Source organism: Lutjanus erythropterus, chromosome 12, assembly GCF_056507025.1.
Source record: "Lutjanus erythropterus isolate fLutEry1 chromosome 12, fLutEry1.hap2, whole genome shotgun sequence".
Lineage (NCBI taxonomy): Eukaryota > Metazoa > Chordata > Actinopteri > Lutjaniformes > Lutjanidae > Lutjanus > Lutjanus erythropterus.
In genome coordinates, this window is record NC_139328.1 from 38,301,468 (window position 1) to 38,589,825 (window position 288,358).

Here is a 288,358-nt window from a genome sequence, read left to right on the forward strand (position 1 = left end):
AACCAATCACACTTGAAGATAATGGGGTTCCACCTGGAGTGCGAGCAGTGTCACATGAGTGACATGTAACATTGTGTTTCATGTCACGAGCACGAGTGACACATGAGTTACGCGACTTGCGTGTTGTGATTTGCTTCAGTGACATGTGACTTTCATCACTACTTTTGTAGTCATGGTAACCACAAACATGGTCATCTTCTAAACTAAACAAAGTAGTTTTAGTACCTAAACCTAACCAAACTGCAAACCTTTCACAGCATTAATCACACATTAAAAACAGCTTTGCAGCAAAAGATTACCTTGTGCCTCGGTATCAGATGTCAAGTGTGGTGACATTTCACTGGTATGTGAGGAGTCGGAATGACAAGGTTTTGGATATTGAGGTTATTTATGTACTGTGATGGCTGATTAAAAATTTGCTTCTCACATATTTTAACTGGATTGCAAATAGTCGAAACTGGTCGGTAAATGTAGCACTTAAAGCCATTCAGCATAATCTGTGAAGCTGACGACTAACTGATCTAATCTGATGCACTTATTGAGATATTACACTACATAAAATAAAACTATAACAAAGGTATGTTGCTGAACCATACTGACTGTATTTACATAAAGACACACTCCACGGATTATACACATAAAGACCAGCTGTACGATGAAAGTGTTGAACAAAAATACAAAGATAATTCCAACAGGAATTATCTATTAACTTCTGATAATGTTGTTCATTGTTCTGTTACAATAAAGGTCCATCGTGTCTCTAGTCTTTCACTTCTTTGTCCACTGTCTCCTGCCTGATGAATCTGAAGACGATATTAATGAGAGGACAGACGACCCAGACTTGGCAGCAGCTCCACAGAGCTACAAAAATGGCTAACAAAGCCATGTCCACTTCAAGGACACACTGGAGAGGTTTACTGTGTGTGTGTGTGTGTGTGTGTGTGTGTGTGTGTGTGTGTGTGTGTAGCATGGCTGTCAGGATATGAAAGGGGCTTTGATAAATCTGAATGGGCTCTCTGCCTCACAGACTAGGCCACTGTTTAAGAGACAGAGACAAAGACAGACAGAGAGAGGACAGAGGGACAGTGAAGACGGTTTGCGGTTGATGAATATGAAGGTTGTGTTGTGATTGTAAACATGATTTTTGTTAATCTGCTGCTCTGCAGATTCTGTTCTGCTCTGGTGGAGAGATGCATGACTAATCCTCTGTGTTAACTCCAAATATTACATAATGAGAGGATTCCCTCACCAACTTCCTGTCCCTGCCACTACATCCACCCCTCCCCCGCCCTACAGTAACATACAATGCCACTCTCTCCATGGCTGAGTGACAACGGTAACCATGGTGACTGCACATTCATATCATAAATTATAGAAAAGGGGGTTGTAGAAGCAGCTTTTCATTGGAGCAGTTTGCAGGCTGACCTGAGCGATGTGTTGATCTGTAAACAGAACTGTGGCTGCTTGTCCTCGTGGGACCACATCTCCACAATTCTTCTGGAGTTCAGGGTCTTACCAATATTTCTATGTGTGAATCAGTGCAAAACATTGTTGGCTGTAGAGAGGGACACAGGATGGTAACCATTTGTGGCTCGCTGGAAAAGCTGTTACTTGATGTGGAACAAAGCAGGCTGAGATAAAGCAGTTTATTTGCAAAGCATAACCAAATTATCAGTGGTTGGTCAAAAGATGTATGCACATCTACAACTATGGGTTTGGTTTGACATTTTAAACAGAGAAAGGTGTTTACCCTCTTGGTGCGGTTCATTTGGGCTGGTGTGAACGCTGGACTCTAGTACAGACCAAACAGACACTCCACCAGGTCCAGGTCCACCTTCGAAGGGATCACACAGCTATCAAGTGAACTCTGGAGTTCATTTATAGTCCAAGCAACATTCGCACCAATCACAGAGGCGAACCATTGTTTTTGTAATTTCATGGGTTCAGTAATGTTTTCTCTTTCTGTTTTGGTGACTAGTGAACAAGCAATACATTTGCTACCAAAATGCGGACCAGCATGGGACAAACCTGGACTCATGACAAAGTGAGAAATGCTTCATTCGCTGTCATTCAGAGACGTTCATATGCACTGTCCTCTAAATTCTGCTAATATGCACTCCATATCAACACCAACATGGTTTGACTCACTGGAAGCACACTGCTGGTATAAGTTCTGCTAGTGATCAGTTGCTCCAAGCAGCATTGTTGCATCTGCGCCTACATTTTCAAATTCCCCAGGAAACAACAAAAACCCTCCTGCAACCTACATGCTGAAAACAGTGATACACTAACAGCATGAACGTAGACAAGCTGACAGCTGTTACCAGTGATGTAGTCATTTTACTGCCAGAGCTCGCCTCCCGGTGTGCAAATGTTCCACCAAAACAAGTTCCATCTCAACACTATTTTGCAGCAGCACCATCACTGCATGTTGGACTTTGCACTGCCTAAGACGTTTGTTATTGCTTTATAGAAATGTAAACAAGGCAGGGCATTTCTTCCCCTGTGGCAGAATGTGTATGTGTGGAACCAGACCTTTCTCCAGCACTGTGTGCTGTGAATAGAGGTCCAGCTATGCAAGACCAACACCAGCATGAACAGATCCTGGTGGTGCTCCACGACAAACCATATCCAGGTAAAATTTGTGCCATTTGCTGTCTTTTTACCTGCTGACTGTATGACCAATGATCAGACATTTCCACCACTTGACTTGTGTTTATACTTTCTGGTTGAGTTTTACCGGACCAAGTGGACAATTTAAATAATATATCATCCTCATATTGGTACAGTTTAGGAACTGGACCTTTAGGTGTGAACTCACCCTTAGGACGATGATGATGATGATGATGAATGTGGGCACTGGGTGAGAAAATGACAGCTGTGTTGGTCAGAAAATAGCAATGACATCTGCACTGTACTGTGCGTCAGACAAAAGATAGATCCCACTGTCTTCACTTAGAGTCTATTTTTACAGAGGAGGACAGAAGACTGATAGACAGCTGAACATTAGGATGTCACAGTGAAGTTGACCTTTTGAATAAAATGTCATTGCTTCATCATTTTACCCTATTAGTTATTTGAGTGTAGTTTTAATAAATGACATAAAAAATGTCATAATTATTGTATGAATTCTTCTCCTCTGAGAGGCTCTTCTGGTGCCTCTGCTAGAATAACTACCCTGCACACATGTGATGTGTCTGTATCAACTGCACTGACAGCATTCATTCTTCAGTTCAACATTAAAACAATAACAACAGACGTAGTTTGATGACGTTGTGAAGTAGCGTGGGATCATGGGAGTTGTTATCTTCACTTTTAAACAACCACCATAAATAAAATATATTTGACCTGACTCAGGCAGAAATGATCTTCATGGACAAGCAAATGTTAAAGTTTTATTCAAGTTACTTTTAGTCATGTTCATTGACTTCCTTCCTCACTCTTTGACATATCTAATGCATCCTGCCCCTTCCTCCTATCCTTTTTCCTTGAAATTATAGCAGTTAGCAACTAGCTAGCAGTGGCCAGTAGGAAATTACCTTGAAAAAATTATGTATTTCTCTAGGTTAACTTGGCAATATTTATAACATATGTATAGCTTTTTATCCAGCTTTTTTTTTTAATACAGAAATTTTAAATACAGTAGCTTTAACTGCTCCTCCAGAAGGAATCCATCCACTCCAACCTCCTCCCCTCTGGTCAACAAAATGACTTTGACATGGGACTCGTCCTTTTAAGTGTCAGTGGGCCTCATGCAAAAACCACTCACACAAACAGATTTGTTCTTCAGTGGTGTGTACGAGTGATTTAGGAGAACTTACCATATTCATCAATTTTCTTGTGATTTGAATTTTCTTTCAGATACAATTTATGAGGTCCAGACCTGTCATACAGTCATGCACAGTCAGTCTGCTGGTACCCAAACCAATGTTTTTCATTAATTCCTGTATATTTCATTAGTTTGAAGACTTTTTCAGTTTGAAAAAAAAAAACGTCTTAATTATGTCAATATTATCCTGTTTGGCTATATTTGAAGTTATAATAAAACTGTAAATGTCACAAAAAGTCTATCATCATTAATTTAATGATGTGTTATTACATGCTGTCAGGTGTATTGGCTGTATATCTGCACATGCAGGTTTATGAAGTCAGTGAAGTCCAGGTGAACATCCTCACTTATTCTGTCCTCAACCTCCATGATGTCCTTGCAGCCATCTTTCGCCTCTTGCTGTGATGAGGCTTTTTTTTTTTTCTTTGAAGCAATCTTCATGTGGAGACATTCAGGAAAAACGGCATTAACAGCACTCTTTTTTCCCATTCTTTATTGTAGCAGGTCTTTTAATTCCACTGATGACGATGTTAAAATGACAGATTTTCCTTTGTGGATTTCTGAAAGCAGGACGCCAAACTCATTAAGCTTTGTTTTTTCTCTTTGATGCCATTTTCATGAATGAACTTTTGCTGTTGCCTGATGTGTAGCTGTATATGGTTTTATTGGGGTGTTATTATGCTAATTTACAAGTCTCATGCATGTGCACTCAGATATGACGGGTGGATCATTTACACAGTTATCTGAAGTTACAAGCATTTGTTGAATCTGACATGTTCATACAAGCCCATCATACAAACAAAAGTAAGAGAAGTTAAAGATAAGAATATGAAAATGTTCTTGCATGAGGCCCAGTGTTGGTTTCTCCATGACAATGAGTATTTCCTGACATTAACTGTGTGGTTAATATTGCAACAGTGACAATAAAAGTAAAGATCAGAAATCACATATATGTGTTGTTCTGGTTTAAAATAAATGGATTTGTATTTTTAATTTTGATGATTCTTAGTATTGCTCCATAATCTTGTAATTTGCTCAGGACTTCTATCCAGCACATATTTGACGAATTAATAAAGAACCTCAAGTTGGTACCAAGGTGGCTCTTCTTACGGTGTGTAATGAATTGCTCACTGTTGAAGCACTAATTGGGTGACTGATGGGTTGAAGGGTTGCATGGACAAAATGGAGGGAAACAACTGTTCACCCTGAGACTAGACAGACCATATCAATCATGTCTTGCATGTTGTGTCCTTTCTCTTGCAGCTCTGCAACCTTTCCTCAAACTGTACACAGTGCACTCAATTTGTTCCTCCTCGCCTACACTCATAGTCCCATCCACTCCTGTGAAAGACGTGGACGTCAATTTTTAATGTGTGGAATATGTGAATGCACATTCATAAATGATTTTCCCAGGAGGCAGGATGAGTTGATCCATTATGTATCTGCTGGCCTTTCTAAGCTGTCATGTCCATGTAGGATATTAACTTTTTATCAACATGGCACCCAGTCAGATGGAAGCAACAGATGAGAAGAGAATAGCAGCAGAATGTAAAAAATTCTCATAAAAAACGGTCTGTGTGATTAAATTGCATAATGTATCTTTATTCAACTAATTTCTGTTTTTTACTCGTTAGTACACCATAGAAAAAAATTGTAAATAACAATTAGCTCACAGATGTCTTATGATTGTATATGTGGTCACCTGAACAGTTTTACCACTATTTGAAACCCATACGTAGAGGATCCTAACCATGGATTAAAGATTTGGATGACTTGGACACAACTATACTTAATAGTAAATAGCTATGGTACAAGTGCAACAGTTCACCTAAATGAGTCTGTACAAAGAAAATGATTCACTTTGTGAAATAAAAGTGAGAGGTAGGAAACATCAACTACCCTGTTCCAGAGTGGATCCATATAATCAATCATTTATGTCGTTTTCAAACCACTTTTCCTTGACCTTAATGGAAATGAGGTCATGGAGTCATGAAAAGATGTCAAAGAAAGATCCTTTGTATTATGTATTATTGTCCTTATTGTGTAACATTACTGTTCACCATTCAAGCGAATAAAGCAAATTTAACTGAACTGAGCTGAACTGAAAGAGGTGTTTACTTTCATTAAAATTTTTTTTTGCATATTTTCATTAATTGTAGGAATTCTGCCTACCTTCATGTTTCCAGATCTCAGCAAACAGTGGTGAGTACAATGGACAGACCAATGCTCCCTTTAATCAATTGTAATAAGTAGTGAAATCTTAAAAAAAAAAAAAAAAAAAAAAAAACTCAAGCTCTGAATTAAACTTCAAAAAGAAACCACCCAAAAAAACGTATTTTAAAAATTGTTCATGGTGAACTATGAACCTGATTTATCTTATTTGGATGCTTAAAATTTTAATTCAAAAAATTCTCAACAAAACATAATTAGTTGGTAAAACTTTTTCCAAAACTTGATTTTAGCAAATTTATAGAATTAAGTTGCCTTTAAATTTTAAGTTTTCTAAACTTTTTTGTTTTTACAGTGTTACACTTGTTGCAATGAAAGGTGTGAATGAAAATTCTTGTTGCATTTAGGGCACAACCTGAAAGAACCACACTGGGCCACTGCACTGTGGGTCCACCTGCAGGTGTAGGCTTTGGTGTCAGGTTTACTGTCAGCTGAGCAGCAGGAAAAGACAGGGACCAAAGCATCCTGACCCCGAGCAGATTCTGGAACATCACTCCTGTGGCAGTGGAGTGGTACTAACAGGATATATGGACTCAAGCATGTCACTGGGTCTGGAACCAAGTTGGACTTTCCTTTTCCAGAGTTGATGTGGATAGATGTGGATATACTAATGAGCACCTGGGTAAGTGATCTCCTTCCTGCGAGTTACTGAGTTGAAGGCTTTGACTGCTGTTTGTGCCTTTGCCCCGAAAATCATTTTGGAACCTTCCTGGAATATCTGTTTGGGGCCCTGGAAAGGATACCACCACAAGAGTCTATAAGTCTGCTGCAACAGTTTAATGCTCACATGGGCAACGAAGGAGAAACCTGGAGGGTATCTGCATCTTTTCTCAATTAGTCTTCTGGTTTAAAAATGTCAACTTTAATGACTCAAGTTTATCAAAAACCTATTTTTGCACTGACGTCACAGACTGTTGGGCCACTCTTCCTGAGAAAGGGTCAGCATCATCTACAGAGTTTGTGAACTAAAGTTATCAGAAGAATTTTGATTTGTCAGTCCACTTGGATTTTATGAGCCAATCAATCTTTTTTAATAGCTAATATTTTAAAATGTGAAATAATTCATGAATGCAATGAGATATCAACATGAAAATTTAGACACATGTTCAGGAGTATCCAATAAGCAAACATATTAAAGCATATCACCACTAGGGCCGCCAGAAATACAAAAGTTTATATCTTGCGATTGGCTTGTCCTGAGATCCTGAGAGCGTGACTCAGCTGATGTAAGAATTTTGGTAATAACTGATTCAAATGAATGGGACTAATTTCAACAAATTTAAATGTATAGACATTACACAATCTAAACCCCACCTCTAAACCATCAGCTGTCTGTCCTACAGAGCTGAAATTTCTTCAGCACATCTGCTGAATTGCGACTAAAGTTTGTCTCACTGAGTCATGGTCAGTTCAAAAATCCATCACTATATTTTTATAAATATGCAGAATCAATTATCCTCTATATCTCCAGAAGTCTTCATTCAAATATGACCAAAATTAACAGACAGATGGTCGATGGTCGAGTGTTTCGAATTGTGTTCAGATTGGTCAGATGGTGAGTCTGCAGTGATATTTAATATCTTGCTGTAATTTGTACTGTGCACACATCTTCTTTTTTGCTCAATGTTTCATGAAATGTCACCAAAATATTTGACAAAACACCTGAAACCAGCACAATGATGTGTGATTTTTCACAGAACTTTATCACCAAGATTTTGACTTTTGTCAGCATTTTAAGTTTAAACTTTCCACTTTTGCACATCTGATGTGATTGCCTTCACTTTAAGGGTGTGTAGAGACCACAGCTCCCCAGTGCCGCAGTCTGTAAGTCACCTTCTCTGACAGTCCAGAGGTCAATGGTGCAAATCCACATATGACCAAGTCCCAACACTGTGTATGACTGTGTGTTCTGCGTCTTATCAATGCTTGTTTCTTGCAAACATCCAAATATTCGTTATCTGCCTGGACCCTGTTCACTGCCACTTTCATATTTTTATGTTATTTTAAGTACCTCATGAAGACAGAAAATCAGTTTCAGTATGAGCAGGATCAGGTACTGCGCAGTAAAATGTTAAGGTTAGTCCTTGAAATTAATCCATAGGAGCAAAAAATCCGATCGATGACCTTTTGTCTGACTCTTTCTTTCACAGAGAGATAACATCTGGCTGGTCAGCTGAGTTGGTGAAGGTGTCATGATGTTTGCAGTTTTCTGACCTCACATGCTGGACTACAGCCACAGTCCTGTTAATCTCTCAAAGCCACATATAAATATCACAATAGGTCTGTAACAAAAAATTATTTTAAACCTGTCACCTATTAGGGTAGGATTGATCTTACACATCAGATACTTGTAGGAAATATTATAAGAAAGAGATGAAGATATCAAAAATGAGATGCCATTACAAATTAAAGGGATTTATTTAATGTGCTGTGTGATATCTAACATGGTGTAAAGGTCAAACTGCAGGTATAATCTTTTCCTTCTGAATATGTTTACAGTCCTAATATTGACACTTGGATAATAGGACACACACAAAGATACCCGACATCACAAGACTTGTGTAAATCTCTACAGACCTTGCTTTAGGCTCTCAAAGGCAAGGTGAAAATATCTCTGGGATTTTCAAAATTTCTAAGTTTCCAGACGATATAAAGTGAACTTTATGGCACATCAGTAAGGATGTTAAAGAATAAACTAGATTTATACACATGAAATATCCTGTCAGTGACATGGGCTGGACAGTATATCAGTGTTATATCATATTGTGGTATGAAACTAGATATCATGACAGAGTTTGGATTTATTTTTTTTATCCTGATATGGCATATGTGTCTTTTCATGTTTTTAAAGGCTGCATTACAAAAAAGCGATATAATGTTCTGAACTTATCAGACTGTTCTAGCTGTTTTATTATTTGCCTTTACCCAATTAGTCATAACAGTCAGCAATAATCAAAAAATCTCACTGGATTAATATTATGTGAAAGCACTACACAGCATGTAGTCAGTCACAGCCTACAAGATCTATAATTATTGATATCAACCAATATTAAACTTGACCTACAATGACAGATAGCGCTTTAATCGTGCCTGAAAAGCTGAGCCCATCGAGGCCTAATGCTGACAAAATTCTGTCTGAAACCGACCAGAACCTGACCCTCATTACCATATTTCAGCCTGAACTTGATTACAGCCAGGCATTTTTTTTAATGTACCAAACAGCAGGAGTTTTCAGTGACAGGGACAATACATGTAGGGAACTGGAATTGGTAATGACTAAATTTGGGAGAAAAATGAAAATAAATACATAAATAAATAAATATGGTAGAGCCCGAACCTGACGCGAGCCTGTCAAGTATGTGAGAAGTAAGGCCCAACCTGACCCAAACCCGCTGCGTCCCATCAGGTCGGGGCACAGATCTCAAGCTTTAATGACAGATGGCATGATCGCCTGGGAACAGATAATTATCTTAATTTCCTATCATGAATGAATATTTGTGAAAGCTGAAATGCAGACTGGCTAATTCTTCAGAGTGAGTTCAGATTTTCTTGGTGTTTAATAATATATGGAAGCTGAATAATTAAATAAACAATTATAAGTTGATTCATTAAATGTGGGGCTAAATTCCACAAATTCCAGCAGTCACAGTTAGTCAGCTGGCAAAAGTTTTGATTATATTTGTTTAATTCTCAAAAATTATTATTACAGTTAAACAGCTAAAAGATCTACATCAGTGGTAATAACCACGTTAGATATTATCCTAATATACTCCTGTAAGTTTCTCCTCAATGCTACATTTACTATTAAAAATCATGGTGAAACAGAAAGAACGGTTTAGGATGAGGTGGTTTACTGAACAAGTAGAGACACTGTCACTGAAAAACATTTCTGATGGGAGACTGAAATTTACAGGAGGCTCAGATGAGTCATCTGACAGACTGATTGTGTGAGTTTGTCTCCCTCTAGTGTTGTGACGGTTCTCTGCTCTTCAGTCCTGCAGGAAGCCTCATATCAGCTGACAGTTCTGATGAGCAGCTACTTAAACTCAGTTGTGTCTGCTGCTCACTTTCAGTCACTCTGTGTTGCTCTGTGTTTTTCAGATCCAAGTTCTCAACGAGGTAAAGCGACTCTACTTAGTCTTCATCACAACAACCACCATGAAAAATACATACTGAAGATTTGGAAGCCAGATTTCTGGATGGTGGCAGGAGATTAATGTATTTTTTTTTAAATACAATTTTTAAATAAATTCCCACTTTAGTGATTCACTTTCACAAACTGAATTTTGTTTGGTGTTTTACACTTCTTCATTCTGGATTTGATTTAATGTGAATTACTGTTCCTCACATCAGATCAGAGCTTCACACTATTTAAATTTGTGTTTGGAGTCTGAATCACTTACTCAAGTACAGAAGTACAGAAAGGTTGATTTTAACTTTAATTTATGTAAATAACTGACTGAAAAGGTTAGAAACTTGCATGTCTGAAATGGTGATGAAGAATCTAAGACATATACAACTGATAAAATGCCTACTTGGTGTGTGAACTGCTTCTACACAAACAAAAAGTTAAAAGGCAGAGAAATGTCATTTAAGAGTCTAAACCAACTTTTAAATGAAGACTTTTTTAGGAAGACATTTTGACAGAGCAGGTAAAAAATATGTTTTTCTGTGTCCTAGTAAACCTGATACTATGACTGCTAGTGAGACAACCTGCTCAAAAACAACCAGGACTGTGGAAATGAGAAAAACAAAATCAAATGCAGCCTGAAAATGTATATGTATGCTGTTGTGAGAGGTTGTTGTAGCTCAGTCACTCATACACCATCCTGCTGCCACAAATACTCAGCAGAGGAACAAATGTAATTTAATCCACCTCTGAAAATAGTTCCTCCAAAAATTCTGTATTTCTTCCTGTTTGAGAAAATGAGATGGGAGAATTCCTGAACATGTTGTAATTCTTTCTTTATGAGATTTTTGTTAAGATTTACATCAGCCCTATGTGGAAACCACAAACTTCAGTCTTTTTTTCTTTTGTTATGTAGGTTAGTCAAAACTGTCTTTGGTCTAAGATAATTAAGACTCATGACCTCAGTAAATTCTGGCCATGACTCTGATTTCTTTCGTGAGATTGGTACATATTCAGAAATTAATATGAGACTGTTGATATTTAACTATGTCTAGCACTTTGGATCTTCTGGACAATTAGAGCTGATGCTGATGTCAAATGGAGAATTGTAACAATACATTTGCCACATCGTTTGACAGATGGAGGGTGCAGTTAACTTGTCTAACAGTAGTGATCTTGATCTTTATGCAGTAGTTTTCCCTCCTTCCTGTGGTGTTGTGGGAACACAACAAAAGTCAAGTTTTAATCTAAAGTCAAACACATAACATGTGTAACATAAACATGGATCTGTCCTCAACTGAAGTTGTTGAGATTTAGTCTTTTTGATTCCTTCTTCCTCCACCTGTGTGCAGGTTGAATATGGCAGCAGCAGCAGCTGTTAACAGACCTCCAGCAGCTCATCCAGGACCACATGGTGGGAACCTCCACTCTCACGCCAGCAGCGGTGGACCAAACCCTGGACAGCAGGATCCAGGACTGCACAGTACCAACGAGGACCCAGGACCTCCATCCCATCCCCAACACCACGTCTCCGCCCGGCCCGTCTTCTACGTCGCTGCTCCGCCTCCACCACCTTTCCTCCAGTACCAGTGGCCCATGCCCTTCTCCTATAACCCCTTTGCTGGCTTGGGTGAGTCAGTGGGTTTGTCTTTTCTTTGTTTAAATGTTGTAGACATTCATGTGGTTACCCATCTCTATTACCATACATAAGATGAAAGTTATGACTTTTACTGTTTCCAATAGACCTGACATATGTAGTCTGTGGGTCTGAAAATGAACCCTTCCTCTGTCCTGCCCTTGGAACCTCTCTAACTTTTCTCATTCCCTGTTGAAGAAAACCAAATAGTTAAATGATGTCTCTGGACGACCTGTAACACATATACAGTATACATAGTCACATCCTAAGTTAAAAGCTCTTAAAAGAAAAACACACAACCTAGCTAGCTAGCAAATCTGCATCAATCACCAAGTAAATTGTTGGCTTGCCAGTTACATGTCATAGCTAATGTTAGAAAATGCTAGCTAGCTAGATCGCTAATCCACATCAATTCTTAGCAAGCTACTTATGTAGCATTTGGCTAAGGTGTGTCTGTGTCATGTTTATAGGTCCCCCAGGAACATCATCAAATGGGGAAAGGAGAAAACTGATCATGGTTCCACCAAGCTTGCTTAAAGGGATAGTTCACCCAAAAATGAAAATTCAGTCATTATCTACTCACCCTCATGCCAATTGAAGGCTGGGTTTAGTTTTTTAGTCCACAAAACACTGCTGGAGTTTCACAGGAAAACAGTGTTGCAGAATCTCCCAAACACTGGAAGTGAATTGTGACAAGAATTGAATTGAATTGTGAAAATGAAATGCCTCAATGCTGCTCATCTGGTGTAATTCAAGTCTACTAAAGCCTCAATATGCCAAGTTGACTTGAAAGATGTAATGTCTAGCCTAAATCTTCACTAGAAATCCTTAGCTTGAAGACACACCCACTGTCTGAGCTGTGTGTGTGTGTGTGTGTGTGTGTGTGTGTGTGTGTGTGTGTGTGTGTGTGTGTGTGTGTGTGTTGTGTGACAGCATGAACGGCATGCTGGGGCTTTAGGAGACTTAGATTACACCACACAAACAGTATGGAGGCATTTTAAGTTTTTTTTTACAATGTTCTTTTAAGTTTGAAAACTGGTCGCCATTCACTTCCAATGTGTGGGAAATTCATTTCTGGGTGAACTATTCCTTTAATAGGTGGAACTAGGAGAGTGAATTTACAAACTGGTGTTGATATTGTAAGATGGCCCTTATTGGACTTTATTATATTGGAATTATTTTAAAACTTAAACAACTTGGTTCATTTGACAGATTATTTTTCTCTCCCTCTCAGGCTATGGTATGGTCATGCCCCCTTTCCCTCCTCCACCCTACATGGAGGCTCCAGCCTACATTTTGCCCCACCCTCACATCCAACCAGTCGATTACAGACGCCTGCTCCACCCCCAGGTCCACGCTCCCAGCGCACCCTACCAGAACCCAAACCAGACCCGCAGAGTCCGCCTGCCTTATACTGTCCCTGTTAGAGAAACTGTGAACTCTGCAGTCCAAACTGAACCCACACAGAGAGGCAGAGGTGGGTACGGTGATGGAAGTCCACATGTGGGCTCAGATTCTGGGCATGGAACCACCTCAAACTCTCCATCCTCCTCAAGCTCCAGCTCCCAGAAACAAGGTTCTGCTGAGGTTGAGAACTCAACTTTACCCAGCAATGATGCAAAGGACACACAGAGCTCAGTCAAACACAGCCTGCATCCTGCAGGAACAAAGACCGTCCAATCATGTATCGGAGTAGCTGCAAAAACACAAAAGTGTCGTAAAGACAGTGTTGGTAAGGAGAACGTTCCTCTGTACAGAAACACTCACTGCAACATGTGGTCAGTGAGTTCTTCAGGCAGCATGGTTCCTGTGTGTAGCTCTTCTCAACAAGAGGACGAGGTGGTCAAAGAGAGACGTGTCTCTGTCCCTGACATTCTGATGGGTTGGGGAGGAAGCACGCCACAGGAAACTATCTTGAACATGGCCGACAAGGTGCTGCCTCAGAAAGACCACCAGCTGCCAGCTTATGAAACTGAAGTGGAGAATGAAGAGTCCTTTTACCAAAGTCCAACTGAACCCAAGAACGGTCCAGTGGTGGCTGACAGTGCTGATGCTCATGATAATGCTGAGAATCTCTTCAGTTCTCAGGACAGTGAAAGCCTTTACAAGATCCTCAAACTGCCTTTTGCTCTTCATGAGCTTCTGTCAGAGTCCAGAAAAGAAAATGAGCCTGTGGGATTGGTCGGCTCTGTGAGAGGTCACCTCCCCTACAGAGATGAATCATTGTGTTCCTTAAATAAATCCCATCAGCTCCCTGATGATGGGCAAGAGAGTGGCAATGAGACAAATCCACCTGAAGACACTCCAGAGATCATTCCCTGTCAAGTGTCTTTAAACAGCAGTCAGATGAAGAGAGGAATGAATGAGTCTGTTTGGTCTGTGGAGTCTCTCGCCCCCTTTATCCCCACTAAGGAGAGTGTGCTGCAGAAAAGCCTGTTTGAGCCTGAAGTCATCATTGAGATGACCGAGGAAGCTGAAAATGGTCAACTGTCGACCCAAAATGACAAACTGATTGTCCAGTCTGTTAAAGACAGAAGGCAGTCTCGCAGGTTTTCCTCTGATTCTGTTCTGATGTCAGACAGCTGGCTCATTTACAGCACCCCAGCTGAGAAGCTAACAGCTTCAGAGAAGCCACACATGGAGAGTGAAGCTGATGCTTCTGAAATGAGGCAACCAAAGCAAAGCCAGAATGTGACTCCTTTAGAAAAGGATCCCTTAGTTTCCCCGACTCGCCTGCCCAGTAAGATAATTTTATCCACCCCGACTGAAGAGGAGGTGGACAGAAATCGGTCTTCTGAACCGGAGGCTAATCAAAGCCCAAACCAGGAATGTTTGATTGTAAATGAGCAGCAGGAGAAAAGCTCTGGCTGTCCGGAGCATGAAGAAACTGTCCTCTTGAACTCTACAGAAGAGGACAAAACCACCTCCACAGGCCAGCTGATTCTCCAGGAAGGAGCTGACATGGAGGTGGAGGATGGAACATGTGGGAACGAAGAAGTTGGTCAGCCAAGAAATGAGCAACTGTGTGTCCCGATGGCTGACCAGAGGACCCAAGTGTCTCCGTCAAAGGGACTTTTAGTGGACTGTGGCGTCCAGTGTAGTGAACTACAGTGTCCATGTGAGGAGACGAAGAGCAGCATGGGACCAAACAGAAGGCATCCTTATAAATATCCAGGTGATCTGCTGCTTAATTCAACAGTGATGAACACAAGCTGTGTCCTCATGTCTTTAACTGTTACTTCTCTTTATAGACATGAAGAAAGCAAATGGTGGCAAAACTGAAGGCTTCATGAATGGACACATGCAAAAAAAAAAACAGAAGAGGCACGGTCAGTGGAAGAACAGAGGTCAAGGTAACGGATGGCAAACTGAACACAACTGCAAATTTCAGTGAACTGAAACTGCATTTTCAGACGGTAGAAACAACAGAGTGGCTGTGGTCTTTGACTCAGTGTGGGTCTTTGATTTGATTGACAGTGACCAAACCCTAGATTTAGACTCAAATGTTGCTAAATTCTGACTTGAGCCTCAAACCAGTGAGAGGACAGAAAGAAACACAAATCTCTGACAACCCAAACAGTTTAGACCCCATCACTCACACTGAGCAGCTGGTTAAGAAAACCCATTTTATCACCAAGTCTGTGTACAGAAAAGCAGAGCATCCAGCAGGAAGCCTACAACGGATACTATGGAAAACCTGGGAAATCAAAAGGTAAGAAGCTTCATCTTCACCTCTGTCAGGGTGGGTGATGATAATGTGATGCAGATCCTTACTTGCCAACCCTCCTGATTTTCCCTATTTCCTCCTGGGATCACAGTTCTCTTAAATTTTTTCTGATTTCTGACAAATTTTCACAACTTTTTCTCTGTTCATTATCACAACCTGTTTCTGAAATTGTGTAATGTGCATCAGTCCTATCACTCTAAGAGTCTACTGTTTCCACCTGGACAACAATACAGCTGCACCAAACCAGACATCCTGGGAAGAATCTTAGGGAAAATTTTTAAAGAAAGGGGCATGCATTTTGTCAAATGTTAACTTTATTTTAGGTGCAAAAAATAAGTGAAAAATAAGTTCATGCTAGGGGGACAAATGATCCTGTATTCTTTCCTGAGAATTAAAAGGAAAATTTAAATTATTCAACATAAAAATGCTGTCACAGTAAATGTATTTTGTTATTTTAATTATTTAAAAGTTAGGGTTAGGGTCAGCATGCACAAAACAGCCCACTACATTGAATTGGCTTTTTCTCTGAATATGGAAATAAAGTGTAACAAGTTAACACTTCAGTCTGCTATCAGGCTACAAATTCAGCCTTCGTGACCAGTCAAGTGCAACAGAGTCAGCCACCTGATTATGTTTATATTTTAAAAGCAGGATGCATGCATTACTGTCTGTAACCACCAGATGGCATCATACACTTTGAGATCCTACATGAGATCCTCTCATCCACAGATGAGAGCAGACTTCCTTTGTGTAAATCCAGTTTGTTGCTTTTTCCAGGTGGAAATGGAAGGAACCCACAATACTGAGTACAACCTGCACTCTCCAAGATGACACCTGGTTTTAAAGAATTTTATTATTAAAATGAATTTAAGATTAAAAATGTAACTTTATTTTTCAATAAAAGTTTGTCTAAGTTATCAACATTCAATGTTTTTCTTTAAATTGTTAAATGTGGTCTAAGATGGTGGCCATGGACCCTTTAAAGGGTCACTTCACCCAAAAAAAAATATATATTTTACCCCTGACCAGAAATGCTCTTATTCATCTACACTTTTGTAGTGTGACTTGTAGTTATTTGGGGATATCGGCCGTGGAAATGTTTGACTTCTGTCCAATATAATGGGACTAAATGGTACTTGGCTTGTGGTGCTCAAACCACCAAAAAAAAAATAAAACTTTTTAGAAGCTGAACAATTACGTCTTTCCAGAAATCATGACCTGGGTACTAAAGATAACCCACAGACCTTGTGAGCAGTTTTATAGGAGCTACCTAATTTTCTTCCATTGTTCCTCTTACCTGTTACTCATCCATCTACATTGTTTTAGTGTGAGTTGTTGAGTTTAGAGATCGGCCTCTCATCCATGAGTAGATGCACATCTCCATAAGCGTGGTGACATAGTAAGCAGGTATATCCCAGCGTATACAAGTTCACCCAAAATGCGGTGTGGTTGAGGGCAGTGATGTGTGGCTGCTCTAATCCATGGTGTTGACAGATGCAGCGAGCAGTAGGAGAACTTTCTACAAGTTCTGCGGGCTGCTGTTAAAACCAGACTACTTCCCCTCAGCCTCACAAAGTACTGCTGACCAAAGATGTGCACGTGGACATACACAGAGATAAATGTATGTAGAAGAGGACGCTGAGAGTGTAGATCTCTACCAGGCAACATTTATAGAATATTTGGATGTGACCACTTTGTAATCACCATCACAGACAGAGGTCCTTTGGCATACATACATGAATGCACACACACACACACACACACACACACACACACACACACACACACACACACACACACACACAAAATGGATGCATACAACTTCCAGGCCTGTTGGTCACACACACATGCATTGCACAACAAACGCATGATCCCCTCCAGGCTTTTCTCCTTCTGCTGTGACTAGATCAAATAGTCACTACAGGACCAAAAGTGGATTAATTCACTGCTGAAAATAGTTCCCAATAAATGCACCTTGTCCACCTGTCTGAGCAACTTTTGATAAAAACTACAGTGACCAGCTGTTCTGTTGTTGTGGTTCCTGCTATGAAAAGTTTGCTGTTGCTCTGCCAGTCTGTGGTGGTCAGTGTTACCGTTTATGCTGCTGTGTGCTGGGGCTGCTGTTTTTGTACGATTGTCTCAGTCTCATCAAAATAATAGTAATAATAAAAACAATAATAATAATAATAATAATAATGAAAAACATTTTCTTTTTCTGTCCTGTATTAAAATTATTTTGTCATTCACTTACAAGTTATGAGTAATGAGTAATAGATTTCTTAAAAAAAGCAATGAACCCCATGAACTATACCATCATAGGAGAATTTCCACTAGAGCTGTTCCAAGAAACAGATCAGTATCTATATGGAATAATAAGAACTGCAACCATGAAAGAAATCACCAGGATGTTGCTAAAATGTGCAAGTTTATCAGTTAAAAAATGGAAATGAACCATACAGGAGATTTTTGAAATGGAGAGAATGACATATAGTCAGAAATGAAGAGACTGAGCACAAAAGATGATGGTTTAGGTGGATGAGTTATGAGGCTGTAAATTAATTGAATGAGTTAAATAATTTATTTATGAAACTAAACATACACAGTATATCAAAAAAAAAACAAAAAAAAAAACAAAAAACAAAAGCAGAACTTGGGAAAAGAGATAGACGTGGTCAGTGTAGTGTACACAGCTCTCTTTTATTTTTATATTTTCTGTTCTTTGTCATTTCCTGTCAGTGTCACCTTTTTTCTTTCTTATTTTTGCATTAAACCTAATTACATATATGTGTGCACATTTTTGTATTCATATTATATTATTATATTTGCAATCATATTTGCTCATGATTGTAACACCAGCCATATATGTATGAAAGAAAATATATATAGCAAAAACATGCAATTACTAAATAGATCGCAGTTGCAATGTAACATGATTTTATTGTAATAAAAGCATAGAAAAACCATTTAAACATTTAAAGAAATAGTCCTGATAAAAACAGTTATGGTATTCTGTGGATTATGCAGTGTATTTGTCTTTAAAGAAGCATCACCTCTGACTTTTTAAAATGCAGTGGGGTGAAAGCAGATATCTCATCAAATAAAACCAAAACTTCCTGCATCATTAGAAAGCACTACAGGGAAGAGAGTAAATCTCATTTTACTCAGAGCTGCACATGGACTCGTTATGTCATGTTATGTCATGTTTTGTGACATAGGCATCAGGCAGGTGTCTTTGCTCTCTGTTGTTCAGTGACAGCCAAACAGCAGCTGGCTGCAGACCACACCTTCCTTTACCTGAGGCTGTTTAAACAGCAGCCTGACTCCACACTGTGTGTCTGTGTGTCTGTCTGTCTCATGCTGGATGAGTTACTACCACAGGCTTCAAAGCAGCTACCAGGTCCACAAGTAATAGAGTATTTCTAACAAAAGAGGATTCAGTAAAATATATTTCTGAGGACTGGATTGCTGTGAAACACCTTTGAAGAATTGATTTTGATCTGTATTGATATGGATCTCTTATATCTGCGAGGTAAGTAACTGACTGATTTGATAACACACTGTTACAGTTTATTTTGCGAGTTACAGTTATAGTTCAATCAGTTACAGTTATTCTCAATAAGTGCTGTTGTCACAACTCAGGCTGCACAAATAATTGCAATATTACTGAAATCACAATATGTCCAAGTTCAATATCCAAACAATAGGGTCAGATATCACATTTTTTTGACAAAAGGAGAAATATGTGAGGGAAAAAAAATGAAAATGGTAATGCAAAAATGATCATTTCCACTAATTGTATCACATGTTGCAATCACAATTTCAGTCAAAATGGTTTACCATGTTGTGCAGCCCTATAGTCACAGCTATGCTGCATGTCTGGTAAAGGTATAACTCACTCAAAATATATAATTTATGCTTCAAAATCCAGTTATTGTGTCAATAAACAGATGTTTTTCACAATGGCAGCCAACCCAAGAAGTGTTTCATATATCTTATATCAAATCTCTGTTTTGTTGGCACTGACTGTTTACTGTAATATACAAGAATCCCAGTTTTGTCTGGCTGTGTATCACACTAAGCTTTTTACTTTTGGATTTGTATGTATTTGTATGCATATGTAAACAGTGCATTATTAGTGTAGCAATGTGTTGCTGTGTGCTGCACACAGAAAATCAACTTTGATCTTTCACGGAATTCATTTTTTATAGTCGAATACAAACAATTGTCCACCATGTGATTCTCAGTTCATTATTACTGTCACCTGGCAGCCAAATCAGCACACATCACAAACCTCCTACATCATAGATCTTTAGAAATGGTACATGTATGTCTGGCAGATTTTGAAAACTGAACAGATCATTTTTCATGTGATGTTCAAATGATGAAATAATGTTTAGACCAGAGGTCTGCAACCTTTGCGATCAAAAGAGCCATTTTTGACCAAAAAAGGGGGGAAAAAGTTTGTCTGGAGCCACAGCTATTAAATTTCTCTCTTTTTTTTGGCAGCCATAGCTTATAGAGACTCAAGAAGACGAACCATCATCACAATTTAGAGGAAAAAGACACTGAGCCATAGACACGGTCTTTGATATTTTACTTGATGAAATATTAACACTTTTTTTTTAAATTTGGTGTACAACATACTGCAATAGATTTTTGAGTTTTGTGCCCAACTTTGTACTGACATTTAGTTGAGATAATTCACTATTCTTCTTTAGATAAACTTACAGTAAGAATTAAAGTTAGAGAAACTCAAAAAACAATGTTTTTCAAAATTTGGTCACAGTTAACTGTGAACCTGATTTGTTACTTTGTTGCCTTAAAATTAAATGATTTACGCTACAATTTTTTAAAAATACAATATTTTGGGATTTCTAAAATTCAAATATTTAAATTTATCTAAAGAAGAAAAGTAAATTATCTCAACAAAAGATCAGAAGTTGGTAAAACGTTTTCAAAACTGAAGAATTTGACTTGGGCTCAGAACTGATGTAATATGTATGTAGTATGTTGGCATGACATTTTGAGCTGTCTCAACTTTTTCATAGACCTACAACAATGAAACATGAAAAATATATTTAAAAATATAATGTTATTCATTTCCATATCATTTTTTGCCAAAGTCACGGGGAGCCTGGGTGGTTACAGAACCCTGGTTTAAAGGTTGTGAAGAATTTCACTGAGAATCAACTCATCAGTTTTGATCAGGATGCCACGTGCAAGTGGTTATTGTGCCAATTGTGTCGAAACACATGCAACTTTCTTGAATGGATGAGAAATTCACTCCTGTTGTGAACAACAAATTAATTATTGAGATATTTGAATTTAATGTAGTGAAATAATAGATATATGTATTCAGTAACTGAGCTAATGTGAATGAGAACAACTCTAGTCCACACTACAGTCCACAGCACTGATGCTTCTTTATTAAAACATCATACTGTACCTTTATCCATTTGAATAATATGAAAATGTTTCAGAGATCAATTTCCTGACCACTAATACCCTTCATGTGCCCTTGATAGAGAGACAGAGTGGCAGAGAGAAACAAAGAGGATAGATAGATAGATAGATAGATAGATAGATAGATAGATAGATAGATAGATAGATAGATAGATAGATAGATAGATAGATAGATAGATAGATAGATAGATAATCTATATTTTAGATTGCAAAACTACAATTTTAATCATTGAACTATGAAGCTTTTAAAACAAAAAGAAGAAGAAGAATGATTTTACATGATGATAAGTTTAACTGAATGAATCTGAAATCTTTTGACGGGCTGCCACTCTTGGAGTATTTCTACATGCTTGAACAAGTAAACAGGAGAGTGAGCGAGACTTTTCCACTCACACTTAGAGAATATGACTGGCATTACCCCAACATCAGCTCCAGAGTAGTTATTCTGTGTATGTCTGTGTTTCAGTGAGTGGCACAGATGGCAGCAGGATGTATTGTCTTCTAAATGTGGAAGATTATATCCTTTAATACAGACATGTTACTGTAAGCCCATGTATCAGACAATACAGATGGTTGTGATTCATCATCAGCAGTTTCTGTAAACTGGAGCAAATCCCTGAGATGATCAAGTGTGAGTGCGCTGCTGTCCTCCAGAAGGAGAAGCAACGTGTCTGACAGGGAGCAGCTGGACGGATATTAGGGGTGACAGAGATCACCGTTGGGTTTCTCAATGTGGATCCCTTCATAGGACCAGATCTGAGAACATACTTTGTCATCTGGCTGTAGTCTGCTGATGTCTCTGAAGAACTGAAAATGTTTTATGTCAGTGTGCTTTGAAAAAAAAAGAACACTGAAAGCTGACAAATTTCAGACATGAAAGGAACCACTCTAGAGACATCACACATTTCTCATTGAAAAAACGTTGACTCACTGCTCCTCAGTAAAGAAAACTGTAGAGGTGGAGGAGAGCAAAAGGACAAAAATGACACATGAAATGTCAAAAACTGAAGTTCTTAAACAGTTATTCTCAATATTTGCACAGCTGAGGAGTTCTTGGTCTCCACCTGTACTGTTTATTTTCTGTCTCTTCTGTTGGAATAGTAGAATAGTCTGTGAAACCACAGCCCTTGTATCTGATATACACACCATGATGTCACAACTGCAGATCTGCAAACTGCAAGCTTTATTCAAACCAAAGCAAGCATAGAGAAGCACCTCATCACTGTTGGACTGCAGTAAAATGCTCACAGACTGACCAGGTGACTGCAGAGAGGTCATGGATGGATTATTAGACAACAGACCCCTGGGGACAGAAACACCCACACTGAAAAAAGACATTTTGTATCTCCCTCTTTGTATCTTTGTAGTTGTCTCATGTCTCTTTGTGGTTATTTTGCATCTCTTTGTGGTGTTTTCTGTCTTCTTGTAGTAATTCTGTGTCTCTTTGTGGTTGTTTGCCATCTCTTTGTAGTTCAGTCAGACAACCATGTTTTAAAATGTTTATTGAAGCAGTAGAACATAATTAGAGCCTCATCACTCCGCACAAATTATGTTTACATAGAGATACTGAGGATTGATGAGCAAATATCTTAAAGCCCCCAAAACTGCATAATTTGGAGCCTGATGCTACTGATATGAGGAACTCTAAGTGAGCCAGTTCTCCAGTTGCCATGTGGCCATTCCCCACAAGCATTCTATCTAGTGGAACACAGCTCTGGAAACATGCAAAAATGAATTAATTAATAATACCCAGCAAGCAAATAATATGAAACAATACAATGAGGCACTGAGTATTTACAAATGTTTTCTTGATGGTTAAGTGGTGCAGGAACTCTTGAGCTTTTGTGCAATCAGGATCTCATTTTTGTGGAGCCTAATGTAGCATTGGTAGGCAGAGGATGACCGGTGACCCAGGGATTTCAGACTCAATCTAGGCAGGTGGAGAGCTGCAGTTGTACCTGTGCTGATTCGTAGGGAGTGAAGGGAATAACATTTGGGGGGTAGGTCACAGCTCAAGCAGACATCCGCAGCTTTGATGAGAACCAAGTTCTCATCATGGGTTTGAGTGAGTGCCTTGGTAAGATCTATTAGACTTTGAGTGTTTGAGGAAAATTGAGCACTTCAAGGGTTAAATCAGAGGATGTGAGATGTGAGGGTGAAGACTGAAGGAGAGACACCTGAGAAACCTGTAGACAGCCATCACCTGAACCACTTCCAACATAAAACAACCTTGTCTTAACTTTGACACCAACTCATGCACCAGAGAAGCAGTGAGAAGTAGTTTTTTTATTACTGCATGATGGACGTGCCTTCTTAAGGCCATTGAGGAACAGCTGAATGGAAAGATTGTCCAGAAGGCTCTGGAATGCTGGATTTTGGCATCAAACTTGAATTTGAATCCCTGCTAGCATGGCTTTGATACTTTGCTTTTGGACATGGCAGGATTCAAATGTAAATACAATAAATGCACAAACTACAGAGATGTCTACAGGTAGAGGACTAAGGAGGAGGTTGGTGCAGAAAGAACAGTAGAAAAAATAAGCTGAACTATAGACTTTAATTGTGCTTTGGCTAAACCAAGTCTCATGTATTTGGAGGCACAGTACAACAGATCTTGCACAGGCTTGGATGTGCTTAGCTACGAGTCATCTGGTTGGCCTGGGGACACAGTTTTGAACTCCTGAAATTTAAAGCAAAAGAGCATCGGCCACACTATATTCATGACCAGGGATGACAGCGAGTCGCAAAATGAAGATGACCGAGTCAAACGTCACATTAGGCTGGGCATTATCGGTATTTTGGCATGGCCTTTATTGAATTGCAATCAAGGGACTTCATTTCAGTTGGCCAAACATCTGCAAACCACTCATTATTGAAGAATCCCCCAAAACAAATGGAAGGGGCCGCATCAGTAAAGAAGTGGAGAGAATCTGAGGACTCAAAGAAGTAATTTCAAAAGAAAGAAATGCTGTTTCATTTGTCACATAGCAAGGACCAGAACTGCAGATCTGAGGGACAGCCTTCGTCTCAGATCACTGTGTGTTTTAGTCTCTTAACAGAGTAAGCCAATGCTAGTAAGTGTGATATGAATGTATGAACATGAGAGATGATGTCCTGTGGCAGAGATGCTTGCATAAGCATGCTTTGGAGAGTTATACCAAGAAATTCCAAACATGTAGAAGGGCCTGAAAGAGGTAGGCCTAACTCATGGGTTAGGGTCCACCACAAAAAAATCATCCAAAAGATGCAAGACAAAGGGAAGTTTGGAGTTGTTGCAGTAATCCACCGTAATGCCTATGACAAGGGGTGCCAAAGATGTGAGGGCTACTGTGGCAACCAGATGTTAATTTGACAGAGAAGTAAAACTTTAAACACCATTGCGAGAGAATCTGCAAGAATCTGAAGGCATCTTTAATGTCTGCTTTCCCAGTCATGCAACGATCCCTACAGATTTAATCATCTGACCAGCAGTGTCTACAGAAGTGTAGTCGTAGAACAAGGAGAAAGGCTCCTGAGGGATTAAGCTATTTATATGTAGAATGGAAGAATCTTGTGTAGCTTAGAAGTTAGTGATTAATGAGTATTTCTTGGTAGCAACACCTATGGGGTTAACTCTTAAGATGGTAAAGGCAGATTTTAACAATGGACCTGTCATGTATCCCTTCTTAACCTCTTTTGGTAGGAGTTCATCTACTATTTTTGGCTCCTTGAAAGCTGACTGCAGGTTTTTACAGGCATGGGTCATTTTTGGGAGCCAACATAGACCTGCTTATAATGAACTAAGCCGGTGATGAGGTATTTAACAAAGCATCTATTAGGGTGGTTTGACAGAGCTTTGGAGAGAGTTAGGGAAGTGTACTAACATTCTCCTTGAAATTAATGCAGATGGGAGTATGGTACCTGCTTTGCTTTGGAGGATGGCTAACAGGCAGAGGGAGCAATGGTTTGTGGTTTAAATAGACCGCCAGATTGGAAAGACGCATGTGGTATGTACTACAGATAGTGAGGTATCTCATATGTGAAAAGCATCGCAGCTCAAGTTGAACTAGCTTGCAGGCGTTGCTGCATTTTTGTACCTCTTTGTGGTGTTTTCTATCTTCTTGTAGTGGTTTTGTGTCTCTTTGTGGCTGTGGTGTAGGTCAAAGAGACTGGTGTTGTTTTATTGTCTGAAAAGGAATGTGTCACTTCATACAGAGGCACAGTTCAAGGGGCCCAGGGACCAGGGGCCCCTGGACGCGTGCCTGGTACACCCGCTCAGTAATCCATCCATGACTAAAGAATTTCACTCAGGACAGATATGAATGTTCCCACACACTCAGCAGCTCTTTAGTTAACAAACAAACGTGTGTTTTGTCATTTCAGACAGAATCATTGACAAATCAGATGTGAGGGACAAACAGCAGGAGGACTCAGCAGCAGTCAGAAACAGAAGACAGACACCCACTGACTTCGGCAGCATCTACAGTAAAGGTGAGAGCTCAGCCTGTCCAGGTGTGGTCCTCCTGACTGTACTGAGGCACAACCACGACTTGAGGCTTCTGTCACTGAGAGCAGCATGACAGTCCCTGGCTGTGTGAGGTACACAAAAATCATTTGAAACACCACAATCAAGCTGCTAATTGATCATAATAAGCTTGTTAAGGGGTTCTGGACAGTTCTGTCTTCTGCTGTGGGCCAAACCAGAGGATGACTGTAAAGTCTCCCTCTCTTTCATCTAATAACATGTTTTACATTATTTTCCTCTTATAATGTCTTTTTTGTCTCATGTCTTTGATGTTGTTCCTGTTATTTCCTGTTCATCTTGTTACGGCTTTTACATCTTTATACATCGTTTTGGTCTTGTTACAGCTTTTATGTTATTTTTCATCTCGTGTCTTTTACATCTTTTTTAATGTCTTTTTACATCATTTTTATCTTGTTACGTCTGTCCTGTGTGATATGCAGTGATTGATACACTGATTGATCTTTTCTGTGTTATTATTCCAGTCATTTAGTTTGAAATTGCTTTTGGTGTTGGGAAGGCGGCATGCAATGACGCAAAATAAAAATAATCAATAATTCTTCTCACATGCATAAAGTACCTGTTTTGAAAATGTAAGGAGTAGAAAGTGCAGATATTTGTATTCAAATGTAGGGAGTAAAAGTAAAAAGTTGTCTGAAAAATAAAAATTCAAGTAAAGTACAGATACCTGAAAAATCTACTGAATCTTCCAATTTTATCCAAACACTGCAACTTTTCCGCAAATTTGACCAATCATTGTTGCTCACCACAAGTACCATCAATCAGTCAACTGCGTAAAAATGACATACATGAACAGCCTCAGTGTTTTGTTTTATTATTCTCTATTTTGCATTTAGAATTTTTTTAATTTTCTTGCAGATACTGAAAAGATCACATTTGTCATTGTTATTGACAGCTATCAACACTCTATACACTTTTATTTTATAATTTTGTGCCGATTTGACCGAGTTGGAGCTTCAAAAACATTCTGCTTCTTTGTGGAATGCCTCCTTGGTGCACTTCTTCATCTACAAATAAAGCAGATTGTTTATATTTTTTGTGATTGTAAGCCTTTTTGATATAAGGTTAGTTAGAACACTCAAAACAGAGTGTAGTTTTGTTCTCCCTAAAACAGTTTGCCTTTAATTTTAAATTAATTATACCAAAAAAATGCAACTTTCTTTTGCAATCTTCAAAGGCTTTGGAACATGAATTGCAATCTTTTAGAAAAGCTGCTGTGAAATCAGGCGAAGTCCTGGAGGGACTGAGCAAAGTATTTGTACTATTTATTTATTATTATTTATTATTTCACACTAATGTGAACAATAGAATAGTACTGAGTACCAAGTACTTAAAAATGTACTGTTAATAAGTCTTTAGATGTGTTAAGGTAGTTTTTCCTGCTAATAATCTAATAACTTTGACATCACTTGTAGAATTCAGACATTTAAGAATTGAATGCACTGATATTGTGATTATTCAATAAACCCACTGTCATCCAATATAAAAGTTACGTTGATCCAAATATGTAATTCAAGAGGCATTGCTGACAGAATACATTTACAGAAAATGATTATGTTATGATTTACAATTTACTTTTCAATTTATTTACTTATACTGATTGTGTGTGTGTGTGTGTGTGTGTGTGTGTGTGTGTGTGTGTGTGTGTGTGTGTGTGTGTGTGTGTGTGTGTGTGTGTATGTGTGTGTGTGTGTGTGTGTGTGTGTACATGCTCAGACCTGCTCCCAGCTTCAGGTGGGGATGAGATGACCAGAGGCTTTCTGCAGGAGCTGGTGAACATCTTGTTGGGTTACATCTGCAAGTCAAATCAAAGGAGTTCCAAGGTACCCAGCTGTTTCTATCAAGCATGGAAACAATGTCTGCTAACGGCCTGCTGTGTTTGAATCCTGTACAGTATCTCATCATCGCTCAGTGTATATGCAGGACAAGCTAATAAATCAATAGATAATAAAGCATATACATACCAGGTCACTTCATTATGAGACAGCATAATGCAAATACACAAATGTTTTGTTTCAGTTAACACTTCTGATAGATATGAAGAGGACAGAAAAAAGAAGGTTGATAAGGGTGAAAGAGTGAAAGACAACAGCTAAAAGAGACACACTCTCTTGTGTCTCTTTTAGCTTTTGTCGTGTCACACTTGACACATACGTGTATGTATATTCCATCAGTACAACGTTTACCAAATCTGCTGACTGCAAACACGTCTGCATACCTAAACAACAGAATCAATCAGACCTGGGCAAAATGAGGCCAGATGAAGCCCCCTGAAATCCTTCATGCAACCTGCAAGGCCATCGTGAAAATACCAGAAACTGAAAATCTAGCAAAGACAGTCAGGAGCATTTTGCTTACAATTAAACTGTTATCAGACCTTTATTTTGAGAGGCGTCAGTCTGTGTTCATTGGTAATGATAATGAACTTTATCTTTTATATTAAACTGTAATGTTTGGGGCACCCTAATGACCAGGACCAGTATATTTATATACAGTATAAGCCCACTGCTAATATATAGCAGTTTGACAGAATTTGACAAGTGCCAGTATGAAACGAATCAGATTACTTTGATAGATAGATATTAAATATCTCACTCTGATGACTTAAGTCATTTTAAATAGCAGTAATTTATTTCTTTGTTTATTTTTCATGTTAAAACACACCAGCTCCACAGTACAATGTGTCCATTCCATGGTGTGTGGCACAGTTGAGATGATACTCCTGTGTGTAGTGATACAGGCCCAATGAATTCAGTTTGAAGATGTTTTACTGGAAAAATGTGTATTAAATGTTTCTGAATATGTACACGATTAAATTAATGTAATTTTATCCCAATTACCTTTTAATCGCAATTTACCCGTCTGTCGTCGCTTTTTTAAGTCTGTGTCTGCCAGCCAGTTTTTTGAGCTTTTTAATACTGCTTCTTTAACTGCTTTTAATCCAAATGTTAGCACAGAGGAGCTGGTCTCCATTTTTAACCAAACCTGCCAGACTGTTCTGGACTCTGTGGCCCCTTACAAAGTCAAAAAGTCCAAGGGTTCACCACAACCATGGCTAAATGATTCTATTGCTCCAATTGAAAAGAGACTATAGGAGCCTATGTAACAGGCTTACACGTGTTTTACGTGGAAAGATGCAATGAAAAATGATCAAAAAGCAATTAAAGAAGCAAGGGCATATTTTTACTCAGCCTTAATTTTAGCAAATCAGTCTAATCCCTCTATCACCACCTCCTCACCCTGTCATTTTCCTGATGCCTCACAAGACATGTGTGAAGAGTTTTTAAAATTCTTTTCAAACAGAATCAAGACCATAAGGCAACAAATCACCCATCTTCCATCTTCTTTTAAACATGCTGTGGTCCAATCTCTTTTAAAGAAACTAAATCTTGATTAATCCGTTCTTAACAATTTCAGGCCAATTTCTAAACTTCCATTTCTATCAAAAGTCTTAGAAAAAGTGGTTTCAACCCAGCTTTTAGCTTTTCTGTGTCATAACAATCTCTTTGAGAAATTTCAATCAGGTTTTAGAGCTTTACATAGTACAGAAACAGCCCTCCTCAAAGTAACCAATGACCTTTTAGCAGCCAACAGGGTAGAGAGCGCAGTTTTAATTCTTTTAGACCTAAGTGCAGCTTTTGACACTGTAGATCATGCCATTCTAATTGACCGTCTCAGAACCTGGGTTGGTATCGGGGACACTGCACTTAGCTGGTTTTATTCCTACCTTTTAGATAGAACCTTTGCAGTCACCATAGGCAATTACTCATCTTCCAAAACCCAAATTGCCTGTGGTGTACCGCAGGGTTCTATCTTAGGTCCGATTTTATTTTCTATTTATATTCTCCCACTCGGCCAGATTATTCGGCAATGTGTCTTTCCATTGTTATGTGGACAGATATATGCCCCTGAGACCGGATGACCCAAGAAGCCTAGCTGCTGTGTCAGACTGCCTCAATGACATAAACTGTTGGATGGGCCAGAACTTTCTTCAACTTAACAACTCTAAATCAGAAGTAATACTGTTCAGTCCACCAAATTCCATCATTCCCATCACAAATAGCCTCGGTCCTCTGTCCACAAATCTCACTTCCTCTGCCAGAAATCTCAAAGTAATTTTTGATTCAGATCTCAGTTTTCAAACACACAACAATAAAGTTGTCCAGTCCTGTTTTCTCCAGCTACATACCATTTCAAGAATCAAACCACTGCTCCCACACTCTGACCTGGAAAAAATCATTCACTCATTCATATTCTCCAGACTCGATTACTGCAATTCACTCCTGTATGGTATTCACCAAAAGTCACTCTCCCACCTCCAACTGGTTCAGAACGCAGCAGCTAGGTTTCTTACTGGTTTTAACAGACGACATCACATCACCCCAAACCTGGCTTCCCTCCACTGGCTTCCTGTATGTTTTAGAATTGATTTTAAGATTTTACTGATCACTTTTAAAGCCCGTCTGGGTCTGGCCCCTAGCTACATAGTTAAAATGTTAACTCCCTATGAGCCGGTATGCAGCCTTAGATCCTCGGGCAGGGAACTCCTAGCTGTTCCAAAGTCAAGGCTTAAATCTAAAGGTGACCGCGCTTTCTCCATCAGGGCCCCTCGACTTTGGAACGACCTGCCCGAGGAGATAAGGCTTGCAGATTCAGTAACATCTTTTAAATCACTTCTTAAAACCCATTTTTATAGACTTGCTTTTATGTGATGTCGATGTTGTCTTATTCCATCCCTTTATTGTTTATATTGACTTGACAACATCATGTTATGTCTCTGTAATCTCTGCCCTCTTCATTTTAACTTATTCTTAGTGTCATGTTTTTCTAGTTTTACTGTTCTTATTTCTTTTATTGTGTTTTATTGTTTGTTTTTTTTCTCTATGTTTTAGTGTCTTTGCTTGTGTCTTGTTTTACTTCAGTCTTAGTTTACTCCTGTTTGGCCCTCTGTTGTTATTTTTCCTTGGTATCCTTCTCTTGTGCTCTTTTACTTTGTCTGTCAAAGCACTTTGTAAACTCTGTTTTTAAAGGTGCTATATAAAAAAAGTTATTATTATTATCATTATTATTATTATTATTAAATATGAGACGCAGAAAGACATGACATGTGTCTTAGGTCCTGGACTTCCACCATCCTCACCAGCTGAAGGATGGACTGGAGGGCTTCAGTCTGGACCTGCCCGACCAGCCCGAGACTCTGGAGCAGATACTGGTGGACTGTAGAGACACACTCAAGTATGGTGTCAGTACAGGTGTGTGTGTGTGTGTGTGTGTGTGTGCTTCCTAGTTCTTTGAACTTCGATTTTCCCTTCCATCACAACCCTCTGCATGACACTGTATAGAAGAGACACAGGTTTGATTTGTCAACTTTCATATTGTGATACATGTTGCAGTGTTTTCAGGCAGTGTTTTACAGTAAAATTGTGGTTTTATTCTCCCTGGATGCTGTAACTGTCGTGATCACAGCATCGCAACCTTCTTGGAGAGGCTGCTTTATTTTCAGCAGACAGACAACAACAACAACAAAAAAAAAACAAATAAACAAACAAAATCCTTCAATCCGAGGCCCTTACCAGGTGTGAGGCCTGTGCAGCCGTATCACTTACACACAGTGTCGTCTGTGGCTCTGTCTCTGTTAACTCATCTGACCTCTGACCTCTGCTCTTCAGGCCATCCCCGTTTCTTCAACCAGCTGTCCTCAGGTCTGGATGTGGTGGGTGTAGCTGGCGAGTGGTTGACCTCCACAGCCAACACCAACATGTAAGATGTCATCACCAGTGGTGGACAGTTACTAAGTATGATTAAGTAGACTGGGCCTGCTGTACTTATTCAAAAAGCTAAACATGTTTCCAAGAGGACAGAGAAGTTATGACCTGAAGTGTTTGTCTTTTCACAGTGTAATACAGTGCAGTATATTTCTCTATCAGGTTTACATATGAAGTGTCTCCTGTTTTCATCCTCATGGAGGAGGTTCTGCTGAGGAAGATGCAAAGCATTGTGGGATGGTCTGACGATGAAGGAGATGGAATCTTCTGTCCAGGTAACACATGCAAAGACTGGCTGCATGGATGAGCTGTCATTTTGATAAAAGCAGATAAAGGTGTGTCAGTGTGTCAGATTTAGGGAGTTTTATTGGCAGAATATGGCAGAGATTGGATATAATATTCATAAGCATGTCTTTCATTAGTGTGTAATCAGCCAACAATAAGAATAGTTTTGTTTTCCATTACTGTAGAATGAGCTTTTTATATCTGCAAAGGGAGCAGCTCATCTTTCATGTGTTGCACTGAAATGTTTCTACAGTAGCCCAGAACAGACAAACCACACTGGCTCTACATACGACCTTTCATGTTTTGTGTGAGTTTTGCAGCCACTGTAGGTTCTCCTACACACTTGGAAAGGGAGAGTGAAACCAGTGTTCACAATCTGCTAGATGGCACTAAATTCTACACAGTGTTCCTGTAAAGTAACACTGAACATCTGTAGATAAAAAGAACTTTGGGTTTTTATATAACCTTCCAAAAAATCTAGGGCAACTTCATGAGCAACAGCCAAAATAATTTCACTATAACTATAAATGAAGCATCATTCTCAGTGACAGCTTCAGTGTTGTAGAAATTAAACTTATCTTATTTAACAACTGCTTTGAGAACCAGGACACAAAGGTGTTTCCTCCACCCAGATGTTTGGAATTTGTGCTAACAGTGCCGCCTGTAATTCTCTACCACTCAAAATATTTATGTTTTTAAGTTCCAAATTTAATATCAAACATACAGAACAGAGAGACAACAACAAACAAATGAACAGAGCCACAGCACTCCTATGGACAAATGGACATATTATAAGATAGCAGGTCCCTGGACTCCCACCCCTTCTTCATAAGAGCACACCCAGATCCAAAGAGACTCAGCGTCTCTTTATAGTTGTTTTGTCTTTGTTTATGAAAGTTTTGTGTCCCTTTGAAGTGGTTTTGTGTCTCTGTGTATTTTTCTTTCTCTTTGTGGTAGTTTTATGTCTCCTTATGGTACTTTTGTTTCTCTTATGGTATTTTTTTTTCTTCTCATGGTACTTTTGTGTCTATTTGTGGTATTTTTGTAAATCTTTGTGCCACTTTTTTGCATACTTGTGGTAATTTTGTGTCTTTTTATGGTACCTTTGTATGTCTTTGTAATCTTGTGATTGAATTTTGCAAAGGAATGTTAACAGTCAGTTTCAAACTAGAGGGCCCACGTTGACATAGGGCCCTTGGGCCTGTGTCCAGTAGGCCTGTTTATCAATCCATCCATACAGCTATAGTGTGCTGTATGTTAGAGTGTGTACTACTGATCTATAAACTGTGCATTGTGTTTGTTGAAGGAGGCACAATCTCCAACCTGTACAGCATCCTGGTGGCCAGATATCACTTCTATCCAGAGGTGAAGAACAGAGGGATGGGAGCTCTGCCTCAGCTGGCCCTCTTCACTTCAGAACATGTAACCACACCTCACACACACTAACTATTAGATTTACACTGTCAGGGACTGAAGGAGTGTGTAGATTTAGACTTAACTTGACCTGTTGTATCAGTCCTCAGTTTCATGTTTCATAAGGAATAATGTATAGTGAGCTGGTCATTGTTGTGAAATATATCCTGACAGAATGATGCAGGACCTGACATGAATAATATATATTCATATTCATATTTATTTAATTCTGGCTTTATTTCACAGCAGTGACCTGCTCATCCTGCTTGTTACATGGTTATGTAACAAAAGATCAAGAATTTGACACAGTATTAATTTTGATAAGGTTTTATTGGTTAAACAAAGATTTTTTTATATTAAAAAAAATAAATAGAAACAGAAAAGCTGTGATGATTTCATGAATGTTAAGATATGTGCTTGACTGTCTTCTTTTTTTTTCTATGAAATGTCATGTATGGGTGCTAGAACTCCAGTTGCTTCCCTCAGATTTTAAACATGGTATAGATTTTTATAAAACAAAGCTCCTCTCATGTGAGTCCTGATGACAGTTACTGCACAATGTGTATGTCCCACTTACATTCCAGTATTCCTCATACAGAAGGTGAAACACAATAGAATTCATTTTGACTTCAAATTTGGAATCGCTGAAATGTGTCAATTTTACACAATATTAAATAGAATAGAATAGAATAGAATAGAATAGAATAGAATAGAATAGAATAGAAAAATGTGATTGTCTGTCACAAAGTGACAGAAGTTCTCCTTTGACAAGGCTCAACAATTAAACACATAAATATAAAATTACATAGATGCAAAAGAACAGTTTTATGTCCATTTGTACTGTTTTGTGTCTCTGTAAGGTACCTTTATGTCTCCTTGTACTACTTTTCTGTCTGTTTATGGCAATTTTATGTCTCCCTGTGTAAGTGTTGTTTCTTTTTGGGGTAGTTTTGTGCCTCTTTGTGGTACTTTTTGTCTCTGTGGTATATTTGTGTCTCTTTGTGGTACGTTTTGTCACTGTGACTGCTTACAATAGTTTTGTGTCGTCTTGTAGTAATTTTGTGTCAATTTGTGGTATTTTCATGTTTCTTTTTGATAGTTTTGTGTCTGTTTGTGGTACTTTTGTTTCTATATATGGTATTTTTATGTCTGCTTGTCTTAGATTTATGTCTCCTTGTGGTACTTCTGTGTCTTTTTGTGGTACCTTGGTGTGTCTTTGTAATATTATGATTGATTTTTTAGTTTAGTTTAAGTGATGACACTATGAATGGATTACTAAACAGGCCCAGTAGGCCTGTAAAGTAATCCAGCAGCTTCACTGTGTTATATGATAGAGTCTGTGTTAGTTGTCCATAAATTCTATGCCTTTGAGTTATGCCAACTGTAACTTTACCTATATATTATGGTGTGTGGTCTGACGTCTAACAACGCCAAACAAACACTAAGCATTTTCTGCATGTCACAGTGTTCAGACTTTTCAGTTTTTCTTATGTAATGACTTGAGTTAGGACATAGTAGTTTAACAACACAATCCTCATTTGAGATCCACTCATTGTTTTCTTCAAAGCTCTGTCCCAGCCTGCCTCCTGTCACTGATGCTGTCTGTTTCTCTTGATGTGTGCACCTGGGAACTTTTTCCTCTTCTTCTTCTTCTTCTTCCCAAACAATGTCAGCTGAATGAGATGTGTACCTGTGTGTAGTCTCATCAGAGTGAGACAAATGAAAATGAATGGCTTCTTTTCACCCATTCAGAGTCACTATTCAGTAAAGAAATCTGCAGCTGTGCTGGGGCTGGGCACTGAGAATGTGGTCATGGTGAAATGTGATGAAAGGTGGGTAAGTTGAACACTCACTCAGTAAACATGTGTTGGTTAATAGACTCTGTCATGCATGACAAAAGACATGTTTGCTCACCTGTTGCAGCTTTATATATGTGTCCGTGTGTGTTTCAGGAAAATTTTCACATGCATGTGTGCTTGTATACATACTGTATATTACAGGTTTACGGGACTGTACATTCTTCCACTGTATTCTTATGTCATGTCAGTATGTCTTATATATAATAAGGAGCACAGTCACATACTGTTCACTGAACTTTTGTCTAAACTTTTGTTCCTTCAAGAGGGAAAATGATTCCTGCTGAACTTGAGGCCTCCATTGTTACAGCTGAAGAAAAGGTATGAATGAAAGGCGGCAAAATATGAAATGTGAAAATATTTAATATTTCTAGTATGTACACTTTTTTATGACAAAACATTGAATGTCTTCAAAATCTCACAGTATTAAAGGTAATGATTATTTGAAGTGGAGTTATATGAGGTACACTGTAAAAAAAAAAGTAGTTGAAACAACTTAAAATTTCTAAGCAACACACTGCAATAAATGTTTGTGTTTTGAGCCTCAAACCCTTACATTTTGAAATAAACCTTAAAAATATTGCTCACTCCAAACCAACCAAACTCCATTGGCAAAAACAATGATTTTACCTTGCAGAACATGGGAGTTCTGCTGCTCCCTCAGTCTGTTTGTGGTTTTGTGTGACCTTTGTGTTTTAAAAGGATAGTTTGGATTCAGCAAACTCATACAGAAACACAAACAAACTAAGAGACCTAGGCAGCAGTAGACCAGTAACTCCTGTGTCCTTTGAAGTAAAAATAATTATTTTTCCAATGGAGTTGGATGCAATGCTGCTGGAACGTACAGTGTAGTGTTTGATTACATGAGGCCAACTTCAGTTCTGTCTCTCAGGGTCTGGTTCCATTCTACGTGAACGCAACAGCAGGAACCACAGTGTATGGAGCCTTTGATCCTCTTGATGACATCGCAGACATCTGCCACAGACACACACTGTGGATGCATGTTGATGTAAGCTCTCTCTCATACACAAACACACACACACAACCTTTTTTTTTTTATCATAATGCAATAGTCATTGTAAAATCTTACAGACCATGGTACCTGCAGACCCCAGAGGTCTACTTTTGCCACATCTCACAGGTACTTTATTCTATAATTATAATTTTTCAGAACTTTGTCAATCAATTTGTTCCTAATGCCTTCATATCATTTTCTGTTTCTGTCTGAATTAGTGCTTTTAACCCATTAATGACTAACAACTATATTTAGTATGTTATGGAAAAGCCCCAATGATTTTTTTATTTTTAATATTATTTTTATTTATTGTATTTCAGTAACAACATACAAACCACAAAAAAAAAATCCTGCCCAAACCTCAGCAATAACAGACACACACACACACACACACACACACACACACACACACACACACACACACACACACCATGCCCATCAAAAGAGCTGTTTGACTGTATGATGGATGTGTTAAAGAGTTCAAAAAGAACCAAGTCCCTGTCAGGAGAGGAGAGAGGGCCCTGTGGTAAACCCCAGATTTTTTTCTATTAGAGGTGGAAGCACAAAATGTGCTGTGGAAAATTTGGTTATACATGAGAAAATTAAAATCAAAATCAAAATTAAAATTAAAATTAAATCAAAATATTATTTATGCTAAATATCAAATTTAAACTGTATCAAACCACATGTTGTCAAAACTGAAATCTGAATCCAGTGGTACCAAGCATTTGATATAATCACATTATGTTTAGTTGTTAATCACATGGTATGACTCATTTTTATTTTTTTATTTGTGCTTAGCTCAGCTAGTATTTTTAAGTTGTGTAGAGGAAATTATAAAATCCCACAGTGGACATTAATGGGTTAATGTGATGGAGTCCAGTCAAAAACACCCAACTCTGCTACTGCAGTCAATAAAGAGAGTGTTCATAGTGATGTGTCCAGATTTGGAGATGCTGTTGCTGAGACATTTGTTGAGTCATGCTTCTGGTTCAGCTACAATAAACACAATTGGCACACAACTGGGTGGTGGGTGGAAACCAATCAATGTGCCAGTTATTATTACATTCTTACATGTTTAGTACTTTCATTAAACTTAAAATCTCACTCATCTGTTGGTTTGAAGACATCCTCCTCAAATACAACTTGACCAAAGATACTCATCATGTTGTTGTGTGTTGTGCTCTGCAGTTGACAGGACATAGCAAAGCATTGGATTCTGGGATTACTGAAAGTGCTAATTAAAACAATGCATTTACAAGTGTTGAAAGAACATGTGACCCCTCATTATGCCTCTCAGTGGTTTAGTCCACTGCCTATAGACAAATCCAATGACCACTGTGTGATCCACCATCAGTGGTGAAAAGAGTACTGAAAATCTGTACTAAAGTACAAGAACTGTTACATGGGTAACATATTACTCAATTGCAAGTAAAAGCACTGGTGTTAGAAATATACTGAAGTAAAAGTACAAAGTATTTGTTGCAAAAACTACTCAGAGTATTAGTTACTTTTAATAGTTGATGTCACAGTCACCTCCGCAAACTAGGGTTGTAAATCTTGCGCTTTTTCCTTAATCAATAGTTGAAAACACTAATAATTGATTAATTGTTTATAATTCATAACATACTAAACACACTTTTCCCCTTATTTAAAATTTTTTCAGTCATTTTTTCTCATTTTAAAGTTTAAGTTTAAAGTTTAGTTTAAAGTTTAATTTTCCTTATTCAACAAAACAATGTCAAATGAGGTGCAGTCACTGCCATGTCTATTGATTAAATATCAATCAATACATTTTTAATTGGTTAAATTCTGAACTGCAATTAATTGATTAATGATCAGTCACTGACATCTTTACTCCAGACGTGTGCTGTCGCAGCACTTTGTTTTGTTTTTTGCTTGTATCTCATGGTTTTCATTGGTCCGTTTCTAATCAGATCACCTGATTGGCTACTAAAATGTAGATGAAAGGTTTGGATATTAACTCAAATTGTACCCAGTACTCAACTATGTTACTAAGTTAAAGCACAGACTTGAAAATCTACTCATAAAAGTACAAGTACCCAAAAATCTACTTAATTACAGTAATTTGAGTATTTGTAATTGGTTACTTCCACTCCTGTCTGCCATCTTGGGGCACCACCTTTGCTGTAGTGGCACATGGTGTCCGTCACTCTCTGTGTCTGATGGTTGTGTCAAGAGGGGAACCCCAAATTTGGAAGACTCCCGCAATATTTGTCATGTTTTTGGTCAAAATGTAAATGAGATACTGCAGATCTGGGGTTTCCCTCTAAACACTGTGTCTGCTGTTGCCTGCTGACTGTGACAGACGGATGAATTGGATTGATGACATTAAACAGCGGCCTTCAGTAAGTGATGAAGGTTCCTTTTAGGATGGTGATATTAATGTTGTCAAACTTACACAGTAGTTAGATGTTGGTTGTGACAACGGCTAGAAATGTATAACAGAGAAGAGAAAAAACAGAGCACCTCTGTTACATTTAAGTGATGAAGTACTGTGCAATTTAGAAATATAGAGGAATTCTCATTTTTCATCAGGTATTCTAGATTTTCATGAACAAAGTTCCTTTCTGTGAATATTTTCGATCCACTCTGACACATGGTGTTCCTCTGTACACTCAGTGAATCTCTGAAGAATCTCTGTTCTTTTCATCAAGTAAAGCTTTGTGGATTTTGCGTTACGTTGAAATTTGACTCGACTGTTGAAGCAGCTGAACTGCACAGGTTCTTCTCAACTTCCTAGATATTGTTGTCAGAAATAACATTACACATAAAGTAAGTGTAAAAGTAGACAATTGTGACCTGTGAATTGTGTGAAAGTGAGAAATATACACAACTCTATTACATTGTAATTTCCCATGTTGTAATCTTAGTGCAGTCTTGCAGCTTTTACAATGAATTTATGCATTTATTTTTATTGTTTTATTTAGTTTTTTTACACATTCATAATAAGAGATTGAATAAATAAATATGGGGACACTGTGTCACTGTCACTCTAAAAATGTAACATTATATTTATTTTAATTAGAGCTCAGGTTGTTGTAAACCTCTCCTGTCTGTGGTTGTTGAAAGAAAAAAAAAAAAAAAATTAAAATTAATTAAAACATTCTCAGTAGTTCAGTTATACAAGTCAGAACAGTTACAAACATCCAGTGCTAGAAATTTGACAAATATGTTTGCTTTTTACTCAACATGTTCAGATCTGCAAAATATCAGTGACTTTTGTTGTGGTTGTGTCCCTACAGGCAGCGTGGGGAGGAGGCCTGCTCATGTCGGACAGACACAGGATGAAGCTCCAGGGCGTTGAGAGGTAACTGCACTAACACACAACGCGACTACATCACACAGCAGGTTTGTTCAGTCTGAGGAACACCACTACAAACACTGTGAGCCTACAACTCACTGCCAATCCAGCCTGAATAATAAAGACACTGAGAACAGAAACTCCACCCACCATTTTTTTTCACCACACCAGCCTATTTACAGTTCATCATAAATGAATCATGCGTGTGTGTGTGTGTGTGTTACTGTGTACATAATTTAGAATATTCCAGGTGTTTGTGGCAGAGGTGGGAGTAAGTCACACCTGTTCACATCACAGGTAAGTCTCAAGTTAGTGTGGTGAGAACCAAGCAAGTCAAGTCCCTGGTTTAAGTCGAGCAAGTCAAGTCAATGTTCAGATCAATGAGTCACAAGTCAAGTCATACAAAATGCTGATGATCTACCTCAGTTTCCACATTTTAATCAGTTAAAACAAAGGTAGGCAATTATTTTTCCTGGGGAGGCACATGAGAAATTGATCAGGCTGCTGTGGACCAGACACAAATGATATAAGGTCCTAATAATGACCAAATCTCTAATAATGGACTGGTCAGAAGAGTTTCATACCAGGCATACCTGCTGTTCACCCTGTCTGAATAGCCATGATTTAAAACCTGATGTTTTACAGTGGACCATGCAGGCTGCAATCATAGTAGCAGCAAAAGTAGGAGACCAACAACATAAAGAACATGGATGTACAGCACTGAGTGAATACAGTGACAGTTTAATATAAAACATACAGTTCATTATCATTTTCAGTGAACACAGCACTGGGCCCTTTCACAATAAAGGTCTGATACCAGTTTAATTCTAAGCAAAATACTACTGACTGTCTTTGCTGCATTTTCATTTTTTGGTGTTTCCATCATGACCTTGTAGGCCACATGAAACTCTTCAGTGGGCTGCATCCGGCCCCTAGGCCACATTTTGCTCAGGTCTGAGTTAAAGGACAGTAGAGCTGCAATGATTAATCCATTAATCAATTATTATATTAATCACCAACTATTTTGATAATCAATTATTTAGCTTGAGTGATTTTTTTGTAAAGAAAAAATTCAATGTTTTCTGAATTTGTTTGAATCGTGGGCAAAACAAGACATTTGTGGGTGTCATCTCAGGCTTTGAAATACATTTTTCAACATTTTTCACAAATTTTAGACATTACATGGGCCAAATAAATCAGTTAATTGAGGAAATAACAGATAATTGCAGCCTTAGCAGACAGTAGCCACGGAAAGTTGAGTTTGTCTGAATTAGTGTTTGAAAGACAGATACAACAATGGCTTGGTTCTGATTCATACTGGAGAGCAAGATTTACACCATAAACATTGATGATAAAACAGTGACCACTGACATAGTTATTATTATAGGAAAAGTGAGGGCACTGGATCATCAGACTAATAGTTAATGATATATGCATTTAGGCTGACTGTACAGCAGCAGTGCATCATGTTGTTGCACTTTGGATTCACCTGATGAAACTTTTCTTCATGTCCTGTATATTCTCTCCACTAGCTTGATAAATGTTAGCTCCCTGCACCACTGGCAGCAAACTGCTGCAGATGCTGCTGTCAGTGGTTTATTCTGATTAGTCAGGTTTGCTCTTTTTGATGAATTTATAAAGATATCTGAAATTTACTTTTGCTTTGCCATTTTCTTTTGCTGGTGCATGCCTGTTTGCACCAAGTGCATGCTCACATCATGAAACCTTAATGTCATTTCCACCCAGACGGAAAATTTGGGACTGAAATTAAAATGTCATTAGAATAATAACATAACCAAAAAACATTCTATTAAACGTCTGTGTTAATATTATTGTTTTTATTTATAGTTATGAATGTATTTATTTATTTTAATTTATACAGTGGTTGTAAATGTGCAGTTCCTCTACCATCCAGCAGGAGGTGCTGCAGCACCCTCAGCACCACTGTCTGGGCCACAGGGAGCCACTGGAGAGGGGCAAAAGAGCCACAGACTGCAGACTCCTGCCCTGGTCTGAAGCTGTTTCTGCAGGGCTGTCAGCTGTGTCTAAACTGTGAATGTCATCAGTCAAAATGAAATTGCTAAATTTGCAGTGTTTGATTGTTTTCCAGAGCCTGGTCTGTGACATGGAATCCTCACAAGATGATGGGTGTCCCTCTGCAGTGCTCAGTCATACTGATCAAGAAGAGAGTAAGAAATGATCCTCTACTCTTCAGTATAAATGTACAGTACTTTACAAAGTATGACTACTTTTGAGGGCTGTTCAACTATCAGGTAGAATGGCATGAAACTTTAACTTTTACCAAATTTGGAGGCGTTTTGAAACTTTATCTCAATTATGCTGGAAAAAATATTTTAAAAGTTCAAACTTTTGGTTATTAAACATTGTAACAGGCCAACCTGAGTGATTCATTTTAATTAAATGTACAGAACTGATGAAATGTCATATTTTTTCATTTATACATTTTTACACCTATATTGATAGTTTTAGATTTTGAAGGCTTTTCACACATATTTTAATTGTCTGAAGCTGTGAGTTCTTGTCTGGTACAAGGCTGTTTACTGACACAGAGAAAGTTTAGAAATTAAAAAAATCAAAGCAAGCCAAAACATTTCATATATTACAAATGTCTTTTTTTGCAGAACTTGATTTGTCTCAATCCTGAAGAATGGGTATTCATGGTGATGAATCATAATCACTCTGGTGATCCTATAACTTTCCCTTTGGTGCCACCATAATGTGGTAAAATCTGGTTGATCCATGGTCTTTGTGAACCTGACTTATCTAAAATTTAACTCTATCCAAACAGCTCATGTAGGTGTTGTTTATCGTGCTCCCTCCCCCAAAAAATCTGCAAAATTCATATAATTTTTCTTTCTTCAGTATTGATTTTTGGTTCATTTTAGAAGTTCAGAGTGAAATACCGACCAGGTAAAGCAGCCCTCTGCAGGGCCTACAGTAAGATCCCCAGATGACCCATGTTTTCTATGTATTTTTGCAACCCTGTCTTCATCAAAATATGTACCTTACCAGTGGTTTCGGTAAAGCTCAGTGTCCTAGCTCATGCTTCAAGTCATCATTAACTTTTTCAATATTTCACCAAGTTCATCACCTTTCCTTAGCCTGAGCTAAGACATCAACATGCAAGTGACTTTATTAAGAATATCACAGATTTGAAAGGTTTGAACGAACTTCAGAAGCTGGCTTGTACTTTTTGCTTCAGTCTGTATTATCTATGACAAAGGTTGTGTCTAAAGGATTTTTAATTTCCAGCTGTATCTTATATGAAAGTTCATCTCCTCTGCAGGGTCTCTTAAAGGAGTGCAATGAGTTGAGGGCTGAGTACCTGTTCCAGACAGACAAACCCTACGATGTGAGCTATGATACTGGAGATAAGAGCATCCAGTGCGGCCGACATGTGGACGCCTTTAAACTTTGGCTCATGTGGAAGTCAAAGGTATTCATGGACAGTGTCAAAGTAACCCCGGTGTAACAGGATGATGTCTGTGTGTGTTTTGAACTCTGCGTCTCTCTCTGTGTTTGTGTCTGTCCCTCCCTGTCTCAGGGCTCAGAGGGGTTTGGAGCTCAGGTCAACAAATGCTTAGAGAACGCTGAGTATCTGTATGATCAACTGCAACGGAGGACAGACTTTGAACTTGTCTTCAAACACAAAGTAAGGCTGGTTTTCACCAGGGGAAAAATATGTTGTTGTTGTTGTTTTTTTTATCACACTGTGTGCTGTGTTCATATTACAAGAAATTTTGGATCAGAGGCCTTGAAGAGTGCATGGTAATTTGGTGGGGTGACCGAGACAAGACTAATTAATCTGTGGATGTCGGCTAAAATAACAACATTTCTTTTCTTTTTCTTTTTCTTTTTTTAAAGTCACCTTTAGTTTTCAATATATACTCCTGAGATAGAGCACCCATTTAGGGTATAAATGTAACATTTTTCCATTAAAATAAAAATTATATGCCAACTTTTAAAACATTTTATAACCAATTAATCAACTACTTTCTTTTAAGTTTTGCATATTAAGTTTTGAAATGTGAAAAAAAACAGTAGTTCTACACATATGTTTTGAATGCTGGAATCAAATCTAATTTTTAATATAATAAACACTGAAATATTAACATTTATAACAAAACATCTTATTTCTGTTTTTATCACAGCATTTTCCCTGTGATTGCTCTACATTATCTGTAGGTTTCCAGAGAATGAAGCTTGGCTTGACGCTCTAACTGTTCCCCTCATGTTAATGCACATCAATGGAAAAATCCACCAGACCACTCATTTAACAGTTTACTTAGACAAGCTCAAACATGGTCGTACAGAAAAATGATCAGAAGTGTCCAAAGTATCGATGAAGCATCCATCACATCCAAGAAAAGATCAGCAACAAGAAGAAAAGAGGGAGAGGTCAAAAAAAACGCCTGGCTTCACTCTCCACTTCCCTGAGTGACTGACCTCAGGTTAACCTCACTCAGGAGCCTCAATCAACACTTCACTGTTATATGCTCCCATCCATTACAAATATTGCATAAATTACATTTTTACCCATTTTAAACAATCCAACTTCTTATTATATACACATGAACTGAAAATACCTGTAAATGAGTCTTCTAATTCCTTCTAAATCAGTTTACTTATATTAATGTTGTTTTTAACTGTTTTTAAATTAACTTAAATTGTATATTACTTACTTTTTAAAACCATAAATGAATGAATTGCATTTAGGCTCCTACATTAGCAATATCCTACTGGTACAGGAAGCTGAACAAACAGGAAAAAAGTTGCAAGCACTTTGAAATGTGGCCAAGCATGTTTACACTGGTAAATTAATCAATAATAGACATTTAAGAGTAAAATAAAGAGCAATCAATAACTATAAGTATTTTCTAAAACAGAATCCCACCTAAATATAATAAAAATGAAAATATAGTTAACACTTAATCACGGCCGGTGTCTTTGTCATCACCACTTTGGATTTTTGATTCAAATGATAAGCATATCTTTGAATGTTGACATGATGTCCCCTCCTCCCACAGTCTGTCAGATGACTGTATCCAGTATGATACACAAACCATTTCAGGGTTAAAGGGCTAAAAAGAATTTTTCAGCAACTACATTTTATCATTGTAATTATCTTTAAACAACTGTTTTATGTGTGCTCAACATCTGAAAACTTCCACTCTTCCCATTTTAGCCTACTTTTAAACCAAGACAGATGCACTGCTGCGATATTACCAAGTACTATTGTTGTATCTGTTTGGTCCTAGTTTTAGTTTTAGTGCAGTTTCAAGTTAAGAGCTGTTTTGAAGCTCTGAATGTGGTGGCTCCTGCCGTCTGCATCTTGGCAGCACCTGACTCGGGTGAATCCCAGCTAACCCAAAAATGTGCAAAAAGGTGTAGCTGAAGGGGCCGAATGAGCAGTCAGCCACCTGTGAAGGCACCCGCCCGTCACTCAAAGTGGCCACGCCCTTAATCATGCATTACTTTAAGCCTTATTGTAATTTAAAGCGACTATAAGAAACATTTAGAAAATGTTGATTTTGGAGCCCCTTGTGGACAAAATAAAAAAACTCTTCTGCTCATTCTAATTAATTAACATACTACTCACAGTAACTTTGACTGGGAAAATGTAAATACAGACTAATTTCATCTAATTTCAAGGAGAATCTGACCCGAAGGCAGACAAAATTACCTAGAAATAGCCAGTCCTCTCTCAGATGGTCTCATGTAAGTCATATTGAGGCATCAGTAATAAATTGGGAGTGTTTCATAACCACTTAAAAACTCCTTGTAGTAGCTTTAAATGGGGCCTGTAGAAACCAACCAGGCTACAGACGTGTTTATTTCTGCTATAATGCTATAATGCTATTAGAGGAAGTTTTTATTATTTTTTAGTTGTTATATTTCTGCTCCTGGGCGGCACGGTGGTGCAGTGGTTAGCACTGCCGCCTCAAGAAGGTCCTGAGTTCGATCCCCCAGCTCCCCAGCTGTGCAGAGTTTGCATGTTCTCCCCGTGTCTGCGTGGGTTCTCTCCGGGTTCTCCAGCTTCCTCCCACAGTCCAAAGACATGCATGCTAGGTTAATTGGTGACTCTAAATTGCCCGTAGGTGTGAATGGTTGTCTGTCTCTATGTGTCAGTCCTGCGATGAACTGGCGACTTGTCCAGGGTGAACCCCGCCTCTTGCCCAATGTCAGCTGGGATAGACTCCAGCAGCCCGCGACCCTTACGGACTAAGCGGTTACAGAAAATGAATGAATGAATGAATGGATTTCTGCTCCTCTCTGTCACAGCCGGAGCACTGTAATGTGTGTTTCTGGTACACCCCCCCCAGTCTGAGAGGCCTGCCAAAGGGACCTGACAGAGACAGAAGACTCCATCAGGTCAGTGCAGGACGTCACTCTCAGTCATGTTCAGGCCCCACTTCATCAGGCTGAGGTTACATTAGATCTCTTCATGATCTCTGCAGGTGGCTCCTCAGATCAAAGCAAGGATGATGGAGAAGGGCTCTGTTCTGATTGGGTATCAGCCTTTGGGAGAGAAAGCCAATTTTTTCAGGTGTGTGTTCTCCAACCCTGCCACACAGCAGGAGGACATCGACTTCCTGCTGGATGAGATCGTCTGGCTGGGCCATGACCTGTGACCTCTGACATTTGGTCTCACCCTGTTGATGTAATGAAGGAAATGAGTGGATCTGACTCTTAGCTTATTGTTGTACTGTGACGTTGAACTACAGCAGAGTGTTTTAAAGTCTGACACTGTGGGTCTCCCCTCAGAAAATGTCTATGGGATCAGGATTGTTTGATGCCATAACACACAACAAATTAGACAAAATAGCCTAATAGTGCAAAGGGGCCAGATGCTTACATTCCCTCTGTCTGACCTGTAAATTTAAATGTCCACGGGATTTTTTTCTTTATAAGTTTTCACAACCAAAAGATGAGAAAGAAACATTATGTAGAAAGTACAGGAATAAACAAAGCAGCATTGTAATCCTAGATTAGAAGTAACATCTTTTCTCCATTTGGTTTGATTCTCCTGAGTTCAATCTTCTTAAAATAATAAGTGTCTCTGTGCTTAAAGGGATAGTTCATCCAAAGGTCAAGTTTAGTTTTTTAGTCCACATAACACTGCTGGAGTTTCACAGGAAAACAGTGTTGCAGAATCTCCCAAACCACCTGATTACACCAGACCAGCGGTATGGAGGGATTTTATGGGTTTTTTTTCTCAGTTGTTTTTCTGGTAACCATTCACTTCAAGTCTCCCAAAGCCCCAACATGCCAAGCTGACTTGAAAGACTTCTTCTACACTATGTTGTCTTCACTGTAGATCCTTAGCTTGGAGCTACGTTCACACTGTCTGAACTGTGTGTGGTGTGACAGTGTGACAAGGGCATGTTGGCACTTTGGGAGACTTGGATTACATCAGACAAGCAGTATGAAGGCATTCAATGTTTTTCCACTTGCTTTTTATGTTTGAAAACTGGTCACTATTCACTTCCATTGTTTGGGAGATTCTGCAACACTGATTTCCTGTGAAACTCCAGCAGTGTTTTAAGGACTGGGTGCACCCCTATAAACTCAATGTCATCAGGTTACTTAAATATGTACTTTTTTCATATTTATGAATGATCAATGGGCTGCATTTAGGTGGTTAAAGGGTCTGTGGGGTAGGCCAGCTCTACAGCCTCTGCTTGACATTACAACTTTTGATCATTTTACAGTATAAAGGGGCCCCTGTCCAACATTAAAGGGTCAGTGCACATGTGTCCAACTGGTGTTTCTGATGTACAGACCAATCTGTTGTATCAACTTGTTATTTTAAGGTCACATGTTCTCACATACTGTACGTTACAGTTTTCACGTCTTTTCACTTTAGTTAATATGTGTAACAATATATGACTTGTATGTCTTAGTGTCTCTTTAGATATTGTAGACTACTTTTAAAAAAACAACAAACCATTGTGACCCAGTTCACAATAGGCCTTATCAATAAATCTTGGGAAGAGTTCATTTGTGCATAAATGAACATTCCTGATCATTTTTACTGCCATTCCTGCATCACATTATATTATCTTACCACATGTTATTGTAATGCTATAAATGAGATATAAATACATTAAGGCTGCCTTAACAGCCCATTTTATTGCTTTTATTTCCTCTCGCCTGGAAAACTCTACAGGACATTTCAGCACTCATTTTTTATGTATGTATTTTAAAAGCTTTATAAAAGGTGTACTGCAGATATAAATCTTTAATTTGCAGAATTTCTACCATTGTCTTTTATTTTTTGGGGGAACCCAAATATAACTTCCAGTGACCCACCTGTGGGTCTTTGGGAATCCCTGCTGTAGACCGTGTTATTAGATCATCTTGGGAACTGGTTTCTGGAAAAGGTCTTCTGATTTATCCTCTGTCCCTTCCAATGAAACATCAGCAGCCACTTTTGTATAATACCGCTGCTGTGTACTACAGGGGTGTTTATAGGATTTGAGGGGGGTCCAGGGGGAGGCTCTCTGAATAAACAAGCTCTATGATGATGCTTTTATGCATCTTTGTATTTATTCGATGCTCTGTACAGACTGTGGCAACAATTTTCAATAAAGAATCTATCTTCTGCTCTTATTAAACATTTGACTCAAGTTGGTTCAGTTTAATGTATTTGTTCACACATTATTGGAATATAAAGGGTTTTTTTCCCCCCAGTTTTCAGATACAGTTCATGCAGTGGAGTACTGCACTGTTCACTTCATCTGTGGCTGTCTGTCAAAAGGAAAATATTGCCTGTGAGGTACACAACGGTTCCTACAATCATGAAGAAAGATATGGTTCATATTATTAAACAGGGAGTTTCAGCCATGATCAAAAAGTTACTGCAGAGGCTAAACTCTTCCCCACCTTTCTCTTTTAGTAAAATCTAAAAAGATTTTTTTTTCTCCACATTAATCTTCCAAATAGTGCAAACAAATGCTTGTGAGGCTCCATAGCTGCAAGTACAGTTGTATTCCTGAGAATAAGTTTTTAGGAGAAACAGACATAAAATGGACCAAGAAGCACAAAAATTTGTATTCTGTGTATTACAGGTACAGTCCTACCAAAATAAACACATTTTCCTCTCACCTCTAGTGCCATTTCTCCATCTGTATAGTTTCGGTGCGAGTTGCAGAGTTTTGGAGACATCGGCCAACTGTCTGCCTTCTCTCAAATGCACTGTGCTCAAAGCACCAAAAAATTACATTTGAAAAATTTAACAGCAGTGTCTTTCCAGAAATCATGACCCAGTTACTCAAGATAATCAACACACTTTGTTGTGAGCCGTTTCATGTAGGATCTACTTTCTTTCTAGTAGAAAGAAAGTAGTTCTGGTAGTTTCTATCATGGAGAGAGTAGGGCAGACATCTCTACAGCCGATATTTTCAAAACTCTGCAATTCGCACCAAAGTCATCTGGATAAATAGCACTACAAGCCAGAGAAAAAAAATATTTTTTAGATTTTGGGGCAAACTGTCACTATAATAAGTGACATAACTTACTGTCAAGATCTTAAACAATGTTTAAAACCAAAGGAAAACTTTGAATATTGATTTATACAAACTTTTATTGAAAAATAAAGTTACATTTTTAATTCATTATAATAATAAAATTGATTCTTTAAAACAAAGTGTTGTCTTTGAGAGTGCAGTCAGTGCTCAGTACCGTGGGTTCCTTCCATTTCCACCTGGAAGAAGCAACAAACTGGATTAAAGTAAATATATATGCTCATCATTTCAGTCATGAAGACATTCTGCAGGTTAGTGAAACATTGGTACAATGAATTCAATTTGGTAAGACTATGCTTAATAAAAGCCTGTGTTGGAGCTGGTGTTCAGTTGAAACACACTTTTCATGAAGGCTGAATTTGTGCTTTCTGATGGAAATATGACCATTAGTCCAGACTGAGAATTGTATTGTAGAATATCTGTACAATTTAAACACATGATGAGCCCTACAGGAAAATGTGGTTACCTTTGTTAACAATATGCATCAGCAATTTACAGTTATGAACGTTTCCCACCAACGCACACAAAAAGTAAGAAGTCTTTGTTTGGAATCAAAGTCTGCATTACATGATCACACATCCTGACACAGGTGAGGATGAAGCTTGTCAGTGTTGTGGAAAATAGTTGATTTCCTAGTAAGCAATAAAAAATACTTGAACCAAAAGGTTGTCTTTGTGTACTCTATTAATCAGTTGGAGCTCCAGAGCAAATATGTTTGAGCTGAAAGGGCAGAGCCTGCTGACAGTGAGAGATAGAGTCTGACCCTGAACACAAGCTACAGGTATCTTTAATAAATCCTTATCAGTAAGATAGGACAGTCTGTTCTGCTCTCATGGCCATAATGTAACAATTTAAAAAATACTTGGGTGAGGAGTAGAAAACTATTTAAGTAAACAAGTTATGTAAACTCAGCAAATATATGGAAGGTAAAAGGTCAAACTGTACATAATGTAGGTATATGATAAATTTTGATAACACTCACCTTTTGATTTCCCAGGTTTGCAGTAGTATCCGTTGTAGGTTTCCTGCTGGCTGCTCTGCTTTTCGAATAAACCTAACGAGGAACAAAAACAGTTAGAGCTGCACCGATTAATCTATTTTTAATCATCTATTAATCTAATCTGTTTATCTATTTGATAATTAACCATTCTGAATCTGAACTGTCCAAATTCTCATTTCAGCTTCTTAAATGTGAATATTTTCTGGTTTCTTTACCCCTCTGACAATAATGGACATGATCTTGGACTTAATAAATATTTCTCACCATTTTCTGACATTTCATGAACCAAACAACTAATTGACTAATGGAGAAAATAATTGACCGATTAATTGATCATGAAAATAATTAATCAATTTCACCATATTTTATATTGAGGTAATCCAAAAGTAAAGGGAAGTAATCAAATCACTTTAATATTGTGAGACTTGGATAACAATACCGACAAAATTTTTTAACAGGTAATTAGTTCATAGCAGGTGTTGTCCTGGGCAACCAAGAAGCTTCTTTAGTTCAGAACTGAAGCCTTGCTACAAATACCATGACCTGGATGACTGAGAATCTTCACAGACAACAGGTAATTAGTAACTGTATCAGAGTACATTTTTAAGGTAACCCTCCCAACCCCAATTGCCTTCATCTGTTACCTTGACCTCTGTTCTTCCACTGACCGTGCCTCTTCTGGTTTTTTTGCATGTGTCCATTCATGAAGCCTTCAGTTTTGCCACCATTTGCTTTCTTCATGTCTATAAAGAGAAGTAACAGTTAAAGACATGAGGACACAGCTTGTGTTCATCACTGTTGAATTAAGCAGCAGATCACCTGGATATTTATAAGGATGCCTTCTGTTTGGTCCCATGCTGCTCTTCGTCTCCTCACATGGACACTGTAGTTCACTACACTGGACACCACAGTCCACTAAAAGTCCCTTTGACGGAGACACTTGGGTCCTCTGGTCAGCCATCGGGACACACAGTGGCTCATTTCTTGGCTGACCAACTTCTTCATTCCCACATGTTCCATCCTCCACCTCTATGTCAGCTCCTTCCTGGAGAATCAGCTGGCCTGTGGAGGTGGTTTTGTCCTCTTCTGTAGAGTTCAAGAGGACAGTTTCTTCATGCTCCGGACAGCCAGAGCTTTTCTCCTGCTGCTCATTTACAATCAAACATTCCTGGTTTGGGCTTTGATTAGCCTCCGGTTCAGAAGACCGATTTCTGTCCACCTCCTCTTCAATTGGGGTGGATAAAATTATCTTACTGGGCAGGCGAGTCGGGGAAACTAAGGGATCCTTTTCTAAAGGAGTCACATTCTGGCTTTGCCTCATTTCAGAAGTATCAGCTTCACTCTCCATGTGTGGCTTCTCTGAAGCTGTTAGCTTCTCAGCTGGGGTGCTGTAAATGAGCCAGCTGTCTGACATCAGAACAGAATCAGAGGAAAACCTGCGAGACTGCCTTCTGTCTTTAACAGACTGGACAATCAAATTGTCATTTTGGGTCGACATTTGACCATTTTCAGCTTCCTCGGTCATCTCAATGATGACTTCAGGCTCAAACAGGCTTTTCTGCAGCACACTCTCCTTAGTGGGGATAAAGGGGGCGAGAGACTCCACAGACCAAACAGACTCATTCATTCCTCTCTTCATCTGACTGCTGTTTAAAGACACTTGACAGGGAATGATCTCTGGAGTGTCTTCAGGTGGATTTGTCTCATTGCCATTCTCTTGCCCATCATCAGGGAGCTGATGGGATTTATTTAAGGAACACAATGATTCATCTCTGTAGGGGAGGTGACCTCTCACAGAGCCGACCAATCCCACAGGCTCATTTTCTTTTCTGGACTCTGACAGAAGCTCATGAAGAGCAAAAGGCAGTTTGAGGATCTTGAAAAGGCTTTCACTGTCCTGAGAACTGAAGAGATTCTCAGCATTATCATGAGCATCAGCACTGTCAGCCACCACTGGACCGTTCTTGGGTTCAGTTGGACTTTGGTAAAAGGACTCTTCATTCTCCACTTCAGTTTCATAAGCTGGCAGCTGGTGGTCTTTCTGAGGCAGCACCTTGTCGGCCATTTTCAGGATAGTTTCCTGTGGCGTGCTTCCTCCCCAACCCATCAGAATGTCAGGGACAGAGACACGTCTCTCTTTGACCACCTCGTCCTCTTGTTGAGAAGAGCTACACACAGGAACCATGCTGCCTGAAGAACTCACTGACCACATGTTGCAGTGAGTGTTTCTGTACAGAGGAACGTTCTCCTTACCAACACTGTCTTTACTGCACTTCTGTGTTTTTGCAGCTACTCTGATACATGATTGGACGGTCTTTGTTCCTGCAGGATGCAGGGTGTTAAAGCTGTGTTTGACTGAGCTCTGTGTGTCCTTTGCATCATTGCTGGGTAAAGTTGAGTTCTCAACCTCAGCAGAACCTTGTTTCTGGGAGCTGGAGCTTGAGGAGGATGGAGAGTTTGAGGTGGTTCCATGCCCAGAATCTGAGCCCACATGTGGGCTTCCATCACCGTACCCACCTCTGCCTCTCTGTGTGGGTTCAGTTTGGACTGCAGAGTTCACAGTTTCTCTAACAGGGACAGTATAAGGCGGGCGGACTCTGCGGGTCTGGTTTGGGTTCTGGTAGGGTGCGCTGGGAGCGTGGACCTGGGGGTGGAGCAGGCGTCTGTAATCGACTGGTTGGATGTGAGGGTGGGGCAAAATGTAGGCTGGAGCCTCCATGTAGGGTGGAGGAGGGAAAGGGGGCATGACCATACCATAGCCTGAGAGGGAGAGAAAAATAATCTGTCAAATAAACCAAGATGTTTAAGTTTTAAAATACTTGCGATATAATTAAGTGCAACAAAGGGCATCTTACAATAAACACCAGAGTTTATATAGAATAGACTGTTCCCAAGTCTCAACCACTTTTATTCTGTGCTCCAATAACAGCTGAACAAGTTTGGCAGAGCCACAATTTTCAACCGTCCTGTTTTTCAAAATGCTCTGTGCTAGGCTTGTCTGAAAAGAAAACCTCATTTTGAATATTGTTAAATATTGCTGGGGGACCTGTAAAGATTTAAAATATGTTTCCATCTTAAATTAGCAAAACACTAGATAAGAAGCTTGATTGACATAGTTTAGCTAGGTCGTTAGCTTGTTTTTTTGTTTTTTTTTACAGTAAGGAAGCTATCAGATTTAACTACTAGGGCTTTTCACACTGCAAATTTCTAGCCCAGGGATATGGATAGCCTTCTACCTTTGATAACTTAGCCCCTTGACACAAGCACATTGTTAAGCCAGAGTTAAGCTAAGCCCAAAGCTAAAAAATCAGACTGCACTTCTTCTAGCCCTGGCTTAAATGTCTGCTGGTACAACAACTGATGTTAACATTCTAAAAAAGGGGACCACAACTGATCTTTTGGCCAGGGGGTTAGTTCATTTTCTGAGGCTAAGCCCCCTAATCTTGGGGCTAACCCTGCTCTGGAGCAGGGCCAGCAAGCCCTAGGCTAAGGTCAGGTTTAGCCTACTTTGGAATGTGCCAGTTTGAACGCTTTCTTCACCCCAGGCCAAGAAAGCTCTTAGCTTCAGGCTATGTGCTGTCTGAAATGCCTTTAGCCAACTCAACTGTATACATCAGTTTTACAAAAACAGCAATGAAATCTCTGAGCCATCTTCAAAATCTGGTTGCCTTTTCATTATCAAAAAGCCTAGCACATCGCATTTTTAAGAACAGTATGCAGGAAGGAAAAAGTTCAACTAAAGTTTCAAGAAGGGTCAGACAGTGAGAAGGGACAATTTGTAGATCAAGTTTAGAAGTTTCAAACATTTCAGAACTCAGAACTGTTGCTAAATAGCAAATGGTGTGTATCATACTCATTAAAATTAAACTGCCTGCAGCAGTAACAGTCATAGCTTTCATCTTTTGAATGGTGATAGAAAAGGACAATCACTGGAACATCTACAACCTGAAATAAAAGAAAGTTTCCAAGATTAAACAAAGAAAAGACAAACCCACTGACTCACCCATGCCTGGGAAGCCAGCAAAGGGGTTATAGGAGAAGGGCATGGGCCACTGGTACTGGAGGAAAGGTGGTGGAGGCGGAGCAGGGACGTAGAAGACGGGCCGGGCGGAGACGTGGTGTTGGGGATGGGATGGAGGTCCTGGGTCCTGGTTGGTACCGTGCAGTCCTGGATCCTGCTGTCCAGGGTTTGGTCCACCGCTGCTGGCGTGAGAGTGGAGGTTCCCACCATGTGGTCCTGGATGAGCTGCTGGAGGTCTGTTAACAGCTGCTGCTGCTGCCATATTCAACCTGCACACAGGTGGAGGAAGAAGGACTGTTAGACAGTTGTGCATCAACACTGCAGTGATAGGAGCAGTTTGAACCTCAAGAAACTCAGTGGAGCAGAAATTCTGTTAATGTTTTATGTTATTAAAGTGTTTTAACTGACGTAAAACTACCTTCCAGCTTCATGTTATGTTCACACTGTATCACACTCACTGCAAAACACAAAACCTGCCCATCAACATCACTACTCCATAGTAAACTGTAACCAACGCCTAATTATTGATTACACTTGTGATTACTTTTACAATTAAATCAATTAAAGTTTTAGTCTACAAGATGTGAAAAACACATCACAATTGTCCAACCGACCATCCAAAAACCAAAGACTGTCATAAATGACAACAAAAAACAGAAAATGCTCACATTTAAGAAGCTGCAATCAGCTTGACATTTCGGAGCTCCGATTGACTAATCGATTGATTAACTAATAGTTGCAGCTATATTCTCAAGACATGCTAAAGAAAATGCAAAAAAGGAAGGTGCGATTGCAACAATTAACACAAATTGAAACGAACTCTGAATTCTGCACAACCTTGCAATTTTGTCCAAACTCTGCAACTTTCCTGCAATTCTGACCAATCTTCCCACAACTGCTACCAATCATAGCAGTCCCCCATGTAAATATCTTCCATGTAGGTCTCAATGAAATGTTTCATTATTTACCATTTTTTGCATTTATAGTTTTTTTTTCTCACTGGTACTGAAAAGAACACAGCATTTCTCATTGTTATTGACATGAATCAATGCTCTGTGCACCTTTATATTTTATAATTCTGTGTATGCTGTTTTGACTGAGTTTGAGCTCCAAGAAGATTTTGCTTCTTTGTAGAATTCACCCAGGTGCACTTTTTCCGTTTACAAATAAAGCAGATTGTTATATTTTTTGTAGTCCTGAGGCTTTTTAGAAAGGTTACTCAGAGCCCTTAAAACTGTGTTTTTTGTTCTCCCAGGAACAAGTGATTTTTAATGAATTATTGACTTATCAAAAACAAGCACAACTTATTTTTGCAATTTGCTCTTGGTCCTGCAATTTCATTGCAAACAAAGCCTAAAAATATTTTAACATGCATCACAACCTTCTAGAAAAGCTGCTATGAAATCAGTTCAGGCCTCAACAATCCCAAAAAAGGCCTGGGAAATCTTGGAGGGACTGACTAGACACATTTTGACTGTGATTAAATGTTAACTGCACCCATGACTGATCCAACAATGTGTCATTTTACAGTTCTTCAGTGGTCAGTGTCAACTTCACAAGATCAATTGTGCTGAAATAATTAACCATCAGTTTGCTCACGAGTTTGACCCAACTACTTGATTATATACCATCAACAAGAAGGAAACTGGGGCCAGAGCCAGGAGTCTGGAAATACTGAGGTCACATTTTATTGTTATTTTTTTCATTTTGTGTACTTAGTTTTATTTACTATTTTTTATTTTGTGTTTAGCTGTCTGTGTTTACATTTAAGTACCTCTATATTTTCATTTTCTTTTATACAGCTTTATACTTTTTCCTGTATCTATTGTATTTTACAATATTTTGGCTGTTAATATAGAAGTTGCTCATGTTAAATGTCTACTGTTGTCATTCCATGCTGAAAACTAAAATAAAATATGAGTCATAAAAAAATCAATACAAAGGTCATGAGTCTCAGCAGCTTAGTCACCATGCCATTTTTAAATTGCATATTTTATTTTTGTGGTTAAAACTTTAATTGGCCCTTACTCAAGGTGAATTTAAATCTTACTCACAAATATAATCAGAAAGATTTATTAATTTCCCAAACAGCTCTCCACTGTAGATTTAAATCAAACAGGAGGAAAATGTGTATTTTTGGGGGACTATTTTCAACAGCAGATAAATCACACATGTTCTTATAATGAGTACTTGTGGCAGCAGGATGGTGGATGTGGAATCGAGCCACAACAACTTCTGTACACATTTCCACACAGTAGACATGTTGTAGCAGGAAAACCAAAAGGAGTAAAGACATTAATGGCTGCATTCGATTGATGTTTCTCACTTCCTGGTTTTGGTTTTGTCAAAGTGGTCTTACTTGTAAGCACAGGATCAGGTTTACTGGGACACAAAACTGGGATTTTACCTGATCTTATGAGTCAAAATGTCTTCCTACTAAAATCTTCTGTCTCTTTATGTAGCGGTGGCTAGTGACCAGTGAGTGGTTTTAGATTCTTAAATAACGTATTGTGGCCTTTCATAACAAAATAACACTTCAACTGATTTTGCTTCCAGAAGCAGCTGAAATGTTCAATGTTCACCTTCATCACCATTTGAAACATGCACATTTCTGACCATTTCAGTGGGATATCAAAAGAAATTTAAGTTTTAAAGTTAAACTGAGATTTTTGTACTTTTAGTGATGAAACTGAATGAATTTAAATAGTTTGAAGCTCTGATCTAATGTGAGGAACAGGAAGTCACCTCAAAATAAGTCCACTATGAGGAAGAAGAGTAAAACACAAGATAAATCTCAACTTAAAACCTGAACTAAATCACTGAAGGGGGGGATTTATTTTTAAAGCTGCATTTAAAGGTAATTAATCTTCTGCCACCACCAAAAAATCATATTTCCAAAGCTGTTGTAATGAAAGTAGAGTCACTTTACCTCGTTGAGAACTTGGATCTGAAAAACACAGAGCAACACAAAGCGATTGAAAGTGAGCAGCAGACACAGCTGAGTTTAAGTAGCTGCTCATCAGACACGAGTGTGAACCATCAGCTGATATCAGGCCTCCTGCAGGACTGAAGAGCAGAGAGCCGTCACAACACTAGAGGGAGACAAACGCCAGTCACACAATGCGGTGGTCAGCTGGCTGTACTGAAACATTAGAAATGCGTTACTCGCTTTAATTAAAACAAAAACACTGTGATAGGGACCAGGATAGCAACATGGCTGAAAGGACAGGAGATTAGAAATCAAAAAGAGGAAGACGAAAAAGAAGCAACGGTGGCATCCGAAGAGATGTCTGCTTTCTCTCCAGTATAATTAAACTAGACTACACCCAGCAAAAAACTCAACAACAAACTCTCTTTCCAGAAGTCACAACCCTGTTGCGCAGCACAATCCACTTTGTTAAAAGCAGTTTCATGTAGCAACAATTATCTATACCAAACCGTTTTACTTTATTTTATTTTTTTTGTTTTATTTGTAGTACCATCGTGATCCGCACTCCATGCCAGTTGGTGGCGGTAATGCGCCACTTCGTTGTTTGTCAACCGCCAATAACCCTCACAGAAGCGGCATCAGAAGCAGCTGGTGCTGGGCGGAGCTCGAAGAAGGAAGTGAACCACAACAACATAACTCCGTTACAAATATTACTGTTACATGCTAGATATGAATTTAATCTTCCACACGGTTAACCCCTAAGTGCCTGAGGTAAGAGTGTGTGTTTGGTGTGTATGAGGAGCTGCTTTCTGAAGCGGGTTAGGGTTAGTGTTAGCCTTTACCCTCCCTTGTTAGCTTAGCTTGCGCTATTAAATGAACTGAGCAGGCAAATTTCAGTCAGTTTGCAGGTTAGCTAATGTTTGATTGGACATTTCAGCTACATGTCACAGGGAATAGTCTGTCCGGCTGGTGTCCACCAACTGTCAAAGTAAAACTTATACAAACATTAGTTAGCTGTCATTACTGTATATTGTAACCGTGTAGTAAACTACTAGCGGTAATGTTACTCGATGCTACATTTAATCTAGTGAAACCGTGTAACAGTGTTTGACAGCTGAATAACTGGGAGAAAACGTAAGACAGGCTGTGTCCCAGCTGTCCTTTATACACCCCGGTCATTCTGTATGGTGTCTCATAGTAACAGGAGGAAACGGTGTCATGTGTTGGATGTGTTGTGACAAGATGACGTCCTCTATATATTCACGCTTTATGGGTGTGTTCTACCTGAGAAATAATGCTATTGTTTATTTATATTTTAAAGACACTCTGCAAGATTTTCTTTAAATTAATAATAGTAAAATACTAATAGATCAGTGTTCCCCAACCCTGGTCCTCAGGGCCCACTGTCCTGCATGTTTTAGATGTTTCCCTGCTTCAACACACCTGATTCAGATGATCAGATTCTGCAGAGGCTAAAACATGCAGGACAGTGGGCCCTGAGGACCAGGGTTGGGGAACACTGATCTATAGAGTATTTTACTATTATTAATTTAAAGAAAATAATAATCAACCGATAAGTCAATGATGAAAATAATCAGTAGTTGCAGCCAGTGTTTGGCAGTGTTGTGTACCCCCCAGCCAAGAGCACGTTCAGTTACATTGCAATTCTGTATCTCTCTCCTCTGCTCCCTGTTCCAGAGCTGCAGAAAGAGTTTTGCACATATACACACACACACACACACACACACACACACACACACACACACACAGGCGTAGCAGACTGAGAATGGCTTCAGCTGCATTCACACAAAATCTGGTGTGCAGAGATGTGGGCATCTTTATTTGGGGATTAGAATGTAACCACTGTGAAAGAAAATAAAGCTTTTTTCTTTCTGATTCACTGGTTTGTTCTCGCTAATAAGGCTCCCTATCTTAATTCACACTCAAGCAATCTTGTTTGTTGCGTGAGGAGGAGGAGAGGCCAAATTGAATGGTTCACTCACTGTTAATTGTCTCACAGCACTGTTGTAAATCAATGAAATGTCCAACAAGATGTCCAACAGCCCAAACCCAGAGACTTTTCACTTACTGTCATAAATGACAAAGAAAAGCAGCAAATGTTCACATTTAAGAAACTTGAACCAGGAATCTTAAACATTTTTACTTGAGAAATGAATGAAATGATTAATTAATTATCAAAATAGTGAGTAGTGATTTTTTTTAATGTCTTGTTTTGGCAGTTATAATTCCATAAAGAGCAAAAAATCTTCAATCAATGTCTTCTTCAGTCAAGTTTATGATGCATAAAAACTGCTGTGTCACCATGTAAAAGTGTTTAATTTGAATGTTTCAGACATCACATATCAGTATGTAATTTGTGTTCAGGAGGTTCACAGATGAAAAAAGTTTATTTTTCTCTTTCAGCTCAAGTGTGCATGAAGTCTTAAGATACGAGTGGTACTTTATACTACTGAGCAACACTATGGAGGAGACAAGTCGGGAGGCAGTTGCCACGGCAGTGCAGCGTGTGGCGGGGATGCTGCAGCGATCAGACCAGCTGGACAAAGTGGAGCAGTACAGAAGAAGAGAGGCTCGCAAAAAGGCATCAGTGGAAGCAAGACTGAAGGTGATGTGTTAACACACTATACAATACAGTATAGTTCAATATACACACCTTCATTTTACACATCTGTTCAGTCACTGGTCTATTCGGCAACAACTGTTTTGTTAGTAAAATGTCAAAGATAAAAAGTTTTAAAATGGCGACAAAAGGGGAAAAACAGCAATTTTCAGAAGATGGAACCAGAGAATGGTTGGTATTTTTGCGTGATAAACAATTATCAATCAATCACAAAAGCAACTTTTGATCAATGTGCTTGCCTTTGTCATTGCCACTTCCAATGACATTGCCAGTTCTGGCAATGACAATTTCTTTGTCATTGCCAGAATGTGATCCCTACACTCCTGTCCCCTTTTCAGTCAGTCACAGGTTAAAGGTTCTAGTGTATATGCTCTATGAGAACGGATCAAGTAGAATTAAGGGTTCTTCAATAAATGCCAAACTTGAGCTTATTCAGATCAAAGTTATGCACTGTATACACTATTCGAAGATGAAGCTAAATAAGATTTACCCCTCCCTTTCCCCTACATATGACAAATATAAGTCAGAGGATGGACCTCACCTCTTTTATGTGCATACATACATACATATACATACAGTATATATATATATATATATATATATATATATATATATATATATATATATATATATATATGTATATATATATATATATATATATATATATATATATATATATATATATATATAATATTTACAATAAAATATATATAAATTCCAGCATTGTGACACCACTAAAAGGTGTTGTTTAACTAATTTAGTTGTGTTCATTCTGTCCACTCCTGATCTTGATGTCACAGTGTAATATTACACTGTGACACCAGATAAGATAGGATGCGGCAAAAATTATGTGGAAATGAATAAGTTATTTCTTTCTTTTATTTTTTCATTTTTATTGTATCATTGTTGTAGATCTACACTGTAAAAACAAAAAAAGTTGAGAAAACTCAAACTTTCAGTGTATTGCAAGAGAAGTAAATTATCTCAACTGAAGACTATAGAGTGAAACTATAAAGTTTATTTCAAAACTCATGATTTTATGTTGGGCTCAAAACTCAAAAATCTATTGCAGAATGCCTTGAAATGTTGGGTTGTCTCAACATTTTTTACAAACCAAATTAATTCTTACATACTTAAATTGTAAAAAATATGTAGCCTATACACTAAAAAAATATTCTGTCAGCTAAAATGTGTGCCATAGCCTACATTTTCCTTTATTTTGTTAATGTTTGGATAGATATCTCTAATATTTGTGCTTTATTACAGGTAAGTAATAATGCTATAATGTATTTAACAGTGACCAAGCACACAGTTCTGTGTGGTGATGTGACACACAAGCATTCACTGTATATCACATTATTATTAATGGAGACAAAAAAGTGTTTAATAATGATCTATCTGGAGTAATTAACAATCAGATCTGTCTCCTGATGTCCTTCAGGCAGCCATCCAGTCTCAGCTGGATGGTGTTCGCACTGGACTGACCCAGCTGCACAGCGCCCTGCTGGACGTCAAAGACATCCAGAGCTCACTGGCTGACGTGAGTAACGACTGGAGGCAGAGCATCAACACCATCGAGAACCTGAAAGATGTCAAGGACGCTGTAGTTCAACACAGTCAGCTGGCCTCTGCTGTGGAAAACCTGAAAAACATCTTCTCTGGTAAGCTTAGTTCAACTCTAGATAACATACATACATATATATATATATATACATTCCAGACTAAGCTATCCATGAAGCTTGACTCGTCTTATGTGAAGGAGGAGTTGTGGTTTTGTCTCACTCTCAGTCCTCTGTGTGTCTCTGCTGTGTGTGCAGTACCAGAGATCGTGGCAGAGACGCAGCAGCTGATAGAGCAGGCTGAGCTGCTGCAGGCCCACAGGAAGCTGATGGAGCTGGAGTGTTCCCGGGATGACCTCATGTATGAGCAGTACCGTATGGACAGCAAGAACACAAGTGACATGAACCTCATCTCCATCTACTTTGAAGATGTAAGTTCAAGTGAATGTTGTGAATGTTAAACATATCATAGGAATGTCCCAAACTGTTCTCTCCCCATGTACTGATTCAGATACAGATATCTAAACTCTGATACCTGTGGTTAAAGGCGCATATCACCCCAAAATTAAAAATACATATTTTTCCTCTGACCTGTAGAGCTGTTTATCCATCTGTACTGTTTTGATTTGAGTTCCCTAGTTTTAGAGATGTCAGTTCTGCCTTTCTCAAATATAATGGAACTAGTTGGCAAAACAAATTAATTTGAAAAAGTGAACAGCAATGTCTCTTTCCTGGTTACTCAAGTGAATCCACAGACCTTGTTGTGAGCTTTTTCATGCAGGACTACATAAAGCTACATAAACCTACATAAAGCTGCTCACAACAAGGTCTGTGGATTATCTTGAATAACGGGTCATGAATTTTGGATGAATCTGTTTTTTTGGTTTTTTTTGGTGCTTTAAGCACCACAAGCCAAATGCCATTTCAGGGCTCAACAATAAGAGTTGCCTAATTACCCGGGGCAAGTAAAATTCCATGTTGGGCAAGCAAATCTAGCAACTCACTTGCCTGACAGGGCAAAAATTGTAAAAGAAATAAAATCTGAAACAATTATCAATTAATCGTTGCAGTTATTTTTCATGCAAAAACATTTTCAGCCTCTCACTTGTGGAGATTTGCTGCTTTTCTCCATCTGTTGTCATATTAAACTTTTAGTCTGGCAAACAATGAGCTAGGTATGAAACAATAATCAGTTTCATGATAACTAAAAATTCCCAACAAATCAAGTTAGATCAGAGTTTAATCATCATTTGAACTGTTTGATTACCATGTTTTGATAAAGTCATAGTAAATAGTATCCAGCATCAACCACAGTAAGCAGTAACATAGGTTTATTTTGTGTCAGTGAAAACACACATTGCACACCACAGTATGCAATATCAAATTGTTGAGACTTTTGAAATAAAATTTGGTGAAATGATTTCAGTGTGTATATTGGTACTTTTTGAACATTTTCAGCACATTTTAAAAATACCACAGCAATACTGATGTGATCATTTTGGTCACTATAAGCACAATATATTTTCATCTCTGTTATTAGCCTAATTGTATATTGTTTACCCTCTCTGGTTGAAAAGTTAGTTATTTTGTAACCATATGTATTGGGCTTTAAGGCAGGCAGTTTTCAATCGCTTTCCTTTCCCTTCCAGGTTCAGGGGCTGTCAGACGAGCTGGCCAAACAGTTATGGATGGTACTGCAGAGGTCCATGGTGACAGTCCGTCGTGATCCAACCATGCTGGTGTCAGTTGTTCGAATCATTGAGCGGGAGGAGAAGATTGACCGACGTATGGTCGACCGTAAGAAGCAGACGGGGTTCATCCCCCCTGGGCGACCCAAACGATGGAAGGACAAGATGTTCGAGGTAAGAGGAGTGATGAAGGACCAGAGGAATTCCCTTTAAATACTCAAGGTTATGGACAATTAGAGTAAAACAGATTATCTCTTCATACTGTTTGATTTTTCCACTGTGTTGTCTACTGTACTGTATAGCCCCTAGTTTGAGGACCCTTGTTTTTCTTCATCTGACTCTTCTTTCACCTTTTCTGTTACCTGTCATCTTTGTCTGGCTCATCCCCTTCTTCTTCTTTTCATTCTTATCCAACACGATTTCCCTTTTTATTTTCCAAATTTTTTCCTTTTCATCTGTCTTTTCCTTTTCTTGGTGAAATTCTTCTTCCTCTTTGCTTCTAACTCTTTGTGTTCAGTTGACTTTCATCCGACTAGTATTTTTGTCCTCTGTTGTTCTTCTTTCTTCCTTGTAAAACGTCACTGCGTTTTTGTCAGCAGTCAAAGTAATGTTCACTGAGCTTGGGAAACGTTCGAAACAGGTGGCTTTGTAGATGACATTTCAACACTTCATGCTGTGATGTAATTACATTTTGCGAAAAATATAGAACTTTAAAGGATTCATGGTGAGATATAATATGATTTGCTAATAGGGCTGATTAGTTGATTAATCAATTAGTTGTCAACTATTAAATTAATCACCAGCTATTTTTATAATTGAGTGATTGTTTTGGGTCATTTTTCAAGAAAAAACTATCCAAATTCTCAGATTTTAGTCTCTCAAATGTGAATACTGTCTGGTTTCTTGAGTCCTCTATGGCACTAAACTCAATATTGTTCTGTTGTGCACAAAACAAGACATTTGAGGACGTCATTTTGGGCTTTTAAAAACAGTGACCAACATTTCTAACAATTTTCTGACATTTTATGGAGAAAATGATCGACAGATTAAGTAATAATAAAAATAAGTGTTATTTGCCTTGTTATTTGATAGACATGTTGTCGGAGTTTTAGTTGCCTTTGCCTAAATAAAGGCTGTTTTCTGGGCAAAAGCACAGACTCTGCAAAAGTTACGAGCTTTTCTTGAAGTCTTTACTGTGTGTCTGTTGCAGGTGCTGGAAGCCACAGTCAGCACCCGCATTGAAGGCACCCAGTCAGTGACGAGAGAGGCTGATAAAATGTGGCTGGTTCGTCTTCTAGAAATAACCAGGAAATATGTTCTGGATGACCTCATTGTTGTCAAGAACCTCATGGTGCAGTGCTTCCCCCCACATTACAACACCTTCAACAGGTAATCTGTGTTTCTGTCAGCACAAAACAGCTCATCACATAGAAGGCATCACATTCAGAATAGAAACACTTTTTTGTCTGGCCAACTGTCCTTCCTAATCCGAGCACTTCTGATGTACAATTGTACAGATGAATGTTAGAATAAACTGAGAATGAAAATGGACACTACATTTTCATACACCGTGTCACCAGTACAATGTGAACTGCACTTTAGAGTGGTACTCTACCAACTGATGTGAACCTGCAACAAGTCAAAGTACTCAGTTGGTCATTCATTCATTCATTCCACTATCATTTAACACATTCAGGTGAGTGTTTGCTTATGTATATGTTTGTGTTTTTCAGGTTTTTCAGTCTCTACCACAATGCTGTGTCCACTCGTGTCAAAGAACTGGCCTCTGAGGACTTGGAGGCAAATGAGATTGTATCCCTGCTGACCTGGGTCCTCAACACATATAAGAGGTACACACACACAAAACACAAACAGTGACAAAGACATGCACATCCTAAAGTCCACTTGAATGGGTGCCAGATCAAAATACTGTCTGGCAGTTAAAACAGACAGATTTGGACACCAAGAAGCACCTGTTTAAAGGATGTTATTACGCAAGTGATGTTGGAGCACACAGGCTCTTCCTCAGTCTTCAGAGAGTCGCCATCTTGAAAACCCATAATCTGGTGAAGCCATTTGACATACCTCACCTGTTGTAAACAGTCAATCACAAAATATTTAGAAAAATATCAGTCCCTCTAGGGTTTTGTAGGCTTGTTTGTGGGATTGTTGCAGCCTAAATCAGCAGCTTTTCCATAAGTTGTGATGGATGTTGCAAAGCTTTGAGGCATTTTTTGCAATGAAATTGGTGGACAGAGAGAAAATTGCAAAAGAGAGTGGCCTTTTGTGTATAATTTATTAAACATCAAAGGCAACTTGTTCCACGGAGAACAAACTGCACTGTCCCCTGAGTGTTATGAGTGGGGACTGCTGTAATAGGTGGAACTCTGTGATGATTGGTCAGATTTGCAGAAAAGTTGCCCCTGGAAAGAGTTAAGACGAAATTGCAGTGTCGCTCAGAATTCACAGGAAATGGTTGCATATGCATGAATTGTTGTGATCATAGCACCGCAACTTCCTACTTACATGTGTGTGTGTGTGTGTGTGTGTGTGTGTGTGTGTGTGTACACACACACATCTGTCCCTTTAAGATGCTTAAGTTTAATTGTCTAGCACAAATAAAAACATCAAAATATTCCTATCTTTATGGAAAAGTTCTTAACTCATAATGTGCTCCCACTGTGTGTTTCAGTGTGGAGATGATGGGTCATCCAGAGCTACTTTCAGAGTGTGACATCAACCAGCTGGAGCCTCTGCTGCCTCCGGATGTGGTGGACGACCTGCTCAGCAAATATGTCAAGACATTTACAGTAAGCACCACACACTCACCTGTAGCCTGTAGTCTTCATATACATTATGTCTGCCTTCATTTTTAATTTGGACCAACTGCTGGAACCCCCACATAATCAAACTGTGAGAACTGCACTGAAAACAGAGCAGACTCTGTGTCTGACTGTCCATGTCTTCAGTCTAATATAACAGGCTGGCTGCGGAAGGCCCTGGAAACAGACAAGAAGGACTGGCAGAAAGAGACAGAGCCTGAGGCTGACCAGGACGGATACTACCAGACCACACTGCCTGCCATCGTCTTTCAGGTAACGCATGTACACACACAGCCACTTTAGACTTTTGATGAAGTATTCCTACTACCTGAGAAGTAGGGATGCAGTGGATCGCAGTCGTCCTGTGTTCCATACAGATCACCCCCCGAGGTTTGGCATGCATGTGATCTACAGACTACATGTATTACATGACTACATCATAGAGCAAAACACATTTTTACATTTTGCATATTTTACACATTTTACTTTTACTATGCTGTGTTTTACTCTGCAATGCATCTCTGTAAAGAGTGACTGAAGATATCATGAACGAACACCTTTCGTGGTTACTTAGTAACTGCTTCTCCTGTACCTCTGCTGACAAACAACCCCATCACACACAGCCACTGTAAATGTTTCAGCATAGGAATGTTATCATCCATGTCTTGAACTGAACTGCAGGTTTTTTCAGTGTTTCAGGCCATGGACCCTTTAGATAGAGAGATGGAGCAGGAACCTACTACTACTTATGTTGCATTGAATATTTTAGGGTCTTTTCTTGTTTGTGCTAATCTGTAACTGCTAATCAGCAGCAGTTATAACATGGCTAATATTATAGCTGTGTTAACCTCACCCTCTGCACTTTAGCTGGTGGTTTCTGAGGCGGAGGGTCTGTCAGAGTATCTTACTAACTAGCTAACTAGTTCACCGTTATTGATAGGTGCCACACAGTGATTTAGTGGGTTAGTGTTGTGTAAATTAAATGTTTTGAGTTTTTTTTCTAATAAGCTGATTCATCTTTGATAGTAATTTGTCTGATTCATGTTAATTTGTTCAAATTTTCACAGATTTGGTACTTGGTTATCAGGCCAGAGGTCTTATCAAACCAGACATACTTTTCCTTAGTCTCCCAGATTACTGTGTGTGTTGTTTGGCCAGCTAATAGTTTCCTCAGGAGTGGATGAAGAACAAACCAGAGCTTAAAAAAAGAGGACTGAAATTGTACCTACTCTTCAACCAATGAGGGAGAAAAACCTACATGTTACTTCTAGATTAACTAAGTCAGCCACGGTAGCTTAAATATGTTCTAGTCATAGTTACACATCATCCCAATAAATTCCTGCAATTTGACCATTTCTTTTTAACATGTCTATCAAATACATTTACATACAGCAGCAACACACACACACAGGGTGGGAGGATCACAGTGCATAACCGGCTTCCATTTAACAACAGAGCAAATGCAGCTTTTGCTGCAGTATCTTCCACAAAAAGCAACATGAAAAAACTTTTACATCAGACCTACTTCATGTTATTTAGTTTCTTCACCCGAAGCTTAATATTTCACAGTCTCCCTGAATATTACAACATTAGTCCAACATCGCCCCAGCCTGTGGGAGTGGCCACATTAGCGACCCAGCTTGTTCAACAGAATAACCTGCAACATAAATAAATCATGCAAAACTTGTAGCTTCCAAGTTGACCAATGAGAATTTGGTCAGATGAGCAAATCGACCAGAAGGTGTCAGCCCTATAAAGGAAGGTAAATACTTGGATTGTCTTGAGTAACCAGGTCATGATTTTTATAAAGAGACACTGGGTTTTCTTTTTTTTTTGTTTTGAGCACCACAAGCTGAATGTCATTCAGTCACATTATATTGGAGAGAAGACAGACATCTTTACATCCAATATCTCCAAAACTTTGCAACGAACACCAAAACTATCTAGATGACTAAACTGTACTACTGGCCAGGGGCAAAATATCTACTTTTGATTTTGGGGTGAAACATCTCTTTAAAGCAGGTTTAGGAATTTAAGACTACTAAGAACTCCAGTCAAGTTCTGGAGACATGTCACAGAAAAGGAACTGGATGCATCGAAGTAGTTTTAGTTTGAATGTCACATGTGGTCTGTCATGTAAATAAGGTACAGTATTTGTGTGTTTCAATTTGAATACTGTCGAACACATTTATCCAGTGTGACTTTACATACTGAAAAAAGTGAAGGGTTGTGAATACTTCCTGCAGCCACTGTTTGTATGTTTATTTGTAATGTAAAGAGACCACAGTATTCATCTCAGTCATTCTTCTTCTTAATGATCTTAATGCATCTTCACTCTTCATCAGATGTTTGAGCAGAACTTGCAAGTTGCTGCACAGATTGATGGGGATTTCAGAGAGCAAGTTCTGAAGCTCTGCCTGAAACAGATGAACACTTTCCTTATCAGGTAACTTTTTTCATACTTTCTGATGTAATGTGATTAGATTTATGATTCTTTTCACCATATAAAACACAAGCTCAAAAAATAAATATGTCAGAATCTTTTTGAATTTAAGGCAATAATAAAAAAAAAAAGTATCTTAAATAATGTTTTATTAAAACCTGTGTAATGAGTTGAATGAGTTCAGAATTAGAAGAGTTATCCTTAAAATATTGGCTGTCTGCAAACAGGGATCAAGAGAACAAACAACAGCATTAATTCTACCAGTGACTGTGTAAACCTAACAGATGTGTGTGTTGTTGTGTGCAGGTACAGAGAGGAGGCGATGCTCTACAAAGAGGAGCACCTGAGAGACAGACAGCTTCCTCAGTGTTATGTACAGTACATGATCGCCATCATTAACAACTGCCAGACATTCAAGTAAGATTTCATTTTACACACATGAACTAATATTCACAGTTTGAATAAATGATAACTTCAGCCTCACACTGTAAGGGCCAATGCATATTTTGTTTTTACTTATATCAAGTTCTCTTCTTATCATATGTACAACAATTACAGTGAAGCAGCACTGGGGAAGAAATTTTTATACCTCCAACAATAGTCATAACAATATGTATAAAAAAGAAAAGTGAAATGAGATTTTAAGACATGAAGACAAACTCCACATAGACACTGTTTGGTTCCATATTTGTATGTGTGACAGTTGTCCCCTGTGTTCCTCAGAGAGTCCATCAACAGTCTGAAGAGGAAGTACTCTCAGTCGTCAGAGCCCACTGACAGTGATGCTGCCATAGAGAGAACACTCAACGAGGTGGCCAAGGAGGGATGTCAGTTCCTATTGGACGAAGTCTTCCTGGACCTCGAAGTAAGACAGGCTTTTTTATACCACCACTACTATATTATTTTTATTGCAATTTGTATTTTGTCTGAAATAATATAATGTAATATATATGCACATGTCTATCAGTTAATGTGAAATCTGACAAAAGATTTTCTACAAATATTTTTTTTTTCTTGTTGTATTCATCATTCAGGGGCTTCAATAATCCAATCAAATTCATCTTACACAGTGTGAATGAAATTCACTGCTTATCAAAAGAATTTAGCCACATTGAAAAAGTTATTAGCACTTAGTTATCTAGCTAAACAGATTTATGTGATGTGATGGTTTTGAGATTTCCTCTACTGTGAACTCTGCCGTCCACTCAATACAATTATTAACATCCCTTTACAAAAGAGTTTTTCAGTTGTTCTGGTTAATTCACTGGCTCTTGCCATGAAAAAAATGATTTATAGATAAATAATTTGACAATAGACTGACAACTGCTGAATGTGTTGGAGAAAGTGTTGTTGGTCTTTACACCACAGATAAAATGACAAAAAGATTTTAAACTTTTTGCAAACATTTACTACAAACTAAAAACAGAATTTCTTAGCTACAAAAACTTCTCAGTGCTTTTAATATTAATGTTGCCCCTGTGATTGCAACAACAGTATGTCAACCTACTGTGTAAGAACTGGCTAACTGTCTTATATACGGACTAAAGATGGATCAGTGCAGTGCTTTTCATTTTAATTAACAGTAAGAAGGACAAAAACAGCTTGACACTGATTTTGACGTTGCATTGACCAGCATCACCTGAACGAGCTGCTGACCAGGAAGTGGCTGACAGGCTCTCACGCTGTAGACACCATCTGTGTGACAGTGGAGGACTACTTCAATGACTTCAACAAGATCAAGAAACCCTTCAATCAGGTAGGATTGGAGCAGAACACAGCGCTCTGAGCAGGGGTGTCTCTTCCCTACGAGTCCTATTGGTTGTTGTTTGTCACGAGTGGAGCCAACTGACTTTTATGAATCCAACATGTGGATCAAGTGTCATATTCCTACAGTTCCATAGCTGTGAGAGAACTATGAGTGTCATTTTATATTTACAGTGATGCTTGAAAGTATGTGAGCAGTTTAGAGTTTTCTGTTGTTTTACCATGATTTTCTTCTTTTATCATCACCAGTTTTTTATATATGAGATGTCAGGTTTATGTTTATCAATTGAATGTGTGGAATTATGTGAATAGCCAAAAAACTACATGAAACAGAGAATTAGTGTAATGGCAAAAGTAAGTGAACCCCTAGCTGCATTGGTAAAGTCAAGGTAGGTAATAGATTCAGGTGAAACATATTTGGGTGCTCAGTTAATCAATTAAGCAGACCAATCAGATGAGACATCCACAGGGTGGGCAGCACTGACTGAAAGAGCTGGGAAACCAACCAAACCCATGCAGTGCCAGTGCGTACCCACACTGATTCAATATGCTGAGAGTAAAGGAGAGATCTGAGGACATCAGGAAGAAGGTAGTGACAGCCCATCAGTCTAGAGAAGGCTATAAGACCATATCTGAAAGATTTCAGCTCCATCCATCTAGGAAGGATGGAGGAAGGAAGGAAGCCTCTGCTATCAAAAGAGAACAAATCTGCCCATTCCAATTTTCAGGAGAGCACTTGGACAAACCAGAGACCTTCTGGAAGTGCATTCTCTGGACAGATGAGTCCAAAAGAGAATTATTTGGTCACAATCAAAACTGCCATGTTTGGAGAAAAGCCAACACTGCATACCAAGAAAAGAACCTCCTCCTAACGGTGAAGCATGGTGGTGGAGCTGCTTTTCTGTCTCCAGACCTGACCAACTCCATATTATCCAGGAAACCATGAATTCTCAGGCCCATCAACAGATTCTTGATCAGAATCTCCTGCCATTAGTCAGGGAGTTGAAGCTGGGCTGAAAATGGGTTATGCAACAAAGCAACGACCCAAAGCATTCCAGCAACTACCAGGGAATGGCTTAAGAGAAAGAGGATTCATACCCTGGATTGACTGAGTCAAAGTCCCGCCCTCAATCCAATAGAAATGTTGTGGCTAGACCTGAAGCAGGCGGTACATGCCAGATGTCCCTCCAACCTCTCTCAGCTGGCTCAGTTATGCAAGGAGGAGTGGGCAAAAATCCACAAAAGCAGGTGTTAGAGACTGGTTAGTTAGGTTACAGAAGACGATCGGTTAAAGTAATGGCTGCAAAAGGAGGTGCCACAAGCTACTAACTAAAAGGGTTCACATACTTTTGCACATGTCAAATGTTCAGTTTTGTGAGATAAACCACTTTTGTTGAAAATATATCCTTTTTTTTTGTTTGTGTCATTGTTTTCAAAGTCTGCTTGGTTTGGATGTACATGTAAATAGGTTATTTTATTTTTTTTAACAAAGACAATGACCATGTCTGGAGGGTTCACAGACTTTCAAGCAGCACAGTATAATACAGAGACCTCTGATGTGTTGGCTGTGGTGTGTGCAGGAGATGACAAGCGAGGCCCTGCGCCGGGTGGTGGTGGAGTACATCAAAGCCGTGATGCAGAAGAGGATCACCTTTAAAAATGCTGATGAGAGGAGGGAGGGAGCAGAGAGGATGATCAAAGAGGCTGATCAGTTCAAGTTCCTCTTCAGAAAACTGGCTGCTGTGAGTTCACACACAATGCCTTCCCTATACTGCAACTATGCATTCCCTCAAATAGTGGCCAGGGCCTTTATTTACCTCAACTGCAGAAGGCAACAGGCTTTTATTTGAAGCAGACTTGTGTTAGAAGAAGGCATTTATTTCCCTTAACTCCCCATGTTTGATAAGTATAATTGGTAATATTTTAGTACAAAGCCTTGTTTTGATCTGCTCCTGTAGGCCAAGAAGTTACAAAAGGACTCCTGCAAACCTGTCTAACTTGTAATGTAACATTTATTTGTGATGTTTTGATACCAGACCTTCATCAGACAAACCTGTTTTTTTTTTTTTTTGATTGTTTGCAGGATGAAGATCTAGTACTGAAACATTGCAAATGAATGTTATATTGAAAATTAGACATTTGCAACATAGTGAAACATTTACGAGAACATCAGGAAAATGAAGTGACTTGCATGGCTTCAGTACATCACTTGAAATGTATCTACTGACAATTACACTTACGATGAGTAATCCAGAACAACATAGTGTTGGAAATTGGTGATTATATTGTAGAATTTATTAAATTAAAGTGATGTTAGTATACATTGTGCTTACCATAGGTGGTGTGCACACGATATGACAGCAACCAGGAGTATATACACCCTAGTTTTTTGTTCCCCAGTCATTATTCGAGACCTGGCTTTTATCTGAGGAAATTATGGTGCTTCACTTTCAGCACTAATAGTACAGTACAACAATTAGTTACTGTGTTGAGTTTAACAAAATGTGTCAGCCAGTAGTGCACGGTACTGTGAACAGATCCAGTGTAGCCACCACTTCACCAGTGTAACTGATTGTTGTGTGTAGGGTGAAGACACAGACCGGCTCTGTGGTGCCATCGCTGCCATCGCTGAAGTGTTCAAGCTGACTGACCCCACTCTGCTGTTCCTGGAGGTCACCACTCTGGTGTCCAAATACCCTGACATCAGGTACACACAGTCATACACACACTTTGACAGCAATTTTTCCTTCAATCAGTAACTAATAACAAATGTGCCTTGACGTAGAGCGCATATTTCCACTAAAATGAATAAATCAGATTGTATCATGCATTAAAGTATCGTGTCAACATCTATTGCACTGTAGTGTTTACACCTCATAATGAATTGCAGCTGAAATATACACCCTGAAATAGTTTCTCCTCCTCACTGCAAAGTAAGCACACTGTCTGACTTGAGGCACAATCATGCACTTTTGACAGGCTGATGTTTTTGTTTTCATTTAGTTGTTTAAATTCATGACCTTCATCATTTCAATACTTTCTCAGGGTGATTTCAGAACATCAAACCAACAGTGCACATACATTTTTTACATTTAGAAATACATCATGTCATAATTAGTTTTTTTGACACTTTTCAACAGAAAAAAACATGCACAGTACAAAGGGCCATAAACTGAATGCAGCTATTAATCACATGCAGACTTTTAAGTATCTTGGATAAGTCTCCACATAAATATTTACCCTTGATGCCACATTGCCTGAACAGTGCTGAGTTTTGTTTTGTTTTTTTGTCCTTTCTGCTCTCTGTAGGGAGGAGCACATCCAGGCGTTGCTGGCAGTGCGTGGTGATGCCAGCAGGGAAATGCGCCAGATGATCATCGGGACTCTCAGCGAGAACAAAGTATCTTACTCTGGTGTGACACAGCCCATCTTCAAAGATATCACTGTGCCTACCATCACCATGACAACTATGACTACCATGACCTCCATGGCAACTGCAAAGCTGCTCAAATAAAGCCAGTCACCATGACGCTATTTCCACTTTCAGTACCTTCTGATTTGATAACATAAGCAAACTTCTTTTTCCAGACACTATTTTTAATTGTTTCATGCAGTCTGCTGTGTTTTACTGTCCCCACTCTTAATTTGCTGCCTTTATTCTCATCCTGATCACATGTCTGCTTCAACAAAATAATAAAATTAGAGTTGTAAAAATACACTCTGGCATGACTACTAATTAGAGACTATAGCATCACAGCATTCGGGTCAACGCTTGTTTATCCTCTCTTCCTCCCTTTTTTCCTCTTTTTTTTACTTCTTTTTTTCCTCGTCCTGACTGATGTGCAGATGTCCCAATTATCAAAGTTCACTTTATTTGTTAAAGCACAGACTGAGACTGATTATAGGGTCCTGATTTTCTAAAAAGTCTCAGTTTAGTACAGCAGGAAGTATTTAACTATATATACTATATATATTTAACTATATCTGAATGGATCAGAAAGATGCAGGCCAAGTAATACTTAATAAAGAACATGCTGCTATATTGGAATAATATCTTTACTTGATGAAAACTTTAGTGGGCCAAAATAATTGTGTGTAGCTGAGATGAAGGCTCAGCACTATCAATAGATCAGCCTACAGTCTGCACCTCCTGCTGTCCTGTTCAGCACAGATAGATCATTTACAGGGTTTTATGATTGCTTTGTTTTCATTTTCACACCAGACAACAAACACAAAATGCTGTACTTTTAATTTAGTTCTCAAAGTCGCACACAGCACACAAAGTGGAAGTCATAAAAAATGCATCAAGTTTGTCAGAGCTACACAACACTGTACATGTTTATCAGGGCTTTTTAATGGTCATGACTAATTAACAAAAAAGAGTTTGCAGTGGCCATTTTATTAAGATTATACACACAGTAATTAGTCCATATATCTGCATTTAAATTCTATACAAAAATGATACAGAGTAAGAATTAAATAAGCTCTCTGTAAATATAGACTGACTTTACGTAACAGAAAATCTACCTTTGTACAAAGCAAAAACTGAGACTTCACTTTACCAGTTAATTGAAAGTATTTTTTCACATCTGCAGTGATGATAAATCATCTATATTATCATGTGTCCTGATTGCTGTCCATGGTGCTGACCCTGGGAAAACCTGGGCTGGGACTGTCCATAGGACTAATGTCATTGGACTGTTGAGTGTCAGGATATCAGAAACACAGGTGGATTATGAGATGCAGACACCTAAAAGATAACATAACAGCTGGCCCCAGCACAAAAACTAAATTCACCTGCATCTCAACAGAACATAAAGCACAGGAACACACAAACTTCATCATGATGGTTTCTTTCTTGGGACATCTTTAAAGTAAATGTTTTGGCTTCCTTTGGTTTTTCAGTGGGACTTTTGGGGCTCTGCTATTGACATGACTCATTAAGCCCTTTCAGTATGTGACAAAGAATGCAAAGTGACTTCATGCAGAGGCTTGGGCTTAGGGCCCCCCTGGGTTTTAGCATTTGTCTCATTTTGGACTGCATTGTGTAATAGTGTAGTGTAATAATCAGAGTAAAATCTGCTTTATTGGCCAAGTGTGTACACACATACAAGGAATTTGATGTGTTGCTCTTAATGCTCCCACACAGAGAACAGTTTAGCAAGCTAGAAATAGATGTACAACCAAAAACAAAGCTGAACAAAGATAGGTCAAAATAATCACAGATCTATATTTAATTCTGAATATAAAACAGTTCAGAAATGACTGTATTTCTAAAAGGTAGAGTCAGTGCCACTTTTTCTAAACCTTTTGGAAGTGCATTAGGACATCAAGTACCAGTGTTTGAGGTTGTTGAAACATTCTGAGCAACAATACAATTACAGAAAATAAGGAAATACAGGCAGAGGGCAGAGTTTTTGCAGATACAGCCACCACCACACACTTCTAGTTGGTCTTGTTTGAAAGGAATTCTGCAATATGAGTAATCATCAATTTTCAAGTGAATGACAGAAAACTAATGAATATTACTTTATGGCAAAGATTTACGTTCACACCAGTGGGCTTACTTATTCTGTATTCTTTCCTGAGAATTAAAAGCAAAATTTTAAGAATTTGACATAAAAAATCTGTTGTAGTGTACCTATTCTTTTTTTCTTTTCATTCTTTAAAAGTCATCAAACTGCAGGACAGAATGTCTCTGAAGCTCAGATTCTTTGCTTTCGAAATATCCATATTTTTGAGATCTCAAGGCTGGAAAGTTTGACCACCAGACTGAAGAGCAGCTTCTTCCCTCAGGCAATGAGAAGGCTTCATTCATTCTCACAGTTTCTGACAAGTTTGTTTTATTTTATCTAATGTATAACATTTTAATGTTTTTTATGCATAGCTAAAAGGGAACTGCAACTTAATTTCACTGTAATGGTAAAGAAATCAGTCTGGTACCTTGTGCAAGTGGTTGATAAGTAGCTATAAGTAAGCTATATACTGTATTAAAAAGCAATGACAATCAACAGCATACTTTGATGTATGCAAACACAAATAATGCGACTGTAGTCAAGAGTTTGCGTCATCCTTTCAGTGATAAGTCAGTGTTCCAGAAAAAGAGAGATAATTAGAGATAATTAGAATAGGTAAGGGGTCCAGAGCCACACAGTCGCCCCTAGTGGCTCCTGTGGCTTTAAAATTGTATGGAAATAAGCAGTGGTGGACAGTAACGAAGTACATTTACTTGAGTACTGTATACTGTATATTTTTTATTTATTTATTTTTTTTTGGAAACGTATTACTCTCACTCCACTACATTTCAAAGACAAATATTGTACTTTTGACTCCACTACATTTGTAGGAAGGCTGTTGTTACTTTTTGACTAAGTTTTGAAGTCAGCTGTTGCTGTTTTTTCTTTTCTAAAATGCAACTGGTCACATGCTGTGTTCCTCACAAAAGAAAACCAATCACAGTAGCTCCTCTCAAATGGGACTGATGTAAAAGTGGAAATACATCATCCAGGCGCTCTGCAACAAGAACAAGCAAGCTCTCCCTCTTTCATTCAAACAAAAAGCAGTAATGGTGACGGCAGGAGAAAGACAAAATTAAACCTCAAGATGTTATTATAATTATTAATTATTCCAGGTAGCTTTTAAAGTTTGATTGTTTTTATCAGAGTGAAAAATACAGCATATTTCATGTATATATACAGCCTCTGAAGACAGAAAGAAATCTCAGTTATTTTACACACTTGGAGAACTCTTTACAGTTATCTTCAATCTAATGTTATGATGTGATTTTAATACAATTACATCACGAAATGAATTTGATTGTATTTCTATGCTGAAGTTTTTATAGGTGTTTCTATAGGCTTTGTGTAGCAGAGTGGTTCGACAAGCATCGGTGCATCATTAGATGGTTTCAGAGAGTTACAAGCTTCTGTAAATGCATCATGAAAACAATACAGCATGTATTGATATTAGAAAATGTACTTTGTAATTTGTACTTGTGAATACTTAAGTATTTTTAAAAATGTGTACTTTTGTATACTTAAGTATTTTTAAAACCAAGTACTCTAGTACTTGAAAAAAAGTTTTAATATTTCATCAGCTACATTTGTGTCTTTGCATCTTTTCCTCTATTATTCCTCTATTATTTAAAAAACAGACAAAAAACGTTGCTGACCCCTACAGACCTTTGTCACAGCAGCCATTTTGACATGAAACAGTATAAACACAGGTGTTACCAGTGATACTAATGAAGGTTTTGTTTCAGCTCGTTGTCATTGTATTTGTTGACTCAATGGAAGTACTTTTCTACAGTAAATGTAAAAGGACTTTAACATCACCGTAACACCCGTGTTTACTCTAGTGTTTCATATCAATATGGCGCCGTGACAAAGCTCTGAGCTGACAATGAGCGCTCACTGTGTCCAATAGGTGGCGATAATGCGACTGTAAACTGCAATGAGCGCCTACACACAAGAAGAAGGAGATGAAGAAACAGGACGTTGCGTCTAATCAGAAGCTGCAGCCTGCTGAACATGAATAAACCTGTTTAGTTTTCTGTCACAGACTGAATAACAGACTGTCTGTCTGTCTGTCTTACGTATCTGCTTAGAGCACGGACAGCTGGACGTGAAGTGGGTAAGAGTGTCTGACAGAGGAGCTAATGTGGCTAATGATGTTTACTGCTGAGCATAGCTAAGCTAACTAAGCTAACGCTCCAACGTTAACCAGCTTATGTGAGGTTCGCTAAGGTTCGCAGCTAACACCGCCTCAGACAAAACTAGTTCACTGATATGTTATTCTCCACTGGGAATAGTTGGACATACTGTGTGTTGAAGCTGTGCTGCTAGTAATTCCCGCTCACACCGCCGCTCCGGCTCTTTGTATTAATGAGTGTTAGCAGGTAGCAGCAGCCATTCAGGGTCACACACATAAACAAGCTAGCGTCTCCCAGAGAGCTGAGCACTGACTGCAGGTCAGGTCTACACTCAGCTGTCCTACATTTTTAGCGTAGTCTTGCATGTCTCCACGCTAACGCTAAATTTATAGAAATAAATTATGTAAATTGTTTAGTGTTTAGAAATCAGGACACAGACAGAGAAGGTTTGTTCAGATGATATTCATAAGTGTTGATGTTCCATGCCCTGCAGCCTTGACGTGGTTATTATCGGTTGAATAATCTCAATATGGAGCATCCGTACAACAGGCAGCTTTATGACTCCTAGTGGCTGAGAATAACTACTGTATTCAGTACTGCTATTAATGCATGGATTGTTGTTAGCATTAATGACTGCTGCCAATGTTTGAAGATGAGTCACATTATCATTTACAATGATATGAAATCTATTTCCCCAAAATGGCCAGTACTGGCTGCACTGGAAATTTTGGCTCCACGATACTACATGCATTAAAGATGTGATGGATATACGTATATCACAAAATAAACTTAATATTTACCATAATGAGGTTATGTTAAGTTGATCATTTTGCAGCATTGAGTATTTTGTTAAGAATGGTGTTTAGAGCTGCACTGATTAGTTAATTAAAAGAAAACTAGTTGCCAGCCACTTTGATAATCAATTTGTTTTGTATTTTTTCAGTGAAAACTGTCAAGGGTTTGCATAGAATAGAGTTGTAATAATAAATTAATTAAATAATTGGTCACTTCAAAGATTTTCTGTTCTATAAGAGAACTGTTTTATTATCACTTAATTGTTTCAGTCTTTTCTTAAAGCGATAGTTCACCCAAAAATGAAATTTCACTCAATATCTTCTCACCCCTGTGCTGATGTAAGGATGGGTGAAGATCTCCAGTTCACAAAATACTCCTGGAGCTTCAGTGGAAAACAGTGTTGCAGCCAAATCCAGTACAAATGAAGTGAAGGGTGACCAGTTTTAAAATGTGAAAGAAGAACACAAAAAACCCAGAAAATGTCTCTATACTGCTCGTGTGATCCAAGTGCCGTAAACCGCGACATTAAAATTTGACCAAAAAGACGCCATTTACATGTTTTTAGCCTAAATGTCAACTGTAGCCTCTCAGACCTGATCTGTGTGCTCACACCTGAAGCAGGTACTCAGGCTCTCGCCCAAGCGGTGCAGCTGCAGCAAAGAAATGATGTTCCTCTTCTATGTCAAAGTCCTCGGATGTTTTCTTCTTTGTTGAAAGTTTACAAAGTTAACTCTACGCGTAACAAGTCACTATTTCTGAGCAGGTCTCTGTTGTCTTAGTCGCTTCTAGGTAGCATTTAAACACAGATGTGAAGGTTTCGTGAGATCTGGCTTCAGGCGTGTGCACACGGCACCAGTCTGAGAGGCTACACTTGACATTTTGGCTAAAAACATGGTGTACATGGTGTCTTTTTGGGTCAAATTTTAATGTCGCAGCTTACAGACACTTGAATTACACCACATGAGCAGTATGGAGACATTTTGTATTTTTTGTGTTCTTTTTTTTTACATTGGTCACAATTCACTTCAATTGTACTGGATTTGGCTGCAGCGCTGTTTTCCGCTGAAGCTCCAGGAGTGTTTTGTGAACTGGAGATCTTCACCCATCCTCACATCAGCACAGGGGGGAGGAGATACTGAGTGAAATTTCATTTTTGGGTGAACTATCACTTTAAGCATTAATGTAAAACATTTGTTGGTTCCACCTTCAAAAATATGAGGTGTTTCTGCTTTCCTTTACATTTATAAATAAAATGTCTTTTGGTTTGGACCAATGGTTGGACAAAAGAAGCAATTTGAAGATGTCACTGTGTGCTCTGGGAGATTGTGATGAGTATTTTTCACAATTTTTTGTCAGTTTCCAGACTAAGTGATTAATAATTATGAAGACAATATTTAAGTTCTGTTTTAATTAAACATATTCTCAAAGATATTTCAACAAAGTTGTGTGTCAGATTTTGTTTTGCCCCAAATTTTAACAACAAGAATTTCAATTTTACTGTAAATGTGTATTGGTAAATATCAGTTGGTTCGGTTTACTTGACTACTGCATTTATTGATATTGACCCTGAAAAAAAAAAAAGACCCCTAATTTATATAATTACAAAATTTATAATAACTCATGAACTGTATATGTCATAATGTTATTATGCACACTTGCCTAATGTGCAGTAGCGAGCATTTTGAAATTTGAATAGAGTTCTACTATATATAATGATGACTGACACATAAATACAATGTATGTCTATGGGTTTGCTTTTATAACTTGATCCAGTTACTAATAATAAAAGTCATAGCACCCATCTACAAAGTATTCCATACACTTTTATAATATTAAATCATCAAAATGTTAAATTTGGTTCTTGAATGTCCTCATTGTCTGCTTTTGTCTTCCTTTTAGCTTCTGCTTTAGACCAGTTCAGACTGACTCAGTGTACCAGAGGCTCTGTTATATACCAGCAGCTACAAAGGAGCCTTTGTGAAACACATGACCATGAGCATTTGTGTCTATGTATGGACATCATGTGAGAAGAGAACATCAGTCTGTGGATGGACTGATCACAGCTCACAGACATATGTAGACACACATTACTTTACATTACTTGGCTCTTAAAGGTCCAAAGCCAAAAATGTTGCTAAAACAGTTGTTTTGACAGTTAGATCAGGACACTAACCAGAGTGTCTCACAGTACTGACAGCAACACTAGTGCTGTGTTGGTGTTTTGCTGACAGACAGATTTCATTTAAAGCTACTGCAAGAGTGCCATCAGTCAGCAGCTCTCTTTTTCTTTCAGGTTCATCGAGCTTGCTGAAGTTTCTCCCTTCATCCACTCATCATGGTGGAGTACTACCAGGTGTTAGGAGTACGGAGAGATGCATCTGCAGACGACATAAAGAAAGCGTGAGTTGATGAAATTGTATATCTCAGCTATGAAACAGTTCGGCACAGCGGTGCTATCACCTTGTTGTCCTCCAAAGGCTGTGGCTGCCAGCCAGACATATACAGAATGACTCTCTGTAGGCTCATCACCTTTCTACAGAGCTTCATTAACAACAACACTACAGAGTGAGCTCAAACTAACTGCGCAATCAATCTGCAGCTCAACATTTAAGAGTGTGAAGGGACACATTTGTAAAGTCAGGATAAGTTAAAAAAGCATGCGAGGGTCGAGTGAGTTTCCTGCGCTCAGTGTCTTCAGACTTCTCTCACGCAGACTGCACTGCATTTGAGTTGGTCTCGCTGCAATTTGGCTTGTGAGGTGTCATCTGTTATTACGCCTAAGTAACATGAATTTACTTCTCAGTTTGCTCCATCAGCTTTAACTGCCATAAAGAGTTGAGTTTAACAGATCAAAATGGTCACATCCTCCTGAAATGAAGTTAAAAAAAAATCATGAACATGTTTTTAATCTCTATCTATTATACAAGACCTTATTATATTCTCTTTTAATCCCCTGTTTGTTTATTGTTGTTCCTCATCAATGGCAGCATTCACTTACACATTTTAACTTATTTCTGAGCGTTCCATGTTTGTTTGAGTTCTTTCTCCCTTCTCTTTCTCTTCTTTCTCAACTCTCAAAGTTAGAACATACACCTAATAATTAGGGGTGTAATGATACATCGATCTGAGTCGATACATCGATTCAATGTTCAGTGATCTAAAGCGAAAATACTGATCTGTATTGTCATCTTTAAGATACACCTTCAGTTTGGCATGCATGTGTTATAAATGTCTAAAGAGTTTAGTCGTTGAATTGTTAAATCATAATTTAGTTGCTTTTTGTGAGTTGTCATAAATGAACCTTGTGATAAAACTTATTTATTATTTTCTTTACACCCCCACTGATAATATTTCTAATGGTCAGTGAGGAACCCTGGGTCTGTTGAAAGGACTTACATCTTGTCTACTTCAAAGGGTGAAAGTGGCGAATGTGATAAAATAAGTTTGTTGTATTATCACTGGGCGATATAGACAGAATCACATATCATGATATTTTTGACCAAATACGATGATAATATAGATATTGCAACAATATTGTAGGTATGACTATTGGTGCTTTCACAAAATATAAACACAATGGTCGCAAAGTTTGTGCATTTTCCCCAACTCAAGTTTAAGTGTCCTTATTCAACAAATACCTTGGCCAAGACAAAACAATACAATGTCAAACTAGGTGCCGTTACTCCTATTTCTAGAGTACTGATTTATTAGTAATTAAATGGTTTTAATCTGTTAAATTTTTAACGGTGATTAATTTGATCAAGGATTAATCATTAACATCCCTAATTAACACAGTGACATTTTTGATAATCATTAGTAATGTTGGTGTAATAACTAAGCAGGTAAAGACAAATAACAGAAGCTAGACAGCTACATTTAGAAAATGACATCACTGTAATACAGCCTTTAAAAAACAGGAGATGACAACACTTATTCTATATCATAATATAACGATATCCAAAATCTAAAAGACAATTAGAGAAACTGCCGCACACTGTCTCACTTTCAACTGATTTATTTGTTTATGCATTTTAAAATGCATTAATAAATACCCAATCAACTACAACCACAAACTACAGACCTGGAGCATTCAGACAGTGGATTCCTTTCCTTTGTACATTGACAATAAGCACTCCCAGAACTGTGGTGTTCCTAAACGTCTTGGTTTCTTACTGTGGTATTTTGGAGGAATTTTGACCATTTTTATCAGTTCTCGACTGGTCAGAAATCATTACCATTTGCACCAAATCTGTATAATAAATGGTATTAACTCAAAAACTGCTGCAGCATCTTTAGAGGATGAACTATTTTACTATTAGCATTGCAGTCACAAAATACAGTGAGGTAAAGGGACCAGATGTAATGAACTGCTGATCTAGATCCCCTGTTATTAGAGTCCTAATCCTTCCAATGTCTGTTCTGGTTAATTTGGTGACACCTGTCTGTGGTAACTGGTAGTAACAACAAGTCTCTTAGGTCTCCAACACTGACGTTTAATGACTATTGGCTGCAGCAAACAAATTCTCTGCAGATGTTTATGTAAAAGTTCACTGTGATTGACTTTCTTGCAATACTTTAAACTCATCCACTGACAAAACATGCCCAAAATATGTTTTTTGTTTCTATCTTACTGCTAACAAAGTCAAACTTATCACTTATCAAATGCATGCAGCAGCAGCAGGAAGTGTTAGGTTTGCATTAGCAGTAACTTAATACAGCTCTAAAACGCCTGTACAGAGTAATGAGTGAACACAGAGGCTTTTAGAAATAAGACAAGTTACAGAATACACACTGCATTGTTTCCTGTAAATCCTGGGAATACTTTAGGAATAACTAAGGGATAATTAAGGGATAACTGAAGAATAAATGGTATCTAAAACATAGTCTATAATAAAAATCTTTACTTAGTTTTTATTTCCTTCATTGAATTATGTTTAACACCATACATTTAACAGTAATAAGATATTAAAACTACAAAATGATACAAATACTACAGTTAATGAGAAGGTGAGAGGACTGGGGTTGGAGACAAACCAAAACCAAAATGAGTTTTGTTGTCCATAAGAATCAGGTGTGTTATGATTCTTCAAATACATGATTCATTTTGACTTTCGATCATGATTTGATTACATTTTTTATTTATTTATTTTGACGCACTGATAATTCTACCATTTATAGACTATTATGTCTTAATTTTGTCCCCTTGGAATTGTGAGGTTCTATCAGCTCTCTGAGTGGTTTTGAGGTTTGAGCTTCAAAGTTTTTGCTTTCTAAATAACGACATGTGGAACGAATCTCAGTAATACATGAAAAGGACATTCTAAATGTACAATGTCAAAATCCCGTCAAATTTATAAATGCAGTTTTTTGAAAGAGGTCATGTGCAGATGAAACCTTCTAATCCTAAGAACTCAGCATCAGCTCAGAATTATAAGGTTCTGTCTCACAAAACATGAAAAGAAGCAATGATTTTCAATGAACAAAAACAGTTTACTGTTAATTTATCTTAAACTGTTAAATAAGTGTGATGATGGAGGGTTGTAAGTTAAGGCTTTGTATGACATTTATATGAGTCTTTGTTTTATATCAGAAATATTGATTCTGATACACCAAATATGTCTTATTTTCAGAGGGAAAGGAAAGAAAAAGTGATGGATGAATGGAATTAGTGTTTAATGTTGTGATTAAGCTCCCATCACATCAAATGTAGACTATTTAATAAACTTTAAGGCTTAATATTTGAAAATATTAAGACATTTTTTAACTTAACTGTTGAGTGTTCTTCAGACACAGTAAGTAGGCAGGGGTAGAGAGGAAAACAAATACTGTGAGAATCATTTAAATTTAAAGCTCATTTCAATCAATTTCTGATTTAATATTGAAATTGTGACACCTCTAATGAAAATGTACAGAATGGAAGCGAACATTTCACAATTTTTTATCAGCTGAGTCTTCTTATTAATCAGCGCTCGTCTTCCCTGTGTCCTGGTGCAGATACAGAAAGCTGGCCCTGAGGTGGCACCCTGATAAAAACCCAGAGAACAAGGAGGAGGCTGAGAAGAAGTTCAAGGAGCTCTCAGAGGCTTATGAAGTCCTGTCAGACGGTTTGTATTACAGCTCTCTGTACAAGTGTGCTCATAAACACCAGACAGCATTGAACCACTGCACAGGAGTTAATGGAGAGAAGCTAACAGCAGCAACACAGTCTGAGGGGAAACACACCATTCCTCTGTCCTCTTTACTCTGGTGCTCATGTTTCTGACTTATTAGTTGTATCCTCACTGTTGTTATCCTGCTTTTGAGTTTCTTTCACTGTCCTCATCCAGCTAACAAGAGGACCATATATGATCGCTATGGCAAAGAGGGGCTGACGGGGAACAATGCAGGAAGAGGTGAGTGCTCCTTTTAGAACAGCTCAAAACTTACTAGGAACCTGAATGTTTCAGTGATTAAAAAAAGATGAGTAGCAGAGCAGCAGGACTCTGTCTCTAAAACCTGCTCATTGTTTGTTCCACAGTATTATTAGCAAACCACAGACCCATGTTTTCCTCTACCATCAGGATGTTGCCAGCAGGTTTTGTTGATTATTACCATGGAAACAGCTGTGAATTCAGACATAACCTGTTTGTTAAGTAGTTGTCTCTTTGGGTTTTACTCTGGCATTTTGTTCTCATGCAACAGTCTAACTCATCTAGAATAATCAGAAATTACAGTTACAGTTAGAAATAACAATTACAGTAAAGCCTAAGGGCCTGTGTCCACATCCCATTTGTTTTCTAGCAGAAAGGTGCTGGTATGGTGCTGTGGAGCACTGGGTTGAAGCATGGTTTTTGTTTCTGTTACAACAATACTTTCATTTTAAAACATCTTTCTCTCTGAGCTTCTGCGGAGACATGAGCTGATGTCTCAGCTCTATGATACACATCAGAAAAAACACAGGAAAGAGTTCCATTTTCGTGGTTATCAAGGTGACGAGTCGCCATTTAATAGGTGATTGTTTACCTGAAAAAAAGCGAGGTGGCCACACAAGAAAGGCGGAGCACTCAAAAAAAACAGACGCCAGACGCAGCACCTTTCCCCCTGCAGCTACTTGCTGCTACAGACACTCTCACCATTGGGGACAACTGAAGAGTTGCTGGTGCTCAAAAAAAAAAAAAAAAGCTTTGTGGACACGCACCCTAAACATAGACTATCTGTCAGACTCAGTTTGGCCTTTGAATTTCTATTCCCACTCCCAGCATAAAGCAAAATACAGCACAGAAAATGTTCTGAATGTAGCATCACAGAAACATCATTAAAGCTCTAAAAGTTGTGCAGCTTTCTCAAAATCCAGTTTACTTATTTAAATGGATAGTTCTGATTTTTTTGAAGTGGTGTTGTGTGAAGTACGTCTCCACATTTTGGTGGCTGGGGAATGCAACAGAAGCTTAGTTTGATGTTGAATGGGAGAGATGGAGAGGATTTTGGTCCAGATTTAAACTGTTAGAATCTGTTTTCATTGACATTAATGTTTCAGGGGGCCATTTCCACAATGGAGAACATTTCCACGAACCATTCACATTCCGCAACCCAGAGGACGTCTTCAGGGAATTCTTCGGTGGCAGAGACCCATTTGCAGACTTTTTTGGTAAGCCGCATCATTTCACGTCACAAAGTCAGCCGTTGTTGTATGAGTTCTTACTGTTAAAAACTTGCCAAAATGCACATTTGAAAAGTTTGAGCCTGAAGGTGTTCCAGTTTTTACTTACCTGAATGTCGTTTTCTGTCCTGTTCTCTCAGGCGCAGATCCATTTAGTGATGATCCATTTTTTGGCAGTGGGCGGCGGCACCAAAGTCGGGCAAATCGCAGCCGGACAGGCGGCTCGTTTTACGGCGGCTTTGTCGGTTTTCCTCCCTTCGGTGCTGGCTTCTCACCTTTTGATCCAGGTAAGACATGCGACAGTGAAACATGTTCCACTGCAAACCACACCAGCTGACCTCTCTCTGTCTCTGTGCTGTTTATCTCAGGCTTCAGTCCTTTTGGCTCCATGAGCACCATGGGTCACATGGGTCACATGACAACCATGGGCAGTCTGGGAGGTGGAGGTTTCACCTCTTTCTCGTCCACCTCCTTTGGGGGAGGAGGTGGAGGTGGAGGCATGGGCAACTTCCGCTCTGTGTCCACTTCCACCAAGATCATCAACGGCAGGAAGATCACTACTAAAAGGTACGTATTTATTCATAGTGATGTCTGGCTTTTGCGTCAGGCTTTTGACTTTTTCACTTTCTACACACATTCTTGCAGTATGCATAGTACCATTTTATTTCTTCTTTGTTATCACTGGAAACAAAAATCCATGCTTAGTTAGTAAAGCTGACCCTGCTCTAGCAGACAGACATTTAGCCTGGCTCTCTGTATGCAGTTAGAAAAGCTCAAGTCCATCCAGTATTGTTGAAATCCAAACCATACTGGAAACTAACTTATTGATTCAGTGAGAAATCAATAGAAAATAGCATTGCCCAGATCCAGGCAGTTTCCAGCAGCTCAACACTGCAGTAAGTTACAGTACATCATCTAGTCCTACATTAAACTAATAGACTTCTATTATCCATCCAACAAATCCAGGGCTCTTAGTGAAACATCTTTTTTTCAGCAGCTTTTTTCAGATTAAAACTGAAGTGAGAACAGCTGGCCTACACTCATTCAGAGCATTACAGAATTTAGGAATGTGCCCAGCTGGATAAACTAAATAATAACTGGATGATTTCTTATCAAAGATGAATCAAAGAGTTTAGTCGGAGCTTTGATAAATAGGTTTGTGATTGTAGCAGTGGTGATGTACTGTTCATAGTATTCAAGTAGGTCACATCAATAACAACACTTAAAACAAAGCTCCAGTCTGGTTTGAAGGCTGTCACATTAACGTAAGGACTACAACAGGTTATATTGTCATTCATTATGTACAAAGAAAACACAATTGTTTACAAAGAGTTTAATAAACCAGGAAACACTGTGAATGACCCGGCTCATGAGCCATGACAAAAATGGGAGACATGGTTTTACGATTTTAAACTCAAAGGTGTAAGGATTTCTTACAAAATATCATAACGAAACAAACAACACTGAAGGAATGAGGTGTGTTAGTCTGTATGATCGGTGTGTCAGCAGATGCATGAGTGAGTGAATGATGTATGGAGGCTGTTGTATGGTGTAAATCTGACCTAATGGAGCCAAAGCCAAACAAGGAACCACATGGTACTGGTCTGATGCAGAGTAGATGGAGAGGACACAAAGTGGAAGGCCATGTCTCTTCATGCCCCTGGGAGTCTGGCCAGGTGCTCCCAGGTGTATCATATTAGCCCCGCCCACCAGGACCAGACAGGCAACAGGGGAGACATGCAACGAGCAGGAGGGCCATCATAAGCAGTTAAGAAAGTTCTTTCCATATCACAAAATGATGGCGGCCACACCACAACAAAAAAAGATAAGCAAATGAAGAATACCACTTTGACGACGTAAGATGTATCTAGAGAAAAAAGCTAATAAATAAAATACACAAAACTAGAAACACATTCACCAGTGAGACACGTGGCATAAAGAAACGTCCTGCAAATACAGAAACACAACACAGACAGAAGGTCATACAAAGCACAACACAAGTTTTCAAGAGACAATAAAAATGTGTGAACCCACTAGCTCAGGGGTCAGCATCCTTTACTATTACGAAAGTCAAGTCGAAAAAACAAATCTGTCTGGAGCTGCACGAAATTTCCACTGAGACTATTCCTTTTTTTAGATTTGGCATCCATAGCTAGCCAAGGGAGACTTAACACTTGCCACCAGCAAAAGGTAGAGGAAAAGCACCAAACTAGTCACTTAGGCTAAAACACACATTTTACTTTACAAAATATTAGAACTCTTTTTTTTAAATTATTTTTCAGTATATAGCTACACATTTTTACAATTGGAGAATGTCAATCTCTCTAGGCTTTCAGCAATCATAAATGAAAATTAAAATGTTGAAAAAATTGATTCTGCTACTTAAATTTTTTGTTAAAGCCACAGAAAGCCACTGGAGAGGGACAAAAGAGCCACATGTGGCTCCAGAGTTGCAGGTTGTTGATTCCTGCACTAATGGCTAGTAACATGCTAACACATGGTGGCCAGTATACACTAATATCAGAATCATGTGATCACAATGTTCAAATTGAATCGAACATCTGTAGCTCATTTCTTAACATCATTAGGCCCTCACAGTCTGTTCATGATAGGGATGTTGCATGTCACCATTCTATATAAAAGAAAGATGGAATTGTGGATATTGTTGTTCTGCCTTCAAACAAGCAGCAGAGGTAGAAACAGAGCAGAGTTGAGGTGTAAAAAGGGCTAGAAGGTGGGATGGGATGCACACTTGTCACACTAGATGCTGACATGGTTGTGTTACACGTCATGCATCTTTTGCTTGCTTGAACACGCTTGCATGCCGTTATTTCGCCCAGTGTAAAGAGAAAAAAAAGCAAAGCTGGCATTGTGATGGTCCTTCTTTATGGCAGTATTGTGAGATTTTTGTTAAGACAGGGCAATTTAGGAGAGGTGGACTCAACAAATACTGTTCACCCTCTGTCTGCCCAAAACGTATGAATATTCAGCATAATAGCTAATGGCAAATACTCAGCAGGATCCTATAGTTGACAGCTTCATTTACACCAGGCACAGGTGTGTTACATTACAGTTGGGCCACGTCAGCCGGAGCTGATCACTGCAGTTCTACATAGTGCTGGTGATTGTACCAGAAATGCCTCTATACATTGTAAATCCATTTTTGATGGATAGTGTGTCACCTTGCACAAAGCAGATCAAGCAGACAGGAAGTCGCACACAGAAAAAGGAGAGACAATCTGGTCAATTTTCAAAATAAAAGACCTCTTCCAGACTTGCTTTCATAAAGCCAGACAGAAAGAAAACAATTTAATTACATAAACTACTCACCCAGCAAAAGGGCAAGTAAAAATCAACAGAATTTGAGCAAGCATACATAATCAGGCAGGCAAAATGCTCTGCTGCTGAAACACTTCTGAAATGATGCAGGTTGAACCTGCAGCTGTGTGGAGGATGGATCAAAACCGCGAAGCAGACCAAATGGATCAAGCAGTAACACGGGATCTCAGAGTGCTGCCTCAGAGCCAATCCGACAAAATACATGCATTTTATTTTAATTATTTCATTTCAGTACTTTCATTAGCCTACATTTAATACACAGCTCAGCTACTGCATCGAGTAGGAATAAGCCAGTACTGTACATAGTATCAGTATCAGGGGACAAAAAGTATAATCCAGTACCATCTCTTAACTTAAACTGACACGTAAAAGCTTAACTAAACTTAAAGTGACATGCCATCGAGTGTCACAATAGCACAGGTGAAGTTTATTTGGGTTTTTGAATGTTGTGGGCTATGTTTTTTCTTCCTTTGCGGGACTGGAATATTTTTCACATTTTGAGCATGATGTTTTTTGGTGGCTAAGTTAAGATAAGGCGTATCTATTAACAGGTATTAATAATTCAAGGATATTATCAACAGCTTAGTTAAGAGAGGGAAAAAGAACTATCAGATTGGTATCAGCAGATACTCATGGTTGTGTGCATGAAAAACTAGAACAGAACCATCACAACTCACAAAAATTACAGAAATTACATTCTGACATCAAATGCTGTATGGTTGTGGAAAAAAGGCGGTTTCTGGAAAAATGGATCAACTCTTACTTTGTTGGACCTTAGGGGATGAATAAAGTGATCTACCTTTTCTTAGACCAATCACAAATCCTCAGATTTGTGGGTTTTTCTGCATGGCTCTCAGTCATGTGCTGACTCGCTAAATTGTCACGCAGCTACCAAAACCTTTAGAACCCCCTGCCCTAACCAATGAAAGGTCACATTGATGAAGAAATGTATTTGAGGATCTGGGTGGTTATAATAATGAGAAATAACGGAAGTGTCTTTCAGTAAGAGTCCTGACATGTCTGAATAAAGCAGTAATGGAACATGAACTCAACAGAGAACGTCTCTTTAACAGATGGATGAACCCAGCAATGTCTCTCATTCAGCTCAATTCCGTGTCTTCTTTATGTGAGGGTTTTTGTCTGGTTTAAACCCACATGTGCTTTGTCTCCTCTCTTCCACCAGAATTGTGGAGAACGGTCAGGAGCGGGTGGAGGTGGAGGAGGATGGACAGCTGCGGTCATTAACCATTAACGGTAAGGAGCAGCTGCTGCGACTGGAACACAAGTAAACAAGAGCATCGTCCGCTGGAGAAGTGTTACCTCAGCACAAACAGACCAACAAACTTGAGCTCGAACGGAAGGAAAAAAAGCAACAAAACAATGTAATAATAGTGCTCTACTGTTGTTTGGATGTACATACTTAGGTTGTGTTGATTTCCCCTCATGTCCTCTCCCTGCTGACTCTCATTTGTTAACATTCGATTCAAATCTGAGGATTTGGATGCAGACTTTTCTATGCATTTTGTTAATGTATTTCTGAATTGGAGCTGTCCTTATTTTTTGGCTCAGGGTGGTGTTATTGTTTCAGTGTTTGGGACCACAGTATTGTTCTGATGTATATGACCAGACCCCCCTGATCCCCCCTCCTCATTCCAGTACTTTCTGTATGCACTCCACTGTGTGTCAGTCTGTGTGCATTCAGCACACACACTGTGTTCAGAAAACAGAGCATGACTTTGCTTTTTCATCTGAAAAGTAAAAAATGAAGTGTTGAATTTGATTTTTAAAAAGTGGGTAGGAGTAACTGAGGCATCTTTCCTTCTCTGTTTACTGCTTGTCTAACCTCTTCTTAGTCCTAATTATTTTTTATTAAAAAATACAATGCTGGTAGGATGAGTTATGCAATTTTATATGTTCTAATACAAATGTGTTTTTTTTTTTTTTTTGTTTATTTAATAATGCATGTACACCTGTTGATGTTGAGTCTTAATGTTAAAGCTGCATTATGATGCACAAATAATGGAAGGCATTCTATAAATGATATATGGATATGGAAGGAATTTTGTGTACTTTGTAAACCAGTAAATCTGAGTTTCATCCTGTTTTCAGGATGCTGAAATCTTGGCTGGTCTCTGTTCTGTTAGTTTGCACTGATGTAGATAAACAATTTCTGTTCCAACATCAGGTATCATGGACAGTAACATGAGTGTCAGTGCTCACAGTTAGATTAGATTTCACTTAATCAGATTTCCTAGAAATGTGTCACAAGAGAACCCTTTCATGTACACAAACAAACAGTATTACAAAAATTTGCCCATCCATCTGTCCTCTTTACAGCTCCTTCTGGGGGATCCTGAGCCATTCCCAGGCCAGATGAGATATACACTGATCAGCCACATTAAAACCACCTGCCTCATAATGTTATATTGTGTAGATCCCCTTCATGCTGTCAAAACACCTCTCAGCTGTCGAGGCCTGGACTCCACAGACCTCTGAAGGTGCCCTGTGGTATCTGGCACCAAGATTTTAGCAGCAAATGCTTCAAGTCCTGTGATATGGGATGTGGGGCCTCCATGGATGGTACTTGTTCTGGCTTATTTCTCACATGTTTCATGGGCTAACATTGGGTTTGGGCTGTACTATATTTATTCATTGATTTATTTTGATTTTTCTCCCCAATTTAGTCATTGTCCATTCCATTTCCTCACTGTATTGTCCCTGTCACTGAAAACTCCTGTACCTGTTTGGTACATAGAGGGAAGATTGTTCAGAAAAATGTTGGGCTGAAATCGGGTTTGGGCTGAAAATGCTCATGAGGGTCAGGTTCGGGTCACTTTCAGACAGAATTCTGTCAGCATCGAGCCTCAACAGGCTCAAATTTTCAGGCACAATTAAAGGGTTAATTTGTGATACAGTAGCTCTTCTGTGGGATCAGACCAGACAAACTAGTCTTCACTTCCAACACACACCAGGGAGTCTTACACACCCATTCCCTATCATAGGATTGATCAGTAGTCCTTCCTTGGGTCATATGTGGTAGGTACTAACCACTTCATGCTGGGAACACCGCACAAGACCTGCTGTTTTGGGGATGCTCTTACCCAGTCGTCTAGACATCACAATATGCCCCCTTGTCAAATTCGTTCACATCCTCACATGGCCCATTTCTCCTGCTTCCAGCACATTGACCTAAAGAAGTGACCATTCATTTTCTGCCATATAATCTCTCACCCTTTAACTGATGTCATTGTGAGGATACGTGTATAATCCCTCCAGAGTGAGCTAGTTCTTTCGACGGAAGGAGCAGTGGCTCTATTCCCTCCAGATGTCCACTTTCCACATATATATATGGCTGAGCCTATGATTTAATTCTTTCAGTCACCACCCAAAACTCATGACCATAGGTGAGGGCTGGAATGTGGATCAACTGGTAAATTGAAAGCTTTAATCCCTTTTCATCACAAAGGTCTTGTAACATGACCACATTACTGCTAACACTGCACCAATCCTCTTGACCATCTTACACTTTATTTTACAGTCAGACGTGAACAAAATCCAATCCAAAAGCTCTTGTCCACCATTCACCATTTTCCTGCAGAGGGTCATGGCCTCAGACTTGGAGGTGCTGACTCTTATCTTGGCCACGTCACACACAGCTGCAGACTCCCCCAGTGTATGCTGAAGGTGATGGTCTGATGAAGCCAACACCACCCTGTCATCCACATAAAGCAGAGATGCAATTCTTAGTTTCCCAGCCTTCGTTTTGCACCTCGAGATCCTGTCACAATCAGGAAGAGGGGGAACCTCGTCAAACACCCACTGAAAATGTACAGAAATTTGTACGACGATGAAATATTGCCAAAAACAAAAACATGTAGCTGCAGAGCACTCTCATTGTTTGCTTCCACATTTAGTGCTTTAACCACACAGGTACACACATGGTCTGCATTACATCCCATCATGTGTAACATTACCTCTGGCCTACTGAGAGCACAGACTCTGATTTGACAGACTGAGGGAAAAAAAGAGTTCTGTTGTAAACCGTTTGGTCTTACTTACTTAATCCTCTTCGTTCCCTGTTAAACATAAAGCTGTGACTATCTCCCTCCATCTGGCTCTATTCTGTGCAGCATGTTGTGCCTCACCCCAACTTAGGTTGACCGTTTTTAGTTCTGAGGTCACAGTTTTCCACCAAATTGTTTTTGGCCTCCCTTGTTTCCTCTTTCCAGGTGGAGCCCATCTCAGGGCAACATCAGAAATGTGGTCCTGGTCCATTCTAAGGACATGTCCAAGCCATTGGAGCCATCAGTGTTTGATTTCCAGCACCACACTGCAACAGTTTTTTTTATACAGGTCTTCACTGAATATCTTTTCTGGTCAAAAGATGTGACATATCTTCCCGAGACATTTATTGTGGAATGCATTGATCCTTTTTTGACATGAAAAAGATCAATCCCTTTGCCAGAAAAGATAAAATCCTACACTTGAACACTGAACAATGACAACACAACTGTTCCTGATTAAAATGGTCAATTTCGGCCAACCAACACAAGCTGTAAGAATAATAAACTAGTTGACTTCTTTAATGAATTGGTTGAAGAGGAACATTTTAATTGGTGTGACAGATCAGAATTTTGATTCAAAAAGTTGGACTAGTGGACTATCAGACAGGAGCCCAGGTGCACTGATCCTGATTTTTTGGTGTAAGGTCCTTAGCTACTCAGATTTCCACAATGTAAAGATCAGTTGATTGTCTCTCACCATAGATGTCGTAGATGAGCTGATAGTCTGAACTCTAGCCTCTCACCATTCACACACCGTCTGGTTGTAGGCTTCCAAACCTTGAGGTCCTCAGCTGTGTGTGGATGTGGAGAACAAATGAGATAATTTGCTATGTTGTGTCATTCAAAGATGAAAGAGTCAGTTTGTATGGATCTTCACTGCCTATTAACTTTTTCTCAAAATGCTGCATCCTTTCCAGCTGACCTTCTCTTGTGAATCTTAGCTGCTTCCACACATTTTCCTGAACTTCTCCGAAGTTCAGACCGTGGGTGCAAACATTCTATTTGCCAAATGAAACATGGGAGGGTCTGTTGGTTCAAGCATTTAGGCTTTCTTTAGCAGGCAGGACAAATCTATATTTACAATATGATGAACGGGAAAAGACATTTGTACATTTGTGCCATGCAATGATGCCACATTGTATCACACTGAGACTGGAAAAATTACAGTGTTTGCTCCAATTGACCTGAATCTCTTAAGAAAATAAATGAATCATGCTGCTGATATAATCTGTGTACATGCTCCAAAATAAGGCAATAATATAGGTTTCTAAATATTGTATTCACTGTATTGTGTTCAATCTGTGTGTTATGAACAGTAACGGGTGGAGGATAAAACTCTACTGGACATTTCTTTCCACACCACTCCACTAACCTGTTGTTACAGTGCTAGAGAATACCACAGTCATATTTAGTGCTAAAAACTAGTTACAGTTCAATATGTATCAAAACTTCAACTGTTTGAAATATCGGTCATAAAAGAAGCGTCCTCAATAAGTTCCCATAAAATGGCTTTACTTACTTTAGCATTGTATCGCCTCTTAAAGGAGCCACTGTATGAATTGGCCACCAATTGAATCCGTACTCCAAACAAATAGGGGGCAGCATGACACCAAGAAATTGGGGTGGGCACTTCTGTATTAACAAACAAGGAAATGCACAGTCCCTCCCACAGGTCTTCCTTTCTTTCTGTAAAATGCTAACTTAGTCAGAATATTTAACACTGTTAGCTGTCTGACTCACCAGATGCACGCTGTGGGTTTAACCCTTCCACTGGTTGCTTGGCATCAGTCAGAACCAGGAAACACCAACAACCTCTGAGCTGCAACCGTCATGCTGAAAATGACAAATTAGCACCTGGGATGCTAATGTTATGACTGTTTTCTTCTGGGGTGATTTAGCCAGTTTAATGTCAGAGCTCACCTGCCGATGTGCAAATGATCTGATCTGACAAAATAAGTTCCCACCAGACACTATTTTGCAGCACACCTTTGTGGCACACTGGGCTTAGCCCCGCCCAAGATGTTTATGATTGGTTTTAAGAAATTCAAACAAGGCAGGGCACTTCTTCCCCTACGGCAGAATGTGTATAGGTGAAGCCCAACTTTTCGCTAGTGCTGAGCGCTGTGGAGAGAAGGCTGGCTATGCAGGACTATTCTGTCAGTAACAGTAAAACAATTAGCTACCTTTAGCCAATGTCATCATTCATAGTTTTTTTACTTACCAGTCTAGATGAAACATTGAGCATTAAACTCTCCAAGAGCTGTCTCCTGCAGTGTAAAGCATATTTTTTAATTAATTATTTTTTTTATGCAAAGGCAAAGTTAGCCCTTGCTTTGCTTCTGTCACTTCTTCTGTTGCCTTTGAATGTGGTTCCTGACCCTTGAGGCAGTGCTGGTTCTTCATCCTGTCATCTTGGACTGAGGACATACTGGACACTACAGTGACTCACTTTTGCCTCATGAGGTACAAAGTGGAATTACAAGACATTTTAAACTACAATTCTTACGTATTGCACCTTTACTTTAAACAATATAATGAAAGTGAAGACATGCCCTATTCTTAAGAAACTGAAAAAGATGTTTGAAAGATGAAAAGAATTCAACCTCCCCCTTTGGGGAAATTGCCATAAGAATTATGTCTGTCCCCAAACTATTAAATATGTCATGTTACTACTTTATATGCAACAAAAAAAGGTCCATTTCAGGCTTAAAACTCTGCAACTATCAAAAGACAAATGAGGGTTCAACCTGCCAGATATTCAGTTTTACCACTTTGCATTCTGAAGACAGACAGTTCTTGTCAGCTGAAACCTTTCTGGGTCAGAACTGAGCAGCAACCTGTCACATCCAATCAGTTCAAATACTCCCTTTTTGTCAAACATCTCTCTAAAGGTCTTCTCACCCATGTCAAGTTTCTTGTACTGTATCTGGACCAAGTTACACAGTTATACTGAAGAATCTGTGACATGGTCACTATGGATACCATTTTGGGATAACCCATCGATAGCCATAGGAGGGAAACCTATTAGATGGCACAATTTACATGCAGGGAAGATTGATAAAGAATGTGATCTTTATAATGACAAAGGGTTTAAATCTTTTCCAGATGTTAAACTCAGAGGCTTCCACAAAACAAAAACACAGCTGAGGTTCCACCAATTGAAGAATGCAGTTACTGCTGTTCTGAATCTGGCTAAAGACAGAGATATATGTAAATTAAACACAAACTATATAAATAATAAGCTATAAAGATATATATACTATACTATATATATACTGATATTTATATCAGTCCCTCCAGGAAGTTGCAGTGTTGAAGTTTTGTTTGTTTTGTTGAGCAATCATTGTAGCTTCCTGAGAATTCCACCAATTGCTGTCCCCCATGCGAACGTCATGCATATACGTCTCAATGAACTGAGTCAGAGTTTTATCATTTATTTTTTTGGTATTCATATTGTTTTATTTTGTCACAGGTACTGAAGAGGAAACAAGGTTTGTCATTATTATTGACACTTATCGAGGCCCTGTGGACAGGGAAATGTAAATGGTTTTGTACTGTTTTGACTGAGTCTGAGCTTCTTTGTGAAACATCCCCAGGTGGATTTTTCTATTTACAAATGAAGCATATTTTGAATCCTGAGTCTTTTTGGTCAGGTTACTTACAACACACAGAACACAGTGCATTTTTATTCTCACTGGAACAAACTGCCTTTGGTTTCTTAATTTTTAAATTTTTAATTTAAGTTGATTTGCAACCTTTTATTACAATTTTCTCTTGGTCCCACAATTTAATTGCAGAAAAATGCAAGCAAGCTGTAACAAGCATTGCAAATCAGGCATTTTAGGCCGCAACAATCCCAATCCTGGAGGGGTTGGATATATTGAAGACTGAAGATATCTGTAAATCATGTTTGATTTGTTAAATTTTCTACATGTGAAAATACTAATTGTAACATGAATAGTTTTGCAGTTAGCTGAAATTAACATTTTGACATGCCAAAAAGGTGCACATGACTTTCTCACTTTGTTGCAGAGAACAAGAGAACTAATAGCAAGTCTCTGTTGTAGTGGAATTACATACAACAAGCTTCACTATTAGCAATGGTCCAACTGAAGTGTTGCCCCCCCCCCCCAAACTGGCAAAGTACTGATGATGCCAATATTCCTTTTTAAAGTTGTTGGGGTTTTTTTTTTCTGGTGTTTATATCCATTCCACTGTTTTGCATCCCTTTCTCCTGTTTGTATGTAATGAGAACATCATTAAAACATTCAAAAAAGGACATTTTGGTGTCATTTCCAAATGAACTGCAGTGTCCCCAGGTGGGGAATCTTGTTGGGGTCTCTGTTCTCTTATTTCCTGTCAGATCTCTACTGTTCACTCTATAATCACATTGCATGAGGGGCATAAAAACCATATTAAAGTACCACAGTATGCAAACATCTGAACCATGAATCTGTTGTCACATCACAGATTTGATATCTTCAGAAGTTGTGCTCACAGAAAGAGAGCTCACTGACACTGTGATGAGCTACAGTAGCTCTGACTTGGCCGGTGATGGTTCCACTGTTTGGCACTGTGAGAATTCATCCACTTAGTCTGAATGGAGACTGAGTGAACACGCGGGGCAGGCAGGTTGGGGGTTGGTGGGGGTGTACAGTAAAATCCTCTGTGTCTTAATTAAATGTGTCATCATCATGAATCATGAAGAATCAGAAATGGTCCTAGCACAGCTCAGATATGTTTTACACCAACATCATGTCATAGTCAGTTCAGCCTGCTGATATACAGCCTGTTGACTTTCAGCCAAATGTTGGCCAGAGTCACTTTACTGCCACAACACTTTTTATATTCCATACATTCATATCTGTCACAGCCCCCCACAGCTCAACTGGAGTCCTCTCATATTTAACCAACCTAAAGTTTGTCTGGGAATAAAACCAGCTGTGGTGAAGTGAAAAATATGAATTACTTTGCAAAAAAGCCTCAAAGTTGGCCTGCACTGCAGAAAACACACAGGTGACCAGAGGCAAAAGTGAACTAATTTGCCGTTTAGGGCCCCGCAGTCACCAGGAGGCCTGAATAAGCAAATCACAATAATCCCACACAGGACACTTCACTTAATTGACACAGCTATTTTTAGGTAACTTCTGCATCAGCAGTAAAAATTGCCTTCATCTAAATATTTAAGTAAAGTTAGCTGATCTAAATATAGCTTGATGACCTTCTTTCTCCTGCTAAAAATAACATTCTACTGGTAAAATTTGAATTATTTTTAATGAATGTTTTTATTGGAGAATGGAGGGCTGTACAGTGCAGAAATCTGAATATAATTATTCTGAGAAACTGTTGATATCAGCCTTCAAACTCCATTATGAACACTCTTTATGTAATAAAGATTTACAACCTCAGCTGGGTTTTAGCTTCCTCTGAATGCTTAAATTCTGCCTGTCTCTATCTGCTCCCTCTACATAATGTCCTGTCAGCACAGACAGACAGACAGACAGACAGACAGACAGACAGACAGAAAGAGTTTTGGAGAATATAGCAGCAGTGTAACTGAGCTCCACCACATATTTCTTGCTTTCCACCTGCTGCCACCTATTGATTCATCACATAACTGCAACATGTGTGCACACCTTCATTAATAAGTCAGTTCAATAATTCATTTAACATACATAGAGGTGGTCCACTTTAAAGTTATGAAGTTGTTTGTGCATTTTTGTAGCTCAGTGTTAAACATCTACAGCAGTAAAATACAACATATTTATTCATGCAGCAGTAATATTACTAATTATTATTATTATTATTATTAGTAGTAGTAGTAGTAGTAGTAGTAGTAGTAGTATCATTATTATTATTATTATTAGTAGTAGTAGTAGTAGAATATTATTATTCATACTTTGAGTACAATTAGCTAATAATACTAACAAACTTTTAGTGATGTAAAGATCTAAATATATTTACTCAAGTACTGTGCTATTATTTGACAGTGTTAGTTTGTAAAGACTTCAGAAATTAAGATTTTTACATACAAAACATATGGAGAACTTTAAAAACACGACGCATTGTAAAAAACAAAAAGTTAAAGTACCCAACTGCATTTGGAAATTAAACTTAAATCATTCAAGCCAATGAATCAACTAGTTTAATCAGTCATTATCAAAACCAACCAACCAACCAGCACTTCTTCAGATAAAGCATTACTCATTTATGTCTTTTTCATTTTATGATGAACATTTTATTAACGTTTGCTGCTTTTCTTTTCTTAAATGACAAACTCAATCATTTTGAGGTCTGAACTGTTGATCAGACAAATAACATTTCAGAGTATCATTTCAAACTCTGTATTTGTGACAATCATATAAAATCAATCCATTAATGGAGAAAATAATCAGCCGATGAATCCATGATGAAAATAATCATTAGCTGTTGTCCTGTACAAAATAGTTCAAAATGAACTCCACCTCAACTACAGCAGTAAAATCCTGCTTTTAACATTAATATGAGTCACAATCATCTAATTAGGGCAGATAGAACAGTACAACAGTCAACTGTCACCACTGACTTCTGGAGCCTGGTTGTGGATGGACAACTCAAGGGACAACATGCGAGGAGTCCAGTGGAGCTACGATGGGACAAGGAAATCTTTTTTATGATGTTAACAATATATCAGAAGAAAAGGGCATGGAAGCCCATTTCTGATAGAAAACCTTTTAATCTCACAGTGATGACTTCTTATCCCATAATTACTTTTAATGTCATAATTCTGACTTTATATTTCATAATTATGACTTTTTATCCCATATTTGTTACTTTTCCATCTCTTAATTGTGACTTTTTTTCCCATAAATCTGATATATTTTCTCTTAATGATGTTTGAAATCAGAATTATTACTTTTTAGCCCATATTTATTACTTTTTAATCTCATAATTAGGAATTTTTTTAGCCCATTATTGATCTTTTCATTTCATCACTGTGAGCTTTCATCCCATAATTATGACTTATTATCTTTTAATAACTTTTAATCTCATAATTATGATTTTTTCATCTCATAATTATGACTTTTTATCCCATAATTATACGTTTTTCATGTCATGATGACGACTTTTATCCCTTAATTATAATTCTTTATCTCTTAATAACTTTTCATATCACAATTATGACTTTTTATTCCATAATTATGACTTGTTCACATCATTATTTTGACTTTTTATCCCACAATTATTACTTTTTTATACAATTGTGCCTTTTTCATCTCAAGATTATGACTTATTTGTCCACAGTTCTGACTTATTATATCTTAATGATTTCTAATCTCATAAATGACTTTTTCATTGAATAATTAAGACTTTCTATCTCACAATCATGACTTTTTATCTTATAATTACTTTTTCATTGCATAAATATGACTATTTATCCTATAATTATGACTTTTTTTAAAAAAAAATCTCATGATGACTTTTCACCTCCAAATTATGATTTTAATCTCATAAGTATGACTATTTATCCCACAATTATATATATATTTTTTATCCTATAATTATGACTTTTTATCGCATTATTATGACTTCTTATCTTATAATGACTTATAATGGGATTTTGTTTTTCTTTTACTGTCAGAAATGAGTTTCCATAAAAGAGGGACCGTTGTGGAGAACTGTTGTTCATACAGACACTGAACACACAGCAGTTTTGGCCTCTACACAACTGGAAATGAAGAAAGAGAAGAGGGTGATGGTCAGCAGCTCCGCACTGAGCAAGAGTTCATGTGGAAACAAGCTGTTGATCTGGAGGAGCTGTCCTTGGTGCTGAACGCCTCAATCCAATTACACTACCTCTCTCTCTCTCTCTCTCCCTCTCTCTCTCTCTCTCTCCGGCCCGGCCGGTACACACACACACACACACACACACACACACTCCTCTGTCCCTGTGTGTCTGTCTCTGTGGATCTGCTCTATCCGTTTCCTGATGGCGCTCAGCAGCAGCGCTGCGGACTCTCTTCCCGGGACCCGTCCTCTCCTGCACTGACACCTTCTTTTTTTTTTTTTGAGTGTGTGTGTGTGTGTGTTTTTTTTTTTTTTTTCCGATCAAAATGTGGCTCTTGGTCCGCGGTGTGGTGTGTTGTGCTCTCGGGAGGCTTCGTGGATCCGCGGCCGGAGGGGAGGAGAAGCAGCTCAGATAACTAACTGTGGGTGATATGGTGGGACCTCCTGGAAGCGCAAGAGTTCGGCTTTACCGAAATATCAGCAGTTCACACGGAGGTAAGAGGAGATTCTTTGACTTCACTGACTTTTTAATAGACTTAAAGACACGTATTTGTATAATAAGCTCCTACTGATGATATTAATTGATGATATTAATTGAGTGTGTTGTTCCACATATACTTTATATCCACTTTCTATCGACCTTGTAGCGTTTAAACTTGCTGTGGACAGGTGGATAATGACAGGTTAAGCCTGAGTCGGACGCTCTCACTATGTCCGGGACTCAGCCTGTCTCTGCAGGTGATTTGGTCTGTTTGATGAAGAAAGTGGAGAGAAGAAACAGACAATTAAAATGGTCTTCACAATCAAGTGAATCTCGGTTTAATTAGCTCACGATATCAACTGCAAAGTTAACTTATGTCTCAGAAATTAATAGTCATTTATTCTGGAGGGGACGGCCTGGATAAGAGCGATTTGTGACGTAGTAGCTTGGTTCCTGACGTAGCCGTGTGTCCTATGAGTGTCCCAGGAGAAGATAGACAGTCTATAATTAACTAAGGCAGACTTGAGCCAGGGGAGACGAAGCCTAATGCCACTACTGGGATTTGTGGAACTCCATTACACAATCAGATAAAGGTCCCGCAGTCAGAGGACTTCTAATGGCAACATAAGCCTTTATAGTCCAACAGGAGAAAGGCTTCCAAGATTTAAAAAAAAAAAAATGCAGTTCAGATGCCATCCATTCTCCTGACCATGCAGTGGATTGAAACACCAAATTAGTGTTGATTACATAAGAAAAACCTGAAAGATGCTCTGTTTATTATTCATGGATTTAATTAGAGGCTCCTGTCTAATTAAACAGGGCAAAATGTGCTGCTTTTGATGAGTCTCCAGGATTTGTTAACAGGACTTCCACTTCACAACGTGTCACATCTCCAATGTTTCCATCCATAATGTGGCTGGAATGTGGCTTTGCAATGTAAATACTCAGATTTGCAATTTTGATTTGGTGTAAAACTCAGTTGTGGGTCTGCTGTTCACTCAACCAAAAATCACTTAGTGTGTGCACTGAATTACAACAACAGTGTGTATCTAATACAGAAAAACAAGTTCATATTAATAAACACTACTGTAAATATGCCTAAATAGGCCAGTTTTCATCCATGCTGTGGCCAGATATGAACTTGCAGCCTAAAATCAATCAAAAATTAAGTTTATGACAATAATCATAATATAAATAAGGCATGTTAATTACAGTAAAAGCAGGACATGTGCAGAAATAAAAGCAGAGCAAGTCACATTTCAACAAACCAGAAACAAGCAACAAACACAAGCAACAACAAACATGGGCAGCATTTTTAAAAAAAAGTTTTAAAAGATTTTTTATTTTATTTATTTATTTATTTATTTTTACAGATGTCAAACTGCTTTATGTTCCAGCCAACTGCAATTCAGATTAAAGCTCTGACACATTTATTGCATATTTGAATAATGCAGTGGTGTCCCTGTCACTGTCTGGACATGCAGGCTCTCCCCTCATGACCCTGATAATAATATTTTACTAAATTAGTAGATTTGACTTGTCCACTGGCTCTTTGAAGCGTGCGGTGAGCATGGCCAGAGGGCAATAATGAGCTGCTCGGCCCCCACTGAGCCTTTTTTTCTCCTCTGCATCATCTCCTGCAGTATGATAAACAAAAGAATTCAAACTTTTGCAAGAAATGAATGGCATATGGACATGTGACACACACGGTTGGGTTATTTATGGGACAAAGCTTAATTGCCCCGAACTCTCTGTGTCACTGAAAGCTGCAGGATTACTGTGTGTCAACTGGGTCAGGCTAGTTGAATTGAAAATTAGTTTGGAAATACTTTAGTTGTTTCACACACATATATAGAAATAAAACTCATGACTGAAATATAAAAGTATGTGTGAGGATGTGATAAAATGAAAAACACATCTGAACGACATACAAAAGTTAACATAGAAACAGTACTAAATCACCAGTACATTTTAAATATTACTGTTTGATAATTGCATGTATAAAATTCTATATAGTTTAAAAAAGTCTACATAGTTTGTATGAAAAAAACACAAAGAATAAAAAACACAAAGGTAACAAAGAGGCCAGAGTAGTTGCCATGTCAACAGTAGGAGCAACAATTTCTATTTTTCTAAGATGTATAATATTTTTCCAAATCTAATATTTTTATAGCAGGGTATTTCTAAGAGGAAGTCATTAAATGTAAATATGTATTCCACAAGATAACTCCATGATATTTGATGGAAAATTGACCCTTAATGTTTTACACAATGGGAGATCAAGATTATTAGCCTGTAACTGGGTTATAAAGGGATTGTGAATTTTTAACAAAATAAACGATAAGGACAATCTGCATTCTTTCTGTATCTCACTTAAAAGACAAATGTTCATATTTAAAGAATGTAATACACAGCACTAAAGCATAATATCAACTGGGTCATAAGGTGAACCATGTTTTATTATTTGATGCTGAGGTCCTGTCTTGTAAAAACCAAGTTCAAGACCTTCATTATTTCCTCATCTTATCTTATCACATCATATTGTATCATATATTGCATTGTATCACATCATATTGTATTGTCTCTTATCTTGTCTTGTCTTATCTTATCATTTCATATTGTATCTTATTATGTTATCATATCACATTGTATCATATCATAATTAATTAATAATTAAGCAATTAATTTACTAAAAGACTTGTGCTGTGATCCTCAGCTTCTCATAGAACCAAAAGTTTTGTCTTTTCAGGAAAAATGTATGTGGCTTTGGACAGACTGAGTGTATTGTAACGTACACAGAGAGTGTGGGGCTGAAGATTAACAGGGTCCCAGCCCTTCATTTCTTCTTCAGGGTTCCCTAGCAGGTTAATCTGGCCACAATGTCTTGTTTACTGAGGTTGTGTAACTCATTATGTTTACATCTTGTGGTTGCTGAGTCTCCAGAGGTTATTTAGTAGAATCATACAGTTTAATGTCTTCTGCTCAGACTGGGTTAATGTGTGTCGTCTTGTGTTCGCAGCCATGGATCCCTACAGGAGCTCAGTGGTGTGAACACAGCCAGGTGAGATTGGTGGGCCTGGACGTGCTCCCCCCTCTGACCACCACCCTTACTGACACTCACACACACACACTGACCTCTGACTGAGGTTACCCCCCCACAGTGAGACAACAACACACAGTCACACACACACACACACACACATACAGCAGACATGACAGACAGAGTGACCTTCAGCACACCAAAAGTCAACCCGCGACCAGCCGCGGCTCCCGTGCTCCCCCCTGAGCCCATCGACATCATCCGCATCAAGGCCCGCTCCAGGCGGGTGCGGCTTAACGTGGGCGGTCTCACACATGAAGTCCTGTGGAGGACGCTGGATCGCCTGCCCAGGACCCGTCTGGGCCGGCTAAGAGACTGCAATACCCACGAGTCCCTACTGGAGATCTGCGACGACTACAGCCTCACTGAGAATGAGTACTTCTTCGACCGGCACCCGGTGGCCTTCTCCTCCATCCTCAACTTCTACAGAACGGGGAAACTGCATATGATGGAGGAGATGTGTGCTCTGTCCTTCGGCCAGGAGCTCGACTACTGGGGCATCGATGAGATCTACCTGGAGTCGTGCTGCCAGGCGAGATACCACCAGAAGAAGGAGCAGATGAACGAGGAGCTGAGGAGGGAGGCGGAGACGCTGCGGGAGAATGAGAGGGAGGAGGAGGACCAGGGCTGCTGCCCTGACAAGAGACAGAAGCTGTGGGATCTGCTGGAGAAACCCAGCTCCTCTGTGGCTGCCAAGGTAACCACCACTGCACACACTCTGCACACACAAACAGGCTGATAAAGGGACATTTCACTCTAAAACATCATCCCATTTTGTCATCCTTTGGTGTGAGATAAGACAATGCCCAAGGACCAGACAAACATTTTCTGGTTCACAGTCTGGTCATGGTTAGTTTAACTCAGCCTGTGAAAATATTAAGTCTTCTGTGTCTGTGGAGGAAATGTGTCAAGTCTGAGAAAATACCCCTGATGATGTCAATAGGGCTGCAATGAACAAGTATTTTCATTATCGATTAATCTGCTGATTATTTTCATCATTTGATTAATCCTTTAGTCCCCAAAATTGAGAAAAATGCTCATCACAATTTCCCAGAGCCAACCAACAGTCCAGAACACAAAGACTCTTCATTCACTATCATAAATGACAAAGACAGTTATCAGAATAGTTGGCAACTAACTGTCTTTCAATCGACTAATCAGTTAATGGGCTAATCATTGCAGCTCTAGATGTCACAGTGATGTCACAAATAAATAACACAAAGTGTTACAAACTGGCAGTGTGGAGTTTGAAAGATGTGGGTATTTATTAAGTGGGGAGGATCTTGAGGGAAATTCCTATCGAGCTGCATTATGGGAAATGTAGGATCCAGTGTTTTTGAAGCTGGGGACTGAAAGTCAGGATATCTCAGCCCTTGCTGCAGATTTTAAATGTTTTTTTGCTTTTATTTTGAAGTAGGGTTGGCACGGATCAGAGAGACTCCTCAGCTCAACATGAACAAACAGTTATAAAATTACTGTCTAGCCAACACCAATAATTCATGGCAGATACAGATAAGTTAAAAGACCATTTCACATGTTTGCACTTTAAAAAAGGTAATGTGAGGAAGTTCATATTTTGCAAAATTAATGTTCCACAGCTCTGACTGAACCAAATCTAACTGACATCACCATTACGACAAAAACAAACAGTTCTGACTCTTCAAATGTTCACTCAGTTTTTCTAATAAAGTTCAGCAAAAAACCTCACAAGTATCAAAACATTTTACATCAGAATTCAAATTAAATTATTTGACATAATCTGTCAAATCAGATATTCTTATGGTCAAAATTTATCGGTCATTAATTTTATCATCAGAATAATAAATAATAAATAAATCTGATCATACATCCTGAAGCCTTAGGCCACCAAGTACTGGCTGTTCTTCCTTTTTTAACCTGTTTCTGGTAAAAGAGACTTATTGAAGACCTAAGATCATTGGGACAACATTTAGTTCTGTTCAGTATTAAGCAGGTATGAATGGATGGATGAATTCTACTACTTTTCAATCTACCTGAATTTCTTTCTAGCAGAACAAAAGTAGTTCCTACATAAATAAATATGTTCACAACAAGGTCTGAGGATTATCTTGAGTAACCGGGTCATGATTTTTCAGAAAGAGACACTGGTTTTGAGTTTTTCAGATGTATTTTTGCAGTGCTTTCAACACCACAGGCCAAGTGCCATTTAGTCCCAATATACAGGAGAGAAGACAGACATCTCCAGAACTCACATCAAAATTATCTAGATGGATAAACAGTACTATAGGCCAGAGGAAATATATGCATATTTGATTTTGATGTGAACTGTCCCTTTAATCAAGTGAGAGCAGGAAACAGACTCCAAATTCACGGTTATTTACTGTAATGTGCGTGTGGTCCTACTTTGATGCTACTAAGATGTGAGAGCATTTTTTCTTTAATTTTTGAAAGTGAGGACGTGACACCTGCCGTATCTTGTATGTATTTAGACTCAGAGCTGTACACCTGTCACTCCTGTCATGTTACCTCTCAGCAGGTGAACACTGGCTGGACAAACATACCTAATGACAATCTTTAATTTCAACCAACAGGTTGATTCCTTCAATTTACTTTTTGGTTTGTTCAGGTCCAGTGCTTCCTCTTGCATAGTTAAGTTGTATTTGTACCTTACTTGAATATTTGCATTTTAGTCATCCTAATTTTCATCCAAAATATATGACTTCATACAACATGATGCATTATTACAGATTAAACAAGAATATGTTGCTAAATATATGTTGCTCCTCGATCATCTACTGCATTAAGTTAATAATATTAACTATCTTCTGCTTGATAAGTACTTTTACTTTTGATGTTTTAAGTACGTTTTGCTCATAAAACTTCTGTCAGACTCTGTTAAAACTGTCGTTTGAAAAAGTGAAAACACAGTGGGGTCTATTCTAACTGGGACTGACTTAGTTGCTAACTTGTAATTCCACTTAATTGTACATTAATGTTCCAAAACAAAACAGATTCAGTCATTTACCTCCAACCGACAGGACTTTTTCAGTGTTGAAGCCACAGTGTGACATTCTGGGGTGGCAGCCTTCAGTGGCAGCCCTCAGAAATGAGTGTGAGAGGGCAGCTGATCTCAGGTCTGTTTCCTGCCTGCCTCTTTGATTAGCAGCCTCATGCAGGTCCACAAAGAAGCATCAGAGGCCATTAGAGAGCTATCAGCTCCATAATCCTCCTTCACCTGTAAAGTACAGACACTGAGGAGGAGGAGGAGGACGAGGAGGAGGAGGAGGAGGGATTACTGCTGCATGTTCTCCTGCCTTGGCCTTCTGGCTTGTTAGAGCTGTGTCGGACTGTCCTGTAGTCCTCTACAGTGGAAAGGTCGTGGGTTTTATGTCTGAAGTGTCAATGCAACGTGTTGCCAAATTGCAAAAAAACATCAACAGCCCTAAGAATACAACATATTTTTGCCTTCCTCTAGCAGTATTTATTTATTCCATGCAGATTGTTTAGGTTGATTTGTAACCCAATACGATAGAGATGACTGGACTTGAGCCAGTTGGGCTCACAACACTGAAAAATGACAGTTACACCAAATACACACTCTGGATGGTGTGTGAAACACACTGTGGACAGGTTTCACTGAAAGTTCTTTCTGCTGAAGAAATAGTCCCCATAAAAACTGTTGACAGTCAGTCAGTTCTGAGAAATTCACCATTTTATCGTGCAATAATACTATATAATAAGAAGAACAGATAATATTCTCTTAAAATCCAGAGACACGGCAAGTAACAATTATGGCTTCACATGAGTAAATGTGACTGATAGGCTTTAGGGTTTTGACCAGGTTTTTGAGTGCTTTTAGGCTTGTGACACCGAAAAATAAAGCAAAGTCTCATGCTGTGACCTTAATCACAGGCTATGACCTTCATGTAGACATCAATAGTAAAATCAGTTGTTTATCTACAATTTGGGCCCACTGCATCAGATACTAGTAACTGTCAAGTCAGTTTTATTCATATAGCTCCAAATCACAACTGAATCTCAAGGCACTTTTCACAGGTGTGTAAGTAACTAATTACAAATCCTCATATTACTCTAATTAAGTCAACTTTGGGGGGGTACTTGAACTTTTATGAGTATTTTTTCAAGTTTTTAATTTTATGTATGTATGTACGTAATCTACTTTAAAAATCATGATTAAGTTACTAGGCTTACAATTTGAATTCATATCCAAACCTTTCATCTGCATTTTTGCAGCCAATAAGGGAATCAGTTTTCATTTGGGCCAATGAAAACAAAAACTCTGCAGCAGGTTCAGTTTGAAGAAGTGAGTGTGACCCTGAGCAGAGCTGAGAGTCATGTAGACTGAAGATTTGGAGAAACAGAATGCCCTTTGATTGAATTCTGCCACTGATAATGCATCAAACATCAAGTGTTAAAAAGTAGCCAATACTCTGAGTAGTTTTTGAGAAGAACACTGTAATATATTTACATCACTAAATCATAAAATGACCATAATATTTCATCAGAAATCAAGAAAGCTTGCTAAAGTGAAATACTCACTTCCCTGACAACACTGCAGCCAACATGTTCTCCTTTGAAATTTCTATTTAGGTTGGTAACTTGTGTTATTGTCTGCCTGTTTCACATGAATTAAAGTTCAAATTAATGCTGAATGTTTGCAGACTGACTAAGTGTGTGTTAATGAGTTGTAAGAAATCATTATTAATCTTGTAGAAGCTGTAGATATATATAACTTAAATTGAGTAAAATGTTAATGGAGTTTGGCAGGCAGTGAGACAGACAGCCACTTAACTCATTGTACAGAGTGTTATTTCAGAGCAGTGGGCTTTTGTTTTCAGGATAACAGACTGAACTTTACATTGACAGACAACTGACAGTTATAAACAGCTGAATAAACTCACTGTGGAGGACTCGTCCTCGTTTTTTATTGTCAGTTTACGATGGTGTGCTCATCATGTGCTCCTGCAGTGTGTCTGGGGGCAGATGGTATATTAAATAGGATTTCAACTTATGGAATACACTATGGCTATCTGTGGCTCCAACTCACTTTTTGGACAGCAGTACCCATTTTTGTACATGCAATGACAAACATCAACAGTAGTTGTACTTGTAGATAATATTTAAAGCCTGTGAACACCCACGCAGGTGTTTTCAGTTAATCTCCTAATTTGACCTCTCCTCAGGACTGTGTGGGCGTGCACAGACTTTAATTGACTGACATCTCCCTGAGTCTCCTTCAACCTGAGCACAATAACTGAAAACACCTGTGTGTTCATAGGCTTCAGATCATGTAACAGTGCTCGTATATATTACTCAACTACAAGTAAAAGTACAGGTGTGAGTGTTTTTGCCACAGAAACTACTCATAATATTAGTTACTTTTAAGCATTGATGTCACAGTCACCTTTTCAAACTAGGGTTGCAAATTTTGTGCATTTTCCTGAACCAGTTGATAATATTAATAATCAATTCATTATTCATAATTTATAAGGTACTAAACACAATTTCCTTATTCAACAAACATCTCTGCCAGACAAAACAATGTCAAATGAGGTGCAGTTACTGCCATGACTATTAATTAAATTTCCATCATTACATTTTTAATTGGCTAAATTCTTAACAGTAATTAATCAATTAATGATTAATCACTAACATCCCTACTGCTGCAGCGTTTTGTTTTGTTTTTCATTTGTATGTCCTGGTTTTTATTGGCCCATTTGCAATCACTTCACCTGATTGGCTACTAAAATGCAAATTTAAGGTTTGGATATTTATTCAAATTATACTCAGTACTCAATTATGATCTTAAAAGTGATTAAGTAGATTACATCTTGAAATACATACTTCAGTATGAGTAAAAGTGCAGAACAGGTCTTAACTAGTTATAACATTATTTACAGACACCAAACAGCTCCCACCAAGAACAGGCAGTACTGTCAGGACTGCTCTGCCTCTATCACACAGTTATGAGAAAGTCTGATGTATCAATACTAATCTGTTACACAGCTCATATCTCTGAATCTGCACTTTATTGCACCACAGTTTATTCATAAAGAATTGGAAGATGAAATGGTTGAGAGAGGAGATGCAGTCGATGAGTGCACCGCTTCCACTCACACACCAGCTTTTATGACCTGCCACCTCGAATTGTGATTTTGGACGTGTGTGTGTGTGTGTGTGTGTGTGTGTGTGTGTGTGTGTGTGTGTGTGTTTCTCATATCCTACAAACAGGAACTCTTTTTGTTACTTGCTATCCAAAATTGCTGCAACATCTGTTCAGTTATATTTCTGATTTTTGGGGATAAGCATTTTGCTGGGGGTAAAGGCTGTGTCAGGTCGTGGTGGAGTTCACAAGCTCCATGATTTATTTGTTTTCTGTAGGAATAAGTGAGGATTTCCAGTAAGATAAGCTTTATTGTGTGTGTGTGTGTGTGTGTGTGTACTACATGCTGCAAAATGTTTTTTCTCTAAGCTATTGTGTAGTAGTACACACCGCAAGCTTAAAACATCATTTGACAGTTTGTTTACCACAGTGAGCTCATTGTGCTGCTTTTATTATCAGACAGACAGACAGGCAGACAGACAGGCAGACAGACAGACAGACAGACAGACAGACAGGCAGACAGACAGACAGGCAGACAGACAGCTCCTAAAAACACAACCCAAGAGCAGCATTAGAACATTATTAGTGATGTGAAAGCAGTGCACATTTGTCTGAGTGCTGAATACACTGCTGGTGGTAAATCCTTATTACTGGAAGGAAAACAAAGTATTGCTGTGTGGAGGAGAGGAGAGGAGAGGAGAGGAGAGGAGAGGAGAGGAGAGGAGAGGAGAGGAGAGGAGAGGAGAGGAGAGGAGAGGAGGATAGTTTGTTTCCTGTGTTGCATTTAGTGAATCTGTTGGCAAAACTTAATCTTCCGCAGCATAAATGAGCTGTCCTGTGTTTGATTCAAGGGATACGGACAAACGAGAAAACAGACAGCAAAAGCGAGCGGTCAGGGAAGACGAGAAGTGATATTGCTAATTGATTCTCTGTTTCCAGCCGGCCAACTGCGCTGTCAGCAGCCGAAGGAGGGACTGTTCAGAGCCGAGGCTCTAATCAGCTAGATTCACACAGGACCACCTGATTATCTTTAGAGCTCAGATCTGGGCACTAACAGCTGATTCAACACAAGTAGACCCAACATGGACGTTTGATGTGAGCTCAGAGGCTGTCAGAGGACATCTGTTCTCTTTGTGGGATACGTTTACATCATGTCAGACAGAAGAAGGAACTGACTGTGCTGTTTGAAGGAGATCTGAGAGTCTGAGCAGCAACAAGGATTCAGTTTTACTTCAATTGATGGTCAGATCAAATCAGATCAGATACGCTATTGTCGTTTTTGAAATTTGGCCTGGGCAAGATTGTTTAGGGCTGAAACTAACAATTATCTTCATAGTTGATTAATCAGTTGATTATTTATTTGATTAGTCAATTAATAGTTGTTTATTCTGAAATGTTAGAAAATGGTGAAAAATATCAATCACTGTTCCCCAAATCTTAAAATAACTGCCTTAAATGTTCTGTTTTACTCAAAACCCAAAATTATTCAGTTTTACTTTACTCTATACAGTATTACTTTTTAAATCTACTTTATTCCCAAAATATAAAATTGTGACTTTATTCCACACATTTCAACTTTTTTCTATACATTCTGACATTCTTCTTGAAATACAAAATGAAAATCATCCTCTTCTCTTTTCATTCTCATCTTCACCTGGCCCTAATACTTTTCTGTAGAAAATACAATAGAAAATGTGGGGAAGAAACATATGTAAAGAGATTTAAAAAAAAAACCAATCTTAGACATGATAAAAAATTATGAATGAAATCATAAAAAAATGCATAAAGCCATAATGTATAATGCATAGAGATGCTACACAAGTGAGCACTGAGCTGAGTTTGTTGACTAGTGTGATGGATGTTGGAGGGAATGAAAGCTTGAAGCAGTTGCTCTTACATGACATTTTGCACATGTGCACCAGCAAGTTGCAGTGCTGGCATGAGTCTATCAGCAGAGAAATACATGGAAATTCTAACATTGTCAGATTATAATGGCCACACATTGTATCCCTGCATAAACATTACCACTGCAGCAGTTTTCTTTGCAGTTTTTCACCCATTCACCACAAACTGTGTTGATATTACTGTCACCGTTTTGTAAAGCATTCCATCCGTTTTTAAATTGATTTCCATTCTTCCTACGCAAACATTGGTTACAGTTCATTTCAGTGCACTATGAAAACTGACTTGCAGAGAAATCTGTGTGGTAATGTACCTGTCAGACAGGCACAATTTCAGAAGTCATCAGTGATGCTGAGCATCACTGCATGAATGAGCCTTGCTGTCAGCAAATCAAGACAAGACAAACAATATGCACACATGTTGTTTCTGACTCTTATCGAAATGTAATTCCTGACCTGCAATACAACACCATCGCCCCCAAACTGTGCAATTTCAGTATATGATGAGGACACGTTACTTTTACTATCAGTATTTATTTATCAATTCTATTAGGCTGCCCAGTGAACAGGCAGTAGCACCAAGTTAACAGCATGTGGATTTTCTCATTTATTAAATCATTGTCACACCTCAGCATGTAGTTAACTGCAATTTTCAGGCAATAAATTGCAGAAATTTGAGTCCATCTCAGACTCTTAAGTTCTGAAGTTTTACCAGTAGAGTTTGAGCTGAGCGCAAAACTCAAAAATTGATTGCAGTGCATTGCCTTGAAATTTTAATCCGTCTCAACTATTTTCTTTTTTTTTTTCTCAGTGTATAGCAACAATCTTTTTGCTTTATGCTATGCTGCTATTAACACACTGTTGGGTGGAGGTGGTGCCCTGTGTACAATGTGAAGGCATCATTCCAGGTTCATCCTGTCTACCTGACTGTCACAGGAACAGACAGGATGTTGGGAGAAAGCATCAGCAGCCTATTCCTGCACCCCAGGAATGTCTGTGATTCTGTGGCAGTGGGGAAGGCTGCTTTAAGCTTTATGCATGTTGTTGTTGAGATTCCATGTCTCCAGCTCGGCCACTTTATTTCTCTTCACTCTAAAACCAGCAATTTATGGATTATATGGTGTCAGAACAGAACTGTAAATTATCAGCATTTTAGGTTAAAAAATGAAGTTCTATCATAGAGCCCAGCTAGACTCAGGAGTTCACTGCATGTTTACTTTACATCCTTTACACTGTAAAAGAATTCAACCAGTTACATTAAATTAACTCTTGTTTTAACTCATCTTTCATCCAGTCATCGCTTTCAGACTGTAATTACACTTCACACTGAATGTGACTGTTATAATACAACCAAAAGCTTTGATGATTAGATGTTGTAGCTCATCAGGGGGCAGACTTAATACTGTTTTTACTAATGGTATTTCTATTAATGGTAAAATTAATTGTATTGTTATCAGTTTAACACTCAATGCTGATTCGCTCACTCATCTTAAAAGTTTATAGTAAACAGCCTGCACACAAAACTTTGAATGTGTGCAGTCAATAAGTTTGAGCTGTTTTTTCTTAAAAATGTAAGTTAGCTGAACTTGGGTTGATTAATGAAGTCAAAGTCTTAACTGAGTTTTGTAAAAAACAACTGACCCTTCCTAAGTCCCACCCCTTTTTGCTCTGTGCTCCAATAAGAATTGAGCGAACTTGGTCCCTCGTTCAGCTTTACCTTTGCCTTTAAAAGTGACATATAGGGTCTTAAGTCTTCTATCTTAAGTCAGCTATTGTTAGCAAAATGTTGGCTAACTAGCTAGTCAGCAAAATGCTAGCTACCTTGCTAGCTAATGATTAATGAAGATTAGTTGGCTAGTTAGCAAGTGTTGTCCTTATTATCTGACTTTCACAGGTTCCCCAAAAACATCTTTTAATTGATGGAAAATCAGGAAACAAGAGTTGACCAAAGTACCAAGCTAGCTCAACTGTCATTGGAGCACAGAGTGAAAAGGGGCAGAACTTAGGAAAGCTCTTGAGAAAACACATTAAATAAGTTTAAGATAAGATGTTTAACCACTGACTCTTCAGTCACACTGATAAACATTGTAAAAAGGAGTTTATTTCTGTTCACATTTTCTCAGCTAGAAGTGTCACTTCTTCATTTCATGCATACAACTTCCATCTGCTCTGACTTTAACACAAAGATAATATGTTCAACATAACACTGCAATTCCTGTTGTAATAGTGTGTTTTGTCATGTTCTGTGAACACAAATTATGTCTTTATTGAAAAAGAAATTGACGTCATTTCATATGAATATAAAAACATTGATATTGAGATATATGTTAAGTGCACAGTGTATGTGTTAATTGGTCTTGAACTGTACTGGCTTTATACATTTTAGTCAATTTAAATCAAAAATCAATTCATAACAGTTCACCCCAAAATCAAAAATACATAGCTTTCCTCTAGCCTGTAGTGATGTTTATCCATCTTTCTAGTAGAAAAAAAATAGTTCCAGTAAATTCTAAAGTAGAAAGAAAGTAATTCTGATTACTGCTGTAACTGCTCACAACAAGGTACGTGAATTATCTTGAGTAATTGGGTCATGATTTTTGGAAAGAGACCGATTTTGAGTTTTTTATTTTATTTAATTGATTTTTTTTCTTTTGGCACGATCAGTACCACAAGCTGAGTGTCATTTAGTCCCATTATATTGGAGACAAGTCAGACATCTCTACAGCCAATATCTCCAAGATGGATAAATAACACTATGGGCCAGGGAAAAGAATATGTATTTTTGAATTTACTGTTAAGTATCAGTGAGTATGTCCATCTCACAAGTGGTGTGAGTGTTTGTGCTTGTGTCTGTGTCATTTTGACACTGCTGAACATTTGTGTGGATTCTACACTAAACTTGGGTGTCATGGATAAGTTGGAGTTTACAGTGGACGTGAAATCTTGAAACTCCAAATTTTAATTCTCTGATTCGCATCTTATTATGTTTGTCTATTTAAACAAGCAAAAAAGAAAGTCTCAGCCTATTCAATGTTACTGTTTACTCATCTTGGTGAGTGTTAAACCCTGGCAGTGACAGTGTCCCCTCCAAACTTACCCAGCTTGACAAAACGCTCTCTGGCTGTACAGTTGTTTGTGTGTGGAGTTCAGGAGAGGCAGCACGAGGCTCTAGAGACTCCTTAGATGTTTTTTACTGCACTGAACAGCTGTGGACCATGTTGACAGCTCCCATAGTCTCACATCTTGTCCTCTGCATTTGTCAGTCATAGATAACACTGTCTCTGGCAATATGACCAACAGAGAGTCCAGTATGTGATGTGTATTATGTAATATGGTATGTCATTTATATACACATACCCATGGCTGGAAGTAACTGATTACAAATACTCAAATTACTGTAGTTAAGTAGTTTTTTTTGGTACTTGTACTTTTATGAGATGAGATTTTCAAGTCTGTAATTGTATTTGTACTTAAGTATTCATTAAACCATGTAATCTACTTTGTGACATTCAAAATCATAGTTGAGGACTGAGTACAATTTGAATTAATATCCAAACCTTTCACTACATTTTAGTAGCCAGTAAGGTGATCTGATCACAAGAGAACAGAGACATATGGATGAAAAACTAAACTCTGCACCATGAATTAAAACTTTATTAATAGATGTTTAATCTATAATATAGAAATGGCAATAACTGCACCTCATTTGATATTGTTTTATCTGGTGTAACCATTTGTGGAATTAGGAAACCAAAACTTAAATTGATAAAAAAATGACAATGACCATAATTTTATGGTAAATACATGCTAATTACTAAGTAATATAGTTGAACTTACCATCATGTAGTTGGTGGTAATTGCAAAGCAACATATTTGAAATTTTGCTGAAAAAAAAATCCCCCTAATTTCATGGTAAGTATGTGATAATTCACAAGTTCCATTTTTATGCAAGTAGGTAGTAATTACTATTTCACATATTTGAACTTTCTTTGAAATTAACTGCCAATTTAATATGTTACTGTATGTAATTACCAACCACTGCATGAAAACGGTACTCGCTAATTACCACATAATTAACCATGAACTATGTGGGTAATTTCAAATATAATACTTGGTAATTACCACCTATTTAAATTATGTGACTGAAGTAATTAATACTCTGAGTAGTTTTTTGAGACAAGTAGTTTATACTTTTACAGAAGTATTTTTCTAACACCAGTACTTTTACTTGTGATTGAGTAATATGTCCATTTTCCACCACTGTTTATGTCTCATCAGAAAGGTGCAGTAGACACAAAGTTCATCACTCTATAAATACAACAGCGCTGGCCTTCGCAGGTCCATGTGACCGTGATGGAACCGTAGTGTCAGCAGGAGGGAAGCTGCTTAGGCTCTCTGCACTGACACCAGCCGTGTGCCACTGTGGAGCAGCCATGATGCAGCTCAGCTCTCAGCCAATGGGAGCCTCTCCTCTCGGTGACATGTACAGCTCAGTGCTACTGCTGATTAGAACAGAAGCATTACCTGGCCATTTGGAAAACACGGTGCAGCATTTGTTCAGCAGCAGACACACACACACACACACACATACACACACACACACACACACAAGGACACACAACAGTGTAGAGTCCAGATGGGCAACTATCCATAATAGTTTTGAGTTTTATTGGGGAATATGAGTATTAAATGTTCCAATAATAGAGATTAGTTTCATACACTTTACATAATCTGTATAATCTTCTTATTTTTGGCTCTGATTATATTTTTTGACATGTTCCTTCTATTGTAGTGAGGCACACAAACACACACACAGACTATGTTTAAAGTGGTGGTGGGGGGGGGGGGGGTGATGCTTCTGGCCAGACATTTCCAGTGATTTCATAATTGATCACAGCCATATGGTAGAGTTTAACAAGGTAACACACTTTATATCCTCTCATCTTGTACTCACTTTAGTGTAATCTAAAATTCAAAATAAATTTCGTTGGAACCAACAGTGAGTTATGACAGCATGTCTGCATGCATGGTCACCTGTGGGCACACACACACACATTCTCTCACACACACACACAGTATGACTTAGGAGTATGGCTTAATCTCCTTTGGAGCTTTTACAGGACTGCTGCTGCTGCAAATAGACTAACTGTTGGCAGGTTGGATAGTCTGTCCTGTCCACTGTCTGACCTGCAGGTGGGAGGAAGGGGGGTAATTAAGAGCATGGTGCAATAAAAGGTTATATCTAATGACAATATCACTATTTTAACTAATGCACACTGTGCTACTACTGTGATTCACTCACTGCACCTGCACACAGGACATAGGAGGTTATAGTGATATAAAAAAAAGTTTTATGAATTATGTGTCATCCAGAATTTCCACATCTGATCAAATGAGGTGTTGCTTAAAAAAGAAGAAAAAAGATTAGACACATGGCCGAAGCTTGATTCCCTTTTTAGTTTCTTTTTAGTTTTTAGTATTTCACCTGTGCTCGAGGTCTGGGATGAAGCATGCCCTGCCAAAATAATCAATCAATAAATAAAAATGATTAATACCAACACTCAAATTCCAACTTTTGGGCAAAATTTTATGATTTAAGGATTTATATATGAGAGATACATGTCATTTACGATAATCTTAGGTTTGCTTTATTTTTTTTCATTTCTAAACTTGCTCTGTGCCAGAAAACTGCCTTCTCACACACAAGAATTCACAACTTCAAATAATTTAAAAATGTGTTAAAAGCCTTAAGAATCTAAAAATAACAATTCCTACTGATAACATAGGGGTAAAATGTGCTATTTTAATCATCTTTGTTTTAGTTTTTATGAAGATGTTGGCCCTTTAAAGTTATGTCCCAGATTTCCATCAACTCCATCAGATTTTTACAAAAACATGATTTAATCAGGCATAAAAATGGTCAGCTATACTGTAAGGATCCCTTTCTCACTTCTTGGTTAAAAAAAGCAGGAATACTGCTAAAGTACTGGTAAACTTTCTATTTTTAGACAAATAATATTTCTATCAGATGTGTCTTAACCATAACATGTCAACTCTGCAGTCCTTCTAAATCAAAGATAAACAAGAATTATGCTTTAAAAATGTGAATTTTCATTAACATTAAGAGAACTCTGAGCCATGTTCAAAAAATAAAATGACTGCTCATTATGACTATGCTGTGAAATTAAATAAATGTTTTCATTCACATTTGTCGACTCTAAGAAGTCATCTATGTCAGATTTTTCTTCTGTATATTATTTGTATACATATATTATATATATATATATATATTATTTATACATTTTGAATAACTATTAGGACACCATATGAGTGGGGTAGCCAATCAGAATCAGTGGTTCTAAATATACAAATATATACATAACTGCAAATGACATTCAATCCACCAAATAGAGAACTAATTGATTTGAAGGACAAGATAAACAAACTGTACAGAAAAGATGGAAAATAATTATTTACTTACGTTGGGCTACCAATAGTACCTCTATGGCCACTAAGGCCAAAGGTTTGATATTTTGTCTATTATTTCAAGGAGGGCAGTAGTGGCCTAAGAGAAGCAAGCTTGTGACCGGAAGGTCGCCGGTTCAATCCCCTGTCCGGCAGGATAAATCTGGGTGGGGAAAGTGAAAGGCAGCACTTGCCCCTCCTTCATTACCACCCTTGAGGTGCCCTTGAGCAAAACCCTTAACCCCAACTTCTCCAATGGAGCTGCTTAGTGGCTGGCAGATAAGTGTGGTTGTACTGGGCAGCTTCCAGGTATGAATGTGTAACTGGGTGAATGATCAGGGCTCTCCTGCAAAAGAGATCATTGCTCTCAGTGTACCTACCCTGAATAAATAAAGAAAAAAAATAGATAAAAATAGATTTAAAAAAAGGAGCTCTTGAAATAATTTGACATAGCCTTTTTTCAACAACACACAATATACAATAGATGTATATTAGACCAGGGACCCCCAATTTGAGATGATTTATTTTAAAACAAGCTTCTTTTTTGAAGATAATAAAGTCTTCAGTGATCGAGATAAAAATAATGCTAATAATAATAATAATAATAATAATAATAATAATAATAATAATAATAATATTCTATTCTTCCTTTTATTGGGAGGACCCCTGTTGGTCCCCACACCCCAATTTGAAAACCACTGTATTAGGCCACAAACCTCAACCTACCAATAAGAATGATGAAGGTGGAATTTGTCCCACCCTAACAGGCACACTCCTGTAGGAGAGACTGAGGGAGATGTCAATCAATTAGAGTCTGTACCCGCCCACACAGTCCTGAGCACTGCTCTAATCAGAAAGATGAACTGAAATCACCTCTGTGTTCACAGACTTTAAATATTTCAAGATTATTTCAGGAACTAAGATGCAATTTGCATAAATAAAAAAATAAATAACCAAAAAAATATATTTTTTTATGTATATCATGATGAATCTGAAAACTTTTCACAGAGCTTATCTGAGAACCTCTGACTTAGACTTTTATTATGAGGTTGGTTCAACGTAATTCACAAAGGTTTGTAATCATTAATGAATGACTGATGAAGTGTCAGAACCACAGACATTTCTTGTGATCTGGGGATAAAATGGTGTGTTTCTTGAGGTCTGTGGTGCACGCTGCAGGAAGCACTTGTTTACTCAGAGCACACACACTGTCTGTCTGTGTGATGAACCAGTGGTCCATAGCGGACAGAGAAGTCTCACTCTGTCCTCCACTTCCAGCTCCAGTCTTTCAAAATGCTGTTTTCTTCTCTGACCTCCGGTGCTGCTCTCTGCCAGAGGATGAAATGAGCCCCTGCAGCTCGAAAGGGGAAAAGATTGTGACCATAATTTTTTTTTTCTTTTAGGGCTGTTTCTTCATGTACAGACATGACGGCTTTCCTCACAATCACAGACATGCCTGTGGTCTTATCCACTTTTCTGCTTCTCTTCATGGCTGTTGAATTGAGGCTTTAAACTAAGGAATGATGTAGTCAAAGTTCTATTAATCGAAAATTAATTACCAACTATTTTGATAACTGATTAATTGTTTCAGTCACGAAGAGTTTTTTGACTGTTGGTTGGACAAAAGAAGCAATTTTAAGATGTCATTTTGGGCTCTGGGAAATTGTGACTAGAATTTTTCAAATTTTGACATTTTATAGACTAAACAATTAATCAGTTAATCTTGAAAGTAATCTGCAGATTAATCCATACTTAGAATAATCATTAATTGCAGCATTAATATGTATAAAAAGCATTAAAACTTGTATTTAATATGATACAAATGCTTCACAAAGTGCAACAAACTGCAGGATTAAATTGTAAATTGAGTATATTATTATTGAACAAATGATTGTATATTATTTAAGATGAGTCACAGTTCAGTGCCAGTGGTGCCGCCTGTCTCTCCATCCCATCATGCTCCCTGTGAACCACCACTCCCCACAGAAAATAACTGACATCTGTGTGGGTCTCCATTTTGTGTGGCTGCACTGTTTGAACATACAGCATTACTGACAGGTGTGTGTAGAGTGTATACGTGTCTCATTGTGATGTTATTAACATACGTTCTAGTGAGGAGGAGGTGTCTGCTGGTTAGGATACTGGTTAGGTTTACTGCAACGGATACAAACCTGACCTGATCTTCTACTGTCTGATTAATGTCACGTGTGTTGGAAGCACAGTGATGTGGATTCTACACTGTGATCCCAGGTTGCCACCAGCAGCTCATGCATTTATTCAAAGCATTTAACTCTGGCAGAGGGACAACTGTATTTATATTACTTAATTAAACTCTTTTTGGAACAACCAACTCTTTACATGTCTACACTGAAAAAAGAGAATTGATCAGCTTTTAAAAAAGTTACTTCAATTGGTAACAAACAAATGAATTCATGTTTTTCAAATCAAGTTAACAAGTTGAGCACAGTTGCTTTAAGCCAGATCTACTTGATAATCTGATTGCTTTCAAATCAACAGTTTGCATCAATACAACCTAAATGTAAAGCAGATCAACTTGAAAGTTTCAAATTTTCCAACTCAATTATTTGCTTTAAAGTTAAAAAAAGGTGAGATACAACTCTTTAACAACTTAATAACATGGTTAAGTTGTTTTTTGTAGTGACCTTGTGTGTAGTGTGTTCAAATATAATTAATATAACTTGCTAATGTTAGAATGATTTAATGATTGCCTAGCTTAATAATTTCATTCAGTGAATTTACTAAAACTTTAAACAACACAAGGTGGATCATTATATGTATATCTATCTATCTATATATACATACATAAATAAAATAAATATAAACATAAATAAGAAGAGCAGTTTCAGGGAGCGAGCTGTCAGACTGTCATCACTAAAGCAGAAAGCTGAGTGGGACTCATTCAAAACATTACATCACTTCAGCTAATACTGAAATAGACTTTTTCCAGTGTAGTTTTGGACATCATTATTATTGATTATAATAGTATAACCACAGCTTCATTACTGAGGCCTGCTGGGAACAGACAGCTTTACAGCAGAGTGCAGCAGGCAGTCAGTCAGCCTGTGAACCAGCTGAACCACATTAACTAAACCATTAACTAAACCCTCACATGTAGGTTCAGCTGAAGGAGACTTTAAGGAGAGTTAAGTTATTACTGACGCTGTCTGTTAAACTGTCCATTAAGATACTACCTGCTTCACCTTTGACCACATGCTGTGACCTTGTATTATTGTAATATCTTTGTCTTCATGGTGGATGAATATCACAGACATTTCCTGTGTGTTTACTTATATTTTCATATTCACATAAGTGCTTTATATAATGGGATTAAATTAGAAGATTGGTGTCTGCCTGACTTGCTTGCCTCATTAAACTCTGAAAACTGCAGTTTTTTAGACAGCTTTTTAAAGAAGTGCTGGCTCATGTTCCTGTTGTGGCATTGTTTAGTTTCCTTGATTTATTACACTGTGCATCAATTCTTGCATTGTACAATATAAAAGGAATAATCTGCAACAAGCAGTGCAGCTGAAAACAAAACAGTACCAACATGATTCACCAATAGTTAGCTGTTTTATTATTCAATAACTTAGAATAACCATCATCAATAAATAGTAAATTGATGATTAAAATGATTAAATTTTAGTTAATAGTTGTTTTGCTGTTAACAAACAGTAAAATGATAATTAATAATATTTGTGAAATGTTGTTTGTTGTAATTTATTTTATTATTAGGATGTGTAATATAAAATAATTAGTTCAGAAATTATATATATATATATATATATATATATATATATATATATATATATATATATATATATATATATATATATATATTCTGAATAAATGAGTAAACTAACAGTTTGTTGTTGAACATTATAACATTTTAAGTATTTTTTTTAATGATTACCAAATGATTTGTAACCCTTAAAGAAATGATCACATATATTATTACATAGAGATATGTAACACTTTGTTATTTGGACGGCTGTTATAAAGTGACGATTATAAAACATAAGATACATGTTACACTTATTAATGATGGTTACTAAAAAGTTTTACTTTAATAGCTGGGTTGAATGTGTATTGTAAATATGTGTATTTCATTTCTTCATAGTCAAAAAGAAGATGTCAGATATCCACAGTAACATTCCTCCCAGGACAAACAACATCACTTCTGCAGTTCATCTGTGTCAAGCTTTTAATGTCACATATTCACTATTACATTTTTGATATCCAGAGTTAATATTTGATTCAATCCAACTGTTTGTCACATTTTTTACTTCAGATATATTCACGATGCATTTATAAATATCTGTAGTTTCATTGCTTCTATAGCCATGACTCTAATTGTAGATATCTGAAATTACATTTTCCAAGTGACAATGGAATTTTGTATTTTCAGAATTACACTATGGATATGTAGAATAGTTTTTCATTTAGGATGTCTGAAATTAAAATTCTGAGTAGTAACAACTGGATTGTAGATATCTGAAATGGGAGTTTCTCCTAGTATGAATTGTATTGCAGATATTCATTCTAGATATCAAAAATTGGAACTGTGGGTGGCTGAAATGAAAAATTTCATCTTCACATTGAGGGCAAAAGTCAGGTCATTTGTCCTGTAGGAAGAATATGTTTCTGAATATCTTTTTGACTAGGAGGACTTAAATTAGAGATCCATAATATAGCCTTGTTAGTCAATGTTACAAGAGCATCTTTTATGGATTGTTGAAGGATTTGACCATATCTTAAATTTTGTTTCGTACAATCAGAGCCATAAATATCTTGAAATATAAGTTCTACTAGTAGGGATGTTATTGTGGATATCTTTCATTTTCATTCTGACTGGTGAGAATGCAAAAAAATTATAATACTACAAATTATAATTACAGATAGGAGGCTGGATTGATTAAATGTTACAACAGCTTGTCATAGTATTCCAGCAGTCAAACTACAAGAAATGTTTTTCTTCTTCATAGTATTATATTGGCATTAAGCTTCTTAAGTGAAATCTTGATTATCTAATTATCATTTCAACACTTGCATGAGTTCTAAAATTCATCGTGAAATCCTGAGTGAACAGTGAGTCATGCATTGTGTTGTGAGCATTGTGCAGGAAGCATGTTTTCACAGACAGACAGACAGACAGACAGCAGTCACCACTAAATGGCTGCTCTGAGGTCTTTAGTTTACTGGCCCTGTGCCTTCAGAGAGCAGCGGCACAATGATGTGTATTCACTAATGTACTGTAGCTTTCCCATATTGACTGCTTTAATTCAGATGAGAATGATTTATCACTCCAGCAGGAGGAGAGACGGAGGCTGCTCCAAAGTGCTTTGCAAAGTTCATCCTGTACGCTGTAATTCTTTAGCTGGCAGATGTCTCCATGTCACACTGCTCGTTCAGTGTGTGTGAGTGTACCACAGATCACAAGCTGCCACGCTGTCTTTTTATGACTTATTTGTTCACTACTGTGTTTATCCTACAACAGACGTCAGTCATGTTTCATGCAGCTGATTCATGCTAAAATTAATACAGACCAAAGAGCTTACAAATGTAGCTCCTTACAGATTCATTCTGTGTGACCTTTTGTCAGATATCAGGTCAACTTCAGGTCGGGAGGTTAACATTCTGCAACAAAACAGAATCACATTAAATCTATTTCCCTGCCTCAGGGCCAAATGTAACACTATAAATGTATAAACCATTAATAAACATCCAGAAAGATCTTTTCAATATTGTAAATATGTTTTCCTACAGATAAGGAAGGAGTGTGAGGGATGCTGCTTCTGTAGGAAGTAGTCAACAGTGTCTCACAGCTAACTGTGTGTGTGCAGGTGACAGAGGCTTGTTCTGATGACAGCAGTGATCACACTGTATGTGAAACATCTCATCTATAGCAGATATAGCAATTATAGATATCATCAGTTGCTTTTCAACTAGTCAGAATTCCATGCCAACATATCTATAATGTTAGTAATTCTTATCAAAGATATCTCCAATTCATTTCTCACTATAGTAAAAATGCTCATTCCTGATGTCAACAATTCATTTCATACTAGTGGAAATGTCCACTGGAGATATCTGTAACTTAACTGCAACTGGTCAGCTTTTACTATTGACTTCTATTCAAACTCAATTAATAATCAATAATTCAATTTTGATGTGTTATCAGAATGAGAATCAAAATCTGAAATACTTTATTGATCCCTGGATGGGAATTCTAGCATATGTATATATATATATATATATATATATGTATAGAGTTTCTTTTTGATTCTCACATATTATAATATGACTATAGATTGATTTAAATGCACAGTATTAATAAATATATGCAGTAGTGATGCCAGTGTAACCAAAGTATTGCATTATTGAATTATTATTATTATTGCACATATTAAACAGTTGGAATTATTGCACATATAATCATATTTTTACATCAGTGTTGCAAATATGAAGATATAAAGAAAATTTAAATAATGTTTTGATGAAGTGTTATAATTCCAAGTTGACATATCCATGATGTAATTTTGACTAACTGCAATTTAAATTTAATGAGTTCTACAAACAAATACTCACTATTTGAAATGTTACTTATTGATGTCAACAATTGAATTCTCATATCAGTAATGCTATTCATGCTATTAATGCTAGTGTTCGTTTTAGATATCTACAACTGTTCTTTCACTACAGATATCATAAATGGAATTCTAAATATATACAATTCAGTTCTGACAAATCTAGACTGTCATTTCAGATCAGGCTATTTGAAATGAAGTTGTAACTTGTGATTGTGTGATTTATTATTGATTATTTCTACTGTTAACAAGTATATTTGAGAAATCTACTATTCCTTTTATAACCAGTCAATTTCAAACATCACAAAATGAATTTTTACTAGTGAAAAGTAAATAACTACCAGTCAGCCCTACTGATTAAATGTAAAAAAGGGTTTGCTGTAGTTGCCACAGTACTTCATGCATTGTACATAAGGCCACTGACGCAGGCTGAAGGTCAAAGATCTGACTCTAATGTGCAGCTGATGGAGGTTCTGCTTGGATCTTTTGAAAACCATCCCTTCCTTCCACCCGAAGCAGCTTTACCCCATGTAGCCTATACAATAAATGCTTTTATTTTATTTATTGTCTACCGTTTAGACCAAAAGTTTATATGGGTGAACCTGCTAAAAACAGGAGATCAGCTACTTTCTCACTGCCAGAAGATGAGTTTGACTTTCTGTTTTTTCTGGTGCGTCATGTTTAAAGTCACTACAGTACTTTTTATATCTTTTAGTTCAGTTTGTCTTTCTAATGTAGAGCAATGTTCAAGAGCTGAAACGTGTGGCTGAGATGACAAAGAGTCGTAGCAGTTGAGCAACAAGCTGTCATAGCATCATGCCAGAGAAGGGGCAAAAATTTGTTTCCATCACTGTTGGAACTGGAGCTGAAAAATACTGTGACATCATGTGAGCCAGAAGTGACTGCTGATTGTACCCTTTCCTACTGAAGACAAAAGCCAGATGTTAGTGTTTTTTTTACCCAGTGGAAAGAGGTGTTAAAGTAACTTTCAGCCACATTGTGTGGCCTTCGTCACAGGACGGATTTGCTCCATACCATCGATGATAATAATAATAATGAAAGTAATACAGACCACTCCACCCACTGATGAAGGCCAAATGTGTCTGAAAGCTCCACAAAAACAAAGCCAGTGGATCCATCTTTGATGAACCATCCAATTCTAAAGTGTGTTTCTTCTCAGTCCCACATAAAACAGAACTGCTTCCACTGAGAGCTGCTTTGTTTAGACAGAAGGCACATAACAGTGGCTCTGGATTCTATTCATTTATGCAGAAAAGGGCAGCAGTTAGTAAAATTTGCAAGCATTCCAATCATTTTTTGCAGGTCCACTGAGAGAAACTGCTTTTGCAAAAATATGAGGACTTGTTTTAATTTGCATTTTTTTAAGAGACTATTTTTTGCAATGTTTTTCACCCTGCTCCAATTAGCATGGGTCTAAATATGGACAGTGGTTCCAACCATTGAAGTTTTTCTTTTAAAGACATTAAACATGTTAGAACATAGTCGTTGAAAACATGAAAAGACTGAGAACTATGTAGTAATGAATTAGTAGTGCAGAGTTACAGTGTTCAGGATTTTTTGATCTGACCTGAAACATGGCTTGGTGATGTGCTGGAGCCATGGTCCCCCAACACCATATAAGCCCCAAGAACTGACCCACCAACAACACCACCTCCCCCTCCCCTCACCCTCCCTAACGGTCAGTTACAAACATACCTTCAGCGACTCTCTCAGTCCAGATCAGGCCAGCAGTTCACTTCAGCTCACTTCAGTTCCAACAACCTGACACAGAAGAAAAAAAAAAAATACCATCCTGTCACCGTCCTCTGTCTCTGGTGGCTCAAACATGTCTGGACATGTCCAGTAAAGCTTGATACTGCTTTGACACTGAGACAGTGGAGGGGACATGTCTCCAGAGAAAACTGATCAATTTTCATGATTTTGAGACCTAATTTCATATACTTAAAGATTTTTTAATCATTCAGATTTGGCTTGGTGGTTAATAACATGTTTCTGTGGTGTGACAAACAGGATTTTTAAGGTTGCAGACAGTCACCATGGAAATCCACAGAGACGTCAGCTGTATCAGCAGGCAGAAGCTCCATCAGATTCAGCTCCTGTGGAGCCACCAGATGTAGAGACCTCTTCACCCAAATGATCTTTGTTGTTCAGTTATTTATATTGTTTTTATTTGGTGACTCTCAGACTTTTACCAGGTTGGTCTGACACTAAAAAGTGTTTCCTTATATCAGTTTATGGGTATTTGTGTTGCAGTGGATGGGTCTACTGAACACAGTACAATTTCACCTTCATACCTGATATAGTTAGAAAAGGTGACTATAAAATTGTTTGCACTTCTTAGAAGGAATCTCACTGATGTGTTGTGTATTTGTTACTCAATGGTCCTTACTCTTTAAAAAGTAGCTTTGACATGAATATGATCATAATGCAGGATTTTGATTATTCTCCTTGTAGGCTTGAGAATAAATTGATGTTAAGTGCAGGTTTGGCCACCATCCTACATCTTTAAGAAGGTGGAGTGTTGGGGGTTTGGAGGGTTTTTCTTTAAGTGTGTGTGAGAATTTTTGTATATACAAAATATTTATATGATTACAAAGATCACAAAAAGCATCACATCAACAAAGATTCCTCACATGACCTTAAACCAACAGATCCACAGTGGGGCAGCTTCCGTGTTGGTTCAGTGTAGGTGTTGTAGTGATCACCCTGCCTGGATGGCTAATAACACTCCATGTTTGGCTAATTACAGCCCGGTGTGTCAAACAGAGCAGCAGAAGCTTCTCTTTGGAGTAATTACTGTAATTCTGACTCTGTCTTTTTGCCTTTATCTTCTGCTCCTCTTCTCTCTCTGTCTCTATCTTTGTGTGTTAATTGGGGACGACTGGTGCAACTGGGGACAAAAGCTGTCTCCCCAGAAGTAAAAATGTTGATTTTTGTGTCAGTGGTTCAGTTTAGGGTTAGGTTAAGCGTAGGGCAATAGTTGTTATGGGCAGGGGTTAGGGTTAATCTTCAAGAAATTAATGTAAATCTATGTAATGTCCCCAAAATGAGAGTGAACATGTGTGTGTGCATGTGTTTTGGTGTGCACAAAGTACAGCTGAACACCATCATCACAGCATCCACAGCCTAATGATACACAGAGTTTGTCTTGTTTAACACTGACTCAGGTCTCAAAAGGGTTCATGTAGTCTCTGTTTCTGTCTGAAGAAATCTCATACAATAGAAAACAAAGTCATACAATGTACTGTAAATGATTAAAAAATCTTATTTATTCCTTGAATATTTTCAAATTTTCATATTGTTTGTTCACCACCACCACCCTGAAAAACAAACTTAAAGGCACTGCACACACCAAAATCAAAAATACATATTTTCCCCCTGTCCTGTAGTCCTGTTGTATTCATCTAGATTTTCTAGATTTAGATCTAGAGTTTTGGAGATGTTGGCTGTACACATGACTCTGACTTTCTTTCTCCAGCAGAGAACTGGAACTACTTTCTTTCTAGTAGAAATTAAGTAGTTCCTATATGAATCTGCTCACAACAACTGGATTATCTTGAATAACCGTGTCATGATTTTTAGAAAAAGACCCTGGTTTTAAATTTTTGAAACATATTATTTTGGTGCTTTGAACACCACAAGCTGAGTGCCATTTAGTCCCATTATATTGGAGAGAAGGCAGACATCTCTGTGGTTGATATCTCCAAAACTCTCCAGATCACACCAAAACTATCTGGATGGATAAACAGCACTATGGGTCAGGGAAAAAATATGTATTTTTGACTCTGGTTTAGAAAGTCCACCTGCGATGAGGACTACATCATAAAACCGAGAGCTCTGGAACAGCTACTAAATGCACTTTGTGGTGTTTTATCAACTGCTGTTTCCAAGATCATGGATGAATTCTGAACCTCATTTATATAAACTGTATAAAGAGAATTCAGTAACACTTTCTATGACGGTCATGTATATAATTTTTTATAAGCACATTCATGAGACATTATAATGCATTTATAAGACTTTATAAAACTCTTTATAAATGTTAATAATGAGGCATGACACCTTACAGCATGTTTATAAAGTATCAGAACTGGTGGACATGCCAGATACACAGGTAACTAAATGCATTATAACAGATTATAGATTCTGAGTTTCTGAAATGGAATAACCATCAAGAATACACTATATCATGACTTTGTGAGCTTCAACTAAAGTGACAGTACTGCATAAGGTAATTATCAAATATATGACGTTTAAGACATTATTCCATTTCAGAGACTTAGAATTTCTAATCTGTTATGATGAGTTAGAACAGTTCACATGTGTCTTTATAACTGGCTATAATGTGCCATGTAACCCAGGACTCTTCTTTTAAACGCTGTTGTAACTTTGGCATGGAGCTATAAAGCATTATGAATGCTGAACTTATAGCACATTATGCCAACCACATATAACAGTTTAGAAACCTTGTTATAAGTTATAATGAATGATTGTAAACATTTTGAAAGAGTTTTTTAAACCTTGTAAAGGCATTGTAATGTCTTATGAATGGACTTGTAATGCATTATACTGTAGACATTACCTTCATAGAAAGTGTTACAGAAAAGTCTACCAAAGCACACATGTTGTCAGCAATGAGAGTAAAAATTTGAAATGCTATTGTGAGGGCTCAGGGGTAAATTCCCATCAGACGTGAGAGGATTAATTGATTAATTGATTATTAAATTAATTGGCATCTATTTTGATGATCGATTAGTCCATTGGAGTCATTTTTTAAGAAAGAAAGTACAATTTCTCTGATTTCAGCTTCTTAAATGTGAATATTTTCTGCTTTCTTTACTCCTCTCTGACAGTAAACTGAATATCTGAAGACGTATTGGACTTTAGGAAACACTGATTTATGGACCAAACAACTAATTAATTAGTGGAAAAAATAATCAACAGATTAATCAATAATTTGAATAATCATTATAGGAAACACTGTAATGTTTGGACCCATTTTTCAACTGACAAGATTGTGACATGATGAATTAATCAACTAGTTGCAATTCCCATCTAAAAACTTATTGGAAATTTGACAGAATTGTTCAAAAATGATTAGTCCTGTAATTCCTGTAATTGGTGGAAGGCAGGTTCAGCTCTCTACAGGGACAGGAGGTGGAGCATTCCATTCCTCTTCAGTATGAATCCACATTGTTAATGTTAGTCTCCTTCATATCACCTTAAACCCCCAAATTTTCTCCCAGAGATCTCCATGGCCTTCACCTCATCTTGGTTACAGCTGTTTCCAAGCACCCATACACACCCGCCTCAGTGCTACAGCGCACATCATTTCAACTGATATGTTAGTCTTGATTGATAATATCTGCAAAAGTAAATGCTGATGTGTTTATTTGTGAAATACTGCAACTTGAGGGTGCATGCTGGGAGTATCAGTGGGGAGATTTGATTTGGGGATTTGTTGATGTTACACTGTAGTGAATATCCATTACTGAAAGAGGGAACATGTCACTATTAACAGTGTGCTCCTGATGTTAATCACAGTGAGTGTAGAACATCTGGATGGATGAGTGAGTATGAGAGTGAGCTCAGTGTAACAGCAGATGAAAACAGCATGACTGGTGAAAGCAGCAGTGTTATAGATAAACTGTGTTGACCTCTGCACAAACAGCTGCAGTGGTGCATCAGATCCTGTCCCTATTGTTCCAGAAATACCTCCACATATTGATCAGGGCTTGGGTTTCTCCGCCCAGTCACTTTATCCTTTCTTTCATTCCATCTTGTGTTTTCTCCCTCCGTCAATTTCTTTCATTTCTTACCTCTCTCTCCCTCTCTCTCTCTCTCTCTCTCTCTCTCTCTCTCTCTCTGTCTGTCTCTCTCTCTGTCTCTCTCTCTCTCTGTCTAATCTGTAATTGTTCCTTCTCTCTTGCTTTTACTTCAGTTCAGACTTGGCTTTACCACGATTGACACTTGTCTGGCCCCTGATAGGCTGCTAGGTGGCCCTCCACCCATTTTCTGACTTATAATGAAAATAAATTGATTCTGACTGTTTTTCCCAGAAAGGGGATCAGCTCCCTGTAACTCTCACCTGTGGTGACACAGCTGACCTGCGGGGTCAGACTCACTGCGTGGCAGTGATGAGTGTGGATGACAAATCTGGAAATGTAAAATGTAAAATGAAAAATGGACAGATGAATTTCCTTATTTTGCCACCTCATACCATACTTGCCAACCCTCCCAGGTTTTCCAGTTTTTCATTGCCCTGTCCCTGTTTCCTCCTCGGATCAAGAGTCTTCCAATTTCTAACAAATTTCCACACTTTTTTTTCCTTTTCACTCTGACAAACTGTTTCTGGCACTGTACAGTGTGCATAAAACTGCCTAAAAGTCTTCTGCCAACATAGCTACACCAAACCACACAATGAAGAATTCCCAATTTGGAAGGAAAGTCTTAAAGGAAAGGAACATGCAAATCTGCTGCATCAGTTTTCTTTTAGGGGCAGGAGATTTACTCAAGTTCACACCAGAGGGGCAACTTATTCTGTATTCTCACTTGAGGATTAAAAGTAAGAAAGTATTTAACATAAAAATACTGTTGCAGTGTGTTTTGATATTTTTTTTATTATTATTATTATTATTATTCTCTAAAAGTCACCAAAATGTAGGAAACAAAGTCTCTGAAACTATTTTTTTTCCTAAATCTTCCATATTTTTGAGGTCTCAAGTATGCCTCATTCTGATCCTATACCTGTATGTTTCATTTACCAGATGACAGTTGCTGCATGCAAAGTTGCTATTATCGAATACTATCACAAAGTCAAAGTTACAAGTCAAAAAAATGCTGATTACTAATGTTTGTTTAATAATTGACCCCTGACCTGCTGTCATTTTGCCAAAGTTGAGTATCCCTGCTGTAAACTAACCATTAGATATAAGAAACGGGCATACTCTTTATTGTATACTCCAAATCAAAATAAAAGGAAGAGAGAAGGAATAATACAAATTTTGTTAACAATATGTAGACTCAATATTTTCAAGAACACCTTACTTGCAATTTTTCTTTATTGGATATGATGAGAATTTTAATTTGACTCCCCATGAGCCCCATAAAGTCTGCACAGGATCATCTCCTGATGCTATTTGGAGACCATCAGCTATAAACCAGTTCAAAGATTAGGGGAAAATGTCAGTATGTTATTATCTGAAGTATTCTTTCATTTTTTTTTTTTTAGGCATTTCCACAAGGTTTGCAGATGTGCATCAACACATAATGTCTCACATGACTTATTGATATACCAAGGCACTGATAAAGAGGCACACAATAAATTGGAAAATAGTAAAAAATATTATTATTATTATTTTTTTTTTGTTGTTATTATTTGATTCATAACTTAACATTTAATCACACTACAGCCCTACTAATGTGACTACAACAGTTTATGATACAGTACAGCTACACAAAGTCCACGTCTACACTTTTGAGTGCTCGTTTACACTGACCTCCACCTTACCCATGAGTCTCACACAATCCTATTATACATTCATGATATTTCATCACATTAAGTTACATAGTATAGAAAAAAAATCTGAATAAAACTGAGCCCTTATATCATGTTTCTAGCTGCGTTGAATGCCTCCTCTCTGGTCTCCAGCATACCGTATCCTGCACCGCTCATCCCAGCAACTGAGAGCTTTATTACAGAGTGATTGATGAAATGATTATTAGACAGTACATCTTTAATTGGACCTGAAAAGTTGAGCCTGAAAAGGGCAAAGCCTGACAAAATTCTGTCTGAACCCGACCTGAACCCGTCCCTCATCAGCATATTTCAGCCCGAACCCAATTACAGCCCGACATTTTTCTTAATAAGCTTTCTACTATGTACCAAACAGTAGGAGTTGGCAGTGACAGGAACAATACATGGGGGAATTTTGAACAGCCAACTGGCAAAATTGGGAAGAAAAATAAAAAAAATTACGACTACCACTACTACTAATAAAGCTACAGCCCAAACCCAACGTAAGCCCATGAAGTATATGAGAAATACAGCCAGACCTGACCCAAACCCATCAGGTCCCACCTGGTTCAGGCACAGAGTTAAAGCTCCAATAGTCAGAGTGTGTGCTGGTTCTTCTTAACAGCAGTACATGCTGATAACCACAGTCTTTGAATATAGGCAAAATCCTGCCCTGAATCATCATTTGCCATAACTTCTGGAGAGCAGTTCTTTTATAATCTTCTTGAAGTAGCTTTTGTGCCTTTATTTTGAAAGTCTAGCCACATGTTTGCTTTTTATTTCTACTTACCTGATGTCAGAGTTCTGCGGGTGCAAAACTGATGCCAGAGCAGTACCTACAGCATCATAGACTTAAGTGCAGGACTACTGACCAAGCTGCCATATGAACTTGAGGAGTTGTTAGTGAGAACGTGTTGGGATGTATACAGAAGCAGGTTTCAGGAGTACCCAGCCTGTCAGGGAGGAAATGTTGCAGGACTGTACAAGTCATGAAGAAGCAGATTATGACAGTAGATTTTGTTCATGATGACAAAACTTCATTAACACTGACTTTCCTCAGCCTTTATCTCTATTTGAGGAAGTGTTTCACTGTTTCTAAATGTTTGTTAGTCGAGTGGAGCTCTGTTTTTTTTTTTTTTTTTTTTGAGTGACTCACTATGATACAAACTCAAAGTGTTATTGATCAGCTGAATCTTAAATGTGGAGCCTCCATTAATTCTTCCTCCACTGTACAGCTTCTAAAGCAGCTTGTGTGTTCCTGGTACTACTTTAAATCTGCCCTGGGTGCCAAGGTCACAGCATTTGGCAGCCATTAAGCCATTAAGACGCTGCAGGGTGGACATACTTTGATACACCTGCCCTCTACTTCCCTTTGTCCCGTCACCCCTTGGCTCTCAATCATTTTCTCTCTCATCTTTCTTTCTGTTTTCTTTTTTATTGCTTGCCTATGCACTTTTGCCCAAAACTCTTGTTTTTGTCTGACACAAAAAACAAAGTGACTCAGTCTGCATGAGGATTATTAAGCAGCAGGAACAGTGTACACTGTGTAATGCTGTAATGCTCAGTGTCCTTTGACATGACTCTGATAGACCAGACACTCCATCATCCGGAAACAGCCTAGACAATTCTTCCATCACATGATTTCACAGGAACTCTCTCTATAGTCACAAGGACACTTGTCAAAGTAAAATAAATAATGTAAATACAATAATTAAAGTGCCAACATGAAGATTAATGATGCCTTTTTCTAACTGCACATCAGTCACACAGTCACTGCCGCTTAATCCATCCCAGCAGCGTTTAAATAAATAACTTGACTTCTACTTTAGTTTAAGAGTGGCACATTATCTGCATGTCTTTAAATTCAATAAAGCCATATTTATTAAAAACATAAAGAAGTGCTAGTAATTGATTCAAATTAGCCACAGTTTCATATGCAGTCCACAGTGTGTACATTTAAAAACAGTAAAAAAAAACAAAACAAAACTGCTAAAACATGAAAGAGATAGACTTACAGATTCATTATGCTATATTCTTAATCTGTCATTAAAGGATTAATACTTAAATCAGCTCTGGATCTCATTAGGTTTAACTTTTAGGAGAGCCCTCTTTATATTGAAGTCATCACCAAATGACAATTATATGTTAAAGTAATAGTATTAGAAAATAAATTGCAAAATGGATAGATAGATGAGTAAGTGTAATAACAATGAAAAATGAGAAAATATATGTCTTTAAATATTAAAATTTTGCAGTTCTATTTTAAATTTCAGTTACTGTGTTCTATTATATTGATTTAACATAATAATTATTACAATTTATCATCTACAGACAGAATATAGAAACATAATAATTAATTTAATTTAATTTAATTATTTTATCTTTTATTTACTTTTTTTTTTACATTTACTGAATTTTTAAAGTTTGTTAATTGATGAAATACAGAGAGAGCTGATCAGTATTACAGGGGCACACTCCAGACCTCCATAGAGTTGATGGTTACATGCTATCAACACGAGGTGTGGGCTGCATCTGGATTGAGTGTATTGATCATACAGCATGGTGACAGTGCATGTTTACAAGGATGTTGCTAATTACATTGGAGATGGAGATTTAGATTACATATGAGATAGCACATGAAGTTTTGAAGTCTTGATATCTCCAAACATATCATCTTGTCAGAAAAGACAGCCACTGTTCACATTATGTGAATAGAAAAGGGAAAATCCTACTCCTTGAACTGATCTGAAAACAGCTCTACAACCATCATGCCCCCACCCCAGAGTTATCATAGTTTTATATTTTTGTATTTTTATTTTCTTTTTAATTTTGATTTTCTTTTTTTTATTTCATAGTTTTATCATTTCAAAATGTTTAGTTTTATAGCAATATAATAAAAACACAACTCTTTGTGAAGGCAGCTGACTCACAGTCATGTAGAGATCTCAGTCTCCAACAACAGATGCACCAATGCTTCCTTGTGTCTGTTGTGTTGATAAATCGACTAAAAAGACATTTCTTGTATATTTTTATTAAATTTTGTATATTTTTATTTAATTTTAGTTAGTTTGTAAGTACTCAGCATTTCAGTTTTATTTTTTCCACAGTCTAGATTTTAGTTAACTATAATAACCTTGATGCTAAAACACATTTTATTGCTTATAATCAATGGTACACTAATTAAAGCAGGTAGTGTATCAAAGGCTTCATACATTTACAATATACAGTATGCAAATCTATGTGCTAGCTCTATGCTCTATGTGCTGTGTGTTGTTCTCTTTGTTTTCACCATCTAGAAATTTCTGATGCAGTCCCCCAGTTATTATCTACTTATTTCTTCTGAGCTTTTTTTTTTAAAATTGTTATTGTATTTTGATATTAAGCATTTTGAGGGGGTGTTCAACTATTGCTTGATTCTTCCTGTTGGGGGAGGAAAGAATGAGTAAACACTTCTAACCTCTCTCTATCCTTTCTATAGATAGCAACGCAATCCTATTACAATTATCCTGAAATGTCCTAGCAAGGGCTGCAGAGAGAAGACTCAGAGCGCACATGCCTCAGCTCAGAAACTATAGAGTTTTCCGTTCGTTTTTTCAGCAGAGGTGTGCACTTTATTCTCAGCAACCATAAAACACAGCTGTTACCAATGATACTAATTAAGGTTCTCTTTCCTTCAGGTCAAACAGAGTCAGGGGGCTGCTATTGTGCATGTTGGCTCACTGGAGAGGCTCTGTTACACTAAATGGAACAATTAGTTTCATTGGTAACACCTGTGTTTATCCTATTATTTCATGTCAATATGCCTGCTGTGCAAAAACAAATGTTTATTAGGGAGTAGTGTTGAACTTCAATCCATTGTCCAGGTGAGCCATGATGAGAAAAGTGAGATTAGTGTAGCTTCAATCAGCCAGGAGCAGAACAGGAAGGGCCTGGGGTGCAAAAACTGTCTCAAAAAATTCAATGATTATCTGTGACATTAAATATGCAGGGGGACTTACTCTGCCACATTTTACTCAGCAATTTGCAAAATATTCATGCTTGAATGTCTGGTGGCCCTGGGGACCAATTGTTGCTAGTGCACTCTGGGAAAAATGTACCAACCAGTAAAAGAGCCTGTTAGAGCAGTTGATACCAAAAGAAGAAGCTCTAAAAGAGAATGTTGCAGTTAAGTTACCAATCAATCAAGAAAATATATTATATAAGTACAGTTTAAGTAAGTCAAGTACAATTTTAAGGGGACTTCAATATGAAAAATGATAATGAGTGTTTACTTTGTAAAACCTGGACTTGTATTTAACTACATTCCCGGGGGAATAGATAAACTTCTTCTACTTTTGATACTTTAAGTTTATCTCACTGATATTTCATTCTAAATTTTTAAATTCAGAACTTTTACTTTTTACATTGCTTTATTGGTACTTTTACTTATATAAAGGACAAGAGTACTTCTTCTAGAACTTAAGGAACTCATGTCAAATTATTTCTTGGTAATGGACATTTAACAGTTCTTTTATACAGTGACTAGAATTTAGCAGACTGTATTTTAAAGGGATGTTCCAGTAATTTAGAATTGTACTTTAATTATGTTGTGGGACTCACAAGAAACTATATATATTATAAAAAGAATTTTCAAAATTGATACTACAGAGGCAAAAAAAAAGGCTTCATCAAGTCCAAAGATGCTGAATCCTACACTTCCCATACTGCAACATGATTTCATCTTTAAGGTTATTTTCTCACACTGAGCAAAGCTCCTCCAGAGACACAGAGGACATTATACAACTGTTTTCTCAGGCAAAGGAGTGCTAACTTTGATTAGAAGGGTAGTTCAGCCACCAGCACTCAATGAAGGAATCTGCCTGTCCCTGTACTCAGCCTGCTTCCCCTCACCAAACCAGCGCCCAGCTGCAGAGTCTTCAGAGAATTTCTGCAGGTGGCAGGACAGAGTTGTATCTAATGTCTGAGATGTAGAGAGTGAACAAAAAGGCTGACAGGACCATCAGGGAACATGACTGTTAAAGTGCTGCCCAGCCTGTCCAGGTGATCATAGGCACAGTGAGGCAGGAAGATGATGGTGTCTTCCACTCCAGCCTCTGGGTGGTAGGGTCCGGTCATGGTTTAACCAGGGGCTGTAGGTGTGACAGAACCACCCTCTCCACAGACTTCATCATGTGAGAAGTCAGCAAGTTCACCTTTGCAAACTGAAGTCATGAGTAGAAAATGGTAACAGGCTGGCTGTCACTATGCATAACATGACACAGCTTTTACAGCTAAATCATCTTAAGACCTTTGCTGACCATTCCTCTAGTGCCACCCTCAGGACAAAGCTTTTTTACCTCGCTGCGAAGGCTCTCAGAGAGCTGGTGTTTAAATGCATGTTACATATTTATACAGTATGTTATATGTCTGATGAACAGTGCAGCTGCTAGGAGCCACTGGACCTTTTCCTTTTCAAATGATCAGCTAACATCTGTTTTTGTAAGTGAACCCTTTAAAAATTATATCATCTAAAAGACTTGGTGCAATTTTTTTATTAGTCATCATGCATTTTGCAGAAGACCAGAGGTTCACTGTAGGACTAAAACACAAAGACACAAAGGTCAGCTGAGGCTGGTGAGAATAATATTAGTGCTGGATCTTTTTGGTCATAAAACAAAGAAAATATTGGACAAATTGAAATTTAAACTTAATGATGATTTCACAGTGGTAGATAAAAAGTCGTGGGTTCACCAAAGTCATTACAGTCCATCCTGTAGGAAATAGGAATGTGTGTACCAATTTATAGTAATCTATTCAATAATTTTGTGCCTAATAGTAACCCACAATCTTGTCTTTGTCTTTCAGGTCCTGGCTATGATCTCCATCCTATTTATCATCATTTCCACCATCTCACTGTCCCTCAACACCCTCCCGGAGCTCCAGGTGGTAGATGAATTTGGTCAGTTCAATGACAACCCCAGCTTAGCCCATGTGGAAGCTGTCTGCATTGCCTGGTTCACCATGGAGTACATGCTGCGCCTGCTCTCAGCACCCAACAAGTGGAATTTCATCAAAGCACCACTGAACATCATTGATTTGCTGGCTATCCTGCCTTACTATGTGACCCTTTGCCTAACTGAGTCAAACAAGAGTGTGATGCAGTTCCAGAATGTGCGCCGTGTGGTTCAGATCTTCCGAATTATGAGGATCCTGAGGATCTTGAAGCTGGCCAGGCACTCCACAGGACTTCAGTCTTTAGGCTTCACTTTGCGAAGGAGTTATAATGAATTGGGTCTCCTGATCCTCTTCTTAGCCATGGGAATTATGATCTTCTCTAGCTTGGTGTTCTTTGCTGAAAAGGATGAGGATGCAACCAAATTCACTAGTATCCCTGCCTCTTTCTGGTGGGCTACTATTACTATGACCACTGTTGGTTACGGAGACATCTACCCACAAACCCTGCTGGGCAAGATTGTGGGAGGGCTCTGCTGCATTGCAGGTGTGTTGGTCATTGCCCTTCCCATCCCAATCATTGTCAACAACTTCTCTGAGTTCTACCGAGAGCAGAAGAGGCAGGAGAAGGCCATCAAGAGGAGGGAAGCTCTTGAAAGAGCCAAACGGAGTGGGAGCATCATTTCTATTAACCTAAAGGATGCTTTTGCACGTAGTATGGAACTCACAGATGTGTTGGTGGAAAAGAGAGAGGACAGTAAGTGTCCTGTGGACAATCATCTGTCACCTAGTCGCTGGAGCTACCACAAACACTATAGCAATGCAGAAGTGGGTAGCCCAGGCAAGTCCCAACATTCACATTACCATGAAGTGGCTCAGCTGGGCTCCCCTGAGCGAGCCAAACCCTCACCGAACAAAGCTACCCCTCAACATCTCAGTGTAAAGCGTCTGGATGACTCTGTCAAAGACAAGGCAACCATCCCAGAGCAGAAAGAAAAAATGATTGAGGAGCAGATGGAAATGAAAGTACTGACCTCAACTCAAGCCCGGCAAACTTCACCTGAAGTTAACATTGCTAGAAGATCCTCTAATGTGGCTGATAATTTTTCAGTGGAAAGAGGAGAAAGAAGCACTCTGCTCCCCAGTGCTGAAGGGTGTCCAGCTAGTGCCAGACACCAGCGTATCCCCCCTCCCTTGGATCTAAGTCAGATCAGCACTAAGGAGGTGAACAAGGGCCCTGACAGCCTCCAGCCAATGACCATCATTAAAGAGGGTTTGTATGAGTTTGTGTCCAGTCCCAGAGGAAGTGGGACTGGAGATGTAGGTTTGGTGCCACAGAATGTGGAAAGCTTTGGGATGACCTATGACAGCATCTGCAGCTCCTTGCAAGATTATAACAGCCCTCAAAAGTCAAGAGCCATCAAGGTTGATTTCATTGGATCTGATGATGATGTGCTAATGGCGGTGATGACACCTGTGGCGACCCCAGCCTCTGCTGGCTCAGCCAAGCTGGCTCAACTACTTTCTGACGACATGGTTTCCAGGTTTTCTACATCTCCTAGCTCCGTAACCCAAGAAGGAAAGTCTCCACTGGCAATCCTGCAATCTGCGTCTCTGGCCCAGCAATCTGTCAGTCCAAGCAACTCCCAGGGGGGAGGTGAAGGCTCAGCAGCCAGAAGCTTAGAAGGTGAAGGGCAGCTCACGGGCTTAAGCCACCAGGGAAGGAATCACATGGATAGGTCTGCTGTCGGCTCAGGCAACAGTCCTAGCCCACTCTCATCTAAAGCCTGCCCGCTCAACTGCACCCAGGAGCTAGTAACTATGGAGGTAGGGGAAGAGGGAGAAGGGGGTGAAGGAGAAGAACAGAGTGGAGAGAAGCGAGAAAACCACATTGATTTGGACAGAAGCCTGACACCGCCCTGTGAAACAAGCATGTGAGCTCAAAAGTACAGAAAGGTTCATAGACAGGGATGCCAAATGGATGGGTGGAGGAAAAGGTCAATGGGATGGATGACAGCAGCTACCCAGAATAAAACGTAACAACTATTACCTAGTGTGGACAAAGACACATTCATTAAAGTATTAACTAAATTGTCATAACAGTTGTTGTAGTTTTTCTGGAGAGATGCACTTGTCAAATCCCACAAGACTTTTGGACTCTCATCTCTGCTTTGACCAGCTCTGCTGTCAGGAAGCAGACACCTCTGCAGTGTTGTCACATGGCTTTATTACTGGACAGTGGTGGAAGTCAGAAGCATGTGCCCACTGTCTGGGTCATTTGAAAGTCACTGTCTCATTGTCAGTGTCATTGACTTAATCTCTGAAGACCAGACTGATATGCTGCGGAGCAAAACAGTGACAATTGATTGATCTTTTAGGGCTCACATGTGAGCATAAATGAAGCCTTGTGTGAATGAGAATATTTACGACTACCCTGAAGAGTTTTTGTGTAGCTCAACAGGTATAATTTACAGTTTCCTATTGCTTGCTATTTAGGCCTATTTCTTATAATGGACTAATAACACCAAGGAAAGACAGAAGGTGGAAGGAAATCATACTTTTTTTACAATCGCCTGAGCAACTTTTGAAAATGTATCTTTTACAAGACTTGAAAATACAGTTAATTATTCTGTATTATGGGTCTTGCTAGCTCATCATTTTGTTGGGCCAGGTACTGTATTCTTGTAAGGAGACCCAGAGCAAAAACAAGCACATGATACAGGACTAAAAGTCCCACTCTTGTCACTTCATTGGACACAAATATCATTGTATGCTCCAAGAGGACATATGCATTTGCCGTATCCTGAACACTGATATTTGTCCCATCGTTTCAACAATGTATGTTCTGTTTTTTTGTTTTTAATTTTTGTTTTTCCTTTTTCTGTAATACCTGAATGAAAGCAGGGTCTTGAAGGTGAAAAGGGAACAGAGTAGCGAAGCAAACGCTATTGTATTCACTGCTAGATCGCTGTTTGATTACACTTCTAAAATCCTAAAAAATGACATAGCTTAGAATACAGCACCATACTGCATAATTGCAACGATACAGGTGAAATGAGCAGACATATTACAACATAAAGACAGAAAGGAAAGCGCACAAAGACAGTGGACAAGTCCACTGATAATTCATGTGTGGGTCATCACACAATACCTGTGTGCCAGCTCAGGGGCTCCTCCTTCAGTGTTATGTACTTCTATACTGAATGTGTCATAACTGGCTGATGAGGCTTGAGTTATTCCAAAGGAACCTCCAAATATGGCTGAGAAATAACCTTCTCTTCCCATCCTTTATAAAAACATTCACGGGCCACTTGTGTAACGTGTGTATTCAGGCAACCCTCCTCAGTTAAGTAATATCAAGTGAGTATGTGGTGTTACAGTTGATAAAGAGCACCTAAACACACCATCTGTTTTGTCTCTGTGAGACTAGTGTCTTATTAATGGATAATTCTGGTTTCTTATAACTGCAGTCTTGTGCTGACCATCTTTTCTATTTGTAATATAAACTCTGTATTAACCAAGTTAAAAGCTGAGATCTAAACATCTGTCTAAAAGAAGAGGAAACGTTAGACATGAGACAGGTTGGAAACAAACCAACATGTCATACATATGTGGAAGAGAAAACAAGGGCAAACTGTCCAAATATCACCCAAACAACCATTACAGTTTACAGACCCATCACTCTCCTCAGGGCCTCTGTTAGGCCTTTTTCACAGCCCTGTTATGGTTCAGGCACCTAATGTTGAACTGTTCTGTTCTTTTCATCCAAAAATTCATTGGTTTAAAACCCAAACCAAAGGGGGCATGTCATTTTCCTCATCTTTGATTACAATGGTTCTGCTCAACACTAAACTAAACTAAACACTAAACCTGGGCTTATTTGTTAAGTATTACCAAGTTTCCAAGAATCTCGAATGGAACCATTTTAAGAACAAGAGCTTATGCGGTGGAAAGGGCCTTGTATGTTTCAAACAAAGTAATGGAGAAGTAGGCCTCATCCTACAACTTGTGTAACTTTTTCGAACCAACAACCTGATAATCACACAACGATGAGCCAGATGTGTGGAAGTGTGAGAGCAGAAAAGGTTTAAACTTCTCTCCATTGTGAGCATATCACAATGAATGCATTCAAGAAGAGCTCATCTGAAAGTGTGTGTCATTATCTCCATTTGTACAATTCATATCATCTGCCTTCACTAGTGTCTTTCGAGCATACTGAACCCTTCACTGCAGTTGTGTGCACAGTTTTTCCCACACAGTAAAGGATTATTAGCAACATATCAGGTTTATCTGCAAATAAAGTGATCTAGATAGTTTGGATAAACTGTTGGCTTGTTTTTTACCTGTCTGATCATCTGACTGTGAATGGACCTCAGCAGTTTATTTAGAGACCATGTTATCATAACCAATGGAAAATATGGACAGAACTTATCAGAATAAGGCCGAGTGTATCCTTTGAGGGAGGGGGTGCATGTTCACCCTTCTGGCCTTGACTACACCTCTGAAACTCACTGAAGGAGGAAGCCCCTGAATTCAAGTGACTCCACACACTGTTTGTACTGTTCTACCCAGCACACATTTATATGTGATGACTCTGGGGAGAGAGAGGGAATGTGTCTGTGTGACTTATGCATGGGTGCTGATTGTGTTGTAAAGGTAGTATAAGAGTGCCCTCTACAGGCATTCTCAAGGAACTTGAATGAAAGGACCTGATGCCTCTTTAGCACTCTGTAATCTTATTTAATGGATATCTTTTTATTAGATCAGCTCTTCATTCATTTGAATGCATGCTGACACATTCACACGCACATTTGATTGTGTGCACAATGGATTGCTCACACACAGCACAGAGTGTGTAGTAATGGGACCAGGCAGTCACAAGGTGAAACATGAATTATAACTGCGTTCCCAAGTATACTTACTCACTCTTTCTAGTTGAAGATGTCATATTTTTTTTTTGTCAGTTAAAACTAATTTGTTGCATTTTTATAAGAGGAACTTGGAGCTGTGTGTTGTTGTTAACATCTCAGTATATTTAAAAAAAAATGGGTGCCTTTTCATAAATAGACAATTTATGAGAAGGTGAAAAAAAACCTGTATCCTCAATATGCCCAGATATTTTCTTTTTGTTTTTGTTCTTATTTTTTCTCTCTTGTTCATTTCTGTTTAGTAATGTTGACATGCAAATCCTCACATTCTCAGGATTTGCATACCTTTTATGTTGTTCTGTAACCAACTTCAATGTCAGTCATCTAGTTTTCATGCAACATAGCTCACAGGTCTAACCTCACTGTGCCACAATGTCTTTTTTTTTCAGCAAATGCAACTTTTTGTGGAATACGGCAGTGTATTGCTGCTACACACAAAAAGGAAAAACGGATCAGTATGATTTCATAACATGAAAAGTTTATTCTTATAAATGTTTTCATGCTACTACGACAAATAAACCTATTACACTGTAACAAGAACCGTTCCTCACTATAATGTGATACTTTATTTTGTTATAACATATATAACACATATAACAAGGTAACTAGTATATTGTTATAAATCAATCAATATAAGTTTACAATGTTATAACAATATAAATTATCATATTATCACAAGCTATTTTCTTGTTACTATGACCTACAAACTTAATACATCGTAACAAAAATGGTCTTCGTTTTAACATGATCATTTATATTGTTATAACATGATAATCTATATTGTTATAACGTCACATTATAACACTGTAAGTTATCACATTATACCATGTTTCACATTATAATAAGAAAACTTATATTGTTAGAACAAGAAAAGCTTCTTGTTACTTACTTGTTAATGAGTTTGTATGTTGTAGTAACATGAAAATATCTTGTTATAACGTGACAATTTATATTCTTAGAACGTCACATTACAACAGTCAAGTCAACAGTCAGTTATCACATTATAACATCAAATATTTTCATTAACAATTCATAAACAGTATATTGTTGTAGCAAGAAAAGTTTTTTGTTACATTGTAATAAGTTTGTATGTTGTAATAACAGGAAAATCTCTTGTTATACCATAAAAATCATCTTGTTATGAGAAAAACTTTTCACGTTATGACATGATACTTTTTCTTTTGTGGCAGGAACACGCTGCCGTAGTGGAAAGCAGTGGCTTCAGTTACGTTCAGTAGTGAGTTCAGCTTGGATCACTTTGGTGCTGCAGGAATATTCTGTATATGTCAACTGCAGCACTGTGCTCGATGGACAGCGACATTCAACAGGGGATGATAAGAACATGATTCTTTGAAGTGTTGGTAAGCGATAACTTCTAACTGTATTTACACTGTTTCTGGGAGCCAGTAGCCTATCCCAAGCATGCCAGTCAAAGCAGCTGTGGAACAGGCTGTCCCAGGCGTGCTCTGCTCAAATAGGAATGATTTTTTGGTGGAGTGCATACCGTACATGTGGAAGAAGGAATGCTCCACTCCAGAAGAGTCCAGCTCTGCTGGTGTGTTTGACTAGATGTGGCTCTGTGGTACAGAACATGTTGGTTTGTCACTGCTGCAGATCAGGGACCATATGAACACTGCTTTGACTCTCCTATGCACAAACTAATCTCCACACAATCATCTCAAAAATGTCACACAATCTCAATTTGTACTTGTTGTAACCATTTAGGTTTTGTACAGTTAGATGGACTTACAATCATACAAACCAGACACTAAACCCTGCTTCTTCATCTCTCCTGCCTGCTCTCCTTCTTTTATTGTTTCTTTATTGTTCCACTCTTCCATCCTCATCTACTTTGTTTAACAGTAGCCTGTGTGATGATTAGTCAGTTTCATTATTTGTAAGTCATCAAAATGATAGTGAATGATAGGGACCTTTGATTCAGTAACCAATATGCAAGACAAATAAATGTGTTCATGTGACCTACTTTTGTTTTGTGTATTTTTGTGTCATGTTGTATTATGTGCATGTATGTATGTTTGTGGACTAACAACTAGAACTTCACTTTACAAAATTCTGTCCGAACCTGACCCGAACCTTCCATCATTTGTATATTTCAGCCCAAACCCAATTACAGCCTGACATTTTTCTTAACAAGCTTCCCTCTATGCACCAGGCAGAGTTGGCAGTGACAGGGACAATACATGGGGGGACAATACTACTACTACTTATGATAACAATAATAATAATAATAATTCTAATAATAATACAGCCGAACCCCGATGTAAGCCCATGAAATATGTGGGAAATAGAGCCTGACCAAACCCATACCCATCAGGTCCTGTTGGGTCCCATCGGGTCCTGTCAGGTCTGGTCGGATCCCATCAGGTTTGGCCACAGATCTCAAGCTCTACTACCAACTTCTCAAAGTGGGCCACGGAAGCTGCAGGTTAGGCATAATTCACTTTTCACTTTTTTACTCAGATTTTTTTTTTTTTTTTTTAAACCTGCATACCTTAATATTTCCGGGCAAACTACCTACGCTGTATGTGTCTGCTATCATCACCCACTTAAACTTTTTCAACAGAGAAAATACTTCATGAGGGATTAAACCTAAAGTGGATGGTGTCCAATGTTACAACTGAAGCTCATGTGAGTCCCAGTTGTAACAGCATGAGCTTTGGATGTAACAGCCAAAAAACATCATGGCAAGTCAACAACATTTCAGTCAAGCAAGTGTTTTTGTTGATTTCATACTAAGGATGTGATCAGATAATGTATAAAACATACTAAGTTGGTGTATTTGTCAGTAAGTACATTGATTATGCCTACATAGTTAGTGAATTTGATTGATGGAAGTTGTAAAAATACTATAAAACCCTAATCTGATTTAGAAAATAATTGAATGACATCTGACTAAACACAGAGTAGCCCACTGGCCAATACAGTACATGCTCTTTGGGGACACCCTGCATGACTATGTGCTGACTAAATCTGTAATGATTAATCAAATAATCGATTATTAATCAACTATTAAATTAATTGTCAACTAAATCAATTCAAATAATTTGAGAAAATTACTTACAGATTAATTGACAATGAAAAACCCTAGTACTGACCACTGGAATATCATACTAATGAGCAGCTGGGTGCGCACGTGTTTTGGCATTCCTTACAGTCCAGATCTATTTTGCATGACAAATGAAAACTATGATAACTGGCAAAGAACAGATACATGCAGACAACCATGTGGATTTTAGATTCACAACATACAAGCATAACTTTATATTTGAAAAATACCCCTGGGTCTTAAACCAGTTTTCCAGCTGTCACTCTCTGCAGAGTGGACAAATCATGTTGGCTTTTCTCAGGAAAAATTGCTGATGTATTGACATCATGACTGACTACAGCAGGTTACAATTAAAGGTCGAGTCAGTTTTTGAAAGTGCATGCCCTTTTCCAAACAGTTTCTAAGGACAACTTCCCAGATAGTTCTGTGTAACAAACCACCTGAGGTGTCAGGTTACTGAAAAGGAGGCTCTGACTGATTGCTTAACTCCAGATTCAGGAGGAGCAAAATGGACTCTGTCCTGGCTGTGAAACAGTGGACCAGCTCTTTACCCTTAGTTCAGAACCCTCATGGAACTTGAAGAGAGCTTACGATTGTGTCCACCCAGGAATCCTGGCGGGGGCTGTTGCTAAAAGCCATCTGGTCCTTTTTTAACCAAAGTGGAGCTATGTCTGTATGCTCAGTGCAAAGTCAAACATGTTTTCATTCAGAGCTTGACTCTGCCAACATTGATCCCTGTCCCCGATCCTGACAGAATCTGAGGGGAGGAGGATAGTGTCCTGATCTGGGAACCTCAGAATTGCCTCTTTTTGCAGATGATGTTTTTCTGTTACCTTCAGCACGCACTGGAGCTGACTAAAGTAGCTGAGCTCATCCTTACAGATAGAGAGAGGAGCTCAGACATTTGGTGGGAGCTACGGATAGAACCGCTGCTCCTTTGCACCAAAACCAGCCAGCTGAGATGGTTTGGGCACCCTGACACCTTCCTCTGTAGGGTTCCCTGCACATCCAACTGGAGACCCCAAATAGACCCAGACCTCACTGGAGGACTACATCTTTGGTTGGTTGGTATGTATGTGTGGGGCAGAGGATATATATACTTGAGAAGCAATTTACAGTACAGCACAGAAACACAGACACATTAAAAGCACATCAGACAAAAACAACAACATCCTAAGATCATCTGTAGCAGCTGTCATAAATATTGCCACTGTCCAGGCAGGCATTAAAGTCCATGTCAATAACTACATACCAAAAAATATAAAAATAATAGCGAGTATACTTCACTTTCTGTATTTCCCCAGAATCACACTGCATTTTCTTTAACTGAGTTATAGCAATAGGAATAAATGAACCCACACCTGACAGACAGACAAGAACTTCACATCCTTAAAAACGATGCTCTTTCAAAAAGACAGTTTGGATTTTCTGACATACCACCCACTTCAAGTCACAGTCAAAATCAAAATGAATGTATCAGGAACTATTTAAAATATTTACAGGATATTCACACAGGATATGTGAATATAGGCTATGTGTAATTTCAGTTATAAAAAGAAAAAAAAGCTTTTAATGGCCAACTGTGGGATAAGTACATACTATAATTTTGCATATTAACTAGAGTACTAGGGGCAATTGAAACAAACTAAATTTCTTTTTGCAAACATTTTTGCTAACATTAGCTATTGGATGTAACTTGTTAGCTACTGATGTAGCTTAGGTGGCTAGATATCCCACATTTTGCAAACTTTAGCTAACATAAAGGTCCAGTGTAAGAGTTACAGAGATTTATTGTCAGAATATGGAAAAATGTAACATCATATTCATAAGTGTATTTTCATTAGTGCATAATCATCTGAAAATTAGGATTGTGTTTTCATTACCTTAGAATGAGCCCTCTATATCTACAGAGGGAGCAGAGAGGCTGCCATGTTGAAGTGCCATGTTACTACAGAGCAGACAAACCAAAAACTGCCTCTAGACATGACCTTTCACCTTTTGTTTGTTTGTTTCATGGCCACTGTAATTTCTGCTACATGCTTGGAAAGGAACAACATGTTTGCAATCTAAAATCTTGCTGCTAGATGCCACTAAATCCTACACACTGGTCCTTTATGATGTGACTGTGGCTTTTTCAGCAACATCTTTCAACCATATTCAAAATTTGGTATTATTTTCAAAAGAGCCTAACACACAGCATATCTAAATACAGGGAACAAAGAAGAGAAATCTGACCAAGGTTCTTCTGGTACCACACTTGCTCAGCTGTTATTGGAGCACACAGCAAAAAGGGGAGGGATTTAGGAGGGATCAGTTGTAACACTGTGTAACAATAGCCCCTAAGCCATATAGCTCAATACACAGATTGGCATTACGTCACTGAGCCCCAGCCGCTAGGCCACGCCCCCTTCTGGAGGACAACTTAGAGTTTCATATAATGGGAGAAATAGGACAATGCTGAAAATTGCGTAGCAGGTTGTCAAACAAATAAAAATACAAATCCACCATGATCTCTGGTTCCCCAAACGTATTTGGAAAGGAAATGATCCCAAAAAGAGAGCAGTAAGACTTAACTGTAATTCTTTATTTTGGCAGCAGTGTTAATTCCATTTTGTTGTTTTGCCAAATAAGAAACTAGAAAAAAACTGTTTTGATACCCAAGGCTTACACACAAATTTGAGGCACATAATATACATGAATATTCACTCAGTGTGGTAAAAAGTGAAATAATGCTGGTGAGTTACTACTGACAGATGGGTGAAGCTGCTGGAGTTCAGTCATAATGTTACAGCACAGCAGTGTCAGACTGTTGTCTCTGACTAAATCTCAGTTTAGCTCAGAACAACAGTCTCTTAACAGGTCTCGTCATTTACTGACTGAGCAGTGTCTGACCACTGTCTGGCCCATTGATCCCCTTGGACAGGGGAAGACAGAAGGAGCATGATGGCTGAGTGATCAACTTTCATTTATTAAAGGTATTGTGAATGTTCAGGTTCAGGGAAGGTCACTAAAGAATTTTTAGACATATTTATAACACAGGTAAAATTGGATTGTTGTCTATTGGATCCCTGGTTCTCTATCCATCAAAAAGAGGCACGGCCTGATGTTTTGCAGATGTGCTGGTCTGATGTGTGCAAACACCATGTTTATCTGTGATGGCATTACTTCTCTGTTCTTCTTCTAGTGTAGGAGCTCATCAATAAACTTTTTTTGTGTAAAAAATGTGTTTACGTGTTCAAACAATATTAGATATTGAGAAGAAGTTTGAACAGTACATGTGGACGACACTGAATATTAAACTGAATATTAATTATAGTATGAGAGATAATGACAGTTAAATGAAGTGAAGTGTAAATAAATAAATGTAGAAATACAGAAATAAATGCATACGTAAATATGAAAAACAAAAAAAAAACATAAATAGTCAACAGATAAATTAATGAATGAATAAATAAATAACTTTTTTTCCTTGCCAAAATGTATTTATAATTCATTTATTATGTAGTTCTTGGTCCTTCATATTATAGTCTTGTCATTGTTACTGAAAATATATCATCTGCATTATAAAGTAATGCACATATGTGTATGTTCTTATATCAAAAGATGGCTATTAGTATTAGTATGTGAATTATACAAGGCAATTTTAAAAAAGTTACAATTCCCCCCGGTCTCCTGTATTTATATATAAATGATGTGTAAATGTAATATAACAAGCTGAAATGGATGTTTGACATGGATACATTAATAACAGCCATCAACTTCATGGCTAACAACAATATAATAACATATGAACAATTAAGGGAACAAAAAGAGGAAACAAAGTGCTAGGGCATTCAGTTCACATATTACATCAAATGAAGGTAAAATAAATTAATAATAATAACATTCATTTAGGGGACTGGCATTCAGTAAAAGTATAATAACAGGAGGAAGGTCTTTTTTTGGTCTTGGCTTTTTTATTTTTTAGTTTGACTACTGAATTGTAATGTGAGTTAAAAACGAGGTAAAATTTGTTTAGTTTTTTTTTTAATCAGTTCACTTTAATATGCGTATGTGAATTTACGAAAAAGTATAAATAGTTGGATTAAAAAGATAACATTTTTGTGAAACATATTTTCAAAATAAATTAAAATATTTCTACCATAAAGCACAATCAGCTGACCTGTTTTTCTAGATAAAAAATTCTGCATAATCCTTAATATCAAAGTACAACAGAAAATAAGTGAAAATTTGTTTATTTGTTTAGACCTCAGAAATCACCATAATAATAATAACATTTAGATTAATGACAAAATAATAAAATGTAAATAAAAGTAAAAATAATGTCAGCCATAATAAGTCCGTTCAGAGCCATATGGGTGACGTCACATACGCTGCGTCCATGTTTTGCTCCAGTGTGAGGAAGGAGGGAGCCGCTGTGTGTCACTGAGAGCATACTGGAGCAACGCTGGACATTATTCAGGAGCATTCAGTGGTTACAGAACATGTTACAGTGCTGAGAGACAGAGGAGTTACTGCTGTAACACTGAGCAGCGGACATCACGGTATTCAGGAGACTGCCGCAGTCGCAGCTCGGTGTGAATGAAATCAACGCGCTAAAGGAGGAGGAGGAGGAGGAAGAGGAGGACCGTGAGGAGGAGCAGCTAGTAGGTTTCACTGCTGTGTTCAGAGGAGCAGAGGTAGGAGCCAACTGCAGCTTCACTGTCACCTCACTTCAATGTGTCAGTATTTAAGCTAGCTACAGGTTTAGCCGCTAGCTTAATAGAGTTATTAAGCTAGCGGCTTAATAAGCATTTTAACGTCAGTTTGAACGTGTGACTTCATTCAACCTGCTGCACAGTGAAGTAACGTGACATCCACATGTAGTGATGACAGCACTGACTCCTGTCTCACCCGAACAGCAGGTTACAGGTCCCTTGAAGTACACCTTCAAATCCTGCATCAAACCACGTTAACAGTTTCATTACTAAATTTACAGACATTCAGTGTACTCAAGCAGGGGCGGATCTAGTAGTTGAGGAGATCCGGGGCTAAGCCCAGAGACTGCAACCTTTTTTCTTTTTTCTTTTCTTTTTTTTTTTTTTGCATCCATGTGCAGGGAAATAACTTTTTCTTTCTTTCTTTCTTTTTTTGCTTCAGCATCCACCAAAATGTTTTTGTGCCTCTGCTGAAATGTCTTAAGAACTTAAAGTGGACAGAAGGCACTGGAGAACATATTAATACACATAAATTCACACGTGTTAGTGATGCAAACTAAGTACATTTACATCAAGGACTGTACTGATTTTATAATTTAATTCCAAATTATCCAACATTGTGTTTCCACACTACATTCCAGAGGCAAATACTGAACTTTGTAATCCACAAAGCTGAAAACAGGCTGTTTTCTGACTTTTTAGAGATACATGGTTCTCACAGGACAGTGATGCTAGACATTAAACTGTCTTATATACCATGATGCATTGCTGTAGATTAAACTAGATCCATGGTGGCCAAAAGTAGCTAAAATGAGCTCAATCTTAAACATCTACAGCAGTAAACAGCAGCAACATTAATGTAATAATATTAATACAGAAAGATCAGACATAATAACACTGACAGGAACATTTTACTGTAACATGAATACTTTTACTTTAACATTTATCTGATAATATTGCCATACTTTTACTTCAGTAAGGTTTTGCTTGTAGTGAAGTATTTTTACAGTGTCATATTAGTACTTTTGCTTCAGTAAAGGATCTGAATATTTTTTACACTCCTGGTCACCTCAGAGGAGTCACTTCATGTCCATATATTGTCTGGACAGACAGACAGACAGACAGACAGACAGACTGGCCTCCACAGAAGCTGCAGAAGCATGCTGCGTGTTGCAGTTATCTTTTCTGAGTTACAGATTTTAAATACTGTTGCACGTTGGGGCTCATCAAAGGTGATAAATAGTTTTATTTCATTTTCTGACTCCTTGTGTCAGACACAAAGTCTGACTCCTTGTGTCAGACACAAAGTCACAGAGCAGGCCTGGATGTGTCTGTAAGCAGGACACAGAGAAACAGACTGCAGCTCAGCTAACATCAGACAGACAGAGGGAAGAGCATCAACTGAACATTACTGTGAATGAATGATATCAAACTTGTAGAGATGGAAACTGATTACTGTTCACTCTGTTCACTCTCAGGATGTTATTTTGTCTTTAGTTCTGCTTCATCCTCTCATCACAGGTGTAAACACTGACACATGTTTTGACATGAGGGGGAGGCGGGGCCCTTGTGTACCTCACAGGGTCCTATGCAACTTGCGTAGTGTTCGTATAGGGCCGACTGGTTCTGATTGTGAGTTATATTAAGTGTTACACCTGCAGTTTCACCTGAAATATCTCCTGTCTGTCGTTTACTGGTGGCTCCTGCTGCTGCTGATGTTGATACTGATACTTAATAAAGAGTACAAAGTAATCATTGCAAGAACTACTCAGAGTATTAGTTACTTTTAACTTCTGATGTTACAGTCACTTCTCCAAACTAGGGTTGCAAATTTTGTGCATTTTCCTTATCTGATAGTTGAAATCGATTATTAATCATTAATTTATAAGATACAAAACATGTTTTTTTTTTTTCTCATTTTCAGTTTTTTCTTCTTTTTTTTCGCATTCTTCTCTCAGTTTAATTTTACTTATTCAACAGCTCCACCAGACAAACAACGTCAAATGAGGTGCAGTTACTGCCATGACTATTGAATCAATTGGTTACATTTTCTGTACGTCCTTACCATAAATGTGTACTGCTGCAGTGTTTTGTTTTCTTATTTTGTTTGATATTAATATATATTATATATTATATATTCAAATTGTACTCGGGACTCAACTATGATTTAAAAAGTAACACAGACTTAAAATGAATACTTTAAAGGTACAGACTTGAAAATCTACTCATAAAAGTACAAGTACCAAAAAAACTTTTACAGTAATTTGAGTTGTTATAATTACTTACTTTCCCCCCTGCAGACACTGATGTTTCCTGTTCCTTTCCTGTAGCTTTTTTCTCAAGTTTTTAAATATAAATTATTAATTATATATTCATCATTAATAATTATTTTCCATGTGCTGTGTCTTACTAACCTGACTGTCAAAAAAAAGGCCACAAGTCCAACATTACAAATATTATTAAGGCACAATGAATGTTAAATATCAAATTAGAAGTTTGCATTTCCTCGCTTACAGTAAACTGAATTGGACTGCAACTAACAGTTATTTTCATAGTTGATAAATACATCTGAGAGTGTCACCTCTGACTCTGGAATATTGCATATTAGCAAGTTAGTCTATTTTTTTACACTTTATATACAAAAGATGAATACATTAATTTGAAAAAAATCCACCAATAATGAAGACTTTACTATAAGAGAAACTCCTCATGAATCCTCACGCCTCTGATATCTACGAAACATCATCTTTTATAGATGTTTGTGACTTACTGTAAATACATCTGTATGGTTTTAATTCCAGTTAATTACATCTGAATGTCACTTACTGACTGTGTGTGTGTTTTGTGTGCATGTACTTGTGTGTGCGTAGAATGCCGTCTCTGTCGGAGCAGCTGCAGGAGGTGCGGAGTCGGGCTGAGGTATGTCTGTACTCTGGTGGCAGGGTGGTGGAGGTGCGGGCGGGGGTCATGGCTATGGCTAATCTGCCCTTACCGCCCTGCTCCAAATACCACCACATCTCTGCAGAGACTATGGTGATAGAGAACAGCTTCGGCAGCAACCGCAAGGAGGTGAGAGGCAACAAGTGCACATACAACACCCCCTACCTGGAAATACCCAGAGAACATCCATCCGCACAGAGAGCAACAGGGTTTTCCCTGGAGGTTTTTGAGACAAAGGTGGCAAAGGCTGGAGATCATGTGTGGCATGTGTGGTGTACACAGTGTGCTTAAAGGGAGAATTCAGCCCAAAGTCAAAAATACATATTTTTCCCGTGGCCTTACGTGCTATTTATCCATCCAGTTTTTTTTGTTTTTGGAGTTTGGAGATATCGGCCATAAAGGTGTCTGCCTTCCCTTCAGTATACTGGAACTAAATGGCACTGTGGTGAGAAATTTTAAAAATTCAAAGCCAGTGTCTCTTTCCAAAAATCAAGACCTGGTTATTCAAGATAATTGAATAAGCAGTTTCATGTAGGAACTATTTTCTTTCTAGTAGAAAGTAAGTAGTTCCACTAGACTCAAAAGTAGTTCCAGTAGATTCTACTGCAGAATGTCATGCATAGAGGGGTTGAGAAGATACAGGAAGAACACATGGAAAAAAAGAGTTTTCTTTTTCATTCAAATGTTTAAATTTGAATGTGGACATCACTGTGATAGATTTGCCTTCTTTTCAGACAAGTATTAAAGAGTATACAGCTCAAATAAACTGTGGCTGTGGTAGGGCTGGGCGGTTTTTTAAAAAAATCATATCGGTTTCGCGGTATTTGACGGTATTTTTTTTTTTTTCATGCAACAGTGTTCTTACCCACATTTTCTTCTACTGAGAACAGAATTACTGCAGTTGATTGTCTTTAAATAGCCCATTTTACTGTCATAAGGATTGTATCATGTTTTTTTCATGTCCAGACAGGTAAAAGCATGACCCCTTCAAAGTATGGTTACCATCACATGGACGACTATACAATTAAACGTCCCCACCCACGCTAGTCGGCACCAGAAATACTAGTTGTTTAGAATATTTAAAAAATGAAATATGTGTCAGTATTTCATTCATGCATGATGCCAGTTATCTGTTGCAGCACGGCAGTAGTCGGGGCTGCGGCTCTGTCAGACGGCAGCTCCTCTCACCCAGCACGTATGAACCGATCGCTGTGGCAACACCGGATGTTTACATCAGCGAAGTCGGACAGATGAATGTAGACTGTGACAGAATAAGCTGATATATATTCACTCGACTGGAGAAACGTGACCACATTAAGCACAGACACAGACATAAACCTGCAGGCCGAGATGCTGCTACTACTACTAGCTGCTAACGTTAGCCACACTGTGTGTCAGGCTGGCAGCTAATGTTAGCTCTGTGTCCTCTACCCGCAGACACTGTGACCCTCTGGTCTGAAAAGGTGAAGCGTAAGCGTGTAAGATTTGTATTGCACAGCGCGAAGTAGCATGCATTTCAGTGGCATTTAAAGTACGATTTGTTGATTGTAGACTGTGATTAACGTCTTCAAATGGCTCTTAATACACAGTATTTTTTCGGACAGTGTTTAACATTATAAATTAATAAATTCTGCCTTGTGTTTTCTTAGTGACTAGTCTAAATTTTGCATCTAATCAACAGAGAAATTAGTTGCCAGGAACATCCCTAGTGCACACACTCAAGCCAGCACGCCTGTAGTGTTGGTATGCAGCAGTGAAATGGGTCTCCGCTGAAACACTTAGCCACCGCGCACGTTCCGGACGTTGTTTGGGCTGTTCACCGGTATGGCGGTATATAAAAAAATTCATATCATAACGAAAAAAAAGACCGCTTTTCGGTACGAACCGGTATACCGCCCAGCCCTAGGCTGTGGGTTGATTATAGATAAAAGGAGCAATATGTAGCAAATGCACATGCCTAAATGAGTATTACAGTATTACAGTGAATTGGAGTCATAGAGCGTACATTAAATATTTTTTACCATGCCCCCTTGAAGCTGCGATGAGTCAGTTGTTGATCAGCTGGTTATTACTGTCATTTATCTGTCAGTGTTAAGTTCAGCCTGTTCTCTTGAAGACAAAAGCCCACTGCTCTGATATGACACACTCTGGACGATGAGTTAAGTGGCTGCCTGTCTCACTGCCTGCCAAACCCCATTAACATTTTACTCAGTTAACACAGTTATAAACATCTACGGCCTCTACAAGATTATTAATGATTTCTTACTACTCATAAACAGACACTTGCTCATTCTGCGAAAAGTAAGCATTAATTTGAACCCTGATTAATGTGAAATGGACATACAAAACAGTTATTCCAGTCCACAATGGAAATTTGAGGACATCATGGCTGTATCATTCATGTCAAGTGAAGGGAGTATTTCAACTTACATGTTTCCTTTATGTCTGATTGACACATTGACACATTGTGGTAGATGATAGATTTCTCCTTTAACTTCATGTTACTATTTCAGATGGAACGTGAACATTAAAACTATTTAACATGTGGCCAAATGTCTTGTTGTCTCTGTCAGACCCTTGCATCTCTCCAGCGCTTGTCTACAGCACTGAACATCCTGGAGAAGTATGGCTGTAACCTGACCAATCCCAACAGGCCGAAGTACTGGAGGACAGTGAAACACAACAACCCAGTATTCAGGGCCACTGTGGATGCTATTCAGGTGATTAAAAAATCACAGTGTTTAGTGTAGTAAAGTGTTACAGGTATTCAATAAAACTGTACTACTCAAAGGATCAAAAGAACTTCAAAGAATAGATGACTAGAATACTAGATATAGATAACTGAGCAAACCATGTAAATGCTGGTAATGCTGTCCTTCCCTGAACCGTCCCAGAACCTGCCCTGAACCTGCTCGGAACATGTCCCAATCTTGTCCCAAACCTATCCCAAGCCTCTCCTCAACCTGTCCCTAAATCACCCTGAACCCTGTTCCAATCTTGTCCTGAACCTGTCCCATCCCCATCCTGATCCTGTCCTGATCTTTCCCTGAATGTATGTTGCACTGTAATTTCATACTCTGTTTGGGAACAGAAACACAAAATCTTTGACTTCACATTACATCCTGATCCTGTTTGTTGTTTCCACTCTCAGGGAGGACGAGCAGTGCTCTGTCTCTATGGTTACTCCAATCAGCAACCTGATGGGCTCAGCTTCCCCGATGATGTCATGGATCCAGATGTGGGTCGAGTAGCTGCCGTCACACTGGAAGTGATGAGCCTGAGGATGGAACTAGAAATGCTTATTAAGGTGTGTGCGTGCTTACTACCTACTTATACTTCTACTGTTTGCAGTGATGGTATGAGCATTCTGTATAGTTGTGCCTATTGGTCTGTTCAGACTTTCCTCAGATTGCTGGTGAGCTAAAGAAGGCTTTAAAAACTTTACAATTTGTATAAAATATAACAGCCCACTCAAAGCGGAGACTTTATGAAGACCGTATTCTTGTTGACAAGTATGAAGACACCTAACTCCCGAATACCACCTCATCACTGAATATAGTTGTAGTTATGATTGAGGTGGTCCAGCAGAGGCCATATTTTCAGGAAGTAGCGGGTGAAAATAAGTCAGTAATTCTCAGTAGGGCTGGGTGATACTGAGATATTATTGTTCATTTCTTATGCATGTGAGATGTGGACTGCATGATGGTTAAATTAACTGAAAGGAAAAGACCTTATACATCGTTGTGGATGACAGTAGCAAGGCTCACTCATTCTGAACTTGCACAGTCTCTAAATTGTACAGATTTTATTTTGTATGTGGTTGAAAATGTATTTCAAAGTGAACTCAATGTCCAGAATTTATAGTGTGCAACCATCAAGTAGCTCAGAAACATTTCACTTCTGACACTGTCAATAGTATCAAGTTAAATGTCTTTCAGGGTGATGTCATGACAGAGATCTCTCACTGGTATCTCAATAAACATGCCTCCACTAAACGAGACCATTGTGTTGCTGTTTTGCCTGACAACCCACAAAGCCTTGACTCAGGTCCCACTGAGACTTGAACTCAGATTACTGGATTCAAAGTTCAGAGTGCTAACCATTACACCATGGAACCACTGTACAGCATGGCTGAGATTTGTAGAACACTTTCTTGTGTGATAGCATCATGTGAGAATATGTCACTAAAGCATGCAACAACAGAACAAGTACATTTCTACCAGCTTGAAAATATCAAAAAGTTTTTGCATGGGGGGAATGTTGTTGGAGATTTTTAGGCTTCAAAAGAAGATATCCTGCTGTCAAAATGAACTAAATTTAATCTCCCTTCTCAAGCACAAACATGGCTTAATTCTTATTTATGAAAGAGGAGTCAACAGGTCACCATGTTCATATCAAATCTGAATGTTGTGAAAGTAACAGGCATACCACAAAGATCACTGCTTGGACCTTTGTTGTTTAGCTTAGATATTACTGACATCTCTGAATGCTGCACAGGCGGAGGGTTACAAATGCCATTACCAAACCAACTGACTGCTTAAATGAACCAAGTTGAATGAGTGTGTCAGAAAGCAGAATTACAGACAGATACTGTTCCCTTGCACTTGTCCTTACGCCTGTCTCCTAACGTACTGAGAATTTCTCAATTTTCTTTGCCAGTATTGAATGGTTAAAGTGCAAAAACCCTATTAGTCAGGAGTGAACCAATTTGAACCCATGCCTCCAGTGGAGACTATGACCTGAGCACAGCACCTTGGATCACTCTACTATCCTGACTGCATAAAGTCCAGTTTTAGTGGAAAATTCCATAAATATCAGCGAGTACAGTAAATATGTTACCATGTAGAATGATTTAGTAAGAGTGCGATGATATGTCACAGCTCAATTTTTGCTGCAGTGTCATGCAGTAAGAAGCTGTATTTGGTCATGCATGTAAGTGCATGTTCCTGGTAGATTAGGTTGCAATATCAACAGTGCATGTCTATGGCTTACCTTGCAAATCTTTGCCTAGACACAGCCACACAGGGGGTGCTGGAACTACTACACAACACTGCACATTTGATTTATGATATGTTATACAGAGCATATGACACTAGATAGTCTGCAACCAGTGACAAAAGTGGTTAACTTTGTAGAAAAGCAACTTTTACTGCCTGTAAATGTAATTAGCTTATTTAACCAATGCTATATGGTGAGCTCACTCTTTGGCTAGTGTTTCTGTTGAAGATCAGGTCTTTAGCCCACATTATCCAAGTAATCAGGCCCAGAGGTGTTTGAGGCAAAGTTACAGAAATGGCTGGACATAGCTCACCCCAATTTGACATCAAAAAGCTGTGGGGGGAGAGGATTTCCTAAGCTATTCGACTGGGCCACAAGCACTTCTGATGGACTGTACTAGCCTCTTAATGATTAGTACTCTACACTCCAGATGCCGCCATCTGAGTTCAAATCTTGGTGAAACCTCATTTTTATTGTGAGGATGAGACAGAATTGTGGAAGTGTGCAACCATCAAGTAACTCAAAACTTTTTCACTGCTTCTGACCCTGTCCGTACTGTCACGTTAAAGGCCTTTCAGGTCAATATCATAACAGAGTGACCACTGAGTTTTTTGAGGTCTCACACTGGTACCTCAATTAACATGCCTTCACAAAAGGAGACTCTTAAGTTGGCCTGACAGCTCACAAGGCCTTGTAATAGGTCCCACCGAGACTTGAACTCGGATCACTGGATTCAGAGTCCAGAGTGCTAACCATTACACCATGGAACCACTCTACAGTGTTGTTTAGACTGTTGTAGAACAGTTTCTTGTGTGATAGCACCATGTGAGAATATGTCATTGAAGGCATGCAACAACAGAACAAGAAAATTTCTACCCGCTTGAAAATATCAAATATCAACTAGGTTTTTGGATTGGGGGGGGTGTTGTTAGTGCCTCAAAAAAGATTTCATACTGTCAAGAATGGCACACTGCTGGCCAAATGAACTAAATTTAATCTCTCCTCTCTAGCAAAAACATGGTTTAATTCTTCGTGACGCCAAAGTAAAACAAGGATCACTGCTCAGACCTGTGTTGTGTTCTAAATTAATGACATTTCTGAATGCTGCTGTAGCTACACACTCCACTGTCATGCGATTCTTGTTTGGGAATATTTGACTTCTCTCTCAACTCTTATATGTGTGTTTTCTGTGTGCACTGCCATCTCATGCCCTTATATGACATTGGTGGGGGTTTACTTATGCTAATTAGGAACAGTTGGCCCTCTCAAGTACAATAGTATTCATCATTATAGGAACACAGACAAGAACAAATCTGTGGTTTAAAATCACCTTCAGTAATCTGACCTAGACTTTTCTTAGGAATTTTCTTAAAACAAATTTAAGGAAAAATATAAGAAGATATTGGTGAATGAGGCTCAGTATACTTCAGGGGTATGTGTAAGTGTGAATGTCTAATTCAATGTTTTCAGCTTGCTAAAATTGTGCAAGTTGCTCATGTTTGTATCCTGGAGGTAACAGTAGCAAACAGGTGCAAATGGAATCAGCCACTTAGTGATACTGATGTCAGTGTGATGGTGAATCAGTAAGCTGTCATGGTTTGTTAACTTTTGGTTTTACTTTAATTGCAGGAGGCTCATCCCCACCCTGAGTTCTATGAGAGAGTCATTCCTACACTGAGACACAAGGTAGAGTTCAAAGAATTGTAGTAGTAGTATTTTTTTATTCAGTCATTGCTCACAATACAGTATGTATATACAGTATACCAGTGTAATATACTATGTAATACTACTGCTACTAGTATTGCTACTACTCCTACAACTAATAATAACAACAATAATACTGATTAATTATGATATAAACAATATAGACAGTAGAAACATGGTCAAATAGTGTATGTATTAAGTACATGCTTCTACTTCTACAAAGGTGCAGACAGAACCAGTATTCTTATATATGCCTGTCCTACATCCGTAACATGTTAACCACACACTCCAGAAATAAGTGACAGGGGACAAAATCCACACTCCTTGTTCTGTCTACAAATACAGTTTATCTGAAGTCCATCTCAGGATGCATCAGCTGTTATCTGGCGACTAGTGTTTAATCCCACAAAATGAGATTCCTGGTACTTGACCACCACACCATGTTTTGTTTCCCAAGAAATAGAAAATGGGAAACCAGTAAAAAATATTTCTAAAACATTGATAAGATATGGGAATATATTTAGAAAATATGTGGGCCTAGTTTACTTTCTTAAGCGGTCACAGTGCCAGCCTTCTGCTGGGATCACGCAGAAGCCTCTGAACACGAACAAAATATGGAATCTCAGCTTAATAGAATGACTTTGAAAGCACCAAATGACTTACTATAATGAATTTTCTTAGTTTATAATATGATGAATTATAAAATATTACTTCCATGAGGCTGTTCGGTCAGACAGTGACAGATCACAGGCAGTAAGTTTGGCATTTCATCCTCACAGCTGCAGTGAAGGTCAAACTACTGCACAGTTTATCTTGTCCTCATTATAATGTTGATTAATGATGTTCTTCTGCCTCACTAATTAATACCACCAGATAACACACTAAAGCGGTCAGGTTTGTAACCAACATTTCTCTTTGTTACGTTTGGTGTTGCCTGAAATGTGGTCATGTATTTTGACAGTAGGCAAAATTAGACTTTTAAAAAATATTAATCAGTACGGGTAGCGATTTAGCCTCTGGGGGTAATGGCCAATGTCCAGGCCAAGACTTCCTTTTCTGTGCACTGGTCACTGTTTACAGTCTGAATACCAACTTGAGATGTGAGTGTTACATTAAACTGAATGAACCGTGTCTTATTTTGAAGTTTATGATGATGTGTATTCCCAGTTCCTCCAGTGAGCTCTCTCTCCTCTCTCTCTGGTCCTCTCCTCTCAGGATGTGGGTCTGAACACTGACGCTGTGGTCTACCACTCCTCCTCTTCTTCAGGCCATTCAGATGGGCAGACCAAGTCTCTGGCCTTCCCCCTCCACCATCGCTCCTCCAGGGAGAGCAGCCACGGACACTCCTCCCTGTCCTCCCACCATCAAAGTCTCAGGTCCATTCAGGTCTTTAACACCTCCTCAAACAAACACCCGGGTGAGCAGAGACACAACTGGTTCATTGCACTGATGTCTTGGTTAGCTATGGGTTGAATTCTGCTTGTGCATGTGTCTAATGACTGTACAGACAGATGGTATACCATTGTAACAATTATTAAGTTTGCACACACATGCACACAGACATATTTTTCCTTTGCTAATTGAGAAAAGTGATTTTAGTTTTAAGACATTAACACATCATGACTGTGCTAGAATAACTTGGAATAATCAGACACATGGTTTACATGTATGTCTCATTGCCAGTGAGTGTTCACCCCTTGAACTGACGCAGTCAAAAGTCCTCTGAAAAATAATTTTCAAAAAGAATACTGTATATGAATGATTATTGATTAATCTATCTATTTTCACTCGTTTAGTCTATTGAAAAAGATCTCTGCACACCTGAATGTGTGACAGTTGCGTTGGAAGAAGATTCAACTCAAAGACAGTTAGGGAAACTGCTGCACACTGTCTCGCTGTCTTTATTAAATATCAATGTTTCAGTCTAAACGACCTTCATCGGGTATCTTTTGTTTGTTGATTAGTCTATAAAATGTTTAAATTGTACAAAAAATACTCATTAGAATTTCCCAGACCCCAAAGTCTTCAGATGTCTTCTTTTGCCCAACCAGCAGTCCAAACCCCAAAGACTCTTCATTAATGACAAAGAAAAGGAGTAAATAGTCACATTTAAGAAGCTGGAACCAGCAAATGTTTGATATTTTTATAATTACTCATTTATCAAAATTGTTGACAATTAGTTTTACTTCATTCAGCTAATGAATTAAGTGACTAATCACTGTAGCTTTAGTGCCAATAATGAGAAGTGATCTTTAGAAATAATTAAGTGTCTAACAAAGCTAGAGTAACCTGCCATAGACCAGAGGAACCACCCAGCAGCGAATTAGTTAAAGCCTAGCAACTCTGCACTAACAATCAACAACACCCTGAACTGAGAATTTACCCAGAGCAGTCAGTCAACCTTCTAACACCACCACCAACCAGCAACTAGCACTGTTATCTTCCAGCCAACCACAGGCAACTACATACTGCAGATTTATTTCAGCAGCTGGAGAGTATAGATTTTTTTCTCCAACCAGGAACACTGAAAGATATCAACCTCTTACTTTCTGCTTGCATGTTTTTCCAGTGTTTTCTTTAGAGCCCAAAAGATATGGGATTTTTATTACAATAACTATGTTAGGGAAAGGGGAAATTCCTTAATTATCAATATGGCAATAGATATAGATATAGTGCATTTTTGAGGAATAAAAATAGACATTTTGCATGTGGATTATGTCCTAATTTTCCACTGATATGACTGTACAAAAGTACTTAAAAGGGTTTTCTTAAACAAATAACTTAGTTATAGAATATTAAATATTTTATTTAGCATGTTAAATAATTTAACATATACTGTACATATGCCAACCAATTATAGACAGGATCTTTGTTCCTTATAAAGAATAAATAAAAATAAAATAAATAGCTAAATAAACATCAGTACTCATAAATGTTCCTCATTGTACTAAATCTAAATCACTCCAAGCACTGTTTCTATATTATATGTTCTGTAAAGTTTTCATATCGGTAAACATATACATACTGATACTGATACAACACTGAAATATTCTCTACAGGCCCATATTAGGCAGAGATATCGGCTTACATATATATCAGTTGGGCACTAATTTTCTTTTTAAGCTAAAAGAAAATCAGTGCAAGATTGTAGTTCGTCATAGAAATTAAACTGTTGAATTTGCGAATTGGTGTGTGTTGTAACAGATTACATTAGAAAACAATGTGACAGTGTATGGTACAGTGTGTTGTTTATTGTTTATTTATTGTTCTCTGTTTCAGAAAACTGCACGATTTGTGAAATATTCCGTATCTCTGCCCACTGCCTCACCTGCCTCCAGGGGCTCTGCTCCGAGTGTGACAGACTGTACCACTCCTACCCTGAGAGGGCCAACCACCGTCGAACAGCTGTCACATCATCTTCTTCTTCATCATCATCATCATCGTCCCAAACCAGGAACAGTCACAGGTCAGGATCAACAGGTCTGTCAGTATAAACTGAGAATAGTGTGATCCCACTGGTCCACAGCCTGCCTGTCAGTCAGGATTAAACTTAACAGTGAATAATTTAACATTAACTACTGAGGTAAAAGCTCTCAGCAGGTGTGTGTGTCAGCACTGTTAACAGTTAGGAGTCACTGTCTGCTGCTCCGCTGCCCTCTGTCCCCACCTGTGGTTTGGTGCAGATCCGTTGTTGTGGTTCCCCTGTGGATTAGACAGCAGGCTTCAAGTGTCTCATTAATTTGGTGCAGAGGAGATGAAAATGAAAGGCTGGTTTGTGTTTTTAATCTGATTAATGGCTGACTGACTGAGCTCCCTAGACTGTCCCTCCTTTCAGAGTTTGTATTGCTCTAAACTAGGGCTGCAACTAACAATTATTTTCAAAGTTGATTAATCTGTTGATTATTTTCTCGATTAATCGATTAGTTGTTTGGTCTATAAAATGTCAGAAAATGGTAAAAAAAAATGTTGACCAGTGAATTTTGATCTGTTTTTCTTAAAAAACAACTCAACCCCGCTAATCGATTATCAGAGTAATTGGCGATTCATTTAATAATCGATTAGTAAACGATTACTCAACTACTTTTTGCAGCTCTACTCTAAACAAGCTCAAACAGTCAGATGCTGTAGGCTGTAGACAGTCAGGGCTGTGGTGATTTTTACTCTTCAATTATATGTCTGATGAAATCATGTTTTTGTAAAATTGTGACAGAGTTGGCAGAAATCTGGGATTTCTTTTGTAAAAAATCTATTTCAAAACAAAGATGAATATAATAGCAATATTTTATATATATATATACATAATTGTTTAAAGTTGTGAATTCTTGTCTGGGACAAGGCTGTTTTCTTACACTGAACAAGTTTAGAAATAATACAAAGTTAAAGCAAACATTGTCGAAATGAAATATATTTCATATAAATAAATCCTTCAAGAATAGATTTTCACCAAAAAAACTGGAATTAGAATGTTGGTGTTAATAATTTTTTTTTTAAGTAGGACATGATGATACAGGAGCCTAACAGCCCCTCTACCCCTGTTTCAGTTCTTCCACCTGGCGCTGCCTTCACTGCACTAAAGTCAACTCAGTCCAGGACGTGCTGTGTGAGGAGTGTGAGCGCCCTCGCATGGAATCCATCAGCTCTAAAGCAGATGAATCTCAGCCTGCCACCATCACTGGTCTGTGTTTTCTTTGTGCTGTCCTCCTCCTTTATTCTACTGCTTTGTCTGTGACATAAAGAGAGAGAGATGTAAGCAAGTAAAAAGCATGTCAGTCTATAAATGGACCATTTTTTTCTACTGCTGCTGTTCAGTTGTTCAGTTTGTTAATGTCAAACCATTATTATGTAATATATGTAATTCAAAATATGGAATATATTCAGTATATCATTTAAATGTTGTTTGTCATTTTAATTATGAAAGTAATACTTGATAATAATACAGTGTATTTAATGTATAATGGTACTTTTTATTTTGGGCCCTAGTACAGACTCCAACCATCAGTGTGGACCTGAAAATAGGCCTCCTTAGACTCTCGCCTTTTCAGTTCCTCTAGGGGTCTTAATCCATTCACTCTCACGTAAGGCTTTTATTGTGAAACACCTGTAGGAAGTGTTGAGCTTCATTAAAGGGTAAATTCACAGCTTTTCATTTGGATGTCTAGTCAGAGATCACAGTTTTCCTGCTTGCAAAGTCATGTGTGCCTTCATGTACCAGGATGCGTTGCGCACAAGCTTCCACTGGCCCATGTCCATGTTGATGTGTATTGCCACCATTACCTGTAGCTGTTACTTTGTTGGTCATAACATAACACTATGTGAAAAAAATACTCATCTAGCATGCCCCTGGCTACCCAGAGGAGGAGATAACAAATCCAGCTGAAAATAATCTGTAGTTCTTCCTTAACACCAGTGATGATAGTACAGCTTTCTTGGTCAGTATAGCAGCGCTGAGGAAGTTATTGCTTCAACTGACTACATTTCCCATCAACACTGAAAAGTACCAAATATTCCCTTTAACAGCTAATTTAAATCAAGAGGGAACAGGAAAGTTGACTTGATGGGAATCTTTGTCTCTATTCTGTTTTAACAGCCTCTATATTTTTGGTAATACTGCACCCATCACTTTTACTGGAAATTATTGAATACCAGCTTTTATTTTAAAAATTACACCTGACCTTTAACATCATTAACCCTGTCATTGTCACGTAATGATGGCCAAAGCTTTTTCACTTAGGACAGCAAGAAATGGCCACCACGGTCATGGTACCTTTGGACCAAAATAATAGTTTTCCACCAGGTTGATGACAGTTGATAAGTCTGTGAGCAGATTAAACTGACATGTTTGTGTGTGTGTTCATGTGTTCTTGTCAGAGTGGCAGTGTAAGAGCTGTACCATGGTGAACGCAGCCAGCAGTATTTTGTGTGAGGCGTGTGAAAGACCTCGCTTAGCCACAAGACCTCCAGTGACCCCATCACACCCACCCATCAACCCCCCTAGACCACCTGCACCAGTATTGGGCATGCCTGGTGACCCTGACAGTCAGGTCAGTTAACTCTGTTTGTGTGTGTGTCCGAATTTCAGTTTGTCTAATGCTTTAGTCTATCCCATCAACCTCAGCTGTACTACATGTTTATTGCTGATAAGCTATAGTTAACATGCTAACACAAACAGGGCTCACTGTTAATGTTTTATTTTTCTTGCCTGGTCAGACAAGTGGGTCAGAAATTTACTTGCCTTAAGTCAGTTTTTACTTGCCCCTGACAATTTTTTTGAACGTATTGGTGGTTGTCAAATAACAACAAAGACTAAAGTTATTTGTTATGTTTAATCAACGGCTGCAACATCTATAAACAGACAAAGAAAATAGTGAAGATTGTCCTTCCAAATTTCGCAGAGCCCAAGGTGATGTCTTTCAGTGTCTTGTTAGTCAGTCCAAAACCCAAATATATTCAGTTTAAATTAGTAATAGGGCTGCAACTAATGATTATTTTCATAATTTATTAATCTCTTGATTATTTCTTGATCAATTAGTTTAGTTGTTTGGTCCATAAAATGTCAGAAATGGTGAAAAATGTTGACCACTGACCAGACACCAAGTGTATCGAAGTGAGAAAAAAGGGGGGTGGGGGACAAAAGGAGAAAAAAGTAAGAAAGAAAATAAAGAGCCTTGCTGGCTTCTGTTTCCCGCTGGCTGCCTGTTCTATATCTCTGTGGAAAGCCAGTTATGCAGTGATAAAGTTCTCACAAAATTGAACAGACTCTTCTCTGCATAAGGCAACCTTAATGCCTGCATTTATCGTTTGATCAGTATTTTTTCCAGCTGCAGCTGACTGCATGCAGATTTGACTCTCATCTTCTAGTTGTTGAAGTGAAACATCTCCTGATGCTGAGTTAGGACGGATCATCAGTGATGTTTCAGGTGTTTCGGGTCCTGAGAATATCATACACCCTCGCCCAGGCAACCCAGCTGGAACTGATCAGACCTCAGCTTCTGCCCCCTTAACCTATAGTCACCTTGAGACTCTATACAGCCTTTTTTTTTCTTCTGCTGTCTGTCCTTCACTTCTCCCCAGTCGTGTCCAGTACTGCCCAAGCCCTGCAGAGTGCTCTGCTAAACCTCTGCACCTGACTTCTACTGGCAAATGCCTCACTTTCCAGCCCTGCTTATGGCAGTCCTTGATCAGACCATTGTACTTCTCCCTTAATCTCCGAAAGGCCTCCTCCATGCACTCCTCCCATGGCACAGTGAGCTCCATCATCACAATGTGCTCCAGGTCTTATGGTGGTCTTAGCTACATGCTGTGCGAACTTGAGCAACTGCAAATCTTGAGAAGCCCTGGTGCTACCTCGCATGTTCTGTTTGGCCTCTCTCTTGATTTAATGAGGCAGATGGCTGACTTAACTGGTTTTGCCCTCAAGCAGTCAGTAATGACCCTGCAGATGGACTCTACAGTTGTCTTGAGCACCTGGTCATACCTCCACCGATAGTGATACCCAAAGCCTTCGGGAAGCAGCTCAGAATGTGCTCAAGGGATCCAGTCCTTTGACAAATGGGGCATTGTGGTGACTCAGCCATGCTCTATCGGTACAGGTTGGATGAGCACTTGATAAGGTGTAGTTCTACCCACCAGAAGTCCATCCCGGGACTCTCTTTTTCCTCTACTTGTTCCCATCTGCTATCTCATTCTCACTGCTCTGTGTGATGTGCTGTCCACTGCTCTCACTCATCTAGATATCTGCTACAAGAAAAGTGGATGGTTTTCCTTACTTGAAGAATTAAACTGATTTTAAAACTAGGCAAAAGAAAAGCCACACTGTAGATATTGTTTTTTTTTTCTTTTTTAATTTTAAAAGGTTCCAGCAATTGCTTTATTTGGTATGAGTTGTAAGGAAAATAAGATTATAAACACAGAACAACTAGCTAAACACTGTCTTTATATTTACTCCAGTGAACTTAGCAAGAAGCTAGTAGGAAAATATGCACCCATAAATAAAGTGTACACAGTGTTAAAATTTGATTTTAGTCACTGTCAGGTCTGGATATTTAGAGATTTTTTTATGCCTTTATTTAGATAGGACAGCTGAAGTGAAGACAGGAAATGGGGATAGAGAGTGGGGGAAAACACGCAGCAGGGGTTGTAGGTGGGAGTCGAACTCACGGCCGCTGCAGATGACTCACAGCCTCGGTACGTGGGGCGTATGTTCTACTAACTGAGCTACCGTGCCACCCCAAAATGTGTGCGCCGCCTGGTAATCGAACCCAGGACGTAAGAAAGGGAATCTTGCATGATACCACTACACCAGTGGCACCTTTCAGGTCTGGATAAGTACGGAGAAAAGAAAAGAGTATGGAAAAAATATTAGGATCAGTGTATATGATGGAACAGGGGCAGAGGCAACCAAATTTGGAAAATGTTTTTTTCTGGGGCAGACCCCCCAGCTGGCTACTTTTTCCCACTGGCTGGCTGCACTAAATATCTCTTTGGAAAGCCTGCTTATTAGTTCTGCAGTGATAAAGTTATCACAAAATTAAACAGACTCTTCTTTGCATAAGGAAACCTTTATGCCTGCATTCATCGTCATTTCCATGGACACAGTGAATTAAGAAAGCTGCACAGGTGGGAAAACATGAAAATTAAATTATTGAATCTTTTACAACTCATTTTTGTCTCTTAATTATAAAATAGACTAAACAATGTGGGGGGAGGAATAATGTACTATTATTTATCTCATATGTTAAAAGGAAATATAGGAGTAGAGGTAGAACTGGTTAGTTTACTTCCTCTCTGGGCAGGAACGTGTTCGTGGAACGTCATCTCACCTCTTGTGTAGAATACATCAGAATCAGTGCGTAAATACAATTTGCCAAGTTTTCCCAAACATGAAGCCTTGTTAGCTATGGGAAATGGCAGGCAGATGTCAAATATGATCTTGGAAATCAACAGAGAAGTCTGGAAACATATCATTATCAGTATTGGCTGTAGGACAAAGAATGGTACAGAATATTGCAGTAAATTAAAAGATGATCATGAGCTTAAATGAAGCTGAAAGAAGAGGCAAAACACAAGCTAACAGACCAGAAACTCAGTCTGTCTTACTCTCTGCTGTTGCTCATTTGCCTCCCTCTTGGATTTGTCTTATTTTCAGCTTTTCAGCTTCTTGTTGTGAGTCATGGCATCCTACATGAATGTACACTTTTCTGCCAAAATGGATCTTATTTTGGTTATTGCTTATTTTACATGAGGGTTCTCTATTCTCTCGTGTAAAATGTTATGTTATTGTGTTATTGTCATGTTTTAGTTTAACATGACAACAGGTCTAAAGTAGCTTTTCTCCATGTGTCAGACGACATTACAGATAATACACTGATAAAATCTGCTCATTTAGTGAAACATAATATTATGGCAATGGAATCAGAAAGGCTTTCTTTCCTGGAATAAGTAATTTTAAATCAATTTCTTCTCCAGCCTTCAGAGTGAGTTAGAGCGCTACTGTCCTCTGCAGCAACATCTCAGAAAAGACACCTCACTTCACCTGATATGTGTTCATGGCTGCTGTAGGACAAACACATCGACCCCTGACTAAAGCTGTCTGCTGAGCAGCTCCTCAGAGGTTCTTTGAAGGACAAACACTTTGACTGTAGAACTGATATTAAAGCAGCTAAAGAATCCTTTGCTGGACTTCTGACAGGTCCTGTGTGCTCTTTTTACATGCGCATCATTTATTGCTGCTGTATTTCACTCTACAGATCCATCAAGCAAGAAAAAAATCATGAATTTGTTGAAGGCTTTATATTCTTGTCAGTTTTTAAATTCAAACAGCTATGTTCACTTTTGTTTTTCACTGCTTATTAGATTAAACTGTCTCTTAAAGGTTCTATCACAACATTAGTAACACTAGAACACTTAAAAAGACAGTCGACTCCAAAATCAAAAATACACATTTTTCTCCTGGCCTGTAGTGCTCTTTTCCTTTAAGAATTTTTTGGTGTGAGCTACAGAGTTTTGGAGATTTCAGCCATAGAGAAGTTTGCCTTCTCTCCAATGTCATGAGACTAGATTGCACTCGCCTTGTGGTGCTCAAAGCACCAAAAACTATGTTGGAAAAATTGTAAACCAGCATCTCTTTCCAGAAATCCTGACATGGTTACTCAAGATAATCTACAGACCTTGTTGTGAGCAGTTTCATGTAGGAAGGATTTCCTTCCTGCAGTAGAAGCTACCAAAACTACTAGTCCTACATGAAGCTGCTCACAAAAAGGTTTGTGAATTATCTTTAGGAACAGGGTTATGATTTTCAAAAATCAGAACAGAAAATAGAATAGCAGAATGCCATTTAGTCCCATTTTATTGGAGAGAAAGCAGACATCTCTATGGCTGATATCTCCAAAACTCAAGTAGCACTACAGGCAAATATGTATATATGATGCTGGTGTGAACGGTCCCTTGTCAGAAATTAAAGACTGCAAACCAGATGTGAACCCTGACCTGTAGACTCAAAGAAACCATGAGGTCACTGAGGTCATGTCCTTGGTATTTGTTCTTGGCCTGTTTGGTTTTTTTTTTTAATAATATATACATGCTTCTTAAAATGTTAAAGTGCCAAAATGCTTGAAACTACTTATATGTATGGTGTGTTGTGAACTAACGTTGACATCATCTGTATGTGACATACATGTAATGAGTTGCAGTATGGTCCTGTCATCCTATTCAGTCCATGGACTTGGGGTGTTACGATTTAAACAAGGTGGAGGACCCAAATGCAGACCACACAGAGGAGCAGTTCAAACGGATATTTAATTAACAACCAAAAGAACAAAAGGCTTACATAAATCCAGCAGGTGAGGGTCCAAAATCCAGGCAGGGAAAAAAAACAAAAATCCACATACAGGAGAACTCTAGGAAACAAACAAGCACTGAGACAAGGCGAGAGGGAGTGACAATGAACCGACAAAGAAAAGACGACAAGACACAGGATTAAATACACTAGGAAGGGGAAGAAAACAAGACACAGGTGAGGGCAATCAGAGACAGGTGAAAATAATCAGTGATCACAAAGGGAGGGAACACAGACAAAGACAGGAAGTAAAACCAAAACACATGAGGGAGGAACAGAAACTATCAAAATAAAACAGGAAACAACCAACAAGAATCCCAAACCATGACATGGGGTTTCTATCCTGCTTACACGCAACCCAAAATCACCGTGTCACTGGTTGAGCTTTCAAAGCAAACCTTTACCAATATGGCATTGGTAATAGTCTTAATTCACTGAGTAAAAACAATGTGGCTATACACACCATTTCTCCCCGCAGCTTCTCTGATGTCCAGCCTCTTTTATTTTGACCACCGTTTTTGGCGAGTTTCATTTTGTTTTTGTTGAATTTGAAGTGTGTGTCAAATGATACAGTTACTCTTTTTGTAAATGGAGTCTGGTGGTTTTGAACAAAGCGGTAACATAGCTGTTTTTGGTTAAACATTAGGATATTATTCTTTGACCAAAAGCTCTGTCTCTGTACGGATCCTTTCCATAAAACTCTCTGACATGTGGAGTAACAATCTGAGCCTGGCAGTGGCAAAAACAAGCACTTTCAGTGGATGCATTTCAAAGGTTTGCACTTGCCCATGAGAGTTACATTGCAGCCTGTTTCACAGCTGCAGAATTTCCCACAATTCTGGACCAATTCAAAAAGTTGTTGTTCCTATTAGTCACTTACACAAAAAACATGGGAAAATAGGGTCCAGGTTGAAAAATACAAACAAGTAGCCTCTTGCATGTGGTTTTGGATAAAAATGTCTGACAAATTAATATAACATATGTCTTTAATTTTCTCTTAGCTAGTACCAAATCACATTATCTCCAGGACATTTCCTAGGAAATTATTATGATCTTATCTTGGTTGTAAAATAACATTTTCATCTGTGTCTCAGCCAAGTTTTTCAAACCATCAGACCGTGTTCAGATCCCAACTCTGTGATTAGGTTTTCTCATTTCTGTCTCATTGAATTATTTTTAAAAAATAACAAAAATGATCAAAGCAAAACAGCAGCTTCCTGTCTGTGTGTGGGCTTGTGTAGGTGTGGTAGTGTGAAGAGTTCAACCCTTTAAGGGGATAGTTTGGATTTTTGGATTTTGGAGTATGGTTGTATGAGGTACTTATCCATAGTGTAGTATAATGTACAGCTGTGGACAGAGTCAGCAGCAAAACATTTTGGACACCTAGAAAATTCCGTATCATTTTAGGTGTACACTGTTTTTACCACTTTACCTTGCTGTCTGACAGAACTTTCTGACAGGAAACTACCTTTAAATAAGCCAAATATCACTCTTTTCAAACTGACCAAACTTCTTTGACGGAAACAGTAATTTTACCTCACAAAACACAGGAGTTGCTGGTCAAGGTAAAATTGCTGTTTTTGTCAGAGGGGTCTTCTGGCTTAGCTTTCTACACCAGTACTCCTGCTGCTTATCATAGCCCTTTAAAATGTCAGTTCCTTGTTTTGCATAATTTAGGCAACTTTAGATGTGACTTAAACTCATCATAGCTTTAGTTAATACAGAAACTTTTGTTTATTTTGTACACTGAGTCTCTCTGTTTCTCTGTGTCTGTGTGTCTCTGTGTCTAGTGGGTGTGTCAGTTCTGCACCTATCTGAACTACTCTCCTGCTACAGTGTGTGAGATGTGTGACCTGGCTCGTCCTGAGCCCGCACCCCTGCCTGCGAAGCTCCGCCCTCCCTCTCCTGTCAGACGCGTCCCCGCACTGCCAATCAAACCCAAAGAGCCTGCCTCTGAAGACGTGGACTCTTGGAGACAGAGACTGATGAAGGAGGAGGGGTTGAAGCTAATTCAGCTGATCAGAGCAAGTCACCTTCATCACCTTTCATTGTTTTGGATGTAGACTTGGTTTAGTGTGTGTGTTCTAGTCTATCTGTCCTCTGTGTGTGTGTCAGGATGGGGAGAAGAAAGGAGTGAGTCCAGAGGAGGTGTACACCAGCATGAGGGTAGCTGGGGACAGCAGCATCCTGCCCTGCAAGTGGTTAAAGACAGAGCTTCCTCTACTGTTGGACCAGATCAGAATGTCGGTGGCAACATCCTCCATCCAGTCTGTTAGTGACAGGACCAGCACAGAGCTCACAGTCAGTATGCTGCTTCTGTCAGTGTTAACCCTGACTGACTATCACTGTCAGTAGTGTTTCTGTCAGTGACACACCTTCCTCTAACACAGAGCGGCTCATGTGAAGCACCAGCTGAGGATGCTGGGAAAGAGGAGGACCCTGCAGAAACAGAGGGTGTGGTCCAGTTGTCCAGAGCAGAGGCCAAGCAGGCCTGGCTGACAGCAGGGGGCGACACTGAGAGAGCTGCCAGACAGGCTCTGAGGGACAGACTGGCCAAGGTGACTAATATGTCTCCATAAAGTTGGGCTCAGGCTACAGGAGTTTTAAAATCCTAAACAAAATCAGGCTGTATCACGCACACAAAGTGGAACTTCACAGATGTTCTTCTCTCTGATCTATCTAATCTAATCTACACATCTTAATATCTTGTGTTGTGTGCACAGTATAAGATATTTAGATTATCTTGCCACAGTCTTACTTGACCTCATGGGGAAGCAGATGTAAGCAAAACAGAGACCGAAATGGTGCTGTAGTAATGTTTGCAGTGAGAAAAAAAAACAAAAGCAGAATGCTAAACAATTCTGAATGAGAAAATGTTTGAGGAAATGTCATTCATATAGGTTGTTTTTTCTTCAGCCAGAACTGGAGGAGAGATCTTACAGTACTCTACACTAGGTTTGGATAGGTTAGGTTGGGTTAAATTGCATTATTATTGTGCATCTATATGTATATATCTATATCTATATCTATATCTATATCTATCTCTCTCTCTATATGTGTATATATATATATATATATATATATATATATATATATATATATATATGTATGTATGTATATATATATGTATACATATATATATATATATATATCTTGCGACATGCTATCTTGTATAATTATTATTATTATTATATTATTATTATTACTATTATTACGTTACATCATGTTTTTGACGTGTTTGAAAATGATTGGGATGGCCCTGATGAGTCTTCGAGCAGGTCTGCAGGTTAAAGACTGTATTTGTGAACCCCTCACACTAGCAGATAATCTGGGCTGATTATCAGTACTGACCAAGGTTCCAGAACAGATTACTCCTCTGATATACTTTTTTGTGTAAACACAGGTGTTACCAAATATCAACATGGCTGTTGTGAAAAAGGTGTACTGTCATAGGGAGTGAATCAGGAATAAATCAGTCCAAAACTCCTGTAGTCAGAGCCTGGCTTAAATTGATTCCAAATGCACAACAGTATCCCAGCATTCGTCTGTCTGTCTGGAGATGCAGTCATGTTTTTCTTCACCCTGCCCTCTCAGGTGAAGGAGCTGTGTGCGCTGGGCTTCAGTGACGAGGCTCGCTGTCATGATGTTTTGAGGCAGAGTGGTGGTGAGGTGAGAGGGGCACTGGCCTTGCTGCAGCGACCTCTGCTGGAACCCTTCCACAAGCGCATTTGGAGTGACAAGCCTGAGCCTCCTGTAGACATCCATCACCCTGACAAACAGGTGAGAGCAGGTCAGGGCACAGCCACTGTAACAGTTCAGTCCTTAGCCATCTTAATTCTGTTGGTCTTCTGCTATTTAAAGATTCTTAAACTTTCTGTAGTTGCTTATCCTGCCCTTTCATGTCATTGTAATGCAAAAGATTTCTCCGTATTAAAGGGATAGTTCAGATTTTTTGAGGTGGGGTTGTATGACGTACTTATTAGGGTTGGACTGACGGACAATGCCATTGTTCATCAGAATAACTAACATGGTGCTGAGACAAAAACCCTTTTAGACCCAACAACGATATCATCGTCCATCACAATGTTTCTCTGTGACATGACAGGACATCTTTATGCTTGTCTATTCAAGCTGCATTAGATAATATTTTGATAAGAATGGATCAAATCAGTGTGTTTTGTGTAACCACAAAGAACCATCCCCAACTCAGCAGTTCTCCTCAGCTCCAAAGAACTTTTTATAGCCATTTTTACTGGACAGTTTTGGTCTTCTAGGTCTGCAAACCCCACTGATTCAGGATTGTTTTCAACAGTGTGCAGTACTTACACAGCACCAAACAGCTGACAGACACAGTTAGAGACTAGAGGATGAGTGTAGTGTAGCATTTAGCAGTTTAAGAGACAGATATTTCCCTTAATTTCCCTTGGGAGCTTAACATCAACCCAATACAACACTGCCAGAGGGAAGAAGAGGCACAAGCTTGGGACCCTCAAACAGACCCTGAGCAGCTGCTCCATGGCACTGGTAAAGGGATGCTAGCACTAGAGACAAGACGACTTGCCTCAAACAAACAATGGCAGTCCTGAAGAGGTTAGCTAGATACTGTGACAGCATCAGTTATGTCAGAAGGGTATGGAGGGTATTTCTTCATTGAAAGAAGAGCAAAGAATGACACTGAAGGCTTTTCTCCATGGAAAATATATTTTTGCTCTTCTCCTGACCAGCTTCAGATAGTTTGATTTGGTTGAGCGAAGTTAGCCTGTGATAGACACATGGTTCATTCAATCACCTGCCAAGTGTTTTTTTAAGTTCCTGCCCTTTTCCAACCAGTTTCTAATGACTTACCGGATGGTTCTGTGTAAAAACACCGTAATTCCTTTCTTCTTTTTCAGCGGATCTGTCGGAGGTTACTAGCGGTGTATGATCTTCCCAGCTGGGGTCGCTGTGAGCTGGCATTATCACTGCTTCTGGAGCACAGTGCCCCCTACTCACTGGAGGATGTAGTGCAGGCTGTACGGGAGTCCCATGACAGGGAGTTCATAAAGCGAGTGCTGGCTAAAGAGTGTCCTATCTGCCTGTCTGTCTTCCCCCACAGCAAGGTACACTGACAGTGAATCTTTATATAAGCTTTGTGCAGTTTTGAAGCAATCTTACCAGCTGTCATGACCTGCTCTCTGGCCCTCTCTTCTCCCTCAGATGCAGTCTCTGACGTCGTGCCAGTGCTCAGTGTGTTGTGGTTGTTTCCAGCAGCACTTCACAATTGCTGTGAGGGACAAACACATCAGAGACATGGTGTGTCCTGTCTGCTGGGAGCCTGACATCAATGACCCTGAACACCTCAACAGCTACTTCTCCACCCTGGACATCCAGGTAGGAAGGAGATGACCTGAGAGAGGAATGAGGGAGGACTCACAGTCCATCAGTATCAGGATGGCAGAGGGACTACTGTTATGCCTGATCATTGTAGAAAAATCCAATATATCCTGAGTGAGGTTATATAAGACAGGATAGTGCAAGACAGCTGATATTATAACTTCCTCCTCTGTGCCCTTTCCAGGTTAGTATATACTTACAAATAAATGTTCCGAAAGGGCTGAGGTTGTACTCAAAACCATTTGCTTAGTAAGAACCCCTTTTTAAAGAATGGGTTTGTCAAGGGTTCTTTGATGGACTAAGGGTTCTGTTAAGGACTCTTTTCCTCCAAAGAACCCTGTTTTGGGGTTTAGCAACAAGGGTTGTTGAAAGTTCTTGAACTCTTTCATCAAGGGTTCTTTGTACCATAATATAAAAGGGTTCTCGGTAAAAGCTCTTGGGTTGGTTCTAAATAAAACCTTTCAAATATAAAAAGGTTCTCAGGAGAAATCCCAGGGTGTGTTCTAGGTGAAACCTTTGGAACACTTGGTAGAATGACCTGTGTGCGTTTTAGATATAATCTTTGGAATGCAAAAAGATCCTTGATAGAAGCTCCAGGGTGGGTTCTAAATAAAACCATTAGAATATAAAACTGTGTTCAGTAGAACCACCTAGGTGGATTCTAGTTAGCACCCTTAGAAGGTGGAAACATTCTTGGAAAAAACCCCACATAGGGTCCTGGGTGGAACCATTACACAACAGAAGGATTCTCTGTAGACCTCTAATGGGGGATTCTGAGTGAAACCTTTCACAGATTGTTCTAGGTATAACTCTTTATGTTTGGGTCTAGGTAGAATTCTTTCAAATGGTACCTTTATAAAAGGTTCTACCAGGAACCAAGAAAGGAACAAAGTGAAGAACCCTTTAAGGTTCTAGTCGGCACCTTTACCTCTAAGAGTTTACTGTCAAGATGGTTTTCTATTGGTCAGAAACTCTACAGATGATGTGCAGGCCAATTTTAGAGATTTACCACAGATCCACTGTTCACAGTCATTCCATTGGAATGAACTGGTTTCAGGACAAAATGTGCTGTTGTAAATACTGGTGTGACCGGGCTACTATGGTCATATACATTTTGACAACCTTGGATTTAATCTGCCATGCAATCTGACAATAAGTATTTTATGCCAGTAGTAAAGGCCCACACCAGTTTACATTGTCAGCGTTCAGCTGACAGTTATTTCGTCAGATGAACAAATGTGTATATTTATCATCTTCAGTGTAACAAAGAGCTCACAAGGGGGAAAAAATGATTATAACCATTGTTAGTACTGGTAGAGTGCAAATTGACAGCATGTTCTGATTAATGGCATTTTCACGCCGGCCTTGTTTGGTCTGGTTAAAACGGACCGTGGTCCGTTTGCCTGTTTGGTGCGGTTCGTTTGGGCTGGTGTGAAAGCTGTCAATCGAACCCTGGTGCAATCCACTTGAAAAGGTGGGTCTCGGTGCGGTTCCAAACGAACTCTGGTGCCATTCATTTGTAATGTGAAAGCAAATTAACCAAACACAGGATTTTATGATAGAAGATGTGATTTTGGCACAACTTCAAAAGTTAAATCCATCAGTTGATCCTTAAATGTGTTGAGGGGCGATCGTATGATTGATAAGACATGAACTATATTGAGGCAAGTACCTAGAAAACAGGTGCACTACCTGTTTTCCCCGGTTAACAGGCCAAAAGCTGTTCAAACTACTGTGCTTATATGCTACTTTGTGTGCTCTGTCTGATTAAAAAGTGTGTGACAGCGATCCCACAGTAATACAGCGGTATGACACACACATGAAAAAGTTGGGTAAAGGGCGGATGCGTTGTCCACCTCCCCCTCCCTTTGTCTCTCTCTGTAAATTCAATGTATAACGATCTACAGTTGCGTTGTCAGACGCAGTGCTGCAGCGTACTGTCTCTATGTGGACATTACGCACATACGAGCCACAGCAGGTCAGTGAGGTGCATAAAGGTGTGCAGTGTATGGCGTTTTAACATTTAATAACTAAATTTGACTATCCGGAATTAACATTATAGATATCAATAATTTCATTTTGACTAGTCGTAATTATATTGTGACTAGTAAGTATTTTCATTGAAGATATCTATAACTTCATTCTGACTAGTCAAAAGTACATTTAGAGATATCTGCAATTCAATTTTGACTAGTCAAAACAGAATTGCAGATATCCGAAATGACGTCACTTAAACCGACACTCGACTCGTCACACATCCTAAATGACAATTACAGATACCTGTAATTCAGGTTTGACTAGGCGGAATGAAAATTAAAGATATCTCAAACGTAATTATGACTAGTCAGAATTGTTGTGCAAGACGTTGCGCATGCGAGGCTTCCCATTCGTTTGCTCATTATTATGGCAAGCTTTCCATTGGATACTGGCTCAGTAAACAAAACAATTGAACAGTGTTAGAAGAAGAAATGCACATGAAGAAGAAAAAGTAGAAGAAATGGCGGTTGCTGTTGTGAACAAGGTTGTCAGAAAATGCCACGAAATAGAACAAGTTTATCGCCAAGGAATTTGGTTTGAAGGGTTTTGATTGATTGAATAGGAAGCCCTATGGCCATACAAGCCGCTCCTACCACCCACTTGCTCCCGCCTCCCACTTTTACAGGTATCTGCAATATCATTTCGCCTTGTCAAAACTCCAGTACAAGATATCTGCAATTACATTCTGACTAGGTAGATTGCAGGTAAAAGATATCTCCAATTCGAGATATCTCTAATCAAAATCCATTCCAAGATATCCACAACCCGATTATAGATATCTACATCTGAATTATGACTAGCCATAGTCCCAGCTAGAGATATCTACAACATAATTTTGACTAGTCGTAATTCCAACTCATGATATCTATAATGTAATTCTGGCTAGGTAAAACTCATTTTAAGATATCTCAAAAAACAAAGCAGATATCTTGAATTAAGGGCATTTGGAGATATCTTTAAATGGAATTAGGGATATCCATAATTCATATGCAGATATCTGCAATGCGAGTTGTGGATATCTGCAATTTAATTATGGATATCTGTAATGACAAACCCCATACACATGAATGGGAAAAGTGATGTCATTTGTCCTAGTAAAAATTACATTGTGGATATCTGAAATGATAATTGTGTATAGGAAGAATTACTTTGTGGATATCTGAAATGTTATTTTTGAATAGGAAGAAATGAATTACAGATATCTGCAATACATATCCAGCCTAGCTATTAAATGTTAAAACGGCTTGCCATAGCAGTGTCCTGTAAACTACAAGACATCTTCTTTTCATCCTATTTCTGTCAGTCTGTAAAACTGCATGTTTCTTCCTCGTGGTTCGTATTTAAAAAGTAAATGTGAACATGAACCGGACCAGGACTAAAATGCAACAATGTTTCTTTTTTTCTTTTGGTCCAGCCCAAATATACGGAAACGCATTGCATTCACTGGATTAAAAAAAATAGACACCTTATCTCGTAATTACGAGATCAGGATCTCGTAATTACAATCTTTTCTCATAATTACGAGATAAGATAAAGAAAAAGGAAACGTCTGTAAATCTTCTCTCAGTGGCAATGATGGCGCTATTGCAGTTAATCTGCTATTACTACCTTCTCGGTTTGAGACACTGGAAAATATTGATGTTTCTTAAAAATGAGGATGGTATTAATATTAGTATGTTAAGACTGTGTGGGCATCTCAAGTCGGATTGTTCAGGCGGAAAGCCCAGTCTGACGTGCTGGATGTTGCTTTCTTTCTGCAGGAGCAGTATCATGGATACAAATTCATGCATTTGAAATGCATCCAATCTGGTTTGGTAGTGACTCAGAGAACTGTACGGCACCTCAACAATAACAACTCAATTATGCGTGTCAGCCATGTCAGCTTTTCTATTGCCATGGTAATGATGTCACATGGCAAAACGCAACAAAGACACAGACATAAATAAACCAAGTTTTTAATTTACTCATAGACATATTTATGAATTTAACTACCTCTTCGTGGATGTGCAGTTAGTGGTTCTGAGTGAAGCAGTGGCCAATGTGGCACCTTTTCTTTTCTCGTAATTACAAGATCCTGATGTCATAATTACGAGATCTTTTCTCTTAATTACGAGATCCTGATCTTGTATCCTGATCTCGTAATTATGAGATAAGGAGGCTATTTCTTTTTTTTTTTATACAGTGAATGCAATGCACTTCCGTACAAATAAACCGAACTACAGGTGTGAAAACAACCCAACAGGCAGTGACTGGATGAAAAGGAGGCGTCTTGTGCAATGATGATTTGGAGCTTATTGCTGTGAGATTGCTGTCACACACTTTTTAATCTGACAAAGTGCACAAAGGATACAAACACAGTGGTATCATGTAGTTGGCCAATTCACCAAATAACTGAACCAAGACTACTTGAAAAGGTGGGACTCAAACAGACTCTAGTGTGGTTCCTTTGTGGTGTAATGGCAAACAAACCAACCACAGGATTTAATAAGGGCCGATATGTGATTCTAGCATGATTTTAAAAGATCAATTACTGATAAAGGATCTGCTGATCATGAAATCTTTTCAAAAAGCCATATTATAATTCATATGTATGAGTCATCTATATATGTATGCAAATCATTTAGTAACGCATTCAACTTCGTGTATGATAGTGAGGTATATTCCCTGATTAACAGGTCCAAAGCTGTTCACACTGCACCTTCTCTATGTATGCTGTCAGATTAAAAAGTGTGTGACAGCGATCTCACAGCAATAAGCCCCAAATCACCATGACACAACACTCTGCATCTTCGTCCTGTCTCGACCTGTTAGCCATTATTCAGAACATACAGTCAGTTTGCAGTCTACCAATACCGCTCACAGTTGTAATCAGCTTTGTGACACCAAAGAACATAAATATACAAATCAGAATCACTGAAGTGCTGCATAAACTTATTTCATTCACCAGAATATGATTTGCCTGCATGTGTCCTGATGATGCAGGATCACAGTCACCAAAACTGTCCAAGCAACAAATTATCTGTCAGTCTATAACTTCAAACCTCTTGGTTTGTTTGTAAAACATCAGTGTGAACAGAACACAAGTATAATGCAGCAGTGTATCATTTTGTATCATTTGTATCATCAGGGTTATTCTGTCAGATTGAACAAAGCTCTTTCAAGGCCAAAACACAATAAAAGCTTCAATTGGCAAATGTCAACAGACACACATCAACTGAAGCTTCTATGGCACACTGCAGGCTCCATCACAGAGTCCAAGTCCAACATCACAGAACCAGCAGTATTTTAGGAAAAGGTTTCTATTTATATGTGTCTTAATGCATGTTAATAATGTTTTATTTCTTTAATAAAATATCCTCTGAGGGGAAAAATCCTCACTTTTTTTCAGGACAGTGTGCAATATTCATGTTTTTGTGTTAAGGAAGCAGAGGACTTTATATCAGTTTCAGTCAGTTTACATCAGTGAGGATGTTTTAGATCACAGCAGACAGCAAACTGCACATTGACACACACCAAGGAGATGAAGAGGGAGAGACAGCGTCTGGAAACTTCATCATGATTTACAGTAATGCAGCGAAGTGACAGACTTTTCATAGGGGAGACGAGCATCTGTCTGTTACTGAGACAAATACTTTAGTCACAGAACTGTTCCCTCTCCCTCCCTGCTTCCACTCTGCTGCCTCTCCCTCCCTCCTTGTAGTTATAATTAATCAGCATGAAGTAATGAAGTATTTAAAAGTACACAAATCTGACCTCGAGCAAAAAAAATCACACACCGCAGAAATGTGCGGTAATATTGTGATTCATGATCATAGAAAGTTTTTATTATTATAGAATATTGGAACAAGTTCAGAGTGCAAGTGTCAAGGCAGTTTGACACATGTCAAGATGCTTTCAGTGTGTGTTCTGCCATTTAGAACAATGGTTGTACTTCGAAATGTAAGTGTCAGACACTTTTACTGCATTTTGGCCTTCAGAGACACAGAAGACATTGAGCTTCATGCAAGAACATTTTTGTATTCTTATCTTACAATTTACTTACTTTTTTCATATGAAGGGCTCATGTTAGATTCAGCAAACACTCATAACTTAAGAAAACTGTGTTAATGATCCGCCTGTGAATATGTAAGTGCATGTTTGCGAGACTTGTAAATTAGCATAATGAACATCCCAAAAACACCATATAATGCTACACTTCCTGCCCCATATGTCAGGAAGTGTCATGAAAATTGCATAACAGAGAAAAAGAAGAAGAACTTTACATGTTTGGAGTTTGATGTCCTGTTTTCAGAGATTCATAAAGGAAAATCTGTCATTTTATCAGTGTCAGCAGTGGAATTAAAGGACGCTAAGAAGAAAGGATGCAGCATTAACAAGTCCTGTTAATGCTGTGTTACCTGAGGGTCAGACTGTCACTGAAATAAAGAAGAATGTCTCAATATGAAAATGGCTTCAAAGAAAAAAAAACACCTTGCCACAGCAAGGTCATTGATGATTGCAGTTGGAGGAGAGGGTCAAGGCAAAGTCTCATTCACAGAGATGGATGAAAAATACATGCCATAAGAGTATGTCATGGATAAATTTAGAATTAATATTATAATTCAAGAGTGTAGGGTCAAAGTGATGAAATATACAGTCATCCATGAAAACTTCTTTGTGAGACCAGCAGACTGACTGCACATGACTTTACGACAGGTCTGGACCTTGTAAATTGTGTTTGTATCTGAAAGAAAATTCAAAGAGGGAAAAGTGTTAAATGCAACAAGTTCTCCTAAATCACTCATAAACACCAGTTAAGAACAAATCTGTTCGTATGAGTGGTTCCTGCATGAGGCCCATTGTGTGTTGAACTATTTTCACAGCCTGAATGGTACTGACCATGACCAAACTCAGCTTCATGTGCAAATTGGTACATCTTAAATGAGTTTTTTCTACTGCACACTTTTTCTGTTTCTACACTGAATGACTTCTTGTCACGTCTCAGGCATTGATGTCCAGTTGGGATTATTGTGTTCTGTCCTTCAGCTGAGAGAGTGTCTGGAGTCAGAAGTCTATGAACTGTTCCATAAGAAGCTGACAGAGCAGGCTCTGATCAAGGACCCCAAGTTCCTCTGGTGCTGTCATGTGAGTACACAATCAGTCAGTCTTGGCTTTGTCAACGGAAATTATGTTGAACAAATTTAATCAGACAATGGAAGCTTTAACAACATTAAGGGCTGTAATGTTGTTGCAGCACAGCTACCAGCACCAGCAGCACTCAGACAGTTTGACATTTTCCTGCCCTAGAAATTCACTTCATCCATCTGTGTGGTATTTTGGTGTCCAGCACAGAGCACACGGTGCACAGGTGGAGCAGAGGAACAAGCAGGTGGAGGTTCATTCAAATGAGGCAGCTGCAAAGACAGTTCTGGGTATTTTGATGGAAATTAGCTTTTAGAAGCTACTCTGAGGGTACATGTCTCAGAAACATGTCTGTTTCACCCTCTAACCAGTAGAAGGGTTTGAATTGTCATCAAAAATGAAAGTTAAGATGTATTTAAAGCAAGAACTTTAGAACTAGTCTCCATTAATCTATAAATGAATATGAGTAATCCTTCCAGCATCTATTGTCCACAGCTGCTTTTTTCTATATGAATGGTTTCCTCTCCAGTTCATTAAATCCCTGCAGCACCTGAAGGCAGCAGGGCACATAGACGTGGCATATTCTCTGTGTTTAGTCAACAAGTTTTGATTTTGAGTTAATTTTACCAACATTTATAAAGCCAATATAGACTAATTACTCCTAGACTAATTAAAAAACACATACATTATCCACTTGGCATATATTTTGATAGTTGAATGAACCAAAAAATGTTGTTAAAACATGTATCCTGTGTTTTTATGTTCATATGCCATGTAGGACATTTCTTGTTTAATAAAACAAGTGTAAAAGAAAAATATAAAAGGAAATCAAATTTGACTGCAATGTTCATCAGTAGGACTGAGCAGGTAAAAGAAAGGTCATATCACAATCATTTTTGCAGTTGCAATTGTTGTGATTATGTGATTAGTGGCAATGATCGTTTTTGCATTACTTTTTTTTTCATTCATAAAATCATGATGATGGGATATTTATTGAGGTCTGAACCAAAAAAACATGATTTCTTCCATCTGGAAGATTTTTAGCTCATATCATTTCTGCAGCACTACAGTACCTCATTATAATGCTGTTTTTTCACACATTTTTTCTTTTTCAATAAATTGGTTCTGGTTCTGCGATTTGGATTTTGCACTTGGGCATATTGTGATTTTGATAATTTTGTGTTAAACTGTGCCGCCCTTGTGCACATAAAAATGTTGTGTACAAGCTGTTTACGTTTTTAAGTTGAATGAGTGAATTGGTGATCACAGTGCACATGTTGATAAATCTGTGTTGAACCAGAGCACAGTTCCATCACTGCTGTCTTTATTAAATCATGTGCAACTGACACCAGGCTGGTGCAGAATAACCACACACAGCGCCACACACATCAGACTGGTCTTTTAGAACTCCAGAGCTCATTAATCTTGTTTCTTACGGCCTCCTTTTCAGCTTTTTTACAGTTTGTTTATTGTGTCATGTTTTATTCTTGAAATGTGTTATGACGCAAACACTGTTTTGTCATATTTTATGATTTGATGTGACAATTTACAACGTTGTGAGACTAAATGGGACCCTGAGTAGATTCAGTGACACTGTCCATATTTGTCACACTCCTCTCCTCCTCTCAGTGTTCGTATGGGTTTATCTATGATGGAGACCAGCTCAAGGTTACCTGCTTTCAGTGCCGCAACAGTTTCTGTGCTCAGTGTAAAAAGCCTGTAAGTATTCTGTGTCTCTTTGTTGTCTTGATCTGTTCTCTACCAGTCATGTCATTTTGTCACTGGCAAAAAATCTATTCTGTCATCTAGGTAGAAGGACATGTCTTTTATCTCTTAAAATCACTGGTTTGATGAAGGAGTGGACAGGTGGTTGGACAGGTGGACAGTATATTCATGTTTGGCTCTTGTCTGTGCAGTGGGAATCTCAGCATGCAGGTCTGTCCTGTGAACAGTACCAGTCATGGAAGAGAGAGAATGATCCAGAGTATCAGAGACAGGGCCTGGCTGGATACCTCCGAGACAACGGCATCAGTAAGCGCACACACACACACACACACACACACACACACACACACACACACACACACATATATTTCTACAGGAGTGTTTTTTGTAGCAGCAGTTGTTGAAGGTAATATGTGGCTCTACTTTAGCTGGAAGTGCACTAATAATGAATTTTGATGTATGTAAATAAAGCAGCATGTAAGCAGCTGGGTGGTAGACAACAGTATGTCCTGCAGCTCACACTCGCATCTAATTAAGCATAATCACAACAACTGGTGAACTCCAGAGGCAGTACACCTGCACCACTACACGTTCCCCACTCTGAACTTTATTAAACTCTTTTATTTTTAACAATAGATCAGAGCAGCCCATTCTGCTACTTTGCCGCTGCATCATGTCTGCACACCTTTTTAAATGCAGAAAATAAGAAAACCGTATCGTTGTTTAGCTATTAGGAGCACAAATCCTCTGGCCGATCAGGTGAGCAATTATGCTGTGACTTTGCCAATCAGCGATCTGCGTCATTACATAGAAAATTAAAGAATTGGGGATTCTTTCAGACTGCCTCTATCAGAGTGGATGAACCTGACATACAACTACCTTATTATATCTTAAGGTAATGTATTTCAGAAATCTGTCACTTGCTATGTCGTTAAAACACTTTATTTTGGTGTTTTGGTGCTTCATTCATAAAGCAGGTATTTTATGGAGGGGTCATATTTTCACAGTAAAGACTTCAGTTCCACCAGTTCCTTTCTGATTTATTTTGATCTACAGGTACAATCAGCAAACACTGGCTGCTTTTAAGTGCCTTTTTTCACCCGAGGGGGTTATTGCTGCTCTCATCTATCCATTCTTTGAAATGAAGTTGATGTGTTAAACTAATACCCGCATCATCTGTATTGGCCAAGAAACACAGAAATTCACATTTCTGAAGATATAACAGGCTGATTAGAATCTTTATTATGCATATGTGACATGAGTATGTCTGTGTTGTGGAGATTTTTTATAGTGCCTAAAACAAATTGCAAAGTTCCTGTTTGCAATGATTTCTCAGTGTTGGTGTACAGTTATTTTTGGTTTTGACACCTTTACAGAGCGATGCAGTTTTCCAGCATTATACAGTATAACCTTAATATGAAACACAAAAATAGAACATGGGCTGTTTTTCCATTTGAGATAATAAAAAATAATATAAGTAATATATGTAAATACACATACATACACACCTGAACAAAATCTTAAGACCGGAGGAAAAATTACAAGTATTCTCATTTTGCGCTGGTGGATCATAACCAGGTTGTAAGTGGAGCTTCAAAATGCAAAAAGAAGAAACAGGAGCAAGAGACAAAAAATAGAGAGTAGGCAATTTATTGAAAACTGCATTTACACTCAAACAGGCTCTTCATCAGCTGATCAAAAGTTTAAGACCATAGCCTTAAAAAGTCAAAATCTGCACAAAAATCTGGCCTTCATGTCATTTTCTTTTAGATATTCATACTGTCATGACCTCTTGATGGCAAAGGCAAAGAAGGTTTCTGTCTTTTAATGTAGCAGGATTGTTGAGCTGCACAAGAAAGGCCTCTTACAACATGCCATTACTGCTGAGGTTTGACACAGTAAGACAGTCATTTTAAATTTCTTAAAAGGTCCTGAGGGTTGTGGGATAAAAAAATCAAGTGGTAGACCCAAAACAATTTCACCTGTGCTGAGCCGGTGGATCCAACAGGCTGTCCATGAAGACACAGGCCATTTCTCAACCCAAATTAAGGCCCTTACTGATGCTGACTGCAGCCCAATAACCACAAGATGCCATCTGAGACAGAAGGACTTAAAGAATAATAAATGTCTTCAAAGGCCACGTCTGCTCCCACACCACAAACTTGCCCGTTTGGAGTTTGCAAGGGAGCACGAAACATGGGATACTGAATGGTGGAAAAAAGTTTTATTCTCTGACAAGAAAAAATTTAACCTGGAGGGTCCTGATGGCTTCCAATGTTACTGGCATGACAAGGAGATCCCACTGGAGATGTTTTCTACGCAGCACAGTGGAGGAGGTTCCATCATGATCTGGGGTGTTTTTTCCTTCAACAGAACAGTGGAGGTTCAGGTTGTGCAGGGGCATCAAATGGCGGCTGGCTATGTGGAGATGTTGAAGCGGGCATCCCTCTTGACCGAGGGCCCTCGTCTGTGTGGTAATGACTGGGTCTTTCAACAAGACAACGCTGCAGTTCACGCCTTAGTTAATGCCTGCCTGACGAAAGACTTCTTCCAGGAGAATAACATCACTCTTTTGGATCATCCTGCACGTTCCCCTGATCTAAAAATCCCATTGACAACATTTGGGGATGATGGCAAGGGAAGTTTACAACAACGGACGTCAGTTCCAGACCGTGGATGCCCTTTGTGAAGCCATCTTCACCACATGGAGCAACGATCTCACCAGCCTCCTGGAAACACTTGCATCAAGCAGGCCTAAACAAATTTTTGAAGTGATCAACAAGGACGGTGGGGCTCCTCACTACTGAGTCCTTTTTTGACACTTTTAGTTCTGTTTTGGTTTTTTTTTGGGCTATGGTCTTAAACTTTTGATCAGCTGATGAAGAGCCTGTTTGAGTTTAAATCCAGTTTTAAATAAATTGCCTACTTTCTATTTTTTTGTCTCTTGCTCCTGTTTCTTCTTTTTGTATTTTGAAGCTCCACTGACAACCTGGTTACGATACACCAGCACAAAATGAGAATACTTGTAATTTTACTCCTGGTCTTAAGATTTTGTTGAGGAGTGTATATAGATTGTAGAGACAAATTAAAACAGAATAAGGTTTGGGGGAAATCTACATTTTCCACTTCTCTCACATTTCCTCAAATTTAGTTTTCTGAGTGTTACGACCCCAAGTTGGGCTAGGGGATGAGGGGTGCAACATTAAATAAATTTACCCGGGAAAAAAAAGGAAGAAAGGAGAACTGAGACAAAGATGTAAACAAAAGTTCTTTTATTAATAAAGTGTGTCAAATTAAGTTAACTAATTAAACTAACAGGGTTAACTTAACCTACTAAATTAAACAACACACACACACACAAGACAACAAGTGTCCATGCTAGCCAGGGAGGCTAACAAGAACACAAGGACAGAAAACAACGAGTGCCTTTGCTAGCTGAGCGCGCTAGCAAAGCACTTGTCGACTGCCACGAGTAGTCTAACCTGCTGCTGCAGGATTAAACTACAGACTCAGGCCCACTGGCCCAGATCGAATGGCCCTCCGGCCCTGACATGTGGACTTCCGTCCACCAAATGGCCCACTGGCCCTGACTGGCTGCACTCTCCAGGCTTTTAAGCACCAGGTCCTGATTGCAGAGCAGCTGCACCTGATGCCAATCTCTGCAATCTGCAAGGAGGGTGAGGAGCAGAACCTGGGCACAGGAGATCACAGCACCACACAGACACTGTGGCACGTAACATGAGGCATCATGGACAGGATGATTCTTTCCATTCTAAATATTTCATAAATGATATCATACCAGTCCCCTATAGGTTTCTGGCTTAAACCGCTTCCTTGTTATTGCTTTCCTGGCAGCTACACTCAGAATTCATTTTAAAACAAGTCAATTGTTTTGAAATTTATAGTCATTGAATGCAAGAGTCCAAAGAGGAGTTTGCCCCAATTAAAAGTAATTTCTGCTCCAAATATTATCACTAATTCCATGTAAATTTTATGCCAAAAAGTGCATAATTTTGGACAAGCCCAAACCAAGTGTTAGTGATTAGTTTCTTGGGAGCAGCTTGAAGAGCCTGGTGAGTGATGAGACTTCTGAACAGTTGAGGTGAAATCTCCACTGAGACTCTTCCAAACATTCTCCATGAGGTAGACCTGAATCTTCTCCATTGAAATTCACAATACTTTGATCAAACTTCTTCTGGGATATAACTGGTAGCTTCCTTTTCCCATTTTTGTTTTAAATAGGTGGTACTTCATAATTTAACTTCCAGAAGTTCTCTGTATAAACTTGAAATTAATTTAAACCCAGTGTCTTTCTTATAAGGACTATTAAAAACCTTCAATAAGTTGTTTTCTTTTGACTTTCTAACATAGAGCAGTTGTTGTGATGATGCATTTGAAGAAACCTAATAGAGGTCTTAAGATGGCTAGACTTAACTAGCCTTCATAAGAGCTTCATCCAACAAGAACATCATGATCAGAGTAGGCAGAAAAATATGTTAATGCACTTGAGGAGAGACTTGATGTTCTCCGACCTTAGCTGGAAAAAATCTGTGCATATATCAGTATCAGCCAAAGTGAGATAGAAAATATCAGCAGATATAGGCGAACATCCCCTCTAAATATTTTAAATAGTTTCTCCATCACAGAGGACAGATCAGGTGAGATTGCGCAGGTGGTGTTCAGGTGAAATGTCGACAATGACAGCCACTGTTTTGTAGTTTAGCAACCTGTCCTCATTCAGTTTGACCTTCCCACAGGAGTCACAGGGATGTAACACTTTGAATCAGTGAATAAATCTGTACAGAGTAAAATAATGTAACTTCATGTACTGACACTGCCTCTCTTCTCTCTCTGTTTCTCTTTGTCTTTCTCTCCGTTCACATCCGGCTTGTCACTCCTCCTCCTCTCCTCTGCTCCCCCAGCTTGTCCTAACTGTCGCTTTCAGTATGCTCTGTCTAAAGGAGGCTGCATGCATTTCTGCTGCTCACAGTGTCGCTACCAGTTCTGCAGTGGCTGCAACAACCCTTTCCACACTGTAAGTCTGACACACACTGAAAACCTGGATCACCTATACATGCTATTATTATAAAAAATAGTAGGCAAGGTAACAATAATCTATTTTATTAGATGAAATGCTGGTCCACATATCAGTGTACCCAGGACACATTTGTAATTTAAAATTATTTTAACAGCAAGACTGTGGTCAGTGTTACACAAGTTAACCTCAGTTCACAGAAATTAAAATGCACTAGTTTACATTCATAAATCACATTTTTTAATTTAAAAAAAAAAATTCTAAGTTTGTAGTCCCCAAAATGAACAAGTTCATGATTGTTTGTTTGTTTGTTTTTCATTTGATCTTTTAAATAGAACTTCCTGTCACAATGGAGGGACACAGGATTCTATATAATGACATTATACTAAAATAACTTTTAAGTCAATTCAAATAATAAAAATCTTAGAAAAGTAACCCAGTCTTCTGCAAAAATATTGACAGACTTTTGCTTTGAGTGCAGATGTTGCCCGACATCTAAAAGAATTCAGACCACATACAAATTATTATATATTACAGCAGGAGTGTGATTACTTTGGGGTGTGCTTATATTTGAGATCCAGTGAGTTAATATGACACTCTGCCTTCTTGCATTAAATTTGATATTACAGTCTTGCCCTTATTGGTGCCAGTATATCAATTGTATTATAAATTAGTGCACATATATATATTTCTCATATCAAAAGACAACTAGTGTATTTCAAGTAGTCTGTGAGTTATTGAGGAAATTAAAAAAATGTTATCCTGTCTTAAAATATTGAGTTAATATGTCTAAATGACATAATATCTTAAAATAATGACTTAGTATGTACGTCATTTTGAGAAAGTTTCTCATTATTTTGAGATTGTAGTCAATATTTTGAAATATTAAATCATTATTTTAGATTCTAACTCATTATTATGACAATGTCTCTCAATATAGTAAGTTTCCATGGTTACAGATTTTTGGAGATGAGTGTACAACGTGGTTTTATCTCTCTGTTTCACAGTTTATACACTTCACTGATACACCACAGAAATATAGAGAAACATGAGGCTTTATCATCAAATAAAGTGTTTACATCACATCAACACTTGTATCCATATTCACACACACTCTCTGTGCTGTGATCACACTTTTTTTAAACAACGCTGTTATCTCTCTCAGGAGTGAATGATGCTCTGTGTTCAGTTTACCGCTAACCACAAAATATTAGCATGTTCAATGAGCGCTGTTCTTTTAGCACGTTCATGCACAACACTGACTGTGGTATACACTCAGAGTTTAGCAGGATTTATCTTTTTTTTCTGTCACATTAGTTTTTTCTTAGTAAAAAGGAGCCCTATGTCTGATTCATAAAACATGACATGATTTGTTGTTGACCATTGATTTGTTGAACATTACATTTGTCCCCAAATTGTTTCAGGCAATCAATAATTAGCATAAATAAATCCCCTCAAATTCAAGAATTGGAGCCACAACACTTTGTTAGAAGGGAAACCATTACATACATAAGTTCTTCACTTCTCAATCTTTTCTTCTCACATTGAACCCACGTGGAACAACTGATGAATGGAATCAGTCTGAACAAAAGAAGGTTCAGAAGAGTGGCAGCCTCATTTAGCAGCTTTCAAGAATGAAATGTTGACTGAATGCAGGTCCCTGATTCATCTGAGTAATGACTCTGCTTTAACCCTGGTCAGATGGTTTGGTTTGGTTAACATTTTCTCTGTTTATTTCAGTTCTTTAGAAAGAAAGAATATATAACAACCAAGTCGATCAGTTTACTGCAGGTGAAAGAGAATGAAAGAATTAACTGATGACATATAAACATTACGTTAAGGTTCTCTTATGGTTAGTATAGAGGTGATTAACATTTGACATGCATGAACAAGTGACACCTGTCTCCTCTCCTCCTGTCCTGCTGTCAGACGTGCGCAGTGGACGAATGCAGTGTGTCTGGATTACATGCACATCATCCCAGAGACTGCCTCTTCTACCTGAGAGACTGGGAACCATCCAGACTGCAGGCTTTACTGCAGGTACACACATACACGCACACACACAGACACACACACACGAAAATATGACATGAGATTTCTGCCTGATTTCTTCTGATGTTTTATGTTTTCTGAAGTGTTTTTGTTTTTTTGTATGTTTTGTTGTGTTCTCTTGTGAGATATCTTTTCTATTCAGTTACAGTGTTTTGTTCAGTGTTTTTGCACCTTAGGGCCACCGTGGAAAACAGCATAAACAGTCTCATGAGAGTAACCAGTGTTTTTCTTTGTGACTCACAGAATAATGGAGTGGCCTTCAACACTGAACCCCCTCCTGGAACACAGACAGGTAGGCCAGGACTCCCTGCACACATCTGTAGTTCTCAACATGTCTTGTCTATCACAGCAGCTCAGAGAGGAGCAGGTGGAGGTGGTCTTGAACTGAACATTTTAGTAATTGCGGTATTATAGGAAGTGGGAGGAAGAGGAGACGTGGCTAAACCTTCCAATTTTTTGGTGCTTTGAGCACCACAAGCCAAGTGCCATTTATGGGGCTTTTCCCTCAACACGTTGGACCATGTTGAGTCAAACTGTGCTGCGCTGATTTGCATTTCCATTACCATTTTTATCATGCTGAGTTGTGCTGAGCCACTCCCAAGATGGACCTACCTATGTCAGAGTCATGTTAAGCTCCTGCAGTTGACTTGAGCCTCCTCGAGCTTGTCTTCAATTAAAAGACACACCTTCACGCAGGTAGCCCTGCTGTAATGGAAATGCAAACCCCTGCCATGTTGGGCTGACGGGCCGAGTCAAACTGAGCCAAGCAGGGTCACCCCCAGCCCCATTATATTGGAGACAAAGCAGACATATCTATAGCTGATATCTCCAAAACTCTGCAACTCACACTAAAAAAATCTAGCTGGATAAATAGTACTACAGTCCAGGGGAAAATGTTGTATTTTTTATTTTAGGTGAACAGTGCCTTTAATCTTCATTCTTGACTAAGTCTGTTTTTAATCCTTAACTGGGGCATAAATCCTTTTTTTCTGTTACACTTCCCTTACCCCTCTTCTGCTCTTTACCCCCCCCCCCCCCCCACGTTCAGGTCTGTGTGGAGTGATAGAACAGAAGGACGAGGGAGGGCAGCAGCCAGATTCAGCCTGTGGAGCTCAGACCCAGCCTGGACATGCTGGACTCTGCGAGTATGACAGCTTTATTCTGTATTTTTTGCTCTTATCTCCAACCAAAGTAGGGTGTTATATTTGCTACTGTGTGTGTCTGAGGCCTCTGAGTCATCACGACTCCCTGAGGTTCAGACATGTTCCACCTCTCTCTGACCCTTGTGATGCTTGAGCTTCCTTCAGGTTACACTATACAATATCAGCTTTCCAGAGACTTTCAGAATGTGCTCTACTTACTTGTGTGACTTGGCACAAAAAGTGGTTATGAAACATACCTATATATTTGTTTTTTGTCAGTATTATTTATAGCAGGTGTGTTGAGTCAGCAGTGCAGATGGTCAGCGGAGCTGTTTGCACCACCTGTTCCTAACTTAAGACACAGTCTGATCATTTAAATTTTTACTAGATTTATTCCTTAATTAAAATAGTTTGCACCACAAAAACTAGTTCTTGCATAGAGATTAGCTGTTACTAAATATTTACACCCAGTAAAGCCAGAGGGCTGTACGACGAAGGAAGCTCAACATATTCGGCTTTCTTTGCTGGTTTAACGAAACCTAAACACTCAGAGATAACAGGTATCACAACAATGGTTATTAACTGTTTTTGTTACCTCAGGTTTTCTTCTTCAGACTTCAGACCTCAGGTTTTCCTCTTCAGACTCTGTCTGCACTCGCAAAAAATAGGCGCTTTTGGTGTGCCATTTGACTTCACCAAATGGAGTGATCGCGTGACGCCTACATCAGTCAAGAGGAACAAGTCATTATAACAGAGAGCTCTAGAGAATATAAAGTAGGGATGTCCCGATACAACTTTTTCACTTCCGATACAATACTGATATTGCAGCCTTGAGTATTGGCTGATGCCGATATCGATCCGATCCGATATGGATGGAATGTTAGAAAAGGCTTGATCAAGTGATGTTACTCAAACAGAGAACAGTAGTCAGCAACCAGAGTCACCTATGGATAGAAGTGCTGGAGCAGAAAATGGACTGCTTATCGGAGCGCTTATATCAGAGATTTTAGATGCAGTCTGGTAAAATCCAATACTCGTTTTTGGGCTGATATCGGACCGATATCTGATATCAATATGGGATCGGGACACCCCTAATATAAAGAACATACTGAGGCTAAAAACAAAACTGTTGCTGTAAGGCAAGAGGAATGCTGGCAGAAAATTACTAATCGACTTCATGCACTCTGAATGCTGCTGTTTATTTGTAACTTGACAACTTCACTTTAAACATGAACTTGATACAGGATATTTAAACTTGATATTGTAAGGAAGGATACGTGTAAATCACTTCAGGTTCTGGCCAAATCAAAGTAAAATGAAGGTTACTGATTGAATATTATCTGTGATAAATAGGATTGACTAATACATTTTCTAACCTGTGTTCTGAGCTGCAATATCAGAGCGAACTTGAGAGCAAATCAGGATCAAGTTTAAAAACATCATTTCTTTTCACATCTGCCATCTCCATATACTGTGTGCCCTCATGCTTTCACTTCTCGAAGCAGATCTGTCGCCTCGCTTAAAAAACTTTTCCTCTTGTTTCCTCTTGATAAATCCAGTTATACTGCCTACACTGGCGCTTCTTAAAGGTGATTAGAGCTGACTTTCTGATTGGTTTATTGCATATTGCACCCAAAACTTACCCATTAATTAATCAGTGCACTTTGACATAGCTGATACGTGTATCCTGCTCTGATCTGCTTAAATAGTTTTTAGGGGGCATTATCTCTGCTAATAACAAACAGTTGGCCACGGCCTCAGTTCATGATTAAGTAGGATTCATCATACAGCTCACCTGGGTAAGAGCAGATTTAAGTTTGAATTAAGAACGTCCGTCCAGTCGCTGTCACTTGGTTTTTCCATCACTGTCAGTGAGTTATATTAACACCAAACAAAAAAACAAAAAAATAGAAGCAACTGAAAGATATTCAGTCCATCAGTGAAAACATAACAGAGGCATATTCACATTGTGAGGATTGGTTGAGGAGCAGGCAAAGTTCAGCAGTCCAAGTGAATTTGAAGTTGAGTTCCATCCAGATATTTACAGTGAAATAAATCAAGACAAAATGACAAACAAATTCTAATTTAAATATTGTCCACCAAAAAGTGGAAAATACAAAAAATCCTTAAGAGAAACAAAAAAAAAAAAAAAAAAAAAAATCTCTGCACTCTTGGCAGGAGCTTTGGTCTGTAGCTGTATGTGTGTGGCTCTCTCTTAGTTGGTCTAGTTGCCCTGAGCCACCGCAGCCTTCTGTCTCTTATACAGGTGAGCTCCACCTTTAAAAAAACAAAGTGTTTAAACTGCCTTTAACACACACAAAACACCCCCTCCACTCTACCACACATGGTCCCTTCCTCTGGGAAAACCTCTACTTAAACAGATGGGCCGCTCCAGGTCGGGTTTGGCAGTTCCTGGTCTATGGCAGAGGAGGAGACAAGTGAGAAAGGAGAGGTGAAACACAATTTAAATAAAAAAAAAAGTGTGTTTTTTTAACACAACTACACTGTCTTTTTTTCTCAATTGTAAAATATGTTAAGTGGGTGTTGTGCATGTCAGCATTAGCAACCAAACAGTAAGACAGTGGAGAGAGGCCTGCTCTGTTTCCCCATGACACACTGCATTGAAGAAAATCATTTTTTGTGTGCACCTCTTCCATTATTGTTTATATGGTGTGTTGAGATGAATCTGTGGCAGCAGAGCAGATTGGAGGTGTGTGGAATTTACACATTTGTTGAACTGTGACTGGACCATCTTTGTGGGTGATGACAATCTCTGCTGACAGCCGCTTGAACTTCAGAAATTGTAAACAACAGTCATGTGGTGGAATTGTCTGTCAATTATTGGTCATACAGTCGGCGGGTAAAAAGACAACAAAGCCCTTCTAATTTCTAATGATGCAGGCTTTTCTCACTTCATCATGAGTTCAGGTTTGTCCCCTGCCCGTCCACATTTTGGTAGCAAGCTAGTTCAGTAGTCATGAAACCAGGAATAAAAAATGCTTTTTAACCAATGAAATGGCACACTTCACACCAAACCAAATGAACAGCACCACAGGGGTAAACACTCAGGATTTAGTTTAACTGTAACTGTAAAGTAACAAACTGGCATCATAGAGAGCAGACAAAAAAGATATTTGTTAGGCAAAATATGCATGCAGATGCAGCTTCATGGTTTATTTCACAGCTTCTGGTCTTGTACCTAAGGTGGTGGGGTACTAAAGTTCTAGAGTGGTAGATACAACATGGAACACACAGCAGAAGACCCATGTGTTTCAGCTGTAATGTAGATATAGTTTATACAGTGGTGGAAAGAGTACTGAAAATCTGTACTCAAGTAAAAGTACTGTTACATTACTAAAACATTACTCAATTTCAAGTAAAAGTACTGGTGTTAGAAAAATAGGTAAGTAAAAGTACAAAGTACTCATCTCAAGAACTACTCAGAGTATTAGTTACTTTGAACCATTGATGTTTAATACATTATCGATAAGACATTCAGTCCAAGAAGTTTCTGTTTCTCTTGATCGTCAGTCTAAATTCCTCCAAACTTCTCTGTTCTGCTCAGAGCTCACAGTCACTTCTCCAAACTCAGATTTTAGTTTTTTTTATGCTAACGATTGATTAATTATTAGTAATGAATAAGATACAAAACATGTTAGTTTGTTTTTTTACTTTTTTTCTGTTTTGTTTTGTCTTTTTTTTCTCATTTGAAGTTTTAGTTTCCTTCAACAACAACAAATGTCTCCACCAGACAAAATAAATTTGAATGAGGTGTAGTTACTGACATTTCTAGACTATACAGGAAATATTCATGGATACAGTTTTAATAGTTAAATTCTTGATGGTGATTAATTAATTAATGATTAATCATTAACATCCTCACGTGTTTCGTCCATATATCCTGTTTTTTATTGGCTGCTTGCAGTCAGATCATCTGATTGGCTACAAAAATGCAGATGAAATGTTTGGATATTAATTTAACTTGTACTCAGTACTCAATTAAGATTTTTAGATTACATGGTGTAATGAATACTAAAAAGTACAGACTTGAAAATAAATTTACAACAATATAAATGTACAACTGCCCAAAAACTACTTAATTACAGTAACTTGAGTATTTTTAATTAGTTACTTCCACCCCTGAGCTTACAGGATCAAAGAGGGACAGTAAGAGCAGCAGCAGTGGTGAGAAATCAGTGCTGTGAATGTAGATTATGCTGATTGTAAGACAACAATGTAAACATGAGGGCTTCTTATGAAAATATGAAGGGTAAAATAAAGAAATAAAGCTTTCCTATAATATCAACCTGCTTCAAATAAATCCTGGTTCTTTGTGCAGTTGTAATTGAAGTCTTGGTCAGTATTTGAGAATTGATGGTAAGTCAAATGTTCTCATAACCAGCCAAAACTATGAATAAGGCCCAGGTTGTAAAAAGAATCAAATGTTCCTTTGACATATATCATGAATTCTCATTCTTCATCTGTTTCACCATCAGTACCAGCAGGAAGCTGCCCACTCTGCTGTGTGATCATAACTAACATGGTGGTGTGCTGTTATGCAGGAAGCACTACCGGGAGTACCTGGTGAGCCTGATCAACAGCCATTCCATCGACCCCGCCCCCCTCTACAGCTCCAACGAGCTGCTGCTGGCCTGCAGGAGGTACAAGGTGGACGACAGCCGCAGGGACGGAGAGGACGGCTTCACCTACTACAGCAGGCTGCTTGAGGTCAGTGTGTGAGTCTTTCATGTAAATTTTATTGAAATTTTATATGTATGTTGTAATGAAATGTTAGTGCCCTGTGTCTATGAATGGCTTTGTGGCTCTGTCAGTTGGTTGGTCCACCACTTTATCCAGACGTGTAAAGTACAGATGGATTGCCATGAATTTCCTGCCCAGTGATGCTCTGTTTAGCTCTTATTTTTATATTCCCTTCATCTGCATATCTTATGGATACATTATAATTTATGTCATCCTCTACAGAATAAATTTAGCACCTGAATTTTTACCATTTTTTACATTTTTATTCAAAGGCTTTGACTATCTGTGTGTGTGCGCGCGTGTGTGTACATATATATATATATATGTGTGTGTGTGTGTGTGTGTGTGTGTATGTGTGTATGTATGTATGTATACATATATAAATATGCATATAATGTGCACAAATACACCTAAAAAAAAAGAAGAAAGGAATGTATACTCTGTAAATCAAATAAAAATTAAGTTAATATACATAACAGAAAAACTCAGGCTGGAAGCACTGCTCTGAACCTCCTCTGAACCTCCTCTGAACCTCCTCTGAACCTCCCTCCAAAAGGCAGAAAAGATGACTCAGATTCCATGAAACAGAAATGGCACAAAACTTTAAACAACATGACAATCCTTATGTAAGTTCAATCAGAGATAATGATATGCTCACATTTATCTAAAAAAAACATGTGTGTCACGTCAGTGTGTTTAGACTTGACTTGAGTTGTGACTGTGAGAAGAAGCAGCTTACGTACATTATTGACGGGTCAGATCAGTGAATCAAACCTTCCTGTTGTGTTTAAAACACCTGCATACATCACATCTCTCCCACTGTGTCCCCCCATCACCTCTCCTGAGCCCCTGTGGGGAGTTTAGAACCTACCAAGCAGGTTGCTGTAGCTTTATTTACCTGGATTAGTTTTCCTATAGAACCCCTGATGTTACAGAGAGTTTTTCTTTTATTTGTGAAAACAAGATTTCACTTTCTGGAGCAAAATCCATGAGCTCACATTTCACTTGTTTATTTGTCTCATGTCAGAATAAACAGTTGTTATTGTGATTTGAGACAAATAAATGAATGAAATGTGAGAAATTTTGTCCTCCTTGACCTTAAGAACATTATAAATGTGCGACCATTTAAATTTTTTGGAACATGCTTACTGGACTTTGGGTTTAGTACTTCACTGAGAATTCCACTGTTGAAGCCCAACCTCATTTCCGAATCCAGTAAAATTCATAAACTGTAGAAACAGATGTATATATGTATCTGAGAGGACCAGTTTGATTCAGTTTGACACAGAAATATGTAGTTTCAGCAGTAAAACACAAAACTGTCCTCAGCCGGAGCAGAGATTAACAGAATTTAGTTGATTTTATTTGCAATCAATTTTTAGCAAAGAAAACATCCTTAAAGTTTATAAAGAGCCCACGCTCATGTGCTGCCTTCAAATGGAACTCATGAGCTTGTGGTTATGATGTGAGAAGTCGTGTGAACGGTATGATAACGCTGCTGCTAGGCAATGGGCAATGTGGATGGCATCTAGAACCACTGAAGCTAACAATTTAGCAAGCTAGCAAGCTGGTAATACAAAGAAATGCAAGTGAATAATGATAAGATGAGACATTTTTCTCAGTTATATTATAAAAAAAACAAAGAGAATCTTTACATTACTAAAATAACAAGATATTGATTTACCATCCATTAAAAAATGAACTTCCATGTCCTTACAACTCGTGAGCTTTTAGAAAATTTCCACCTCAGAGGTTGTGATCACCACAAGGAATAGCCTGTCTTCATAATATCTTGTTCCTACATGTATATTGTTAGTTAGTATATTGTTCTGACCAGATGAAACAAAACCATCCTTGTGGGTTTCATGGACTTCATATATTCTAATGTCGCACTGTAGAACTAGTATGCCCTACATGTCTTTATTTATTTGGATATGATGACACTAACATTTCTCTGTGGTCTCTATAGAAACTGATGGATGAAGTACCGCTGGGTGACAAGGTCCCACGCAAGAAATAATGATGGCCTCACTTCCTGTTTCCTGCAGCTGTGATCATGTTGACTTTTCAACTCATAGCTCAGCTAGAAGGGACAAAATGGCAAGGGTTTCCATTAGCTTTTGGCTCTGTGAAATATTTCTGTGACGCAGCGTTGGCATTACGTACAGGCACAAACAGCCTCTCACAGCTCCTACCTACTGTATGGATAAATTCAGCGGTGATGTCTTCATCTTCGGCTGACATTACTGACTGTTTTGGGCTCAGTTTTAGGGTGTTCACAGTGTTGTTTATACACATGCCCACTTTCTGTTAATCCCATGCAGTTTGGGCCAAAAATCATGCATTTTTTGCATGCATGAGTTATTTTCTCCTGTTTTGTAAATGATATTTGGATATTCCTGCACACTGAGGTCCATTAACAGTGTTGGAATATTATAAATTGGGTCTGACTGGAATGATGATCCCAGTTGTATTCATGTGTAGTGAGAGCATTTGAAACTTGACTTTATGACTCTGTAATAAAATGACCCACAGTGACCTCTAGGATAATCACAGTCTCATCAAAGTTCACAACCACGAACTAGAAACCTGAAGAGGATGGAGGGGTGTCCCACGCATACTGACAATAATGGAGTCTCTGAGAAATCCCCAGAACAGACGAGCTTGCCATTCCAATCACAGAAAAATTCTCAAAGAAATCTCCAAATGTCAAAATGTCTTCATCTTAAATCACAGCATGAATTTTTCTGTGGTGTTCCTCAAGGTTTTGATATCTTAATGTGTTATTTTGGAGGGATTTGTGACAATTTTCAGCAATTCTCTGTGGTCAAAAATGGTTACATCATGCACCAAATCTGTGTAATAAATACTATCAACCCAAAAACTGCTGTAACAGCTTATGAAACATAATAGAGCGTCATGAGAATGATCATCATGTATTTCTTCATGATGTTCTAAGCCCCTATAAAGCCAAAACTTTCAAAATTCAAACATATAAATGTCTATTTATCTTTTTACTTGTCATTTTATTGTGAACTCAGCACTCCTGTCACTGTAAGGCTCCTGTAGGCCTGGACAGTGATCTGATTGGTCAGAAGTAAGGCTGTTGGCAGATGTTGATGTGATCTACTGAATGGTCTCTACAGCAGTTAGCCATGCTGCATACGTTACCATGGTAATCTACACTGATTTAAAATGTGCCAGCTTCATGATACCAGAAAATCTGAGTTACGCCCAAAGTTATCTGACCCACTAAACCCACTGATCTCTACTGCACATTTGTTATTGTTATGTTTTATTTATTGTGTGTAAAGTTAAATACTATAATTGTGCATGTTTGAACTTGGCATGTGAGTACTGTATCTGAATCAGTTTACAGATATACAGATGACTTGTCTTGCTGTCATTGTTTCTGATGCAGTGTTGCAGGTGAATTCACAGGCTGGCAGTCTGCCTCACAGACAGAGCTGCTAAATGAGGCTAACTGGACTGGGTGCAGTGAAAGTGATAATATGCAGCTGTATCCTCAACCTGATGAATGTGAATTCATGGTGAACAGGTTTGTGATTTGCTGATGATGTAAAAACTACAAGTACTTTTAATTAGTGATTTATGTGTGTCTGGTTTGGTTGGACTGACAGGCCTGAAGTGTGAAGACTGTGTTCTGTACTGTGTCTAAATAAATGTTAACTCCACACTGCTGATGCTTCTTTCAGACTGTCACACATGTTCCACTCAAGTCTAAGGTGTCATTGTTGTCATGAATGAACTTATTGTCACAGTACAATACATCCCACAATCCTCAATTAAATTGAGATGTGGGGAATTTGGAGGGCAAGTCAACATCTTGTCAACACCAGACCACCTTCCGTTGCTCCATGGTCCACTTCTCATGCCAAGAGGTCAGCATGGCTACGTAGTCCCATATGCAGCCATCTGCAATGCACTGTGTTCAAACACCTTATCAGAGCCAGCCAGCACACCAGCATTCACTTTTTCAACAATTTTTGCTCTCCTCTAGGCTACAGGCTAGCCATCACTCCCCACGTACATCAGTGAGCCTTGGGTGCCGATGAACCTGTCGCTGCTTCACCTCTTGTCCTTCCTTGGACTTCTCCCGGTAGCTACTAAACATTACATACCGGGAACACCCCACAGGACCTGCTGTCATCTGCTTATCATAATCTGGTCCTTGTCAAAGTCTGTCAGATCCTCACACTACCCAGTTTTTTCTGCTTCCAAAGAGCTGACTGTTCACTTGCTGCCTGATACCTCTCACCCACCAACAGGTGCCATTGTAGAGAGGATCAGTGTTGTTCACTTCACCTGTCAGTGGTTTTCATGATGTGGCTGATCACTGTATAGATATGTATCACAGTGTGTAGGAGGCAGCAAGGAAAAGGAACCAAATGCAGAAACCAGCCAGACAGGAACAGTTCACTGATTTTAATGGTGATATCATAATGCAAAGGTTTAGATGGAAAGAAAAAAGTCCAATCAGAAACAGGGCAGGTAGACAGTGCAAAAGAGGCTGGAAAGGAAAAGCAGAAAGCAACACTGACGTGGGGAAAATGGGGCTGGTATGTGTACTGACAGGGTAATTCACCCTTTGCTAAACCCCACCTCCCCACAGCAACTGTCCAATCATAGCTTAGCAACTGTAACTAGAGCTGACAAGCTTTTTCTACATGTTGACACGGTATGCAGGAGGCTCAGAGAGGAGCGATACTCAGTGTCTGGATGGTGACGTCTTTTCTGTTGTCTCAAAAATATGAAACACAAAAGCACACGTCAGCTTTCTGCTGATGAATGTACAGAGATGAGCACCAAATCAATCATTGGAGGACTATGTATATTTATGAATATGTAGTGGGAAAATTATATGCTGAACTGGTCACTGTTGTTCCTCATAGTTATCTCATGTTCTGTCAGACTAACTGGTTACTCGTCCTTGAACACACAGCTGTTCTCCCTTTGGAACAACAACTTCTGATAACACAATCACATCCTGACTCTCCCAATAAACACTTCAGGTCCCTCCTGACCCAACCTCCTTCGTCTCCTAACCCTATAAGACAGATTTACATTCTTGGCTCATTATCAGTTCCTTTTACACTTTCTGTGTGACTATGTACTGATCCTTTGCAAAACTCTGTTAAAACACCACAAGGTTTTGGATTGCTGCAGTGACACTGATGAACTAACAGAGACTATAACTGAGTGCATGAAAGTTTCTGAGAATAATGTTATTACCATGGGCGTCAGGACGCCAAATGTGGTGAGTAGGGATTAATATTTTTCCTGAAAATGAAACATTCTGGGTATGTGGGTTCCAAAACTGACCACTTCAGTGCATTATCTGATGGTATCAGTAATTACTGAGGCAGAGGAATACCATTAATCAACATTATAATACACAGCCTATAAACTGCATACACTTACCTGTGATCTGTGGCTGTCTAACTGAACAACTTAATTGAAGTTATATTTTATAATTCATAATATTTTAAACTCATGAAATTTGTTACAAAAGTTCACCTGGTGTTTTCAAAGTCATTCTATAGAGCTGAATAAACTGAATGATAACTCAAAGTTAAAAAGCAAAGCAGCACTTGTTGCCACGGTCACCTGCTGAAGGTAAATCCATCACATGCTGCAGTATTTCACCCAGAAGTGTTTTGGATAAAGTACAAATCCAGTGTTCTTGTAGCTTTGGGCTTTTACCAAGAATTTTGTCTGAGTTTCCAAATGCTGCAGAAAACCTCAGTCCAGCACGTTGTATCCCTCCAGCACAGCACATTTAGAATCTTTATTATTTAATATCTTGAAATATTTCTACACAAAGCTGGTGACAGACATTGTGTTGTGTGTCTCATTCAGGTGGTATATCCACAAGTTACTGTATTAAGTACATTAATGATCAGAGGTGTTTGAATTCATGGTGTTTTGTACTTGTTCACTAATTATAGCTCTTGGTGTGCTCGGCCAGTAACACTACAGCAACAAAACACACGCTCAGCCTCATCATGTAAATGAAATATTAAGAATAATAAAGCACATGCTATGACTTTATTTGTGGTCCATTCAAATGCCAGTTAAATGTATTCCTGTTTGCACACACGACCCTGCAGTCTCATGCCCTTATATGGGCATTGGTGGGGCATTTCCCAGTGCTAATTAGTAACAACTGGTATTTACGAAGACAATGGCATTCACTATTGTAAGAAAATACAGATGCAAACAATTCTGCAGCTTCAACACCTTCGTTTATCTGACTTTTCTTAGGAACTTTCTTAAGAATAAATTTAAGAAAAGAAACTTAGGAGGATATTGGTGGATGAGGCCAATTATTATCTCTCTTTTTATGACATACTGAACTAATCAAGCAAAACTCTTGGAATTACATGTCTAGATTTCGAAAACCAACTACCAGTTGTTGATTTTTGTTTTGTTGCATTGACGTTGGAGGCTTGCCAAGATGGCCACATGAGCTCCTTTGTCTCTGTACTGTCTCCGCAAATTTATAAATGAGTCCAGAAATATTGAGCAAGTTGGACTCTGCAATTACCACACTGGTTTGTAAAACTTGCATATTTGTTGTGAGGTTTGAACTGTTTCTATTTGACCAAGAAGAAAGTAGAAAACACAAGACAATGTGAAAAGCCAAAGGACACTGAGTCTGAGAACAGCAGCATTCCTGCACCAATGAATCAACTGAAAGTGGTTAATGTGAAAATAGACCATGTGCAAGACGCAATGGAAAACATGTGGACAGTAAAATTGATAGTCTTTGTGCCAAAGTATAAGACCTGTTGCGAGAGGCCTCAACTGTGGAATCCTTGACTTTTTGTACTGTCCTCCACTTCTCTTTTAGTTACTGCAGTATCATTTAGTGTCTGTAATTTCTGCTGCCCAGCGCTGCCTTCCGGCTGGTTCACACTACATGCTTGGGTACAGTCAGTGCATTGCATTACCTGCTGGTTTTCTTTTTGACACCCATATTAACTGGTTAGAATGTCCACACAGCCCCCTTAAGCAATGCAACTCAAATGCGTGTCAGGTGCTGCTCTTGTCACACTTCATCTAGAGATTTGGAGGCTTGCCGTCGTGTGATGTACACAGTTCTCAACAGTCGTATCAACATTATATCAGCAACAGGACACCTCACTGCGGCTTCATTGTTTACATCTGTGCAGTATATCACAGACAAGAAGAAAACTTAGGGGCAATATGTTTTTTTTCTTTATCTCTTGTCTCTCCTCCGTCTATCCCTCCCTCCCTCTCTCTCTGAACAAGGAAGTGTGCACACAGCACTCCTGAACTGCATAGTCTTTTTGCAGAATGCCAGTTCTACAACCACAAGTGTCTACAGCAGTGTATGAAGAAAAGCAGCAAGATACAGAGAGCAGCTGTTCAGGTCAAAATTACTTTCAAAAGATTGAAAGGTTCATTGTGAGTCCTTTTGAGGTTATTGCTGGACTCTTTTTAAGATTCTCTGTCTGATACTTCTGTTTAATAGTGATTTTTCATACATTTTCATTACATGACACACTGTCAATGCTGGTGTTAAGGTGATATTCTGTTACCTGAGGGCCACCGTACGCTTGGGAGGGGTGGGGGGGGGATTCACTTGACTGCTAGATGTCACTAAAAGTTAAACACTGGTTCTTTAACAAGAGATTATTGAACATGAAAAGGTTCTTCAAAGCCATGAAAGTGCTGCGAGGAGTGACTTAAAGAACTCTTTTTATGCATTCAGCTCCCCCATCGATCCATAAAATGTTTTTAAGCATAAAAAGTGCTCCAAAACACGAACAAGCAATCGGTTTTTCTTATTACTTTCTTGGTTCAGTTTTCTGGAAGAAAAGGAAATGTGTTGGTTCTTAGATGGAAGTTCTATGTCTTGAGTGGAAATTAAATGTCATACAACAACTCAATTCATACATGTCTTGTGATGTGATGTTAAATTGTAGAATGGCAATGACTAGATTAAGGATTATAATATATTAAGCAAAAGAATGAAAGGCATCCATCTTGAGTAAGGTCAGCAGTTCTCACACTCCATTCATAGCCAATACCTTCTTTTTTAAAACATATTTTAAAAGAGCTACAGAAAAACAAAATGCAATGAAATAATGAAACACAACGAAAATGCTGTCGTGCTTAGTAACAGTTATTTCATTAATTTCTCATAACAAACGCTGGAACTGAATACTGTCTATTGTGTGTGGACTTTCATGCGTCTCCTCATACTTGGCTTTTGGTTAAAGCCCCCCCCAACAAACATCCCAGCCAAATGGTCTCTCTCCTGTGTGGACTCCCATGTGTCTCTTCAGATGTCCTTGTTGTGTAAATCTCTTCTGACAAAAATCACAGTCAAATGGTTTCTGGCCTGTGTGGATTCTTGAGTGCCTTCACATGTTCTTGTTGTGTAAATCTCTTCCCACAAACATCACAGCAAAATCGTTTTTCTCTTGTGTGGACTCTCATGTGTGTCTTCAGATTTACCTTAGGAAATCTTTTACTGTTTCGTCCCACTTCATTTACAGGGGCTTCCTCGTGTTTTAGAGTATCTTCACTTGACTCAGGTGGCCTGGTCTCTGTCTGACCATCACTGTCTTCAGTTTCAGCTTCAAAGTCACAGTCAGACAGAGGTTCTTGCCAGTCTTCATAACTGAGTTCAGTCACAGAAGAGTCTGACGCATTATCGTTGGTGACTGCTTGTGGATGATGGTGTGTATCTGGACAGCAGTGGATGGGAACCTGATGATATCAGCCTCCTGCAGCCCATCAAGCTGCTCTCCCTCCTGACTGGTCCAGAGTTCCTCCTGTTCCTCCTTTATCTGTAGGGGCTGTGGGTCCTCCTGATCCAGGTTGGGGCTCCACTCAGGTGGAACCTCTTCTTTAATCGCCAACAGCTGCTGGACATCTGTAAGGACCACTGAAACACACACACAAATGTTGGATCCATTTTCTAGGAACAATTAAAGTTCCCTTACAAACTAACTAACCAACTGTGTCATTTATAACGTCCCTCCAGAATGACATATATAACAACACATCCTCATACTTAAAGAGTAACTGTGTCACCTGTACTGGAACTTAAGTATGTTTCATAAGTGGTGTGATTTTACATGGGACACAAACCTCAGTCTCCTGCCCTGTGCTTCTTTGACTCATCTGTCCACTACAAAGCCATCTAAATGTTCCTTCTTTGCTCTTGTCATAATTATTATACCACCTGAGGTCACCACTCAACAATAAATGAAAATACTTGTACAACCTATATCTTCTTAGTGACATAAAACAATCACAAATTTCAAAGATGAGATTGTTTTCTAATTGTATACAGCAATGGTTAAGCCTGGTTATGTTAAAATGATTGCTTCATTTGTCACACCTGAAACCAAGCGCAAAGCTGCCAGGATGCTGATTGGCTGCACCACTTTTTGTGCAAGCCAGCAAGCAAACAAACATCTCCACACTGATTAAGCTCTATGTAATTTCAGTACACATAAAAAAAAAAAATATTTACTAAATAGAGATTTTTAGTTGTGCAAGAGTGCTCTGTATATTTTAAAATCTAAATTAACTCATTTTAAGCCTAATTCTGCTGAACTCTAATTAGATCTAAATTGAGTAACTAAATGAATCTTCTTTGGTGCAGCCCAGTCTAAAACAGGTCTCTGTCACATAGTAACTGCTGCTGTTGCTAGGTTATGAATTGATGATTCACTTAACAGTAAGTTAGGAAGCTTAAGTCACTTCAGCTAATTTCACACACCCGCTTTAGCTGTTGTTTTGCTGCGGTCCTACGAAACCTGTGTTCATTTTGACAGAGCAAAAGGATTCAACTGCACACTGCTGACTTTTAAACCCCTGCAAGTTCAAGTTTAGTTAAAGCAATTCAAAACAGCAGCTTAGCTCGAAGCTAAGTGACATAAATTACACTAAAGAATCAAATTTCACCAGAAGAATTATTAAGTGATGAGATATTAAGTGATGAATCACAATAGCACTGAATATGATCTGTGTAACTGACCTTTAAGCTGGAAAATTGCATCCAGTAGTTTGTGTTGTTGGTCATTTTCTCTTAACTGAGAGTTCCTCCTTGTAATTTTTCTTTCAAAGAGGTCAGATATTTCCTCAGCAGCCGCATCACCTTTCACCAAAGTTCTCGACATTTTGTGTTTCTAAAGTAGCTAAACACAATGAAAAAAAAAATGTCAAACTGAGTTAAAAAACAGTTTGTCTCTTTCAAAGAATCACTGACTGAAAGTTACAACCCGAACATTCTGTCTTCAGTTAGCAAGATACACTGACAGCAGGTCTTTGTCAATATGCATTCTTTTCTGTACACGTGTCCTTGTTTCCCTGTCAAATGTAATCCTTTGCGGCCCAAGTACTGCCCCAATTCACAAGTTTGGGTTTCACCTAGAACTCTTAGCTTTAGGTTGAAATACTACCTCAAGTTTTGCACTTAAGAACAAATTTGAGGTGCTTGACTTTTTTCCCTCCACTACATTTCAGCGGGGATTCTACTTTTACTTCACTACATTTATCAAACACCATTAAGTTACCTTACAAATTTTGCATAAACACGTGAAGAGTTTGTAAAATATGTTGTTTTTTAATGAAGCTACCCAAGAAGTACATGTGAAATGATTAGTCCATTAATCCATTTAATAATTTAATTGGTAACTATTTTGATGATTATTTCAGTCATTTTTAAGGTAAAAATATTTAATGGTTCCAGCCTTACAAAGGTGTAGATTTGCTGCTTTTCCTTTGAATGATTGAAATAATTTTAATGTGTTTGTAATAATGTTGAGGTTTGAACTGTTGGTTGAACAAAGCTAACATTGTGAAGGCGTCACTTTGGTCTCTGGTTCATTGTGGCTACATTTCTCACAGTTTTCAGAAGTTTTATAAACTAATCAATCAATCTATTAATGAGAAAATTATCTGCAGATTAATCCTGAACGAAGGTATTGCAGCATTTATATAACAATAGTACAACAGTCACAGGGGATATTTTTCTGCACAACTAATTTTACTCACAGTACTTATTGTGAATTATTTCATTCTTTTCCTGATAGCGTTGTCTCTTTTGCTTTGTCCAGAATCATTATCAACAAGTCTGGTCTGTCACAGCCAAGCAGGCCATGAAAAAATGAAAGAATTTCAAGGAAAAATACAAAGTCATTTACTATTCTATCAACTTTTTGGTGATGAAATTCATGCTTGAAGCTAATTCAGAATAGGTTTTCCAAGTTAATATGTGACTATTTCAACAAGAGGAGAAGACTTACTTTATGTGTAAGGACAAATAGCTTCTCAAACATTAAGGGCCCTTTTGTCATGCTGATTTAAAACATAAGTGTAAAGTGTGATGCGCCATGAATTTAATTTATTTAAGGTGTGTCTAAATCCACCCTTGCTGTCTTGCTTTAGGGGGCGCAGGGGTATCCTGCCCCTGTCCCGCCCCTCGTGCCAGTAGTTCAGAGCAGGATACAGTGTCCTCATTACTTCACAGATGAGTTTAGGTCGAACATGCAAGAAACCAATCAGAAAGTCAGCTCTCATCACCTCTAAGAAGCATCTGCACTAGGAGCAGAAGCAGTGGCAGCATGACAGTGTATTTATCATTAGGGAACAAAGAGAAAAGATTCTCAAGAGAGGAGACAGATCTCCTGGTCCAAGTAATACAATAAATGAACCGTTAAACTCATCCAGATATGTAACTGGTTATATCCCGTGACCTTTATTTTTCAGGATCCTATTAAACACACAGACACAAACACTACAGTTGCTCCAGCTGTCATGTGACTGATCTGTTAAGGATGAACTGACAGCTGTGATCCCGTCCCATCCCGTTTGCAGGTCTGTTTAGATTTATTGGGCTTTATAATTATGGTAATAATTTATTATTAGTAAGATTAACTTTAGGGCAGCACGGTGGTGCAGTGGTTAGCACTGCCGTCTCACAGCAAGAAGGTCTTGAGTTTGATCCCCCAGCTCACTGGGGAGTTCGCATGTTCTCTGCGTGGGTTCCCTCCGGCTTCCTCCCACAGTCCAAAGACATGCATGCTAGGTTAATTGGTGACTCTAAATTGCCCGTAGGTGTGAATGTGAGTGTGAGTGGTTGTCTGTCTTAATGTGTCAGTCCTGTGATGAACTGGCAACTTGTCCATGGTGAACCCCGCCTCTCGTCCAATGTCAGCTGGGATAGACTCCAGCAGCCTGTGACCCTTATGGAATAAGCGGTTACAGAAAATGGATGGATGGAAGATTAACTTTAAAGACACACATACTGTTTAACATAAATGAAAGGTGTTTTGTGATTGTGGAGGTGTGTGCATGTCTCAGCCAAGTGCAAGACACACACACACACACACACACACACACACACACACACACACACACACACACACACACACACACACACACAACTTCAATGTTTGCACTTTGCTGATAGAAAATATGTATGTATATATGTTCAAATGACACTACTTTCAACATAAATGAAGGTGTTTTGTGATGTTGGAGACGTGTGTGTGCTGAGCACAAGATGACAAATGCACCTGACCACACCTTTGTTTTGCCTTCATTTTTAGACCTCATGCCCATGGCTGCACAGACCATTTACTAACTTCCAGATGTGGCAAAAATGTTAACTGCACTGATGTAAAATAGCAAAGCTGCCTACGACACTAGCACAGCAGCTTTACACCGGTGTTGGATTGGGCCCTATGTGTGCTAAAACTGTCAACTAAACTACATATCCTACTTTTTGTTATTTAGTTATGTGTAGAATTCATTAGCTCATATTTTGGCATTATTGCAAGACATTCCATTAATTGTTATATAATAACTTGACATGAAGTGAAATTAAGCAGGATGGCATTGCAACAAACACCAGCATTTGTGTGGCCATTCAAGCTGTGGAAATCTTTTAGCCATTATATGTTAGGAACTTATGGGTCCTCCGACAGGAAAAGGAGTGGAGGCGGACGGAGTGATTATTGCCACCTGGTGGTGGTGTAGTGAGATGGATGCTGCACTCTAGGAGCAACGCAGCAAATCTGAATTCTGTGTGAATTTATGAAGGAGCAGGCAGAGAGAGAGGAGAGGAGTGAGAGCAGCAGTCAGTGTCGAGGGAGAGAGCAGCCTCTGACCAGGCAGACAGATACTTACTCCCTTTGATAGAGAAAAAAGATGACATGTTTCAGTTCAGAATTTAAATTGTTGTATTTTAATTTAGAAGAAATACATATTTAAGACAGTCAGTTCTGTACAAACGGTGGTAATAGCAGGGAAAGCATGAATAGTGAGACTTGAAATGAGACACCAAACTTATGATAGCAGTCAGAGCAATGAAATAAAATCACATCTGCTACATACCTGAAAAACTTGTATGACTTCATGTGTAGATAGACAAATCTGGCGTGCTTTGTTCAAACTAAAACTGTTCATTTAATAATTCATTAGCTGTTTGTTTGAATACACACCACATAGAATGTAACAGAAAAAAAAACTAACTGTAACAGCTGTAACAATTAGTTGCCATCTATTTTGATAATCAATTAACTGTTGTTATCATTTTTCATGTAAAAATGTGAAACATTTGCTGGTTCCAGCTTCTTCGATATGAGGATCTGCTGCTTTTCTTTATTTATGACAGTAAATGAAGAATCTTGGGGATTTTGACTGTTGATTGGACATAAGAAGCAATTTCACTTTGTGAGCACCCAGAGCCTCAGGCACGGGTCAAACACAGGCCACCATTATTTGACATTTTTAATGACAAAATGATTAATATTGAAAATAACTGGCAGCTTAATTGCTAATAAAAACAATTGTTTGTTGCAACCCAAAATACGCAATAATTTGTAATTATTTTTCAGCTTAACAATATTGACAATAATTTCATGAACACTGTGGTAGGCAACATTTTTTTGGCATCAGTGAGCAATAATTTCATTACCTTTCAGCATATTGTTAATCAAGTGGTCTGAGACAGAATCAATGTGGTGAACTCCTGCAGGAAAAGTTGCTATAAAAGGAATTATCAGGAAGAGCATCTTAAAAAGAGTCCAGCTAAGAGCAACATGCTCAGCCCAGGAGTGTGTCAGCTTATCCAGTCACATTTGACTTCACCTTCAGTTGAATTCATTCACATTTCAACTTTTGGGATTAAAAAAGGGATTTATTTCACTCCTGCTTCTCAATTCCTCTGCAGCAGCAATCCACGAAGAAATCACAGACTCGCTGTCTGGCCAGACAAGAGCTTCTTGTTTGCTTGTAAACCTAAGTGCAGCAGTGACCATAGAGGAGCCGACAGCACTGTTTCCAGTCAGATAATTAGTCTTCCTGTCCACACTGACTGCTGACTGCAGTAAAAGGTATTTTAAAGTCACATTGAGTGTAAGGAGAGGAGGGATGAGGAGGGAGGAAAGAATCAACTTCCCTGGTGAGTACTGTCAGTACAGAAGCACACAGCTGATGTCTGTTGATCCGTGCTCGCTCACGATTGCCTCAGTAAACTGTTGCATACATGCATGTTGCGCATGCTACTTGTCTGGTAGGAGGGGCTCAGGATGGAGAAAACAAAACCTGTGTTCTGGAGATAAGACTCAACAATCAACTGTTTTCAGGTTTTCTATGTAGCTAACATTAGAGATTGGTCTTTATAGCTAAAGTCAGCAGTTGGTCTGTGTAGCTAACATGAGCTGTTGTTTTGTGTAGTAAATGCTAGCAGTTTGTTTATGCAGGTAGTCAAGTAAGATTTTGAATTCAGGATTTTTACTTGTATTTGGAGTATTTTCATTGTGGTATTAGTGTTTTACTGCAGTATCCAGACAGGTGAGCTGTGCTTAATCCAGCACAGATCACCTGTCTGGAGATCACCTGGTCCCAGTGTGAGGCTGAGTTACACTGTCACCATGTTCTCCACAGAGAGTTTATCATCTTCCTCTGATTGTCTCCATTCTAGCTAGCTGATGCACTCGGGTCCTCCAACTATCAACACATCTCACTCTACTGCATTAATTGTCAGATGTAGATCGAGCCTCTCACTCTTTGCTGCCACCCAGTGGTTGGCTGTGTGTAAATCAGCACCATTCAGATGAATGCTGAGGGTGCAGGTCATGTGCACCCCACCAACCTACTGCTCTTGTATTGAAAGAATTGAACTGTGTATTTACAACTTGTGGCAAGTCATTTAGCAAAATAAAATGCGTGACCTATCAGTAACTTTAGAGAATGTAAACATTTTTAACACGACAGTTTACTGCAGATTATACATTTTACTCACCAAAAATACAATATTATTTTTGCTCATTCAATAAATATACAGCATATATTTCAAAGTAAATTAAGTTTTAGAATGTAGAGTGAGGTCTAATGACCAGCGGCTACTGATTGATTGTCAGATCAGCTGGTTTCACTGAGACTAGAGGGGTGATGTGAGACTCATTAAGTGTTGTAATGTGTGCACTCTGTGTGTAGGAGTACATCATTCTTTATCTTTTTTTTTTTTTTTTTATTAAATTGTAGTCCTGCTAATCCACATTTTTCTAGATTTAATTGCGATCTGATTACTTTTTCTATAACTGTAATGCTATATAGTTACCCATTTTGTCTCCTAATTACACAATCCTGTTACATGTAATCCGTTGCTCCCCAAGCCTGTTATGTTATGTTATGTTATGTTATGTTATGTTATGTTATGTTATGTTATGTTATGTTATGTTGGACTAATGAAGTATTGTGCTGTACAGTGTAAAATGATCTGGTGATTGCTCTCCATGTTTGAGAACTGTTTGAGAACACATGATACATAGTAACCAGTCAGTACAGCAGCTGCTGCAACTCAGTTTTTCCTATATCCTCATTCTCATGGCAGACTGGTTTAGAGGATTTCAATGATAGTAGTGTTTACTGTGAGCTGTAACAGAGCTCAACCAGTCTGCAAACAGCCAGAGAGAGAGGGAGAGAAAGAGAGAGAGAGAGAGAGAGAGAGAGAGAGAGAGAGAGAGGGAGAGAGGGAGGATGATGTCATAGTTTTCAGTCTGTGCCATGGAGGAAGAAGCAGATGGCTGCAGCCCTCCTCTTTCTCCTCCGCTCCTGTTTCCATCTCCTCCTGCATCCCCAGCAGCTGCCTCTGGACCAGGACTCACCGAGGACACACACTGACAGACAGCAGGAGCAGATCGGGTGCAGGTAGGCTGCTGTCTGCAGGTGGAGGAGACAAAGCGGAGCGCAGGAGCCTCCTGTCGGCTGGATGTGAGCGGACTGTCACTCGGAGCAGGAACAGCAGTCCAGCACTGACGTGATAGCGGAGCAGAACATGGAGACTGCGTTCACTCCTCTTTTCAGTCCGGATTGTGTATTATGAGCAGGCGGCCGCCGAGAGGAGCTAGTCCAGCCCAGAGAGGAGGAGGAGGAGGAGGAGGAGGAGGAGGAGGAAGAAGAAGAAGAGGAGGAGGAGGAGGAGCAGAGCCGCGCAGAAGGGTGTCGACGGAGAGAGGCAGGGGTGAGGAGGAGAGGAGGAGGAGGAGGGGAGGAGGACCGGAGGAGAAATAACAGAGTAGGACTACCACAAGCTTACAATAATGGCGGCTAAGTCGGACGGGGTCCTGAAGATGAAGAAGAGCGACGTGGCCTTCACCCCCCTGCAGAACTCGGAGCACTCCGGCTCGGTGCAGGGGCTCCACCCGGGCGCCCAGCCCGACTCTGCGGGCACCGGGGACGGGGACTTCGCCAACGGGGAGTCGCGGTGCTGCGGCGGGGGAGGCTCCCAGTCGACGTGCCTCCGGCTGGGCCGGGAGCAGCAGCGGTACACGGTGTGGGACTGCCTGTGGATCGTGGCCGCGGTGGCCGTGTATCTGGCCGACGTGGGCACCGACGTGTGGCTGTCGGTCGACTACTACCTCCGCCGCGACTACTGGTGGTTCGGCCTGACGCTCTTCTTCGTGGTGCTCGGCTCCTTCTCCGTCCAGCTCTTCAGCTTCAGATGGTTCGTCCACGATTTCAGCACGGAGGATGGAGCTGAGTCCGCCGCGGACTGCGCCCACATGGATGGGAACAAGCTGCTGAGCGGCTCCGCCTCGCACGGAGACATTACCGCTCCACAGCACCCGGCCACGCCGCAGAGACAGGCGTCGACCGCCAGCAAGAACACCACCACCAACAGCACCAACAGCACTGGGCCCGGCAGGGGCAGGAGGAGGTCGGCCTACTACTCCTTCTGCGTGTGGTTCGGCCAGTCCCTCATCCACATCCTTCAGCTGGGCCAGATATGGAGGTAGGACGGAGGCTGATGGAGGCCTCGGGATAGCTAATGATGATGCTGTGTGTGTGTGTGTATGTGTGTGTGTGTGTGTGTGTGAGTGTGTGCGTGAATAAATGAATGAAGCAGCAGAGGGCTCTGTGACTGTAGTTGGCACCATGGTGGCCTCTGAATGATTCCACCTCCTACAGCATGGCTACCAACTGCTATCTTTAGCCCCCCCCCAACACACAGGCTGCTGTGAGAGGCGTTCGGTTCACTTCTCTTCACCCAAAAGAGAAAGCTAACATGGGCTAAACAGGGATGCTACAGTCCGTCTTGTATGAGACACACAGGGAGTGGGCCCTGGCCTGTCACTCACACATGATGTCACAGTGGATGCTGCTCGTGCTCAGGGTAGATTCCCACTTGATGCCAGTAGACAGAACTTCCAGGGTTGGTCAAACAGCTTCTGGGTGGAGTCATGAATCTGAATATACATTAAAGGTCCAGTGTGTTAGATTTAGGGGGCTCTATTGTCAGAATATGTCAGAAATGGAATATAATAATCAGAAGTATGTTTTCATTAGTGTATTTACCTGATAATAGGAATTGTTTTTCTGATATCTTAATATACTGATTATATACAAGTACATACTGTAGAAGCAGGCCTGAATTTCAAAATATATGGTGATTTACTAGCAATATTTGTAATTTCCCTGTTAAACAGAACTCTTTATATTTAGACTGGTCTACAAGACTAAAAGGAAGGAAACCCCAAGGATGGATGTTAATATTTTTAAGCACTGTCTCATGGGCCACCAAGCCCCTAAATTTGGTCACCAAAGTATGTTTTTGGTTGCCCACATGTGAAATTACGTAAAAACTATAGATTCAATACAACTTCAAAACAAGCTTGACTTCTCAGCTAGCTGAGGAAACTGTCAGCACACACGCACGCAGTACATCACATCTTTAAATGTGTTAGTTTCTATACACTTCTACTTCCATCTTACTTCCACTCCTACATTTCTGTTGCTGTTTTGTTTTGTCATACAGTCCCTCCAGGAAGTTGCAATGTCATGATTTGGTGGCCTCACAGGGAATATTTCGGGACCATTTTTTGTGGCCACGTGTCATCGGGCCATGGCTAATGTCGAAGTTGAAAACACTAGTAGGGTAGCAATGTTTACTAGGTGACTAATTGCACAGTTATTACTCCGCATAGGAAAGTATATTTCCACACCTGACCTCAGCGTCTTCAGTTGTAGCTATAGTCCTGTCTTACTGTCCGCTTCACCTGTCTTGGGCTGCACATAGTCAAATACTGTGACTTAAAGCATGCCTTGTAATATTATCATATATTGTGTAATACTGTATATAGCAGTGTTTCCCAAACTTTTTTCCAGGGGACCGTTTTTCAAAGAATGACAAACCATCACGACCCAATCCACAATAGACCTTATTAATAAATCTTGGTATGACTTCATTTGTGCATGAAACACCCTTTTTTTTCCATTTTTGCATCACCTTATATTATTTTGACTAAAGCTGCAACTTTTAATTGATTATTACAGTAAATGCCAACTATTTTCATAATCAATTAATCAGTTCCAGTCATTTTTGAAGAAAAAAACCCTCCAAATTCTCTGATTTCAGCTTCTTAAATGTGAATATTTTCTGCTTTCTTTACTCTTCTCTGACAGTAGGTTGAATATCTTTTAGTTGTGGACAAAACAAGACATTTGAGGACGTCATCTTGGACTTTTGGAATCACTGATCAATATATTCTGACATTTTATGTCATTTGTCATCATTTTTCCACCAACAACTGATCAATCAATCGTGAATGCAATGAACAGATTGATCTACCATACATTATTTGCAGTTCTAATTTTGATGCATGTTATTGTAAACATTTACATGTTTAATACTATATGAATGACAAATAAATGCATTTAGGCTGAGTTAACATTGGGAAAACAATATAGAACATTTTAGACTACTGAATTATAAGAATATAAGATAATACTAAATTTTTTCCATATTTTTATTGTCGACCCAAATAAAATCTCCTGTGACCCACCTGTGGGTCCCGACCCAGTGTTTGGGAATGACTGATATATAGTACCATCACTGTTGTCTGTTCTTTGTTTTACTTAATTCAGCTTGGCAGTAGACTGTACCACCCGAGGAAGAAGCAGGGTTAGATTTCAGATTATGGCTATTGTTATGGTTCCTGGACTACTGAGGGGAAACTTCATATGACTCATTTATTTAAAGTTTTCGAAACAGATGGCAGTGTGGTGTTGGTGACTTTTACCTTTAAATGTTCCCTATAGGTACAATGGTCTGTTGAGCTTAGTCATGTCTAGATGTACATGAAATTTGCATTATTGTTTCATAACAAACCACTGCTAGTATAGAATAGTACACAGAATATATTAATTAATCATTAAGGCATTTAAAACTGGTTTCAGTACCAATAATATCAGGATTTGATGGCTTCCTCTGTTTTTTATCAGTGATACTCAAGAGGAAGTCCATTTCATGTCTTATTGCTTATTATATGATGATTTAAATGTCCAGTGTGTGAGGGTCAGGGGGATCTATTGGTAGAATATAACAAAAATGAAATATAATATTCATATACAGGTAAAATGCCCATCTTTGCTTCCTCTAGCTGGCTTATTATAAAAGACCAGAATGGAGTTTGAAAAACTGAGCCTTTTGTGACAGATCAAATTGATATTTTGTAATATTTAATTAGTTATGCTACATTGCTGTCCATTTTGATGTGCATGACACACAAACAATAGAGCATGAATAGGGTGGATATTTTGAAAGAACATAATCAACCCATTCATTGGGTTGATTATCTGGAATTTTGAGATGATATGCATTATGCTAACAAAGCTGATAAACAAAACCTGTGTACAGACACAGCTTCAGGCACTCTTGTCAGTGTGGCTGCTGGTGAACGATGTGAACGCTCCCTCTGTGAGTTTTGTGAAGGTAGTGAAAAAGTGAGTTTGGAGTGCCGTACTGTAACTGTCAGTCATTCTGCTGTGAACATTTGTCTGAATGTCCTCAGTTACCATTGTCTTTTTTTTCATCTATAACTGATACTGCTCAGTATATGTTAAAATGTGAAAAAGATGCAGTTCAATAGCATCCTCTCTGACTTAGTGCACTGACTCCATTAAGGGGTCAGTCTGTAGGATCTAGTTGCTTCAAGTGGTGAGCTTCCAAGCATGTAGGAACTTCTTTTCCTTTGAGCCCCCCCATATTTGTACTTGAAATTGTAATCACACTACTTTCATAATAAATAGATAAAGAAATAAAATAAGTCAGATATTTGTTGAGTCAGATTGTATAGCAGGTTAATGATTTATCATTAATCAATGAATTGCCATATAAGAATTTAACTGATTAAATATATTAGTTGACAGTTAATCATAATTTGACATTTTTGACATTTGATAATTTGTTTAGTCTGGTGGAGCCATTCATTGGATAAGGAAACTTGAAAGAAGAGAAAGAAGAGAAAAAAACGTGTTTTATAACTAATTGATTATTAATGATTAATCAGTTGCATGTTCAATTATCTGTTAAGGAAAATGCACAATTCCGACCGTAATAGACAGCCAAGTTTTAAAAATGAACCTTGAAAATGCTTGAAAAGTGTTTGAATTTGACCTTAGGAAAGGTGTACGAACTCTGAAATTGTGATTTTAGTTAACATGTGCAAGTCTGATTTTGAGGATCTCAGAACAGACAAAGTCTTGGGGACCCCCTGTTATTCCTGCTGGCCCCCTAAAGGGGGCCTGGACCCCAGGTTGGGAGCTAATGATGTAGGACAGGTCTATTCGACTATTCTACTTCGACTGGAAGTCCATCAGCTGAATCTGGTCCTTTAATGACCTCAATCTGTCCCCTTCATTTATAAATATGAAAAAAGTGTATCATTGTGATTTTATTTAAATAGCCTGATAACATTGTAAGTTTGTGTGTTTGCATTGTTCATTAGAAGATCCTCATTTTATTTTATTAGTAGGCTAGCAGGCCCATTCATTAATTCTGTCTGTTACTGAGCACAGGGACATTTATTTCATTAGAACATTTGTACTCAGAGTGTTTAAGCAGAGGGAGAGTCAAACTGAATGAAAAAAGATGCTGAATGTAACACTGTGTTTATTCTAATAAGCTACTTCTACTCTAGGATTACAAAGCTGCATTTTTTTCCTGTACTATTATACTTAATGTTTCTTTTCCAATTGTGAACTAATAAAGTTAATTGTTTACACATTTAAATTCCCAACTTTATGGGTCAGACAGAGGAAATGTAGCACTTCACTTCTAAAAAAAGTAATTGAGTAGGCCTGGTGTAGGAGAACCTGCATTAGCACACGGGAGATGCACAAGTCTCTCTCTAGAGCCAGTGTCCGGTTTGTCCATCCTGGACGACTGTAGAAATATGATGGTGCAACATGTTGGCTTCCATGTAAGAGGAGCTGCACCCTCTGTAGCTCATTCTAAGATGACAAAAACCCTATGATTTTGATTTTCAGGTGATTATACACTGACAAAAATATACTCATATATTGAAAATTGTATTTCCATTTCTGCCATATTCTGCCAATAGATACCCCTAAAGCTTACTCACTGCACACATTGCTGCTTATGAGTTTTCCGTAGTTTGGTTAGGGCTCATGTCCTCATTTCTTTTTTTCTGAGCACCAGAACCTTTATCCAGTTTTTTCCAATAAGGAGAGAGCATCTGTGGTTGCATGTGTGAATCTTTGTGGTCTGACATTTAGTTTCTCACATAGAAGTTGTGTCAAGTTACTGTTGGTGAAAACATTTTTTGCTGCTTCGTAATAAAAGCTTTTAGTTAACAAAATGTCAAGGACCTTTATTCTGAAGAATTTATAGAAAATGACATGGTTAACCAGCGATTTACAGCCACTTGACTCAAGAGAAGCCCGTATGAAGAGCCGGCTTCAAGCTGGTAGCCCTGATGCAGATCCTTGCAGCTCTGCACTGACATCATCTTCAATTGATGCTCAGTGAAAAAATGTCAAACAAAATAGATGCGAATAGATGATAAAAGCCAAAGTGCTGATGCTAGACTGTGCAACAATGGCAGTCACTGGAACATTGAAGATATTGTTGTCATAGAAACAAAACCCATGTGCAGCGTTTTTTTTTTTTGTTGTTGTTTTTTTAAGGCCACACACGTTTATCCCAGTGTTCTACAGTGCCCTGGTGGGGGGCGTTTATTGGCAGCATATGGCAGAAATGGAATATAATATTCAGTATGTTTCATTAGTGAATTAGTAGAATGAACGTAGAGGGCTACAGGAGGAGCAGCTTGTCTTCCACTGAGACTGTCATGTTGCACTGCCATGCTTCTACAGTTGTCCGATGGACAAATCAAACGCTGGCTCTAGATTGGGCCTTTTGAGTTTTGCTGTAGCCGTAGATTCTCCTACCTGCTTGTAAGGGGACTGTAAGGCCAGTTGTTGTAATCTGAAACCTCATCACTAGATACCACTAAATCCCACACTCGTCCTTTAACTAATCAGTTCAACTAATCCAACCCCCCTTATTACCATTCTGCCTGCAGGTAGTTCCATGGAACTGTACCTTCATATAATCTTAGAAAACTCTTCAGAATTTAAAAATAAATTACTTATTACTTAAAATTGCAGGAAATTAGTATTGAGTACTTTTAAAGAACTGAAAGGTTTTTTGGAAATGATTTAGATCCTATAGAGGTGTGGCTAGAACAATATGAATATAAATTAATATTTTGACAGTGAGCGTTTATCGATCCCAAACAGCAAACTGTCCCGACTTTAGCTGTAAGCTAGCTTGCAGCAGTGTACCTCTGTGTGTTAGTGTTCACTTCAGCATCTGACTGATCTCTGAATTCAGCAGGAGCTCCGATTCTTTCTGTTACTTCCCTCCTCTCTCTGCTTTCCCTCTCATCTCTGTACATGTATGAAGCACATTGATAAAGACATTTTCAACTTTTGCTGACGTTGTCTTTGCGTCAGTTCCTGCTGCTCTACGTATATTCACATGTAATCGCATCTTTCCATTTGCTGTGTTTATTGCTCCGTCTCTAAAATTCACTTTGTGCTTAGTCTGAGTACACACTCAGAGACAGATATCTCAAAATCTGGAGAAATAGGACCAAAACTATCTGAAATATCAGACATAGGCTTTTTTTTTTCTTTCTTATTTTTCTTTTTTTGCGTGTTTGCTTATTTGGGTAAACTGACCGTTGGTTTCTCATTGGAAAATGCCATGCAGCTTTGTCTTTATTTTATGCCCTTCCCCATGTGAACCATGTGTTGCTCCAGCACTAATAATGACAAACTAGGGACCTATCATTAATCTGAAGGCCCTACTGGTTTTATGTTCTCCAAAGTGGGCAGAAATGCATTTGGCCCAAGATTATTAAGTGCTTTACAATATATGAGCAGCACTGCAAGTACCTGGAAGCCTTTAAGAACAGGAGTATTTTGCTCAGGTTTCCTGGGTTTTGTTACAGCTGAAGCTGAAGTAGTTAAACGTAGCCCACCCTGCTGGAAAAGAAGGCATGAATGAGTTTCTCCAAATCTTGTCTGGACATGACATCTCAAATTATTGTCTGTGTTTTTGTGTTTACAGTTCTGAAATCAAGTTGAGCTGTAACTCTGTTAACAAATACACAATTTCCATCTTGACAGTATTGAATTGGAGGTAATTTAAATCCATCCAGCTATTTACTGACTCTCAGCCTTGATGAAGTAATTCTAAGGGACCTTAGTCATTTGGTGAGAAAGCTGAGACTGTGTAATATGATTTGGCCTTGAGGTAGCATGTACAAGTCTGAAAAGATAGTGGTCCAATGATCAAACCCTGGAGGACTCCACATGTCATGGTGATCCACTCAGAACACCAGTGGCAAAAATATTACCCCGGTCTTTGAGATATGAGCTGAACAAATTGAGGACTGTACCAGATAATCCCACACACACTATCAAGAAGTATTTTACGATTGGGGATGAAGGGTTGCAGTGGTGCACTGATATCATGATATACCATGGTATGCAGATTAGGTTGGGGGTCCGTTCACATTTGAACTGATTAAAAAAAGTAATTTCTTTTGTTAAAAAAATAAGTCCAAACTTCTTAATTTCATCATTCCTGTTTATTTTGAACATTTTGCTATTTATTTAGAGCATTGTGTTGTCAGGTTTCCAACTAGGGCTGCAGAATTTGGTAAAAAAATAAATAAATAAATAAAAAAGAAAGTCATATTGCAATTATTTTTGACCAAAATTGCAACATGCGATACAATTAGTGGAAATAATCAGTTTTGAAAAAAATGAACTTTTTCAAATAATTGTGATTTGGTTCTGGTTCTGCATTTTGGATATTGCACTTGGCCATATTGTGATTTTATTGCCATTGTGATTAATTGTGCAGCCCTATTTCAGATGCACTAATAAATCTCACACTCTGTTGTGGCGTACTAAATATCATCTTGGTAAAGAGTTTCAGCCAGTGGCGGAGCGTCGGCTCACTGGAAGTTTTGTTGTCTGTGGAAGGTTAAGTTACAAACTTAAGTGCAGCTGCTGCTGTAGGTTTTAGCCCTTTAGCTTTTACATATATTATGTTTTGTGTTTGGTCAGAGGTGTAGCTCTGGCCAGCTTTATATTTCACATTGTTTTTTTTTTTTCTGTGTCAAGTTTTAAAATGCTTAATCACACTTACGACTGCTTTCAGCTCACTGTTTCCCTGACTCACTCGCTCTACTCTGTGACTGAACAAACTGCTGCTCTCTTTCCCTTTTTCTCTAAAGACTCTACTACTCTCTTACCCAGATGCACTCTCAGATATAAAATTTGGCACCAGTTGATTGAACCTGTATTGGTACTTTGTAGCATCAATGATAATTGGGCCAGTAACATTTAAAGTACAGAGTTCAGTACCCAGCCCTAATGAAGATTGGCAGTTATCGTTACATATGTATTTGTTTCTCTGTCATATTAAATTCTGCCATAGTTTTATTTTAAAAAATTCAAATTTACAAAAATTTAACACGATTATCACTAGGGATGTTCCTTGCGACTAATTTCCCTATCGATTAAACACAAAATTTAATTTAGACTAGTTGACTAGTCTAACACTAAGAAAACACCCAGAAAGCAGTTAAAATTTAGCAGAATTTATTAATTCATAATGTTAAACACTGCCCGAAAAAATACTGTGTGTATTAAGAGTCATTTGAAGCCGTTAATCACAGTCTACAATCAACAAATCGTACTTTAAATGCCGCTGAGATGCGCGCTACTTTGCGCTGTGCAATACAAACCTTACACATTAATGTAGAAAACATGACAACAACTCAATAAACGCTTCAACTTTTCAGACTGAAGAGGGTCACAGTGTCTGTGGGTAAAGGACCCAGAGCTAACGTTAGCTGCCAGCCTGACACTCAGTGTGGTTAATGTTAGCAGTGTTAGCAGCAGCTGCTCTGCCTGCAGGTTTATGTCTGTGTCTGTGCTTAATGTGGGCATGTTTCTCCAGTTGAGTGAATATATATCAGCTTATTCTTTCACAGTCTACATTCATCTGTCCAACTTTGCTGATGTAAATATCCAGTATTGCCACGGCAATTGGTTCATACGTGCTGGGCGAGAGGGGCTGCTGTCTGACAGTGATGCAGCCCCGATTAGTGGCGTGTGGCTGCATAAAATCTTAGAGGCAACAGATAACTGGCATCATGCATGAATGAAATATTGATAAATATTTTAAACGACTAGTATTTCTGGTGCCGACTAGCGTGGATGGGGACGTTTAATCGTATAGTCGACTAATCACTCGTATCCATAATTATCACTGAGTCACAGTGTTTTAATGTGACCTGAAGCCAGATTGAAATCAATCCAGAAGGCCATTTACATTTAAAAAGTGACAGTCTTTGTATTTAGACTGCACACTCTACCAGGTGAGCTACCAGGGAACCTGCATTCTCCTGTCTGACTGGTGACAGCTGTGCTTCCTGCTTGCCAGATATGTTTTTTACCTTCTCAGGTGAAATAGTGTCAACAACTTTTAGAGTTTTACAGTACAGTAAGATTATCCAGGAGTTAATCAGCAGAGTCTGATGCACAGTGCTGGTGTCATGGACATAGCCTCCATAAAAAGACTAGCATGTTCATTTATATTCCCTTTTTAACAGACCTGACCTGGTATGGTCATCACAGCTGTCAGCAACCTGAGTCTCTGGAGCTGCATGTCTGGAAATGAATGAATGGTTATATTTTTTTTTAACATTTAAACTTCATTTATCATTATTGTAGGCCTGAAGTCATTCTTATTCTCCAGTAGTAAAAATGTGCAGCCTATAAACAGATTTTTTTCAAGTTTTATTATTTTGTCAACTAAAATGTGCATCATAACTGGTTCAGCACACTTTCCTCTAAATTTTAAGTATTAAGTAGGGAAGTAGGGCTGCAACTAACCATCATCGTCGTTAATTAATTTGTTTATTTTCTACGATAATTGATAAGTGTTTGGTTTGAAATGTCAAAAAATGGTGAAAAATGTCAGACAGTGTTTCCCAAAGCCCAATATGATGTCCTCAAATGTCTTTATTTGTCCACAACTCAAAGATGTTCAGTTTACTGTCAGAGGAATAAAGAAACCAGATAAGAGTCACATTGAAGGTGGAATCAGAGAATTTTGAGGCTTTTTATCCTTAGAAAATTACTCAATCTGATCAATTTACTATCAAAATAGTTATTAAATTAACTTAATTAATTAACTTAATTAATTTTAAATAATGTAGTAGTTGACAATTAATAAATCATTGCAGCTCTAGTCTTAAGTCTCCCTAGATATGCTATGGATGCCAGATCCAAACAATGAAAGTCTCAGAGTAAAAATACAGAATGTAACAGTTGTGGCTCCAGACTTTTTTTTTTTTTTGGCCAAAAATGTCTCTTTTTAATAAAGGTTGCAGTACCCTGGGCTGTCATCCAGGTCATCTGACAGAGATCCAGGGTCCTGCAGCACTGGTGGATAGGTTTGTCGTCTGTGTGTTGTATGTTTTACCTGGCTGTACGACAAGCTGAAGTTGTCCCACTAAGCACAAGGGTTTTTGCAGTGCTCTGCTCAGATGGTAGTGCAGGCCAGCCAGTATCATCACATATCTCAGGGTGCAGGGCTCTGGCTATCACTCGTCCTCATATTTTCCAGGGAAATGATTTATCCTTTGGCTTCGCACCAGCACACTTCCAGAGAGGACTACTGCTGCAGATTTATTGCCAGACAAGCAGCTCTGCTGTTTTTAGTAGACTTGTTGGTGTCAGTTAGCTGTGTGTTAGCATTCTCTTGTCCACTCTTTTGAGTCCATGTTTCATTCCCACACACTCCATTCACTTCTATTAAAGTCCCAGTGAAGTACCACTGTCTGTATGTTTGAGCAGGGAAACCAAGGACATCAGACCAAGAACGTAAAGAAAGCAGCAAATCATGTCCACTGTCTGAAAAGTTACTCATAAAAAGACAAATTCAGCAACAGATAAAATACATCATTAAATAAATTAATAATCTAATGAATTTTAGGCTTATTAGAAGGTAGCTGCTCTGGTAAAAGTAAAGACAACAGAACAGACTCTGCACACTCAGTGGATTGGATCTGGCAGCCATATCTGGTGGACATAAGGGGTTAAATTAGTTGAAATCTTGAACAGTGGCTGCCACATTGTCTTTTTTAAATGACGTGGATTATTTTTTCTGAACTGATGAGGTTAGGTAATCATGCGTGCAGAATTTGGTGTTTATATCTACATTTAATTTCAAGGCTATATTAGTTATTTATCAATCAATCTTCAGTCTGCAGAATATGAAAAATATACATAAAATTGAATAAAATTAAAAAAAATAATAAAATTGATTGAAGCAGTTTGATGTGCAATATGATACATTTATTTTCAGCCTTTGTAACACTACTGAAAATGTTATTTCTAGATTTGCTGATTCAACCCTCTGTTTTTTGTTCAAAGAAATAAACAATAAATAATACTTTTATTTGGAAAAACAAATGCTATAATTTGAAAAGGAAGATTTAGCTGTTCCGGGAGGAGAAGTTGACCTTATTGCACGTTATGGATGCAGGTTACAACTGTACACCTAATTACTTCATTTAAAATGGAAGAAAGATTTATTTTTATTTGAAAGCTCCAGGATCCTTTTGAATATTTTTGGACAAATGGGAGGCCTACACTTTACAGTATATCACCACACTTTATCATAGATCGTACTCGTACCTTTCTTTACCAATGGCGGTGAAATGGATGTCTGGTTGTGGTTGTCATGATACCTATGTTTTGTGTGAGACATGTTCTAAATAAAGTTTGTGGGAAACAAAAACAATCTTAACATCCAAAGGGACAATTTACCTGCATATTAAATAGTACTAATAATCATATTTGAGGAGTCGAAAAAGATGATTTTTACCATTTTAACCTTAATAAATGAATCAGAATCAGTGATTTATTGATAAAATGAAAAATATGCTGATAAAAACTGAATCGTGCCATTTGAGTAATGGACTTGATCAGACCGATCACACGTCAACACGTTGACATTGGACCCATGAGTATTCAGTCATTACTACATTATTGCATCAGAATTCAGTCCTTGTGGGTTGGACAGCACCCTTTGAACTCTGCCTTCAGTTTGAGCTCAACTACACATCTGTAAAGTTTCATGACTGCATCTTTGTTACATCTGTCCATAGACACACATATAGACGTATAAAGACATATAAACACCTGCCAAAGTACTGACTACTGATTCTGTGCTACAGCCGGTGTCTCCAGGACCACATTTTGCCATGATAACACACACACATACACAACCACAAAGGTGAAAACAATAGCAGCCACACACATTGTCGCAGCTGGTAAATATATGCCAGTCAGTACATCACAGTCAGTATATTGAACCTGGGTGCTTATCATACTTTTCATTAGTTACCATGCAGCATCTTAATGAGCTATAATGGACACACAGAGCTTTATTCTGGATCCATCCGGTCCCCAGTGGATTCTGCTCACAGAGATGTGAAGGCTGAGTTGTTCTGCCATGCATATCATCATCACACCATACCTGGCAGTGAAGTAAGAAGGCAGCGTAAATTCGTATTTAAGTTTTGTTAGGGCAAAAAATGTGAGGATTCAGTTTCTGGTGCTTAATTATAAGCATTATGGGTTTTTTTTTATGTTGTGTGTTTTTAGGTTTGAAATAAACATGTTTTTTTTTAACACACATTTGAAAAAGGTGATTTCGAGCATAATCTGGTGTTTGATCCATATAATCACTCATGTAAACCAAAAATCTTTTGATATTTTAAATGGAGCAATCCCATCCTGCTTTTGTCATTCAGAGAAGTGACTTCCCAAGAGACCTCCGTTCATCCCTACTCTGGAAATTAGCAAGCATTAAATAATCATGATCATGACATCCAATCAAAGTTATTATGATTATGGTAAAATAATCAAAGGACCAATATACATTGATTGCTGTGGGTAGAAAAGGATTTGAAAATTGCATTTATAGTAACAATTTAGATGTGATGATTAAGGGCCATATTTTACACACAGTGCAAAGCCATTGCACTGGTGGCTTTGTTATCTTACACTATTTTTGCCACATCTGCAAGACAGGAAATGAATGTGTGCCTGGTTTGTGTGGTCATGGGTGGGAGATCTAAAAACGACAGCAAAACAAAGACGTGGCCAGGCGTGTTTTCTTTCTTGTGCTTGGCGCATTCCAGTAAAAACCACTTGTGCTTTAGGTCGGCTAAAACCCGGTCGAAGCACAGAGTCTGTAGCGCAGTTGACCCTGTGGTGGCCAGTATCTCCTCTACCCTGCTCCTCACTCAGGCACTGGGGCACAACTGATAGGTGTATTCAGCTGTGTTCTGCTGGCAAAAGGCGTGGGACAGGACGGGATACCCCTGCACTGCTGGGGCAAGACGACAAAGGTAGATTTGGACACACCTTGAATAAATTCAATCCATGGCGCCACGCGCTTTCAGCAAGCATTTTAGATAAGTGTGAGATGAGTGGAAACGTTTGGGTTACGTACCTTGAAAGTGCTTAAAATTTACTCTTGAAACGTGCAAACCCTGACATTTACTATTTTGTTATCTCTCAGTGATCTCATCTTATCAACCAGCAGTAGACAGCTGTTTGTAATGAAAAAGCTCTACCTGTCACTGGTGCTGTTCACTACCTGCAGACAGACAAGCTGGTGAGCACAGAGGAACATCTCGATAATCGATAACGATAATCCAAGTGAACAAGTCACTCTTGAATTTCAAATCAAAATTGTTAACATTTGAACAAATGTCCAGTCCTGTCTTATGTTTTGCAAGGACAGCCTCATCTGTTCCTGGATGAGTCCTCAGACCTGTGCAAATGGATGTCATCATTTCAGGGAATAATGTGAAGAAGGCCTGGGAGCAGAGTGTACCTCGAATCATGCCTTCACACACATACACAGGCTGGTTTAAAAGAATGGCTGACACCTGAGTTCAGAGGGGTGGACAGCAGTGACACAAGACTGTGAGACTGTCAAGTCCTGGACATGTCCAAGACTGAGGTCTGTCCAGTTACGTTTGATAAAGAGTCTAAAAGGTTTTCAATACCAAGTCCAGACTAAAGCTGACAAACAAAGTCCTCATTCACACTTACAAGTCTGTTAACTTTTTGAAGTTTATGTCTTTTCACAGACTGGGACACAGAGAATGTTCATGCTGAGACAACCTGGATGGTTTTTGCTTGTGTTTGATCAGTGGAATTAGGTTGTAGCTTTGTGATGTTTGGCTGGGTGTGAATTTGCTTCTGTGGGTGCTGTATTTTGAAGACATTTCTTTCCTGTTAAGAAGAAAGTTCTACAATATTATTGTAGTAGTTTATGATAAAAAACAATTTTCAGGCAAAAGTAATTCTTTTAAAAAAGCTAAATTCAATCTTTACTTATTACAATTTCACATTTAATATTTGGGTCTATATTTTATTACAAGACTATTGTGTGTACTGGTATTGGTCACTGTTAAAAGACTGTTTAGGCAGCCAGTGATACAAAAGAGGAACACAGATAACAGACGCAGATCTTTTCCTGTGTGTGTTGATTGTTTGCTGATCCTCCTGTAGGGGGGCTGCACTCCTCTCCCTCACTCAACACAGAGGAGTGAAGGTGAGAGCTGTGTGTGGTCATCTTCCTTCATTCTTCTCCCTTTGTTTAAGGTAATTACTGTGCACCAAGCTCCTTGAATTTATCTACACCTATTTTTAAGAGTTTTTGCTGTGTTTCTGTGGGTTTATATGGAGATAAAGAAATGTTTTGTGCTGTTTTTGAGCTGTTTGTGAAGGAGTTTTTGTCTGGCTCAAATGCAATGTAAGCTAGTAGAGCGAGACTCTGTGGTCCCGTCACTGTTTACATTAAAGCCACATGCTGTTGTATTCATACCATTAGTGCTGTGAGGTTTAAGCTGTTCTTTTAAGACTGTAAAAAGCTAGTAGTTCATTTTACTGTAAAAAAATAAGTTCAAAAGATTCATGTAAAAGATTAAGAATGTATAATAATTTAAGGTCATGTGATTGTTTTGTTAATATGACAGTATAAATAATTTAGATGAAAAGATCATTTAAATAATTTATGATAATGTTGTTCTGAAACTGATAGTGTTTTAAACTTTGGAAAATGTATTGTATATTTTGTTTGCAATATTTTGTGATTCAGTACAGACAAGTGAAGGCGAGAGCTGCGTGTGGTTGTCTTCCTTCATCCTTCTCCTTTGCTCTTCCCCTTTATTTAAGGGCCCAACATTATCAGAAAGGAACACAGTATGTTTTGGATGGGATGACTTAAGTCTTTCTTGCCAGAGAACCAGACAAATCTGTGAGCTCATGTTTCATTTGGTCTGGCGGATACATCTAACCCCCTCCTGTTCAGACAGGATCTCACCCATTCTGGCCCATGAAAGTCCAGCCTCATCATCAGATCAAACTGTCAAACTAAGCAGTGCTGATCAAATGTGGATCAAGATTCACTTACTACATCACTTATTTCCAGCTTCAGATGTTTCAAAAACACATTTTAGTGACTGTCCAGCTGTAATCTGAGAAAGTTTCTGATCAGGTCACCATTTTTTCCTTGCTTGAAAATAGACCAAGCACTGCCCCAACTTGCATGTGTCACTCAGTGCTACATCACCTGTTTCTCTGCTCTGATTAGTTTTAGGACTATCCAATTGCATCCAGAGGCATTTTGGTCAGCATCTGTTGATAAAAATAGAAATAAAATAGAATAAAAAATTTCTATTCTGTTTCTGAGACACCCCAATCAACCAATCTAGTCTCACAGAGCCCTTAAATTGGGTCTGCTTGGGTCTGTGTGACGTAAATTTCGTCATCAGAGAGTCTACATGTAAGATCTGTGTGGGCATCTGTGTACTCTCAATTTGTTGGGACCCTGTGGTCCATGCAGCCACTACAGATGCTGATCTACCGCATGTGCATAACGCATCCTCCAAGCGCACTCCAGAAAGTAGTATAATGGCACAGTCACACGTGCAAATTCACATCATCGCTTTGCGTGAAGTTCAACTTTGATGAACTTTGACCAGCAAAGTCACAGGCTCAACCAGTAGCAAAGATGTGTGTGTGGTGTTCACATCAGCAGGTGATGTTCCCTCCCCTGCATTCACGTGTGACCGTGCCATAAACAAAACCAACAAGTGTCAGTGGTGTTTGCAGCTGTCCATGTATGCATCCATTCAGGACTGCTAATAAGCACTTCTGAATGATATTCAGGCTCTGTGGCATGTCTAAAACAATGCTGATTCAATGGCAGGGTTTGCCCTGTCGGGCAAGTGGTTCAGATATCTTAAAGTATGTTTAGGTTTTAATGCAGATGGACTGAAAGGGAGGACACAGACATGGTGATAAGGTTAGACAAGTTTCTTAACTGCAGGGGGAGTAATGGGATGGATGAATGGCTGAAGCACGGGAAGGTAGCAGGTGAGCAGGCAGGCAGGCTGATGAAGTCCTGAAGCAAAACGAAAAACCACAGTTATCCACCAGGACAGAGGAGTCAACAGAAAAACAACCACAAAAAACAGACAACTCTTAGACTAGACTTAAGCTTAACTACCACATGAGAAGTTGAAGCAGTGATCCAGCGATGACTGGTTGTAGAGCAGGGATTTTTTTAGCAGTGGTGAGGAGTGATGTCAGACAGGTGAGCTGATTGCTGATGATGAGGAGGTGTGGAGCAGAGCTGGGAGTCAGGAGAGGGAGGAGGGAAGACCACATCCACAATACAAACACACACACACACACAGACAGACAGGGGTGGAGAGAACATTGGGAGAGGGAGAACAGAGGAGAACATTGGGAGATCACAGGAGGCATGGCCATGGCCAAAGACTAAAGTTAATTAATCTAGGCCAGCAATGTCTATAAAATGTCAGAAAATAGTGAAAAATATGCATCTCAGCCAATGTGATTTCTTTAAATGTCTTGTCTAAAATCCAAAGATATTCAGTTTAATATGATAATAAAGCTTAAACCCCTCATATTTGAGAGGCTGACAACAGCATTTTCTGCCATTTTACATGAAAAATTATTTTACGATTAATTGATTGGCAAAAAAGTTTAAAAACTTGAATTCTTTTTTATCACATCCCCGGTCAGGCAAGTGAGTTGCCAGATTTACTTGCCCAACATGGCTTTTACTTGCCCCTAATAATGGATTTTTGGCAACACTTTTGTACTCAAATTAGATTTTCATTGAAGCCACTCTTTTATATGCGTTTATCATCCTTGAAAGTTTTGTAATGTCAGAGGACCAGCGATACAGTTTGGTGTAGTTTGTCTTATCTTAATTCAAGATCCATTTTCTGACTAACAGCTACACCTCAGAGACCTCATCAGCATCAGCAGTTTGCTCAGTCGTCATGGAGATGGCTCAGTTGCTAGATCCAAGGTCTTATGATAACATGGAGCTGGTGGCTCCTTCTCGATCTTTCCCCGATCGTCCACTGACTCCTGCTCCTGCACCTTCCCAATGCATGCTGGGAGAGGGTTTGGTCTGTGGTTCATAGGCAGCTGATGATGTTTCTGCTGTTCATTCAGTCTCTTGTCCAGGATCCACACAGCTGTGTCATGTGATGTCATTCACCACTACACTTTTCCTCTGCAGAGGGGTTCTGTCTTTAGGAGCAGCAGTGCTGTGCAGTTGTTGTGTAGAACTGAGATGTTTCTGGTGGTGCTTGTTAATTTAGCAGTGTCTGTCTGTCTGTCTGTCTGTCTGTCTGTCTGTCTGTCCGTCTGTCTGTCTGTCAAGTGTCTCCTTAATTTATGTTTGTCTGTCTGTCAGTCATAATTTCTTTATGGATGTCAACACTAGAGGGTACCAAAGGGAAACGTTCAAATCCTAAACTCAGGGACTTTCATTTTAGTAGTTTCAAGAAAACCAGCAGTCAGTCTTTCTTGGTTTTGTCCTGATAATAATAATGTAATAATAATATGGAAATTTGAAGGTGATCTTATGCACCAGTCCATGGAAAACTTTGTGTGTGTGTGTGTGTGTGTGTGTGTGTGTGTGTGTGTGTGTGTGTGTGTGTGTGTGTGCCTGTGCCTGTGTGCCTCTTGCATTATTCACAGTGTTCCTCCAGAGCAGAGGGACAGTGAGACAGTGAGGGGGGTAGAGAGAGCAGCACATTGTAATATAATGAGACTCTCTCTCTTTGTTGCTCTTTGCAGGTTAAGCAGCACAGAAGCGAGTAGAGCTGGAAAGCAAAGCGTTAACCTCTGTGTCTTTATTTGTCTTTACTCTCACACTGGTAATTAAACAGACAGCTTATATTAATGCACGTGAGGAGTTGTTGAAAAGTCAAAGGACACATCAGAGCTTTGACGTAAACTAAACTTTGGCAAAAATACAGAGCAGAGTGTAGAATAGGCCGTATACATGTAGTATTAAAGTTGGAACAAATAAATAAGCAATACTTGTTGTTATGATATATTCAGTATTACTCGTATCAGTGTCAGTGCTGCAGATATTTTGTTAATGTCAAGTTCCTGTTTAATGTATGTATGTGTATGTACATGTGTGTATATATATATATATGTATATATATATATATATATATATATATATATATATATATATATATATATATATATATATATATATATATACACATATATACATGTGTGTGTGTATATATACATATATATGTGTGTGTATATATATGTATATATATAAATGTAGGTTAGAAAAGGGGGGAAAAAGGTTATAGTAATTACATGTTTACACTGATCAATCATCAGTCTGACAAAAAAGGAGCCTAACAAGATGTCATGGTAGACTAAACTGAACTCTTATCACAGAAGCAGTAGAGCAGAAAAACAGACATGAGCATTCATGTTGAACTGAAATGAAATTTTTTGTTTGAATTTGTTTTTTTGAGGATCCTCCTGCTCGGTGAGAACAGAGACAGATGAAGTCAGTGTATGGAGTGTTTGCTCTCTTACTCAGTTGTTCAGTAAATGTAAGAGTCTTCTCTAGCTGGAGTCAAAGCTTATTGCAGCCAAGCCAGACAACAACTCTGTTAAACACCAGCTGACGTGTGGTATAACTGACCCCACTCTCCCCTACTCATTGTCAGTGATCACACTGACCTGATGTCTGTGGTAAATCATAATGTACTGTACAGATTTATAGAAATGTTTCTCCTGGTGAGTTAAAATGCAGTCAACCAATTCACTGGTTGACAGATTGAAGTAATCCTGCTGTTACGTCAAAGCTGCTGTGTGTAGTTTGAGTCAGACTGTGGCGGTGCCTTGAATCCTGTAATCATCTGTCACAGAGAGCAGCCAGTCGTCCTGCAGATGGCAGAGAGAAGACAAACAGGCCCTGCTTGTTTCCACAGACGAGGTGACGTGTGGCTGCTGCCTGGATTTGGAAACTTTTGTGAGGGGATGATTTATTTTTACCACCATTTTTCTCAGGAGGTAAATTCAGGTCAGTCAGTGGATGAGTCAGTTTAACAAGGTGTGCTCACATTTCACTTCAGCTGCTGGAAGAGCCTGTGTGACATCATCCAGCTGCTTATGAATCATTTAAAGACATTTAATAGACTGTATCAATCTGTGGGACGGTTCTCTGTCTCAGCTGAACTTCATTATCCATTCACTGGTCATTTATTAGGTTAAGACAGAACACTCGTTGAATTTAGAAGTAAATTCATTTTCAGTGACGCAACACTTTAGTACAGTTCAGGTAGGTCTGATTTTCATTTTTAAATGTGTTTCAGATATGTCTGAGTATGTGTGGAAACTTTTTGATTCCAATACAGTTGCTGATAAACTGAGAGAGATAAAATGTAACTTCATTCACTTTTCATTACTTTTGGATTACCTCAATATAAAATGTGGCGAAATTGTTTGGCCTAATATAGTGTTTTGATTAATAGGCTGATTATTTTTTCAATTAATGAATCAGTTGTTTAGTCCATGAAAAGTGAGAAAATGGTCAAAACCATTGATCAAAGTCCAAGATGACGTCCTCAAATGTCTTGTTTTGTCCTCAACTCAAACATCTTCAATTTACTGTCAGAGAGGAGTAAAGAAACCAGAAAATATTCACATTGAAGAAGCTAAAATCAGAGAATTTTGACTTTTTTATTTTAAAAAATGATCAATTATTTAAATGCGCCAAAAATCATGACCCAGTTACCTTGTTGTGAGCAGTTTCATGTAGGAACTACTTTCTTTCTGTAGTAGAATATACCAGACGTACTTTAGAATCTGCCATTCTGTTCTAATAGAAAAAGTAGTTCTTCCATGAAACTGCTCACGACAAAGATTATTTTGAGTAACTGGGTCATGATTTCTGGGATGAGACACTGGTTTTGAATTCCTCAAACATATTTTTCTGGTGCTTTGAGCGCCACAAGCCGAGTGCTTGGAGAGAAGGGTTGAGGGGTTTTTTGATTTTTACTTTTCAATTATGTTGAGAAATATACTTTAAAGATCAAACTCCTGGCTATTAGACCTTGTAACAGGCCAACCTCCTGGTGATTACATTTTTTATTAAATGTCAGACTTGACAAAAAGTTAAATTTTTTTCATTTCACAGCATAGTCGTAGTGAGCAGCTATTTCATTTTTTAAAGTGTCTCAGAGTTCTCTTCAAGCTAATCAAAATACACATTTTTAAACCATAATTAAGCTTTGATTTAGGAGGGCCTTTTTTAAACCAGGAAGTGAGACAGGGGTCCTTAGCCATTTTATGTCTGATTAAATCATGTTTTTGTAATAATTGGACAGAGATGACACAAATCTGGGACAGATATTTACAGGGCCAACATTTTAATAAAGGATCAATTTTAAAACAAGATGATTATAAGAGCATATTTTAACTATCAGCAAGTATTGTTAGTTTTAGATTTGAACACATTTTTAAATTGTTAAAAAAAGTTGTGAGTTCTTGTTGGGACAAGGCTGTTTTCTGGCACAGAGCAAGTTTAGAGACTAAAGAAACAAAAACAAAACATTTTATATTTGCGTATTCCATTTATGTATTTTGTAGTAAATGATTTGTCCCAGTTCTCAAAAATGAGACAAATTTCGGATTCCTGGTCTTCTTCCTTTACCACTACAATCATGATGATGACTGATTATGTTGATAACTATTAACAGCAGGTGTTCTATTGTTAACATTGGAACAATCCAGGGGCGGATCTAGAGGGGAGGCATAGGGTGGCAGATGTCACCCCTAAAAGATGCCTTGCCGCACCAGTTTTTGACAATTCTTGTTCAAAATATACATATGAAAAGTTGTGGCTGGACAGAAATGTACATGACTGAAACTCTGAAGTCCAAGTGCAAGTGAATGCAGCAAGAGATGATGCTCTAATGCATATGGTTTAATTATCTGTCCTGGGTTTATGTTCAATATGTATTTAGAAAAAATGTTTCAAGATCTGAAAATAAAACAATTTATTGTTTTTTATTAATATTTCTATTCAATGCCCTACTCATATGCCACAATAATGTTAGATTTTTTAGTTAAACTATCTTCATTTAGGGGCTTTTTTTCCAAGCAAATATTGATATTTGTGATTGTTTGTGATTAAATCTATATATATGTTTAAATAATCTACATAATATTCTTAAAATCTCTGTGCCCTCTTGCCACCTCATCAATATTTCTCTGAATCCGCCCCTGGAACAATCTTTATATTAATATTAATCGCATTTTAATTTGACTTTCTATTCTTTTTTATTTTTGACTTTTTATTCCTTGCTCTTGTTTTTTCATTGCTTATTACAAACTTATTGCGATATATTCCCTCTTAATTCTCTCTTATTATTTGTGTGACTTTTTTTGTTGTTTGTTCAGTTTTAAACTGACTACCCATCTCTTTATTAGAACACACATGCTTGACAGTCATCTCTCTATATTGTAATGAGAACTCAATCACCCTAAATAATAATAGATGTAGGTAAATAATTTATTTATTCACAACGCATTTATCAAAATAAATACAAACAATAGGATGAAATTTTAAGGACAGTAGTGTAGAAGTGGATGAGTCCAAGGATTCTGTATGGATCTCGAATGGACTGGCTGCTCTCTGGTCTCTCTGTACAGTGTGTTCTCTGTCGCTGGTTAAAGTGCTCCAGGTCTGCAGCTCTGGAAACAGAACAAACAGAGCAGCAGCAGTGTGAGCCAAGCAGAGCAACCCACAGACCACCACTGTGATTTTTAACTTTACAAAACACACAATCTGTGTCCAGCTTTCTTTTTTTCATTTGCTTTTCATGTGCTTGGTTATGCCCATTTGTACATGTCACACAGAGCTGTTGGCGAGAGAACAGGGAGGCAGTGGGATGCAGCCAGGAGGAGGCCATCGTGACTGGCTTACACTTTTGATTTGAGAGTAGGCAGTAGAGTAGATTTGCACAATTAATCGAAATTTTTATCAAAATTGCAATATGGCTTTCTGCAATTTTCAAATCACAGGAGGCACAATATTTGTTAGAGACATAATGTGCATCAAAAAACTTTAAATTTAATGAATTCATGAAGCAGAGATGAGCCCTACAATAGGAAAAAGGAAAAAGAGATGAGGCATTACAAAGGTCTCAGGTGGAAAGGTAGACACTAAACCTTTCATCCACACAGAGCTCTGAACCTTCTATTGTATGGATATGTTTATGGGAAATACACAAAGTACAAAGACAAAATATGTTCAAAATAACAGGTCCAGAAATAACAAACCTAAATATATAGATACATCAATTATTTAACAGTGGTAAGAAGTGAAGAAAATGGGTTTTGAGGGTTTTTCTGACAGAATACAGTATTTTCTCTGGACTGCTATGGGATACAAGTTCACTGATCCAGTGTTTCTGTCCTGGGGATTTTAGATTTCCACTTCTTAAGTATACGCATTTTCACTGCAACATTTGCAAGCAGGATGAAATATTTGACATGATGAGTCATGCTAACTGAGCTGACATCAACCAGAGTCCAAACTTTAGGATCAAAATCAATATGAGATTTTGAGATTTCAGAAACTGTTGCAATAACATATTTCCAAAAAGACAAGTCCAAAGCATGTGAAGAAGAGTCCCTGTAGAAATTCTACATTTTTGACACATGGCATGAATCCCATCATTAAGTTTGTTTAGCCAATGAGGTGTCACCCTAACCAGTTCTTTAAAAAAATATATCTTCTGTAGGAACCAGTGGGCAAAAGGGATCAAATATGCACATAATGCTGCCTTAAAATAATCTGCATTACGTTCTGTAAAACAAAAAAAAGTTCACATCAGCACTTATCAAACAACATGCTAATACTAATATAGCCCAATATAGCTGTGGTAGGCCAATATTGATCTGATAATATTGGCTGACTGATATTCCTACGATATGATGTGCATTATGATGCCAGCTGGTTAAAAACATGGTCATAAAATAGATCAAGTAAACATCTGTTTTCTCAGGGAAAAATTTAGAGTGCTTTACTTTAAAGCAGCACCATACCATATTGTTTAAAATTAGATGAGAAATGATTTCAGTAGTCATGGAACATATTCCACTGCCTCACCAGTTTAAAATGTATGCCATATGAAATTCAAAAAAAGAAAGAAAGAAAGAAATGGTTTGGTTTGTTTATCTGGACAGTAACGTCTGGCAACATTGTACCAATGTGTAACAACTTTACATCAACAGTTCATCAAACCAAACTATCAGAAACCTCCAAAAAACAGTGTTTGATCATTTGTGTCACATTTAATGCTTGTTTTACAATTGCATTTGTTGCCTTGTTGCCATGTTTGGCTCACTGATTATGTGTTGAATTAAAATAAAATAGTTATAAACACATTTAACACCCTGTCTTATATTGGTTGGCAGTATATAAACCTAAATACACAATACCGAAAATGTCACAGTGTGAATTCATAATGGTACAGTATTACTTCAAGGCAACATTTACGTTTTAACAGTTTCCCATTTTTAATTATCAAATGAAGTGCATTAAACAATTAAAATTCAACTTAACTCAACTATTAATGTCTGTATATATACAGAAAAAAATGTTTTCATACCATTTAAGTGGGGAGAGATGATGGAGCTCGTGTGAGGAAGGCTGCAAGAAGGGATCCAACATGACCTCCATGTGAGAGTCATGTGACGAATTAAAACACTGCTATCAGTTTCCTTAGGCCCCTGCTTGTTTTTGTTTAAAGTGTTCCACCACAGTTGAGGATGTATTCTGTGGTTGTAAACAGCCAAAAATAGCCTAAAGGCAACACTGTAGTGTATCTGTCTGGCTATAGTTGCATGTAAAAATATCTGAATCAGTGAGTTGCTTGGACAGTGCCCACTGCTTTTTCAGAGGAACATGAAATTGCAGTTGAGATGGTTCATCAGTGGAGTGCTGGTAGTTGCCCTCAAGCTTCAACCAGCCAGTTTCAGGCTCAGTGCATGGACCAATGGTCCAGTGCCATAAATGTCCCATCATGCAGATAAAATCAGCTCCGCAATCATCTGGATCCATGATAATATTACAGTAACTGCACATCATCTGAACAACCAGTTCTGCCTGCACAAACACTAGCATTGTCACAGAATATGTAGTGTAGATAGATTTCTGGCAGTACTGATGCTGCTGAGGACCTCGCTCGAAATGAGAGTGAACGAGATGATCTTTCTGTTCAGTAGACGTGAGTGAAGCAGGTAGAACTGGGACACTTTCAGGTCCAGTATGAGTATGGCCTGAGTGACAGGTTAACAAGTCTGATCTGTATCTGTGGACTTACAAACAACACACATGCTCTCTCACACACACAGAGTGAGAAATGTGTTGGGTCCATCTGTCCGTGTACAGGCTGCAGCTTTAATGCCCTCAGCCCAGATTTAATTTCCAAATTCTTTATTGACAATGGAAGTTCATTTCACGGCCCATTAGCCTGCAGCTAAATGACACCATGTGCTGGTGATATTCAGAGAGAGAGAGAGAGAGAGAGAGCGTGGAAATGAATGAAGGATGCTGACAGAGAGAGACAGAAATGTAGGCCACAGACAGACTGAGAAGTAATAATGAATTCACTTCATTAAGTAAGCTCTTGCCTCAGGTCTGCAGAGGTGCAGTCGGAGTTGAATTGCCAGGAGCTGCAGTGTGTGTTTGTGTGTGTGTATGTTTGTGTGTGTGTGCAATGTCCATGTTGCAATCCAACATTCTCTAATGAAACTGCCTGGTGAAACTATTGTTTAAACTACTGTATATACCAGACAGTCTGTTTTTGAGTCTCCACAAAGCAAATTCAAGCCATGCTCAGTCTGTAAATCACAATCTGAAAGACTAAGTTCTGAAACAAGTTTGATGAGTGATCTGATTTTGTGCACATTCAGTGTGAAATCTGATCCTCCAGCTGTTTCCTCCAGCTGTCAACTTATTATAGGTAAGGTTAGGTTATGCTACAATAGGTTTAGGTGTGCATGTCTCTCTGTGTGAGTGTTTCAGCGGCTAATCACACATACTACAAGACCCATCACCCTAATATTTTTTGTGCACATTCATGACTGTGCGTTTAAGGGCAAGGACTACTTTCTTTCTTCAGTAGAATCGAGTGGAAGTATTTTCTCTCTTTACTAGAAAAAAAAGTAGCTCCCACATAAAATTGCTCACAAGGTCTGTGCATTATCATGAATAACAGGGTCATGATTTTTGGAATGAGACACTGATTTTTAGTTGTTCAGATTTATTTTTTGGTACTTCAAGCACCACAAGCCGAGTGCCATTTAGTTCCATGATATTGGAGAGATGGCAGTCATCTCCACAGCTGGCATCTCCAAAACTCTACAACTCACACCAAAAAAAAACCTGAGGATAAACAGCACTACAGTCCAGAGGAAAAAGATGTACTTTTACTTTTTTTCAGTACAGGCCACAAGTTATCAACAACTGCTAGGCTAAAAACAAGGTTTTGGCCACATTTTGGCCTTTGAGAAAAGTTTCATCCAAACTGGAGCATCTGCAGATTAATTCCGTACCTGATATATTATGATCCACTAAACTTACACACAGTACGAAATGAATAAATCCCTGTTTTTGTTATCTTTGCCATCATCTTGACTTGGTTCAGAATCGAGCGAGTTACAGCTAATGTAATGTTAGATCCCGTCTGTTTGATGTTGAAGCACATTATTTTTCCTGCATCTCCTGCAGGTACTTCCATACCATCTACCTGGGCGTACGGAGTCGTCAGAGCGCTGAGACGGAGCGCTGGCGGTACTACTGGAGGATGGTCTATGAGTTTGCAGATGTGAGCATGCTGCATTTACTGGCCACCTTTCTGGAGAGTGCTCCACAACTAGTGCTGCAGTTGTGCATCATCATACAGACACACAAGCTCCAGGCTGTGCAAGGTAACACACACACTCTCTCAATTCAATTCAGTTCAATTCAACTGAAATTGAGTGTTTGGTGAACAATATTGCTAAAGCATCTTTCACTATCTCTGTTACACACACACGAAATGAAATGAAATTAAATGAAATTAAATTAAATTAAACAATATTAAATTCATTTAAAAATGAATTTGAATCTGAAGTAGCCACCTATCTTCCTGTTTTCTGCAGTTAATATAGGATGTAATACAATAGATTATACAATAAAAATATCTAATAATAGCATATAACACTATACTGTTTTATAGTATACTATGCATATTATAGATAGATATACAGTACAATACTGTCTGCATAGTCTCGCTCAATGTCTTGCCCACAGCACTATTTGATTGGCCACATGTTACCAGACAAACTGAAAGCTGTAAAGTGTCACAGAAGGCAGAGACAGAGCTGTTTAGAAGGAAAAAGCAGCTGAAGATACAACAAGCATCACAATCTTATGATCTGTTTCTTTGATGATGAGGTTACCCAGTTTCCCAGTGAAAACACCTGAAGTCACAGCCTGCAGGATTTTACTCAATGGAGCCAAAAGTGGCGTCTTTTAAATCAGTCGCTCTTCCTTTTTTATAAAGACTCTGGTGCGACACAGAGCACTTTCACAAGGAAGAAAAGCATGTATCTTGTCTTTTTACTGCAACTCTCAAGAATTAGAGAATTATTACTTGAAAAAGTACCAGCGGCACTAAAACTGTGTTTCTCACAGTGGTAGTTAAATGTCTACATTCCCTTACACCTCTTCATGACACCATCATAACATATGAATGTGAAGTGTCATTTTATCAGTCATGTCAATTTTAATGCATTATTTGAGATGATTTATATGACAGCCTGAAAAACAACATAACCTGTTATAAACACAAACATAACACAGCAAGCCTAAAGACACTATTTCACTTCATTGTGTTAATGTTACATTAAACTGTCATATGTCATGTCACATCTGGAAAAAAAAAAAAAAAGCAAAAAACATTGGAATTATCCGTAAAATGGGTAACATGATTAACACTAGTTTTCTTGCACTTTGTTACAGCTTCATATATCCATATCTTTCCTATTGTGACATAATATGGGCCAGTACATATTTCTCATCCATTAAGCTACTTTTTCTTCTTCAGAAATGGTTCATTAGAGCTGCACCATTTTCTAATTCCAGGACAACCTCTGCCTCACTGTGTCGTAAGCTGAATATTTTGTCCGTATTTGACATTTATAGACTTCAGATATGTGAGTTTGTTTACAAAGTTGTTCATAAAACTTCTCGCTTGCTTGAATTCTTCAGGAATTATTTTCATTTTAATTCAGATCGTCATTCCTATAAAAACCAGACAGTCTAGTCACCTTCACATTCCCTGTGTTAAAACACGTCTCAGACAGTTTTCTGTCAAATATTTAGGACCCAAGTTGTGGAATGATGTAAATTAGCTCCTGAGTCAGTCCCTGTCAGTGTTTAAAAAACATCTGAAAGTCAGCAGTATTCAAAAAAACTGAGGCAATGGGTTGCCACAATTTTTAAGTCCATGAAGTCAAAGGTTTAAGGTTATCAGGTTATTATCTTAAATATTTGGAGTTAGTTACATGTACTTTTCGATTAAAGTTGATTAAGCCAACTCAAATATTTTCAGTAAATGCAACCCAGATTTTTAATTTACCCTTCTCATTGCAATAAATAACATTTTAAGTATAAAAACTATTAATTCATGTTCAGTTCAGTCCATATTAATCAAAGTTTGTGAGTTTGACAAGCGTGGAAGTAACTAATGTCACCTTGTTTTTTGGGTGTCCATATTTTTTCAAGTCTGTAATTTTACTCGTACTTAAGTATGTATTATACTATGTGATCTGTTTGCTTTTAAAATCATAACTGAGTTCAATTTGAATTTATTCAGATCATTTACTTGCATTTTTGTTGCCAATATGGCTTAACAGGCCAATGAAACCATGACATACTAACAAAAGTCAGTACTAAATAAATACTTTGTACTTTTACTTAAATATTTTTGTAATCAATTACCTGTAATATTTCAGTAATGTAATGTCATGTAAGTACTTGTGCTTGCATACACATTTTTAGTACCTTCTCCACCACATGAGTTAAATAAACTTTACTGTCATTCAACATTTTTAAGTTATTAGAACATGTAAACAAATTTTAAGCTCTCAGATCTCTTCATAATTAATTAATCTAAGCATTCAGTTTTACAGTTTAGAAAATTTAAGAACTTTAAGTATTTTTTGAGGTATTTGTGTATTTCGTTATAATTATGTTGTGTTACTTTTGTTGTTGTTGTTGTTGTTGCTTTGTCGTTTTTTCATATCACCTCTCTGTGTGAGATTATGCCATGAAAAGAGGACTTATGGTTCTGAACCTAAATATTTAGACTCAAAATCATAATCAGTAATTGTAATTGAATTTTAATTTTAATTCAGTTTAACACTAGAGGAGACCCATGATAAGCCTGGTAGGCTATATTTTATATTGTTTTGCTGATGTATTTTCTTAATATGTGCCAAATAAAATCCAATCAAAAAATGTCATTAAGTGTTATTACACTATCAAATGCTTTTATAACAGTGACGTGCAAAATTCCTCAACTACAACCTCAACTACAAAAGTACCATTTGGACTGTTCATTAGAATGTCATTAAATGTTATTACACTGTAAAATGCTTTTAAATACTTTATGCAATAACCTAATATACAAGAACTGGTCTTTTTTTTTTTTTTTTTTTTTTGCACTTTTTTACAGTTTCTCTTTAACACCACTGTTGTGCTGAGGTGATTTACAGCGTCTCTGAGCAGGACTCTGATCTGGATCACATTTTATGGCGAAACTATTTTCTGGTTTTCCATCTGATGTCATCCTGCTGCTCTGCCTCAACTCTCAGAGATTTATGGAGTTTCCTGTTGGACAGCTGCTGCTAACTGCAGCTGCTATTAGCCTGTCCTTTTAGGTGTCTCTGCCTGGTCTGGATCTCGCAGATTTGCTATCTGATGTGTTACAGATTGCTATAACTGCAAAACACTGATGTGGCATTGAAGTCAAACCTACTGTGTGTGTGTGTGTGTGTGTGCCTGTGTGTTGCAGGTATGACAGCAGCAGCCTCACTGGTCTCTCTGGCCTGGGCCCTGGCATCCTACCAGAAGGCCCTGCGAGAGTCTCGCGATGACAAGAAGCCCATCAGCTACCTTGCTGTCATCATCCAGTTCTGCTGGCACTTCTTCACCATCGCTGCCAGGGTCATCACCTTTGCTCTGTTCGCCTCGGTGTTCCAGCTCTACTTTGGCATCTTCATTGTCCTGCACTGGTGCATCATGACCTTCTGGATTGTCCACTGTGAGACAGACTTCTGCATCAGCAAGTGGGAGGAGATTGTGTTTGACATGGTGGTGGGCATCATCTACATCTTCTCCTGGTTCAACGTCAAGGAAGGACGGACAAGGTGAAGATGCTCAACTCCATTCAGTGTGATGTAGATGCGAAGCAAAAATCTTTTTCAGTGGCTCAAATTTTTAATATAGAATCATTATTATTTTTTTAATGTTGTTATTATTTTGTATGTGTTAACGTCTTTAAGACAGCTGGTTGCATGGAATTGAATCAGCTAACTATATAAATCAACAAATCTATGATGAGCTTGGAATTAATCACTTGTTGGAGCTTTTGGCAATATGATGGTATACACAGTACCATGTGACAGCAGAAATGTGTCCATTGCTAGAGATTTGGTATAACCATTTCCAGCACAGGAGCTATCCCATAAGGCCTGAATAAATGTATTAATAATGTACATGTACACGGACATCACACGGTAGTTCTGTTTCAACTGTTTTTTTCTGGGGTACACTTGGAGTAACCGTTCCACACATGCACAGTAGATTGACGTGTACAGGGTTGGTGTAGTGGCTACATGGACTACTCTGCATGGTCACAGATTGGGAGAACAGTGTGCAGATGTCTGCATAGAGCCTACATATACACGTCACGCAGACCCAAGCAGGCCCTTGCACAATCTGTCTCTGCTGTACATTTGGAATAGGCTTTGTGGCAAATCAGGGTTGGATTCTTGCATGATCTTGCCTATCCAGCTGCCTTGAAAGATAATATGATTTGTCAGGAGGACTGCTTGAGTGAAATTGTAAAAATTATTATTTTAAATCAGGAGTGTCAAGCTCAATGTCATCCAGGGCCACATCAGCATACACAGTTGCCCACAAAGGGCCAGTTGTAAGACTGCATTTAGTTGTTACCATATTACATAATTGCCTCCTCTTTTGATTATTATTGGTTTTAGTAAAAACTTCTTCTTTTTCTTGGACATTTACAAGGCTGCTACTATAAACATTACTAGCTACAACCACTCTGCTAGTGTGCCATTGCTGGAAACAGCTATGTGTTATTGAGATACTATATAGCGTATACTGCCATGAACCAGCTATATAACAAAAAAAAAAACAGGATGCATTTTCGGACATGTAGTTTATGGACATCAAACTTCAATAATGCAGCATAGAATAGTGCTGCACAATTTCTATTCTTTGGAAGCTCTTGAGTGCCACATAGAAGTTGCAAAGAGACGTAACAGCAGAGTGTGAGACCCTCTGTCTGTTTCCTTTTCCACAGAGAAAAGGTGAGGTTCACCTTACCTGTACTTTTTCTCTTATTTGAGTACAGAAGTTGAATTTGTTCTTCTACTTTTAGTATCTGTATCTACTTGAGTATAGTAGTACAATTTACCACAAAAACTGTGCTCAGTCTGATTGGTGCCTTACAGCCCACTGTCAAAACATGCACAAAATAAGCCTATCCAATATTTACCTGTCCTGTTAATACTGGAGAACACCACTTCGTTCTTTGGTTTGGTTTCACTCTATATGATTAATTTCTTCTTATTGTGTGTCGTGTCTTTGTTTAGGTGTCGGCTCTTCATCTACTACCTGGTGATCCTGGTGGAGAATGCTGCTCTTAGTGCGTTATGGTACCTCTACCGGTCTCCTCACACCACTGACGCCTTTGCTGTACCAGCACTCTGCGTCATCTTCAGCAGTTTCCTCACTGGTGTGGTTTTCATGCTCATGTACTATGCCTTTTTCCATCCCAACGGGCCACGCTTTGGACGTTCGCCAAGCGGCCAGGGTCTTGACCTGGACCCCACTGCTCAGTTCTCTACACTACCATCTGAGGGTGCCACCAACTCGCTGCGCTCTAACCGAGGTGCCACCACAACCCTGGAGCGTGACATGGGGAAGTATTCAGAGCGGGACGGCTGCATGCCGGTGTTTCAGGTCCGACCCACAGTGCCATCCACGCCATCGTCTCGTGCTCCACGCCTCGAAGAGACCGTCATCAAGATCGACCTTTGCAGGAACCGTTACCCAGCCTGGGAGCGCCATGTCCTTGACCGCAGTATACGCAAGGCAATCTTGGCTATAGACTGCTCCCTGACTCCTCCACGGCTGCAGTACAAAGATGATGCTCTGGTGCAGGAGAGGTTGGAATATGAGACCACATTATAGTTCCACACTGCTCTAAGAACCCAACCATCAGAGGATTATCCTGCTATCACATAAACAGCAACAGGGACTGTGGCAATAAGAATATGTTTCTACCAACAATCTCACTTTTCATCTCTCATTCCCTTTTTCTTTTTCCATTCCTCTGCATCAGCACCCTGTTGGTAATGATCGGAGGAGCAGTCAGTGTGCAGTGCAGTTGATGTTGCTGGATGTGTTTGGGGTCTTTGTAGGGTTGTTGCTGTTATTTTTACTTCCTATCATCAGGGAAATCCTGTCTGGTGTGAACGAAATGCAAATCAGAGTGCTTCGGCACTCTGCTCAAACCCTACAAGAAGGTGATGCACTCTTTGGAAAAGTTAAGGATAAAATAAGTATATGTCCATGTCCTTCCATCATCTGATATCCCACTTTAATCTAAATGACACCTGAATTACACGCAAGTTCCTCTAATGTGATGAGGAAAGGAAGATATCCCTCATTCAGCAACCGTAGAAATTTCAAGCTGTCATATCTGTCTCAATGTGTCTGGAAGTGTGTTTGGACGTTCTGATGATGTGTCTCCATAGCAGCCACAACTGGGTGAGTACTTCCATCAATATCTACATAAACACTCATCGCTCCTGTTCTCTTAGTGCCAAAAAAGGTTCCTTGGAAACGTCCTCTAGCTTCTGAGGAGTGGAACATCTTCGAGATGGCTGGGCAGTCCAAAAAGTTCTTCTCTGGCCTGGACAATTCAGTCCTCTTGGATAACTCTGGTCTACACTGGAAGACAGTCAGAAGGTCAGTGAACTACATGAAGACAGTAGTCAAAGTAGCATCTATACTCAGTCATTGTGTTTTGTTTGGATCAAATCAACCAAACCTGGCTGGAAGGAAGGAGAGGGAGTGAGACAGATGGAGTGAAAGCTGCACAGACACAAGCTCCACAGACTTTCTCCAATAAGGAAATAAGTCAAACTCACACAATGCCAAGAAAAAATCTTCCTGGCAGCTCAACTCAACTATCTGCAGTCCAGCCTCATAAATCTGGTTGTGGAATGACACTGATCTTTGCTTGTCAGTGGAGGAGAATGAGGAGGGGAGGGCAGAAGAACTGAGCAAAGTGCCAGACAGCAATGAAAAGGAGAGGATGACGCAGGAATTGGAGATAAGTAGAGGGTGGAGAAGAAGAGAAAACGTAGACAAGCAGCCATCTCAGCCAAATGAAACCAACCACCAGGATGTACAGTACTCTGATACAACATGCAGCATTTTTTACTTTAGAGATGATAGAGGGTACTGAAGTCATTGTAATTCTGTGTTATTTGTGGTTATGTGTGTATGTGTTGGTAACAGGTGATGTGTGTGTGTGAGTGCGTATGTGTGTGGTGTTTAAACAAGAGAAGCAGCTCAGGAGGACATGTGGTTGGATGCCTGAATCGGCCCTGTGCTATCATCAATCAGTGAAGGTACACCTTGACATTTTGATTTGAAGTCTGCTTGTTCTTTGAAAATGATCCTGTTTTTGTCCTCCAGCTAACCCAGCAACAGCTTTTAACATTGTTACACCAAGCAACACAACACAGGTTAGCCTGTTGCTGGTAGTGTCCACCGGCTTCAATGAGAAATAAGAAATGATCTTTAAACTGAAGTGCTGGTCTAAAAGTTTGATCCAGGACCGTCATACCACATAGCATGGTCTGGGAAGAATAACTGATGATTTTTTAGTGAGTGACAAGAATCCCAACAGATAAAGGTCCATTTTAGCCTGGGAACCAGACGAGTCTACCAAGCTTATGTTTTCATTTCCTCTGGCAGATGCATCTGTCCTCCTTTCCATTCAGACAGAATTCCATCTGCCTGTGATCCAGTCCAGCCAATCACAACCGTTGTGTCCAGTCAGCAGGTCCGTCGAATGCAACACCTCAGACTGCTGACACTTATTCATTAATTATTTTTCTCTATTAGTGTACTGTTTAGCTGTAATACAAGACAGATTGCGACCAGATGGCCACCATTCTGTGTCTTGTTTGGAAATGGACCAAGCACCATCACATATTTCATTGCTCTGACGGTTGTAGGTCTGTCCAATTGCATCCAGAGGTATGTCTATGCATGTTGATTAAGCCCCTTGGAAATCGAAAATTGAGAGGTTCCAGGCGATGCCAGACTTGGTCTCTTTACTGTAAAATCAAACATTGCACAATGTTCCCTCTCTGATCATGGACTACAGAGCTGTGACTGTTTGCTAAAAGACCACTCACCTTATAATGTGACCACTCTGTGTAATTACTTCCACAAAGGAGGTCATGTTTTAAGCCATCTGTTTGTTAGCTGGTTTACAGAAAAACAACTGGCCTGAAACTCAGTGGAAAGATGTAGCATGGGCCAAAGAAGAAGCCATTCAATTTTTGAGAAAATTTAAGTGATGGTGTGGATTCCTAGTTTATTTTTCACTTAATTAACATTGCAAGATAGGGCATTTGGCCTTGGCAGAGTCTTCGCTCTCTAAGTGCAGCGTGGTATGGAGGTCCTTGATCAGGGCACGGAGTACTTGATGATGATTCAAGACTAAAAAGTCTAACAACAGATCATAAACAACGTACAGACAACTGAGTTCTTCTCTGTCTGTGATGCTGAGAATTGAAGATTTGCCCTAATGGTGGCATAGGAAGAAAGATCAGGGACTCATCAAGATTCATCATGCGTTAACATTAAAATCAACAGCAAATGTCATTACAATCCAGGCTTTTGTTATGGTTCAAAATGTTAGTCAATGGACATTCAACAGTATGGTGGTATTAAAGAAAGGGTCAGGAGGTTGCCAAAGTCATTCCCAAGGGTCCATGAATATCCTTGTGAAGATACCTTGCTCTAATCAAAATGTTGGACAGATGGAACATCTGTCTATCATTGCCACCCACAGGCACCACTGATATCATTACCAGTATCAGTCAAACCATCATGGTGTCTCGTTAACATACTGCACATATCTGAAAGCCAAACCCTCAAACATCTGAACATCAGTGCACATGGACACAGCTAGAGCAGACAACATAGAGAGCTTTACCATCTACACTACACCCCATCCCATATCACTCCCAACTCAAACAGCTTGACTTCAGGGAATGCTGGGAAGCCAGAGGCAATGACATCATCAGTCAACTCCACAATGTTCAGGAATTTCAGCTCTCTCACTCCCGACTGTACAGCAGACCAAGGCAGTGCTATTCAGATGGTAGCGTTAGTGTTTATTTTAAAACTGAAATATCGGCACAAAAGAAAGTTCCATGTTGTCTTTCTTAGTTTGTTACGTCACAAGTGCGATGTCCTTTTTTTCCTAAAGATGGCAAGAGGAGAGAAAAGCACAAAACAAGTCAATGGGATAATCATGGCATGAGACTGTAAACCTCTTCATGCTGCTGTTGGACCGAGCTGTGCTCACCTCAGCTGGTCTCATCATTCTGTGTATGAAGTCTGAATTGTGCTGCAGGTCATTACAGTTGATGTCCAAAACTAAAGTAAAATGATCCTCTTATTATTTTGGTTACAACTATATAAGCACTAAACAGAGGATTTGTGTGTAGCCCAATATATACAGACTACAGACAGAAACACCATCCTGACAAATATTGGGATATTACTGATATTAGTTGTGGTTTTCTCAGCAGATATAATGGCTTATGTTAGTTTTAATAATGTGTTTTGTTGCTGGTGGCAAGTCCAAAATGGACTGTCTTGAATTATTCAGAATTATTTTTGTGCTTTTAAACAGATCAGCTGTGTTCTGTTGGGATACATTTTAAAGGACCATACCAGCAATTTTTATCATCACGTTTACTTTGAATCATAGAAACCATGTTTTAGGAATTTGAATGTATTTTTTCTACTGTTACAAGACACCACTGTACTCCTGCAATTGCAATATGGTATAAAACTTGTGTCATGTAATAATCCTGTGAAAATCATTTTATCTTGATTATTGAGTTTTGGAGATATCAGCCGTAGAGATGTCTGCCTTCCCTACAATATAATGGGACTAAATGGCTCTTGACTTGTGGTGCTCAAAGTACCAAAAAAAATATAATATAATATATAATAATAGTATAATATAATCCATGTTATGAGCTGATCATGTGGGAACTACTTTATTTCTAATATAAAATAAATTATTCTAGTTTGCAGATTCTACCACAGAAACTGCTAACAACAACCTAACCTAACAAGGTGTGTGGATTATCTTCAGTAACCAGGTCAGCCAGATCTTTGGAAAGTGACACTGGTTTTAAATTTTTCAAATGTATTTTTGGTGCTTTGAGCCAGTGCCATTTAGTCCCACTCTATTGGATAGAGGTCAGACATTTCTATGGCCGATCTCTCCAAAACTCTATAACTCACACCAAAACTACAGATCAGGGGAAATATATGTTTTTTTGTTTTTTTGTTTTTTTTTCAGGGTGAACTATCCCTTTAAACTTTGTTACCAACCATTCCATACTGTGCGAAAATAAATAAACCAAGGGAGCCCTGGAACTGTGGGTAAAATACATCCAAAAAACTAACAAAATACAGCCTGCATCTGAAAATGGTTGCAAAAAAATATTAAGTATAAACAATGTGTTGTTAGAGATAAAAGATGTAAAAACAGTGGTATGGTTCTTTAAGTTCGTCAAGGTTATTAATTTAAAGTTGGCTGCTTTTATCATCATGTCTAGTGTCTTATTCTTTCAGTTCACAGTGTCCTTCATGAAACAGTTTTTATATTTTTATTATTATTTATTTGCCTTCTTGCCATGACATTAAATGTGTGTGCGAGTGTGTGTGTTCTGATCAGTGTGTGTAGTGTTATATACTGGACTGAGCAGTTTGTAGAGATCATTCTTGGTTGATGGCTGCTCCTTCTCTTTTTAAATGATCTTTTTGCCTTGCATTTAAGTTTGAGCTTTTAGTTTACTTACATCAACATGTGTGTACAGGGGAGTATATGTGTACGTGTACGTTATATGTGGCTCCAGAGGAAGGAGCATGAAATTGATAAATTGCCTCATGATGTCACTTGAGTCAGTGTTGGTTGGTGCAGAAGAAGTTTGAAAATGAAAGAAATGTGTTGGTGTGGATTCAGAAAGAAGTGAGCTCACCAGACCTCTGGAACCAGCTCCACATTTCTGCTAGAGGCTCCAAGCTACTTTAGCCACTACTAGCATTACACCCATGAATTTCCAACTGTCAGTGGTCAAGTTGCATTGTGGGTAATGTAAACACCATGTTTTGGGTTTTTTTTTGTTTTGTTTTTTTGTTCAACTGTCTAAGTGGAAGAAGCACAGGTTTCAGGATGGCACAATACTGTTAGACTTGAAGTGTGGCACACACTGTACAAGGCTGCATTTAGAGAGCACTGCACGAGTTCCCCTCAGCTCTGCTTCTGGGCCTAAGAGGACAGAGAAATCAGCAGTGATTTCATTTCTGCCTCTTCAGGAAGCCATCAAAACAAATCTACACCTAAAATTCATTTATGTTGTATTATTTAATTACTTTTGGCATAATATATACATAAATGCTGTGGATGGAACACTGGACAGAGTTTTCTTTGGTAGAATAACTACAGCTTATATCATCTTTCCTCTCTATTACTGGTCTAATTCACCAGCAGAGGTCCTCAGAGAATTTATCTGTCAACAGTGGAGCTGTGAAAAATGAAATAAATGTACACTCACTGAGAGCATGGCCATTATTTTATCCAATCAGACAGATTTCACTTGACCTGTTTGTCAGACAGATTGCTGATAGGAAATAATAAGTGTGACTGAATTAATTTCTTCTCTGTAGCCAACTCTGTGTAAATGCAGCCTTATATATTATTTGAAAGGTACATCAAAGCATTTTACGTATGTTTATTTGCAGTGTCTCCCAAATCCAGTGTAGCCTTTGTTTACTGACCACCATCACATGAATTAACATATATACTGATATATATGATGTGTACTGATATATACTGAACATAAAGCTACCTCAGTTTGTTTCATGGACAGAATACCCTCCACCTTCTCACTGGCAATACATTACTTCTGTTACACAGAAAATTAGTAAAATAGCCTTTACCACAATTAAATTGAAAATTCCATTGACAAATGGTACTATAAAGTGCACTACACTATAGCAGTGTGTTGTTGCCAGGCCAGAGAAAGAAAAACTGATTAGTATCACATTATAAGGTGAAAAGTTTAATATGACAATATATTTTTGGGTTATCACAACATACAAACTTGTCACTTGATAACAAGAAACTTTTCTTGTTGTAACAATAAACTGTATATCTTATTATAATACAATACATTTAATGTTATAATGTGATAACTTATATTGTTATAATGTGATAACTTGTATTATTATATCCTGATAACTTTTTATAACGTGATAATTCATTGTTAAAAGGTGATAACTCATTTTGTCATAACACGATAACTTATATTGTTATAACGAGATAACTTGCATCATTATGATGTGAGATTTCTCATGCTATTATAACATGCTAACTTGCATTGTTATAACGTGATATGTTGCATTCTTAAAACAGGATAACTCCTCCTCTTATCATTTTTGCCAACTTACATTGTTAAAACACGATGTATTGTTACAGTGTAATAACTTTATAATAACATTATAACATGATAACTCATATTGTTACAATGTGCCAACTTACATCGTTATAATGTGATAACTTATATTGTTATAACATGAATTATTGTACATTATCCTGTTGTTACATGGTGATGTATAACAAAATCAATAATTTGACACAAAATACTAATTTAAAAATGATTTTAGTGATTTAACAATAATTTTATTGTTCCTCCAGGGTCTGTGATGTGTGACCCAACTGTGTCCAGAGCAACAGTCTGCTATAAAGAAATAACAGACCTTAGAATACTGTATTTGACCAATCAGAATCGAGTATTCAACAAAGCCATGTAATAAAATGTGATAACTCATATTGTTATAATGTCAGAACATACAACAACAATAAGTTATCACATTAAAATGTGACACCTTTTATATGATTACTTATTTTTAGAACATAAAATGACATTTTTGATGTTATATGAAGATATTATAATATGATACTGATCCATTTCTCTTTCTCCGGCATGGCAGCAATACGCTTCCATATAATACTGGCAGAATGATCATGAAATTGATTGTGAAATGGACTGTTCATTTTCAAATGTGCAGACAATGTGCCAAACTGAAATTGCAAACAGTGAATTTATTTTAATTTGAATTATGTACTAGTTTTCCAGATGACCATGAAAGTCCATTTCTATCCTATTAAATCAGCTTAAGTCATTCATTCATTTTCATTTTGGCAGTAATATGTAAACTTGTCCATAGAAATTGGATTTCTTCTCACTAAGTTGTCATACATCGTGTGCACACTTGGCAGCATTGGACTCTAATGCACAGTTTTTAATGCATGTGGCCCTTGGATCAAATGTTTTATCAGTACGGTGTATTGAAAAGAGCCATTGCAGCAGGAGGGGTTTGGTCTGCCTTTCTTTATTTCAACATTTTTTTTATCCCTCAATTTATAAAAAGAAATAAAGAGGTGCTGTCATTAAAGAGGGGAATCCTCCATTAATGTTCCACAGGTGCTCAAGTTCTCAAACATGTGAATGGTGGTGGGTATCCTGCTCTCTCAACAGGACATGACACATCAACACACTCCCTCCCTCACTCTGCTCATGACTCTTAAAGCTGCTTTCTATGTTTTGTTTGCCTTAAAGAGAAGATATTTCTATTTTTGTCTTTATTTCACCCTCATAACCCAAGATATTGTTTGAGGCTGTACTGAAAGCACAGCTTGGTTTTCTGGTTAGCCCAGTGTGTGTGTCTGTGTGTGTGTGTGTGTGTGGGGTAGGGGGCTGTGTGTGTGTTCTTTTTACACTATTCATAATAGCATAATGTGTCAACAGCAGTTATTGTGCTTATACTGAGACTGAGTCGTTGCCCAACAGACCTCTGTCCTCCGTCCTCACAGTGTGAACATTTCTCAGATGAAACTGCAGGAAACATGGCTGACTGCTGACTCGCTTCGCTTATTAAAACAAGACATCAATCGTGACAAAAAGAAATAAACAAGCAATGTTGTAGATCCCAACGCTAAAAAAGAAATTTGTTTTCAGAGTAGGAAAGACTTTTCAGCCTCTCTCTCCCCTCAGCTGGTTTTCACTGCACTTCTTCATCCTACACTGTTTTAAATACAAGTCTAAATCTATGAATAAGACCGTCACAGTAAAAGTTATTCATTAAACTCCTGATCATCTCAGTTCATTTCTGCTCTTCTGGGGAATTACATTAGCAGCATTTACAAACAACAGGGATATAATCAGTAGGTAATTAGAGGTCTCATGTGATCCCTCTTTTTAGCAAAATGACCAGAAAGCATCCCCCTTGTTTAACCTGTTAGAATGTGTGACCCTGACTGTGGCTCTAAAACATCACAGTCTAACTCTGCTGTGTGTGGAGCTGTCTGTGGTGCTGAAATAGCAGACTTGTGTCTTTGACAAACACCCTTCTGTCTTCTTTCATCTTGGATTTATATTCCCTAAACCAGTGGTACTAAAACTTTTTCCAGTAATGTACCCCACTTTGAAATATTTTTTCAGCCAAGTACTCCTGACCAGTGTAAAACATTTTTCATTAAATAAAAAAAACCCCATATGAAGAAGTAAAATACAGCGCTGTGCCACCAGTGTCAGTTTGTTCAGGTAAAATCCCATTAAAACATATTTTTCCTGATACTGATGTATTCTGTCGGCTCTGTTTTCACTTTCTTTTTCATTTATTTCTCTGTTTTCAGCTGTATCATTACTGTTTCAGCCACCGGTCTCATTTGTCATCCAGTTACGAAACTGGCTCCATACTGACGTAATAATGATGCATTTTCTTCTGTGAATGTTTCACGGCACTTCATAGTTTTTGGCTGCTGGTGATTGTGTTGAAAATAGGAGAAGTGAATAGAAAATGTGGTTTAATCAAACTTTGACTACATTTACATTTTTGTTGAATTTATTCAAGTTTATTTTAGGACTTATACATGACTAATATGTTTAAATTATTAATGTTATTTTTTTTTAACAAAATTCCACATACCTCCTGCAGAAATCTAAAACAGTGTTTCCCAAAATCTTTTTATCTGCAGACCCACTTTTTAAATATGATAAACCATGGTGACCCAGTTCACAACAGATCTTATCAATAAATCTTGGAAAGTGTTTATTTGTGCATAGCTGAACATTCCTGACCATTTTTACTGCAATTTTTTAAACTCAATTTTATTGTTATTTATTTACATGTGAGTCACAACACAGTCTTTGGGAATGACTGGTCTAAAGTACCCCTAGTACTAGTACCTCCCATTTAAGAAACACTGCTCTAAAGTGAAAAATTAGTCATTTCACTCTTTGCAGATGAACAAAACAAACCAGGTCCATCTACTGGATATAATATTATGTGTTTAATATAATATTATAATAAATGTTTCAATAGCTACATATATAAGAGGAAAACCACATTTTCCCACCTTTCCCTCATGAATATTGAGGACATGTGCCACATCCAACACAAGTGGATGTCTTGACACGTCTTTGGTAACAAGTGTTGGTTGTTGAGTGGTGGGAAGGTGAGGGATCACGACCTTGTTGCTGCGCTGCTACTGGTCAGTTGGGTTTCCCATACAAAGGAGGGCGAGATGCTGAGATATAATATGAATCATGTCATTGTTTTGCAAGTCACAAATAAGTCTCAATTCTTTACACTCAAATACCAAGTCCTAAATGTTCAGCCTCAGGTCGTAAACAAGCCGTAATGTGCTCTTCACCAAATTCAACGCCATTTGAACAGCAATCATTCTTTGCAGAACTTCAAATGTTCATCAGAGTTGGAAGATGTTGCGTCTCTGTCCATAATTTCAACACATACTGCATACTGCATACTGTAATTTGTTTTTGGTTGACCTCTTCATAGTTCAAATGAAATTATCTTTGGTATCATTTTTCCAACTGGAGTTCAGTAATGTAATGTTAGTTCTGCATGAGTCTCTCCTGCAACTTGATTGAATGCTGTCAGATTGGTTCAAACACAGTGGATCCTGGAATTAAGTGTGGACTTCCTGAGAATGAACAGTGATAACTTTAGTTCATCAAGTCATGTGACTTGAGTCCACATTCTGAGATTAAAACAGACTGTCCTTACCAGAAAACTGATTTGTTTATGACCACCAGTGTGAGTGATGGGGACCAAACTCTGTGCAAAAATGCATTTCACTCCTCAACAGAAGCTAATCTGAATCTTTTCCCAACCTTAGCCAAATAGTTTGAGCTGCCTAAACTTAGCGAAGTGCAGATCAGAAAACTGTCATAGGAATAACTATGATAATAATAATGAGAGTCAGCAATGACAAAAAGAATTCACAATCAGACACTCTGCTCACACAGCAGTTAGCTCATGTGTTTCCATGCCCTGTGTAGCTCTCTGAGATGTGAGCGAGCCCCGGGCTGTCTCTGTTCACCAGCTGTAATGGATCAAAGCTGTGCTGCAGAGGTCTGCACGCACCGGCCAAACACAACAGACGAGTCCACTTTGTTACTCTCAGCTCACGGCTGTCCAACCAGACAAAACGACAGTGTTTAGTTTGGACGGCGAGGAGCAGATCTGTGCAGCAGCAGCAGTTCCACATGAGATCATTGAGCCTCAGTACAAGCACAGTAACCAGCAGGTGAATACTGATAGGATCCAGTCACACTTGTATAATCATTCTGTACAGATGTCTGTTTAGAGAACTGGTTGAACAAGGAGAACCACAGATAGTGAACTGATCAACTTAAAGCTTATCTGTAAATAAATGTATGCAAAGTGTACACGTTAAAAAAGAACATTCCTCTCTTTTTGAGTTCTGACTGTGAAGGGTGTCTTTAGAGGTTTGATGCCACCATGATGGCTGTAACTATGACGATATACTACAGAGAAAAAAATGATAAATGTGGTGTATGTGGTGTATTTAAAAAAAGATACAAATGTTTAAGACAAAAAAAATATTGGTCTTTTCAGTAAGTTGCATTGTGTGATGAAAGTCTGAAGTGCTAAAAATGCATTCAATGGGGAAAAAGTACATTTTATTGTAAAAATAAATCAAGAGTGATGAACATGAACAAAATTACATTTTTGTATATATGGAATTTTTGTAAATTTTTATTTGAATCTAATGCAACACAAACTACCAAAATTCATTTAATAAAGTACACTGTGGTCATTTTTCTGGCCTCAAGTTTGTTTATTTGTTCCTTCATTTATCTGCGAGGTTGGAGCAAGAGTTATTCTTGGAATATTATTATCCAGTTTATTCATTTATGAGGATTGAACCATACTGTACAGCAGTGTCTAGTATCACAGAGTGAGATTTAGTGGATTATTCAGTTATCTAAGCATTAAAACTTGATCACAGCCAGATCTTTGTCTGTACAGAGCTACTGAACCTCACCTTTTCTCTATGGTCAAGTTTCCCTCTCTGTCTGTTTCCCTTTCTTACATCTTTTTACATTGTTTTTATGTCGTTATGTCTTTTATATCTTTTACATCATTTTTGTCGTTTCGTCTTTTGTGTCGTTTTCATCTTGTAAGAACTTTTACGTTGTCTTTGTCTTGTTACATCTTTCATTTTGTTTACGTTGTTTTCATCTGTCTTTTATATCTTTTGTCATGTTCAACTTGTTAACATTGTTATCTTGTTATGCCTTTTATGTTGTTTACATTGTTTTCATCTTATGACTTCTATTTTTTTTTTGTCTTGATACATCTTTTATGTCTTTTATGTTGTTTTTTTCTTATGTCTTTTATGTTGTTTTCATCTTGTGAGTTTAATGTCATTTTCGTCTTATGTCATTTACGTTTCTTTCATGTTACATCTTTAATATTTTCCACGTCTTTTATGTCGTTTTTGTCTTTTATGTGGTCTTTTCCTCTAAGAAACTTAAATTGAAATTTTGCAATTTTCATAACTTGCTTTGAACCTATTTAAAACTGAATCATGTTTTTGAGTTTTTACTTGAACTTACATATATTTTTAATCTTTGCATTCTTTTTTTGGAGGATATCTGCACAGTTTGCCTTGAAGTACATTCTGCTGATAATATTTTACTTAAGTAAGGTTTTGAATGCAGGACTTTTTGTAGTGGAGTATTTTCACAGTGTGGTGTTGACTCTCTTGCTTAAGTAAAAGATCTAAATACTTCTTCCACCTTTGGTAATATGGTGGAAAAAGTACTGCTAAGGACATCCATGCAAGCAGATTGATAAATCATGTGCACCGATTATTAAAGTCAGGATGGTCATGTCAGGATATATTTTGGGATGTCGTTCACATTTATCACTAAAACAAGAGAAATTCACAGGACACATCTTAATAAAATAGATTTATTAACAGGTTGAAGTGTATCTCAATATTTAAAAGTGCAACATTTATATTATATTGACACAATTTAAAAATACATGTTAGATCATCTCAAAATTAACAACATAAATATGGAAAAAGGCAACCAGTTCACAGAAGTAAAGCATCCAGTTAAACATCACTCAGAAACACACGTGGTCTTACAAAGGCTTCTTTAAAAATGAAAACATCTGAGTTGGCAGTGACACTTTGAAGACTATGTGTGCAAAATCATTTGTTGAACCACAATATTTACACACTCACACATTAAGACTATTCAGACTATTACACTTCATTTCCAAAGCACAATTTGTACATGACAAATGATTAGTTTACAACACAGCTGATAAAGCACTGAAGATGCAGGAATGAAACAAAATGCTCATATTACATCATAATTAATAAACATGCACCAATAAAGTGATAGATAAAGTGTTTGTACTGATATGAGAAATATTACAGTGAGTTCTGTGAGGGGACACTGATGGTGTTATTAGCAATCATCTGAAAGGGTCTGTCAAGGTGAAAGGCTCAGTTTGGAACTGTTCCCAGGACCACACACACACAAACACACACACACAAATATAGAAATCAGACTGAAGTTTTCCTACAGTGATAATTTAGTTTCAGTATATTTACATAAAGGAATAATTCATATTATTGGATGTGAGTTTGTTTGAGGTACTTATCAATAGTCAGTGTGCAGATATTGATCACCATGCCAGAGAGAAGTATCAGTGTGGAAGCTGCCTCCATCTGTTAGTTTGTTTGTGTTTTTGTGTGACTTCAGTAAATCTGAACTAACCCTTTAGAAGTTACACATTAACACAAACAAGCTAGCAGATCGAGGCAGTGGTAGACCAGCTACTCTGCTGTGCTGTGAGGTAAAAGTGCTGTTTTTGCCAGTGGAGTTTGGTTGGTTTTTTGATATTCAGCTCATATAATGGTACATAAAATTGTGTCTCAAAATCATGGTAAAATGAGCAGTTTTCTCTGCTCTGAAACACTAACTCCACAATTGAGTACAACATAGTTCTCAGTCTTTTCACATGTTTTTAGCAACTATTTTCTAACATATAGAATGTGTTTAGAAGAATACCTTTAAACCGTTTACACAGACTTTAAACTGATATTGATTTTCTTTTTTTTTCCTGCTGACCCTGTCCACAGCAGTAAATTACTTAACCAGTACTCCTGCTGCTTCTCCAGACTTGGGGTGTGCTGACTGCAATCTAATGTCACTGTATTTAGGGCTGCACCTAACAATTGTTTTTAAACAATTACTCTAACAATTACTTTTTCAATTAATCAATTAATCTATCAATTCATTTATTGTTTAATTTCCAATTATTTTTTATTATTAATAATTAATTTACTTGAAATAGATATTTTAAACTTGTCTCAATATTTCAATATTTTATTCGATCATCATCCTGAAAAATAGATACACAACACACTTTAGAATAATGATAAAGTTAGTGTGATTTCCACTCTGTTTCATAGACTCCATGTCAGATGCCTGATCAGAAAATACTGGACCTTAAATCATAAGGAGCTCTGATGCAGATTAATAAAATCATTAATCACTGAACTGGACAATCAGTATTCTGACTTCAAACTTAAACTGGTTATAACATGAAGTTATTTCATCTCTGGAGTCATATCCAGGTAAGATGATCTCTGGCAGAGTATAATACTTTTTATTGTTTTACTGCTGACTGAAATGAATTACAGACAGTCTGTAACATTAGTTAAAGCCATTTCTGTCTCATATGTGGCTGATAAAATGAAGAGACAGTAAAAAACGGCAGAATAACACCGTTAGATGATACATGGTGTAACGTTAACAGCAGCAGTGCAGACATGACTTTTAACATGAGGGTGATGAAGATGTAGAGAAGATGTAGAAAATCTATCTTAAGTGACTTCTACTAACAGAAACCTGTTCCATGTGTTGATATGTCGTGTTTGGGTGCTGACAGAAAGTAAAAAGAGTGATGCTGCTGCAGGAGGAGGACAGGTCGTTTGTGCTTCACTTCTAGCAGTTGGAGCAGTTTGTCCTGCTGTGATAAATATGTCCAGTTTGAGAAGCTAAAGAGAGTCAAACTGTTGTGTCTCTGTCTAAAATATGACCACAATTTAGATGATCATGGTGAGGCTCTCTGCAGCGTGTTCTTCAGGTAAATCCATGCTCAGACCGGGCGCAGCAGTTTATAAAATCACATCAACACACATTATGCAAATCAGCGTATTTTCATAATCGATGATGTTGAAGAATCATCCTAGCTGTATTACTTACACAGATCTACGTATTTTAGTCACCTAAAATAATCTATGTCAGTTGAAGTGTATGTTATATTTACTGCTGTTATATAAGCCAAACACTCTCCAAACCAACCAGACTCCTTTGGCGAAATCAGTCATTTTACCTCACGGAAAACAATTGTTGCTGGTCTACCACAGCCTTGTTCTGCTAGTTTGTGTCACTGTGTGAGAAACTGACCTCAGACAGAGAAGTCACACAATAACACAAACTAGCACATCCAGGCAGCTTTTGTGTGTGTGCGCAGCATCTATCCACAGACTATGGATAAGTACCTCATGCAAACCCACATCAAATAATCCAAACTATCCCTTTAAATTCAGCCTGAGACTCGTTTGCAGATCAGCATTTCTATTTGCCTTCTCTTAATTTTAGTTCTTCTATGTCGTACCTCCACAGAACAGCTGATAATATGCAGTGACATGTGTGCTGTTAAGATTTGGCCTGGCTGTGAGGGGAGCTGTGTGCACATATCTCTAAACACTCATTTAAAACCTGCTTTTTTTTTTTAGCTTGGCTTTAATGAGTAAAACTGACATTAATATCTTTCATCAATTTTATTGTTTTCAATCATTCTGTTTAATTTTTCAGACATTTTGAACCACCCTTCAATGAAGATATATTCTCATCTCAGTTTGCCCGTCACATGTGAAGTGATAAAGGCACAGTCTGCTCTATCAGCTCTAACAAATGACTTCCTATCAGCTCATTTTGGCATTTTCAGATGTACAGCAAGTCAACTGCTATTTGTAGGACTGCAACTAATCATTACTTTCATTAACCAACTGTTTTTCTTTAAATTAATCCCTAAATCATTGAATCTGTAAATGTAAAAAGTGTTTGTAAAATGCATATCATAAGCTCCTGAAGAGCAGAAATGTGTTCAAATGTTTTCTCTGGTAACAACAACAGTCCAATATTACATGTTCAGTTTACAAAGATATAAAACCAGTGAACAGCATCCAGTCCTCACAGTTCATGCACAGCTGTCATGCGGATTAATTTTGTGTTGATCAACTAATTGTTTCAGAACAACATGTCTGCTCTTCCTTCTGAGCCAGCGGCATCCATTACAACACAAAATCTAAATATTAAAGGCATTATAATAGGAAGCATCAAGTAAAATATTATGTTCTGACACTGATAAAGACATACAAAGTGTAGATTTAGCTCAGGATGTAACACACACCTGGACATGTCAGAAATAATCCCTCAGTAACAGTGGACGGTTCATGTACAATAAACACTTTGACAAGTGATTTCAGCAGAGTCTGAAGCCTTCCAGTGAGTAGAATTCATTGAACCACGACTCAGCTGCCATGTGTCTGTGACTGGGTTCATTATGAAACTCAGTTATATTGGAAGTCTCAATTTGTGCAACAGTGGACAAAATAATAGGAACACCTGATAATTTAATGTAATCTATTACAACAACATAAACTACAGCTCCACAATTTACCAAGAGATGATTCAACTGTTCTGTGACAGTCTCAATGAAACATTCAGCACCCAGAGCTGTTTCATTCTCAGGTGTTTTAGATATTATGTCCAGCCTCTACGTCTATGTACATTAAGGTAAATATACTGCATACTCCTACAAACTGTACCAAAAACTATGTGGACACCATATCTACCTGTCAGTGACAGTGTGCCGAGATTCATTCAGTCAGAAGGTACTGTAGTGTGACGAGAATGTTTAGTGAATAGAAAGTTTAGTGAAAGAAATAAAAATGTTCATTTCATTACTCAGGGCCTGACTTTACAAAAACTGACACACAGTTTTACAGCATAATTCGCTTGATTGTTATAGTAATTACCTGTTATGTACCTTATTAAATTACTATTTATAGGGGAACAGGCAAACTGGTATAGTTTTTATAGTTGCATAGTAAATTACAGCAGCCTATTTACTTATATTGTTATATCAATCTAAATTATTACATAATAACAATATATATTATCAAGTTGTAACAATATACATCATCAAGTAATAACGATATACATTAACAAATTGTAACAATATAAGTTAGCAAGTTATAACAATCTAAGTTATCATGTTATAAAAATGTATGTTATCATGTTATAGTATGAAATGTTTCATGTTATAACAAGATAAATAGCTTCTTGTTAGGCTGTGATGTGATTATTTTTCATGTTATAATAATGTGAAAACATCTTGTAATAAACTTTTCGCATTATAACATATCACTGGTCCCTTTTTCTTTTTCTGATATGCACTGAAATACACTGCTGTAGTAGATGACTACTCATGTGAGGACATAATATAGTAGTTAAATTGTAAGAGTGTAGGTCAGTGGAGTTTATAAACAGACATTAATATTAAAGGGACAGAACTTTGTCTTTGTCCTTGTAAGTACTCACCCTGTTCCTTATAATCACACAACCAAATTAGTAAGTAATACATCTCCTAAGACTATACCAGATTCGTTTTCAGAAATTATTAGGTCAGTTTCAGGGAAATTAGAAAAAAAGCAAGAGGCCTGAGGAACAAAGCGTCACCATTAATTGCATGCTAGATATAAACTCAAGGATGAGGGAAAACCACTGGAATTTATGTATATAGTCAATATCATGAACACTGTGAAATCTCTAAGACAAAAAATGTTGTTTTCTATTTTAAGCATGAGAATTTATATACAATTTAACCTCCTCTACACTTCGTCCTGTGACTTTATCTCCGTGTCCAAACCAGAAAGCTGGCCTGTTACAGTGGTCCAAACCTGAACCAGCTGTGCTGTTCAGCTGCGTCTGCTCCGCCTGATGAGATTCAATCTAATCCCGGAGTCCAATCCCAGAAATTGGTGTGTGTTCCACTGTTTGCCCCCAGTCAAGTAAGATGTGCTAATTCAAAGTGCTCTTTCAGTATTTATCATTACAACTGTCTGCATAGTCACTGCAACTCATAGGCATGGACAACAAACCAAATGTACTGACTGACCAACATTATCAGTCTCTTTCTGACCTGAATGTACTTAGATCACAATGTACAATAAAGAAATTGCTTTAATCTCACATCAACTGAGAACAGCTACAACAACCAATGACATCTAACCTCAAGTTCAACCAACCAATCAGCCCACAACTCATCTTTACTCCACTCGTAACTCACCATACTGTAATAAATCAAGACAAAGGATTTCACAAGAAGTAAGATATTGGAAAAATAATTATCTTTTCATTTATGATTTTGAGGTTTGCTTATTGTCACAACCAATAACACGACTCCAGGAAGTCTGGCTTTAAACACAATCATCTTGGGAATGAGCAGATGACAAAATTAGTCAACGTACACAAGAATACACACCAGAAATGTGTGATGTATTTAAAAGGAAGCTGAGCGGCTGCAGTCAGTGGTGTCTGGGGGCAGGGAAGAAAGCCGTGCAAATATTCCAACATGTTAGGCCACCAAACCTGTGCACACTGCTGCCGTCTGAGCCGATGTGACGTGTCGTTTTGGTCACTCACACACTGGACAGTCTGTCTCTGTTGTTGACGTACTGCTGATGTTAATGTTCTTTGTGTTTGGTGTGGAATCTCTCCAACAAGGCTCTCAGGATGCTCCCTGGGATCTGCTGGTGCTGGTCTATCAGAGACTGGACTGCCTGCTGCACCTGAACAGCAAAGAATGGAGTCAGTGGTACTACGTGTGAACGACTGGTGATTTGTACAACATCCTGCAAGACACCCCTAAAACCTTTTATCACAATCCAAGGGTTGGTTTTAATTTTTGACAGAGATATAAGAATATATTTTTGCCCTTGTCTCTTGAACCATCTTGCGATCTTTGGCATCCCTTAAAGGTAGCATCAGTAGGATTAGTCAGAGCTGTTCGTAAACGCATCAGGATGTCAAATACAAGGTTTTGAGTTGGCGAAATGTCTCTACAGCCACCACCACACACTTTTCCTTTTTAGGAAAATGTTGCAAGTTATACCTTTTAATAATAACTTCAGTATTTTCAATGTGAACGTGTGTGTTTTTGTGTCTAAGTAACTAATGGGGACAACAATATTTTAATTTGGTCCATTATTGAGGGAGAGTGTTGCAGCTGGCAGAAGTAAAACTGAGCTAAAATATAATCCCCTCGGGTAACTGTATAAGTGTTTGTTTTTGTCAGTGACAGGCTCAGCTAATACACACTTCATTCAGCTGGACAGAAACAAAATAAAACTCACTAGAACCGTCTTGGCTCATCTTTCCACTGTTTGGACAAGCACCAAGTCTGGTTTGGTTAAAGTAAATTCTTAATTCATTATTTTGTTTCTGTTAAGTTTGAATAAAGATGAAAATGACACTGGATTCATGAGAATCCATCTTGTCAGACTCTAAGTTATTCACTTGGGTCTGCACAAAAAAGGGGTGCAGCCAACAGCGTCCTAGGAGGGACTACTACCGACTATGGGCATGGTTTTAGGTGTGACAACATGTCCATGGAGGCGACTCATGTCGAACAAACAATGGCAGCTCCTGAAGAGGTTAGCATAGATACTGTGATAGCATCAGTTATATCAGAACTGGAGAGGATTTCTTCATTGAAAGAGAAGCAAAGAGTGACACTGAAGGCTTTTCTCCATGAAAAAGATGTTTTCGCCCTTTTCCCAACCGGCTTTGGCAAGAAATTGAATCGCCCATCACCTGCCAAGTGTTTCTGAAAGTGCCTACCCTTTTCCAAATAGTTTCTAACTTCCCAGATGGTTCTGTGTAACAAACCATCTGGAGTGTCCAGTTATATCTCTGTAGGGATCCTTTCCATATTGTCAATAACAATCTGAGCCTGTCAGTGGCAAAACAAGGCGTTTTAGTGGACCTCCTTTGATGGTGTACAGTTGTACACACACAAGTACAACTGTACACCATCAAAGGAGGTCCACTAAAACGCCTTGTTTTGCCACTGACAGGCTCAGATTGTTATATATATATATATGTATGTATATATACATACACATATATATATATATATATATATATATATATATATATATATATATATATATACATACATATATTTAAAAAAAAAAACAAACACATTTCTTCTGTTTATGTACTTTTTGTGTTTTTTCCCTCACATTTACATTAGCAATGTACTTTTGTTGTGTTTTTTCTCACACTGTTTTGGCACTGTAAATGTTTTTTTCTCCATGCCAATACAGCTTTTTTCAGCTGAACTGAATTGGTGTGCGACTGCCACTGGGATTACACTGCAGCCTGTTTCATGGCTGTAGTGGTCTCATTCAATACTGGCCCAATTTCAAAAATTCTTGTCCCCAATTCCCATTAGTGACTTAGACACAAACACATGGACAAATAGGGTCCAGGTTGAAAAATACCAACGTCACTCTTTTGATATATGAGAAAATATCATTTCTAAGTTTATTGTTTGGCATTATTTGTGGGCACAGTTTTTTTCCCCTCCATGAACCAGCATCATAATCCATCTTAAACAATATATGAAGTCAAAAATGCCAAAAGAAAGAAAGAAAGAAAGACAGCTTTAGCTCCCTCACCTTCTCTGCGAGCTCTGCAGCAGTGATGTCGGGGTCATATGGGATGGGGTCACCCAGGAAGGTCCGAAATTTCACAGGAAATCCTCCATAAATAGGAGCTGCAGGGAGACGAAACCTCTCATACACCCAGCGGAAAAACCCTGGACAGACGGAGACACAGAGAGCATGTTACATGGACACATATACAGAGAAAAGAGTGCAGACAAGGACAAAAGAACAAAATAGCATCAGATTCATGTCAGCACACTCCCCTTGCTACAACACTATCCTGAGAACAAGCTTGGTGATATTTTTCATTTTCATCTTGTGAACAGAAAGTCTGCTGTGTGTATGGAGCGTCCTGTGCTACGTCATGTGTGAACTTTATAGTGTTTATCCAGCTCCTTGTGGTTTGAATTTTCTTCTACACTTACTGAGTGTTCCCAGAGATCTGAAGCCTTCCCGCACATTTTGAGTAAACATTGGAATTACTGGCTGAAAGAAAGAGAGAGCAAGGGAAAGTTAGAGAGGAAGACTTCCTCTTTTCACAATTCTAACATGGAGTATAACATTAGAGAGTAATAAGAATCAATTTAGTATTCTGTTACTCAGAACAATCCACACACGCTGTGAAAATCTGGCATGTTTGTTTGTTTGTTTGTCATAAACACATGACACACTATGCTTTAGCTATTTAATACATGCACATATGCCAGCAATTACTAACATGATCCTGATTTGTTACACATCCATGACTTTCTGGCTATATTTGTGATAACTTTGCATACACATACAGTGTCATCTGATGCTGAATTGCCTATTGCTACTTCTGCTGCTCAGCTGCAGTTACACGTCAGTGAAAACATACTTTAGCTGATCCAGTGGGAAATGTAGTGATCAATTATGTCACAGGACATTCAAATCGATTGATCAAGTTATAATCAGACAGTCTTTACTGTCCAAACAATTAGACACTAAATAATATTATTCCATATTGACAATTTTCACTTAAGATTAACTAACAAAAAGGATGTATATCTGGTTAAAGGGATGGTTCAGGTTTTTTGTAGTGTGGTTGTATGAGGTACTTCCACAGTCAGTGCATTACCTACAGTTGATGGCAGGCAGCACGTGCACAGTTTGCAGAAGCAGCAAGAGTACAAGCAGGAGTGCATACCAAGCATTTATCAAACTACTGTGAGTATTTAGCCAAAGGAATCTGGTTGATTCAAACATATTTGGTTTATATACTGGCGGTTTCTAAATATAACATACACTTAAACTGACACTGACTTTTTTTAGGTGTAAAATAAATTTTGCTGCTGATCTGTACCTGTTCAGTACCTCTTTTCACTGCAGCAACATGTCAGTGAAAATATGCAATACTGTATCAACTAAAATGTTGCATATTTTCACTGATATGTTGCTGCAGCTGAGCAGCAGAAGTGTACTAGAGTTCTGATAATACAGGCCTATGGATCATTCTGGCTGGCACAAAATACAGTAGGTCATAGACACACATTCATTTTAGTTATTGTTTGCATATGTGCATGTATCAAACAGCTCAAAAGTGCCTCATACAACCCCACTTCAAATAATCTGACCTATCCCTTTAATGTGCTGAAATAAAAACAATGTTACAAATATAGAGGGGAGCAGGCTGGCCATGAGGAGTCATGTTGCAGCAGTCTGTTAATGTTATTAATGCCAAAAACATTTTAAACATGTATGAACTGCAGGTATACTGAATGTGTAAGTGCACTGGGAAACACTTTTTAACATTAAGTGAAATTTATAATCTACTCTAATGATCTACAGTGTCATGCACTGCAGCTTTAATAAAAGGACTGACAGTGTCAGTAGATGTCAGTACCAAGCAGACAGTAGCAGATTTCAATAACACACCACTTGAGAGTCGATGGCGACCTGGGCGAAGCCTTTTCGTTTGCCCCAGAGGAGCGGGTAGGTCTCATCACTGAACAGAGCCTCCCGCACTCCACCAGGAGAGATCCCCAACAGGTGACCGTTCCTCAGAGCCCGCACACACTCCTCCTGAGGACCATGGATCACACTGAACACCTCCAACAGTAACTTGAACCCTGCAGGAATGAGACAGGATGAGACAGATGATGAGATGAAATCCTCATGCCCGACCACACCAGCAGAGTCAAATTCATATTATTATTGGATGTTTTGTAGGGCTTCTCCCCCGATAGCCTACAATTCCTAGTTGACTGAGATTCTGGGACTCATATATACAGTTTTACATGAGTTGGTGCACTCAAAAAACTCACTTAAAAAAATCCTTGTGTCAACATGCTCTGGTGGTTAAATGGTGAGAGAGGGAGAAACAAGTAACAGCTCTTGTGTTTTATCTGCATCACTGTACACTGAGCAATGCAACAGCTGTAAACTTTACAAACTGAGTCTCTAAATCACTACAAACCACAAAACTAACTGTGACAGAAACAGAGAAGAGTGATAGAAATGGAGCACAAGAGAAGCGTTGCAGCAGCCACTCTCCCCATGTGCATCAGCAGAACCTGCAGTATAGGCAATGCTTGTTTGTTGTCTGTACTTTTTTTTTAGCCTCCACTAGGCTCAGATTGTGATTCTACATATCTGACAACATTATGGAAAAGACTGCAGCAATGAGAGATGTGCTGTTCAACCAGAAACAGCTTCTTTTTTTTCTCTCACCAGAGTCAAACAAAACAAAATAAAACTCACTAAAAACATCCTGGTTCATCTTTCCACTAGCAATCACCCACTCTGATTTGGTCGAAATAAATCCTTAATTCACAGTGTAAAGGAGCGTAAAGGAGCAGAAATCGTGCAGTGCATGTGACACCGGACGGAAGCTGCAGCAGCCTGGGGAGAGAAGCTCCACAGGTCCACTGATTTAATAACTATTGAAGGATGCACATTTTTTACTTCTGACTGTGAAAATCTGATGTTTCCATCACAGATGATGAAGAAACGCATTGGAACACAAGTCTTGATGGCAAAACACACTCATGTAGGTTCATATAAAAATTTAGTGTGGTCCACTGCACTGTAAAAAAAAAGGTTGAATCGTCAAATTTTCTTATTGTATGGCCAAAACTGATTCAACTCAAAAAAAAGTCTTATGTTGTATATTCTCTGACAGGATTATATAACCTATATAAAGACATAAATGTTTACATAAACACATAGTGATCATGTTTGTCCAGGTGAAATTGATAACTGTAAGCACAACTGAATTTTTCTTTCTCCCCTTATCTCATGCAAATTACCATCTAATTTATTATTTTATTTAATTTATTAATTAAACAGACTGTGTCACCATTTGTGGAATTTTATTGACTTTCAAAATACGCTGCTTCAAATGCTTTTCAAAGTACTGCACAAATTAAATGACTTCATTATATATCATTCAAATATACACTACAACTGAGAAAAGAGAGAAAATGACTCTTTTTTTCCATCATCATTTCAATGTGCACACAGCAGCAGGTAGCCAGCTGGAAGCAGACAGGTTACCACGAGTCACTAATAGGAGAAGGGTAAAAAAAAAAAAAAAAAAAGAATTACTGTCTTTTAAAGATTGTTTTCCAAATATTATCTTGTATGAAAAGACCCAAAATGAACCCTGTAAGAGGACTACTAGATAAGTGAATCATTTAAACAGCATTTCTGTAGGAATGATTCTGTCAAGCATTCTGATCCACATAAGCAGCTGATCACTGTAACTGTGATCTCTAGAAGGGGTTTCCACTCCATACATACATACATAAGATACACTTTTAGCTGAGTCATAATTTAATGAAAGAAGTGATTAAAAACAGCAACAAAAAAAAGAGTACATCAAAACAGTGCAAATATAACGAGCTCAGCAGCATTCGGTGGATATTAACAATGCGTTCATGTGTGTGTACGTGTGTGTGAGTACCTGGGATCTTGAAGAGGAAGTGGTCAGCAACAGAGTGGCAGGTCCGTCCCTTCTGGATGATTACATTGGCCAGAAAGTAATAGTAGTCGATGGGAATGGCTCCGTGATAGTACACTATCAGTGCTGGGCCTTTGTCAGGGATCTTCTCCATCCCGTGGATCTCATAGCCTAGTACACATGAGGCATATGTGCCATACATAAGTACATTAAAAACTGATAAGCTGTGGCCTTAATACTGTATTACATGTGAGCCAAATGTTGATAAGTAATGCATGAAATAAGATGTTACTCAATTCAACTAATTGTCTTTTGTCCGCCATGTTTCTGAGAATACGACATCATCAACAGACAACAACTTGGCAAAGGTTTTTTCCAGAGTTGTTGTTCCAACTTTAGAGGGTGGGGGAAGTATTTTTTTCAATTATTCTGACCTCACATGAATGCAGGATTCACACACACCCTCAAACAAGCTCACAGCTAAAATATCACCACTGACATGTACAAGTAGAGCTTCACCTCAGGATCTAACTTCCCCCTTGCTTTCTTTGATGGTGATAGCAGCAGCTGTATAAATGTTATCTGAATGGACAAAATCTAAAAGGATTCCACAAATCTCTAATAAATGAAGCCCACAGTGTCAGTCTTACCATGCCATATGGCTCCATGTCCATCCCACAGAGTAGCCAGTGTCTTCCTGGCTCCATCCCACAGGTTGTTGCAGTAAGCCTCCCTCAGCTGGTTCTTCCTCTGTCAGAAGAAAACATCAGGACAGATCAGGTTTGGAGACAGTCAAGGCAGGGAGAGAGCGACAGACTTAAAAACCTGAGTCTGACATCAATAGTTTTGCAGCAGTTTGCATTTGAATGGCTGATTATGTCCATGGTTTAATTAATTGTCATCAGGTAGGATGATTCTCATAGGTTAAACTTTTAGAACTGAAATTAGACCAAAACCACATACTTCCATAAATGTTCTCAACTCTCATGATTCATAGAAAAAATGAATTCAGCCGCCTATTAACCTACAATCTGACAGTGATTTAATCACAGCTGAAAAATAACAAAATATATCTGTGCATAAGAGATGATGATAAAGTTATAAGTGTATAACAGTGATTTTAAAACACTGACCAAGATGAAATTTTTATCTCTGTGTATCATATAAAGATGATTATTCAGACATGAGACATGAGTTGTTATTTCTTTCTACCTTTGTGCCAAGGAAAAAAAGAATTTTCATTATACAAAACATGGCACACATTGCACTCTTATATCATACCAGAGTGAAACAGGGTCATGTCTAGATGGTAACCTCAAACCCACAAAAGATCTGGTGAGAATGATCGTTTTAACCCAAACCATGATCTTTCCCTCATCAAGTGTTTTTCATCTCTAAACCTTAGCACATTTTAAACAGCGTTGTCACTTAAAAAAACATTATTAGTTTGTACAACTTGCACAATGAGGAAAAAACGTACAAGTTTCACAAATCTAGGGGTCCTAAATCGACATGATCTCAAAACAAGGCGAATGCTGGCTGATAAATCAGTGCATCACTAATAATCATGTGAAGGTATAAATAGTAAGAAGCATATGAGCATCATGTCAGAGCACCAGAAATTAGTATTTATGCTTCAAAATAATGGGTGGTGTTTGAGATCATGTACTTGTAAAATGTGGTAATTATCATGAAGTGTGATTCAGATGGTGGAGGACAGGGGCTGTGTACCTTATAGACATGAAGGAAGAGTATAGAGAGGTAAAGGAGGATGACGATGAGGAAGGGTAAGATGAAGACGATGGCCAGAGGGGTGAAGACCCACAGCAGGTACTCCAGAACACTTAAGTAGTCCTCCATCTGACCGAGGCCGGCCCACTCCTCCCATGTGTGAAACACACACAGCTGTGGACAAAGACACATCAGTCGTCAGATCTACCAAACCAAACCAGAGAGTGAGATTACCAAACTAATGGTCACAAATAGGTTTAGAGCTGCGACGAGTTTCGGACATTCAAGGACATCATATTGGGCTTTGGAAAAAAAATGTTTACCATTTTCTGATATATTATGGACCAAATAACTAATCAATTAATCGAGAAAATAATCAACAGATTAAACAATAATTAAAAACTTTAGAAGCAGTACTGAGTGACTGTCTGAGGAGATCTCAGGAGAAATTTGTCTGCATCAGAGGTTTTCCATGAAACTAACAGAGTCAACATAAAATAATTACTGATTAGTTGTTATCTGGCTCCAGATAAGCTTTATACCATTTCACTATCATACAATAAACATGAAACTGTCACATTTTGTAATACAAAATGGGCAACAATATCGTACAATTATCCTTAAGGCATTATCAATGAATCTAATGATTATTCTCTCAATTATTTAGCAACTAATTCTTGAAATTCTGGACAAATCTGTATTTTGAGGGGTTTTGATTTTTACTCTTAAATTATGCTGGAAAATATATTTGAAAAGATCAAACTCTTGGCTATTCAACCTTGTGACAGGCCAACCTCCTGGTGATTACATTTTTTAATTAAATGCAGACATCAAGTCTGTCAGATGGAAAATCCAAATTATATTAGACTTTTAACACAGTTTTAAATTGTTTGAAGTTGAACATTTTTCTCTGGGACAAGGCTGTCTGCACAGTGAAGAAATTAAAAAAACAAACCAAAACATTTCATCAATCAAATATATTTCATACATACATCCTTAAATAATACATTTTCATCAAAAAAATTAATTAGTGTTGGGATTAATATTTTCTTTTTTTTTTTTTGGTAGGACATGACTTGTCCCAGTTCTCAAGAATGTATGATAGTTTACAAAATGTCAGACATGCAAAAACAACCAAAATTAATTCCACCAGAACATTTTACTCAGCTTACTGCGATATAAACAGAGAAGCAACAAATCCTCACACTTGAGAAGTAAACAGGGGTTGATCTTTTTGTAGAACAAATCACAGTTGATTTTCTGTCAGAATAGTTGCTGATGATTTCTCAATCAATCGGCTAACTGATTAGCTAACTAATCACTTCAGCTCTAAATGCAATTATCACTGTACCAGTTCACTGACACTGACTGTTGCCTGACTGATACAGGTTCTTTGAATCAATGCAACTATATCTTAAATTGACAGTTCACCCAAAATCAAAAATAAATAATTAATACATATAAAGGAACTAAATGGCACTCCAAAAAAAGCCAAAATGCAGCGTCTCTTTCCAGAAATCATGACCCAGTTACTCCAGATAACCCACACACACTGTTGTGTGAAATTTCATGTAGGATTTTTTTTTTTTTTTTCCAATAATACACCCACCAACCAAGGAGCTTTTGGATCTGTGAAACAGTCTTTATTTAACTCATCTGCTATGTAACATACACACAAAAGGTCCATTCTGCTATTTTCCATTTCTGACCATTAAGGTGGTCTAACTTATTCCAAGCTGCCATCCTTTCTTCTACATCTAAGCCAGGGATGACAATTGATAAGATTTTATTGATACCAATGCAATTATCAGTTCTGCTCATCGGTCTGATTCTTTATCGATTCCCTCATTGAATATTGATCAAAGTCTGTGGTTAATAAAACTTTGCCATGGAACACTGTGAGGTTTGAAATATTGTCTTTGTATCTTTAAAAGGCTAAGCCGACTGGTATGGATTATAGGGGTATAAGAAAATACTGACACACTCAAGTATGGTGATATTCTGTTTTGTGATACTGTACTGATTCTCAAAAACACTGCACGGTGATATTGTGATATATCTGAAGATTGGTAGCAGTTAGGGATGTCCCGATACAACTTTTTCACTTCCGATACGATACCGATATCAGCACAAATCATACATACTTATATTACTTATTTTGTAGTGTGGAATGTTAGAAAAGGCTTGATCAAGTGATGTTACTCAAACAGAGAACAATAGTCAGCAACCAGAGTCACCCATGGATAGAAGTGCTGGAGCAGAAAATGGACTGCTTATCGGAGCGCTTATATCAGAGATTTTAGATGCAGTCCGATAAAATCTGATACTCGTTTTTTGGCTGATATCGGACCCATATCCGATATCAATATTGGATTGGGACACCCCTAGTAGCAGTGGTTCATTTTGTGTTGTGTTTAAACCACCAACTGTTGGATGGCAGTGTTATATTCTATCTTCACTGTTCTGATTGTATAAAAAAGTTTTTAACAGATTTTATGCATATGATGGTGTGTTCTTTATACCATGACAGTTTTCTTAACAGATTTAAAACAAAATAGCTATATACATTGAATCATGACCCCTGTTCTGTGATGTGTATTTAATAAACCGCCCTACATACCACCATATTAGCGAGCTCAATGGTACTAATTTCACAGCATAGTCAAGGAGGATGACATCAGTGTTTTCATCCTCTACTGTCAGGAACATGAACTTCTTGCGCATGAATGGATGCACACCTCCTTCTGTGGGGTGATGTGGTTGGCAGATGTAGTTCAGTAAAAAGAAAACAGTTCCTACATAAAACTGCTCACTTCAAGTTCTGTGGATTATCGTGATTACTTGTGTCATGATTTCGGGATTTCTACATTGCTGTTAAGTTTTTCAAATGTATTTTTGATGTTTTGAGCACCAGAGAGAAACATCTCTACATCTGATGTCTCAAAAACTGTGCAACTCACACCAAGACTATCTAGATGGATATACAACACTACAGGTAAGAGGAAAAACTGAGGTGAACTGTTCCTTTAAGCAATGAAATGAATGCACTGCATGAACACAGCCAAATGTATTTACAGAGAGAATGAACAGCTGTCAGGTTGTAAATGGCAGTACAGTACAGGGTTCATACCAGGAAGGAGACAGTGTCCTCTGCTGTGGTCAGACACGACTGGTTCCCACTGTCTGACATCCTGCTGAAGCTGTAATTCAACCAGCTGATCACAGATCAGTCAGCCAGACAGCTTCAGGGGGAAAGAATGATCACACTGCATGGAGAGAGAGAGACCCTGCTGCCGCATACAGGTCAGCTACAGGAGAGAGAGAGGAGGACACCACTCATTCAGTGCAATACACCGCTTTACACATGAACACAAACATCTTTACTTGTTACACCACATTCCGTTTAGGTTAAGTTACAGTGGCCTGTGTTACATCACACATCTGACTAAAAACTAGAAATAAGATGGTCTTTATTCAACAGAGTTAGATGCCTTTTAGACTCTATTGGGGGGTGCCTACGGTATAACTATAATTTTGTGCAGTCCTCTATAGAGAACTGTTAAAGGGACACATAATCTGGCCTTTACTTGGTTGATTTGGTTCATATGTTATTTTTAAATAGGGAAGCAGCAGATCTGTAATGTTCCCTAATTAGCTACCATAATTAAGAGTCCAACACTGTCTAATAAAGAACATAGTCCTTATAGTTTTAGTCTAATTTGATACAAAGTACAGCTTGTTACGTCCCATTAATGCGCTGTAAAATAAAGTGGTTTAGAAAAAGGATCTCTCTTTGAATGGCACGGCAGTTAAGAGTCACAACAGTCAGCCTTGACTGTCTGAATCCAATGACAGCTGTGTTCCGTATGATTTATGCTAATGGAAGCTAACTTCAGTGTTTACGTGGCTATGACCAGCCAGCAAGCTTACGTTATTAACGTTATTAACGTTAGTTTATAGCGTTCAATGCGACAATAATAATAATTGAAGACAGGAGCTGCGGTGAACAGTGACAGCAAGTCAACAGCCAACGTCACCCCCAGTAAACACAGACTAAACAAACAACACGTTACCTCAGACAGTTAGCATAGCTGCTAACACAGCCATCAGCGGTTAAAAACACACCACTCTGATATTATATATATTATTACCAGCATAACATTCAAATCTGTTAGCTAACAGCGGTCCTGTTCTTCAGCCCGGAAGGCTTTCAGTGTGACAGTGCCTGGTGTTACGGTGATTCAGTTTCCCTGGAAACCACCGTACCGATAGATGAGTTCCACTGAGGAGCAACAAACTCTGAATACGAAACTTCCTGTTTGACGCATGACCTTCAAAATAAAAGCACATACATCAAAAATAGAAAGTGCTTTTTGCAACATTCCAGATATCTGTGAATGGAAGAAAATGCACAAAGCCCACCACTCCACTCCAAAAAAAAGAGAAGAAAATACACATTTTTGCAGAGCTCTGTTATTAAATCATCTCCCAAAACCTCCGATGTTGCCTGTGAGGGCCTGACTGCAAGCTGGAAACCACTGAAATGAAGTACGATGCTATAAATAAAAATATGTTACTTAAAACCTTGAGCAGCTGGAAATTCTCCGCACATAATGATATCTTAATGTAGCTCATTTACTGGTAAGTGGGTATTTTTATGTTGTCTGTCCTGATGTTTTAGACGATATATTTACTGGCATTTTGCTCAGTTTTAAGTACAGATTTTATTCTGAAAAGACATGACCGGAAGTGCCAATATTGTCCTCACCATGCAGCGGAACATGATTGTTCCTGAACGTGAGTGTGTTGTGGAAGGAAGCCCATGCTGGTGGTGAACAGTGACTGTATGTGCTGGTGCTGCTGGTCATGATGATGGTGGAGAGGAGCAGGGTGACGGTGGTAGCGGAGATCTTCTTCAGCAGGAGACACTCACCTGCAGAGGAAGAGGAGGAGGACATGATTCACTGTCTCTGCTCCAGAGCCTTCGTACAGTGAGTCTTTCTCATCTCTCTATGAGGCCTCATACTGCCTGAATAGATATCATGAACACAGTTAAATGTTAGACAGTCCTGCAGACTCAAATATAGTTGAAGAAGTAATCAGATACTTTATTTATGAAGTTAAAATACTAATACCATACTATAAAAATATTCTACTAGAAGTAAACGTCCTGCATTCAAAATCTTACATCAGGTAAAAGTATGTAAGTGTTATCAGCAAATTATGATTACAACGCTTTGCATCTCTATCAGTTAGAGACTTTTTTTTTACCAGACAAAAATCTATTAAAGTAACATCTGTCTGCTGATTACCCATGCTATTGACAGATCATTACATATCAGTGTTTCCCACACAATCATTTATTTGTAGTTGCACGATGGTTACAAAATGTTAAAAATACATGAAATTTATCTGAAAAATGCTGTTGTGTGGTGTGTTTTGATATGACTGTTTAGCTTGGGGACACTTGCAACAGCTGTCTGCACTCTATCATTCATGATGGATTATGTGCTAGCTAGACATACTACTGATTTTGTCACATGCTAACCACATCACATAAAAATAGTTGCGACAACTTAAAATTTCAAGGCAATGCACTGCAATAGATTTTGGAGTTTTGAGCAAAACTCAAACTCTTTCTTTGAAATTCTGAAATAAACTTTAAAAAGACCTATAATCTTTAGCTGAGATAATTTACTTTTCTTCTTTAGATAAACTTGAGTCTTCAAGTTTTAGGCACTAAAAAACAATTTAAAATGGGTCACAGTGAGTCGCAAACCTGATTTGTCTTTTTTGTGTGTGTGTGTGTTTATCAACCAGCATTTGCCTTGTTTTATTTATTTATTTATTTTTGTTTTAATCGAAAATATGAAAAAATTAACATTTACTCAATATTTTTTTAATACAATGTTTTGAGTTTTTAAAACTCAGAGATTTACGTTTATCTGAAGAAGCAGAGTAAATTATCTCAACATAAGATCAGTAGTTTGTAAAACTTTGTCAAAATGTGAAGAAGTCAACAAAACAATGATTCAAGCAAAGTTTGGATTAAGTCATAAAAAAGGTTGGGACAGTATGAGATGAACACTTTTTTTTTCAATAAATGTGGCAGCAGAATATGTCTTATGGGGAGACTGAGCGTGTGCACTAAGAGTATTATCACTCTAGAATGTTTCTGATTGCACGAATAAGACTTGTTGCAACTGCCCACTGTTGCAACCAGCCCCAGTCTACCCTACTTAAAGTATGAAAAGTAAAAGCAGTGCAGTAAAAAGTTCCCTGTCAGTGTTAAATGATTATAGCTGATGGTTTTGGATGGATATTACTGCTGCATTAATGTGTATGTCACTGTATAAAATTAAGTCCATTTTAATTACTATATATAATGTTGGCTAATTTAATCTACAGCAGTGCATCATGGTCTATGAGATCAACATGTGTTCGTAGTATGACCGTCAAGTGAAAACCACATATTTTGAACAATTCAGAAAAACGGTCTGTTTTCACCTTTGCAAAGATGCCTTTTCCAGCTGATCCAAGAGAGTTTTGAAAGAGTTTATTTAGCTTAAATCAAAGGTACATATTTTCTCCTGGCCTTTAGTGGTCTTTGCCAATCTAGATTTTTTTGGTGCAAGTTGCAGAGTTTTGGAGATATCTGCTGTAGAGATGTCTGCCCTCTCTTTGAAGGGTTAGGGTTTCTGCAGAAATAAAGTAGTTCCTATATGAAACAACTCACACTAAGTCTGTGGTATTATCTTTAGTAACTGAGTCATGATTTTTGGAAAGAGACAGTGATTTTGAATTTTTCAAATATATTATTTTGATGCACAAGCCGAGTGCCATCTAGTCCCATTATATTGGAGAGAAGGTAGACATCTCTATGGCCAATATCTCCAAAACTATGCAACTCACCCCCAAACTATCTAGATGAATAGCACTACAGGTAAGAAGAAAATATGCAATTTGAGTGAACTGTCCCTCTAGGAAAGAGGAGAATTTTCTCAACCCATAAAGAAACACTTTATCCTTCAGTTTATCACAAACATTCAACAACAACATGTCTGGAGATACGTGGTTTCCACTGGACAGGAAAGGGATGAAAACTGTAATCTCTAGTAACTAAAGCTGTCACACAAAATGTGGATTAAAAAGTAGAGCATTTGAGATGTACTGGAGTAGAAATATAAAGTAGCATAAAATGGAAGTACATTGAAGTACTGTACTTGAGTAATTGTACTTAGTTACTTTACACCACTGTGGCTGTATGAATCTGTGGAGTTGTTGGTCTTCATCAGATGTTTGTGTCTGTCTGTGTCTTTGTCTCTGTCCAGGGATCGAGAGCTGTATCGTTCTGATAACAGACTGCTCTCATTCGACCTGACAGACTCTGCAGTCCAGGGTATGATACAGCACCAGCTCATGTTTTACATGGGGGGGGGGGGGGGGGGTGAAAATATTATTCCATTTTAAATATGTTCTATCAACTCACAGAAGCACATGATGAAGAGGAGGAGGTGTTGGATGAAGAGGAGGAGGAGGTGGAAGAGGAGGTGCTGGATGAAGAAGCTCAACTGATGGCCAGTATGGGTCTGCCTCTGGCCTTTGCCAGCTCCTCTAAGCAGAGGAGAGAGGTGAGTTAGTTTAGCGTCATGAAATCAAAATGAACAAGATCAGTGGTTTGTGTACCACTTCAGAAAATATCCAGCTCTCCAAGTACCAACTTACTGTTTTGGACTGTTTTGAGACTTCACTGGCGCTTCTGAAGCAGCCTGTGGTCTACTTCATTTTCAGCACGGCTGCTGGAAGTATTCTGCTTCTGATCTAAACTTCTCTTTGTGATGGTTTCAGTTTGGATCCAAAGTTGCAGTGTTTTTGAAGCATTCATTTTCAGTCTCTTCATTTTACCTCCACTTACTGCCTTGTCATCACAATTTAGCTTAGATGTTGAAACAAAGATACAGGAAAGACAAATCTGATACAATATTTTCTATCCTTTCATTATTTTTTTTTAGTATTTTGACGGTATAATACATTTTTAAACAAATTAATTTTCTTTTTTTTAAAAATCTTGACATTCCTTCACGTACCACTAGAGGGAGTTTGAAACCACCAGTGGTTTACATACCACAGTTTGAGAATGTAGGAAGTGGAATGTTTGGAGCTTTTCTGCTGCTTGAATCAGCCTGTTGTTGATCCTGTGACAGAGGAGGAGATCTAACAGGAAGTCTGCCACATACTGGACAGAACCAGCTGAAGAGGAGGAGCAGGAGGAGGAGCAGGAGAAAGATCTGCAGGTTGATGACAAAGGTATTACAATGAAGGGAGAGAGGCCCTTTTCTGTTTTTTATTGTTTTTAATTTATAAAGTTAATGTTATTTACACAGTATGTCACCCATTGTAACTTGATTACTTTCTGTTTCCCTCAACTGACTTGTTTTGTTCACAACTCAAAGATATTCAGTTTACTGTCAGAGAGGAGTAAAGAAACCCGAAAATATTCACACATATTCACATATTTTCCTTTATTCAAAACTGATTCTGAATTATTAATTAATTATCAAAATAAATGCAGATTAATTCAATAGTTGATTAGTAATCGATTAATCAATAAAGTGTTTTATGTTGGTTGTTAGGTTTGTTAGTTTGTTCCTCTCAAATGAAGCATTTTTTCAGTCGAGGTCATGATAATGAATGAGCAGCTGTGTCTGTACTGTGCATGGTAGGATAACATTCTTTATTTATTTAAATTGTAATTCTACTAATGATCCCCATTTTTACCGAATGTATCTGTAATCTGACTACATCATTTTTATCTGTAACTGTAATGAAATCTACTTACCTTTTCCTGTTATCCTGTTACATGTAAGATGTCACTCCCTAAACCTGCCTACCAAAACAAACAAACAAACAAACAAGCAAAAACTTCTTTTTTAATTTCTAAACTTGCTGTGGAAGAAGAATTCACAAATTAAACAATTTAAAATGTATTTTAATTTTTTTTAAATCCTGAAAAATCAAAAACTAACAATACCTACTGATGACATAGGTATAAAAATGTGTTATTATTATTATTATCTTTGTTTTAAAATTATATTCTTTTGAAAATGTTGTCCCTTTAAAGTTGTATCCCAGATTTCCATCGGATTTTTACAAAAACCTGATTTAATCAGGCATAAAAAAGGGTCAGCTATCACTTCTTGATTTAAAAAAGGCGAAATACTGTTCAAGAACTGGTAAACTTTATATTTTTCAACAAATTAATTCAATAATATTTATATCAGATGTGTCTCAACCATAACATGTCGACTCTGTAGTCCTTCTAAATCAAAGCTTAATAAGAATTATGGTTTAAAAATGTGTATTTTGATTAACATTAAGAGAACTCTGTCAGATTTTCCATCGATGGAGTTGACGTCTACATAAAAAAAAATGTAATTACCAGGAGGTTTGCCTGTTACAAAGTTTAATATCCAGGAGTTTGATCTTTTCAAATATATTTTCCAGCATAATTGAAGAATAAAAATCAAAACCCTGTCAAAATACAGTTTTGTCGCAGTTTTCAAGAATGAATGATGTACAGTACATATTAGTGTTGTTGCTGTTGTTGTTATTATTATTATGTTGTTATTTCATTGTTGTGTACAGTATAGTGTTGTTATTTGTCACTGCTTTTTTATTTTTGACCCAGCTGATGAGGAAGTGTGTGATCCAGTGGAGGAGGGACCAGCAGGGACACAGGATGCTGGCTGGGAAACATACTGGGGTAAGAATTTTCACTTATCTTCTTAAAAAAATGACTCAAACTGATTAATCAATTATCAAAATAGTCACCGATTCATTTAATAATTGATTAATAATCAATGATTTGATTAGTCATTGCAGCTCTAGTCCTGTATGAGACTAAAAGGAGTCAGGACAAGCCATTAAACACCTCACTTATTAAACATGGCGTCTTCCATTTGCCTCCATGTCCTCTGTCTGTCCTGCAGCTCAGCAGGGTGAAACTCTGCTGTGGAGCAGCTGGCTGGAGAAACATCCAGAGACTGATCCAGGAACAGCGACTGCTCCTTGGGATGACCCAGACACAAAGGCTGAGTGGGACAGACATGCTGCAGACACATACTGCTACTACTGGGAGCAGTACTCATACTGGGCGGCACAGGGCTGGACCACTGAGCAGTCTGTCTGTACTGGGAATACTGCAGCAGAGACAGACAGAGACAGAGAGACGCTGCCAGAGGACTGTAGGGATGAACAGATAGAACAGGCTCTCCATGATGACGTGGAGGTTCTGATTGACGAGTTTGGACAGAAGTGTACAGTAGAACTAGTGGGGAGCTGTTTGACGGACTCACAGTCAGACAGACAGACTGTCCCAGAATGCTGCGGCTCTGATCAACCGTCTGATGGAGGGAACGATCGCAAGAGACCTGCATCCTCACAGCACAACACACCTCAACAGACAGGTGAGAACTCAGTGTGTGTCACTAGTCGTGTTTCCATCAATATATTATTTTGAGCAGTTTGTGTCAGTGATTGAAACAGCAAAATTCCTGTTTCACACAAAAAATCTGCTTATTTGGGGTGTTTTTATTTCTTAGTTGGAGATAGAAACATTTTTTCTGAATAAGGTGTGACATAGCAAACATTTAAGTCACATGACAGATCAGCTGTTTCCTCTATAGTGCATCCATGATCACTCCACACAGATCTGATGGAACCTTCCTCACATTAATACATGAAACCAACACAAAAGTCTGATTTACGTCCTCTTCTCTGCATAGTATTTCACTGAAGTTCCACTGGTGCTCTTTTAATTACTGCAGAGGTCTAATTGTTTTCTGACTGGAGAATTGGAGCTTAATTAATTAAATAATTAATTTTTTTCCTCTGTTAAAATGATCCATGTATATGTAAAAAAAAAGCTGTATGATTTACTCAAACTTCAGTTAAATTTCACAATACATTTGGACTGAAACCTGGTTAATATCAATAATGCAGTGTCAACTTAGCAATCAGCTGTTCTAAAATCACTGTGAACCTCTTAGGGCTTATTGCTTTAGAGGGACAGTTCACGCCAAAATCAAAAATACCAAACCTGTAGTGCTGTTTATCCATCTACATTTGTCTGCCTTCTCTCCAATATAATGGAACTGGAACTAATGGCACTCAGCTTGTGGTGCACAAAGCACCAAAAATAAAAATAAATAAATTTAAACCAGTGTCTCTTTCCAAAAATCATGACCCTGTTAGTCAAGATAATCCACACACCTTGTTGTGAGCAGTTTCATGTTGGAACTGCTTTTTCACTATTAGAAAAAAAGTAGTTCCAGTAGATTCTGCACAGAAATAATGTAGTTCTAACATGAAACTACTCACAACAAGGTCTGTGGATTATCTTGAGTAACCAGGTCATTATTTCTGAAAAGAGACACTGATTTTGAATTTCCCAAATTTATTTGATTGATTTTTATTTATTTTTAAATGTATTTTATATTTATCTTTGAGCACCACAAGCTGAGTGCCATTTAGTCCCATTATACTGGAGAGAAGATAGACATCTGTACAGCTGATACCTCCGAGACTCTGCAACTCACACCAAAAAAAATTTAGATGGATAAACAGCACTGCAGATAAGAAGAAAAACATATAGTTTTGATTTTGGGGTGAATTGTCCCTTTAAAACAATAAGCCCCAAGAGGTTTACATCTGTGCCTGAATCTGATGGGACCTGATGGGTTTGGGTTGGGTTGGACCATATTTGTCACATATTTTATGGGCAAGCGTAGGGTTTGAGCTGTATTATTATTATTATTATTATTATTATTATTATTATTATTATTATTACTATTATTATTATATTAGTAGTAGTAGTAGTATTTTTTTGTCATTTGTTACCCCAGTTTTGTCATTGCCCATTTACTCCTAATGTTGGGTGCATAGATGGAAGCTTGTTAAGAAAGATGTTGGGCTGTAATCGGGTTTGAAGCCTCATACATTTCTTTTTACATTTTTCTTTATACATTTCAGAAGCCTTTTAGGCTTACTAAACAAAATTGCACATTATATGACATAAATATAATATAAACAATAACTTTACAATATTCACTAATATACAAAGCCTATTATTGAAAATACTGACAGTGACAGATACCAGCTACAATGTGCTATGATGAAACAGGCCATATCTTTGTCATCCACAGAGGCACAAGAGGCACAACAAGATGACTGAAAGAGAACCAGTCAGTCCTCGAACGCTTGAAAACAGTGATGAAAATATGACTTTTAATTTAGTTTTAACCAGCTGTTTTTATACAGGTGAATGGAAATTATTTGAACAATTATGCAAAAGGACCAAATAATGGTGTTCAGGTGATTCTGTAACGATGGTGACAGGCCTTCCTGCAGCCCTGCAGCACTTGTGTGGGCTCAGATTATACCTCGTTTTTATGTTGACTAAGCGTCTGCCAGCTGAATACATGTAAATGTAAAGATGATCTCTGCTGTAGATGAGAGTCTCAGTTTCTGTGTAAATTTAGAATGTCATGTTTCATCCAAATTGCAAATTCTGCAGTTTCAGTGTCACTTCGCAGAAGAGCAGGTTTTTATCGTAAAAATCAAATGTAATACAGTAAAACAGGAAAATATTAAAATTTACACATGTACAAATGTAAATCAAACACATTCAAAAACATCAAGCTGAAACAACAGCTACCAACCAAACACACAGAACACATCCTCCTCTTGTTTCTTACAAATAAAGTCTACTTTCATCAAATCCTGGTTTTACTTACTAAGCCGTCTTCAGGTCATATTCATATGCAATTATACATTATTAAAGTTATATCAATGGTTTTTGGAATGATGCTCATTATTAAAGCTGCAATAAGTGAAAAGTGAAAATATTTGTTAGTTGTGTATTTGATGTGACTTGTGCTGATTAATATGTTGTATGTTTGGACTCAGATTCCCAGCAGGCTGCTGGAAGCTCTGACAAACAGCACCATTCAGTGAATAAGATGCCAAACAGAGAAGATGATGAGGAGGAAGACAAACCTCCGGGAGGAGGAGCTGCTAAAGTCAAACGCAGGTGAGTGAGGACTGTGTGTGTCCTGAATGTCTGCCTTCACTGAGAAACTGCTTATTTAATCTGGTTTCTCTTGTGGATGAAGACAAATATCTGTGTTGTGTTTAATGAGAATTACTGGAGATTATTAAATAAAATCTAGTTTTGTAAAATAATTTCAGGTAGAGGTTGGGAGATTTAATATTAAGTGTATTAATTTTAAGGAGGTGCTGTATTTTGTTCCAGACTGAGTCACATTAAAATTACAAGGTGCATTTAACCTTTATTTATTCAAGGAGAGTTCACTGAGAGTGATGCTTTCTTTTACAGGAACACCCCAATACTGCAGTCCAAACTGACAGGAAAACTTTCCTATTAAATTCATTTAAATTAAAGGACAACTGTTGACATGTTTAGTAGTTATAGCATCCTTATTTCATTGATTTCTACAAGCTCCTTCTGATGTAGAAATTAAGTTTGGAGTCTCTAATGAAGCAAATGTTTGAAATGAACAGGAAATACAAGACAATACAATACAGACATTCATAATAAAATCTAGTGTTTATAAGAAAGATGTGTAGAAATTACAGTGAAAATTGTATTTTGTGTGTGTCTGCAGTCATGAGCTGGATGTGGAGGAGAGCCCACAGCTGACAGCTGAGGAAGCCTGGAGTCAGCTGGGACTCAAACACAACCCAGAGCCTCTGTAAGTCTCATCACTTCAAACTGACCGCTTTGAGCTTTTTTCTTCTTGTTCTGTTTGCCACTCAACTGTTTCTTGATCGTGGGGATGAACCTCCGAATTATCAAAACTTAGAAACATCTGTCACTAAAACTCTGTGTCAGGTTACTGCAGCAGTAAAAACTGATGCTCCAGGTTGTTATGAATATTTATACCAGAGCATTCAGATGTTAAAGGGATAGTTCACCCAAAAATGAAAATTCAGTCATTATCTTCTCACCCTCATGCCAATTGAAGGTTGGGCTTATTTTCTTAGTCCACAAAACACTGCTGGAGTTTCACAGGAAAACAATGTTGCAGAATCTCCCAAACAATGGAAGTGAATGGTGACCAGTTTT

The 288,358-nt window shown here is 38.4% G+C and overlaps 10 protein-coding genes and 2 non-coding genes across 14 annotated transcripts in view; 8 read left to right on the forward strand and 4 right to left on the reverse strand.

Annotated features, from left to right (window-relative positions):
• Nucleotides 1-13,062: 13,062 nt before the first annotated feature.
• Nucleotides 13,063-15,232, forward strand: LOC146318457 (uncharacterized). The gene is made up of 2 exons (XM_084732371.1): nt 13,063-14,998; nt 15,075-15,232. The coding sequence occupies exons 1-2, from the start codon at nt 13,066-13,068 to the stop codon at nt 15,215-15,217; spliced, it is 2,076 nt and encodes a 691-aa protein (XP_084588497.1). The 5' UTR covers nt 13,063-13,065; the 3' UTR covers nt 15,218-15,232.
• Nucleotides 15,233-18,908: 3,676 nt separating this feature from the next.
• Nucleotides 18,909-46,125, forward strand: gad3 (glutamate decarboxylase 3). The gene is made up of 16 exons (XM_084731591.1): nt 18,909-19,079; nt 25,376-25,483; nt 27,252-27,358; nt 30,652-30,787; nt 31,205-31,295; nt 31,463-31,575; nt 32,892-33,007; nt 34,751-34,830; nt 35,121-35,175; nt 35,747-35,863; nt 39,136-39,200; nt 41,305-41,383; nt 42,502-42,651; nt 42,760-42,867; nt 45,498-45,587; nt 45,674-46,125. The coding sequence occupies exons 1-16, from the start codon at nt 19,058-19,060 to the stop codon at nt 45,845-45,847; spliced, it is 1,611 nt and encodes a 536-aa protein (XP_084587717.1). The 5' UTR covers nt 18,909-19,057; the 3' UTR covers nt 45,848-46,125.
• Nucleotides 46,126-48,783: 2,658 nt separating this feature from the next.
• LOC146318459 (uncharacterized) lies at nt 48,784-56,821 on the reverse strand. Its single transcript, XM_084732633.1, has 6 exons — nt 56,693-56,821; nt 53,746-54,032; nt 50,562-52,502; nt 50,387-50,485; nt 49,725-49,796; nt 48,784-48,921 (listed from the first exon to the last, which is right to left on the reverse strand). Exons 2-6 carry the CDS (start codon nt 54,023-54,025, stop codon nt 48,893-48,895), a joined length of 2,421 nt encoding a protein of 806 aa, XP_084588759.1. The 5' UTR covers nt 54,026-54,032; nt 56,693-56,821; the 3' UTR covers nt 48,784-48,892.
• A 484-nt stretch (nt 56,822-57,305) lies between these two features.
• Nucleotides 57,306-73,327, forward strand: exoc3 (exocyst complex component 3). Its single transcript, XM_084732634.1, has 16 exons — nt 57,306-57,463; nt 59,117-59,318; nt 60,775-60,994; nt 61,151-61,323; nt 62,542-62,754; nt 63,791-63,969; nt 64,314-64,430; nt 65,273-65,390; nt 65,550-65,675; nt 67,748-67,848; nt 68,152-68,262; nt 68,569-68,710; nt 69,479-69,601; nt 71,190-71,351; nt 72,195-72,316; nt 72,919-73,327. The coding sequence occupies exons 2-16, from the start codon at nt 59,175-59,177 to the stop codon at nt 73,121-73,123; spliced, it is 2,256 nt and encodes a 751-aa protein (XP_084588760.1). The 5' UTR covers nt 57,306-57,463; nt 59,117-59,174; the 3' UTR covers nt 73,124-73,327.
• A 3,736-nt stretch (nt 73,328-77,063) lies between these two features.
• On the forward strand, nt 77,064-91,152 carry dnajb6a (DnaJ heat shock protein family (Hsp40) member B6a). 2 transcript variants are annotated; one of them, XM_084732636.1, is made up of 8 exons: nt 77,064-77,237; nt 80,349-80,455; nt 84,050-84,159; nt 84,382-84,447; nt 85,572-85,682; nt 85,835-85,981; nt 86,063-86,261; nt 90,217-91,152. In XM_084732636.1, the coding sequence occupies exons 2-8, from the start codon at nt 80,391-80,393 to the stop codon at nt 90,320-90,322; spliced, it is 804 nt and encodes a 267-aa protein (XP_084588762.1). In that variant the 5' UTR covers nt 77,064-77,237; nt 80,349-80,390; the 3' UTR covers nt 90,323-91,152. The 2 variants fall into 2 exon arrangements, with proteins under 2 accessions (XP_084588762.1, XP_084588761.1); XM_084732635.1 differs by having other exon boundaries at nt 77,065-77,241.
• Nucleotides 91,153-101,167: 10,015 nt separating this feature from the next.
• On the forward strand, nt 101,168-142,960 carry LOC146318462 (potassium voltage-gated channel subfamily B member 2-like). The gene is made up of 3 exons (XM_084732643.1): nt 101,168-101,359; nt 104,365-105,142; nt 138,901-142,960. Exons 2-3 carry the CDS (start codon nt 104,558-104,560, stop codon nt 140,923-140,925), a joined length of 2,610 nt encoding a protein of 869 aa, XP_084588769.1. The 5' UTR covers nt 101,168-101,359; nt 104,365-104,557; the 3' UTR covers nt 140,926-142,960.
• An 8,398-nt stretch (nt 142,961-151,358) lies between these two features.
• On the forward strand, nt 151,359-201,683 carry rnf31 (ring finger protein 31). Of its 2 annotated transcripts, none has more exons than XM_084732823.1 (24): nt 151,359-151,661; nt 154,550-154,748; nt 157,193-157,339; nt 157,771-157,926; nt 161,247-161,303; nt 162,537-162,738; nt 164,601-164,787; nt 165,863-165,996; nt 167,190-167,362; nt 173,946-174,179; nt 174,271-174,456; nt 174,546-174,713; nt 175,750-175,935; nt 177,048-177,254; nt 177,352-177,525; nt 184,591-184,689; nt 186,316-186,405; nt 186,603-186,717; nt 191,334-191,446; nt 193,376-193,486; nt 193,742-193,790; nt 194,547-194,643; nt 199,203-199,376; nt 201,371-201,683. In XM_084732823.1, exons 2-24 carry the CDS (start codon nt 154,551-154,553, stop codon nt 201,375-201,377), a joined length of 3,264 nt encoding a protein of 1,087 aa, XP_084588949.1. In that variant the 5' UTR covers nt 151,359-151,661; nt 154,550; the 3' UTR covers nt 201,378-201,683. The 2 variants fall into 2 exon arrangements, with proteins under 2 accessions (XP_084588949.1, XP_084588948.1); XM_084732822.1 differs by having other exon boundaries at nt 151,360-151,661; nt 199,203-199,368.
• On the reverse strand, nt 158,665-158,736 carry trnaq-uug (transfer RNA glutamine (anticodon UUG)). Its single transcript has one exon. It is a non-coding gene; the product is annotated as a tRNA-Gln (tRNA).
• Nucleotides 160,316-160,387, reverse strand: trnaq-cug (transfer RNA glutamine (anticodon CUG)). Its single transcript has one exon. It is a non-coding gene; the product is annotated as a tRNA-Gln (tRNA).
• Nucleotides 201,684-215,979: 14,296 nt separating the features above from the next.
• xkr4 (XK related 4) lies at nt 215,980-250,138 on the forward strand. The gene is made up of 4 exons (XM_084732639.1): nt 215,980-216,709; nt 242,501-242,700; nt 245,832-246,186; nt 247,660-250,138. The coding sequence occupies exons 1-4, from the start codon at nt 216,018-216,020 to the stop codon at nt 248,258-248,260; spliced, it is 1,848 nt and encodes a 615-aa protein (XP_084588765.1). The 5' UTR covers nt 215,980-216,017; the 3' UTR covers nt 248,261-250,138.
• A 13,680-nt stretch (nt 250,139-263,818) lies between these two features.
• Nucleotides 263,819-278,467, reverse strand: tmem68 (transmembrane protein 68). The gene is made up of 9 exons (XM_084732925.1): nt 278,286-278,467; nt 277,343-277,520; nt 274,213-274,386; nt 273,132-273,231; nt 272,485-272,652; nt 270,456-270,649; nt 268,985-269,045; nt 268,572-268,711; nt 263,819-266,678 (listed from the first exon to the last, which is right to left on the reverse strand). The coding sequence occupies exons 2-9, from the start codon at nt 277,400-277,402 to the stop codon at nt 266,574-266,576; spliced, it is 1,002 nt and encodes a 333-aa protein (XP_084589051.1). The 5' UTR covers nt 277,403-277,520; nt 278,286-278,467; the 3' UTR covers nt 263,819-266,573.
• Nucleotides 278,468-278,982: 515 nt separating this feature from the next.
• tgs1 (trimethylguanosine synthase 1) overlaps nt 278,983-288,358 on the forward strand; it is a 17,162-nt gene continuing 7,786 nt past the window's right edge. Inside the window, exons 1-8 of the mRNA XM_084733004.1 lie at nt 278,983-279,203; nt 281,544-281,611; nt 281,704-281,843; nt 282,417-282,519; nt 283,901-283,975; nt 284,202-284,678; nt 287,179-287,302; nt 287,898-287,984. Of these exons, the coding sequence (XP_084589130.1) occupies nt 279,079-279,203; nt 281,544-281,611; nt 281,704-281,843; nt 282,417-282,519; nt 283,901-283,975; nt 284,202-284,678; nt 287,179-287,302; nt 287,898-287,984 (1,199 nt within the window). The 5' untranslated portion in view covers nt 278,983-279,078. The remainder of the gene's footprint in view (nt 279,204-281,543; nt 281,612-281,703; nt 281,844-282,416; nt 282,520-283,900; nt 283,976-284,201; nt 284,679-287,178; nt 287,303-287,897; nt 287,985-288,358) is intronic.

What these genes read in the sequence shown, in the direction of transcription:
- LOC146318457 (XM_084732371.1), top strand. Translation starts at nt 13,066, where the DNA reads ATGGTCATGCCCCCTTTCCCTCCTCCACCCTACATGGAGGCTCCAGCC. An exon ending in GCATCCTTATAAATATCCAG is followed by an intron (nt 14,999 to 15,074) that starts GTGATCTGCTGC and finishes TTCTCTTTATAG; the next exon opens with ACATGAAGAAAGCAAATGGT.
- gad3 (XM_084731591.1), top strand. Translation starts at nt 19,058, where the DNA reads ATGGATCTCTTATATCTGCGAG. An exon ending in AGATGGAATCTTCTGTCCAG is followed by an intron (nt 31,576 to 32,891) that starts GTAACACATGCA and finishes TGTTTGTTGAAG; the next exon opens with GAGGCACAATCTCCAACCTG. An exon ending in TCATACTGATCAAGAAGAGA is followed by an intron (nt 41,384 to 42,501) that starts GTAAGAAATGAT and finishes TCTCCTCTGCAG; the next exon opens with GGTCTCTTAAAGGAGTGCAA.
- LOC146318462 (XM_084732643.1), top strand. Translation starts at nt 104,558, where the DNA reads ATGACAGACAGAGTGACCTTCAGCACACCAAAAGTCAACCCGCGACCA. An exon ending in GCTCCTCTGTGGCTGCCAAG is followed by an intron (nt 105,143 to 138,900) that starts GTAACCACCACT and finishes TTTGTCTTTCAG; the next exon opens with GTCCTGGCTATGATCTCCAT.
- exoc3 (XM_084732634.1), top strand. Translation starts at nt 59,175, where the DNA reads ATGGAGGAGACAAGTCGGGAGGCAGTTGCCACGGCAGTGCAGCGTGTG. An exon ending in CAGTGGAAGCAAGACTGAAG is followed by an intron (nt 59,319 to 60,774) that starts GTGATGTGTTAA and finishes GATGTCCTTCAG; the next exon opens with GCAGCCATCCAGTCTCAGCT. An exon ending in AATATGTCAAGACATTTACA is followed by an intron (nt 65,391 to 65,549) that starts GTAAGCACCACA and finishes CCATGTCTTCAG; the next exon opens with TCTAATATAACAGGCTGGCT.
- xkr4 (XM_084732639.1), top strand. Translation starts at nt 216,018, where the DNA reads ATGGCGGCTAAGTCGGACGGGGTCCTGAAGATGAAGAAGAGCGACGTG. An exon ending in CAGCTGGGCCAGATATGGAG is followed by an intron (nt 216,710 to 242,500) that starts GTAGGACGGAGG and finishes CATCTCCTGCAG; the next exon opens with GTACTTCCATACCATCTACC. An exon ending in CAAGCTCCAGGCTGTGCAAG is followed by an intron (nt 242,701 to 245,831) that starts GTAACACACACA and finishes TGTGTGTTGCAG; the next exon opens with GTATGACAGCAGCAGCCTCA.
- rnf31 (XM_084732822.1), top strand. Translation starts at nt 154,551, where the DNA reads ATGCCGTCTCTGTCGGAGCAGCTGCAGGAGGTGCGGAGTCGGGCTGAG. An exon ending in TTCCTACACTGAGACACAAG is followed by an intron (nt 161,304 to 162,536) that starts GTAGAGTTCAAA and finishes CTCTCCTCTCAG; the next exon opens with GATGTGGGTCTGAACACTGA. An exon ending in TCTCCACCCTGGACATCCAG is followed by an intron (nt 177,526 to 184,590) that starts GTAGGAAGGAGA and finishes TCTGTCCTTCAG; the next exon opens with CTGAGAGAGTGTCTGGAGTC.
- dnajb6a (XM_084732636.1), top strand. Translation starts at nt 80,391, where the DNA reads ATGGTGGAGTACTACCAGGTGTTAGGAGTACGGAGAGATGCATCTGCA. An exon ending in TTATGAAGTCCTGTCAGACG is followed by an intron (nt 84,160 to 84,381) that starts GTTTGTATTACA and finishes GTCCTCATCCAG; the next exon opens with CTAACAAGAGGACCATATAT. An exon ending in CCCATTTGCAGACTTTTTTG is followed by an intron (nt 85,683 to 85,834) that starts GTAAGCCGCATC and finishes CTGTTCTCTCAG; the next exon opens with GCGCAGATCCATTTAGTGAT.
- tmem68 (XM_084732925.1), bottom strand. Translation starts at nt 277,402, where the DNA reads ATGTCAGACAGTGGGAACCAGTCGTGTCTGACCACAGCAGAGGACACT. An exon ending in TCTTCCTTCATGTCTATAAG is followed by an intron (nt 273,232 to 274,212) that starts GTACACAGCCCC and finishes TTCTTCTGACAG; the next exon opens with AGGAAGAACCAGCTGAGGGA. An exon ending in CAGATCTCTGGGAACACTCA is followed by an intron (nt 268,712 to 268,984) that starts GTAAGTGTAGAA and finishes CCGTCTGTCCAG; the next exon opens with GGTTTTTCCGCTGGGTGTAT.
- LOC146318459 (XM_084732633.1), bottom strand. Translation starts at nt 54,025, where the DNA reads ATGGCAGCAGCAGCAGCTGTTAACAGACCTCCAGCAGCTCATCCAGGA. An exon ending in TGCTGGCTTCCCAGGCATGG is followed by an intron (nt 52,503 to 53,745) that starts GTGAGTCAGTGG and finishes TCTCCCTCTCAG; the next exon opens with GCTATGGTATGGTCATGCCC. An exon ending in CAAACCTGGGAAATCAAAAG is followed by an intron (nt 48,922 to 49,724) that starts GTGAGTGTTATC and finishes TGCTTCTTCCAG; the next exon opens with GTGGAAATGGAAGGAACCCA.